At 43.8% G+C, this 285593-nt stretch overlaps 15 protein-coding genes, 1 long non-coding RNA gene and 3 other non-coding genes across 42 annotated transcripts; 13 read left to right on the forward strand and 6 right to left on the reverse strand.

The window, feature by feature from the left end:
- The first annotated feature begins 1340 nt into the window (after nt 1–1340).
- Nucleotides 1341–7848, forward strand: krcp (kelch repeat-containing protein). Of its 2 annotated transcripts, none has more exons than XM_023794046.2 (13): nt 1341–1568; nt 2094–2255; nt 2328–2409; nt 2545–2610; nt 2830–3091; nt 3188–3322; nt 4138–4325; nt 4490–4686; nt 4845–4936; nt 5784–5838; nt 6463–6560; nt 7139–7233; nt 7468–7848. In XM_023794046.2, exons 1-13 carry the CDS (start codon nt 1507–1509, stop codon nt 7600–7602), a joined length of 1629 nt encoding a protein of 542 aa, XP_023649814.1. In that variant the 5' UTR covers nt 1341–1506; the 3' UTR covers nt 7603–7848. The 2 variants fall into 2 exon arrangements, with proteins under 2 accessions (XP_023649814.1, XP_023649823.1); XM_023794055.2 differs by having other exon boundaries at nt 3191–3322.
- Nucleotides 7849–8307: 459 nt separating this feature from the next.
- On the forward strand, nt 8308–53980 carry mark2b (MAP/microtubule affinity-regulating kinase 2b). 12 transcript variants are annotated; one of them, XM_023794593.2, is made up of 19 exons: nt 8308–9424; nt 25325–25498; nt 27497–27550; nt 28713–28761; nt 29132–29197; nt 29460–29530; nt 29893–29949; nt 31544–31780; nt 31889–32008; nt 32653–32755; nt 33007–33119; nt 33221–33356; nt 33465–33613; nt 37448–37542; nt 39511–39654; nt 42499–42762; nt 46070–46096; nt 48414–48452; nt 50539–53980. In XM_023794593.2, exons 1-19 carry the CDS (start codon nt 9374–9376, stop codon nt 50972–50974), a joined length of 2385 nt encoding a protein of 794 aa, XP_023650361.1. In that variant the 5' UTR covers nt 8308–9373; the 3' UTR covers nt 50975–53980. The 12 variants fall into 12 exon arrangements, with proteins under 12 accessions (XP_023650361.1, XP_023650379.1, XP_023650411.1 ...); XM_023794611.2 differs by having other exon boundaries at nt 48417–48452; XM_023794643.2 differs by having other exon boundaries at nt 42550–42762.
- Nucleotides 53981–54363: 383 nt separating this feature from the next.
- rcor2 (REST corepressor 2) lies at nt 54364–61656 on the reverse strand. Of its 5 annotated transcripts, none has more exons than XM_072717419.1 (13): nt 61248–61656; nt 59749–59875; nt 58816–58944; nt 58618–58698; nt 58461–58513; nt 57502–57663; nt 57116–57240; nt 56957–57023; nt 56563–56805; nt 56264–56341; nt 56107–56164; nt 55758–55984; nt 54364–55548 (listed from the first exon to the last, which is right to left on the reverse strand). In XM_072717419.1, exons 2-13 carry the CDS (start codon nt 59867–59869, stop codon nt 55204–55206), a joined length of 1689 nt encoding a protein of 562 aa, XP_072573520.1. In that variant the 5' UTR covers nt 59870–59875; nt 61248–61656; the 3' UTR covers nt 54364–55203. The 5 variants fall into 5 exon arrangements, with proteins under 5 accessions (XP_072573520.1, XP_023650478.1, XP_023650469.1 ...); XM_023794710.2 differs by lacking the exon at nt 61248–61656 and adding an exon at nt 60227–60702 and having other exon boundaries at nt 58888–58944; XM_023794701.2 differs by lacking the exon at nt 61248–61656 and adding an exon at nt 60227–60702.
- Nucleotides 61657–69628: 7972 nt separating this feature from the next.
- b3gat3 (beta-1,3-glucuronyltransferase 3 (glucuronosyltransferase I)) lies at nt 69629–74209 on the forward strand. Of its 2 annotated transcripts, none has more exons than XM_023793975.2 (6): nt 69629–69798; nt 70330–70435; nt 70686–70776; nt 70885–71221; nt 71504–71794; nt 73353–74209. In XM_023793975.2, the coding sequence occupies exons 2-6, from the start codon at nt 70348–70350 to the stop codon at nt 73449–73451; spliced, it is 906 nt and encodes a 301-aa protein (XP_023649743.1). In that variant the 5' UTR covers nt 69629–69798; nt 70330–70347; the 3' UTR covers nt 73452–74209. The 2 variants fall into 2 exon arrangements, with proteins under 2 accessions (XP_023649743.1, XP_023649735.1); XM_023793967.2 differs by having other exon boundaries at nt 69632–69798; nt 70623–70776.
- A 3450-nt stretch (nt 74210–77659) lies between these two features.
- Nucleotides 77660–81954, forward strand: LOC111835002 (uncharacterized). The gene is made up of 3 exons (XM_023794876.2): nt 77660–77793; nt 78749–79322; nt 80185–81954. The coding sequence occupies exons 2-3, from the start codon at nt 78762–78764 to the stop codon at nt 80329–80331; spliced, it is 708 nt and encodes a 235-aa protein (XP_023650644.1). The 5' UTR covers nt 77660–77793; nt 78749–78761; the 3' UTR covers nt 80332–81954.
- A 2604-nt stretch (nt 81955–84558) lies between these two features.
- LOC111835032 (uncharacterized) lies at nt 84559–87163 on the forward strand. Of its 2 annotated transcripts, none has more exons than XR_002836139.2 (7): nt 84559–84726; nt 85169–85257; nt 85459–85492; nt 85669–85695; nt 85897–85958; nt 86310–86405; nt 86606–87163. It is a non-coding gene; the product is annotated as an uncharacterized lncRNA (long non-coding RNA). The 2 variants fall into 2 exon arrangements; XR_002836138.2 differs by having other exon boundaries at nt 84561–84722.
- LOC111835254 (small nucleolar RNA SNORD26) lies at nt 85298–85370 on the forward strand. Its single transcript, XR_002836197.1, has one exon. It is a non-coding gene; the product is annotated as a small nucleolar RNA SNORD26 (small nucleolar RNA).
- LOC111835264 (small nucleolar RNA SNORD31) lies at nt 86046–86117 on the forward strand. The gene has a single exon (XR_002836200.1). It is a non-coding gene; the product is annotated as a small nucleolar RNA SNORD31 (small nucleolar RNA).
- On the forward strand, nt 86471–86539 carry LOC111835259 (small nucleolar RNA SNORD31). The gene has a single exon (XR_002836199.2). It is a non-coding gene; the product is annotated as a small nucleolar RNA SNORD31 (small nucleolar RNA).
- A 2514-nt stretch (nt 87164–89677) lies between the features above and the next one.
- arl2 (ADP-ribosylation factor-like 2) lies at nt 89678–93213 on the reverse strand. The gene is made up of 5 exons (XM_023794917.2): nt 92991–93213; nt 92598–92708; nt 92210–92372; nt 90233–90313; nt 89678–89990 (listed from the first exon to the last, which is right to left on the reverse strand). The coding sequence occupies exons 1-5, from the start codon at nt 93053–93055 to the stop codon at nt 89856–89858; spliced, it is 555 nt and encodes a 184-aa protein (XP_023650685.2). The 5' UTR covers nt 93056–93213; the 3' UTR covers nt 89678–89855.
- An 8604-nt stretch (nt 93214–101817) lies between these two features.
- On the forward strand, nt 101818–105928 carry batf2 (basic leucine zipper ATF-like transcription factor 2). The gene is made up of 3 exons (XM_023794114.2): nt 101818–102246; nt 102402–102515; nt 103639–105928. Exons 1-3 carry the CDS (start codon nt 102166–102168, stop codon nt 103909–103911), a joined length of 468 nt encoding a protein of 155 aa, XP_023649882.1. The 5' UTR covers nt 101818–102165; the 3' UTR covers nt 103912–105928.
- A 388-nt stretch (nt 105929–106316) lies between these two features.
- On the forward strand, nt 106317–132863 carry ppp2r5b (protein phosphatase 2, regulatory subunit B', beta). Its single transcript, XM_023795336.2, has 13 exons — nt 106317–107677; nt 113430–113626; nt 114000–114101; nt 114331–114423; nt 114628–114758; nt 116874–116933; nt 117642–117750; nt 124240–124293; nt 124662–124712; nt 126063–126182; nt 127235–127362; nt 127574–127675; nt 128778–132863. Exons 1-13 carry the CDS (start codon nt 107485–107487, stop codon nt 128944–128946), a joined length of 1509 nt encoding a protein of 502 aa, XP_023651104.1. The 5' UTR covers nt 106317–107484; the 3' UTR covers nt 128947–132863.
- A 366-nt stretch (nt 132864–133229) lies between these two features.
- LOC111834972 (glycoprotein hormone beta-5-like) lies at nt 133230–135125 on the forward strand. The gene is made up of 3 exons (XM_023794832.2): nt 133230–133288; nt 133946–134135; nt 134600–135125. Exons 2-3 carry the CDS (start codon nt 133947–133949, stop codon nt 134786–134788), a joined length of 378 nt encoding a protein of 125 aa, XP_023650600.1. The 5' UTR covers nt 133230–133288; nt 133946; the 3' UTR covers nt 134789–135125.
- On the reverse strand, nt 135091–141295 carry gpha2 (glycoprotein hormone subunit alpha 2). 2 transcript variants are annotated; one of them, XM_072717424.1, is made up of 4 exons: nt 139898–141295; nt 136881–137016; nt 136403–136587; nt 135091–135979 (listed from the first exon to the last, which is right to left on the reverse strand). In XM_072717424.1, exons 1-4 carry the CDS (start codon nt 139913–139915, stop codon nt 135875–135877), a joined length of 444 nt encoding a protein of 147 aa, XP_072573525.1. In that variant the 5' UTR covers nt 139916–141295; the 3' UTR covers nt 135091–135874. The 2 variants fall into 2 exon arrangements, with proteins under 2 accessions (XP_072573525.1, XP_023650227.1); XM_023794459.2 differs by lacking the exon at nt 139898–141295 and adding an exon at nt 139731–139889.
- An 811-nt stretch (nt 141296–142106) lies between these two features.
- Nucleotides 142107–148143, reverse strand: LOC140593314 (membrane-anchored junction protein). The gene is made up of 12 exons (XM_072717423.1): nt 148124–148143; nt 147928–148024; nt 147290–147348; nt 147132–147177; nt 146836–146911; nt 145948–146070; nt 145825–145850; nt 145217–145347; nt 144024–144087; nt 143706–143766; nt 143394–143550; nt 142107–142803 (listed from the first exon to the last, which is right to left on the reverse strand). The coding sequence occupies exons 2-12, from the start codon at nt 147937–147939 to the stop codon at nt 142758–142760; spliced, it is 801 nt and encodes a 266-aa protein (XP_072573524.1). The 5' UTR covers nt 147940–148024; nt 148124–148143; the 3' UTR covers nt 142107–142757.
- A 130-nt stretch (nt 148144–148273) lies between these two features.
- LOC111834761 (uncharacterized oxidoreductase YtbE) lies at nt 148274–150480 on the forward strand. Its single transcript, XM_023794399.2, has 2 exons — nt 148274–148678; nt 149204–150480. The coding sequence occupies exon 2, from the start codon at nt 149231–149233 to the stop codon at nt 150089–150091; it is 861 nt and encodes a 286-aa protein (XP_023650167.1). The 5' UTR covers nt 148274–148678; nt 149204–149230; the 3' UTR covers nt 150092–150480.
- Nucleotides 150481–150758: 278 nt separating this feature from the next.
- Nucleotides 150759–155982, reverse strand: badb (BCL2 associated agonist of cell death b). 2 transcript variants are annotated; one of them, XM_023794436.2, is made up of 4 exons: nt 155796–155982; nt 153229–153351; nt 152737–152975; nt 150759–152364 (listed from the first exon to the last, which is right to left on the reverse strand). In XM_023794436.2, exons 1-4 carry the CDS (start codon nt 155800–155802, stop codon nt 152221–152223), a joined length of 513 nt encoding a protein of 170 aa, XP_023650204.1. In that variant the 5' UTR covers nt 155803–155982; the 3' UTR covers nt 150759–152220. The 2 variants fall into 2 exon arrangements, with proteins under 2 accessions (XP_023650204.1, XP_023650214.1); XM_023794446.2 differs by having other exon boundaries at nt 150759–152361; nt 155796–155970.
- A 10925-nt stretch (nt 155983–166907) lies between these two features.
- Nucleotides 166908–233090, forward strand: LOC111835102 (sodium/calcium exchanger 1-like). 4 transcript variants are annotated; one of them, XM_023795067.2, is made up of 9 exons: nt 166908–167702; nt 168377–168521; nt 192622–193987; nt 195463–195950; nt 224223–224329; nt 225773–225897; nt 226473–226572; nt 226770–227042; nt 227848–233090. In XM_023795067.2, exons 3-9 carry the CDS (start codon nt 192686–192688, stop codon nt 228225–228227), a joined length of 2775 nt encoding a protein of 924 aa, XP_023650835.2. In that variant the 5' UTR covers nt 166908–167702; nt 168377–168521; nt 192622–192685; the 3' UTR covers nt 228228–233090. The 4 variants fall into 4 exon arrangements, with proteins under 4 accessions (XP_023650835.2, XP_023650844.2, XP_023650825.2 ...); XM_023795076.2 differs by having other exon boundaries at nt 168380–168521; XM_023795057.2 differs by having other exon boundaries at nt 166908–167466.
- A 3980-nt stretch (nt 233091–237070) lies between these two features.
- plcb3 (phospholipase C, beta 3 (phosphatidylinositol-specific)) lies at nt 237071–276031 on the reverse strand. The gene is made up of 34 exons (XM_072717425.1): nt 275453–276031; nt 266162–266239; nt 257984–258052; nt 254286–254429; nt 253925–254004; nt 253713–253766; nt 253465–253537; nt 252891–252991; nt 252444–252610; nt 252019–252165; nt 251087–251244; nt 250908–250990; nt 250749–250833; nt 250415–250571; nt 250009–250110; nt 249832–249908; nt 249445–249541; nt 248792–248876; nt 248473–248597; nt 247995–248149; nt 247732–247890; nt 246699–246798; nt 246478–246582; nt 246300–246394; nt 246097–246211; nt 245981–246016; nt 245752–245861; nt 245282–245388; nt 244854–245007; nt 244693–244769; nt 243947–244036; nt 241460–241517; nt 240794–240880; nt 237071–240537 (listed from the first exon to the last, which is right to left on the reverse strand). The coding sequence occupies exons 1-34, from the start codon at nt 275549–275551 to the stop codon at nt 240256–240258; spliced, it is 3711 nt and encodes a 1236-aa protein (XP_072573526.1). The 5' UTR covers nt 275552–276031; the 3' UTR covers nt 237071–240255.
- Between the last annotated feature and the right edge of the window lie 9562 nt (nt 276032–285593).

Raw genomic sequence — 285593 nt, forward strand, 5'->3', positions numbered from 1 at the left:
GCAAAAAAAAACTTTTAATTAAAAATATTAAACATACTTATTAAATTAGCAGAGTATGTTACCAAAATACATATTTAATTGTTGAAAAACTTACCTATTCAATTGCTCGTAATAGAAATAAGCATGAATGCGTGTTGGGACAACGATTATATGGGATTCTCAAACTCTTAAATGCTAACGGTTGTAGAATATGGTACCTCCCTTAAATTATACACCTAAACATATACTAAACTTTGCATTTACAGAGTTCGGCATTTAACATCATCGGGGTTTAACTGGAATTAAAGATCACCCCTGGACCTTTGCCCATACAGTTTTAGGTGGACACACCACATTTGGGTATGCAAGTCCATCACTCTCCAGAAGTTCATAGGGAAGTTGAGCCTGCTAGGTCTCAGCACATCCCTGTGAGAGACCCCAGTCAGTTCACATCACTCCCAGCACCACTGTGTGCTCAGCCGATTCCCATGCACTCTGACCCATGACTGTGCTGCAGTGTACAACTCTGACACCAGCATCAAGCTTGCAGAGACACAATGGCGGTGGGTCTCATCAGCAAAGGTGATGAGTCGGTGTACAGGTTGGAAATTCAGCAAGTGCCGGACTGGTCTAATAACAACAATCTGTCTCTTAACATGGACAGAAAGAAAGAGATGACTGTTAACTTCAGACTCTTGTACATCAAGGTTTTCACGGTGGCTGCACTTGTCAGCTGACCTCACCTGTTCCCTCAATGCCTCCTCCTTAGCCAAGATGGCACAGCAGCGCCTTTTTTTCCTGACCAGCTGCATCTCTTGCTTTGGAAATTGCAAGCCACCTGCAAGATCCTACAACACTGGGACATCTCTGCTGTCCATTGATGACAGCACAGTGCACATGTAGGACCCTCAGCGATGTGGAGTATATTCCCTACCCCTCCGTTTGTCCCCCTTCTGTCTGGCAGCAGATAACAGAGCATCCAAGCCAGTTCTGACAGACTCTGTAACAGCTTCTACCCCATTTATATCCAGGCTCTGAAATCTTTCATGGGTCCCTCCCCATAGATGATAGAATTGGACGTTACATTAACTCTGCTGTCCACCAGCACTGTCACTTTTACCATTTGCGCATGCATTAATATTGCTATGAATGCCTATTATTTATCACTACTTATTGGTTCGGTATTTATATATCAGATATTTCCTATACCAGCTTGTGCTATTCAGGGTCACAGACTGTTACTGCGCTAAATCACAAAAATGTAGATCCGCCCATTTCCGGTTTACTGCGTTGACGCTACTGCGCGTCAACAACGAATTCGCGCTTGTGATTGGTTCCTGTGCCTAGTACGAAACTAACCCTTGCTTGGCGCGATTTACAGATTGTTGTGATCAGGATTGGCGGGAGATTGACAGGAGCTGCAGCTGAAAGTGAAGCGACACAAGATTTAAATTTTGCTGCAGTTTTAGCTTTTCAAACAAACAGCTATATGCGTGAATTCATATTGTCCTTCGTGTAAAATTCAATATGGACGATTTTTGCGTCTTTGTGGTTTTGGGAGTAAATGAACTGCCACGCAAGCTGATAAGGTAAATTAAGCTGCTTGGCAGCTAAGAAATTGTTTAAATTTCTGATTTCTCCTTAGTAAATATCTGCAGTATTTTGTATTGAGTAGTAGCTTATTGCTTTTTAAAGTGATATCCTTTAATGTTGACCTACTTTAATAACTGAACGTTTCCACATATTGTGCCGGACATAATCGAGTAGCATAACTGTGAATGACCGGGTTTAAAAAGTTGTGCGCTTTTGCTGTAAATATATAAATAACTGATTACTGATGTTTTCACATGCGTGAAGTATTTGACATTATTTGTAGAACGTGAAGCGTATTCCTCCTTTAAACGTTTAAATGAATCGGTCAAAGTGGTAAAAAGGCTTCTAAACTTGTGCCGCCAACTCCGCAGCTGAATTCACATCACAACGGTAATTTGCGGATTTAACAGTGGATTTCACATGTCTGGCTTTTATAATTTTATGTATGACTGTTTTATTTGATGCGTGTATTAGGCATGGAAGCACAATTCCAGATTTGTTGCCCATTTCTCCGTTCTCAGTGTCGACGAGAGTCTGCAGCGCTCTATTGCAATGCCTCCGAATGTCCGACAAGCGGTGCTGTTCTCACATGGAAGATGGAGGGAGCACACTGGCGTAACCGTGGAAATGACTGACTTAGAAGGCGGAACCATCACTTTGGGGAAACTGACACCAAATCACAAGTAAGTAATTTGGTCTTTCGGGGTTTTCTGTCCGTCAGACGCATGCGCGACTTTTATTGTGTTATTCTAAAGGTGCCTATTATGGGATTGCTGGGAAGGAGCAATACGGAGGGGTGTTTCAACCTTAACTGTGAAGATGGAGGGAGGCAGTCTGGTTAGTATCAGTATATCATCATGACATTTACATAAATCTATAAAAAAAAGTGTAATGACTTAGTTTTCATCATTTTTATAATGTTTGCATGTAGGACTGATGCATAAATATTAACATTTTGTGGGTGTTAAACAGGGCAATGAGGAACTTCAATATGCTTCTTATGATGAACTCCAGAACTCACAAAAAGAATGCACTAAGGTGGGATTATTTTATCACTTATGAATAAAATAAATTTCCTTAATTTTGTTTGTAGAATTATACAATTTGACTTAAGCATTAATAATTCTGTATTCTGACATAAGTTTCACAGAAACCCTGAATGGTGTTTCCAGAAAACATTTAGTAACAAAAAGGCAGCTCGTGTTCCAGAGTAATTGTGTGGTAGACCTGCTTTGACCGTTACCTTTTCTGTCACAGGGTGCTGCTCCGCTTCCAGTCTTGGAAGCTCGTGGCAAGAGGAAGAGAGGGCAAGATGTGAAGGAAACCCTCAATAAGGATCAGGAGAACGTCTGTCCCAACAGCTGCCTCTCTGATAGGTCCACGCCTCGCCGGAGGGTCAGGGGTGCTTCCCGCGGAGGGCACACTCGGCTCGTAGCCCAGAACGACTCACCGGCTCACATGTGCACTCCTGAGAAGCACAAGACCAGGGGCAAGCAAGCCAGGACTCAGACGCAAACTGGTAATTTCAGATACCTCAGTATATGTCTTATAACCCCTTGACGTTATCATTTCTCATCCTATTTCTTTCCCCTTTATTCTGTCTCTCCTTTTGGAGAAGTCTCTTTGGGCAGACCTTCAAGTCGCTGGGGTCAAACCCTTTGCCCTGTTGACACCCAAACTGCAATTCTTATTGGAGGACAGGGCTCCAGGATGCAGTTCTGTAAAGATCCCATGTGGAAGCTGTGTACAGGTAAGGTGCCTGATTGTGAGTAACGATAATGCATATTAACCAGATTTCCCCAAGAACACAAAGCACTATTCAGTGATCATTAATATGCTGTGTAGGATTCAGGCCCACTCACATGTGATTGGATGGATGAAAATACTACAGGGGGAAAAACTGAAAAATCTATGATTATACAATGAATAATTATTATATTTTAAAATGATATACATTCTAATAATTTTTATTATGTAGCTTTTATATGCTGTTAAAAATAAAGTTTTATATAATTTTTACTGTTATGACGGGCAAATTTTTTGCCTGTGTTCAGAAGGTTGCTGATTGAAACCCGCAGCCGGGAAATATCACTGCTGGGCCAGTGAGCGAGGCCCTTAATCCCAGTTGCTCCAGGGGTGCTGGGTGCTGGCCCACCCTGGACTGCGATTCTCAAACTTGCTTTCATCTGTATATGTGATTTTGTCTCTCAGAGAGCAAGATGGGTTAAGCAAAGAGAACTGTGATGAATAAAGTATCACTATTATATTACATTTTATTCATCTGAATATATTGGCCTTATTGTATGGTACAGTTTGGTGGAAAGATGCTGGGCAGGTTTGAAGTATACAGTAATTTTATTATTTTGAAAATGTAACTAGTCATGTTACATTTATTTAAAATGTTTTATAAGCTCCAGCATATTTTTTTTACCTTCTCTTACAGAGATACTATTATCAGAAGATATTGTTAATAATTAAACTGGGTTTTGTGTATTTCAGTCGTGTAGAAGCTGTAAAACATGAATATTTGTGGACATAATGTGGAAAGTCCTTATCTTCTCTTAGAGGACATGTCGTGGGTGGCAGCGGAGACTTTGGCAGAGGGCCCTACTCCCGAAGGCAGGATAGGCCACACGGCCACCTTCGATCCGGAGTCAAAACGGATCTACGTCTTTGGCGGATCTAAGAACAAAAAGTGGTTTAATGATGTCCACATCTTGGATACCCAGAGCTGGCGCTGGACCATGGTGGAGGTGAGGAAACTCTGAAAGGAGAAATAGTGTTCTGTTATAAAAATGGCACATTGTATTATGGTATTTTTTATACGTAGTACAACAGTTTTTCCTGAGTTGTTAATTGGGTTTCTGACCATACAAAGTATGATATTTAAAATACTACTACTTCTGTTCTACACAAGGCTCAAGGCAAAGTGCCCCCCCTCGCCTATCACAGCTGCAGCCTGTTCCGTGGTGAGCTTTTTGTGTTCGGGGGGGTGTTCCCTCGTCCCCATCCCGAGCCAGATGGCTGCAGCGACTCACTGTACATCTTTAACCCTGTACTGGCCATTTGGTACCAGCCCATTGTTAACGGGGACCGGCCTGCACCACGTTCCGGGTGAGAAATGAGACTCATTTTGGTTTTATATAACTGATTGGGAAACTGAAGAAGAGGGAGGTCTCAGCTCACCTGCTCAGCTTGGTTTCTGTATGAACCAGACTTCCTGCAGCAGATTGTCCCCAGTTCTGAGACTGTCTAACCCTAATCTCCCTCAGGCATTCAGCATGTGTGCTTCAAGGGAAAATCTTCATGTTCGGAGGCTGGGACACGCCTGTCTGTTTCAATGATATGCATGCACTGGACCTGGGTGAGTTGCCCAAATGTGGCTCACAACTGAATTATGGTTAACCCATAACGTAGCCTGCAGATACAGTATCACATGCAGGATTGCCTGTCTGTGTGTGTCAAAGAGCATGATGATGTATACTGGTTGAGGAACCGACCTAGTTGTTGTACCCAAGATTCTGTTACGATATCCAAGTGTATGAATGTAGAAACGTAATATAATGAAATGTATAGCCGTCTTGTTTCTGACTGCGTCCTGTTCGGCCCTTGAATATGAAACTCATGGCCCCAATACTACTTTCTATTTATACATGTAGTTTTTACAGCTGTCCTTGAGCATAGAATACGTTCAGTGTTTATTTCAGTGATTACAGCCTGCAGAGATACCCTGGTTTACCCTAATGTGTTCATGGCAAAATGTAAACAGTCTTTCTTGGACTGTGTATGATGACTCTGTATTCTGATTTTTACACTTTTCACGTCAAATTTTTTGGTAGGTGTGTGGAACATTGCAGTATCTATAGGGTGACCAGATAATCCATGTCAGGGAGGACACTCTGAGCTAGAACAGGAATTGTAAATTACCATTTCAATTAAACGGACCTGGATTTCACTTGAGCACTGAGTTCTTGCTGTGTGCCGATTTGGTCAGTCTCCTATAATCATGCATGTGTCACTAATGCTAATATGAAACAGCTGGATGAGTCTTTCAGTCAAGGAAACAAGCCAATCAAAGTGCAAGAAGAGCTGATCTACTATGCCGAGCACAGGAGCCTTTCAGTTTGAAAGTAGTTTGTAAAACCTGAAGTAGCTCCAAGTGTCCTCCCTGACATAGATTATCTGGTCACCCTAGTTTTTTTTTTTTTTAGGCCTGATGGAGTTTTCAGCTGTGAGGACTTCAGGGACCGGCCCATCCCCTCGCAGGTTAGGTTAACTTGCACTGAATACTAACCAACCGTTTCCTCCTTCAAAGAAAACCAGCAGCTGCAAACTTAATGTACCTTAGCAAACTTTAGATAGCTTCAAAGTAATTGACTTGAAAAGCAAGCCTGTCTTTTCCCCTATTTTGGTACTTGTGAGAAGCTACGTCAAGATTCTCTCAAAGGTTGACTTGACAAATATTTTATTATTTTTTCCTTCTCTGCTCCTTCATGAAGTATCACTGCGAACAAACTGCATTACTGCTAAGGGTTCATTGTGAATTATTCCTGGGGTGTTTGTAAGCAATTCTAAAGCTGTATATGGAACTAAACCACAGACTGGGGAGCAGCAGTGTGCTGGTTTTTCTTTCCCAATATATACTCAAGCATTATATTGTCATAATTATTCTTAAGGCGTCTTTAGAATATGTAGAAAATTCTTGTGCAAAGGATTCAAACCTGCTCATTAGCGAGTGAATGAGTCACCATGAACAAACTAGGGCAGCCAAACCATGTGTGGTTGAAGTATTGATCATCAGTGAGTCAGTTAAATAGTCAAATGATTGGAACCTTCCTGTTACAGCAGGTAGGGTGATTTCATTTATCTGTATCACTCCCTCCCCCACAGCTGGCACGGATGTGCGGTTCTTTCTGAGTCAAAGTTCCTGGTCCACGGGGGGTACAATGGGAACAATGCTTTGACTGACTCGTTCATATTTGACACAGGTATGGTGAATACTTTCATCAGACATATATTATTTTAAGTAACAATGGAATGCAATTCAATGGAATGAGGTTTTGAAACTACAGTAAATGCAATTACCACACCCTGTCAGTCACTTGCCTGATTTGGCCCCACTGGGAACCAGTTGAAATAACCAAGGGGATGTGAATTAAAACAGTTGTGGTCAACAGCACATGATAATCCCACCAACTGTGGGTTTTGAAGCTTAATTTTTTTTCTGCTTATTACTAATGGGAACATGGAGACTATAACCAACATGTAATTCAAACTTGATTTCTGGGAAAATGTTGGCAAGTTGATGCATGGCTAACCTATCACATTCCTGTCTTGGTCTGCTATGATCATCTATATAAAGCTTGTCATTAAGATCTACACGTAGAACCTAAAGTTAGGGCAAAGTACTGTAACTATGATGTAGCTAAACAGATCCACATTGAGATATCTCGAATAAATGACCTTTTTCAAGGTGTGTTGATGTGATATGAGCATACGTGTAAATGATGTATGATAAGCACCTATATGTGAATCCATTTTTCATATTTCTTCTATTGCTTTGCAGACACAAGCTGCTGGACCACAGTTGTTAACACCCAGTTGTCTGCAGTACCCAGAGCTGGACATTCTATTATCACTATGGTAAAACCAAACACAGAGGTATGTCACAAAATACACACGTACACACTGACCAACTGCTAGTCTGTCTGTGCAAGGTTACACCTCATGCAGGATGTGCAGTTGTAAAATAACGTATACATTTATTGCAAATAGCCTTACTGATTTTACTTATGAAAGTTTAGAGCAGTTCACAGCAAGCACTTCATTAGAATCTGTGGAAGACATTGTTCAGTAATCTTGATGAAGAGAAGGAGCTCCTGTTATTATTTTCAGGCTCCTACCAAAGACGAGGAGGAGCAGATGTCTGAAGTTCTGCCTCAGATCCTGCTTGTTTTTGGTGGTGGTGACAATGAAGGCAGCTTCTTTTCAGATTTGATGACTATGATGATCGATGATTTGCTTGATTAAATTGTGTGTGTGTGTGTGTGTGTGTGTGAGCGGGGGTCAGTACACATAATCTTCCACTTATGTCTTTGTTTCTTGTACACTTTATACTTTCTGAATTTTGTTGTGCTACATTTAAATAGGATTTTCATCTTATGCAGACTTTCTCTATATTTGACACTTTTGTATAATGTAGTCTCAACTTAAAATCAAAGAATTATGTCAATTACTGAAAAGCTGTCTAAAGGTTAATAAAGTTTTAATTTTGAATTTGTGTGTTTGTTTTCTGCACATCTTTTGCAATTGTTTCCCACTTTTGGTATTGTGGTTTTGGTTAATAGTCTATAGGTCATTGCTGTTGACAAGCATTTCTGCTGGATAACATCAGATGTGTTTTCACGTACTACGTCGGTAGGCAAAATCTACCGGGGGGGGGGGGGGGTTACGCCGGGCGACTCACGCCTCACGAAATTTATTTCTGGCTACAGGCCTGCATATCTTGATTTATTATTTTTTTTGATCATGCATGTCATGATTAATTAATTTGTTTATAATTTGTTTTCATAGTTATGTAACTCGGAACTTCCACTTTATGACAGTCACTACAAAATTAAAAAGGTAATTATATTACTTTAGTCAAAATTGGATTTTGTGGGATTTGGCGTTAAAAGCACTTTGCAGGTAAGGGAATAGTTAATTCAGACACGACTGAGACCGAAAAAGACCGAAGCTGGATTCCGACGTATTCCCCCTCTCCTCCCTTCCTCACGGCGGTGTAGCGCGGTAGCCATGTTCCCTGGCGCCTGTTCCGGTATCGAAATTCAGTGCATAGCCTGACGGCCGCTGGGCCCAGTCCCGTCCCCCGCTCGTCGCCTGCAGACCCCTACCTTGTCCGGAGGATCGCGTCACCGGGAGAGGACTCCTCACTTCGAGTGTATGCGAGCCCTGTCTGAAACGCTAACGGATCACCATCTCAGTGACCCACCTTCACGGTTAATCTGCTTTTCGCAGCCGGGAAACGACGGCTTTGGAGTCTGCCGAGTTATTCGGCCGTCTCGGAATAGGCTACCGGCTGGTTGACGGACTGACTCGCTCGCCCGCCGTGTCGGGACCAGCGGATTACAGCCGTAGGCAGGACCGCCTCACGGTTTTCTTTTTTTACTTTATTTTCTCCAGACCAAGAGGAAGAAGGTGTGATTTTCATACCTTTAGGTTTTTTTACCCCCCATCTAGCGAAGATAGCCCAAGTCACGCTCGTTTGGCCTAAAGTTTAATCCGCGGTCTCGATTTGAACTGGAAGCAGCTGAGCCGGTCTCCGCTGACAGTCCCCCGGGTTACGCCGGCCGCACTCTGCAGCTGCTTCCTTCCCTCCCCGGAGACAGCAGAATGTCAGCCAAGTGCCTCCGACTCGGCCAAAATCCCGGACGTCGATTTTAAAACCTCTGAAGCAAATATACGCATTTTTCTCGCCGAATAAGTTCTTTGCTCACTTGGTGTTTTCCAGACTGCGGCCGGCTGGCCATATGATAATTTTCAGTGGGCTTCAAACTTTGGGTCCGCTGCTCGCAGCCGCCTGCGGACGTGTATTTACAGAATAGGCACTTTTAACGAAGCGACTTGTTGGTCTCGGTAAACGTAGCTAGCTCGCCTCCGGAGGGAATAGCTAAATATCTTTTATTTTTGCCCCCCGAAGAAATACCGAAGTATAGCTACGTAGCTATAAATGTACGGCCGATTTTGAACTGCTTCGTGTCCCCATCTACTTTTTTTTTTTTTTTTTTGAAAACCCCACAAAATGTCAACGCGGCCGGCATTGTTAACAGTTATTGAAAATTCTCCAGCACAGGTAAGGCTAAAATTGAAAATATACATTGAATAACATGCGTATTAAACCTGACTTTGTGTCCTTAGTGGAAGGAAGGAAGTGGTACCACAGGGGACAATAATCTAGCGCATGAAGTTTAATACGTAGCTACTGCAATAACATTTTCCACAGAGAAAATAATTGGTAGTTTCCAGCCGTATGACTTATCCTTGGCTAATAGATTAGGTAAAGACAGTTTTCGTTTTCGAGTGGATTTAAAGTTAGTTATCGATCTAATGCCACCCCACGCGGTATTGGCTATTTTACCGTATTTGGCCACTTTAATAATCAGGGATTCAACTTTCTCTGTTAGTAGATGACCTTTTGTAAAGTTTATATCAGTGTTTATTTCTTGCATCATGACACCGCCGTTGGTTATTCAATTGGTTATTCAAGCTCAGCTATCTGTCCACCTGGGTTTGTACAATAACGAGGCAGAGCAGTGCTGCTTTGCGGAAACTGGGCCTTGGTAGGGCTAGGCTTTTATTGGGTATTAAGCTAAGAGGTTACACCTTAGCTGACGAGGAAGAAACTTTTTATAGAATTACTTTGCGTCGATAAACATTCAATATTTCTCTGGATAGATCGCCCCGTTTTAAGTAAGGCAAATCGCAGCTAAAACTAGACAGTACAAGTCGATGCTTTTCAAACCAATGGAGTTTGGCGGACCTTGTGTGTCTACGTGTGCGAGTGTGTGCTTGTTTGTGTGCGCCACTGTAACCTTGCTTGGTAAATTCAGCGACAGTGCTGTTCCTGAAATGGGACTCGGCAGTACTTAACAAAGACATGTAACTGACTGGAATAAAACGCTCTATTGTGTTTGACCAGCGCTTAAGTTGAAAAGGGAGATTTCAGAGCGTCCTCCTGTAAATAACACACTATTAAAACTAGGACTATTAAGTCCTTGTGTTTTTTTTTTCGTTCCCCTTCTTTGTGACCTTGGGTGAATGTGATCAGGAGAGTCTACTTATTAATGACTTACTTGGTACCAGTACACAATTAACCATTTAGAAATGCTTGCCAAAGATTTGACTTTGCTGGATGAAAACATTTTGGCAAGCAACCATTTTTATAAGTATGTGTGGAACAAATTAGCTGACTTTTACCTTTTGTAGCTGAATGTTGCTGATGATCTGTTGTTTTTATTTGGCCATTTCGTTTTTGACATTTGGTATCTGTTCAGATTGGTTTCTGTATATCTATAAATGGCGCGTAATCTGACTGACAGTGCAGGTTTAACCATAGTAGAATTGAGTCCTATGTTGTACCGGTGTGAAAAGCACACCCTAAGTGTCAACATTTGTTACTGCATACTAGGCCATTCTAAACCATGACATTAAAAGGGCAACTTGACACAACAGTGTTTTATTACAATACGATATCTTGAAATGTCTGGTTTCTGAATAATAACTGTATATGGCCATCCTAAAAAATTAAGAGGCATGTATTGGATTATTTTCAGTTACTTAGATGTTCAACCTTTCATGACATTGCTGAAGTGATACAACACTTGGGAAACAGGTTTTTTTTCATGGGTTCGGACAGCATTTTTCATTTATTTCTATTCTATATGGCAGTGTCTGTGAAATCCCTTGCCCCATTATTTAAAAATGCTTCTAATGAAAGCTTTATTTCTTTGGTTGCGTAGTACTTGTTAAAAAAGGCTTTATTGATTATACCATGCAAGGTGGCAATAACGGCTGTGGCGTGTTATCTGCATTTGTAAGTTTTTAAGATCCATGAGCAAGTGTGAAAAGATTTGTTACACTACCAGTGTAAGACTGTACAAGTATTGATAGGTGTGGGTCTGCATTCGGATACAGTCTGCCCTTTCGTTTGCAGTTTGGCAACATGTAGCTGTCTGCTTTGTACTATCTGTATTTTGAAACTTGTCATCCGTAGCCTACATAGTTTCAAAGGTGAGCTTCTGATTAAGTTCCTTTAGGTATCTTTATGGGCACAGATGTATATTCAGATGTATTTCCAGTTTATCTTTCTGAAGTTTTAACTGTCCTTGAAATAAGCTACTCTGTAAGTATGTGCGGAAGTAGGGTGTTCCCAGTAATCTGGTGATGGGCTCCGAAACTCTACTTTGACTAGTATCAGATATGTAAACTGGCCCATACCATATCTAGTAGCTCCTGATCATGGTAACAAAATGTGACAGAATGTTGGTATTTTAAAGCTTAAAACTGACTTGGCTGTTGCATTCGTCAATCAAATTGCTTCACACAGTTTTCCTGGTTCACCTTAAAAAGGTGTAAGTAATTAGTTGTGCCCTAAATGTTTCAATAGTTAACTGAAAATTAAGTATTTTTACAACAAAAAAGGGGAAGTAGCCTGTTCGCTTAATTTTGGAATCACCCAATCTCATATGAGAACATGATCATACTGTGTGAAATGTAGCCTGTCAGTAATAACTGGCAAAATCCAAGACGTGGGGATTATTGAAAAATCATACAAGTGTGTGTTACAGATAACTTTTTGTTTTTAAGATTTTGTGTGTTTTTTTTTGTTGATTTTAAGATGTTAGCAGCTAATACCTGTTTAGATTTTGGAAGTTTTTTTTTGCAGTTATGTATAGTTAAAGTGTTATAGTTAATTGGTGAGTTATTTACAGCTACCCCATGGATAAGACAGGCAAGAGTACCAGTTAATGGAAACTGATGTTCTTAAGATTGATGTTCTTATTAGATTGCCTTAGAGTCATGGTAACAGTGAGGTAACTTTGATAAGTACAGGTGTTCCTCATAAATCCACTTGCTATTTCAGTAGCATCTTTCACTCATTTAGCCTCCAATTTGACCTGTGGCCTTTGTGAGCTGAAATATTGTGATTTTAAGGATAAACTTTTTTTTTTTGCTATTTAGGTTATTAAAAAAAAAAAACAAACTTGGAATTTTCATCATTTTGCACTTATATATAATGATATTGGTTATTTGGATGTAATATTTCAAGAGTCACGTATATCAAAATGTTTCCTGAGCTTTTGCTGCACTTAGCAATAGCTGCAAAAAAATCTTAAAATAAGCAGTTATGGAAGTTATTTCTATGTGTCTTAAAAGCTTTGAAATGATTTTGGAATAAAAATCCTCTTTTCTATGAGGTGCTGTTGACAGAGAATTTCAAGCTGTAACTAAAATAGGCAGAAAAGGAGGTGTGGTGGAGCTAAAGGTGAAATACCACTTTGTGCTGTCCAGCTGATATAGATCTGTCCACCCATGAAGAAGTCCCCATGTATTGTACCAACTAAAACTAGGCTATCACTCCAAACTGAGCAGCTGGACAGAAGGAAACTGGTAAGAGGTGTCAGTTTTGCAAGGGCTTGTTGGCTGAAATGTGGGGAAAAAAATGTGCATTGCTCAATCATATCCAAAACACCAAAACGGTGTGCTGCCCAAACAGCACCATCCCTACACTCAAGCATACTGTTGGCAGTTTGCTGGGGATGCACTTCTCAGAAGAGAAGGGAAAGCCTATTTGTAGGAGTATGGGAAAAAATGCATGAATTGTATTGTAGGAAAACTGTATGACAAAAACTTTATTAATGTACTGAAAATGTTTATGATTAGCATGACTGCTTTTGAAGCGCAAGCCTAAAGAGGGATTTGGAGTTGTTCAAGAATAAGAAATGGCACATCCTTGAGTGGGTGGCATGGTGGCTCAGTGGGTAGTACCGTTGCTTCACACCTTGAGAGTCAAGGATTCGAGTCCCACATTAGCTAGATTGTGGAATTTGCATGTTCTCGCTGTGTTGTGTGTGTTCAGCCTGGGTGCTCAGGTGTTTTTATGTACTACAAAGACATGTAGTTGCTATAATTGGCATGTATTAATTGACTGAAGTGTATGATCTTGCCTGTGGTTGTGTGTCACTTGCAATGGACTCTGTGCAGCTTGGGATAGGCTCCAGGCTGCCACATGACCCTGACCGGTATAAGTGGTTGGAAGATGGATGGATGTCTGTGAATGACCCAGTGAGTGTTTTGAATTGTTGGGAATGTGAAAAGACTTAAACTACAGTTTATAATGGATGATTTTTTTGGGTAGAACAGATGATGTACTTTAAATTTGTTCTATCAGAGTTCAGCATTGGCTTGTTTTATATTGTTTTATATTTATTTGCATTTTATATTATTTTTAGAATTTGTGAGTTTGTGTTGTTTGTGTCTCTCAAGTTGAGTCACATCAGAGAACTTTTGGATTTTACTTTTCACCAAACTAAAATATTTACGTTGTTGATATGAACTCAGTATTGCTGGCTATTTTTTCAATTTTGCTAATTTAGTTTGTGGTAATTGTCATTTTCTCAGTTGAATTGTACTGAATTGTAAAAACTGAACACTGACTAATGAGAAATAAAGGGTTAACAAACAAATCATGCAATTACGAATAGTTTTAAGTGTTTAGAATGTAATGCTTGCTTCTCATTGGAGTGTATCACTTTTAAGTAGTTAAACATTCTCTTGCATAATATGCCCAGTAAGGATAATTAAATAGTTATGCAAAAAAATCAGGCAAGCACTTTCTTGCTTTAGGTAAGAGTTTTTCAGTTTTGCAATAACTGGGCATTTCTTAGATTTCACTGCCATAATCAAGTGGTGCTACTCAGTGCTTTTACCTGGAAATGGATGTCTTAATCCATTTAGGTGTGCTACTGCCTATTAGCAGCGTTGGCCGAATGCTTTCACATATATCCTGTTTTTAATTATGCATTCCAGAGTGCAGGTGTAGCCAGCAGAGTGAAAGTTGTGAAACCACACACATGGTGTGTGTACAAGCCAACAGTTCATGTCTTAAAGGCAAGAAAGTTATGGTTATTTATTCATTTGAGATTTTCCTTAAGCTAGTATTACACTATTGACTTGACTATCCACCTTAGAGTTAGCAATGCACATATAGACGATAAAAGCATAAAACTGTTTTATCGTTTAGTGAGTACGGTGCTTCTAAATGTAGCACTATTGGCTTGATTGTTCAGTATTCACTATTGATGATTCTCTGCCTGCAGCTTTCCTCCAAAGTAAATAAGTTAATTATTAACACTAAGTGGCTAAACCATTGCATTTTGCTGTTGAAGCAGAAGCCATGCTAAGCTGGTTTTGTATATTGAGTCTGTGCTATTAATGCTGTAACTGATCTTCATGGATTGGGACAGAGTGGAAAACCTGGAGAAATATCCTGTGTGGGGTTTGGTGGGGGTGGTGGTGAAAATCAGACGTAGCTGGCCCTTACTACAGGTACAGTGTGACTCAGCGGTGCTTTATGGTGGTGTTCTGTTAACTTCAGACTTTGTATTCCTGGGTGCTGTTGGCAGGAATTACCCTTCCTTTTGTCACTAATAAAGTCTCTTCTTCGGAAGAATGCGGGTGTCTCTCCACGGTGCCATGACATTGAGGCTGTGGGAGCGCGTAGCCACAGTGCTGCATGCACATTGTGGTATTGCCCGCGTGGCGCTGCTTCTCGAGCGTCTTTGTGAAAAGCAGCCCTGCCAGTCTGGCTGGGAGTGGCGTCCTGACAGGGCGTGTCGGCGTGTTCTCCATTTTGTCAAGGCTGATGTCTCACAGGTGTGCCAACTTGTAAATCAGCACTTTTTTTTCTTCAGATTTATCTGATTGCATCTGTTCCCTTTGAGTTTGTGATACTTCTGTGTGTGTGTGTGTGTGTGTTGGTGAAATTTGATGCTTTTCGGGTATATTGAGTTTTTTTTTCTGTTTTCTTTTCAGTTATCTTAGATATCACAAGTGCTCTCTCATTGTTTCTCTTTTGCCTCTGATTCCATCAGTCTCTCTGGCACTATGCTGAGGAACATTAGGTTATAAATAGCTTTGGGATAGTGGGGCACTTTTTAAGATTGTGATGACACTTCTTCTTGTCATCGCCTGCTTCAAATTGTTTTCTTGTCTTTTGCCATAAACAGAATTCCCATTAGTTTCTGTCCATTTTGGGAGGCCCTATTTAAATGGTTGGTTTCATATTTTAACTTCAGGTTAATTTCTTGGAGACCTCAGTAGGCTTTTACATGTGTTTAAATTGTACAGCCACTCACAAGATCTTCCATCGGGCCTTAAATGAATTTGGCCTTTGATTGCTCCATTCGCTCAATTGTGTCGAGTATATTAAATAGCTAAGAGGCAGTCGTATGGTGGGGCATGTGTGCTACATGGGTGTGTGAGCTCAGGGCAATTTGCTCTTTGCACCCCCACTCAAATTTAACAAGGCAGTCTGAAACAGAAAAAGACCAAGCAGGCACAGACTTCTATTCAAGCTGACAAAATATGCCAACTCCCTGAGGGTAAAATATCCATTTAAAATTGGCGTGCTTGCTCAGATTGCCCCAATGTCTAATTCATAGTGTTAGTTTAGAAGGGGGTAGCTTATTACTCTGGTTGTATTCAGGCAGTGAGGAACTGCTTTCAAAATGCATTTGGTGCAGTATTACAGGTGTCTCCTGCTTGGTTGACCAGCTCCTCTGGAGACCAGGAGCTGGAGTTTTCTTGCTGTCCCTGTGTTGTCATGAGGCTTTTCTTTATGGTCTCCAGTTGCCGCCCCCACAGTCCCAAAACATGCTTAAGGTGAACTGGAGTTGCCAAATTGCCCATGGATGTGAATGTGTTTGTGACCTGTGATGGGTTGGTGTCCTGTCCTGGGTTATTTACTGCCTTGCACCCATAGGTATAGGCTCCAAACCGCCATAACCCTGCATAGGACAAGCAATTATGGAAAATGGATGGATGAATGGATATTTCTGTAGTCTATGAAGAAAAAAGAAAGGAATGACATTGTTTTGAAAACGAAAGATTTTGGTCAATTTTCTTTGCATGGATTTCCATGTGAGTCTTTTGTTTGATTTCCAACATTAAGCATGATGGATAATTTAAGTATCTTAGCACAAAAAGTGAGGTTCTAGTAATTTTAATCCCTGGGGATTGGGGAGTCTGTAGGAAAGGGATGGATTACAAGTAAAAAGAAGGAGGTGAGTGAAGGGGTCCAGGTGGTGTCCATGATTGTGTGGTTTTCATGTCCAGCTCAGACTAAAGCGGGTTGTTTATACCTGTGATCTTGCCTGCTGCTGAGCTCATTTATCCATCCCTTCACGTCCGGTGGGTTTCCATACAGGTCTCTTTGGATGTCTCACACTTGTGCCGAAAGCCACCCCAGTCACCTGGTTGTCTTTCCTCCTAGTGGGATTGTGTGTGAGAAATTTGGGCGTGTTTCCCTACTGAGCACTGGACTGCAGTCTGCACACGGTGACCTTTCATGGGCAGAGGCCATAAACCGACACGCTGTGCCGGCTAACAACTCGCACCAATTTAGTACCCATGGCCACCTTGAGTAAAATACGGCTTGGCATAGTGCTACAGTGTCAGGTTGTGCTGCTGTGTGTGAGAGTTAAAGAAAGTAAGGATGTAGCACTGGAACTGCCCTACCTAAGATGCCAGCTCCTGTTTAATGCTTACTGTGATGCAAGTAGATGTGTGTGTAACTCAAAGTATCAGGTAGCATAGCGTCAACATTTGCATCGGCCCTTGAGGGCCCTGCATTTGAGGTCCCTGTTTTAGTTTAGGGAAATTTAATGAAGTGGGAGGTGTTATAGTGTCTTCCTGGCAGGATGGGGGGTGGTGGGTGAAGAACAGGAAAACAGGTGACTTTCCAGCTCCTCTAATTGATCAGGTGGTATTTCTATAGTGTGTGAGTTAAAAGGAAGGAGTTTGTCGTCCTTTTCAAACAACTGGATACTGTTGCAGAGGTAAATAGTCCTGAATATAACATCGTGTTTTTTGGCCACTGCAGAACATGGTTAACAGGACGATAATATGGGTTTGTAATTGGCTTGAAACGAAAAAGAAACCAATAACCGATAATAAAGCAAGTAGAGCAAAGGCTAATTGGCTGCGTGGATTAGACTGCAGAGACGATGCTAGGAGGCTAAGCCCTCTTTGTACTAGTGAGATGAGCTGTGGAATCAATTTTGTGTTGTGTGGGTGTATTGGGGTGGCGTCATAGCAGACTTAGAGATTTGGTCTGAAAATTGTCTGAAAACAACTGGGGGACAGCTTAAGAAAAGTGTCTATTTTTGGGAGAGACATTTGGTTTTTGGAAGCTGTGGTGCTCATGAACAGTAGAGTCCTTTGATTTGCTGGTTCCCGCCTGTCAGTCCAGTTGCTGGATTTAAGGTGCAGTCTGACAGTGAGTTAAAATTTCTCTGTTGCTTTGGCATTATTCTTGAATGATAATTAATCTTGTATAAACGATGGGTGAAAGCCTCCACACCATTAGCTCATCTGTTCACATAAGAATCATTTCTTATTCTTGCACACAAATTGAAAATTTTTAAGCATATTTTTGTAAATGGTTATGAATAATTACAGAAGTCCTGTTGATCTAAATGGGATTATTTTAGCTCTCTTGTATAGCATTAATGTGATTTTAATCTCTGAAGCGCATTTTCTGTAAATTGCAGCCATGTGGTATTGTTGTAATATCTGCTAAATGTCAGCATGCAAGAAATTTCTCCCATGTTGTCTTGCAAAGGAGAATATCAGGTGTGATGTAAATGAAGATCTGTGCCTTACAGAGAGGAGTGACAGCATTTCTAGTTATGTGGAGAGAATACATGTTACACTGCTGTATGTTTTCTTTTGCCTTTTGGTATATTTGGTTCCTACAGTACATAAATTTGTTTGTTGATTCAGTTTTTTACTATACAGTGCTCTGTAACTATTTTTCCTATGTGTTTTAATTAGTGTATTGTACTGGGTCATGCATTCATTACAGTAAAATTGTTTCAAGCAAAATGCAAAGGTGAGTCCTGTTCAATTTCTTGATGTTTTGCATACTGAAATATTCATTATTGTATTATTAGTCCGTGAACTTTTCATTTTAGTGGTACTGACTTGTTCATTGAAGGAATTTGGTTTTGAAACATGAGTTTGAAGTTTTCAGTTGTGGCCTTTTGCTAGTGAACTAATGTTGTGCTGTACTGTCTAATGCACCTACCGTTTTGAGAATGGTAGATGCTTCAAGACATGAAGAAACTGTGTAGATATCAGTACCTATACGGAAATGTTTATATTGGTCTAGGGTCAGTTTTACCTACATGCTGGTCTTAATGGTGGTACTCTGTCATGTGAAGCTAGTTCGAAAAGAAAAGGCAGGCTCACAGAAGCACTCAGGCAAATGACTTTAGCAGTTTACTATGATAACCGTTTTGGAAAAAGAACCTCACACTATAGGTTCTGACAACGTAGCACATTCGTGCTGAAATTAAGGTCTGAGCGCAGACCCCATTTTTCAGTCAGTTTGATTGTTTTCTCAGGGGGACTGGGAATCAGCAGGCACTGATTGTCAGCACTGCAGTAATTGGCCACTGCTTTGACCCATTGTGGGAATAGATCTTCCACTGGTGGAAGTCTGCATTCACATACATACTGGCCAGCAATCACTGATTCTCTACTGAAAATTTAGTCACTGGCAGCTCAGATGTTGAAGCTGCACTTTGCTGCTTTCTCCTGTGCTGAAACTCCTCAGTCTCTTTCTGACGCACTCTAAGCTGGGGAGTGACGTTGTTAGTATTACGTCGGGGTGATTGACGTCACTGCAGATGTTGCACTCTAAAATGTGATATTTAAAAGAATTTGTTCCTTATTTAAAGCGTTAATGCGGCAAAGGCGGGGAGGAGGGGCCTGTCTTTCATCTTGCTGCCTGTGTGAGACATTAATTTGCTCACTAGTTCAAAAGAAATGACTTTGCACCTCATGCCGGTCAGGTCTGTAAGAATGGTGTTGAATTCTGCTGGCTCAAAATATTTTAAGGCATTCTGCCCAGTGCAGCCTTAGTGTTTGCAACATTAGTGCTTTAGTTTTTTTTTTTTTTTTTTTTTTTATCTTCCTCCTACGAACTTCTGAGTCTGTGAAATGACAGAATCGATAGAAATATGGCCTTTAATTGTAACGGATTTCTGTGCTGTTGATTATGGGTTGTGGAACAGTTGCTGTGTATTTAGGGTGAGAAGATGATTCTTAGTGATACCATCTCCAGAGTTCATTGTCATCTTTCCTTGTTGCTTTCTTGAAAGTTGACATCTAAACGGACGAGTCCCGACAGGGTGGCCCAGCGATCTGGTGCGGTCACTGTGGCCTATGCGGCTGCTAATTGCCCAACTTCCTCACAAATTACTCCAGCCTTCCTGTCGAAGCCTAAATGGGAGAGACACAGTTTCTCTCAACTCTCCGGCATCCAGACGAGCCTGGCGTTTATGGGTGTTCATGCTCCGAGGCAGTCTGGAATCTCCTAGCCCCGCAGGATGAGGGTGTAATTGCTTGCTGTATTAATCAGGGGAGACGGGGTGGTTTATAAGGCGTGATTACAGGACTGAGATCCACATGCGTGCAAAACCAGCCTTGATCTAGAGGACACTATGGCGCGTACGTGTCTCACTCCATCATTTTAAGGATACAAAGTTGGGACGTGAGATTAATTGCTGCCTGTAAAATGAGGGGCTCGTCCTTGGGAATCGTTCCCCTGTTTTCTGGGCTGTGTTGCAGTGAGTGTCCTCCCTGACTCGGTAGGTGCTGTGTCAGTCGGTCTAAGTACCAAGCAGCATGATAAAGTAGGCAGCACTGCAAAGGTGAGTCTCATTTCTGCAGAGTAATGCTTTACTTATCGTGCTTATGGAACATACTGCTGAGGTTAGTGCGACGGCTTCGTCCATCAGCGTTTTTATATTAAATTACTCAAACATCCATACAAAAACAGGAGAAACAGACATGGTTCATTCTTAAGGAAAAGGCCCTCCTAAAGAGAGTAGCTTCTGAAAAAGACAAAGTGGGTATTTTCCCACACGCGCTCTCTCTTTCTCTCTCTCTCATATATATATATATATATATATATATATATATATATATATATATATATATATATATATATATATATATATATATATATATATATATATATATATATATATATATATATATATATATATATATATATATATATATATATAAAAATAAGAGAGAGAGAGGAGATACATATATTTCTGTCATCTTTTTTTTATCATCACTCATTCTCTTGCCTTGCGGTAAGGGATTTTTAGTCGCATTAAAATGAGTCACTGAGAACTATTTACAATGTTAGGAGGCCGTGTGTGTGCACGTGCATCACGTGGGAGTACTCAGAACTTCAGTAATAGCCGCAGTGTTGAAGGTCAGACGGGGATGTCGGGCTGTTGACAATGAAGCCATTTCCCTGCAATGAGCAGGACCCTCAGAGCTGCCAGCCCCAAGACATGCGCACGCTGTTGCGTTTCCGCTGTGAAACGAGCAGCCTGTCATATAATTGTGTAAATAATTGTTAAAATGGCTGCTCTCTGTTGCTACACACGGGGCTTTCTGTTCACTGCTTGGTAAAGATTTAATCGTTTGGTGACGCGCCAGCCCAGGGAGGGAGGAGGTCGTGCCCTCTGCTCTGCTGTGAAACTGGATTCCCTCAGCTTTCCGTCTCTTGCTGGCTTGAGTGTCTCGTCCCTGCAGAGCGAGAGCCCGGGGCCGACATCTTGGAACCAGACCCCCCACTGCCCCCCTCCCCCAACCTGTCCGCCCACCACTCAGCAGGGTCGCTAGCCAGCCAGAGCTGTGGCGTCTGTTGCCGCTGCTGTTGTTCTATCCCTGTTTACGGCCCCCTTGGCCCTTGAACAGCTGTACTCATGTACAAGATACAAGATATCTTTATTGTCACTGTAGAAGTACAGTGAGGTGACATTTGGATCATCCTGTAGAAACCTCAATAAAAACTCTACAAGCTAAAAGAAAAATTTAAGAAAAACAAAAGGATATAGCAATGTACAAATACACTGTATAAAACTGAGGAATGTTGCACATGAATTATTGCTTATGAAATAAATCATTGCACCTGAGAGAAATTGTAGTATTGCTGCAAGATGATCATGATCAACAGTATTACATGGTATAATGGGTTACATTGAACACAATTGTGGTACTTAGATGATTGTGATTCCAGCATTGTTGTACAGTAAACATGGGTGATTGTATGATGGCTAGGAGCCAAAACAGTTAAAGTGCATATTCTGCTTGTGTAGTACATGATGTGTGTAGTGTGGATAAGTCTCAGTTCAGTTCAGTGTGGTGCTGTTGTGAGAGGGGGAAGTGGGCCCAGTATGTTCAGCAGTGTGACTGCTTTGGGGTTCTGTAACGCTTGACAGACGGCAGAAGTGTGAAAAGGTTGTGTCCGCAGTGGACTGGATCACTGCAGATGTTCCTGGCTTTGCGGCTACACTGGGTTCTGAAGAGTTCCTTCAGGGTTGGAAGCTGTGAGCCAGTGATCTTCTGTTCTGATGATGCGCTGGAGGGCTTTCGTGTTCTCATAGGTGCTGCCTGGGTACCATACTGTGATGCAGTATGTGATGGACTTTATGGCGCACCTGTAGAAGCTGACCATCAGCTATTGTGGAAGTTGTTTTCTTTAGGCTTCTCAGGAAAATAATCCTCTGAAGTCCTTCTTTTGGCCATGGCTGTATTTGTTGACCAGGATAAGTCACGGCTGATTTGGACACCAAGAAATCTGAAATTCTGGACACGCTCCACCTTATAGCCACTAATGTTGACTGGATGAGGGATGGTGGTCCTTTTCTGTCCTCCTGAAGTCCAGGATCAGCTCTTTGTTTGAGGGTAAGGTTGTTATCCCGGCTCCAGCTCTCCAAGTTATCAACCACCTCTCTATAGGCTGACTGAACGTTTTTTGAGATCAGGTCTATCACAGTGGTGTAGTCTGCGAACTTGAGTAAGATGATGGTGGAATCATGGATAGGTTTGCAGTCGTTTGTGAAGAAGGGAGTACAACAGGAGGCTCAGCACACATTCCGGAGGTGCTCCAGTGCTTAGTGTTATGACAGTGGAGGAGTGCTTACCCCAACACATAGTTTGTGGTCTGGTAGTGAGAAAGTCCAGAATCCAATTACAGAGGTATGTGTCGAGGCCCAGGATGATCAATTTTGTAGCCAACTTATTTGTGGTGATGGTGTTGATGGAGGTCAATGAACAGCATCCGTTCGTAATTGTCTCTCTGTTCCAGATGCAACAGGACAGTGTGATGGACCAGTGAGACAGCATCCTCAGTTGTCATGTTTGCCCTATAAGCGAACTAAAACTGTTGAAGAGGCATGGGAATTTTTTAAAAGCACATTATTGCAAGTGCAAGAGGACTTCATACCTGTTTCCAGCAAGAATAAATCTAGGAAATTGCAACCTAGGTGGTTTACTAGGGAAATAAAGTATAAAGTAAGTAGGAAAAGGGCTTTGTTCCAGAAATGGAAAATAACTGATGATGACAGAATAAAGCAAGAGTATCTAAATCTACAGGCTGAGTTAAAAAATGACATTAGACGAGCTAAAAGGAATGTCGAAAGGAAGATCGCATTGGAGGCTAAGGATGATGTTAAAAGTTTCTTCCAGTATTTTAACTCTAAAAGCGGAAATTACTAATCTACAGGATAGTAAGGGTCTTATAATTGAAAACGACATTGATATAGTAAATGAGTTCAATGATAGTTTTGCACGGGTATTCACTGTTGAGGACACTAGTAACTTACCAGTTCTTATTACTAATCCAGCATCGTCTATAAATGATATATATATATATATAACTGAAGCTGATGTTTTGCAAAGCCTAGCTAAGCTCAAAATAAATAAATCTCAGGGCCCTGATGGCATCTTAGCTATAGTGTTAAAAGAGATGAGGGATATTATTTGCCGACCCTTACCTTTACTGTTTCAAAAATCCTTATCTGAAGGTGTGGTACCTTCTGATTGGAAGCATGCCAACATAACACCCATTTTCAAAAAAGGGCATAGAAGTAATTTGTCAAACTATAGGCCAATCAGTCTAACTTGTATAACTGGTAAAGTTATGGAGGCTATAATCAAAGAGAAAATGGTAGATTACCTGGACTCAAATAACATTTTGAGGGATAGCCAGCATGGATTTAGGAGAGGTAGATCCTGTTTAACAAATATGTTGGAGTTTTTTGAGGAAGCTACTCAGGAAGTTGATAAGAAGGCCTATGATGTCATCTACTTAGATTTCCAAAAGGCTTTTGATGTTGTCCCCCACAAGAGGCTCTTACTTAAACTCAAAGCGACAGGTATTTTAGGAACTGTAGCAACCTGGATTGATAACTGGTTAACAGATAGGAAGCAGCGAGTAGATATTAGAGGCACAATGTCACAGTGGGCCAGCGTTCATAGTGGGGTACCGCAGGGTTAAATTTTAGGACCACTATTGTTCCTAATTTACATAAATGATATAGACGCCAATATATACAGTAAACTGGTGAAATTTGCAGATGACACCAAGGTGGGTGGTGTAGCAGATACTGAACTAGCAGCTCAGCAGCTACAGTGGGATCTTGATTTAATTAGTGACTGGGCCGACACCTGGCAGATGAAATTTAACATAGACAAATGTAAGGTACTCCATGTAGGGAACAGAAATATAAAGTACAGGTATTTTATGGGACCTACTGAAATAAAGGTAGCTCATTATGAGAAAGACCTTGGTGTGTATGTTGATGCTTCCATGTCTCATTCTCGCCAGTGCGGGGAAGCAATAAAAAAGGCCAATAGGATGTTGGGGTATATCTCCAGGTGTGTGGAGTTTAAGTCAAGGGAGGTAATGCTAAGATTATACAATTCCTTGGTGAGACCTCACCTGGAATATTGTGTGCAGGTTTGGTCATCATATCTTAAAAAGGACATTGCGGCCTTAGAAAAGGTGCAGCGTAGGGCCACAAGAATGATTCCTGGTCTTAGAGGAATGTCATACAAGGAAAGGTTAGTTGAGCTAAATCTGTTCAGCCTCAAGCAAAGGAGACTGAGGGGGAACATGATCCAGGTCTATAAGATTCTAACAGGTTTGGATGCTGTTCAACCGAATAGTTACTTCAGCATTAGTTCAAATACAAGAACTTGTGGCCATAGGTGGAAATTAGCAGGAGAACATTTCAAACTGGATTTAAGGAAGCACTTCTTTACACAGCGTGTAGTCAGAGTATGGAATAGTCTTCCTGATAACATAGTGCAAGCTGAATCCTTGGGTTCCTTTAAATCAGAGCTAGATAAGATTTTAACAACTCTGAGCTATTAGTTAAGTTCTCCCCAAGCGAGCTCGATGGGCCGAATGGCCTCCTCTCGTTTGTATAGTTCTTATGTTCTTATGATGTTGGTCCCCGGAAGGTGGAATGTTTTTCATTATGTGGGTTAGGACCAGTCGTTCAAAGCACTTCATGATTATGGGGCTCAGGGCCACTGGACGAGTCGTTCAGGAACCTGACCACTGCTGGTTTTGAAACAGGGATGATGGTAGTAGTCTTGAGGCAGGTGTGACAGTGGCTTATTCTAAGGAGATGTTGAACAGGCTGGTGAACAGTTCCACCAGCTGTCACGCACAGTGCTTCAGGACCTGTCCAGGAACCCCATTCAGGCCAGTGGCTTTATTTGGGTTGATGTGACTTTATTTGGGTTGGGCAGATGAGGGAACTCCATCCAGTGGTAGCTTGGTGGTGGATTGGTTGTTGACTGGCGAACCATTTGAAGAAGTGGTTCAGCTCATCAAGGAGAGATGGCTTAACTGGGTTTGTTAGGCTGCTACTTTTGTAGTCTGTGATGGACTTCATGCCTTACCACATGCAATGGGAGTCTGAGCTGTTAAAGTGCTCTTCTATTCACATTTTGTAGCTGCACTTTGCCCATCTGATACCTTTCCTCAAATTGGACCTTGCACTGCGGACTAAATATAGGGCCTTTAACACATTTGCCATGTGCCCGTTGTTGTTCAGCCAGCCAACCGTCCTCCTCTTCTGCCTTCCAGCCTCACTCGGAGCCCAAGGTGGGTGGCCGCGCCAATATGCCACGCTGCCGCAACTCGTTTGCCACCACGGCGGACGAGCAGCCGCACATCGGCAACTACCGGCTGCTGAAGACCATCGGCAAGGGCAACTTTGCCAAAGTGAAACTGGCCAGGCACGTGCTGACGGGGAAAGAGGTAAATATGAGGGCATGCAGGGAAATGTGCCGCATGCAAATGTGTGTGTGTGTGTGTGTCCGCCACCAAGGTCATTCAGAAACTTCACTGAAACACAAAGAAATTTAATTATCCTTTGGAGCTCAAATAGCTTATGTATGTATAAGTATAAATGATCTAATTTGCTGTAATAATAATCTAATTGTGTTTGTTGCACATGAGAAAGAAGTAGTATTGCCAAAATGCTGAACTGTCAGGGTAGTCCAATACATGCAATGCTGCTGTTTTTTTATTCCTAACTGACCCCCAAAACTGCTATCAGAGCTCCATCTACTTTAATTCCACTTCAGTTTCCGTTCTCTATTTCTGCACACATTTCTTAGCATTTGCCTGTTTCTATGGAAACAAGGCAAGCTTCAATCTATGCAGTGCAGAGTTCTCCTCTTTTCAGAATACTGTCTGGCCAATCATTTTTTTCCCCCCTGTTAATCTGCTTATTAATTTAGAAGCTAGTTTTGAACAGTGGGTTTCTGGGGGGCAGTGTTGGGCTGTAATAGTTTGTTTTATCGGCTCCTAATGATTTCAAACTGCCATATCACTGGTAGCACATGTGATTAATACTGGCAGGGCAAAGGGGGAGATTGCAGAGCATAATGTAACAGCAGGCTTCAGTCTGGCTTTTTGGACTCTTCAGGTTGATCTCGATTAATTGGAATGTTTTGTTTATTTGGCTGACCAGTGCATCATCATGATAAAACCCAGTTCATAATGGCTTAAAATACCAGTTTTAGTAATGGCTCTAGAAATGACTCGAAACATTCATTGTTCCAACATTATAACCTTTAATTCACATGCAAATTCAGGAAAATGAAAAGTGACAGTTCATTCTTCCTGTTGTTATGGTCTCAAATTTATATCGACCAAAGGCTGAAAGGTCAGGGACCATATGACTGCATTCGATTTTTTTTCTTAAAGATCAGAAATTCTCCCACATCTCAGCTGTCAGCAATGTGTCTCGTGTCTGTGAGTGGCGAGGCTGGTCCGCGACTGAGAGCGGGGAGGCCTAAGAATGTTCGCTCGCTGCCTCCTCTGTTTATTGTGTCCCTGGCTGGAGCCTCTCGATTGGAAGCAGAACACTTAACATTCAGCTGTGAGCTGGTCTGTTGTTTTGATGGCCGGGCCCGTCGGTGTGTGACCGAGCCGTGCCTGACACGCCGATAACGTCCCATGTGATCCGCTGGCAGGGAGGGCACCCGGAAAATCAAGGCACTGTCCTCTTTTCGCGAGCAAAATGGACTGCCTGTTTCCGAGAAACACTCATGAGAGGGTAAATTCTTTACTCGGGCCTATTGTGGTGTTGTTCTATTAAAATATTTTGCCCACAGTGTGATTTATAATTGTATGAGTAAATCTCATTGGGGGGGGGAGGCGCTCATAACAGGGCCTTCGTACCTTTTTAATGAAAGCGTGTGTTGACAGAGGTTAAACTCTTCCAGGAACCAGGAATCTGAAGGGAGTGCACATTAGTCATACTGACCAATAATGAGATTTGACTGAATGTAGTTAATTGCACAAAAAACAGTGAAAGAAGTCTTCAGTTAAGTGCAGTTGCTATATGCTGAATATATTGAGTTTTCAAATTTCTACTGATATGTTTTGGAGTGTGACAAGATTAAATGGCCTAGCTGAAATGTCTCTAGTCCAATTGATAAACATAAAGTTTTTAAGTATGAAACTGAAGGAACTCAATAGTATCTTATTAGAGCCATTCAGGGATGTACCTAAGTGTTAGACATTAGAATTAAATATTTGAAATAAGGTTTTGGTGCATTTAAATGTGTTTCATCATTTACGTAGATAAGTCCCGCTGATGATGAAGGATTGATGCTCATGCTAGTTACTCAAACTCATCAAGAAGGGATCAACCGTGGAGTATATGGAGGTTTTGCTTCTGTATTCTCATAGATGGAGCATTTACAGAAGCTGTACCTCCTTGGTTTGTCTCTTATCTTGCTCCAGGTGGCTGTGAAAATCATTGATAAAACTCAGCTGAATTCCTCCAGTCTCCAGAAGGTGAGTGTGATGTCTTGCCAGCCCTGTGCTGTCATTTCCTTCATCATTACTTTGCTTCCTTCTATCATCGTTATTTTGCACGTACATCTTTAATGTCTAAAGTAATGGTGATGGTTTCTGAGTTGCAGAGAACTGTTACGACAGCCAGAGAAGTTTATTTGTAGTGTGAAGGGGGCTCATGCGTCCCAAATTTCCGCAGAAAAGGCAGCCCTGGTCCAGCTCACGCTGTTGTTCCTTATGTCATATGCTGATTGTGCTCGGGAGTTCCGTAGCGCTGCAGCATAATCGCCATTGTTCTGTCGGGGGCTGGGGAGGGCACTTACATCATGCCGGGTGTCCCAGCTGTCTTCCCGGTGACGTGCGGCCGACTCGCTCGCTTCCAGCGAGGCGCCTCCTGGAGTCGCTTTAGCTCCCCTGGGCACCACCTTGCCGCTCACCGTGACTGACTGGTTGCCTGCTGATGCCCTGGGTTTTGTGGGAGATCAGACGTGTGGCCTTTTTATGCATCCCGCGGTGCTCAGAGGGGACTCGCTGACAGCAGGGTGTGACGGAAAGTTTTAATAATAAACAGGAAGAAATCATTTTAGCCAGATGTCACTAAGACCAGTCTGAGTGGCGTTTCCAGCAGATACGGTAATGGTCAAAACAGGTAGCCGTAGAAGGCTAATTGTCGTGTTGATGATGCCAGTAAGAATTCCCTGAAGTTCTCAGTCCTCAAATCTTTTCTTTCTTTGTGTAATTGCTCTACTCTCTCTCTCTCTCTCTCACCCTCAACTAACCCTTTCTGCTTTCTAGCTCTCATCCGACTCCCTCTCTCCGTGCCCTTCTCAATAGCAGGTTTATTCCTGCCTGTGTCCCAGGGGCTAAGGGGCAAAACTGGGGTAATTAGAGGAAATGAGGCTAAAATGCTTCCTGGAGTTGACGTTGTGTACATTAGGATGCACACACTTAAAAAGGCCGGACACTAATAAGTAAGTCCAGCAGCCTGACACACCCATAAGCACTCCTACTCTTCTTAAAAGTACTGATGACATTTATAGGTTGAAGTTTGTTGATAATGCTCACCCCAGCCCCCCCACCCCCACCGGAACAAAAATGCATGCAGACACAGATCTAGGTATGACTAACTCCGAGTTCTCCCTGCTCCCTCTGTGTACTCCAGCTCTTTCGAGAGGTGAGAATCATGAAGATGTTGAATCACCCAAATATTGGTGAGTATGCCTGTGCACACATGGCTTGTACTGCTCTGGGGGCTCTTTGATGAGCGGTGGTGGAGATCTCAGCTCTGGGGGGAGGGGAGATTGACCATTTTGGGACCGGTTTGTTGGTTTAATTTGTTAAGAAAAAAGTGACTGGTAAGTCGGCTGATAGTACGAATAAATGAATGACTGACCCCTCTTCTTTTAACGGTGTTTTGTTTACGATATTAAAATGTTAAGTATAATGTGTATAAACATGCATAGCTAAAAGGAGAAAAGAAGATCAGCGGGTGAGGTCACCTGACACCGTGGTTAGTGTTAGTGATACCTAGCGCTTTTGTTTTTAATGATGATGTTTTTCCTCTCCTCCCTCTGTTTGCAGTTAAGTTATTTGAAGTCATAGAAACTGAGAAGACGCTGTACTTGGTTATGGAGTATGCCAGTGGGGGTAGGTGTTTCAGTCGTCACTCATTTAGCACTTTTACATCAGTCCCCCCCCCTCCCCCCCCCCACATCTTGAAGGAATTGTGAGGTTTACAGGCTCCTGTTCTTAGTGACCTAATCGGCCAGCCGCTCTGTTTGTGTGAGGAAAGCCGTCCTTGATATTTAAGAGCTGGAGCTAAGAGGAGGCAGGACGAAGTGGGTGAGTGACTGTCTGACTGTACGCAGCGGCACCCCTGACTCTGCCTCTCCATCTCTCTGTCCCCAAGGTGAAGTGTTTGATTATCTCGTCGCTCACGGGCGGATGAAAGAGAAAGAGGCCCGGGCCAAGTTCAGACAGGTGGGAGGCCGCTGCACTTCAGTGCTGTGGAATGCCGACTCTGCCCTGTCGCCGCAGCCTGTTCACTCGGCCTCCGGGCTGTCCTGGGGCTTCTCGTTGGGTAAACATTCAGTCTCAAGGGCTCGTCCAGGTGGCCTCATGGTGTTCTGTGGGGTCCCAATCTCATGGGAGCAGATGCGTCAATTAGTGAGGGAACGTCTCTGCTTTATGAGATGGAAGCTAAGGGTAAAGACTCTGAAGTCCATAACTGAAGGTTTCATTCAGCTGCCTGAGGTGGCAGGTTTATGTGAGACACTCGGGGGCCATGTCTGCCAAGCTGTAACCCCCCCCTCAGGCCTAACAGTCGTATCTTCTCTCTGCAGATCGTGTCAGCGGTGCAGTACTGTCACCAAAAGTGCATAGTGCACAGAGATCTGAAGGTGAGGCCGCCGTTGGGCACTCGCAGCACTGTCTCTCTCTCTAATGGAGACTTCCTGTTTGCTTTTTCCCCCGGTTTGTTTACAGCAGTGTTTCCCAATCCAGTCCTTGGGGACCCACAGACGGTCCGCATTTTTGCTCACTCTCAGCTTCCTGCCAGACAGTCCACGAGCTGGGAGGGAGCAAAAATGTGAACTGTCCTCTGGTCCCCAAGGACCGGATTGGGAAACACTGGTTTGCGATATTGCCTTGTGTTGTTCTTTCTCCTCCCCTTGGGGCGTCGTCAAAATGTTGTATTGATTTCTGTGTCCCGTCCTATATGTAAAAAGAAAGACACATTCTTCTTTTTCTTTAAAGCCATCAGAATATGGGATATTTAGACTGGGCTTGCAGTCAAGCCACTTGAGTCACACAATGTATTGTTAGAATAACACAGACATCACTGGGTCGTGCCGACTGCCTAAGCGGCGCTCCTTCATATCACACTTTTTCATTTGAATTCCCACTCACACAGAGGGCAGACAGCATGGATGCTGAGCTCGATAAGAACCATGTTATAACAACAATGCTGTGGCGGTGACAAGCAGATACATGCACACTGAGGCCTCCCCAGTTATTGGCTTTGTGGCTGCTGTTGTATCTGGTCTTGCTCAGATTCATACTCTGTTCAATCACAATATTCTTCTTCTGAGTTTCCCCGCTCATCTCTTTCATCATATTCAAGTTCCTATGCTCCAGGTCGTGCTATTGCCTTTCCCAGTTTCTGTTCACTGGCCAAATTCAGGGCAGACACGATGCAATAGACTGTATATGATTGCATTATGCACATTATTCTATTTATTCACATCATTTAGTATATTGTCTTGATTGTCCTTGATTGTTTTGCATGACACCTCAAAGTAAACTGCTTGTATGTTAGAGTACTTGGCAATAAATAAATGATTCTGATTCCAGTATTGCATATCGTAATATGTTGTAGTTTTGTATGGTGCACTCAGGCATTGTGAGACTGGCTGATGCTTTTGCTATAAGGAATAGATTTCGTAAAAGATGCCACTGATATTTCGGAGCTACAGAGTTTAGCACTGCGATACTTCACCCTTATTGCTTTATGTGGTCATCTACCTGTCAGTCAGTTTTCCAATTCAGACAGATTGTTAGTAGAGGAATCTGTCATGATGTACATGGTCCTAATCCACCTCCCAAGTGGCTGTGGAGGTTTGGACCAAAACTCCTAGCCAGCGACAGTGTAATATCGAGCATGTGTATTCTTAGGCAGTTCTGACATGTTTATATTACATTGACCACTAGGAATAATTAAGTGTAGCATTTTGCTGGCCTGAAAATGTGTGTGCATCTTTTTTTTCCTCTGAAGTTTTAAACACTTCATTTCACTTGCTGATGCTGTTATTGAAGATATTGCTATAAATAAATATGAGTAGGATAAAAGGAGAAAAATCAGCCCAAGCGCGGATCTCAAACCTCACTTGAACTTTCATTTGGGGGCTTGATGTACCTCCTAGCTGATTAGTCATCAGAACGTCAGCTTTTCTGCCCCTTTCATCCACCCCCCCTCCCAATCTCTGCTCTCCCCAGGCAGAGAACCTGCTCCTTGACAGCGACATGAACATCAAAATCGCCGACTTTGGCTTCAGCAATGAGTTCACGCTGGGCAATAAGCTGGACACCTTCTGCGGCAGCCCCCCCTACGCAGCCCCCGAGCTCTTCCAGGGCAAGAAGTACGACGGGCCCGAGGTGGACGTCTGGAGCCTGGGGGTCATCCTCTACACGCTGGTCAGCGGCTCGCTGCCTTTCGACGGCCAGAACCTCAAGGTGTGCGAGAACTCAGAGGAGAACATGCTCCTTTGGGGGCGTTGCTGGTTGCTTGCCTACAGCGTCCCCATCACACGTTCATCACCTCCTTTGCCTTGTGCCTCTCAGGAGCTGCGTGAGCGAGTCCTTCGGGGGAAATACAGGATCCCCTTCTACATGTCCACTGACTGCGAGAACCTGCTGAAAAAATTCCTCATCTTGAACCCCACCAAGCGGGGCAGCTTGGAGGTTAGCGGCTGGTGTTCGGTGACACGCTGGACACGTCTGCGAACACGAGCTTTCTGTTTGGCAGCATGGTTTTCGGTGTTATACTTCATTATTGCCTGCATCTTTCCTGCTGTATATTCCACCCCACAGCAGAATTAGAGGTAGCTGAAGCTCTGCTATGCTTAACACATGGTGCTGTCCGGCTGTGAGCCACCAGACCTCCATCCTCTTAGTCTGAAGCACCCTCAGCACCACTGATTGCCAGCTCTCTCTATCTCACACACACACATGCACACACAGATTAGGTATCTATATCTTTGTGGGGACTCTCTACTACTTTCTATGGACATAACCTTAATCCCAACAATGACGACCTTCACCCCTCCCCAGCCCTAACATTAACCATAAGTAACCAAGTAAAATACAAGACTTTTGGCATTTGTCGTTTTCCTATTTCAGTCGGTTATTTTAATATATAAACTTGAGTTTTCTCTTGGTGGGACCAAAGAAATGGTCCCTGTAAGGTCCCATTTTATTTAAAAAAAACAAATCTGTCCCCACAATGTAATATACTATATTACATATATATATATACACACTGCTGTTTTATGTTCTTGCACCCTCTCCTCCTTCTGCTCTCTCGCCTGCTGCCTGTTTGGGTCCAGCAGCAGATCATGAAGGACCGGTGGATGAACGTGGGACACGAGGAAGAGGAGCTTAAGCCATATATAGAGCCAAAACCTGACTACAACGACCCCAGGCGGACAGGTCAGGGGCCGATGGATGTGTGGGAATCATTATTAACCTCTGTGAGGATAGAGCTGGTTATGGTCAATAGTCTAGTAGTACTCTTGGTTGCCAGTTTGATGTATTCACTGACCTGACACAGTAGATAAGGGGATTTAATTTGCCTGAATTCTCTATTTTTACAACTTCTGTGTTAATACACAAGCCTACTGTGATTCCCTTACTTGACATTAGCGTGACTCAAAGTGACTCTCCTCATTTTTCCCCGGTAGACATCATGCTTCAGATGGGCTACTCTCAAGAAGAGATCCAGGACTCCCTTATCAACCAAACATACAATGACGTTATGGCTACGTACCTTTTGTTGGACTACAGGACCTCAGAGGTGCACATTGTACTGATACACGCCTAATGACTCACACTCTCAAGTCGTAATATGTCTGACTGCTGTGATAACGCTCAAATCCCCTTGTCTGTTCCGTTCAGATGGACGAAGGTGCCAACGTGACAATAAAAGCCCGTCCAGTAAATGACCTCACGAAAAGTAATGTGCAGTCCCCTCCCCACAAGGTACAGCGCAGCGTCTCGTCCAACTCCAAGCCCCGAAGAACCACAGACCAGGGTAGGTAGTGTTAGTATTAAACATGACAGTATGACTCGTGCTGTCTAATGTCCAAACAAAGATCTATGCCCGGCTTCTCCTGCTAAAACTCAATGTTCTTTTTCTTAGGCTCCTCATCCTACTCCAAGCGCTCCCAGGGAGATGGTAAGCACACGACTGAGGATTCCACGAGGAAAACTTCCAGCGGCTCCACCAAAGTCCCCCCCAGCCCCCTGGCTCCGGGCGACCACACAAAAAGCCCCTCTAACCCCTCCACTGTGAGTACTAAAGGCCTTGTGAACACTCTGTGTAGGCAGCCCTCGCATCTCAGCAGTCATTCCACTGCACCAGGTTCCGAACATTTGGTACTAAAAAAAAAAATCAGTACTGCTTTTTTCCATTGATTTCCCGTCCAGTAACAAAGTACCAGACCAGCTGAGGTACTCATTTGGTACTTTGGGAAGGGACTTGCAAATATGTTTATTGTAGAATGATGAACTCAGAAAACAACGATAAAGTAAAAAAATATATATGTAATGTTAATGGATGCATAGACAAATGAAGAGACCCAAGCTTTCTTTAATTGCGATCTGATTGGAAGAAGGGCTCTGTGGTATTTTTCAAATATTGTGAAAAATTGTGGGATTGGGAGTTCAAAATAAATTAATTTCTCAGAAACCCATCTATGACAGATTTAAAGACCATCGATGAAAATGTCTGATTGATTCAGAGAGTGCATGCAGAGCTCGCGCAAAAGCAGTGATGGTAAACTTTAAACTGACTTTTTAAATATTTACTGAATAATCTTAAAAAGGAACAGTCATTAAAATTGCAAAGCTTGGGGGGTGCTAATGAGTAGGTCTTGGTTTGACGAGCTCTTTTTTGAGACTAAATTATTGTGCTCTCCACCCATTAAAAACTAACATATCTATATAAATATCTGAAGTATAACTGTATCAAGCTAATCTAGTCACAAGAATGGCGAGCAATTTGCGAAAAAGTAAATATGTAGGAGATCCAGGGCTAGCTCCCAGTTCACCTTGGGAAGGTGGTGACGATCCTGTTGGCGTGATGGAGCAATGCTCTTTTATATGGGGCTGAAGGCCTGCCTGTTTCTAATAGGTATCAGCGGGTGGGTGGTCTTTGTACCCAAATCGTTAACAGTACTGACCCTCTTTTCTATTTTCTTTTTTGTTTCCTTTATTTCCATATTTTTACTTGCGTCAGTCCCAAGCTCTTTCCCAAATTCCAGTATATTTTTACCAGTTCTCGGAAAATTTCATATTCCTTAACTTTTAACCTGAAATATGGCTAATCCGTCCCCACAGTGTGACCCAAAAGGTTGCCCTTTCATAAGTTGGAATGTTAAGTCATTAAATCACCCTGTTACGCATAACCAGGTATCCACCTACCTGAGGAGATTGAACATGGAGACGCATTTACAAACATCTGATAACGCTCGAACTAAAGGGGACTGGGTGGACTAGACATGTTATTCTGTTTACAATTGCAAAGCCAGAGGAACAGCTATTCTAATTATAAAAACATTCTGTTTGTTGCATCAAATGTGGAAGCAGATTTAATGGCTAATTTATTATTGTTGTAGGTAAACTGTATAACTTCCCAGTCATTTTGGCCATCATTTAAATCCAAATTATGATGACACCTTTTTTGTAAAAAATATTCACTCAACTCCCAAACCTGGATACACCTTGTCTTGGTATGGGAGGAGACATGAACTGTGTTCTGTCCCCGGCCCTGGATCGCAGCTCACCTAGGCATATACCCACATCTAGGGCATCTGCCACAATTAATTTATTTCTGGGGACATATGACATTTCAGATGTGTGGCATTTTAGAAATCTCACATCTAGGGGTTGCTTGTTTTTTTTCTGCTGTCCATAAAATATACTCCCTTGTAGATTATTATTTTTATAGATGATAAACTACTCCCATGGATTAGTAATTGTAATTATCAGGCCATAGTTCTCAGATCTATGACTTTACATATTCCCAAATTATACTTGACTTTCCTGCTGTTTTAATACATTATGAAATGACTATTTCAATATTAGTCTAAATACTAGAACTCGTGGCCATAAGTGGAAATTAGCGGGAGAACATTTTAAAACAAATTTGAGGAAGCACTTCTTTACACAGCGTGTAGTCAGAGTATGGAATAGTCTTCCTGCTATTGTAGTGGAAGCTAAAACCATGGGTTCCTTTAAATCAGAGCTAGATAAGATTTTAACAACTCTGAGATATTAGCTAAGTTCTCCCCAAACGAGCTTGATGGGCCGAATGGCCTCCTCTCGTTTGTAAATTTCTTATGTTCTTATGTTCTTATTACTCCTTTTGTACATGAGCTTTATTGATTTTATTTTGAGTGAAATTAGATAATTTCTTGAGATCAATCAAACGCCAGAAATGTCCTCTCTGGTAATGTGGGAATCACTGAAAGCCTATTTAAGGAGGCAGATTATATCATATAGTGCACAGCTTTATGAAAATTCACACGCATCGCCTTGAGAAATTAACAAATGAGATTTCTCAGTTGGATCCAGCTCTGGTTATTTCTCCATCTGTTGATCTAACTAAACAACGTGTCCTCCTACAAACAGAGCTTAATCCACTGGCTACAAGTCACGCTGAAAATCTTAACAAAATTCGCCATCAGACCTACGAGAGAGTGCTAGTCAGACCATCTCAGAGATGAATAATGGCTCCGGTACTAAGCACCTTGAACACTGTGTAGCCAACAAATGGTTCCAAAAGTTTTATTCCACATTATATACACCTCAGAATCCCCTAAGAACGCTTGTATGTTAGACATATGTTTGAGAATCTAGATTCCCCAAAACAGTGAAACGAGGAACGGCTTTGATAAACCAGTCACTGAAGGGGAAACCATAGCCGCGGTCAAGTCACTAATTCATATGAACTAATTCACCCATGAGCTCGCTCCCACCCCGTTAGTTTGGCTGCATCTGTGAAAGTCAGTTCTTTGCCCCCCCACTATATATGATATACTTTTATACCTGTCCAATCCTGTAATTAGTCTGCCAAAAGTTCTTAGCTTGTTAACTAACTTCAATAAGGTTTTGGGGTTTAGGGTTGATCTACAAAAAAAAGAATTTGTACCCATCAATTTGGCAGCTGTGAATGTTAACTTTCATCCACTCCCATTTGGGGCTGTACGATATCACATCACGACGTACTCCCCATTATGTGGTGCATGTGCAATAATCACCCGGGCTTTAGGTGACGGGCCAAACGTTTGTCCAGATACCAGCTTTTTGGTACTATACAGACATCTTCTTACACCCAAATTTTTCTTTTTTCTTTCTTTTTCTTTCCGTCCTTTTTTAGTTAGGATTTAAAAAGGGGAATGATATTTGCCTATTTTTTGTCTTGTCTTCATTCACTTGCTTTATTTATGAATCTGGGGAAAGTTATAGGAAGAACAGTTGAATGTTCATATTTTGCTGTTTGTACTAAAGACGAATAAAAAAAAAAAAACGAACATTGTACAAGAAATTGCAAAGCTTGCTAAGTTTTGTTGCCTATGACAGAGTAAAAATATTTTTGCGAAATTTAAACCCCCTACGCTATATAGCCTGGACAGTATGAGGATATTAAAAAGTCTGACCTCAACCCAGCTGGCGATCGCATTGCTTACAATGTGAGAACTGCATGTGTCTAACATACACAATATTATCCACGTTGTATCGCCCAGCCCTCTCTCACGTGATGAAATCATTCTGTGCCCGTGCCAGTTTTTCACGGCAGTGGAAAACCATCACAGGAAGTACCATTCACTTTGGTACTGTTTGGAAGTACCTAAAGTTTGGTACCTGGTGCAGTGGAAAAGCGCCCTTAGGGAATAGGAAACGGACTGACAGGGGAAACTAAATCATTCCATTTAACTAAGGATATTTAAAGGATTCTGTAATAATCCTTGGAATAATGAGTCTTTATCTAATAAGGGGGGGCAGCTTTCTGTCAGGGGTAGCCTCGGGTTTTGTACGTGGTGGCATTTCCTAAAGTAACCGGGCTCCCGCTGTCGTCCGAATGCGCTTGTCCTGACCCCGTGCCCACAAATTGTCTTACAGAACAACATCCTGTCCACTGGTACAAGCCGGAGCAGGAACTCCCCCCTCAGTGAGAGGGCCACTCTGGGACAAGGGGTACAGAACGGCAAGGACAGGTACCAGCCCTCCAGCAGCGTCGACTCCTCCGGCTTTATTTCTGCGTAGCGATTCTTGGCACTTTACCCCAGGTGGTTTAGGCTGGGTGGCAAATGGGTTCTTGCTGATCCTTCACACGCCCACTGACACGTCAACACGTCAGATTTGGGGGGGGGGGCGGCGGCATGTGCAGGGTTGGGATTCCTGCTTGTGGACAATGTGGTGCTGGTGATCTCCCGAACACGCCTTTGTTTTTACTGTAAGCACGCAAGGAGATATTTGTGCACAAGCCCGAACACTGTCTTGGCGTAGGGCATGTGTAGGAGGACTGAGTGGCAGCCTAAGCCAGCTCACTGAGCAGCAGTAGGGCACCTGAAGCATGCTTCCCGGTCCCTTGGGGCTCCTCCAGCTCGGTGCTCCTCCAGCTCGGTGCTCCTCCCTGCTTTTCCTTCTGCCTTTGGTTCTGCTGGTCGGTTCCTGCTCCACACGCGGTATCAAACGGGAGCTGCCTGCCCTCGCAGACTCTGACCCCGCAGACTCTGACCCCAGCTCTGCCGGGACACATGCTGACTCTGTGCCACGCTCACCCCGCACTTTCATCCACATCGCCCCTCTCTCTGCTTGTGAGACACACCCATGGCCACCTCCATGCTCCCTACTCATCCCCTTGCTATGGATGAACACTTTACTCCTGGGGGTCTGATTTTCAGCCACGAGTGCCATGTTGTGTGTCACGCTACTTTTAACAAACTTTTGGAAATGCATATAATTTACATATACATTTCCAGAAGGACATTTTGTGTGTGTTAATTCAGTTTCATTACTAGTTGATTACTTGAGAAAACCTGTCCTTGTTTTCTTCTTCTGATATTGTACCATTCCTGTTTTATTGTTGTGATTAACCTTTGTGAACGTTAACCAATATTGTGTGTGACATCATCTCTGTTCTAAAGGGATTAAACTAGCATTTGACGCAGATATGAACCGTTGAATTTAAGGTCTCTGCTTCCTGCAATAGGTGTCATATTTCTGTTCCTCATGGTGAGATTAAATATTTATTTATTCATTGCAGGCATGTTTAATCCCTTTAGAATGGTCGGTCGGTCTGTCTGTGCCTGACTGCGTGTGAGAATGAATTCAGGGCCAACAATACAGATATAACAGATGCTGTCATAGCAGGGATTGGGCAATAAAGGATGTAGAGATGACCACCTTACATGAGCTAAAATCTTAAGTGTATGTTAATTGTGAGTTATGTCCAGAATAGTTGCTGTCTTTGTTTTTAAAAGGTATTATAGATGTCCATAGGTGTCAAACTGCTCAGTAGAAGCTGCTGGTAACATCTATTAAATAATAATACATTTATATAGTGATTTTCAAGAAACCAAAGACACATAACAGGCAAAAGAGATCATAAAGTGACTGATATCAAACTAAATGCAGATACCTTGGCCTTATTGGCTGTTTAGCATGAATTCTGTATTTTAGGGGAAATAATATTTATTTAATGCATGATTAGCGCCACTCAAAGTAGCAAGAGTAGCAGCTTTTTTAAGACATTAAATCAGTCGACGAGTACATATTAAAGAGCTGAGCCAAGTCAGTTTTAGAGTGGTTTAGAATGGTTGTATTTGTGTGTAGAATGCAGGAATGTGTCAGTGAAAGGAATAATTAACAATGAAAAAATATGCTAAAGAGAGAATGTCATACTGATTTTAAGTTGAAAATTTAGTTTATGGCTGGATCTGGTCAGTCAGTCAAGCTGGTTGGGGGAGCTGTTTTTGTGATCATACACCTGAAAGCAGAAGTCCAGGCCCAGTATGAGTGTGCATGAGTGTGTCTGCTTGTGCGCACGTGTTCACCTTTGCTCCACTGTTGTTCCCTGTGTGCTCTGTATGGCTTCTAACCTGTGGACCCCACACCCTCTGTGCCTCACCCATCTCATGGGAGGGGTGCCGCCGGGGATGTTGTTGGTTTTCTCCCCTCAGCCTGAACACCCCCGGGTCCCGCGCCTCCACCGCCTCAGCAGCTGCTGTCCTCACCTCCTCCTCTTCCTCCCGCTCCCGTCACCAAAAGTCCCTGTCCTCCTCTGCCCATCCCAGCCCCCTCGACTTCCACGCACAGCGCCCCAGGCAAGTGGCAGACGCGCAGGAGCGAGAGGAGCTCGCTGGGAGGCGGTACGCGGCCGGCAGAGGAGGCGCAGTCGGGGGCCGTGGCGGTTCTGCGCTCTCAGGGCCAACAGGAAGATGATCTCGTATTTCCCAGAAGTTAAACATTAAGCGGGAAGATGGTAGTTATGGGTGGAGTGGTGAAGCTGGACAAGAACAGCACAGATTAAGATGGGCTATCAAGGGCTGTTCCCTGACCCCTTTACCACTGTAGCCCATCCTATTTAAGCGCTTTTGCCCCAAAGTCGAACCCCTGAGTTTCGGACATCTCCGCGCGTCTAGCCTATTCAGCCAACATGCTGCTGATCGCTAACGGCAGCCCCGATTCACGGACCCCCCAGCACCCGGCAGTGCCCCAGCACCCGGCAGTGCCCCAGCACCCGGCAGTGCCCGCCGCTCCAGTTTCTGTACACTTCTCACCACCTATGGCTCTTGCCTCACAGCAGGGGAAGCACTGCTGAGCTTGGTTCTGGAGAGCCCAGTTCTTCCTGTGTGCGTTTGCCTTACTTTCTGCTTTGCCAGCTGTCACTCGGGGTGTGGCGCCATGAGTTACGGCATGTCGGCGAAGGGAATAGGAGACCAGCGGCAGGTCTGTTGGTACAAAGTCGTAGGAAATTAATACCTTGCCTGCCCACATCTTGCGATATCGTTTTTGGTGTTGAGCTAGTCCAAGTGGCGGCCAAAGGCAGCAGAGTGGTGGGCAGCAAGACTTGTATTGTCATTTAATGTCCAACTTTAGTATTACATAAAGTGTCTTTGAAGTCTGTTAAGCAGCTGAATGTAAATATAATGAGTGCATCTCTGGATACAATTGAGTATACTTCTGTTTTCCCTTTTCCAAAGTATTGGAAAAGGCAGTTAAGATGGATCCCATTTTTAAATTACAATACCTAAACAGAGAAGCTACATATGTTAGAGCTATTAGGTGTGCTTGTGGGATAGTGCTTTAAGGCTGATCTGTTACATGCAGTGAACTTGGGCTCTTCAGAACCTGGTTGGGGACCCATGACAAAAGGTACTGTGGGCAGCATCGAGTCTGCTGACTGTGTGCAGCCGTGCAAGCGTCACATATGCGGGCAGAGGTATATATGGCTAAATATGTGTACACACACTGGTGAGGAACAGGAACGGTGCAGTGCGGTGAAACATCGTTCCTGACATCTTCATTTTAGTCTTATTGTTATACAGTTTAGATCAGTGGTTCTCAACCTTTTTTGCACCGCGATCCAATTTTTACCAGGCCAGCTCAGTCACGACCGTATTTCAAGTATAGGTTTAAATTAGCGCTATGATCAAGCACACAGTGCACTCTGCAGTTTACGCCAATCAATGCCTGTAGCACAAATCTGATTTGATGCACCAGTGAATTTTAAATTAAGCATCTGCAGTTTTGGGCTTCTTGGATTGGTTGAGTGTTCACTTTTGCGCTAAGCATTTGCAGACCCATTTATATAGGTTAATTCTAGGATTGGGGCTAGGAAATCTGATCATAGATCAGCCTAGGAGCTTGCAGATCTTAAAATGCTTACATTTCCAGCTCTGCCTCGCGACCCTTTCTGAACTTGCCACAACCCGAAACTGGGTCACAACCCATGGGTTGAGAATCACTGGTTTAGATTCTCAGCGTATGTAATTCTGTAAAATGAGTGTGTGTGTATATATATATATTTGTATATCCCTCAGTACTCGTCATATGGTGTGGGCCGGAGTGCCCTGCCGTGCCATGCATGTGCGCCTTTTTAAAGAAGCGCTGTAGTGAAAGGGTCAACCAGAGCTTTGCTCCTCGTGGTGCGAAACATGAGGCTTCAAGACATAAGGCTGGCGGGACTGTGCGGTCAGTCACCTAATGATTTAATCCATCTCTCTTTAGTTACGGCACTGTTTCGCCTTCAGTAGCACCCGCATTGATTGGTAGTTCAGCATAATCCCTCCAACCACCATGAATTTTGAAACCTCATTTGTCCCGTCACTACTGTCACCATACTGTAATGGTGAACTCTTATAGGGACTAAAGAAAGCGATGCGTGCCATGTTGACTTCTCAGAGGAGGTCATCGCGCATCAATCAGATCCTCTTAGAATTTAATTGCCCCTTGCCCCTAATAACAGTGCCTGCCCTGGGTAACCATCGGTAACATGGGTGTTTCATATATCACCAGTGAAGTGTCACGCCCCTCTCATTGCCCATGTACGCTGACCATTCATAGTGCCGCTGCTGCTAGCATTAGCCATTGTCAGTGTTCTTGTCATTTATGCATTTATCATTTTAATCTGTTTTTCTAACAAAAATAGAAATAGTCTTCCTGTTAGTGTAGTGTAAGCTAAAACCTTGGATTCCTTTAAATCAGAGCTAGATAAGATTTTAACAACTCTGAGCTATCATTTGAGTTCTCCTCAAACGAGCTTGATGGGCCGAATAGCCTCCTCTCGTTTGTAAACTACTTATGTTCTTAAAATGGTATTTAAAATGTTACGGTTGAAAACAGTGTGCTTACAGTGTAGAGGAAATGTTGAATATTGATTTTATTACAGGGGCCAATAGAATGTTCTGGTCATATCGGGTCTGTGGGGCCTTGACGGTTCTGTTGTGTGTTTGTAAAATGAAGACCAGCTGGGTTCAAGCAATCCTACATGCAGCACAGGGCCTTCTTGAGCATGCTCCTGTGTTTGCTTTTTATAAATCTGCCTCTTTGAGTTGTTGAATTTTTGTTCCTCTTCAAACAATAATATTGTACCTGTGCTGTGGGTTCTTGGGATTCCTGGTGATGCTTGTCTGCTGTATCATAATTTTTCTTCAAAATATGTGCAGCACTGCTCCTCAAAGATATCCTGGGGTGTCTCCCTCGGCCCAAAATGTCAGCAGCGCCGGCGTGACGGACCGCACCAACTTCCCCAGAGGAGTGGCCAGCCGAAGCACTTTCCACGCTGGTCAGCAGAGGGCGACGAAGGACCAGCAGGCCTCGGCCTACAATGGCCCCCCTGCCTCCCCCTCCCTCTCACACGGGACAAGCCAGCCGCGGCGTCCCGGAGCAGCAGGCATCTTCAGCAAGTTCACTTCTAAGTTTGTGCGCAGGTAAGACTGTCACGGTGGTGGATGGTGCTCCGGTTACCTGTTTGTGGAATGTGGGGGGAAATGGTTCGGCGTTGGTGGAATTTGTTGGGTGAAGGGTGGTGGACGGGTAGGAGGTGGAAATAGTGATAGAGAGCCGATGAATGAAAGAGGCACGGGAGGAGGGATGCATTTAGAGAAGCTCACTGTTTAATCCCTTCCTCTCATCCCTCTTCAGTTTTCTGTTGTCTCTGGATTTCAGAAACATGTTTCAAACTAGTCTAGCAGCTTAGGCCTCTGCTTCTGGGTACTGCTCCTTGCTGAGGTTTGTCTCTTGGGGCTGGGATGTGAATTAGAGCTTAAAGGGAAATGGGTTGAGGTACAGCATTATGTGGGACCAAGGTGTGTGTGGCATGCTGTCCATGTTGGGGGAGGGTCCATGTTGGGGGAGGGTCCATGTTGGGGGAGGGTCCATGTGGGTGCTGCAGCAGGTGGTGGGTGGTGCTGGAGGCCAGGCGATGAGCTTCTGGAGTTTGAAGATCGGGAAGGTAAAGATGTAGAAATGGGCAGTGATTCTCGCTTAAGCCTCATTTTGGGGAGCTGCGGTGTGACTCGCTCTGATCGCTGGGGACCATCCTGTCTGGCGATTTATGGTTTCCTAACAAAATCGAAAAGGCCGGCCTTCGCTTTCGTCAGTCATCTTTGACTTGTTCCTTTTTCATAAAACATTGGCTCGTTTTGGGTCCAAACAGCGAGAGCTGCTAGATTTTTAAAAAATTTTTTATTATTGTAGCCTTCCATGGCTAATTTGTGTTCCAAGAACTGTTATTGCAGTTTCACAAAACCTTTGGTTCTTAATTGAGGAGGAGAAATGAACATCTCTGGCTCCAAGTGTTGTATTTCTGCATCACATGGTTACTTGTGTGCATGTCAGCCCTGCCCAAGTCAGAATGAAAATGAGATTCTTGCTGCTGCATCAAAGTTTAAAAAAATCGGTAACAGGTAATTGGTGGTAAATTAAAACCTTTTTGTCAAAGACGGACAAGAGCTGTGAAAACCTTCAGGTCTGAAAGTTTTTATTCATTTCTGAAGTGCCAAAACAGAAATAAGCCAGCATTTATATAAATATTTTTTTTAAATAAATAAAAACACTGTCACACACAACTAACTCGCAGCTGTCTTGGGCAAGACCAGTGCTGGCTGAATTTTCTCTGGGCTGCATCAGGTTGTTAATCGCTAATTTAGCAACGTGTCCTTCACAGTCCAGAGTGACAGGTGAGACGCTGCTTCCCATGGATTTATTTCTGTGCGATAACCTGCAGTCACGCACACACACTAAAACAACCCTCCTATATGTCTGGGGACTTCACATTAACGGCTCGTCGTAATTAACCATCCTTAACTCCAAACTGCCAGCACTCTGCAAGTGATGGGGAGCGGGAAGTTTTTAAAGCTCTTTATTATTTTCTTGGGACATTGCCACACACTTTGGGTTTGAGGAAATTGTCCCTCTAGACAGCAGAGCTTCTCCACATCGCTGGGGCCTGGGTTCACACAAACGGGGGCTATGAATACATGTGGAGATGCTTTTTCTCTTGCTGTGGAGCAGGGGAGAGAGATGAGGATCCTGTAATACCCAGTGGCTCGCTTTGCGTACTTTTGATTAAAATACTGCTCTCTTCTGCTAATTAAAACACATGTTAAAATCTGCAGGGAGGCCCTGTGTCGTGTTGGGTTTAAGGCTCTCAGTATTTAATCACGGGAGCTCCATGCTGGGCACTGCTGATGACAGTGGCCATAATTCTACAGGTTTATAGAGCTCCGGCAGGTCCCTCAGGGAGATGAAACTCTCCTCTTCAAGGAATATTTGTGTCCCCTCTACTAGGTGTATTATGATAATTTCCTGTGCTGAGGTTCAGAACAGCTAATGAGGAATGTCCTTAGAACCAGAACAGCCTGAGGATGGGCCTGCAGGGTATATTTTAAAATGGGCCACTGGACGTTGGAGAGGAGCTTCTATAGAGGCTCTGGTTCTCCGTGGGTTGGAAGTTTCTGTACTCGTACACAAGGAGAACCGATGCTGCTGTTGTGACAGCTGTGTTACCACTCTGTTTCATCATGGTCGCAGCTCTGAGCTCTGATACATGCTATTAAAGTTGGAATCCTGGTGGTAGTGGTGGGGGGGGACAAAAAAAAATCTTCACTAAAAACCTCCACTTTGAAGACGCCTCCGTGGTGACAGTTACCATGGTTACCTCTGAGCTATCACTTTCCCTAGGACCAAAAATACATCAGCGGTGGATGGGGACACAGTGGCATATTGTTGCTCGTGCTGCTTGTGGGGCCTGTAGACACAACAGAGTGTGAGGACGGCCATAAGTGGTCCGTTTCGGGGCTGTTTTCATGGTGTATGAGAACACCATTCCATCAAAAGTGCCACTTTGCCAGGTGTTTTTCATCGGCTCATCTTAGGGTAGCTATGGTCGTGTTCCTAAAACTAGCCTCTTCTTGGCTTTTATTTCATGCCCAGTATGACCTCTGCTCTGCCTCTGTGGTACACGGCATCTCCAAAACCAGATGTGGCCCCAGTTTCCCAAGTGAAACTAGTATTGGATAGTCCGTAGTATAGAAATGTCATTAAATAAATACTTAAATGTGCTTTAAACCCAAGGCAAAGTACAGACTGGGTTTACAGTGTGTTTTTTTTCATGGACTTCGGGAAACTGGGTTATTAAAGTGCAGATCTGATGCTGCTGGTCAGTCATGGAATAGAAAACCCATCGATCCCTTCAGAAGCATTTTTACTGGGAGGCTTGTGACCTCCTGTGTTACAGGCTGGGTAGAGGAATGACCTCATGGTCAGGGGCTGTCGAAACACACAACAGTTCATATGGCTAAATGTATGTGTACAGAAGATCCTGTGTGTCATCTATTTCCAAGGATGTGAGGACATTAACACAACACATGATCCATTTCCCTGCAAGCGCCATCCGTCGTTCGGCTACCTTTCGCCCGCACACAGATGGGAATATCGTGAGCTTGTGTGCCCCCTTCAGTGCTGGGCCCCCTCAGCAGCCCGACACAGTTGTGGTTTTAAACACCGCATTCCAGCTGGTTACTGTACATTCCTGTATTACCATGTATACTTCCTGTGTTCTGCAGGGCATCACATATAGCAAGTTGGGCCAGAGAGCGCGAGAGAAGTACCTAAGAGTATATTCCCCCTAAGATGAACTTCTGCATAAATACATATATACTTGCTGCGTTGTTTGTGTGCACGTTTGTGTACATACATTCTTCTTTCTTTCTCCCCCCCTTTTTTTTTTTGTAGAAATCTCTCGTTCAGATTCCCCAGAAGGTAGGCAACGACCACGACCACGATCCCCTTCAGCTTTAATTTCTATATCTGGTGTTTCCATTTTTGCCTCCCTTGTCTTGAACCTTTTTTTTTTTTTTTTGATCCTTTGTATTTATGGTCGTATTTCATTATTATTATGTATATTATGATCATTGTGTTTTGCCGTCGGTGTGACTTGTTTGGCCGGTACTAACGCCCCCGTCCGTCTGTCCGTCCGTCGCCATCTCGCCTGACTCACCCCCTGGCAGCCTTCTCTCCATAACGCCCATCCTCCTTTCTTCTCGCTCCATCTGTCGGTGGCCGTGGACCCTGCAGGTCACCTCTGTGTGGCCATGCGCCTCTCACAGTGCATGTAAACAGGAATGTGTCCTTCACCACCTCTGCTCATCCAGCTGCTCAGCTCCAGTACCTTCAGTAAGAAAGGATGCATGCTAACCAAGGTGGTGGTCCTCTCCGTTACAGATGGCCACTCTCTCTCAGGCGGTGTGACGGAGCAGCTCCTGGCTTAATTTTTACGGCCATCCTGTTGTTGCATGTCACACTAGGAGTGTGGTATTCTGAATCTTTTTTAATAAAATGTAAACGGCAGATGTTTGCAGATGCAGGTCTGTGGTGAGGTGACTGCAGGACAGTTAGTGGTCAGTGAGCAGATGGTTGGTGTGGAGCAGCCCTGGTCTTCTAAGTGGTCAGGAGGTGGAGACCGACCGAAGGGGCCCTAATACTCTGGCCTGCACTGGGACTTACACCATTTTCATGAACTAACATTCTCTGGTGGGAGGGCCTGCTGGACTAAACCCTTATACCCCAATGGACTGGTGTGCACCAGTTACTGGTGAATGAATGCAGTCTGAACAGGTACATGGACGTCGTGACTTGGGCTGGGCAGGTGGCTGCCCCATCCTGTGCGATTAGCAATCCGTCTTGGAGTGGGAGGTGGTTTGGGCGGGTGGGGGTTGCCACACAGCTGTGTTCTCAGTCCTGCCTGTCACCCAAGCTGCACGCCAACATGCTAAATAAAGGACTTGCCAGCAGACTGCAGTCTGGTCACGCTTCTCTGTCGGGGTGTGATAAATGTTATTATTTTTGCCTTAGCCCACATGTCGAATTCACCACCCAGAACCTGCCTCTTTCGCAATCACATCCACCTCCATACCTGTAGATTCCTTTTGAAATTAATCTTGGGTGATTTTCATTTTAATTTAATTTCTAGCTCACTACATCTTTTATCTTTAACTTTATTATTATTATTATTATTATTATTATTATTCAAGACTGATGGTATTGGTTTTAATATGTTCTCTCTAATAGGTCCGTCAGCAGTAGTTCATTTAAGTGCGCTCTTTTTTCCTTACGCACTAGAGGGCACTGTAGGGTTCATCGAGGCTGGGGAAGGATTTGTATGTCCTGAGAAATGTGCACCCTCTGGTGGTCACATAACTTAAATTTCAGTCATTAGGCTGAAATAATCCATCAAAAAGATCTTTCATTCAACTATAATTCATGATAGTGTCATTCAATACCGTCTCATCCATGACCGAATCTTTCCCAATGTTGTAATTCTGCTTGGATTTTTTTAATTCTTGTGGAGCAGGGGAGAATTCAGGTTTCAGCAGGTAGATGTAAGAATAGATGTGCACACACGTACATTTCAGCTGGATCTGGATGTCATTCTCATCAAGTTGCCTCTGAAGATCATTTGGAGGTTTGCTCGATGTGCTGTGTCAGGAATTGTCACGCCCCCCATCAGCCCAGGTCTCTCTCACCTCTGCACATGCTGTGCACCATTCGCTTCCCAGAGTTGTTCAAAAAGCGTGTGAACTTGTGGGAGGTATCAAGCTTTTTTAACATGTAAAATCAGGGTATACGGCGTGGGCATTGAGGGCAGCTTTAGTCTGCCCCGGTGTGTGTGTCCAGCTTATGGTGATGGTTTGGCCTTGGCTACGTCTGGCCCTTTGTTCCAGTTCTACATGTGTCACTTATCAGTGAGTGAGTTCTCTGTATATTTCCATTGACACAATGTCTGCCTCACTTTAATTAGACTCTGGGTGGGCGGGTGGGTGGGGGCCTGGTTCTGGAGGCCTTTCATGTGGGTCAGGATGGCTAAACAGATTACAGACACCGCCTGATAACGGTATTGAAGGCCTGCCTTTACAGTGGGATGATCTCATTAGTAATGTGAACAGTGTAGATGTGGAACTGCATGGGCCGGGGTAGCGGAGCGCTGGTGCATCGGGGTTGGTGGTGGAAGTGAATCAATAACTCAAGTGTCCAAAAAAACAGATCTGATGAGACTAAACTTGTGCCCCTTTTCTCCGAGGAGCCCGTATGAGGGAGAGGGTCATGATGAGGGCAGCAGGTGAGCCATGCCACGTGATTTAATCAGCTACCATGTAGTCCTCAGTTGGATGCCTTGATTAGGCTGAAAGTTGATTGGCCTATTAATCAACCAATGTGTGATCATCACTGTTAAACAAATGCAAAAAAAAAAAAACAATAGAATTCTATTGTGTGAATCATTTGATTGGTTGATATATTGCTTTTGTAAGTTTTTTTTTTTATTAACTCAAGATGACAAAGACGATGTATTTTTTAACACGGTATTGTCCTTTTTTACTATATTTGTAAACCTGCTGAGTTGTAAGGTTCATATGGATGTAGTTTGCCTTCCCGTTTGTCGCTTCCTTTTGCTTTTGGTGTTGTGGGTCTTTGATCTATATTGCAGCAACTTAAAAAAGGTATGGATTTATGGTGATTCGGGTCACCTTTATCAGTATCTTTACTTGATAATTATTGCATTGTACTGCTTGAAGTTCTTCCAACAAAACAATCTAAAATGATACTCTAAAGTAACTGAGCACTGGCCAATAGTTTTAATATTAAAAAGTTAATAGTGTAATTAATGACTTAAGATGTGTGTTATAGAACCATTTTTTACATTCTGTAAGTAGGCTCTATAAAACATATGTTTAGCTCCTTGGCAGGAACATAGTTTTGTTATTGAACTACACAAGCTTGTTCTTTTACAAAAATATTAGTGGTGTGTGTAAGTCAGTAGAAAATAGCATCTTTTTCAGTTTGCTGTTCATGATGTTTATATCTTTAGTCGTGCATTTTTCCCCCAGTTTTTTTTTCTTCCCTATCTGCCATGGCCAGTTATTTGCCACAGGTCTCCACCTCAACACACAGCACCCATGTTGACGTGCGAGGGGGGGACACTAGAGCACACGGCCTCAGATGCACGTGTGTGCTGTCAGTTTTCATTGTGCGACGTCACACACGGGACAGAGCACTAGCCGCTTGGTTCCGCCTTTGGGTGACTGTAGACACTGCCGCACTGCTGTGAGAGGGAGGGGAATCCAGCTGTTTGACGCCTGGGGCCTGGGGCCTGGGGCCTGGGGCCTGGGGCCTGGCCACCTGCGAGGGCTGATGAGCAGTCTGACCCAGATCACAGATGTAGAGCAAACTGTAGAATGCCCTAGTAAATCATCAGAGTATTATTGATGAGAGGGCTTTGTTTTGAATAGGATTTCAATTGGAGGAAAAAAAATTTTTTTGGGAGTATTTAGAGGAAAAAAAGTCATGTTGGTAACCATCATCTGTTTGGGATCCATCTAGAATGGAGGCTGTAGTGTCCCTTTACGCTTGCCAGCATTGCACCCTCAGCATCCTAATTATTTGCTTGCCTGCTATCCACAAGCGTAAATAAAGCTCTGCAGAATCAGTCTGAGCAGTGAGCCCTGCTGCAGCATGCTTAACACTGTTCCCTGTGGCTCCTGCATGCTCTAACCACACCTCGCATGACCATCGCTCTCCTGTGCCGTAGCTGAGCCGTCAAGGCCTTTGCACAAGGCCGTCTCAGCTTAATTCTCTCTGCCAGATGTCTGGGTCTGCAGTGCGGACGCAGACTGTAAATTTGTTTTCTTTTCGATTTGCGCTCAAGCAAGCATCCTAAGGAAGCATCTAAAGGAGGAGATCTTGTGCTCCCTCAGCAGAGGCTGACCATGTTTTTGCTTCAGTTGTGAAATGTAATCTTGAAGGGATTTTCTAGAGAATGTGTTTTTTTTTTTTTGGAGAAGTGTTTGGCTGGTTAAGCCAAACTGATGCCCTTTGTAGTTTTTGGATCCTGTTTTGATGATCTGCTCATCTGCAGTATTCTGCAGCAGTTACTGTGTCTGCATTTTCAGAGGGTACGCAGTTTCATCTGGAGCAGAAACCTCTACATCTTAGTCCTTACATTCATACACCTCCCATACTGTCCCCATTCAATCAGCTCTCTCCACCCACCACTTCTCTTAAATCGTTCATTCTGCTGATGCTAATTATGCTCCTCTCTCCTTTTTGTATGCCACTTATTTGCCATCTTTTATGTATTTTCTTTGTGTTTGCCCTCGTGATCTTTCTCGCTTGTGTTTGATCTCTACCCTCTGTGCTCACCTCTTCAGGCCAATGCTGAGCACCACAGGAGACAAGAGTGAGAAGGTCCCAGGTGGCACTGTGGGCTCCATGGGAGACGAGAACAAGGACTCACTGTCCTCCTCGCCGGTCCCCAGTGGCACACCACCCTCTAGGGACTCCAAACCCCGGTCACTGAGATTCACCTGGAGCATGAAGACCACATCTTCTATGGAGCCCGGCGAGATGATGAAGGAGATTCGCAAGGTGCTGGACTCCAACAACTGCGAGTACGAGCTGCGGGAGCGCTTCATGCTGCTGTGCCTGTCAGGCGACCCGTCGCGGGATGACTTTGTGCAGTGGGAGATGGAGGTCTGCAAGCTGCCGCGCCTCTCGCTCAATGGCGTGCGCTTCAAGCGCATCTCCGGCACCTCCATCGCGTTCAAGAACATCGCCTCCAAGGTTGCCAACGAGCTGAAACTGTAATCGTTCTCATGGGCGCAACATAACCAGAGATGTGTCAAGTTTGACGACGACAACGTCGCGGAATCGAGGTTCTATTTGAGATGGAGACGACCCAGGAGAAGAAAACTAAGGCCTAGAAATGGCTTTGGCCTCTAAGGGACACATGTAGACTGCGCACCAGGAGCAGATCATCGGACTTGCAGGGCTGTGATTGTCATAGAGGCTACATGTTGGGGGCTTAGATTTTTCAAGTGTTAAGTCATTTGACTCCTCCTCCCTCCCAGTTAACCTCCGTCCTTAGATCGTGTTTTTTTTTTTTTAAATGTATTTTTTATCTCCAAATTCATGAAAATGTATGACCATTTTTTTTTTGGCCTGCTGTTTGTTTTTTTTTTTTTTTTAAAGTCTCATACCTCTTTGTAGAGGACAGGGGCAAGGGAATGGTTGGCGGTACCTGGAACGTCAGATGTACTGTGAGTCTCTTGGCCTCAAACCAGTTTGTTTCAGTTCAGTGCAAAATGGTGACCCATCTCCAAGCAGAAGCAACAGTAAAGCAACAAACTCCCTGGCTTCCTGAGTGTACAGCACAACCGTGTGGTACCCTGAGGGCAGCCCTCCCGTGGGCAAACCTGTCCACACCTGCTGTCTTAACACTAGAGTTCCATCCACTTCACTCCTTTTCTTCAGCCAGTTACATTTCTACTGCAGGGGTCAATTATGAGATGAACTGAACAAGGGCCAATTATGTAAAAATGGATGGATTGTACTTGTAACTGAGTTGCTGCTTGGTTTCAAGTTCTGCACTGGAATGAATCTGTTGTTACTTTTCTGAAGAAAAAATAATTACTATAAGCAAGCTGAATGATCTTTTGTTTTGTGTTTGTTCAATTGTATCTCGTCGTTGTATAGAGAATGTAAACGGAACACGAGACTCCATCATGCCTCCCTCCAAGCCACCCGGAAGAAAGTATAAATTCTATCTATAAATATATAAATATCTACAAATCTATATATCACTGAAAAGGAAATTATTTAGTTTGTGTCATTTTAATTTGTGCATTTGAGAATGTGACTTGAACCATTGTTTTCCCTCTCAAAACACCCCCCACCCGCCTGACTGACGAAGAGGAAAAATGGAGAAAGTCCAAGAGAGAAACTGTCCAACCATAACTCCGCCCCCCTGCGGCACAGGGGTAAAAAGACTAGGGTTGTGGCAGTTTCATACCTTATCACAAATATTGTTGCATTATTTTATTACTATCACTGTCGTTTTGACTGGAGGATTTACTATGATGCATGGGGGTGATCCTGCTGTTTCTGTATTTACAACCAAATGGCCGTTTGCCTCAAACATCTTTCTCACAGTAATTCTGTATGTAATTTTTGGGTGGGGGGGTGGGGGGGCGTTCTTTAAAGTTAATTATCTTAATTGACTACTGCTCATTTTCGTCTTGGTTTAGTGTATTATTCCTTTTTTGGTGTTTTTGTTCTTTATAAAGATATTTTTAGCACAGTAAAGGAGCTACACTGGTTTATTTAAGTTTGGCGGTATCAGGTATAGATCCTGACGTGAGAGTAGCTGTGTTAAACAGGACAGTGGGTCAGGTTGTGTGTGTGTGTGTGGTGGATGTAACCCCCCCCCCCCTCCATCCCAGCAGGCCGTGTCCTCCTGTGCCGTCACCAGTACACAAGACATGATTGATAGATGAGTGGTGACTGAAGTAATTGAATTACCAAAGGACTAAACTGTCAGTTCCCCATTGATTGTAATGCCTTGTGCTCTACCTACTGGATTTGTTATGAGTTGTGAAATTTGTCTGCGAGTGACTTCGGAGTCAGTGCTGAGTCACTGCAGAAGCTGGTGTCCAGGTCTGGACTGCGGTGTGGGAAGGATGGGCGTCTCCTATCGTAGTTATGCCTGTGGATGAGCACCTTTTGGTCCTTGTTCCCTTTTGCACCGCAGTACTGTAAGTAATTGTCTTGTAAAAAAAAAAAAAAATGTAAAAAAAATCTGCAAAATCCCATCCTATGTATACTGTTAGCTCTTCTCCATCGTATCCAGTGCTGCATTAATTTCAATAGCAGGAGGGGTTTAGCCAGTTTGAGTGTGAACGTACAAGCTTCATACATGCCTGCTTAGACTGAGTGTGAGATGTACTGTGCCGATTTGCGTCATTAATGGTTATTGCAGAAAGGAGCCCCTGCTGTGTGTGGATCAGCCGGCTCACCACAGTCAGGCACCGAGGCTTTCTGCAGTTCCACTTCCCTCTGCTCGGAGCGTGTGACCATTTCGGGTCCTGTTTGGAACCACCTTTTCCAGTTCATTCAAATTCAGCTCCTGTTTGCAGATTCCTCATCCTTTGGTATCAATTTCCAAGGGTGACGGAGTTTGAGGCGTGATTGCCGTGTCACTGGGCCATAAAAAAAGATAGCGTGTGAGACGGAGGTGCGTAGCGAAGCGGGGGCACGATCTGTGCGTTTCCAGCCACTCTGAAGCTCTCCCAGTTGGCCGCTGTAGAGTTTTATCCTTACCCATGATCAAAATTACAGCTGATGAATACGGATGTGTGTATCGTGCACTTGGTGCGAATTGTGTAGTGTCTCCCCACTGCTGTGCAATGGGACTGTGGCACCCCCTCATCAGCAGCCTCTCCAGTACCGTCTGGGTTCGGGGCTCCAACAATACAGGAAGGCAATGTTAAAAAGAAGGTGCAGAGGCAGAAAAGGGTGGACGGTCTTAAATGCAAATGTGAACTGCTTCGGAGAACACCTGTGCACATCTGTATATTTTTTTCCTGAGATTTTGTTTTTAATAAAACTTTTTCTTTCCAGATGATTTTGTTCAAGGTGCTGGGAATCCTATCTTTTTTCAGGGTTGATTTTGTCACATTTTTTTCCATTGCTGTAATTTACATTTTTTTGTGTCACAAACTGCACAATTGGTGTGGCCAGGGTGGGACAATGTATTGTTTTTTTGTGAGGAAAATAATTCAATGATAGTAATAAACAAATGGCATTAAAACGAAACTGGTGTTCGGCATGTTTGCTAAAGATTAATTGAACAAAATGACCTATCAGATTAAACGGAGGGGCCTGGGCAAGCAGCCAGTTCATTAATCAGTACCATTTCTCTCTCTCCAGCAGTGGATTTTAAGCCACAGTTCCCCCACCCCCAGTCAGACTACCAGCAGCACAACTGATCCAGGTAATTAAGTATTTACATAGCATTGTGATTTAGGTTTGCAGTTAGGGGAATAGGATGTAATTCTCCATGTGTCACAAACAGAATGGAGAACATGAACTCTGCTTGTAGATGGGATCACTGGCAGCATGTCGGTATCGGTAACCGAGACCTCTGTCAGAAGTTTACATTTTACCAGGTCCTTCAGTGTGCATTACTTTCCAACCACAACAATGCAAATTTACCTTTATTCTATATATAAAAAAGTCACAAGCAATTCCAGTCTAACATGTATACAATTCACATACACACCTTCACAAAAATGTAAAAAGGTAACTAATGCTGTATGCTTACTGCGATTCCTCACATCAGTGTTTGACAGCAGAAGTGTTTGTGCATGATTGCAAGTTTAGTGTGTCAGTGTTTGGATCAAGTATTAGAGTAGTGCTTTTCTTTATTCCTACACTATCTAAAAAGGTAGAGAATGTTTCTAATGCCTTTCCCCCCAGTGTACTGGGAACAGCACAGAGCTACTTAATGTTTATCTAGATGAAACTGATCCTCCTTTCCTTTCACTTTGATTAACATCCCAACATTCACAGTGCTCCTCCGTCTCAGGAAACCTGCCCGCGGAAGGGTCCTGATGTTGCCATGGCAACAAGCTGAGGCCAATCCTGCCTTTTACAATCCAGTGTATATTTTTGTTTTAAGGTTTTTGGTTATTTTCACAGCAACAGGACAGTTAACGGAACCTGTGTGAACATATGGCCGCCTTGGGGGTAAAAAAAAAAAAAAAAAAAGTGGGTGTGTTCCATTTGCCCCAGGGAGCAGTAACAGAACTCCTAGCCGGGCCTGCAGCTATAGTTTGTCTTCATTGGGGGGGCAGCGGTTTGGAAGGAATTATGTGGTGCAGATCCTGGATGGCTGTGTTGTCCATGTGGGGGAAGAGGTAGAGGGATGAGTACGCACTAGTTACCATAAGACCAATGTGTGTGATGGTCTTCTGTCACTCAAAATGCCCATCTCTATAATGGCCCTGTGTAAACCTCCCCCTTCCCCCCCCTCCCCGTCAGTGAGAGTGTGACGGTTCTACTTTTAGTCCCACCAAGGAGGGTGGTATCTGGGTAATCATGGAGGGAGATGAACTGATGTTAGCATTTCGGTGGAGGGTGGAATTGATGGCAGGCCGAATGAGGGGTGGAGGGGGGTGGTTGTGAGGGGTGCGGGTTTGCAGGGGGCGAGTCTGCAGGGGTGGGGGCTGGCGGAGTAAGCTAGGAGTGGCTGGTGGAGGCCCGGGGCGCAGCAACGGGGGTGGTTGAGATAGAGGAGGTGGAGTTTGGTTGGAGTGTGAGTTAGTGTTGGTACTGCTGCCCAGGGATGGAGGAGAAGGAAGGAGAGCGCCACTGATCTGCACCTGAGAGGAGAACAGGAGGCGCATCACTCGTTATCCTATCAGCCAGTGTCAGCGTGCTGCACTGGAACAAGGCATCCACTAAACATCTTTCACAGCTTTTAATCTTTCACATAAAAAAACTAAACCAACACTAAATATTTGGCCACACGGCCCAAAACAGCCCAGAAAGCTACTAAAAATAATCCCATTCTTCCTCCTGCCCGCCTCACCTCCTCATCCTCAGTGCTCCCCGACACCCCTCCTCCTGCCACTGCCGCTCCCTTGGCCTCCTCGGTGGTCCCGGCCTGCACCTCCTGCTCCGCCTGCCACTCCCGCAGCACCTCGTCCAGATTGAAACGACGCCGGTAGCTGGCGAAGAAGGAGCTCACCTGGGACGCCGTCTTGTTCCCGATGACCTCGGCGATGGCTGCCAGGTCTTTGCCATAACGCCTGATAGCTGTGGACGGGCAGAATCACACTGTCTGCGTCCTCCGCTGGCAGAGCTCATTCCGCCACCTCAGTCTTGTTCATTTGCCACCCCGCTACGCCTCCCCCACATCTGTAGGCAGAGAGCCTTACCCTGCACAGCCAGCAGCTGCTCCTCCGTGGCCCAGCGGGAGTTTATCTTGGGGGTTGGCTGCAGACAGAGGAAGCCTGTAAGATGGTGCCTGGTCTGCCTCAGCTACTCTATAGTAACGCACCCCTTTTCACTCTGCTTCTGGGGAGTGCCGGGTACCTCGGATGGCCGCATGGCGTCGATTCCTCCTTCCAGTTCTTGCTTGAGGCTGCTGTTAACCTGCTTGATGCTCTGCACCTGAGAACCAGTGGGGGGGTTGCATGTCAATAAAGTTAATCCTTTGTCCACGATATACATCAGAAAGAGGCAGGCAGACAGAATGACAGAAGCTGGTGAAATAAAGAATCATACAAAATAAGCAACTTTTGTGTGTGGCTTCTCTGTCCACCACAGCCAGGGTCAACTTTCAGCCTGGCTATGACCCCCCCCCCCCCGCGTCCACAGGACGACGACACTACCTGTCTCTTTAAAGACACCAGCTGCATGTCCAGCTGCCTGAGGGACACGGTCCCTGTCTCAGGGGATGCAGACAAGGATGAGATGTCCTGCTGGATCAGGTGCATTCCCTTTGGGGGGCGTCGACGAGCCCGGAGAGGATGATGTCGGTACTGTGACCCCTGGTTCTCCTTTCTAACTGGACCACACCTTCCAGAACTCCCCTTTTCCCCTCCCCCTCCACTGCTGGTACTCTGCTTCGGAACCTGGACAAAGAAATACCCACAACACGCCCCCCCCCCCGAAATCAGCATTTCTGAAGTCATGAGCAGCAGGTGATGAAAAAGCTTTTCAAAAGCTTTATATGTCAGTTAGTGTACAAGCACAGAGCACAACTAATGTGAAACAAAACAGTACCTCTTTTTTAGTGTCCACTTCAAAGTCACTGTCACTCCCAGCATCTCCTCCTTCCATCTCATCATTACTGAAAGACAACACAACTGGGCGAATGTACCTCCCATTTTTGCTAAATGTGCCCCCACCTCTGCTCCGGCGGCCAGTGTCCCGCTGGCTCACCTGTCGTCCTTCTCCCTCTTGCTCACCAGTCTCCGGGCCTGTCTGTCCATCACACTGGTGCGGGTCCGTGTTTTCTTCCAAGAGTAATAGTACTTCACTAAGCTTGTGATCAGCTTGTCCGGCAGCTGGAATCCAGTGACAAAGACAGTGTGATCCTGCCAGCCCAGATATTAAGCCCTGCTTTAAATCACCAAAGGCAGTAATATTTTAGACTGTTTGGCAGGGAGCCGGGAGGGAGCAAAAGTGTGGACCGTCTGTGGGTCCCCAAGGACCGGGATGGGAAACACTGATCTAATGTATTAATATTATTTATGGAAGCTAGACTTTGGTTGTAGATCACATTTTAGGGAGTGGGATCCAGATTCATTCATCGCTCTGCTCCTCACCATCTGCTGGATTCGGTGGAAGCTCTTGCCGTGGAAGCTGAAGGCCTGCTCGAACAGCACCTTGTCCTCCACTGTCCACTCCTCTGGGAAGGGCGTGAAGTTGGCCAGGTCAGCCAGGGACTTCTCCACATCATGCTTGTGCCAAAGCAGCATTCCCAAGGCCTGAGCTCAAGGAGAAGGACATTTATTATAACGATAAAAGGCGAGTCTCATTCCTGCAGCGGCTTCACCAACTTTGGCCACCATTTGATATTTAGCATTAGCATGAACACACTACCCTGTAAGCAGCTGCAAGACAGATGGATGAGCAAGCTATTGCTTTTTCCATCAATGTGGATCAATGCATGTGGTAGTATATACTGTATATATTGTAAACATGAACGGCACAATCTATATGCCCAATACCCTGAACTGTTGTATTCAAGCCATACGACCAACAGTAAGTTTATCGGTACAGTCCAGTTCAGATGATGCTGGTTCTAATGCTTGCAGTGGAAAAAGAACAACAAATCAGGCTTTTCCAGCCCACTTTCCAGCCTGGTCCCGTATTATTTTGGCTCGGCATAATAGTGAAATGACAGCTTAAGATCTGCCAATAGATCATGTCTGGTTTATATGATGAGCAATACATCAGTGCAGACATTTTTATGAAACAGGTCTTTTAAAAGGCACCCCCTCATCCCTCATCGCTTTACTGCTGTGATTTTTGGTTCTCAAGGATAACACATGAGCACCTTGCATGTCCGCCCATAACTCACTGGGCACATGAACACCTAGTTCTAATCCTTCGAAGACCTTTAGCCATTCATAACAATCAACAATGCAGTTGGCTCAGGGACCCCCCCCAAACATGTGGACACAGTCATTTACTGCGACCTGCACATGACTCTATCTAGGGACATCTAGGGTGCAACATGTAGCATCACTTCAGCAGAAGGTAGATTATCAGGAAAACGTACCTGTTCCATGTTGTATCCATGTCTCTCCTTCGCCATCAGAATATATTCATCCACTGAGGGAAAAAAACATGATTTTGAGTGTCATTGCACAGCATGCTAACTGATGTTTAAGTCTTTCTCATAAGAAGTCCTTGTAGTGAGGTGGGACAGTTCTTACACTTTGCATCAGATACCATAGTGCTGGGCGACCAGACCAGCATGCTCCTCTGATCCTTTTCACTGAAGCGAGCAGGACTGTCTGTGAACACAGATCCCTCCTTTTTACATTCCATCATCAAATGAAAGCACAGTTATGCTACCTTAAAACAAATAAACGTAACACTGTGTCACAAACCATCTCAAAGACGGCACTAACCTGTATCTGTTTCACCATTACACTTTGTTGCACTAACCCACCCCCCTGCGCTCCACTCAAAGAGATCGTTACCAGGTTTGAATTCTGGAATCTGAGCTTGATAGTCCCCTCCAACTCGAATCATGCTGTCTGTGGAGACAGAATCAGTGGGCAATGAGCACTGTGTCTACAGCCAGAAAAAGTCAGAGAAAACCACAAATGGGTTAAAAAAAACAGGGAGAGAAATGCTTATAATGAACAAAGTGGAGAAGAATGATAGAAAAATGATAGATGAGTCCTACATAATTGTGAGTGCACAAACAAAGACATCAGCTTAATAGAAACAATTCAGCAAATCTGTGGTACAAATTTGGTACTTTAGTGTGGCAATGTATCAATTCGTATTGCTGTATAGAATTACACATGTGCAGAAAGTTGAGAAGCATGATTAACTTCCCTCAGATCCTGAACACCACCTCCACTATGAATCTAGCCAGAAAGTCTGCTTGACTCTTCAGGCATTTTCACATTGTCATTTGATACAATGGAAACTTTCTGCCGACTCAAGATTCTACATGACAGTTAAACCTACAGAATGAAATGCTATGAGGTATAGATACAAACAGTAAGTGTGGTGTAGTGAGGTGTAAAACATGTATAGTAAACACAAAGTAGATGATGCAACTATTGTGTAATTTTACAGTCAGATGAGCACCAATCAAACATTTTGTATGATGTCATATGCATAAAAACAACAAAAGCATGCAAAGCCTACAGTACCTGTGTTGTGCCAAAAATAAGAATGGCACAGTAAAAGTAGTATAAATAAATACTGAAATGACTGTAGATGTTTGGTAGTATCAGGCAAAAAGGCAACAGCTGACTGGTGGGACAGTGATGAAAAGCAAGCCGTGCTTGCAGCCCCATGTGAAGATATAAGGTATGGAACCAAACCGTGTGCGTGCTCCTCGTCACTGCTCTCCTCCTCAGAATGCTGGCTGTTGCCATTGGTAACATTCTTAGCCCTGCTTCGGGACAGAACACCTGACCCAGTCTTCTCCATTACTGACGGCATGGCTTCCTGACACCAACACAAAGACAGACATCATTACATTAGACATCCTGTATGTGATTCATACACACGTCCACAACTATCGGCGCTGCACATTCTTTCTGCTAAATTTGTAGGGCTCCTGAAACAATAGTGACTCAAAGTTTGTACTACACTGTCTGATCATACTTAAAGTATGTAAAGGCGAAAGCCCATGACGAAAACACTGTGCCTATCAAGACTACAGCTGCCTAACAAACACTGTACTGTAGCAATATTTACTACAAACCAATCACTTATAACCGACATAACATCACGCGTTGCACAATGCAGCCGTGTTTCACATTTCATTCACTCATCTGCATCAGATACTTTTAATACCTTTGTGTGTGATATTTGCCTTTTTGAGACGGAAAGCAAATCCCTAGTGTACAAATTACACATTTCCCCAGGGCACCCTCGTGGGAGACAGTGGTTATGCGCATGTGTATTTGCAGGTTATCGGTAAACGTAAAAGGTTTTAAACATTCGCTTCAGTGGCCCGGACCAGAAGACACAGAAAGGTGGTGTTAGCCAACAACACGTGGGATACGTGCACAAGCCAACTTTTCCTAGTACTGGCTCCCCTTCAGAATAGATTCACTGATCATTAGCTGAAACACGACTCAAATGCGTGTCCGACGACAAATCCATGATCTTGAGCAAAATTATACACTGTAACCTCGTGCTTTGACTGGCTCTTGTTCCAACGTCATAACATCGTTTGGACGTTACCGTCTGATGGCTTTAACTACTGATCTAATTCATTCTACTCCAGACACTGAAATCCATCCTATAAATGAGTGCTTATCCACACCTTTAACAGCCAAACTGTCTTACATTTTTTAAATTTATATATAAACACACGAACCCCGATAAAGATACGTGGGTAGCGGTCTATACATTGTTACGAGATCACTTATTTTAACTCCGTTTTATTTGTTTACGCTCAATATTAATTTGTTCGTAAAAGTTGTGTCACACGCAGCCCCCCGCTCTCTCCTATCGGCTGCGATCCGACTTTATTCGCCGATCCATGCGGGGGGGGGGGGGCGACATGCCGTTAAAAGGGATCCTGTTCGCATCCCAACACTTGTGCTGCCTCAATCAAGTCCGGGCGCCCCCTTCAACCCAAATTCTACCTTGCTCTCATCTACTCTACGTTTCGCTTCTTGCAATTAACACTTTTATTTCCCTTTTTCGTCCTTATGTATTATTCTGTGAAATTCCATAAAACACAACAAAATTATTTAGAAGGATCAAACGAGCCAACGTGGGTCTGGACCGGCCCGGCAGTTAAATAAATATATAAATAAACTGCCAGATGGATAAATAGTTAATTAATAAATAGAAAAAAAATCACCTTTCCTTAACGATGCCTCTGCTTTATGTCTTCGTCCAGTGGCAACCTGTAAAGTTTATATTCTTTTGTTTTACCCGTAAGTCCAATTCTCTTTATTACAATTTGCGTTGTAGCCAGCTAGCTAGTTAGTAGCTCCCTAGCAAGCAAGCTGGCTATTTTATTTAAAACTTGGCTATACCAGTAATCGTACTTGTTTCACGAGAACACAAAGCGAGCTACCATTCAATTTTAAAACATGAAGTACATACAGTTACAAACTAAATTTCTCACACACACCTCCCATACTCATACAATGAAATCGGTTGTATAGTTTGTGTCTATGTATGTGTGCCGGGTAGCCTCAACACTCCCACTTTCATACATTAAATCCGCCCCCACCGCCTGATTGCCTCAACTAACTTCGATGTCAAAAAAGTAGTCCCTCATAGCAGAATCCATACGGCTTCATTTATCTTTATGGGATCCGTAGTAGTTGCATTTATTTTAAACATGGGTATTTTGTCTACAGTTGTGCTTCTATATTAATCTGTGGCAAATTCCATGTACTTGTTTCCCGAACAGACATTTAACATGCATCGTGGGTAGGGCTCCATAACGGACTGAAGCGTTTGAACAGTAATTGAATACCAGTATGGCAAACATTCGTGGGAAATTAGAAGTTGAGTGCAGGGAGTAAAATTAGAAGCTTTCCCCGGCTGGGAGCTACTTCCCTATGAGGATGCGAAGGGATTTATCAGCTGCCCGTAGCGGTGATGAGGTCGTGCACACTTGCGATGATATATGAAAGGAAAAAGAGGCAATCAAAGTAGTTACATTGCCCGATGTCTGCGGAATTACTGCTATATCAGTTTTACCCTTTACATGCTTCACCAGTTCATTTACACGCAATGAAGACTATAAAATGTAACGAATTGGAATAGTTGCATGTGAAACGGCGTATGTGTTAAAGAAAAAACCAAAGTATTACACATACACTGTAACCAACGATTTATGTATATTTCAGTGATTTGGGCTAATAAACGTGCGACTAAACTAGAAAGTCACGTAGATCCAAGCACGTCATATATTTTAGCATTCTGTGTATATGACGATTAGTTGCTTAAAAAAACGGAAAGACCCGGGTATTAGGGTAACCTCCTTTAATTTCGTAATTGATATATATATATATTTCTACCTTGGTACCTCCCACCTCCCCGCAGTCATTGTCTGTGCTGCGTTGCGCATCCATCCTCACGCAGCTTCTTCCCCCCTTGCCTTCCTCCTCCTCTCTGACTCCGCTCCCTTTCCACCTTCATCACTACTCAAAGGCCCTTTACCTTCCCATTATTAGCTGCGCTCAATAAGGCCACACATAATATCAACAGCTGACATTCGTTTAGTACATTTCTTTGGTATTCCTGTTATGTGTGGCATACGGTGTGCGCCATTTTTTGGAATTTTGTCTCCATTAGTTTCTCTGCAGTAGACGCATAGATTATGCTGAAACCTGACGATAATCACACACTATGAAACGATTTGGGAAACTGCTTTTACTCGAACTAGATGCATTGTTTTAAAGTTATCTAGCAAAGAGAGACGGGGTGGGGGCTGCGCTTCTCCCGGCGGAGAACTCGGTGACCCCTCAGCTCCTCCGAAATGCCACCTCCTCGCCGCCAGACGGAGCGGCCGCAGACAAAGAGCCCGGGGTGGGGCTTCAAGCGGGCCATCTGCGGTTAGATCGGCGCTGTGTTTGTCTCACACAGGACGGATTCATTGTCTGAGGGAAACACACACGCACTGCGGAGGGCACTGACAAGGGGAGGCAATTAATCACAAGAGCAAAACTAAAATCTCAGCTACGCCTCAGTTTAATGTGCCGATATCACTTTAAAGTAGTCAATTTTCGGGAAGTAAACGTCTATGTACCAAAAAAGTCAACTCATATCTGTTCAGTGCGTGACATACAGTGATGCATCATATAACGGATTCTTGGCTTATTTGTTCTCTTGCACAATGGAAAACGGCCATCTGGTGGACATAGGTAATACTACATACAAAAGCTACCTCCGAGTGTCATTGCCGTTATATCGAGTGAGAGCCATACAAGATGTTTGGTCAGTTTGGAGTGAATCAACATAGACTTGGACTACAATCATGCGGTGTATTCTTCAACTGAGAATTTTTATATTGGATATATAAGGAACTGCTGATTGCCAACCCAGCTACCAGTGATAAAATACCTAATTTACAGATAATATTTATTATTCCAAAATATCATGTAATCAATTTGAAATACAACACCTTTGATTTTTCCATTCATACATTAGGCCAATACATTATATAAATGTATATAACATATACTACGTATTGTTGATGTCCTCGAATATAACAAATAAATGTTTTTAATATTCAGATTAAAACTAAATGTCTTGTATTTAATCATCAGTTATCAAACAAAAATGTCATTGTCTCACTTACCTCTGGTGTTACCAGGACTAACAGCTTAGCTGCAGTTAAAAGTTTAACACAAATTTAAACCGGAACAAGCCATTGCCTGTTTTCTCTGAGCCTGCAGAAAGCAACTGTGTATCAAATGAGATGCCGTCAGAACGACAATGTATTCCACAGACGGCCCACCAGACCCTATCCCATCTAATCCCCTACTCCACCCACACCCCTAACCTACACCAGGCTTGGGAGGTATCTATTTTATTTCATACCGTCATACTGTTCATATGTTATCCTTGAGGTATATGGTATCTATATTTCAGAAGCATCTTGATGGTAGGAGGGAGTAAAATTTGCCAAATGATAATACTGTACTACCTGAAAATATTGCGGTAACGCTGCCCAAACCTAACCTACACACTCTCCCCACAAATTTCACCAAGTTTACCATGGACTGCCACCGATATATTTCACTGGACTTCAACAAAAAAAAAATATTGAACTTTTTTTTTGCAAATGCAGAAATTCTTCTCACGCCCCACGTTTTCACTGAACTGTGCAAACGGTGAAAAAGATCCATGGAAGACTTGTAGTATAAGGTCTACTGTGTTCTACAACTGCCCTTTCTGCCCTTTGCTGCCACCTACCACTGCTGCTTCAGTTTTGGGAGGATTTGCTTCAAAATGAACTCAGGTGTATCCGTGTAATGTTTTTTGTGAAGTGGTAATACGATAACTCATAAGACCATCAAATACTTTTGGAGTTATGTTCACAGGGTCAAATGTCTTCTGAGGTCACCCTTTCTTTTGCTGCCACTAAACAGTGTTGCTTTGATTTTCATGCAATTTGTCTCAAAATTTGATCAGGTCCAGATCTCCATTCATACAATATGTCTGCAAAGTTTTCAAAAGATCCATTAAAGAATTTTAAGTTATTGAGTTATTGAGATCACCAGCCTGAAACTGCCATTTTCTGTACTATCACTATGCGGTACTCCTTCAATCTTGGTGCAACTGTCTCAAAATTTGGCGAGTTCCAGATCTTCATCCACACGGTGTGTCTGCAAAATTTGTAAAAGATCCTCGAAATCATTTCTGAGTTATTATGCTAACTTTGAGAGTGTGTGTGGAGGTGGGGGACAGTTCCCAAAATAAATTCCCCGTCCGGTGAATACAAACTAAACCCTGTCATTGCGTCTGTTTAGAAATAACCCAGAGTCCACTCGAGGTATCATGTATCATAAACCTGTATATAGCTTTGCTCCAGTTTAAGAAGAAATTGTGCCCCCATCCCAGCACCCCCCAAAATGAATATTCAGGGTTGCCAGCTCTCACACATCTGGTGCTACTGTAGACTCACTCTTTCAGACTTTCATGCTCACGGAATAAATCTTATGGCAGATGTATACTATTCCATTATAAACCTACACCAAAAGTGTTGGGGTACCTTGCAGACTCTACTGAGTATTTGCAAGGTAATAAAACTGTTACAAACATGTAAATGTATGTGCATATGTTTGCAGACTTGTCTTAAGTTGCAAATCTCACTAAAAGAGCCAGCTGACCAAAGTTAGCAACCTTGAATATTATCAATAGAGAATGGTCATACACTGTATGTCTTATGCAGGTAAAGCAATCCCTCATAATTACTGTTTTATAAATTATGAACAAGCATTTCCTCCAGTAAGAGTGTTGGCCTATCTATCTAGTCCATGTTCATGTAGGCTAGTGAAAGTCAGTTCTTGTAAAACAAACGATTTTATTGTAAAAACAAATGAGAAGGAATAAAAATGGGCGATTTAACTCCCAGTAGGCCTACTTCTTTCGAGTATGGGACCCTATAAAATTGAATTAGTATATTTAAAGGTTTTTCATTTGCTTTATGAAAATACATTGAAACAATCCCTGGGCCAGATGCCCACGTGCCATGGATTTAAAGGCGTGAGCGACACTGATGGAGAAAAATGCTGGTGTTCGCAAGAGGGCAGTAGCGAGCCATGCGGACGGTAAATGACAGTGTCACATGAAAATAGAGAGAGATAAATACAAAGTTATTGTTTTGTCCATGGACCGCGGAACTGGGGTGGGGGGGGCTGACCAGTTTGGAACATTATTAAAAATAAAGTGATGAAGAATCATTAGAAAAAACACGCATACAAATAATTTAATACAAAGCAATCAAGGTATGTTAATAAAAGTCTGAGGTATATCCGTGTTTTGAAAAACAAAATGTGATTTTAGGCGAGGGTAACGAGATGGGTTACTGATTGAGTATTTAATATTTACCAATCGCCAGTATTTTTAGACTACATTTAATATTACGTCATCGGCAGTATTAGCGAATTAAATCTCAAGATGCATCGCGAAGCAATGAAGTATGTTGAGATGAGCAGGCTTGGAGAACTGAGAAAAAATAGAGACAGAAGATTGTATCAGAGGTTTTCAAAATTAAACGGACGAGTGGACATGACTTTCTGCCCGCCTCATTATGACCCCCCTTGTCCAGATATATTCCGCGGTCCATAATTTTGTGTTGCTCATATTGTTTTGAATCTGTCGTGTAATCGAGGGTTTAATCGGTAAAAATTAGTAAAATAAACCCGAACTGACAATCATGTGAGAAGAAAGATACGATTATCAGGAAGTTAACATATCCATTAGGCAAGTTAGCACAGAATAAAGATAGTGTGGAATACACTCTTTCGGTATTGAATAATATCCTCTTTATTTTTTTCCATCAAACGTTGTCTTGTGACATATGTATGCTGTGCACTCCCTCGTTGCTGTGTCACGCATTTCGACAGATCCGACGGTAATGGATTTCTACTTTGGATGTGGTCTAAAATACACAGATATATTGTTAATGCTTAATTACCATGGATTTATTTTTTGTTGTAGTTTTGCGTAAGAATGCAAAACAGTCTCAATATAGCCTAATATTTCCCAAACCTATCCCCTTAGGTGTTTAAATCCGTTCCACAAACTACAGATTGTTTCTGCCAAATGTATATGTTGGGATAAACTGTACCTTAAGGCATTTCACACATAACGGCATCCCTGCTAATCTGGTTAGGCAACACAAACACACAAATCATGTCAGACGCCACCCTTGCTCTTGCACAATCTGACCAGCCACCGCACAGCATGTTGATAAAGTTCCACTGAGCGATGAAAAAGTAGCAGCTATGAATACTGCATGGATTCTGCGTGTGCCAGAGCTGACAAACAAAGATTAGGAACTCCCTTAATACTCTATAGTAGTTGTGTGGTGTGAGTTTCCTTCGGGAACATTTCAAACACTTTCACGTGTCTGTTTTTGGGAAGAATTCTGTTTTTTCTTTCATTTCTTTGTTGCTCTCAAGGTTCAATTTCCAGATGGAAGAGAAATGTGTCTTCTGCATTCTACCATGTTTCAGTGGTCTTTACCAGGTAATCAGAGCCAAAATGCAGAGCTTGTGATAACTTGGGACACGTGACTTTGAATCAGCATGTCTGCAGTCCCTGCTGGCTGAAATGTTCTTATTGTATTTTCAGTTTGCCACTTAATGATTGACTTGTCATTATCTGCTTGACTTATGCTCTCCATGATTGTGCATTTTCGAGAGAGTCTATCAAGAGCTGCGGGAGTGAGAAGAGATGATGGATAAGTGGCAAGGGTGTTGATTTGGTTTCAACAGTTGGTAGGGGCCAAATCAGCCCTGAACTCCCAGTTTAGCTAAACACATACGCTATCCCCACTTTCTTGGCATGGATAAGTCCCTACTTATGAAGTCATGATATGAGGTCACGATATCTCATTTGTCATGTGAAATCAGCGTCTGTTTTTCATTTGACATACTGTGGTGCTGGTATGTTGTTAAATGCAGCAGAAACCTTCAGATTTTCAGAAAGAGGGGTGTATATTCCTAGGTGAAGCAGAACCCACTAATTAGACTGTCAAGACCAGTGTTTGATGGCAAACCTTTGATTGGCAGATTCATTTAGTTTATGGCAACATATGCTGATCACTAACACGAATGAAACAACTGCACGTAAAGCCTGTGGCCTGGTTTATGTTTTAAGTGTTGTAATTACTCCAAAGGAGAAAATCTTTTAACTTGATTGTAATAATTACTAGACATTTTGAACAGTATTACAGATAAACACATCTGCAACATACAGGCAGTCTTGCACACCTTATAGGCATTGGCATATTGCACTGCAGAATAAGCTGATAAACATGAAGCCAAGATCTAAAGGTAGGCTATCAAGTAACTTTCAGCTTGCAGTGCACAGTTTAGGGATATGCCATAAGACCTGCTTTCCAGAGTCAATAGGGTAAGAAATATGTCTTTAAATGAATGACTCATGTTCTCAAAGCTCACATTCGCTTCTTCACACTATCTATTTCCATCCCACGTGGTGTATATAGAGTGTCTCTTTGCACAGGCATATTCCTGGGAGACTAAAGACAGAGTGAGAATCAAAATACGTTTAGTATCCTGGAGGAAATTATTGAAAACTGCACAGCACGCAGCTACACAAAAGACATATCGACAATACACAATGCTACATAAAACAATTTTTACATCATCGTCATCTGTTCAGTCGAGAACGATTCTCGGTCACTCTGTGGATCTATGCTTTCCATGTCTTCTGAGCTATTGCGACTTCTTTCAGTTTTGCTACACTCAGTTCAGTATCTTCCTTGATGGTGTCTAGCCAGTGAGTTCTTGGGCATCCTCTTCCTCTTTTGCCACTAACCATTCCAAGCATGACATCCTTCTCCAGTGATTTGCTTCATATGATGTGACCAAAGAAGAGCTTTTGTTCTATCTTTGCCTCTAATGAGAGTTTTTTTAAATTATTATTATTAAAAAATGTATTATTAAACATATGAAGATGGCAATAAATAAGTGGGTGAGTAGGAAAATAAGTACAGTACTGTGGTGAAAATCCCGCCCCCTGACCGTGTTCCTTATGCTTTATTATCATTCGCGTTACTGAATCTTTATCATCTTAATTTTTTTATAATCTGTTTTAAATGTGTGTGCGCTAATGGACATGTGGTGTGTCGCCCCCCACACGCTGTAAATCCGGTCCCCCCCAATATGAAACTCTTTCCGAGGCAATTGATGAAGATTTGTGTTACTTATTGCACAAAAAATAAATAAATAGGCAGACATTTATAGAAATAAGTAATAAGTATAGCATTGCCAATGTGCCCAGATTGAGTTACTGGTTGTACAATCTGATAGCCGGTGGAAGGAATGATTTCCTGAGGAGTGAAGCCGCACCACACTGGAGAATATGAGCCATGGGGAATTATGCTGCTGTTTCCTCCTGAGAATAAGGTTACTCATCACGATTGACCCCCTTCAGTTTAGCTAATTTTTAACAAGCTGCACTTTCTTGGCTTCATGTATTTCTTCTTTTCTTTCTGGGTTTGGTACAATGCTGGAGTTCATATCGCAGATATTATAGCTTAAGTGTCTAAAATAAAACGACCATACTGTGCATTGTGTGTCGCTAGCTAATTAATAATTAGTTCCTAGCTAAGTGGCAATATTTTTGATTATTCATGCTCTGTATTTCTTATCAGCATAAGACATTACACCTCTCTATGCACATTATAATTGTCATTAACAACTTACCAACAACTGAGACTGTATTATAGGCATCTGTTTCATATTTTAAACCACCACTGATATATTATATAGCTCTCCCTAACACCAGTATAGGCATGTTTAATCAATGGATACTAATATGTCAATTCAGTAGATGTTTATTTCGAGTGTTTCAAATAGAGTTCCATACTTAATGTGGTCTCTTATTATTATATGGATTTTTAAAACACTGCGGTTAAGAACTTTAACGTTAATGTGCTATTTGCAAACGATACTTCTATGAGAATTGTTTTTCTGTTATCCAAACACATTTTTCTCTGATGGTTATAACTAGGAACCAAGTATACATAGCCGAGTTTAGGCAGGAATCCGGTGAGGAGGAACAGCGAAAGCGGAAGTTGTTGGTGTTGTTAGACGTGAATGGCTTTGGTCAGATTTGGCGAGTTTCTGGAGCAATATCAAAGCATCTGCTCCAAGGTCATGACAGGAGATAAAAATATCGATACCCATGCAGTACCGGTAAGCGGTGGACATCAATCAGAGAGAAAAAAATTTAGACATTATTGACCATTTCGAGAACCATACAATAGATGCCGAACTGTAATTTCTGCTAAAAATTTTAACTTCGCCGTCGTGAATCAAGTCTGTCAGTTATTCATCTATAAACAATGAAGGGCTTGGATTTATTGTCGTTGCCGGGAATGGCTATTTTGCACAAAACTTTCAATAATTTTCCCGATTGCTGTTTTTAAACCATAATGCTGAGCATTCATTTACTATTCCATACCGTACAGACAACTCGATTTCAAGACGCATTTGAAATAACTATGGTTTTACACAGTTTCCACATTCCTACATATGTTAATTGAATAGTTGTTTATTGTTCTTTACCATGATTGTACAACCAGTAACTGTTCTCGTTCTGTTCACGCTCCCCTATTGATTTGTATATAGGGGGCATATGACGTCTTAAATATTGTTTAAAAACAAACATATTATTTAATATCAAATAGCTGTTCTAGTGTTTTGATGGCCCACTTTATGCATCAGTTCTCCTAGCAATCCACCATGAGGCTGAGGTTCAAGCTGAAGACTGTCTTTATCCTCTACTTCACGGTATCTCTTTTGGGGCTGATCTATGCCCTTATGCACCTGGGTAAGAACAGTAAATTTACACATCTTTTAGAACATGTTTCCTTGTAAGTAAGCCAGGTCGGATGATATACTGTAAATGCTGCATTATGCAGAATCTTACATGTTCATTATGCATGGCTTGGTGGTTTTGAACTAAGATGCCACATACTGTTCTAATGCATATACATGGTTGTCTGTTTACCATTAAGGTCAGCACTGTGAGTGCAGTGAGCATGACATGACGAAGGATCGTACCATTTCCCGCCTTTTAGGGAAGTTGCACAGCCTCCAGGGGCACACAAAGAAAGAACCTACCAAGCCCCACCTGCCAACCATTTATGTAATCACACCAACTTATGCCAGGTACTTCTTCCTTTCCTGAAGGATAAAGCCATTTCTTTCTGGGGCTCCGTGTCATGTGCATAATGATATGCTGCTTCTCTGTACTATAATAAGTATATTTTCATCCAGGTTAGTCCAAAAGGCTGAGCTAACCCGGCTGTCTCAGACATTCCTGCACGTACCCCAGCTCCACTGGATTGTTGTGGAGGACTCATCCCAGAGAACCGACCTGGTGTCGCACTTCTTGGAACACTCGGGCCTGGTCTTCACTCATCTGCACATTCCTACCCCACAAGATCGCAAGCTCCAGGAGGGAGACCCCAACTGGCTGAAGCCCCGTGGCGTGGAGCAGAGGAACGAGGGGTTGCGCTGGCTGAGGGAGAACATCTGGGCGGGTGAGACGGCGGAGGGTGTGGTTTACTTTGCAGATGATGACAACACCTACAGCCTGCAGCTTTTTGAGGAGGTACGGAAATGGACTCCCTGCATATTAATCACCACATCACTCCTAGTTTTGATCTCATCCAATCATAGTCGTTCATCCCAGACATTACTTTCTCTGTTCATTATGATTTGCGGTAGTTGTTATTTAATATAAATGAATGAATATAATCTGCCACCACGGCAGTGAGATGTGTTTGAAGCACAGTTGGAAGGAGCCGTCAGTCCTGGAAGGGGAGTTCTACCCTCCTCTGTACTCTTACTCTCCCTCTTCCACCTCAGTGCTGTAACAGAGACTCTCCTGCAGATGCGGTGGACCCAGCGGGTGTCTGTGTGGCCCGTGGGGCTGGTGGGCGGCATGCGGTACGAGGGGCCTGTGGTGGAGCAGGGCCGGGTGGTACGCTTCCACACGGGCTGGCGCCCCAGCCGGCCCTTCCCCTTGGATATGGCCGGTTTCGCCACCTCCCTGCGGCTCGTGCTGAGGAACCCCGAGGCCCGATTCGATGGGAATTCGCCCATGGGCTTTGTGGAAAGCAGCTTCCTGCAAGGCCTGGTCACTATGGAGGAGCTGGAGCCTAAAGCTGAAATGTGCACCAAGGTGGGCGTGCTCGTCTCTCTCTATTGCCAGTTACTAAGGTCTGGAAGAGTTTAACACCCAGCTTGTATTACTATCAGGGCTGGGAAATGTATCGCGTTAACGAATAGCGTTAATTTAAGACATAACTTGTTTTTTTTTTTTTATCACGTTAACGCATGCAGAATTTCTACACTCAAATGAGAGAATAGTATGAGTAAAGATTTTTAATAGAGACCTATAATATTCCTTCCTGGTTGTACACAAGGTGAGAGTTTAGATTATGAAGTTGAATTCAAAGCTAAAATCAGAATAATCAGTTAGCATCTCACAGGGAAGCAGATGTTACCTGTTTTCTTTCTCGTTTTAATAAACTGCCAGGCAGAAGCATACACAGGATAAAAATAAAGTAATTTGCGGTATTTCTTTTATTTTATTGAAGGCTTATGCCATAAAACCTTAAAATTGTGCTAAAAAAATAATAGTTTAACATCCCTACTTATAATACAATTCCCTCTCATGCTGCCATTTTTGCATGCAGTCTTTTTGAAAGTACTGAAATTCAGCATGTACTGTACCTGCTTGCAGGTGGTATTTTTTTGGGAAATTAATAATCTGCACATCACAAGTTTAGTTAAACCATTAAACAAATATTAAAATATGAGTCATTGTCACAAACTTGAGAATTTTTGAGAAAAGAAAGAAAATGTTGCAATGAAATATAAAATGTGTTTTTTTTGTGCAGAGTAATTGACATTATCTTTACCTTTTAGGTATTTTAAAATTGTCATTTGTTGTTCTGATTTGATGATTTTTTTCCCTGAATAGGTAGCTAAAAGTAAAAAAAAAAAAAAAAGAAAAAACTACATAAATTGTTTTTAAAGCTTAAATTTTTTGGCAAGCAACCAACAATAAATAGTTAATTTGTATAATATGATGTGTGTTTTTGCTCAAATTTTGATTAATTTCTTTTCCTCGATTTGATGAAATAGTTTTGTCTGTTACCAAAATAAACAGTAATATAACAAAACTGATTAGCTATCCCAGAAGCAAAATCAACAGTTTAGACAATGAAGTTGAGTCTGCGATTAATTGGTCAATTGTTTGAATCGATTCACAGCCCTAGTTTTTATAGATCTTCTGTTAATCACTGATCTGGAAAGGGGCTGATGGATCAGGGATGTTCAAACTGTCCTTTTTGGTATTTATATGGAAAAAGTACTTAAGTGGGAAATCCTCATCTCTATCTACTGGTTAGCATAGGATAATGTACGTACATTTTTATTTATCCATAAATAGCTAATTTGAGTAATGTATCACTTAAATGACTGTTGTACTAATTTAATTAGATGATTTCAACATTTATCAGTGTTTTAGAGTGACAGAAAATTCAGCAACATGGGATGTTTTATGGATAAAGACTAGTAAAGTAAAATTATCAACATATGTTCAGGCACAAAAGTCAACAAAGAGCTATTGGTGATGGTAAACTGTAATGTCCATGAAGCTGTGCTTTATGTCATACAGTGTACGGGCTATTAAGTGACTGGATGTCGGGTTCTGATTGGGCCTTGCTGTGCAGGTACTGGTGTGGCACACCCGGACTGAGAAGCCAAAGATGAAGCGTGAGGAGGCGCTGCAGGCTCAGGGGCTGGGCTCTGACTCAAAGGTGGAAGTGTGAAGCAAGGTGCCCAAAGAGTGGATTAGCATAACCTCAACCTATCCAGGACTGGTTCCATGCACACTTGACCTGCCCAAGATTGCCTGGGACAAGCCTGGTTGAGATGTGAGTGCTGAACTCACGAAAGGGAAGGTTTGTGATTGGATGGCTTATCTCTGGGGATGTTGCAAGAACACACCCCCACCTAGAAAGGAGTTTACCTCATAAAAACAACCTCTCTCGCCTGTTAGATTCCCTTTGCACATCCTTAAAGCTCATTCAGACAACAGGGTCAAGGAGGTGGGGACTGCAGACTCCTAGTGGAAAGGAAGAAAGAGGTTAAGAGGAACATATAGCAGCCATATAGCTATTTATAGAGGTTACAGCATAGAGGTCAGGGACAGAGGGCTTGGAAGGGAGGAAGGCTAGGACAAGCAACGTACTTGAAAAGTAAACATTGTTGAAGTAGATGTTTCTTCATTCTTATCCGCCTCTCTCCTTTGAAACATGCCTCAGCTAACTGTCCCAGTAGAATAATCTAGAAACAGCTTTGTACATAGTGTAAAACAATGGGAGAATAAAACTATTTAATGACAAAATGTAACTGCTGGATGTGTACCTGCCTTAATGTATATTCACCTGTGTTTGCATGTGTGTATGTGGTTCTTCGGGTAGTGTTTGATGCTTAGGTTTGAATGTCAGTATATTATGCATGTTTTGTGCTTTTTGTAATTCATCCCTGTTCCATAGTTAAACTAATAAAACTCTTCCACAGCTAACACTGTGCCTTAATCATTACCAAAACCACCTACAATGTAAGCAAGCTAAAGAAAGACTATCAAAAACATAAAGCAGTGAAATAAATGAATAGATAAAGGATTATTATGCAGGGTGAAGGTCCAAAGTGAACTGGAAAAGTGGCTGGAAGAATAGAAAAATATTAAAAATATTAAATGTTAAAATATTACATGGTCCAATTGTTAATTATTAAGATCACAATTCTTACAGTTTTTATTGGGGGTATTATACATAAACAATGAAAATTATCAAAAAAATATGACCAGAAACTATAAAATATTACAAACTTAAAAAGAAATTAAATAAAGGCTATACACCAGATATCTGAGGTATCTGCAGTATGATACTTAAAGTGTTTGTTCCAAATTGCTTCAATAGATACTACTGGTAAACTCCCATTAAATAATCTACATAAGCTGTGTGCCCTTTGTCCGTCAGAGTGTGACGGGGAAGGAGAACTTTGTCAGTACAACACGGCAACACTCTTTCGTAATTAGTCAGCCTCATGTGAGCACTTGTACTTCATTTATGGCTTAATGGTGGTATTATTCAGATCTGCTCCCAGAATGACCTTTTCACAACTGTGCTTTTGTTGGCTACTCTTCTGGGCAAAGTCTGTTCCAATATTCTCATTGTTGGTATGTCTCCCATGAAGCTGTCCATGGTTTGAAAATTTGTCTCTTGCAGCCCAAAATTGTAATTTCCATTTTCTATATTTGTATGGTTGTTTTCTAATTCTGTGTCGGTAATCTTCGAAATTATGAAACCACATGACAGCAGAGACTAATTTTCATTACATGGTATTGTGCTAGGAATCTAAACACTAATGTCCATCAGCCCATTGCTAATTGTTGATTTGGATGCACCTGACAGATCAGAAAATGACCACATTGTACTGGCTGTATACCATATGCCATATGGCGGTTTCCCCCAGTAACTCCACTGAATCAATTCTCAATTTTTCGAAGTTAACATGCAGCCTTTGCTATTGATATATAATCTTAAATGTACGCTACTTTTGACAGAGTTAATAATGTGACCTTCTTTTCCGTACTCTACAATGCTGTTTCCCAATCAGTTTTTGCACCCTCCCTGGTAGGGAGCTGGGAGGGAGTGAAAACGTGGACTGGCTGGGGGCCCCCGAGGACCGGATTGTGAAAGACTGCTCTACACCATCACACTTTTGGTGTTGCATCATAAGACCTCTCTTTCACATGCTATACATTTGTCCCTTGGACTATTCCATCTCTTAAGGGTTCCCCTACCAACTGTATACTTACTGTATTTATTTTCTTCCCTTTATAACATAACAGAAAGGCTTATGAAGTATCACTTAGGTGGACATTGCCTGTCTGAACCACTGTCTCCTGTAACTCCCTGGTGGCTCTCAGCCTTAACCACACATCCACTCTGCTGTTCCACCACTGATGTTTGTGGATCTCCCAACCACAACTCAAATTTAGCTCAAGACTCATCCTCATTTACAGTCAGTGGCAGTGTTTACCACCACGCATTTTCACCTTGGGGGCCCCCTGTAGGCCAGAAACAGTCAGTACACTGAATATTAAATAAACACATTTCTTGTTTAGGAGATTCCGAAGCAGCGTGTTCTGCTAAACAGCCAGCTAGGATCTTCTGACTCTACTCAACAGCTGTTTGTTTAGTCTTTTGAAACATCTGAGAGGGGTTGGGAGGGGGGGCAAAATCAACAAACCCACCTACAGTGCGGACCACTTTTTTTGGTACTGTATACTGTTCCTCCTGAAGCTCATTGTTCCTCAGCTATTCATTCTTCTATTCTTTCATTCTTATACCCATTTTAATTCATAAGTACAACCACAGGACACCAATGCAGTCTCTGTCTGTGACTAGCCTTCGCTGTATTATTAAAGCTTGAGTTTTATATTTTACAGTGAAATTACTATATAGCTGTGTCGGTGAGGTACAAAATATCAAAGAGAATGAAACACATCTGATAGTCTCTGGTATTTATCTGGTACTTATCATTATGTAACCCAGCCTAGAACTACGATGTTTTGAGCTGTAAGGCTTTCAATTTGTCCAGAGAGAGATCTTAACTAACCAAACCAAAAGCCCATATATTTATGTATCTGAGCAGAGATACATACTGTCACACAGAACTGACCACATGACCAGCGCTGCCTGGTGACTAATCACCCGACACGTACCCTCATGTCCTGTGACTCACGTTAAGAGCAGGCCAGCCAACCACGAGGCCTCTGCTTCACACATGAACAGCCTCAGCTGGATGGCAGTCACAGGCTTCAGCATGCAAAGCGACCTGACGCATGTCCACTGCCTCTTCTCCGAGCAGGCACTGCACCCATCTCTAAGCTACACCTTGTTGTCACTTCTTGCGTGATGCATAACCACCTCCATGTACAGCTGTTTCTCCATCACGTCCGTCCTGCTTTTATCAAAGCAGACGGTCTATCCCCCTGCTTCTCCAAATGGGGATAATCAAGTCAATGAGTATATTTTGAGTACAATTCTTCATTCTTGCTGTGGTAGGAATTTACTAAACATATTTACTAATGTATTTAAGAATTATGAATCTTTTCCAGGTATGCTTTTCTATCATGTGGAAGATGATAAGTGTCTCCCTCAGGGTAGGACTCGCGTGTTGCTATACAACCGGCGATGCCTCAGCACCACACTGGTTCCGATCCCCAGCAGGCCAGACCCAATTGGCTCTCCGACTTAGTACTGTGTCTCTTTGGAGAGTCTTTGGGTTCCGCTGGTCTGACTTTGTGTTGAACAAGCGGTGCCTCATGGAGTCCAGAATGAGGCACATTACCTGCATTGTGAGGGAGCGTCAGTTGCGGCACTACGGCCATGTGGCACGTTTCCCTGAGGGTGATCCGGCTCACAGGATCCTCATTGCTGAGGACCTGAGGGGCTGGACCAGGCCGAGGGGACAATCACGTAACACCTGGCTGCAGCAGAAAGACAGCCATTTCCGGAGGATGGGACTGGACCGCATGTCAGCCTGGGGGGGGGGGCGCCAGTCGGGATCCCGAGGTGTTTCATCGTGCAACAACGCACTGTGCCAGCGCATACTCCCCAACCTGACCTCTCCCAGTTGGTGATTCCATACAGTTACTGACATGTCTTAACTTACTTTCTACCCTCATAATTAACAAAGATTCATGGCTAAAATGAAGGTTAGACAGGGCAAACCATGGGTATTTTACTGTAATATCCCAACATATAGATATTGCTTTTAAAAAAATGCTCAATGTACAAGAGACACTCAGGAGTAAATAATTTTTTTTTTTTAAATGTTAATTGTTAGATAATATTGAGCACAAAACCCCTATCAGTGTGATGTACCTATAGAGCGTAAATCATTTAACTGTTAACTTTGTGTGTGTGTGATCTAAGCCAGGAGAGATATTGCATGAGCGCATTAAGCCAACGTCCTCTGCTGCGTGTGTGTGGGTGGGTGTTTGCCTTGGTGACGGCAGGTCCAGGCAGGGTGTCTCACAGCAGAAAGCAGAGCTCACTGGTGGAACAGCACAGACAGATCTCTGACCGACTCCAGGTAAGTGCGCTCTCTGTCTCACTATCTGCTTCAAGTGTTGCATTCGCTCATTTGACTGAAAGCGCATATATTTGAATCTGTTTTCAGCTCCATAGATTGTAAAATTATATGAGTCCAGTTTACATGCTAAACTTCATTTTGAAATCCTGAAGAAGCAATGTATCACTACGTAAAACCAAAACAGGCAGAGAAGGCTTCATTCACCATGACATGAAATAAAATATGATGCATAATACAGAGTGTGATAATGTTTACCTTTATACACTTGTTTAACTCGATGTTTCTAAAATGGGTGATTAAAATGTGTTATAAAGCATTTGATTATATAACTGGATGTTGAAGAGGAACAGGTGAATCACTGGTCAGCTGTTTGTGAAATGGCAATAGAATTCAGATTAACCTTAAATATTTCAGTCAAAAGAAAAATAATTTTCAGTAATAATGGGCCTCATTCATCAACCGTTCTTACGAACAAATTTGTTCTTAAGCCCCACGTACGCACTTTTTTTTTTTACAAAGATTCTGACATTCCCCAATGTTTTCTTATCTGAATTTGTTCTTAGCTAAGAACAGAATCTATGCACACTCAAGACCATTCGTACGCACATTTGAGTAATGATAGTTTGTTCAAAATAATTGGTTATAGCAGTTTTGTTCATTCTACAGTTCATAAAATGATAGTATTTTAATAATTTATAAACGTAAAATATAAAAAATAATTTTTAAGTGTAAAAATTATTTTCATGGTAGTAACGGCGATCATGCGGATTATAAATAATTTAGAATCTTCGTAAAAAAGTGCGCACGTGGGGTTTAAGAACAAATTTGTTCGTAAGAACGGTTGGTGAATGAGGCCCATTGTTCTTGCATCACACTGTGGTGGGAAATATTCATCTGATAAGTAATGGCCACGGATTTGTAACTGAAATCAATTTCTTCTCAAATTCTGACAAAGAAAGGGAACGACTATGACGATTGGCAAGACTCGTAAGAAGTCCCTCAAGTTCCTGGACCGGGCCGACGGCTCTTACTGGCTCCTGGATGAAATGGAGGTGCCAAGGGAGGGAGAGCTGATACAACAGGAGCAAGACCAAGGGAGGATGGGAAGCGGAGATGAGCGAGAGGGACATTCCACGCCATCGCGAGCGCAGAGTGACAATCGCGAGCCAGACATTTTTGATTTCGATACAGGCATGATGGAGGACGACGGGACGGCCGCACTGCTGAGGAGGAAACCAAGTCGCCTCAGCAGCCGGTGGAGACGGCGGAGCGGCTCCAAGAAATGGCCAAACTGTCGTGCGGAGGTCCATTCTGCCAACAAGGAAAATATGCCCCCCCCAGGGCACATGACGGAGGTACCGGCACACACCGAGACAACGGAGCCGGCCAAGCCAGTTCTGCTCCATTTGTCTATGAAAGGTGATGAAGATGATAAGGTTCTGATTTCTGAGAAGGAAAGCAAGAACGGCCAGCATGCAGAGGAGGAGATAAAAGCAGTGAAGAAGAAAAGCCTGAGGAATTACACACGGGTGAGGGCCGAGGCTTGGACACTTATCTCTTACATGTTCTGCTACCTGTTTATGCAGCTGAGCAAGCTGGTGGTACAATTGGTGGTACAACAGCAGTATCCTATTGCCAGTGTCACCCAATGACCCTCATGCCCAGAGTCCTGCACACAACCGCAGGCTGGTATCGGAGAAATCACATGGGCTCTCACTGCACAGACTTTAAAGGTGCGCGGCTGGGCTGCGTTACGGCAAACAGTTGGCAGGCCCAGCCGGAATTTCCTGCTGCTAAAGCACTTGCTAACAACCACTGGGACAATACTGTTCCCCATAGGGGTAGATTAAACACACAGCCAACTGCTGTGAACGAACAGCAGTAGACAGCTTTGTTTCTTAAGTGCCAGGAAAACACTGCCAACATGTAAACAATAAAATACAGAATATCCTACTTAATTCAGCATAATGAGTGACAAATTTAAGGTTATACTTTTACTGCTTCAAGAATTGTTTTGGAGCCATATCTCTCTCCCCCTCTTTTCTGTTTACAATTTATACACCAGGAGGGATGTGGGTATGCAGCAGAGAGATAAGGCACACAGACGTTTTTCTACATGTACATGGTCAGCAATCGTCATCTGAGGGTGCAGGAGGCTGAACCTTGCAAGCAACTCAAGAACCAGACCATCTGTCTGTCAGCATTGCTCTTTTGTTGTTACTCTGTGGTCTACGTCAGCATTGATGCCAGACGCCCTCGAATAATCTGCTCCTGAGGTTCATCCTATTTATAACTGAACCTTCATCATGTGCCTATGCTGACATAGCTGCAGCAGTGAATTGGTCTTGTATGCATCTGTGTTGGAATCACCTATTCATTTCTCCCCTCCAGGCTATTGACCGAGCTTTCCGCAGAGGCTGGGAGACCTTTGTTGCCAACCTGAATAGTGTGACTCTCAGTCCTATCTCCTCTTCATCGCCCTCCTCGCGCTCACCAACAGAAATCCACCACCGTTCCTCACTTGCGGAATCCAGATAGAACAAAGCCCAGGTGGCACCTAAAGGAGAGTTTAACCAATCTATTGTATCTTGATATTACTGTATTTGGAAACGCTTCACATTATCTGTACCTTCATAATGCATTCATTATGCACTCATAGAACATTCAATGCATCTTCATAATGCAAGTATAGAACATTCATAAACAGTAAGTATATATTAACATCTTATTATACCTTAACAGCATTACTTTATATTAATAACAAACATATGATAATAACATACAATATAGCTGTATATTCATATGAAGTTTGTTATTAATGTATATTAAAGCTGCGAAGGTATATTACGATGGGAAGGTACACTTACATGCTGCTTATGAATATTCTGTCAGTGTATTATGAATGCATTATGAAGGTGCACTGAATGTTCTATGAATGCATTACGAAGGTGCACTGAATATTCTATGAATGCATTACGAAAGTGTACTGAATGTTCTATGATTGCATTACGAAAGTGTACTGAATGTTCTATGAATGCATTACGAAGGTGCACTGAATGTTCTATGATTGCATTACGAAAGTGTACTGAATGTTCTATGAATGCATTACGAAAGTGTACTGAATGTTCTATGAATGCATTATGAAGGTGCACTGGATGTTCTATGAATGCATTATGAAGGTGCACTGGATGTTCTATGATTGCATTACGAAAGTGTACTGAATGTTCTATGAATGCATTACAAAAATGTACTGAATGTTCTATGAATGCATTACGAAGGTGCACTGAATGTTCTATGATTGCATTACGAAAGTGTACTGAATGTTCTATGAATGCATTACGAAAGTGTACTGAATGTTCTATGAATGCATTACAAAAATGTACTGAATGTTCTATGAATGCATTACGAAGGTGCACTGAATGTTCTATGATTGCATTACGAAAGTGTACTGAATGTTCTATGAATGCATTACGAAAGTGTACTGAATGTTCTATGAATGCATTACAAAAATGTACTGAATGTTCTATGAATGCATTACGAAGGTGCACTGAATGTTCTATGATTGCATTACGAAAGTGTACTGAATGTTCTATGAATGCATTATGAAGGTGCACTGGATGTTCTATGAATGCATTATGAAGGTCCAGTTAAATGTAAAGCCTTACCCTGTATTTTGTTTCAAGATGAACATTTGTAATGTACATGTAAAACAAATTATTTGCATTATTCTTTCCTGTATACTTGCAGACATTAGTCTAATATGTCTAATGTATAACGCCTGCATTGTCCTTGTGTGACATCATCTTTTGACATTATCGCTGTTACCAGGTATAACAGGTGGACCTCAATCAGAGACCAAAGGTCTGCTTCTGTGACTAAGAAGGTTCAGTGCTACATAACTGAGTGATTGACTTTGAACTTCTTATGAGTATTGCTGTGGCAGCGTCTTGGGCTATTTGGAAATGAAATGTGTATCTGCACAGGAAAGCAGGACCATGGAACCCTAAGCTGTACATAAACGTATGCCAAACTACTATTACTGAAGTGAAAATCATCTGTAAGGAAAATGTTTGTAAAGAAATTTGTACATGCATATGATAAATAGCTCCTGTAATGTGATACGTATGTACAGTCCAGTAATGAAAAGCAAATTTCTGTTAAGCAATATGTATGATTTTTTTCTTTTTACATTGAACTGCATGGCGTTGAATGTCAAAGCGAAAGAGACCAATGATGCAACTGAAGTAGGATTGGCAACTGTGTTGCATTATAGGTTATGTAGAAATAAGAAACCAGCTATTCAGGTATAGCCCTAATCATAGCAAGCTACTCTAAGTTCAATTAAGTCCAGTTATTGGACACTTTTTATGCAGTACAGAAAATACAGCATTCAGACGAACTGATCATAAAATTGAGAACCTACTGACAGCCCAGCCCTGAAACAGAGAAACCGGCTGCTTTAAAGAAAGCCCCCCCTACTAATGCTCCTTACCTACAGTGCAATAGGGGACACAGGCGGCCGCAAGCTTTGGAAGAAGGTGCCGACTTGCAAGCCAATTTCACTCTGCCTTGGATGGGTTAGCAACAGTGGTGATGGATCCCTGGGACACATTGGCTAGGACTGGTACTGACTGCCTACCCATCTGTACATGGTCTTATTAATTAATATAACCCTGGGGAACCCAGACCACCTTATCATTATAGGAAAAATATGTCCATTGGCTAAAATGATCATACAGACCCAGTGAACTCAAAAACAGGTGTTTTGTAAAAATAAAGCAGTTTCTAATTAAGTGTTGCAGAAGACTGACGTGTATTTCCCAGTGGCTAATGACAGAGAGAGATACTCATTTTCATGTCTGATTCTGAATGTGTTTCACTGCCTATCCCATCTCCAGATGGATTTGGTCCGTAACCATCCACAACAGCAGTGAATCAATCAATCTACTAAAACTCCCTTTTGAGTCATTTCTTGTTCAGTATTGAGTTTCACTTATATCTAGACAGTCTTGGCGTTTATGATTTTATTTGTTTTTGGTTCTATGATTTTTCCATTTGTTCTAGTTTTACTTAGCATCTTGACTCCTATTTTCCTATTTGCTGATTATCTGACCTCAATTAGCATTCATTTCAACTTTGCAACTTGAGTCCCACTTAGTCTTTCAATCAGAAGATCTCGTCCTGCCAGCGTTGGGTACACAGAGGCTTGGCTCTTGAAGGACTGACAGGCCAAAGGGAAACGTGTGCACAGCTCATGGCGTGACTGTGGTGGAGCATATAAACAAAATTCTAATTTTCTTGGTGCTATAGAACCATTAACTTAGATATTGCCTGCTTCAATGAAAGAGTTAAAACAATATTAACTCAAATCAGCTGAATCCATTCATCTTCCACACCTGCACATTCACTACTGGGTAATGATAAGCGTCACGGCAGGTAACACCTGGACTGGGATGGTACCCCACCGCAAGGCACACAGTCACGCACTATGAGGTGAACATGAATCATCCATTCACTGTACTGTGTGTTTTTGCACTTTACAAGGAAACCAAGATGCCCAGAGGAAAACTGGCACAAAGAACACATGCAAATTCCACACAAAGTATTGCTCTAAAGCAGGGGTGTCAAACTCATTTTAGGGTGAGGGCCGGATGAGAAGAAAATGTGACCATGTGCGGGCCGAATTTATTATTATTTTTTTTTAATCATAGTGCATCAAATTACAACAAATACACTATATTCTGTAAAACTGCATTTAACAAGTCCTCAGAAACTGTTCATTAACACTCTTATTCCTTTTTAATACTACTACTAATAATAATGATAATAAAAAAGATTTGATATTTAATACTATTGTTCAAATCATCCCGCGGGCCGTATTGGACACCATAGTGGGCCGTATTCGGCCCGCGGGCCGTATGTTTGACACCCCTGCTCTAAAGCCAAAAACTTGAATTTTTCCAATTATGTGAAACCAGTTGTCATTAAGAACAATTCTAAAAATAGATATCATTTTATACTTTAGAATAAATGATACAATATTCACCATAGGTTTTATATAAATCAGTGAGTTCCCATTAACAATTATGCGCTCTTAGCTTTTAAATTATTGAAACTACAGAACTGATTATCCTGGGGTGGGGGGAAATTTGAAATATTTATTTTTTCTGCCTATTCTCCTAGTGAGCGTCGCGGTGAAAATCTCAGATTATCAGACAGGGCTGGAGTGGCATTAAAAATCGAGCCTGGACTTCTGCCCATACAGGCCCACCACACATACATACCTATGATAAAATGCGGGGGCAGTGGCTCCCCCACGATGTATTTTGCTAGCCCACAACCCCATCGAGCCACCGGGAAAGATAACAATCATGTCATCAGATGATATGTAACACACGGAACAAGTTTTTAGTTAAGTTACCACAACTAAAATATATAGCAAGGCCACCTGGAGCAGGCATGTAGCCAGAGGTAAATTTCATGGAAGGTCCGGCATAACCCCGTCTTGGCTGATTTTCCCGACCTTGGACAGTCAAACCCGTAATATCACTAGGTGCGACGTGCCACGCTGCCTTGCATGAGCCGCACTGGCTTCAGACGGAAAAGGCAGGCGCTCGTTTGCTGCCACCTGCTGTTTACCGCTCAAGTCGCATCGCTTTTTTTTCTGCTTTTTGAAAATACCGCTCGGAGGAAATGACGTTATTTGAGTAAATTTAACGACTAATTAAATTTTGTTGTATTTATTTATTTATGTATGTATGTATGTATGTATGTTTAGATGTTGTACCATAATTAAAACTCTAAACCATACTATGGTTTTACAATCATTTTTGAATGAACGTCAAACTAGAGGATCCTGGGAAACGACGGCGGTACAAAACGTGGTTCTCGTCCGCCATTTCTGTCATTCACAGAGGACTCTGCATGGGGTAGGTGAGCTGATATTTATGAAGTGTAGAGGTGGTTTGTGGCTAGTTTTTGCTTTTAACGTGAAGTAGTTGTTAAGCATGTTAACTGTACATTATAGTGTTTGTAAATGTATTATTTTAGTTGCCATTATAAACGCAAAGGAACAATGCAGTTTCGCTTCCGAGGTCCGTGGTCACGAACTTGACGAAGTGTGCTTTTAATCCACCATTTATCAAAATGCATGTTATCCATATTATAAAGCAAATTCTTTATTATTCCTTAGTATAATTTGAGTCAAGCTAAAACGCCTTGTCCTTGCCTTTTTGTGTATGCGAGGTAGAACAGCGGTGAAATTTAATCGTGATTTAATTACGAAAAGAGGGCGCAAATTAGCCCGATATTGCAGTTGCAGTGGCATGGTGCCTTGGTCGATTAGCATATTTTATAAAGTAAATCTCTTATCCAGGAACGGAGTGCCGCCTGAGCACGTGTCTGACAACATGGCTTCCGCTTTGTTCCCTATCGGGTATCTGCTGGAATCGGGATGACCCCCAGGTACTATAGACGTAATTTCTTAATACTAGATGTCCCATTGCTACCATGATGATATATTGAACTCTCTCTTGCTGAATCTTTTGAAGAAACTACTTTACCAGATTCTGAGTAGTAAAGGATATTGAGTACTGAGTTAGCCATGAATGAGTAGTCTTTTAAAGATTTTAACGAGATATTTTACCCCCGGTCCCCCTTCTGCAGGTGTGCCGAACTCATCAGTGAGATTCTAACACAGGTAAAATAAGTTTCCGTTTTGATTATGAGTGTGGAAGGAATCATGATGAATTATAACTGACAAGCATATGTCTGACTTTGGTGATGTTTCTCCAATTCTGAAATCCTAGTGTGTTATAACTGAAGGATCCAGCTTTGTTGCTTGGTTGTTAATGGGTTTTCCCCCTCCTTTTATAGGTCTGCTTCTAGCATCAAACCACTAAGGTGAGTGAAGGTTCTCAGCATCACGGTCTTGATGTTGGTAGTTGGCATGTCTGATAGGATGAACTGGGTATTAACCCATTATTTTTTGGACGACTCATGTCTCATGGCAGCCTAGTCACCAAAGCCCTGATCAGACTGCATTGGGTTAAATGTAGCCTACATCAGTGACTGGAAATGGAGTAACTAAACTCTCTCAATCAGGGCTGCTCCTGTTGGTGTTTCATGGATCTGCCATTTGGCTGGAATAGGACCAGCCCTTGCAGGTAAATAGCAGCATTTTTTTTTTATCCCCTAGCAAGTAGGATGAAACTGGCCTTTGGTAACTGAGTGCAGTGATCCCCCATGTTAAGATGTGGAATGAAGATTCCTATTACCGCCCCAGTCTGACACTTTGTGACTGAGTGGTAGTTCTCTGACCACATTTTACATAATTTCTCCAATCAGCCCATGCTGATGTTTAGCTTATATCTGGGCTACTTTGCAGGATGTTTAAAAACTGAAGTGGTACTGCAGTAGGTAGCTGTGGTCAGGAATGGATCAATGAACTGCATACATTAACGATGGAACCAGCAGTAAAATTTTTTTGCATCTTTGTGAATACTTTGTCATTTCAGGTTTGTCTGAAAGCTAATGGAAAATGTGGGAAAAGATCTCGACACTCAAGGCAGTACTATAAACCAAGAGTGAACCCATGATATTTCACATGAAAGGTTAGTCTGTCTGGCGGAAGTCGTGTCGCATCTCGAGTTCATATAAGAACCTTGAGTCTGATATGTCTGCGAGTGATGAATTGTTACCGCCCCAGTCTGATTTCAGCTGACTGATTCGGTATCTTTCTGATAAACCGACTGCGGTTGCTGATGTGCTTATATACTTGATTAGCGCTAACTTTTGATTTCTGTTCATTCAGGGTCTTCAGTGGGAGTGAGGTTTACTGAAGACAGTGCTGAATGATGACACTACACGGCTCCCTTTGTGAAGGATTCAGTATTGTTAAACTGTGGATTGTAGTGGTGCCCCCCCCGTGTGGGTGTGCACACCATATGTAATACCCTTTTTTTGGGGGGGGGGAGGTCCACACAAAGCCTTACCACTAACGGCATTGTTCTTGTGTTTGGGCTGAGATGCGTTAACAGGCATTTAATCTGGACTAGGTCCTAGCAAACTGCAGGAACGAAGACAAGTTCTTCGTAACTTTTAGCATTATTTGACCATTGACTGGTAATTAACCTGCAGTACTCTCAGGCCATGTTCATGCCTGGCATTACCATGTGTCTCCACATGCATCTCGACTGAACGCTTGTAATCACATCTCACTTTGCCGCAGCTTTACGCGTAAATCACTTCCGTATGCAGGATTTGCCAAATTATAAGAAACCAAAAGCTGTTGCCACATTCTAGGGTGAACAAGCTGTGAAATGTTTGTATGAACTGCCATAATACTAAAAATGAAATATCTATGAATAAATTTCGTTGTGGTGTTTTATTTTTAAACAATTCCATAAATGGTATTTCATTGTTTTCTGTTATTTCATAACACAATTTAATGATGCAATGTGACTAAATTCAACCTTTATTTCACAATAAAGTGAAATGTTGCAGGCATGCAGTTTATACAGTGTTAACAGAACACCAATGTGTTAAAGGTCTTTCAGCACTAAGACAAGAAATATCAATGATGCTCAGTTGTGAGAATGTTTCCATGCAAATGGGTTACAACGGTCTGACAAACTTCCCAGCAGATGCAAACGTATATTTGGGTGTTGTAGTGAGAAAGATGTGCTGCTCACAGTGCACTTTACTACACAGTAGCCCACTTTGCACTGACGTACGTTCTGACATAAATCACGTTAAATGCTGCTCCCGTGTGTAATGAGTATGAACGTATTTACGCCCACATGAGGCCGTCAGTTGAGTAGGCGGTCAGTGTGGCCTGCGACATTCGCGTTCACACTGCTATAACAATGTGGCCATATGCTCTCCAGACCACCTCCCAGTGGGGTTTGAGCGATCAGATCTCAATGCGGCTTCAGTCCGGATTGGGTGCGTTCACACCTGTAATTAGCGCTGCCCATTTGTGATCGGATCACACAGGACGCTTGTTAATACCAGGTGTGCACAGAGCCTAAATCTGGACACTTTAGTCACTCAAGCATTAATGAAATTCTGCTTTCAATCCAAATTGTGGAACTTAGTTATAAAACAGTATAGACATAACAATGCGTTGTGAATTGATTTAAGGTGGAGATTCAATGCACTGAACTCAACTTTTTTTTTTCTTTTAAGGGTAAAGCAGATACTCCTAAGTTGCAGATACTCCTAAGTTGCACACACTCATGTTCAAATGCTGCAGGTAGACAAAGTAGAAATGCTGGAATGTGTATTTCCGAGACGTTGAACGGCAAGGGAAGGACCATTATTCATAAAGGAAGTGCTACCTGGTGTCTGTGCTATGGTGCTTTTGAGAAACATGCCCCTGTTTTATAGCACTGAACACTCTTCATCGTTAACACAACCTTTGGTTAAGACAATCTTTGTGCTATGATGTTTTTGAGAAATTACTTTTATAGCACGAAATGCTCGTTCTTCTTTTAAGCTATTGTACAATGGTCAAGACCCTGAGGTAGCTGGTAACTAGCCAGTTAAGTTAAAAGTAAGTCTTAGGGTGTTTTCACACTTGGTCCGTTTCATCCTTTAAAGCGAACTCAGATTGATTAGTCAGCATTTTTTTGGGTATATATGTGAACATGCCAAATGAACCGAACTGAGACCACATCGGGAGGTAGTCTCAGTCCGGTTCGCTTAACTTGTCACGGGTCGTTTAACTTGTGCATTATAAACACAAAGCGGTCCTGGCTTGCTTCGACAATTTTTACCCTTCAGCTTTGCCGTAGGCAGATCACGTGGTACAGTCCCGGGAAACAAGCAAAAATAATGGCTGCATGTGTGGGACACGGAATAGTTTGGTCAGAGGAGGAAACTACGCCACTTCTTGACATTGGAATGAAGGAAACACAAAACGTCGACTATCTACAACACACAGGAATGCAAAGGCCATCTTCTTGAAGTGAAAACTACCCAGAATCCAAAGCAGTAAAGGTCTGAGAGCTCCATAAGAACTTGAAGTATGAACGAAAGTAATGAGGCCCCATCTGAGCTGCAGTAAACCAGAAAGAGAACTGAATCCCCTTTCAAATGAACTCGCATTGTGAACACAAAAAGAACTGAGCTCCCTTTCTGTTGGTCCACTTTTGGGACCACTTCAAGAGGTCCGAGTTCGGTTCCTTTAAAGAGGACTATATGTGAAAACACTCTTAGAGATGCACGACATATTGGTTAATGTATTGGTACTGACCAATGTGTTAGTCTTGGCAGATATCACTTTTATCAACATTCAAAGTTATCAGTACCAGCGCTAATGACACAAATTGGCAAATCCACCCCAGGCATCACTTACTTTGAGGTATTTCTTTTTTCCTGTACAGTTCAGTAGTTGGGCTTTTGACAGTTTTAGTAATTAAGTTCTGTGATCCTCTTGTCTTTATATTCCATTAATATGTGCAAGTTCCCATGGCAATATTTGCAAATTATTTTTAGTGAAAAGGTTTGAATTTATGTTATGAAACTCATTGTGATAGAAATTAAAGATTTCCGATGCATTGAATCATTCCCTAAATAAACGAATCACTATGGAGCTAACAATTTACACAGCTGTAAAGCAGCACATACATTTATGTCTCTACAGTTGGAATCAAGACTTGTTACATGCAACAAGTGTCATAAAATCCACACAATAATGTAACACAAAGCTTTTGTATGCCTTTGACCAAATGAAGCGAGTTGATTTCATCCTAGTCATCACAGTTCTAGAATAATCATTGACTCTTTTACCTTTGACCAGTAAAGTGAAATATCCAAAAATATTCTCCTGTCTCTGGTACTAGCTGGAACTTTGAATATCAGTCATTACAAAACTTGTATATTTCAGGAACATCATGCTTTAGTGTAAACCCACCAATTACATCTCAGTGTGTTTTACTGAGTAAAGATCACTGGATATCTGCTGAAGATGTAGGGCATTCATCTCCATGGAATTTCACAGCAGACGCTGCAAGCATTTATCCATTTCAGTTCACGTCGGTGTCAACTGTACAACTGAATTAGTCCGCAGTAAATATTCTTGCTGCGATGTCATTGAGTAGCCAATCTACACCATTCAGCAGGTTCTCACCAGTCACAGCACTGCATCCAATGATGCACCAGTGATGCGTCTTAATATTATCCAAAGCCAAAGCCTGCAGACAGACATGACAGTCAAATGCACTGCAGAGTAATAAACTGACAATTCACAGTATAAGGAAATCAGTACGGCTGTATACATTCACAGTTACAAATAACCTTACAGAATACTCACAGCAGAAATTAACACATGGGAAAAGTCACACAGTAACTGCCAGGTGGACACAGACAGATGAAGACACTGGAACAGTGAAAACATTCTGCTATCTATGAACCGTTTCTCCAAAAGGATGCTTACCTCTCGTATTTCATCTTTGGACAGCGCCCCAGGCAGATCCTGTTTGTTGGCAAACACCAGCAGAGTCGCCCCAGCCAAACGCTGCGCAAATGAAACACGGTGAGCGATTCCACGACGCCACACATTTCCTTAATACCAGAGGAATTACTGTATGGAATTATGAATCGTACGAAAGAATTAAGTTTGAACAAACTACGAAGGTTTTTCCACTTTAAACACATTACAGCGTACAACAAATAGGGTCATCTGCTGGCTCACGTTGACACTGTAAAGCACTGAACTTGAGGGTCCCCCATATGTGAGCTATTGCATATCATGGTGATACATGGATGCAGAAATGCACCACATGTAATTCACATATACAAAGACAAACTGAACTGAGCTGGTGTGTGTCAGAAACCATGATTATTGTAACAGCATCAATACAGTAAGTTGCCTTGTTTGACCTTTTTTGGCAGCTAATTTTATTGGCAGTCAGTTATTGGCGTACATAACCTTGGGGAGTCATGACAGACTCTTATGTAAATCGGAATAGTAATAGAATTGTGATACTTCATTAATCCCTGTGGGAAAACTCTCTTTTTTGGCTCACAGTGAAGGTCCACAGGGAGCTGGGGGTTAATGGCCTTGCTAAGGGGCCCACAGACATGCTGAGGCTGGCTTTAACTGCCGACCTTCAGACATAGAGGCTTAGCCCACTGAGCCACACACCCCACCGCCCTTATGCATCACCTTATTCCATTTATGGACATAAAGACATCTCCGCCCCAGGGACAGCCTAGTTTATGCAGTGTTTTCTTGCTACACGTTTGCTGATTAGTAAATGTACAGGTGTTATTACATTTACGTTTAATCAGTAGACACTTTTGTCCAGGCACGTTACCAAAATAGTGTGGTCTAGGCTTTAGTGCAGCTAGGCTGAGCCTTCAATGAACACTCAGTTATAAATGTAAGCAGTATTGGGACAAGAGTTACACAACATCTTCCAACGAAGCAAAAACCTAATAAGACTATTCAGAGCCCAGAAGTGCCACTTTAAGAACATGCAGAGAAGAGGAAATTTTACACAATTCCTGGAATAGAAATGTAGATGTTTTTATAGAATATGCCCTAACTCAGCATTTGCATGGCTAGATAAATATGTGCGTGATTTCTTAACTGACTTTTCCCTCAGTGTCTATCTGCAGTTTTCATTCTGCATCATCACTCTAAAGGTTTGTTGCTGCAAAATACATCTTTTATGCAAAGTATGTTAGACTACCGTCATTATTACCATATCAAGACCACTTTAATATCCTTTTGTGTGAATGTCATATGATTACTTTGAGTTTGGTCATGTGCAAATAATTTCATACACAGACTGTTAGTAATGTGATATTTTAAACTGCTTTCCTGTTGTATAAGTAAAATGATGTGAAAGTGATTAGTTGTCATTGTTGACACACCACAGCACACAGTCATCAAAATGTGTCGTCTGCATTTAACCCATATGTGACATAGCAGGGGGCAGCTAATTCAGCACCCGGGGAGCAGTGCTTGGGGGCGGTACCTTGCTTTGCTGGTTGGGGAAATCGAACTGGTTGGGGGTCGGATTTCTCCAACCATTAGGACACCACTGTCCACAATATAAGTGTGATAATACAGGAAATATTACACCATTCTTAAATCAAACCACTTCTTACAGCACCTTGTGCAATAAACAGTATTAGCCTGTGAGAGTATCAAACTCTCTAGCCAGGTGCTCCATTTCGGGACAAACTAGGAGCCCTTGCTACATTCTGATATGGGCTTTGGATAAGGCCCAACTCAGGTGAGAGTCGGCTTGGTGTTGAAATGGAGGTAGGATTGTGCACAAGCAGCTTAAACAATACAATTTCATACATCAGCATCAACCCAAGGGTTTCAATAATTGAAATACAATAAAGAAGCACACACACGCAGTCCTGAGTCTTGGACACAATCCAGGCAGCACGTTACCTCTTCCAGGAGGAGTGCACTGAGCTCCTGTCTGCAGTCCGCAAGTCGCAGTTTGTCTGCGCTGTCGACGACCCACACCAGCCCATCTGTGCTCTCAAAATAGTTTCTCCAATAGGAGCGCAGGGATTTCTGACCACCAACGTCCCATATGTTGAGTTTAAACCTGCACCAAGTGAAAAAGTAGTGTAGTAATATGCAGACACATACAAGCTATTATTTTATGCTTATGTCTTGGAGCACATAAACTCTCTTGTGCGCAGGAATGAGCTATCGATATTTAATCTCTGTTGTATTACACTTAAAGGGATAAGAAATCATTGTTCTCATTTGGCTCCAGCCTTGTCATTTTTGATAAGCATTCCTAGTTCATAAGAAATTGTATTCTTACCCTCTGTGTTCAAGAGTTTTTATATTAAATCCAAGGGTAGGGGAAATAGTGCTGACATCTTCCCCGTTGAATTTTTTTAATATGGTTGTTTTTCCTGCATTGTCAAGACCTCTATAATTTTTTTTGTTAAGAAAAATAAGTATTAATACCATGCTGTATATCACTGCAGTATAATAAAGCAAATTAATTGTGACCAACATTATGAATGGGGAATGAAACGCCATGATATGGTTCAGCAGCTACACAAAGAATCACATACATATTCCTGACATAGAGTATAAGCTAACTAACTAAGATATTAATTATTTTACTTCAGTCACTTGTCTGTCCCTTTCGTTATTAATCTCCATCATGGTCAATGCATCATCACCTGGCCAATTTAGAAAAGGATACAGCATCAAAAGTCGCATCTCTCGTTCTTTGTGCTTCATTTTCTTTAAAATGGTGAGTAAACCCATTTGACACTGCAGTAAGTTACTTTATCTTAAATAAAAAATGAACGATTCCCTTAATCAATTTAACGGAAATATCACTGATATCAGTATTCGTTTTTGCTCTATGAACGCCTGTTTGCAAGAAATGACACAGGCGCAATTGCCTCCCAAAATACCAGGAAGTGCCGTCAACATAAAGCCCACCTATTCTGCTCTACGATTGGTTATTTTCCTTTACGCGCGGGACGTTTTAAGAATTAATTGGACGGTGGCAAAATCAATCAAACCGAAAGCATTTAGATAAAGAGAAGGACATTGAAAAGTCGTTTGCAACTTTCTCTGGCAGCACTTTTTACTAGCGCCACCTATGTCCAAATCATAGAGCCATATTCGTACACATGTATGTTGTGATATTTGTACGGGATACGTATTCATTATTGTCGTGTGTGTCATGTTGTGTTATTTGTAAATAAGACAAACGCCATTTTCTTTCATTATATGCCTGCATATTTTGAAATGACAAAAAAGTTTTACTTGACTTGATATTTATTTACAGAGCCATAATATTATCCCATAACATGATTTTTTTTTTTTAGAAAACTGATACATTGCTTTACTTGTTGTAATGTTTACTTAATCGGAGATTTTCATTATATATGTAGAGATTGATGAAGACATTTTTATATATATATTGAGTCTCCACAATGGCTCAATATGTGTGGAGCTTGCATGTTCTCTTCTTTTCATCATGGGATTTCCTCTGGATTGTTCCCTGGGTTGGGCCCATATAGGTTCCAGACACCCCACTACCCTGAACAGGACCTGACTGTCCTGTCGCACTCGCAGCAGTAGTCATGAAAATTCTGGAGAAACTTATTTTGAGGTGCAATAACAACATGGTTTTAAAGTCCTTTGATTCCCTGCAGTCTACTGGCCGCCCAAACAGGTTTGTGGATGAGGGAGTGGCCACGTTATCTGCCCTTCAGCACTTCAACAACGTAAAACTGTGTTGTACGCCTAGACTTCCTGGAATACAATCAAGCCTGCTAGGTTAGTCAAGACGGTAGCTGACCTTGACTTCTCCCTTCCACTTGTAACTGGACACAGACAAACCACAGGTGGTGAGAGTGGTTAATACAGTTTCTGCTCGGCCAACCCTGAGTACAGGTGCTCATCAGGGTTTCTGCCTGAGTTACAAACTATTCTCATTATACACAGATGACTGCTCCCCTCCCCCCCCCCCCCACGATCACAACTTTATTTTTAATTTTCCAGATGACTCCACTGCCCTTGGCGTGACCAGTAATGGATTTTCGTTACAGCAGCTGGTCAGTGACCTGACTCAGTATAGGGAGAAGACCAACCATGCCTTGAACATTAGCAAGATTGTATATGTAACTTCAAGTATCACAACCCACAAAAGCAGGTTCTTGCCCTCAGTAATAAGGACATAGAGGCTAGGAAGACAATCCCAAACCCATTGTGCACTCAGCCATATATCTGTGCAATAATTTCAGGGTCTTCTCATGCTTGTGAATAAGCTTCCTAGTAAATCATGCACTTAAGTAACAATCACTTTTTACTATTAAAAAGTATTTCCTAGTTACATGTATATATATGTATATTGTACTTTGTTTCCATATTGTCCATATAGACATGTACTGTACACATGTGTGTTCTGTCCTTGTCTATGTTGTTCACATTTGTGTCATATGTCCTATATGTCCTATACCAGCTGAAGGGCTTCTGCATAAGAATTCCTATGTAACTGTACAAATGGTGAATGAAATGCTTTATCTTATAGAAGACAAAATGCCATTTTATGACTATTTGCTACAGTGCATATAAAAACTCTACACACCCTGATTGGAATTGCAGGCATGAGTGCTGTAAAGCCAGAAATCAAGATAACATTTTTCCATCTTTAATTTGACCTTGCAACCAACAAAAGAGAAAAAAAATAGATCATCAGTTAGACAAGATATCAAAATAAGAACGTCCGACACTTGGACAACTTTAAGCAAATGATGCTTGTTGCAGAACTCCAGGGGGGTCATGGAATGTTCAGGGAAACCCCAAGGGGCATTGAATGTAGAGGGGAACCTCAAGGGGCATTGAATGTATAGAGGGGAACCTCAAGGGGCATTGAATGTAGAGGGGAACCTCAAGGGGCGTTGAATGTAGAGGGGAACCTCAAGGGGCATTGAATGTAGAGGGGAACCTCAAGGGGCATTGAATGTAGAGGGGAACCTCAAGGGGCATTGAATGTAGAGTGGGACCTCAAGGGGCATTGAATGTAGAGGGGAACCTCAAGGGGCATTGAATGTAGAGGGGAACCTCAAGGGGCATTGAATGTAGAGGGGAACCTCAAGGGGCATTGAATGTAGAGGGGAACCTCAAGGGGCATTGAATGTAGAGGGGGACCTCAAGGGGCATTGAATGTAGAGGGGAACCTCAAGGGGCATTGAATGTAGAGGGGAACCTCAAGGGACATTCTCATGGTGCCTCAATGGGCGTGACACAGATTGGTGCCTAGAATTCCACAAACACTATATGGGCAAAAGTACTGGAACATCTGGCTATTACATCAATAGGCACTTTCATACAACCGGAACTGTTTTCTGGGACCAGCACCTTTTTCTGGAACCAGGGACTTTTGTTGTGTTCCTTGGAGGCAGTTCCAGAACCCTTTTTAAGTCCCTACTCCAGACTAGGTACTTCTCGTTTGAAAACAACTACTGGGGAGGCCCTAATTGCTGGGGAGGTGGAAAGCGATACCTTGTAATTGTGGGGAATTTGATGTATGTGATGACCTGTAGTAGACCAGATCTATGCTAGGTTGTGAGTAAGTTATCACAGCATATCCGCTGTGTTTCCTGGCAGGTGAAAAACTGGTTTTTAAGCTCATTGTAAAGTCGTTGTATGGTCTGGAGTAATGTGGGGGAAATTGGAACAAATTGCCGAGTGATTACCTAATAGAGAATGGTTCTGTACAAAATCTTTCAGACCATTGTGTCCACCGTAAAGGAGGTGGGAAAGAAAGAGCAATGCTTACATTCTATATTGATGGTTTGATTATTGCAGCAATTAATGATGATTTGTTGAATGATGCGAAGGAAACATTGACTACAAAATATAAAATGAAAGATCTTGGAAATTGAAATATTTCCTTCGTATAGATTTTGATCTGGATGAAAGACTTGTAAAATGAGTCTGAAAAAGTAAATCTCTAAGGTACTGGAAAGATTCAGTATGTCTGACTGTAAACTAAGGTCATCCCCATGTGAACAGAAATTTGAGCGTGACAACAATGCTTGATCCTAAAAGATATGGTGAAATTGTGGGAGGTTTTGATCGATGTGGTGAACTGTACTAGACCAGATCTATGCTGGGTTGTGGGTAAGTTCAACACTACAAAACCTGCAGGTTGTTCCATATACAGACGCTCCTCTACTTACGAACGAGTTCTGTTCCGAACGGCCGTTCGTAACTTGAAATGTTCATAAGTCGTTATTCAGCATCATTTTAAGGGTATACGCAAGTACAAAGAACTAGGATGCTGGGAGTACGCACGCTACGCTGCTGCGCGGCGGGAGTAGCGGCCAGAAGTCATACTAAGCGGAATTGGCGCGCAGAAAAAAAAATATGTTGCGGACAGGAAACGGGAGCCCAATGAACACAAATTGGACTTACAGTCCTCTTCGTTCGTATGTCTGAAAGTTCATAAGTTGAACGTTTGTATGTAAAGAAGCATCTGTACATTTCACCTCCACCAAACGTTACAGCTGCACAATGCAGTCAGGCAGGTAACATTCTCTTGGCATCCACCCAACCCAGACTCCTCCATAAAACTGCCAGACATTGAAGTGTGATTTGTCACTCCACAGAACATGTTTATACTGCTCCAGAGTCCAATGGTGGTGTGCTTCACACCAGTGTTTCACAAACGTTTTTTTCTAGGGACCCACTTTTTAAAAGTGATAAAGCATTGCGACCCAATTTACAATAGGCCTTGTAAATCAAGAGAAGAGCGAATATGTACATTAAAGTACACTCCTGACCATTTTGTATCCCCCTAAATTATCTTGAATTGGTAAACCAGTAATTTCGAAGAGCTATGCATTTAGATGGAGTTCATTTATTGTTCATCTCATTGTTTTTATTTTGTCTCATAAATTAATGCATAAATTTTAAATAATTTACAAATGAGACAAAATAAGTGCAATTGGGCGGTTTTAACAGGCTCTGGTTTTTTCCTTTCCCCAGTAAAACAAACAGAATGTGCCTTTCATACTATCAATGTTATAAGTACAATTATTAAAACAATACAAATAATCAAAAACATGCTTCCCCCACAGGTGATAGTTTGGCTAACGTTAGCTGTAGCTCTTTAGCTCGGTCTTTCTTAGCCAAGCATCTGTTTCTTGCACTTGGATGCAGAGTCTGGTGGAATTATAAGGGAAATCAAACAAGCTCTCATGTGGCTCAGACTGCAGATATTAATCTTAAAAGACTATGCAAATTCATATAGCGACACAAATAAAATCTCCCGTGACCCAGTCCTCAGGAATGAATGCATTACTCCACTCCATGCGACGCTTGCCATTGCGCTTGGTGATGTGAGGCTTGCGTGCAGCTGTTTGGCCATGGAAGCCCATTCCATGAAGCTCCTGGTGAACAGTTTTTTAGGGGTTTCCAGATAGCAGTCAGCTCATTTTTATGTCTCCCCAGAAGTGTTCCCTGCTTCCCCAGGGCTTCTGTCACATTCTGAATGCTCATCAGATCTGCTGGGTCCATCCTTTTACTGGTGAGATCTTCTGATTCAGAAGCTAGGACACCAGCGCAGATTCACTTAGAGCAGGGGTCTCCAACTCTGGCCCAGGAGAGCTGCTGTCCAGGAACTGTTCTATCCTACCTGGCTTCTGATGAGCCACAGCTGTTCTCAGGTAAATACCAGGTCAGTTGGCAGTAAGTGGGCAAGGCATTAACATGGAGTCTGGGAACGAGGCAGATACACAGGCAGGCAAACATACTGGACAAGTTATTAAATTCGGGAATAACCGCAATGACCTCATGTCTGACTGTCACGTCAGACAGACAGAAATAGCTGAAACTGGAGAGAAAGGACACAGCTGGGAGGGGTGTGGCCCCTAATAAGATCCACTGGAGCAATTACGGTGCTTGGTAAACGGGGCTGCCCCGAGTGGGTGGATCTGGCCGGCTGGATCTCCTAGAGAGGTGTGGCAGTGTGGTTCATGTGGCTGCAGGGCAGCTGTGTAATTCTCAATCTCCTGCCCCTTCCCCCCAGTGAAAATGGTCTAGAACCATCACTGACTCAGTTATTAGCTGTTGGTTAAGTTCTTCTCTTGGGATTCAGACCAGATCGTAGGCACTCCAGAGGCCCAGCTTTGTGCGGATGTGGTCCAGGCGTTACTCCAAGGCTTAGGGGATGAGGCCAGGGCTCTCCTCTCTTAATTGTGATGACATTCAGCGCCCGGTAGTCGATGCACGGTCGAAGCCTGACGTCTTTCCTCTTCACGAAGAAAAATCGTGAGGAGACAGGTGACCTGGAAAGATAGATGATACTTTGTGCGGGAGCCTCTGTAACATATGCAGCCATGGGCCTCTTCCTCTGATCGAGATAAGAACAGACAACCCTTGGAAAGCGAGGCATCCTTCACCAGCTTGTTGGTGCAGTCAGAAGACCAGTGAGGAGGCAAAGGCCCCGGCTTTGCTAATCACTTCCTGGAAATCCTTGTATTCAGCAGGAATGGACGTCTGGTCCTCCAGAAGTGGACTTTCAGCAGAGGACACATGACATGAGACAGTCACACAGCAGATAAAGCAATCAGGAGACCAGGAAGCCAGTTTGCTGGAGAGCCAGTCAATGTGGGGGTTGTGGTGCCACAGCCATGAGTGGGTCGTGGGAGGACGACAACACCAACAGCTGGACGATCTCCTGGTGAACGCTTCCTATTTGCAAGGTAAGAGGAACAGTGCAGTGGGTTATGTTCCTGGCAGCTAATTATTTACCATCTACCCCACGGACCACCAGTGGGGAGGGTAGAGATTCGAGGGGCAATGAAGTTTCCTGCAGCCTCACTATCCAGGAGGGCCACCACAGTACATACACAACTTCTACTGCCATTGCCATTGTCACTTGGTTTGCATGCTGGTACAAGACTTGCAGGCATGACAATGGCCACCCCAAAGCTGTGGTCCTAAATCCAGGAAGAAGTCAATCGCTGAACGGATTCCCTGCTTGAGGCCACAGAAGCGATCCCGGCATCTCCAACCAACCGTGAGATGATTGAAGACCTCTCCAAAAGCATGTCAGAATGTGATAGGGGAGGCCTTTCTCAGTCCACTTCCAGGCTTGACCAGTCAGCAACAAAATCACGAAGCACACACAGGACGTGTCTTCAGTGAGAATCTCCAGCTGCAAATCTATGTGCAAGCTGCACTTCATCAAGAAAGACCAGCACTGGTGGGGCTCCCCATCATACTTTTCCAGAATGGCGATTGGATGCCTGCAACTGGTCGAGGAGGAGAAGCGGGAAAGGGAGCCGCTGCAGGAGCTGATTCACCACAGGCTTCTTCTGAGTGATTTGTGCCTTGGCATCCTGAAGCTGGAGGTGGGCCTCAGCCGGACCTCATTGTTCGGCAAAGTATTCCGTAACGCCTGGTAGGGACAGAAACTCCTGGCTGGACCTCACACTGGCCCCATCAAAAACCATCTCGCTTTCACACTGTACTTGGTGCCGAAAGGGTAGAACAGTGACGTCAATGTGTGCATGCTGCTGTGGGAGGGGTACTGTTTCAGAAGTGAAGACGAAAATGAAGGACCCTGCAAGATGCGGTGACTTTACTGCTTATATTAAATGCTTATATTATTTTTAGCTTTATTTGTTATTGTTCCCAACGCAGTTCATTCAAAATTTCTGAGCGTCCTGTTTGGGGGCCTTTACTTTCTGCAGGTGACGTGGCCCTGTTGGCATCGTCAGCCTGTCACCTACAACATGCACTAGGGCCATCGCTCTCGAATGGAAAAAGGTTTGGGGAAGGTCCTTTTCTGTTCCAGCATGACTGTGCCCCAGTGCACAGAGCAAGGTCCATAAAGACATGGTTGGGTGAATTTGATGTGAAAGATCTTGCCTGGCCCACACAGAGCCCTGACCTAAGCCCCATCAAAGACCTTTGGGATGAACTAGAACGGAGATTACAAGCCAGCCAGAAGAGGAACCAACTCCATATTGATGCTTATGGATTTAGAATGGGATGTCAGAAAAGTTCCTGTGGATGTTATGGCTAGGTATCCCAATACTTTTGTCCATATAATGTATATCACACAATAATTTCTGCATCACAACTGTTCCTCAGTTTTCATAGTATCTAATCATTTGGATGTGACCAAGATTAATGATATTCTAAGTATGATCTTGATCTTTATCTATTCCACAAGCCATCACAGGTGGATGCATATATAGCTAGACTGTGATTCTATGCTGGAAATATACGATTGAGTTGACGTGTCATGTATGACTCATGTGTACTGTAAGTTTGCTGTCTTTGATCATCATCACTGGACCTGGTGTGCATCCACATGCATTTTGCTTAGCACAGCTCCTGCTTTACAGTGAAAATCCCAGTGTATAATCAGGAATTTGCTACAACAGCAAAGACACAAAAACTGCCTGTCTACTGTAGTAATGAAGTGAGCTATAAAGACAATGAAAGCAGACCATTCATTAGCAGTGCTATGATGATGCAAATAAAATACAAATGTTGTGGAGTGGCATGCCCCCCCCAACCCACCTTGGATATCAGCCAGTTCTGAATGGGAGAGTTCTGGTAAATGTTAACTGAGAAACACAGAACCTCTGTGGAGAGGCTACCAGTTAAGGCGTTCCTTTTTGTATAACCTTTAAAAACAAACAAAAGTGTGGTTAAGCAATACCTGGCAAATGAAGTATCAATGGACTGCATTATACAACTCAATAAGTATATAAGTGTATAATAGAAGGAACTGAATAAGACAACCACAAAAATGCCGCTGATTTTCTCGTGTATTACAGTATATCACTTTATTAATTCAGCAAGACCAGTGATGAGATCAATATTCAGGGTTACAGGGATGACCTTATAAGGTGAATGACGGCGATTTTATTCAAGGTGTGTCGGAGGATAAATCCACTCGTGTTCCCCTCTGTAAAGGGGGGGCAGCACAGGGGCGCGATCTTGGAAAATCCGTCTGACTCCACCCTCCCCGCCGAGTTCCCTGAAACCTTGAGTTCCTTGAGTTTAGGGGAATATCGGGATGACATAATACTTCATTCATGAGTGGGAAAAAGAGGAGGCGTGAACAATATTTCTCACAGATATGAAATATAAAGGAGGGATCTGGCGCAGGTTTAAATTAACCCGGGAACTGTATGGCACCTTGCATATGTGTAATTTGTATTTGAAAAATGAGCCACCCCCCCCCATAATATAAATATATATATATATAACATAATATAATTAGAATTATATAAATTTATAAATTATATATATATATATATATAATGTTACAAAAGTTTGTTATAACAAAATCATTATTATCAGATGGTTATTATGGTTAAACCATTGCGGTTTAACTGAGATATCGTTAGGTAAGAATGGCGATCGTAAACGCCTAACACCGGAAGGTACTTGGCTTGCTTTGTAAGAAATTTCCGAGAACGTGAATTCTGGAAACTGGGCTGACCGATTGCCGTTTCCTAATATGAACTTCCTTCTTCTCAGCAACGCGGACATTTAAAATAAAATGAAACTGAAAGTTCGGCCACCGTCCACGCCTTAGCCTAATTAATAATGTCAGAAAGAGGCAGGTTCCATCTCTCAGAAGCGACAGACCTGGTATTGAGGCCTGTAATAAATAAAGGAACCACAGAGAATATAACTAGTCTGCGCACAGAAATAAGACAGACGAGTGTTGGTGCGCGAGGGAACTATAGCACAGTGTGCACGTGTATTTATACTTGGATTCAGTTTTTGTAATTCGGTATTCGCATAATTGTCAGTGGATATTTAACTTGAATTACACGTTTCTTTCACCATCATCGACGCTATCTTAATTTCTTTTAATTACCGGGATGTTGCTTTTAATGGATTCTAAATCGCAGAGTCAAGCGTCTTTTTCTGAGGATGAAAATTTACACTTTGTATCAGCACTGGTAAGCACATTACATCAGTACTGAAGTACATTCTTTACGTGTTGTACTTTTGTGTATTTCTGCAGATGTAATTATTAACGACGATAAGTTCAACTTGCAATTCACTAAAATCATAGCAGATTCTAATTATGTACACGTTTGACTTCTGCACCCAGCAGGTAGAAGAATCACCGGACTCATTCAGGAAATGCAGGCGCAGAGAAAACAACCGGGCGGCAGCGCAGAGAAGCAGAAAGAAGCAGACGGAACGAGCGGACGAGCTGCACAAGGTCCGCGTCCCTGCGGTTATTCAACCGTGATTGTTCCCCTTGACTGTGATGCGCGCTGTGCGTCAAGCTGTACAAATTTACTTCTGATCCACGCTCCCCAACCGTGACGTTTCTCGTGTCACTGAAAATAAATGAGCTATATTAAAATGATAGCTCAGGCGCTTAATTGTATGCCCGTCACTCATATGTTTAATAACATGCCTTCCCCTCTGATTTTATCCTAGAAAAGGGAGCAAATTTAGTTCTTTAAAGACTTTTGAATATCGCGAATATGACGTGAAACGCAAGTGGGAATTTCGTCTATATGTGTAGCAAATAAAGATGGTTTCACTTTTAATTTCTGTAGAGGCTCGTGCGGGGGCACACTTGGCTGTGAGAAGCAGTATTATGCAATCTGCCTGTCTGTTAGCAGGTATTTCTGGGAACAGCGCAGACTTAAAGGAACACCACTCCTACTGGCGTCGATTCTGACGCGTTTTTATGGCTTAGTTAATATGGCGTTAATGTTAATGGTACCATACAGTAGTTAATGTTTATGTAGACGTAAATCTTTCTGAAACTTGGCGACCTTTATAACGGGTGGTGTGGTGGTACAGTGGTTAGCACTGTTGCCTCATACCTCTGGGACCAGGAGTCAAGTCTCTACCACAGCTCTATGTGTCATCGTGGGGTTTCCTCCAATTACTCCACTTCCTCTCCCCCTCCCACAGTTCAACACCATGCTGAGGTTAATTGCAGTTGCCAAATTGCCTGTGGGGGTGTTTGTTTGTGTTCCCTGCAATGGGTTGGTGCCCCATCCTGGGTTGTTCCCTGTGACCCTAACTAGAGCAAGCAGTTACAGAGAATGGATAGATGTACTTTTATAATGTAGCGTCAGACCTCTGCTTTTAATTTTTGCTTTCGCTCTCTTTATGTTGACAGGCAGTGGTGCATTTGGGTTTCTCTGTGTGTCTATATTATCATTGTTTTATAATCTGTATTATTCTGGGGGGAAATGAAGCTGTATCCTAAAGTGGCCAGTGATGCTGAATGAATTGTCATTATGACCCTTCCACGTTAGAACTTAATCTCTCCAGATGGCTCGGCTTGCGTACATTTCATCTCCCCCCGTGTTTCCCCACAGGAGCTGCAGTCGCTGGAACATTCCAATGCGGCGTATGAAAAAGAGATAGCAAGCCTCCGACAGGAGATTGAGAAGTACGCAGCTGCCCTGCAGCAGCATGAGCCACACTGCTCCCTCCATACGTTCCACCACCTGGAAATTCCCCCTCACTCCTCCACTTCTCCTGCAGCCCCCACCCTCGCCTCTAATCTCGCCCCCGTCCCTGCCAGCCCCCCAACTCCAGAGCTCCAAGACTCTACAGTTTGGTCTGATATCTTGGCGTCCATCCTCTAGGGTATAACAGAGACGTGTTGTGAGTGTCACAAAGGTTGAGGGGTCCTCAACGGGGAAGACATGAAGTTCACAGGTTCAAGGTGAGAAGATGTGGAGCGGGAGAGGAGCCCATCGACAGAGACTGGGCAGCCCTGTGACAGCTACCTCAGGTTTTTTTTAGCAACATCATCAACACCAGCAAGCATATGGGAAAACTCAGTCCGAGTCCTTTTGTCAAAACACTGAATTTTGATTATGGACATTGCTAACCAGTCTGCTGCTATGAAGAAATATTTTTAATTATGATATGCTGTGCAAGAATACAGCAGTTAATATTGTGCATTTTATTATAGTGTCAGTGTGTATTACGTAGTGTGCATATATAGGTGTTTTTTCTGTGTATTTATATAAACTCAGTTGTTACTTTATTAGGTAGCCGTACATTGTACCGGGTTGGGCTCACTCTTGCTTGTCTTCATAATCTTCTTGTTAGCTTTCACCAACCTAGATAATCTCCTACGGACCTCTTTCAGTAGCCAGGCCTTTTCCACAAACAAATTACTGATAAGCAGCGGGCAGTTTGAGTTAATGAGAAGGTCTACCTCATAAATAGCCAACTGAGTGTTTATGACTTCAGATGCGTGATTTCATTGTAGGCTACAATTAAAAAAATATTTATAGACAGGAAAGACCAAGGTATGGTATGGAGGTGCTGAGAACAGTGATCGATCGCAGTATATCTGTAATATAACAAACGCAGCTGGTTCAGCAGTTAGAACTAACAGTTAGAACAATTAATGTATTGTATTGAGCATTTGAGGGCTCAGTGGGGAGTGCAGTGGCATCTGTAGCCCACTGCAGGATGCTTTTGCTCTCTATCTGGCTCTGTATATATGGAGTTTGCGTGTGGTTACTGTGTATGTGTGGATGTGTTCCTGGTATTTCCGCTTCCTCCCACAGTCCAGAAATGTGTGGTTTGGTGAATTTATGTCTTTAAATTGCTGGGTGTGTGCATCACGATCGAATGGCGTCCTTCCCGGGGTTCTCCTCTGCCTTGTACTGACCTTGTACTGGATTAACGGTATGGAACATAGATGTTATTGTTTTCCCACTTGGGGTCGATTTGGATGCATGACATTGTACACTAAGGCCATTAAAATAATGGTTAATGTGACAATTTCCATTTTATTGTATACAATATTTTTTTTTTACTACATTCTTTTGTAAGAACAGAAATAAAGTGTGTATTATTTTAATGGACTGAAATCCACAATGACCTAATGGACTATAAGGCCATAATGGATGCATAGGTTATTGAAGTACAATTTCATCAAAACATCATAAATTACATGCTTGCACTGCTGTTACAAAAAATCTTGGGACAAATCATTAAAAAAAAACCCTGTGCATTCCTCAAAACGGCAATCGGTTCGCAACAAATCCTGTAGAAGACGTTACATCTAAGTAGAGAGAATATACTTCAGCCTGCAGCATCATCTTTCTTTCAGATTTATATATTTCGCTTGTGTGAGATATTGAGCGGTTTGATTGTCTAAATTACACCTTGAAGTAAAGCGTCTTATCCTGCCACAGAACTGTTTGTTCTTACCGCTAGGGGGCAAGTAGAGGTTTCAAATAACCTCTAATCTACCCTAATTCTCGATTAGTTATTTTCTAAACAGCTATGTGGAAAGCAGTCCCTAATTAACTACGGCCATAGTATAACTACAAAAACTATAACTCGCAATATGCAAAAAATTAAACATTGTTATAAAGTGCAAGCAGAAACTGGTATATTGAATTCAAACCCAGGATACATTTGAGCCCTTTGTACAGGACGCATGTTTATGATTTGAATTAAATGAATTTGAATTTCTGAAGATAAAACCTATTTAAGCGAATGCACGCACAGCAAATATATCGATTCACGCTAGACCAAGTTATAAAACGGAAAGGCTATAGAACTCAGATACTTTTTTATTTATTACAAGTGTGTGTGTGTTAAACCAATAAATACAAGTCTTCAGTTATATAAATACATTATGTGTTTGAATGTTTCATATGCATTGAGTTAAAGAATTCGACTGTAATATTTAATTTACTTAGTCAAACACTCACTGAAACCACAGTTGTTTACCAGACTATACAGTAGGATAACAAATTCACTTGACCTCCAAGACGAAAGCGTCAAGATGAAATAGACACGGTCAACGTAACGCACAATGTATGCACTTCAAATGGCCAGGTCCATATATCGACAGGAAATGGACGGTTATGAGACAGCAGAACAAAACTAAAATGAAAAACGACATACAGAAACAGTGGCTTTTCAAGGTATATTACTTAATTAGGCGTAAAACACGGCGACTAACGGGAGACGGTGCCACTTTAGGGAGGGAGGGAAGGGGTGAAGGAGGAGGGGTGGGAAGAAAGACAGGAAGATCATACAAACAGTCAATAGGAGATTCGGGGGACAGCTAAACGGAGGACAATTGGTTCAATACAGAGAATAACCAAAACGTACAGACACACGAATATACAAACGGAACAAAGGAATATAACGTGCAATAAAGACGGAACCAAGCAGCCATTATCCGCAGTGTGTGAATCTGTTGTCTTGCAGCACCTGAGCGCAACAAACACGGAGAAAGACACCGAGCCAACGAATGACACGACGAGGGAGGAAAACTAGAAGGTGAAAAAGGCTGGAAAAACAGCACAAACGACTGTTCGGGGGATCTGCTGTAAGACAGAGCAGAAGAGCGCAGGGTGACAGCAGCATCCGCTAGAAGGCTCGCACATGTCGGCACGTTTGAACTCCCTATCCCCACCCTGCGTGGATCATCCGCTCCTTTCCAAATAACACGAAATACGGCACAAAAAGGAAACATATTATCGAATGACAGACCATCGAGAAGAAGAGGTCGGATGAAATTGGTGAAATTTTGTAGTTAATAGTTTATTTTTTGTTACATATACCGGTGACAATTGGATTTTAACTGAATTATAATGATTTTATTAGATTTGCTTTTTGCAGATTAATGTATATTCGTTATAATACTAGTTGAATAATTGCAACAAATTTATTTTATTCGTTTTGTGTGTGGATCTATTTATTTATGTCATAAATATATAAATAAATACCAAATTTAGGCCGGTGACTTACTGATGACGCCAATACGGCAACGAGATTGTAGTAGACTAATACATATGATGACTTTGATCTCTATATAGAGATATAAATATATAGATATATACGTATATATCTGTGTCTATCTGTATTTACGTGTATATTTTAAATAAACCCATTTTCCGGGTATTAAGACGCGTTCAAACGGCTAATCGCAGTGGACACCTACATTGCTCTCGCAATCTTTAACCTACCTAGCGATCCACTACACGTAATCCTTTCATTTCTCTACCAATGAATTTCTACGAACAATCTAATCGCCATTAATTAAACGTTTCAATACTTTTTAAAGGTCATCCGTTTTAATGTATTAGTTTATTAGTTAAATCACAGCAGCTGCCTTTTTTACTGCTTCCATCATCCACGGAACATCCCTCCTCTTGAGTACCAATACTACTGCAACGATGGACACCACAAAGCTGCCTCCGTCCAGCCCCTCTTCGCCGACCACTGGCTTCTCCGTGCCGAGCGCGGAGAAGGTGGATGGCTTCCCCCGCCGGTCGATGCGCCGAGCGCGGCAGCGCCGCTCTCATAGCTCGTCGCAGTTCCGATATCAGAGCTCCCAGGTCGAGTTGACAGCGCTACCATTACTTAAAGGTAAATCCGACGTTGCAAACCCGATTAAATCTGTAATGCGGAGCATCGCGTGTGTTGGAATATATTAAAAATGCATATATCATAGAAACACCAAAGAACTGGAATCTGTATAAAGAACCTTGAAATCTTTCTAAAACGAAATGAACATAAACGGTTATTAAGGGGTTTTATGACCTCGTCTTAAAGCATTCAGTACTACTGCATCTACAATTTAACTGGTGTGAATAATTAGCTCGTGTTGCAGCATTAGCAGTAAATCATTTTGTTTACATCAGGGCCAAAGAGGGCCTTAATAGGTAATGCTATTAACTTCATGTTCCCGCAGTTAAGGAAGCCTAATTTGTTTAGGCTAAATAACCACAGGTAGACTGTAGCCACCAGACTCAAGAAAATAACAAAATAGCCTTTTTTTGTGTGTGGAACAAAAAAAAGTTGTTTCTAGTGTGAGGCAAGCTTGGGGGTTAATTATTACTGAAAATCAGTAATTTTATACAGCTGACTGATATTAGACTTATTTTAAGAGTTTTGGTCACTTCTTCAGGGAACATGTTGTTTTTGCTGATCTGGCCTACTAAGTTGATTTTGCTCTATAAACACAAATGATTCTCAAGACGCCTGACCCGGTTATCACTTGGTCATATTTTTTATCGACATCTTTGGCAATGACAGTGCAAAGCTTTAAATGCTCTCCAGTGGTCAGCAGATAGAGAACACTGGGCCTGTCCCGGCATGCACCTCCATACAGCCTGTTTCATACACAGGCCAGTGTGAGTGCAGTTCATATACTCAGTCTGTCCTCCTCCTAAAAGGTAATGCACCAGGGCCTTATCAATGCTAGGAGGGGCATGTCCGGATGATTTCGGGTGCTGGAAAGCTGGCCTGCCTTGGTTTGTTCTTGAAGATCTCTAATCTGTCCCTTAGGGATCTAGAGACAGAGCTCCTTTCATCAGGTTGCTTTTGAATCACATGATGTTATAGGATTTAAAAATAAAAAAACAAAAAAATGGAAAGTGCTGTCTGCTAACTGCACTTGTGTTTCTTATTCTTTATTTTGTTAGCATGGATATTATTTCAGAGCGAATTGCAAACATACCTAGATAACACTTCTATGCAGGGTCATATTTTGTCAGCAGGCGTGTATCTAGAGATTCTGGGCCCCCTGACAAAATGTCACTTTGCCCCCCATCCACCCAATTTTCTGAATAATGTATTCAATAACTCCTGAATCTGAGTATCATGCCCCCCACCCCCTGATGCCCCTGACCGTTAGATCGTACCTTAAAGGTGTATCCGAAATATCTAGCTGTATGCTATGTACCCTATGACAATCTGATCAGCAGTTCAGCTTTTAACCAATGTAGAGTGCATATCGGATGCCCAGAGATATCTAGCAGATCCAGTATCCAGTGTAAGTGCGTCTACAAATGGAGCACTTCATGATTTTTAAAAAATAAATCCTGACTTTCCACATGACAATATATGACAGTACAAATTAATCATCAAAAATAAACTATTCACTTTGCATCACTTCAAAATATTTGATATTTTGGAAAGAACTATATAGCAAAATGAGTCCATAACAATCAATGTATAGCTTAAATCCTCTAAATGTCTTCATATGTGATATTCTACCAGTACCTCTGGCTGCCTAACATGGCACCATGTTTGCATTTAAAATCTAAGTAACATAAAAAAAAATTAAAATTTGGCATGAGAGCAGGTTTCATTATCCTGTGGCCTACACTCTTAAATGAACCAGAAATTAAGAAGTAATCAACAATCCAACTTCACCTGTTTGACTCCATCTGTGAACCTGAATGGTTTAATCAAACATCTGCTGGGAAATGAAATTCAGAGAATAGTACAGTAATAAAAAGCAACCCAAGGACTGTCAGTGGTCTCTATGCCATGCTGTCAGTGGTCTCTATGCCATGCTGCCAGTGGTCTCTATGCCATGCTGTCAGTGGTCTCTATGCCATGCTGCCAGTGGTCTCTATGCCATGCTGTCAGTGGTCTCTATGCCATGCTGTCAGTGGTCTCTATGCCATGCTGCCAGTGGTCTCTATAGTGGTTGATGCTTTGCAGGTAGCCCAGTGCTCTGCGTGTATACATGAATGCATGCATCTCTCTGCATACGTCTGAATATATTAGATGTTAGCAGTGACCATTGTGCGAAGGGAGAGAATGCGAGAAAAGCAGTATTTTCATTGGATGTGTTCTGTTCTGGCTCCTTCTTGGGGCTTTCCTCTTCAGGACCTCGTGAGTCTCTCTGATTCTCTTTAAATAGCTGTTTGCCTTAAGCCAAACTCCTCAGTCGAAGCTTACAGCACGATACTGTGCCCTGGTTCCCAGAAATCACACTTTACACCGCCCCCCCCCCCTCTCAAACATGAATGCTCTTCAGATATTGTCAGTTTAGGTTGGTTCTGATGGGCATATAGGGTTCATTTGATGTTTATGTCTGCCTGTCTCAGTGCACATAGCTTGATGTGATATGTCTTTGGTTTGGTGTATATTTGTGTACAGGTCATGGCACTGAATAGCTTTGCATTTTTCAGTGGTGCTTTAACTATTGTCTGGATGTAACTGGTTCTGTTTGTATGTTTTGCTGGCTCATATTTGACTGCTGGCTAATCACCGTGCTTGCGTGTTGGTTTGAATTTGCTAATCACCGTGCTTGCGTGTTGGTTTGAATTTGAGCACGTTGAACCGTGTGTCATTCTATGTATGTCACATTGCTATTGTGTTTGGGGCGTGTGAATGTTATAATGTGTCAATGTGTCATGTTGTGTGTATTTATATTTTTTTGTGCATATGATTCACTGGTGGGTTAGTGTATTTATGCATGAAAAGTTGCAAATATATGGTTGTGTATGCCTTTCTCAGTAGTGGCACACCCTGCAGACTCCGCCCATCCAACTCTCCTGTCTTCCCCCTGGCGTGGCTCCAAACAAGCTTTCTCTTCCCTCCTAGCTGTCTCCTGTTCTCCCCTTCGTCAGTCTTGTATTTAAGTGCTTCCCAGTCCTGTGCTCCCTGTTTGGTCATTGTTATCTGCATTTGGGCTGTGCCTTACCCGCGGACGTGGCAAGTGGACTAGTGAAGGTGTTTTTGTTGTTGTTTATGGGTGCTGTGTGTCTTTGTGCATGAGTATCTGTGCATGTGTGGGCCAGTACATCATTCCCTTACTGGGTTTGTGTGTATGTGTGTTTGTGTGTGTGTGTGTTTGTATGTGTTTGTGTGCACATGTGTTTGTGCGCATGCGTGTGCTTCTGCATCTTTGCAAAGTGGAGGACATTTGGAGCAGCTTGGTATAAGGTTACAGCAGATATGGAAACTGCTTCCCATTGCATCCAAAGCTTCACAGATCAATAGCGAATGGGAGGATGCAGAGAAGCTGCTGGGAGGGAACTGGAGTAAATGGCCAGGACGACGGGATCGGATCAAAAGAAAAGAAAAGTGTGAGCGGGGAGAGAAACAGCAGAGCTAACGATGGAGATGAGGTGAAATGGCTGGTAAATGTGTTCACTCTTAAAAGCATTAAAAGAACACAAACAGTCATGGGAGAGACAGTTGTTATTCTTCAAAAATCAATCTCAAACCAAAGAATTTTAACTGCCTAAAGAAAGTGAAATTGACATGATTTTCATTAGTACATCACAAACAGTGAACTAGTCAAACAGTGAACTAGTCAAACAGTGAACTACAAAGAACATAGTGGCCTGGCAAAGCACAGAAGTGGGAGCATTTTTTTAGCGTAGATACGCTTACAGCATTAGCCGTATTGTGTTTTGACTTAAGCATCTGTTACAGTCAATTACTATTAAGGTTCTGTTTGTGTGTTTTAAGTCTGGGGTGTGGGTTGACCCAAAATGGCCCAAACAGAAACATTATTTAAAGAGGAGCACTGCAGCTGATGATCTGCTTCTGGAAAACCTGCAGAGAGTCACAGAAAATATGCAATAAAAATGCAGACAAAACACAGAGACGTGGGCAGAGATGTAGCAGGATGATGTCACCCGTATATCTTCCCCAGTCCCCTTATTCTGTTTCCCTGTATCCCAGTTTTACTTTGTCTTTCTATATTTAGTAGCAATCAGAGAGTTATGGATATTATGCAGTGTTTTATCTAGTGGATCAAAGTAATTCATAGATTACAGAATCAAAGTAAAGTCTTTGCTTTATCTGAATTTGCCTTATCTGAAAGCCAATGACTTAACACCCCCTTCCATCTTGTTCAATTGAATTTAGTTAAAATAGATACATTGTTTACCATTTTCTCGCCGGACAGAAAGATAAGTAATACCTGCCTCCCTTCTCACGCCAATTAATATTTCCTTTCCTCACAGACTTCATAAGGATCCTCTCATTTACTTTGCTTAATCTGTCTCGACCTTTTTATCCTTTTTCTGATTATTTGTGCCAGTGTTCTTTCTTCATAGTTACTATCCATTGAAAATGTAATCAAAGACTCGCCCACCTGTTTTTGTTAAAGCTGTATTACAAAAGTTTGGAACGGGCTAAACAGATTCTCTCATTTGTAAACTCAGTCCTCATTAAGACCACAACAATGTAAAGCAGAATAAATCACCAAAGGAGATGTTTCATCTTCTGCCTTAATAGGCGTTTTCTTCTGTAATAGGCTTATGGGAATCTGCCCTATGATGCAGGCAGGGAATAAGTGACGTAGGCAGAGGATAGGAAACACATCTCTGCACTGAGGCTATTGCTTCTTCAGCTGCACCTGGTCTCTGCCGCCTGTCATGTTGTGTTTTTTATGATAATAACCACTGCTATGCTGAGGCAACAGCATTACGACCATAAATGACTCAGTTTCAGTTTGTTCCCCCTTGCATTGTGGTTCATATAGCTTGCGTTAGGAAGTGGATATCTTTTGTTAATGGATAATGGATATCACTCATTTTCCTTACCAAGCTCTTTGAAAGGATCTGACAGCTCGTCTTTGTCATCCTGCTCTTATCCTGCTTTAAAATGTAGACGCAAAGGCTGTAGACCTCACTTGCTTCTTTCGCAGTTAATCTGGCAATTACCCAGACTCCTTAGGTGGGTTGATTGGTGAAACCTCCCACAGGTTTGGTGCACAAAGGGCAGGGCTGCGAGGTGCATAACTCTCCCCTCTCCTTTCCTCTCCTCTTGTCTCCACTCCTCTCTGCTCCTTTCCGTTGCTCTTTACTCTGTTCTGGTCCTCTGTTCCCTGCACCTCTCCCATTGTCTTCTGTCTGCTCTTCTCCTTTCCTGTGTGCCCCTTTTCTCTCTGCTCCTCCCTTCTCCTCTGTGTTCATCTTTTCTCTCCTCCTCTCCTCTCCTTTCCTCTCCTCTGTGTTTTCTTTTTTGTGCTCCTCCCCTCTCCTCTGTGGTCCTCTCCTCTCCTCTCCTCTGTGTTCCTCTTTTCTCTCCTTCTCTCCTCTCCTCTGTGGTCCTCTTTTCTCTGCTCCTCTCCTCTCCTCTCCTCTGTGTTCCTCTTTTCCCTCCTCTGCTCTTCTCCTCTCCTTTGTGGTCCTCTTTTCTCTGCTCCTCTCCTATGTGTTCCTCTTTTCTCTGCTCCTCTCCTCTGTGTTCCTCTTTTCTCTTCTCTGCTCTTCTCCTCTCCTTTGTGGTCCTCTATTCTCTGCTCCTCTCCTCTGTGTTCCTCTTTTCTCCTCTCCTCCTCTCATCTCCTCTGTGTTCCTCTTTTCTCTCCTCTGCTCCTCACCTCTTTTCTCTGCTCCTCTCCTCTCCTCTCCCTCACTTCTAGATGCTCCCGTGGCAGAGCTGCATGACCTGTTCTGCAAGAAGCTGCAGCAGTGCTGTGTGCTTTTCGACTTCTTGGACTGCGTGGCCGACCTGAAGGGCAAGGAGGTCAAACGGGCAGCGCTCAACGAGCTGGTGGAATGTGTGGCTACCGGCCGGGGGGTGCTGATCGAACCTCTATATCCCGAGGCCATCAAGATGGTAAGGGTGGGGATGGGGAAGGAGGCGGGGTTTGGGAGTGAAACTGGGCAGGAAAGCAGAAGGAAGCGCTGGAGGGCAGGAGTAGGTGAAGTTGAGGAGAACGGACAAAATGGTGAAGTTAACTGTTAAAATCACACAAATTTACCTGTACTGTAAAATCCAGAGTAACTTGATAAAATATGAAATCTTGGAGCCCAAAGTGCTGGGTCTGATATTCTTGAAAGTTATACAATATATGTGCACCATAGTACAGGATGCCTGACTTCCTGTATGTCAGCCATGGTCTGGATAAGAGCATCATGTAATGTGACTCTAAGGTGCCATGCAATGTACTGTGCCACACCTTACATTGAAACATCTCTCCCAACTTCAGATTTCGGTGAACATTTTCCGCACGCTACCACCCAGCGAGAATCCCGAGTTTGACCCAGAGGAGGATGAGCCAACCCTGGAGGCCTCCTGGCCTCACCTGCAGGTGGAGCTCCGTCGTTTCTGCCTCGCCTGAAGCCTCGCACTGATAAGGCTGCCATCTTCCTTCCTCCATGTATCTCCTTCCTTTTCATCTTCCCGTTCCACACCTCCCTCACCTACTGTCCATCTTCATGTTTATATACGTCGACCTGCTTCATTTTCCTATATTTGTGTGTGCATGGGTGTGTGTTTCTGTATCGTTTTGTGACATTGATCCATGTCTCTCTCTCCAGCTCGTGTATGAGTTCTTCCTGCGCTTCCTTGAGTGCCCAGACTTCCAGCCCTCCGTGGCCAAACGCTATGTGGACCAGAAATTCGTCCTGCAGGTGAAGATGCCTTTCTTGAGTTCATTCACCTTTGGTGTGCCGCTTTGAGTTCTGAGGATTAGAGAGGATGGAGGAAGATGTTGAAATGCAAGCGTTTTTGCATGCGGCGGTCTCGGACCGGGTCGATCTAATCGTCCAACCCTCCATGTCCTTGCAAATGGCCACCTGCGTCTGCGTGCGGCATCCCTGCCCTGTACGGCGCAGCTTCTGGAGCTGTTTGACAGCGAGGACCCGCGGGAGAGGGAGTACTTGAAGACCATCCTGCACCGCGTCTACGGCAAGCTACTGGGTCTGCGGGCCTACATCCGCAAACAGATCAACAACATCTTCCTCAGGTCTGTACCGTGTCAGCCATGGTTCATTCCTGCGGGAAGCCTCCTTCTCAACGTGGAAAAGAATAGTGATATTTTATTCACCGCCTACGCCATCTTGCTCTCCATGAGGCACACAGAGTCAGCCAACATCCAGTACCCCTGGAGTCATCAGGTTTAATGACCTGGGATTCAAACCAACAACCTTCTGATCGCAGACACGTCTTAACCTGCTGAGCCCGGCACCTCCCTCCGTTTACATGTATATCTGCTTTATAAATTCATTTGAGGGTGTCCCTCTCTGTGATTCCTATTCCTGTGAATTTATTCTTAGAACACATGTACTTGGCAAACACTCTGTCACAGCTTCCGAGCAGGAGTACTGCACAATAAATGCGAAGAATACCGCGGGGTAGATATCACTGCTGTATCTCTCATAGAAAATTTATATTAGAAGGCAAGTAGTAGCTTACTAACCATGTAGCAATGCTTAGGTTATAGTACAGGCTTATGCTTATAAGGACCAAGGATATTTGACTGGGATTTACCAGTAGACCTGATACTTAAGGGATGAACTTAAGCAAGAACTGATCCTGGATCAGCTGACCCTAAATCCTAATCTTAATCCCAGCTAATTTGTGCAAAAGAGGTCCTTAGACAGGATTAAACAGAAGGGACTGTTGGATGACTGTCCATTGCAGGGCATGCACACACACCAGGCAGTTCAGTACCAACGCTGGGTAGCCTAAAAGCGTGTCCTTGGGCTGCAGGAGGAATCCCGTGCAACAGTGGGAGAAATTGTGAATTTCATACGCAGAACAGAGGTGGGATTCAGTTCTCTGGTGCTGGAGGCGTGAGGCATCAGTGGTATCCGCTGAGCCACCATACTGGCCGTTTGTGGTGTATTGGGCCCACAGCTAAGTAAAACAGGCCCAAAAGTACAAGAAGCCTAGGATGTATATAAATAAGTATAGAGTCCGCATATAGCTGTGCCTCTCGCCTTAGGCACTGGAATAACACATTGTGTCAGCATGCTTCTCTTCACACTTATGAATGAGGTTTTATCTGGTCTGTTTTCTGCTTCTGTCAGGGTGGGGTAGAGGTATAATCTGACAGAGATTTATGCCCCCCCCCCCCCGCCCCCCACAGTATCCCTAATATATTTAAATGTCTTTTAAGGAGTTGCACCCTCCAACCTTCGGATGAAGGTTGCACATCTTGAACGGGGTGTCACGTACATTCTCCATATTCGTCAGACTGTCCTGTCTCTCCTGGAGGAGTGTTTTCCATATTGCCCAATGAGATGCTCCGTCTTAAGGACCCAGCATTTAAAAGCTCTGATCTGATTGGTCACACTGAAGTAATGAAATGAAAGTCCCGCTGAAGGATTTGTGAGGGTCCCTCCATAAGTGTCCCTCTCTTTAGCTGGGCTGGGATGCTGTGTTTCTCCGTGCATCACGTGGAGCAGCTAACTCCAGCTCTGAGACAGCGGCTCGCTGGCTGATTTATGGAGCTGCAGAGCTTAACTGTCCTCCGCAAGGAGGAGTGTGTGACAGAACCTAAATGAGCCCCCCAGCTCATCCCCGCAGTCTGGCAAGTGTGCTGGCGGCATGACCTTGCTGGTCATCGTTAGGCCTTTAAATCAGTAGCAAACAAACTGTCCTTTAGCAAGACCGCTACACCTTCCTTCTGCCCTTGGCTCTGCTGGGTCTGGTGTGTGTCCAGCCCGTAGGTGTAATGCAGTTACTATATGTCAGAGGTGGGCAATCTTATCCAGAAAGTGTCGCTGTGTATGCGGGTTTTCACTTATTACTAATTAGGGGACTGATTGGCTGAAGAGTCCTCACACCTGTGTTTGAACAGCTGACCTACAGTACAGGTTATCCTAAAAACCTGCATACACACCGGCCCTTTAAGGATACGATTGCCCACCCCTGCTACATGTCATTCACACCAAACAGCCTGAAGTGAGACTCTCTCCCTACGACGAGGTTTGGGGAAAGGGTCAGAAAGACAGGTGTGCTTTTTGGCTTGTTATTAACTGTATTGCTATTGTTTTGGCTCACCCTGCCTAATCTGCTTGTCCACTGTGGTTCGATGGATTGCAAGATGCTTACAATCTGCATTGTGTGGTTCCAGGTTCATTTATGAAACTGAGCACTTCAATGGCGTGGCTGAGCTTCTGGAGATACTGGGAAGGTAGAGATTTGTGTTTCTCCAAATCGCTGACGCTGTGTGGAAAATAGTGTAGCGCCTGGCCTAATGGTCCTGCGCTTTACCGCCCGTGAGACGAGCTGCACTTCGGAGGGAATGAAGCTGTTGCATCGCAGCTTTTTTCCCCCCCTATTTTGCAGCTTTGTGGTAGAGGGAGAGACAGAGACACGGGGAGAGGATGAGGGCGAGGAAGTGAGTCAGAGTGCTGGGGGGGATGGGGGTTCACGGTGGAGTTTGCTGGTTTGTTCCATCAATGGTATTTATAGCACTAGTCACTCTCTCCCTCTGATATAAAAAGATCCTCCCTTTCCTGTGAGAGGGATTGGTGGAGAGACAGAAAGGAAAAGTAGAGAGAGATCAATCCCAGGAGGTACGGGGAACTGGGAAAAGGGGATGGGGGATCGGATTTTCCTGGGGGGGGGGGCAGAAAAAGGAGGGAGGAAGCCAAGGAGAAGAGAGTCAGAATGCCTGGAAAGGATCTGGGGGGGGGTTCTTATTTCAGGACTCCATCCTTTTATGCGTGGAGGTGGGCCAGAATCTGCAGTGAAAAATAGAGGGAGAATGAAAGCATGTGGATTTGCTCGGGAGGGAACAGGAGTAGGCTGGTGTGATGAGTCTACAGCGTTTGCCATTTGTTCTCACTTCTGTCTCCTCTTCCCCGTACCTCACTCTCCCATCTGCTGCATCCCAAAGCATCATCAATGGCTTCGCCCTGCCTCTCAAGTCAGAACACAAGCAGTTCCTGGTGCGGGTGCTGATCCCTCTGCACACGGCCAAGTCCCTCTCCATCTTCCACGCGCAGGTTAGTGCCCTGACAGTGAGAGGCACCGTGGCAGGTAGGACTGTGCCTCGTTAGTGCAGGAATATGATGGAGGTTCAGGAACACATGGGCTGTACCAGAGGTGGCAATTTCTGGTCCAGAAAGTAAAAATCCAGACCATGATTTACTTTCAACCAACCAGTTGAGCATAAAGAGTCACAGTCACAGAGTACTCAACTGGTTGGTTGAAACAAAATCTTGGTCTGGATTTGTACTTTCTGGACCTGAAATTTCCACCTCTGGGCTGTACCATGTAGATGCACTGAGATCCAGGTAGGCGGAAGTTAGGAAGCACATGCCCAGAGTGATCAGATAATCCATGTCAGGGAGGACACTGAGCTAGGACAGGATTTGTAAACTACCATTTCAATTAAAAGGACCTAGATTTCACTTGCTGTATGCTGATTGGCCCATCTCTTATAACCATGCATGTGTCATTAATGTTAATGTGAATCAGCTGGACAGAGGTGGAAATTTCAGGTCCAGAAAGTACAAATCCAGACCAAGATTTTGTTTCAGTCAACCAGCTGAGCACTCTGTGACAATGATTCTTTATACTGAACTAGTTGGTTGAAACAAAATCTTCTGTCTGGATTTGAATTTTCTGAACCTGAAATTTCCACCTCTGCAGCCAGATGAGTCTTGCAATCAAGAAAACAAACCAGTCAAAACACAAGAAGAAGTGAACTATTTAGCCAAGTACAGGAACCTGAAGTAGCTCAAAGGTGTCCTCCCTGACATGGATTATCTGGTCACCCTACACATGCATCAATAGATGGAGTGTAAAGTAGAATAAGACACAGGCGTTACATGTTTCAGGAAGACAGAAGTATGCAGCATTGTTGGAAAACCACATATGTTTGGCTAACCCTAAGTTCTATAGGTGGCCTCTTGCCTTAACATTGCAAAATAGCAGCTAAAATATGACATTGTCTTGGAAGCAAATCAAATATAAAAATATGGCAATATTTGTCCAGCCTTTCTGGACATTATTTAAGTCATATCTAGTACTTCTTTGAAGTTGTCCTCTTTTTTCATGAAAGATTCCTTTTCAAGATAATTCTTTTGGCACAAGTAAGCGATAAGAAGCTTGCAGCAGTTTGTCCAGATACAAAACAGTTTCGTGATTTTGATTATTCAGTCTTTTTAGATAAGTAACGTGCTAAATTAAATTTTTCTATTTCTTGACTTTGGACTTGGACTTTAACGGATAGCATGGGTATTTCCAAGGCTGCAATACTATCTACATTTGTCCTGATCCGTTTAGTCATGGTGAGAGCGATGTTACGCAATACTCAGCTCTACAGTTACACAGATTCAGTGTTAGCACTGAAAAAAGGTAAAAGTCATTTGTTTGCGTTTGCATCAGCATTGACCAATCAGCTTTGGTATATAGAGGTTCTGTGTGCAAAAATGCCAGCTTACTGTATTTTGGAGAGTTACTGAAGAACGATGATATTAAGGAAACAGCAAAGATATGGGTGAAACCTGAAAGGAAAACAGTAATTCTCATCTGCACTTGAGTTATGAAAATGCCTTTAAGGTTATATTACAAAACTCTTTACCCGCTTTTGTTCCAACATCTAGCTAACTAGCTAGGTCGATTTATGAAGTAACTGCTTATTGCATACTGGTTAAAAATGGAACTTTCAGGAATGGGTTTATGTCACATGTAGGTGGATAACAGTGGAATCTTAGGTAATCACTGTGCAACATGTGCGTAGGAATAAGGTGAGCAGAGAAAGGGCAGGAGCCCTCGTCTGGGACACACATCTAGCATCTGTAAGTCAGTCAGTGTCTATATTTACTTCCTTTAAAGATCCATGAGGGGCGCAGAAATGTGAAATGAGTTTTATATCAGAATCTGTGGGTCTTTCTGGGACTGAAAATAATTTTTTTCCATTCCTGGCAAGGAACATGCTTAACATGTTCTCTGAGCAGGTCTTAGCACTTCCTGTTTTTTGACGCTCAGTGTAAAATTTTCAAGTGACCAGTTACCAAGTGATATGAGGGGTCATTGTATCTGATGGGGCAATGCCAGGCCACAGAACCCGATTTTAAGGCATTTTGAGAAAAAGAAGGGGAGATTAGGGCAATTTCGAGGCTGATCCAGGCACAGAATCATACTTACACTGAAACAGAGAAACATAAAATTATCTTTATATTGAAGCTGAAAGATGTTTAAATTGAGCCTAAGAGGCATGTTTACATTGAAGCTGACAGACAATGATTGCCAAAATCATTGTTGTCTCACAGCTTTCAATGGAGAGTACTTTAAAATAATCTAGTGCACCTTCAGAAAATGGGTGCCACTGATCAAATTTTTCTAACAGCTAACCAGGGAACAATACTAACCTGCTTCACCTGCAGAGGAGAATACCGTGGTGGCAAAATTAATTTAGGGAGCAGAAGAATGAAATAACCTCCATCCATTCATCTATCTTCAGTCCTCTTCTTTGTGATACGGGTCACATTATTAAATAACTTGCTTATCAAATTTTTTATTATTTTAATTCTGATTAATTTAGTATGTGAGAAGAGCTGGAGTAGCTGATTTCATGTGGAAGGAAAGTACAATTACATATCTTTTTTATTACCAAATATTTTCTGTATAATTTCTTGTAATCATCCTGAGTGCAGTTTTTATAAATATTAGGTTTAGATTTTTAAATATTATAAGAGAACAGTATTTAATAGCTCTCTGTTTCAGAAAAACACATGGTATTGTAGTCATTATTTGTTCTATGTTGCTTATTTATTTGTTTTATATTTATTTAGCAAATGCTTTTGTCCAAAGCAATTTATAAGTGAGGCAAATAGTACATTAGTGAGACAAATATTCCATTACATTAGCGCACTACTACATTAGTGATTGAAAGGGATTGTTTAAGTGCTATATATTCACCTGATTGTAGCTGGTAAAATAATGCTGGCATTTGTCGATAATGTTTTTGTTTCTCATTAGTGGTTACCATAACTTTACACTGGACAAGAAGTCATGGGAAAAGAATGGATGATAATGTACATACAGTGCAATAGCTGTCATGCTTATTTTTGATCATTAGAGGGCGTATATGAGTAAAATATCAGCATCGATGATGACAAACAGGATTTCTCCACTGTGCTCCACCATAAATCACAGGCATTATCAATGTGATTTATCACCTGTCAGCTACAGAGTCGCCCAAAACCTCCAGAAGGATCATGTGTCCTCGTTTGCACTGTAAGATGGAGAGCAAAGTAAAATGGCAGCACAGAACAAGTAAATACATGGAAATGAAGATAAGTTTTGACTGTGCAGGAAAAACTACTATGAGTTTAAATTAGTGTCCTATGTGACTTTATCAGGGAATAGTGAATTTAAACCCTCAGTCCTCTGCAAAGAGACGGCAACAGCCAGAGCCTGAGCTCTGATTTGCTCTTTCATTATTTATTTTTCAAGATTTATCATGAATGTAAAAATAAACTACATTTCCTCCATGCAAATACAACGGACGTTTATTTAGCGATTGTGTTATTTTGTAATTATTTTATGGGTATTTGGCCGGTTCTGCCGAGTAGATGTGACCGAGGAGTAGATGTGACCGAGGAGTAGATGTGACCGAGGAGTAGATGTGACCGAGGAGTAGATGTGACCAAGGAGTAGATGTGAATGAGGATTCTGAAGCAGGCCCTCTGGAGTCCCGACTCTCCGTTGCAAATGTTTTAGCAAACTGCTAAAATCCAGACTAAAAAAACTGTTAATTTCCCCACCGTTCTTCTTTAGTCACACTGTCGTGGCAAAACCCCACTGGGAGTGAGACGTTACATAAAGAATAAATTGTTGGATTTGGTTATTTGGTGGTATATATATAACACCGTGTGCTTGGCCCCTCCTGGGCAGCACAGCTCTCTGAATACACGTGTGCGTTACCATGTGCGCGTGTGCAGTCTGTGTGTGTGTGTGTGTCTGTATGTGTGTGTGTGTGTGTCTGTATGTGTGTGTGTGTGTGTGTATGAGTGTGTGTGAGGTATCCCATTTCCATCGTTACATTTATGCCGCTGTGAGAGTGTACCCGGCGCGTATAATTATTGTGATGATCTGGTATATGAGCACTCTCACTGGGCTCTGAAGCCGCAGCGTGGCCTACATTTCCCTGCTTCCCCCACTAGCATCCCCTCCATGTATTATTCAAATCATGCCCCCCAGTAGTATCCCATCCATGTATTATTCAATCCACAGACAACAGTATGTGGGATTTGGGGGAGGGAGGTGTAAAAATATTTATGTTTTTCAGGAGCACCCACAATTAAAAGAAAATGCAATTTTCTGCAATAAAATTAAACACAGATTTGATCTTGGAGAATGTACCCCAAAGCCTTAAGTAATTAACTAGGTGGGCAGGAGAACAGCAGCCGCCACTAGGGGGTGACCTCCGAACTTCAGATGAACTGAGCTTCCAGGTCATCTGAGGAGGTAGGGAAGGAGGGGAGGAGCTGTACCGAACCTGCGACACCAGCATGGGCCACTGAATCCTGCAGGCAAATAGTGGAGGTGCAGTGTGTCTCTGATTATGTGAATTGTTAAATTGTGTGTACGTTTGATAATTTATGGTTTGTTCCAATTGGCCATTGTCATTTTGCTCCCCTTTGGTTTTCTGGAGAAAACATTAGACTGTGTGATATCATTATAAAACTATAAACACTAATGACTGTGCTGAAAAATGATGAACTAGTTATATGCTTGTACCATCCTGAAAGGGCTCTTTGATGCCATGTTCTATATTAAGGTTTGTAATGCCTCTGATTTGAATAGCTGTCACAGTTATTCTTTAAACATCAGCATGGATTAAGATGCAGAAAAATGGCTGTTTTCAGACCCCTCCTCTGTACCTTTATATCCTGCTGGATTCCCTGGACTTTAAGCTGTCAGCTCCTTAATCAGCACTCCCTTCATCAGTATCATTGTCCCAAACCAGAACTTTCATTGTTCACACGCAGCCTGTTTAATCTTAGTCTAATGCTCATTTAAACTAGAAAAATTCCTGTAGCTCTTTGCTCTTTGCTTTTTTTTTCAAGGAATCACTCTAGAACTTGTTAAAGGCCCAGCTCACAAGCTAGGAAGAGAGTTACATCACCCTTTCTGATGTAAACACACACGCAGTCGTTGCAGTGCCTGCTCGCCATAGCGACGATTGTGGGGTGCAGCCGCTGAGCGGAACTCGCAGTGACTTCTCTCAGGATTTCCTTTGTGGTCTGGTGGGCAACCCTAAGGGGAAGGGGAACTTCACAGGTGCCTTGTGCCACAGCTGTGGGCCTCACAATGTCAAAGTGTTCCTCTCATTCACAGGAGCCAAAATGGCTCCGTCTGCTGTTCCCTTTGCAGTGCTAATCATTGTACGTCTGCAGTTTAGAAATGTGTATAAAGCTATAAAAAAAGAAAAAACCTTTGCTATACCATCATCATGTATTATGTGTGTGGGATGTATATATCTATAGCAAGACAGTCTGTATTAAAAGAAAAATGCATGTGATTAGATTTTTTAATTGCAGAAAGCAGGTATTTATATTGATATTTCTTTCTATGAACGCACAGGAGTGTACATAGGTAATGTTCAGCTAAAAACATATTCACAAGCCCGCATATACACTGGGGGATCTTTATTCAGCTGTTGTTCCTGTTACTTATTTAATCTTCCAGTGTATGATATTTGTAGCATTCTATAATTGTTTATAAACATTACCGCCAATAGTTGTGTAGTATTTTTTTAGTGAAATGCCGAAAATGCGAGGCATCTCCACAGTTTTGGTAATGGCGTATGTGTACAGGCTGTCACCGCAAACGAAAAGCAGATACGAAATGAAACCGACAGAAGTGGTTGCTACCCTTGTTATCAACACGACCCTTTTAATTGCTGTCGTGAGCTTTCTAAAGAGCCCAGGAAATGAGAGGCTATGGAGAGCTGACATTCCCCCTTTTTTATTTAAATTTAAGGAAAAATCAGGGCAGGCTCTGTGTACGGTACACCAGCTCAGTCTTCTTCATGTTTTGCCACAAATAAATTAGCCTATAGTGACATCTGAGGAATGTGATTTCGTCTTGCCATCTGTGGACAGATTAGAATCCTCACCCAGGCAGGAACACACATTGGCTGAAGACCCAACCAGGGGCGTACTTAGAGATGAATGGATAGGGGGGCTGAGCATTTACTGGGGGGGAGGGGGGTGGGCTGACAGCAAACTGTTCCCCAACTTGGTCCTTGGGGACCCACAGGCAGTCCAGGTTATTGCTCCTTCCCAGAGAGCTGGGAGGGAGCAAAAATGTGGACTTTCTAGCAGGGAGATTGGAGGGAGCAAAAATGTGGACTTTCTAACAGGAAGCTTGGAGGGAGCAAAAATGTAGACTGACTGTGGGTCCCCAGGACTGGATTGGGAAACACTGGCTTATGGTAAATCTCCATTTACAAAGCCGTGCCCGCTTGCTTATTTCAGCTGGCGTACTGTGTCGTCCAGTTCATGGAGAAGGACGCCACCGTCACAGAATATGTAAGTCCCATCCACCCACTCAACACTGCTCGCACTGGCTTACACTTCCCGGCTTGTGCAACATCCAAGTATTGCTGTTTTGAGACCAGAGCCACTGTTTCCATTAAGGAGCTAGTTGTGCTATTCTGGGAGTATCATGTAACACTGTTATACATTAAAATGCAGTGCATCAGGTCGCTACTGCAACTGCTGCTGTACAAATTGCCTTTATACTATAATGGCTGTACATTGTCCAAGGGGGTACCTGCTGGGACCCAAGAGGGATTTTAATTCCCAAGTGCAGACAGGTACAGAGTAGTGCCTGTATCACTGCTGTCTACACAGGAAGCTGCTGTTCAACGCCATAATGATTCTGTTCCCCTTGTCAGATAATCCGCGGTTTGCTGAAATACTGGCCAAAGACCTGCACCCAGAAAGAGGTGAGAAAGCTGGAGGAAAGTAGGCCGTTTCATACATGCATGTGAAGGTGCTGGTTGCAGGTATGGATGAACAGCTGAAGCTAAACCGGGATAGCCAGGCCATTATTCAGATGGTTTCCGAAGAAGTGCTATGTCTATTTTTATTATACAGTAGAGGGGTTTACTGATGTACAGTACAGTGGTCCCTCGTTAATCGCGGGAGTTACGTTCTAAAAATAACCCGCAATAGGCGAAATCCGCGAAGTAGGATTCTTTATTTATAAATAGAATATTTTCGAAGTTAGAGCATTGGAAACCTGTTCACGACCTTCTAAATATGGCTTTTAACATTATTAGAGCCCTCTAGACATGAAATAACATGAAATAAGTAAGTGTATGTGTCTGAGCAAAAAAAAACAGTTTAATATTAGAACATATAGAAATTAATAGCAGCACAATAATAATTGGAATTTCTTCTGTTCTCAATTTATTGATATCTCGTTGGATGGCTAGGAGAACATTGCTTCAGTTCCCAAAGCTCTCCTCAGTGGCACCTCAGCCCTTCGATATATATGTTGTTAGTTGATTAATAAATTTAATTAATTTAAAAAGTCAGCAAGGTACTGATTAGCCAAACTGGGTGTGCTAGCGGTTGAGTCAAAAAATACATGGGTGTGTAGTAGTGATGGGTGTATGAACCTTGAACCATTTGCTGTATTTATTGACCCCACTAGATGGTGCTCTTGGCTTGCTTTGGTGCATGCTTTGAGCTCTATTATGATGAGAGAGCACCATCTAGTGGGGTCAGAAAATACAGCAAATGGTTTATAAAGCTTCATTTACCCATCACTAGTGTATAGATGTTTATTGCAAATACTGCGGTGACTTCAGGAGAGGTTTTGAAATGGTTAAGCTAACACTTTGATAGACATAATAGTTTACCCTAATATGAAGATTATAAACTTTTTTATTGGGTTTTCAAAGTAACCAACATTTACAAAATAGTTGGACTTGTAAATTATGTGAGCATGAAGATCATTTAAATATCATTTTCTCTGACTGCCTAAGACATTTGCACAGTGCTGTATATCAGTATAAGCAATATGTACACGCATGTAAACTACACCCCTAGGCAGTCAGCTTTGGTAGCTGTTGTATGTTTCTGGCTCTTTTTCTGGGTTGCTTACAACCACAGTTCTGAGTTACTTTGTATTCTGTGGCGTGCAGCTAGTTCACCTTGTCATTTTGATCAGCGGCATTAAAACACTGATGACCGTATGGGGAAAAACTTGATGACAGATATTTTTTGGGCTCGCAAGTCTAGACCTTCACGCAGGTATGAGCTGATGTACTGCCTCTCATGGTGAGCAGGTGATGTTCTTGGGAGAGATGGAAGAGATCCTGGATGTTATCGAACCCTCGCAGTTCATCCGGGTTCAGGAGCCACTCTTCAAGCAGATTGCTGCCTGCATCTCCAGCCCACACTTCCAGGTCAGAGATGACGGGCAGCTCCTCATACGTGTCCCCCTGCCCTTTCTGGGCCACCTCCTCTTCAGCTCTGCCACTTCCTATACCTTGATTTTGTTTTGTATAACTACACCAGGCATACCCTTTACTGGAGTGCTGTTTAATCTCTGCTATCCACCTCCTCATTATCTCCGCCTTCTCGACAGTTCTCCTTCCTCCTCTTTTCTTCATTCTGTCTGTATTCCCTTATCCAACCTCTAAGGCCAAATTCACCATGTCACTGGTGCATCAATTGCATTTCTGCATCTTGTTGCTGTCAGATGGAAAAACTCCAAAAAAATCCATTATTTCAGGAATGTGGAAAAACAATAATTTTCTCAAAAACTATTTCATAAAATAAACCCAAAACAACATAATGAGACACCCTTAGCATCACAAATAGAAACCAGACTTTACACAGCTGTCAGTGAACAGTTTTTAATAGACTTACGTGGATTGTTGTCAGTGAGGCAAATATGTCTGTGTCAGCAAGATGGAAACTAATCTTGCTTTATATTCACAGTTATCAATGATGTTAGCTAGTTATTTAGCTATCAATGTTAAGTTGTTAAAATTAGTGAAATAAAAGTGTAGTAATCCCTATAAATGACTAGCATAAATACAAATGTTTACTACAAACATAAAAACTAGTTAAATAGATGAATTCATGAAACTTTTCATTGGTCAATCGGATGTGAAACACTATCAGCAGACAGAGGAGAACATGTATTTTCTGTTTATAGTATGAAGTCACAATAATCAAAAAGTGGATTTTCGTTGGAGAGCGACAACATATTAGCAAAGCTTTCAAAGTAGTGACCAAGCTGGAAGATATATGATAAGGAGATTTAAATAAGTTCAGCATTTCTCTTGAATAAATATGCCATATGAGCCTTTTTGGGCAGCACTTCTCATGACTTAGGGCTGCAGCTGTTGAGCAGCTCCCGGCTCGCTTTCTCGGAGGACATCAGTGGGCCGCTCTCTTAGCCCGGGTGGGACTGCCAGGTCCTCAGTGTCACATTCCCTTCGCCCCCCAGGTCGCAGAGCGGGCTCTGTATTTCTGGAACAATGAGTACATCCTGAGCCTGATCGAGGAGAACTGTCAGGTGATCCTGCCTCTGGTCTTTGCTACACTGTACAGAGTCTCCAAAGAGCACTGGAACCAGTGAGTCTATCTCCTGTCACCGAGCAACACTCCACAGTTTACACCCCACTTTCAGTAGATCCTCACTGAGCTGATTGAAGATCTGTGCTCAGCTCACAATAGTGATTGACATGGACATTGTTTGCCTACGAAATCTGTTTACATTGGTTGAAATTCTTCGCATGTGCTTTTCAGTCATAAAATTCCCTCTTCCTTTGCTCAATGTACCCAGGACGATTGTGTCTCTCATTTACAATGTGCTGAAGACCTTCATGGAAATGAACAGCAAGCTTTTTGATGAGCTCACTGCCTCTTACAAAGTGGAGAAACAGAAGTGAGTTTGTGTGTGTGTGTGTGAGAGAGAGAGTGAGTGGATTAGGTTTATATTACACTGTGGTGACTAAATGCCCCCCACAATGTGAATGAAACCCGTTATTTTGACATTATACGGACCATTTTTCAGGTCCCCACAAAGATCTGAAAATGCAATCAAAAAACTAAACATGCCTTAAGGTTTTGCCTTAAGGACTTAAGGTTTGAGCTGGGTAGGGGTTAAGGTCATCATGTTGGGGTTACAGTTTTCCCCATAGAAATGAGTGGAGAGTCCCCACAAAGATATAATTACAAACCTGTGTGTGTGTATTTGTGTGTGTGTGTTAATTACACTTCCTGTTCATGTAGGAAGTTCCAACAAATGTTTAACTGGTACGTTTGTATGCATTAACGTGAGATTGAGCAGGTGGGGTTGTGTGTGATGTAGTGTGCTGCAAGAGCATGTGTCTATGTGTGGATCTCTGTTGCATGTAAGTGCACTTGATTTCCTGTCCTCACACAATATTAAATAATAAATGACCTTACAAAGATGCCCCCACATGATACACTCTGAACTTTTAGGTGGTTGGTATGGCACAAATACTTAGTAATAACTGAAGTAGTTACTACTGAAGTACAAATCATGAACAAATATAGTTACTGCCAGAGATAAAAGATGTCATGATTCATAAATGATGAACAAATTTGATTGGTATTTCACATGCGTTATTCATTATTTATTCCTTCATTAGTTCCTTCAGTATTTCACAAAGGTTTACAGAATTATAGTAAACAGTAGCTACATGCATCATGATTCATTAATGATGAATTAACATGAGATCAGTATGTAACTAAGACATTGTCATTAATTAAGAGATACTGTAAGTAAACATATAATACTATATTTGTGCCTTGTCAAGTAAAGTGTTACCCTTTTAGTTTGTCAGCTCTGACATGTTTTTGATTTTGTGAATGTGAAGCAACATGATGTGTTGCTTTGTGAAGTTTATGAAGACCCCAGAAGAACAAATAACGTGTGTGTGTGTGTGTGTGTGTGTGTGTGTGCGTGTGTGCGTGTGTGTGTGCATGTGCACGTCTGTGTGTGTGTGGCCTCCTCCTGACAGGGAGCTGAAGCGGGAACGGGAGCGGGCCGAGCTTTGGCGTTCCCTGGAGGAGCAGCAGGAGAGGAGGCTGATCAGCATGCGAGAGGCCTGCCACAATCAGAGGAACCTACAGGAGCGACCCAGCCCAGCCCAACAGGACACTGCACCCAGCAGCAACAGCGCCACCTAGGGCCAGAGCTGTACTTTCACATAGGAACTTCCCTTCAAACACTGCTCACCACAGGGCTTAGCCTCAGAACAGCATGACTACATTTAGTCTCCCACACACACACACAGACACACACACACACACAAATGATGCCACACAAACACACATAGATATGCACAGACATCCAATCAGATCTACACACAAATGTACACATAATTAAGCATATGAACAAAATGTTTAATAGTGATACAAACCTTCAGTTACACTATTGAATTTCTTCATATTTGTGCAACTGTCCCAAGCATTCCATTACTGGAAGGTTATGCCCTCAGACACTGAGAAACCCAAGCCTAACCACACATGAGAGGCATGCATGTTGGAGAACTACATACACATCGACTGACACGCAGACACACAGGTGCAATGAAACTGGTATTGAACACCACAATGGATATCAGTTAATCTTGGATCCAGCAAGGCCCCGATTAAGAACCACCAAAAGTTAGCATTTCCTTTCTCCAGAAAAAGAGGAATGATGGTAATGATGATAAAGAAATTATCAAATAATACAATTCATACTCCTACTTCTAATATTACTAGTTTTTATATATCTATGAATAGAGTATGACCATATGACCAAGGAAAACGTGGTACGACTGGTGCAGTCATATGCTGCTAGACTGAAATTACTCTAATGTACGAATGATTTATTGTAGTTCCGTCACATTCTCAGATGGGATGAGAAACCATTATTTCAGCAATATTAGTTTTCAACACGTCAAGGTTTTTCGCAGTGGGTGGAAATGGGCAAGCATGAGGACTCTGTACTGTCGTTTAGTACGTCTGTCTACATTCATTTAATGCTGAAACCGTTTTGGTGCATATTTTGTTTTTTTTTTTATCTTGAATTTTATATTTTCGCCTTATTGTTTCTCTTTTGTTTAATTTAAATGTGTGGCCCTTGAGGAGAAGGAGGGTTGTCAGTGTTTGTATGTGCATTTGCACAATTAGTTGTGCACACACACCTGTGTGCATGATTTGTGTATATGTTGGAGGTGGAAGTATGAAAGAATTTATTTGTGTGTTTGTGTGTGTGCGTGTGCGTGTGTTTGAGGGATAGCGAGAAGGCATGCTGATTAAAGACAGAGTGGAATGGAACATTGGAAGGCTGCGGGGGTGGGGGGAGGGTGTCTCGGTGTCACTGTGGTGCCCCCAGACTCGTACTTTCAGAGACCACAGTTGGAATTATAACACTATGATTGTGCTTTAAGCTTCTTGAAAACTGTAGCTGCTAGTAGCTGGTTTCCAGTACCAAACCACCATTCCTCAACATCTCTGACCTGCGTTCCTGTTCATTTTGCATCTCGTACACACACCCTTTTCTGACCCACAGCCCGTTTGGGTCAAACTGCTGGAATGATGACTATTTATTTATAGACCAGAAGTAATTGTAATCAGCTCAGAGACAGCAATAATACGAGACTCTACCAAAACATGGAGGTACCAATAGCATAGCAGAACCAGAGATTAACACTCCTCTGGAATTTCAATTGCGTTGCAACATGGCTTGGTATTTTGGGGACAATCAGCCTTGAATGAATGTGTCAAAAGGTGACTTAATTAGGAAAAATATTTATTATTGAATATATTGAAAAAATGACTGGAATGGTCTTTTTTTGTATGTCGCTTTTTGTTGGCCAGAATTCACATACAGACACTCAGGGTCAGATTGGCACATATGCATGTTCCGATTTATTCAGAAAGTGGTAGGAAATCTTAGTCGGGAGTGATTTCAATATCACCATTATTTACCTGCTGTAGACGGACTAGTTTTCTTCTGTACTGAATTAGACAGTGAGTGATGTATATAGCCTAATGCCAGATAGCCTGCTTTTGTACGGTTCGGGACCAGTATATAGAACTGTGTGTGGGCTGGGGGGGGGTAGGTTTGGGGTTTTAAAGCAATGACAGAGAAACTGAACGGCACTTAAGGCAGCACCAGTGTGTTTAGACTGGGCAGTAAAGTCACACAGTGTATCTTTACTGGTGTTCTCAGCAGTTCCACATTTGCTCTAATTTTGTTTGTTGTAAACAAATTGCATACTCTGGTGATTTCCTTCCCTGTATGTGTACCAACATCTGTCCCAAAGTTTTGCTTTTTGATGCTGTCTCTCATTCGGTGTAATGGGGACCCACTGTATGCTGTGGCCACATTCAGTCTGCTCCTTACATAATTTGTTTTCATTGAGCTAATTAATACTTTTATCAAATTAACATAAACGAGGATCACCGAAAATGCACTTGGGATTCTAGTGATGTTATTGGCCGTGTTCAACAAGCATATTGGAACGCTTACTGGTTCAGCCAGGCCTGGTACAAAGAACAACTCACAGTGCACAAATAAATAATAGAAGATACACGTGGAATGATACAGAGAAAAGTATGACTTAGACATTTCACATATTTATGTCAGTTACTCATTGTGCACAGCTGTTCATGTTGTATCATAACAGTGCATTTCTTCCCATAAGGCTAAATTTGAAAAGCTGTCAGATGATTTTATTAAACACCTCAGTCAACACTGATTTTTATGAGGTCATGTGAGCTAAATAAATATATAAATAAATAAAAACCAGCGAACACAGTGGGTCCCCACAACTACTGTGAATCATCGGTGTGTATAAGGTTGTAGATACTGAACGTACACCTTTGATTTTTCACATTAGTGATGCACTCATCTGGCCTAATATTCCACACACACAATTACAAGCTCAAAGTCTGATCAAAGGCAAAATGTGTTAGAATGACACCAGCGGAGGAAATGAGGAGTATGTGGACAACGCAGGGCCACTGACTGGAGGTCTGGGACCTGCTGGGCGCCGAGACTAATTGACATGAATGCTCTTAGAAGGTTGCTCTCACCTGAAATAATACCTTAAAACTGTCAGAGAGCTTATTTATAGTTCTGAGGCTGGGATTTAATATGGTCCCCACCGATCGCATGAACATCTTTTGTTTTCTGACAGAAACCCATAACTCCCCATTTCTTCTCGTCATCTTCATATTCTCATGCTGCACCATGAGCTCCTTCTGACCACGAGTTACACTGAGTTACCATGAGTTACACTGACAACATCTACAATAAATTACTTGGTACTATTTTTAAAACACAACATTTATTTTATGGACTGGGTCCTAGTCGAACTGACGGGCTCCCGGCTGCTTGTTAACAGGCAATGTGCTGTCCACAAAAACTCAAGTCTTGACGTATCTTCCTAACGTTATAGCCTCTTTGTGTATTTTTCTTTATCTTCCTTCATTTTTTTTACTGCCTCATCTATTGTTTCATTATTTACATAGTTTGTAGTTTAACATGACGCTTCAAATAATATTACCCTGGGAGACTAAAGATCTTTGACACGTATTTATGTAGCTTTTTTCTTAGAGCAATATAACTATCTTGCTTAAACGAACTAAAACAGTACCACACTTGATGTAAAAACCAGTATCCTGAGGCCCGGAGAAGAATCATTTTATAGGGGTGTCCAATATCACATTGTCTTTCCTGGAGTTTTATTTCAATTGTCCTGTCTTAGTATTATTTCATCTTTGATTCCCTCTGCTGTTTGCCTTTTTCTTTTATCTCTTCCAGAAGCAAAATGTATGAATGACCAAAACGAAAAGTACGGATAAATTAAAGGAAAATCATTTGTTCTCACTAGATGAGAGACAGCTGCACCTTGCTTTTGTTGCCTGTAGTGGAACCCAGCCGCTTCGGCGTCGTTTTATTTGTTTTTCTACACTAAAACCTCGTTCAAACAAGAGCTTCTGTAACTAGATATAACATGTTTTAGCTACAATTTCTGGCGGAAAAAAATAAAACCGAGAGAACGAAGAATGTTTTATTTAACGAAGAAACAATAAAACTTGTCAATTAAAATAAAAGCGAATGTTCTTTTTAAGAAGTGCACGTTTTGTGTTTTTTTTAACAGTTGTTTATTTACTGCAATAATTCAGCTCAGTTTTTTCATATGAATTTATTTAGATTTATTTTGTTTAACTTTACGTTTCGGTGTGAGCATACAGTGAATATACATAAACGATACTCTGTATTTTTTCATTTGACTAATAACTTAGGTATTTAGGTTCGCTGTAGGCAATTCAGGCAGTTCTCACAATATAGTCCTTTTCTATTGGATTTGCTACATTTAATTGCATTTTTATTTTTAATTGCTATGATGTCATGGTTCATGTCCTTTAAATAGGGATAAAAACAACAACGAAGACCTTCCATAGAGACATATCTTCTGACAAGCAAAGCGGGTCTCTGAATTATCACTGAATCTGAAGTTCTTTTAAAAAGGTAAGTTTACATTTGGCGATTGTAGTTTATTAGTTCAATTTTTGTCTTTTCTTACAGGATTTAAAAAATACGGATTACAGAAGTACAACTTATAGAAAGGGCAACAGCGTCATCTAACAGCATATTAAAGATGATATATCACGGTATACGTCATTTTTTAGGTTGTGCTGCTCAAAAATGTTATTACAGTAAATAGAGGTATTTTCATTCAATCCATTCAACCGCTGATGATTAAATAAGATTTAAGGATTGTCCAATCCATCAGCAGTCCGTCTGATTCAAGCCGTCGTCCGGGTTCACTTAACTTGAAGTTGCACCGCTGACCACTAGGTGGAGAGCTGCGTGAATGTTTTTTTTCAACTCGCATCAAAGACATAAAAAGGGCATGATGTTTATATGTAGTATTGTGTTTGTGTGTGTCTATAAATGTTCTAATAAATTTATAATAAATTATGTAAAGATTATAAATTCATATATACTGAATTATGATATCCGTAAGACTCAAGGAAACGGTGTTATTAGGTGCTGTGAAGTGGATATATATAGACAGCATTCCTGAAGAATGTTCTGCCTTCTGTAAGGCAGCAAAGTTGGTAAGGCTAATACTGCTGTAATGGTAAGCTGTGTGAGGCTTCGCCGTCCTCCCTCCTCTGTTAGAATGCAGCCTCGCTCCTGTTCCCTCTTCTTCATCCTCTTGCTGGGCACCGGAGCCCTTTCCGTGTCTGTGACCCTGGAGACGTTCCGTGGCTGTGCCGTGCGCCAGTTCTCCTTCCTGGCCCAGAAGCCGGGCTGTCGAAGTCTGCGCATCACCACCGAGGCGTGCTGGGGTCGCTGCAACACCTGGGAGGTGAGGTAACGCGCAGCGCCCCCTGCTGGTCGACAGACCTTTTTTTGACTTTCCTTATTTGTGTGAGCGTAAGGGGCGATTCTATGATGTGGCCCTTTAAAATTCAGGACACCCCCTACCACCAATTAAATTTGCAGAGTGGGGAGTACAAAACGTATTGAAAAATATGGGAGAATTCACTAAATGGTTTGTAGGAAAAATTACTTTTCAGGGTAGCTGAGACAAAAATTCAGCCCCCCCTAAATAAAGTCTAGAACCACCTCTGGTTAGTGTACATTTATTATCTATTCCCTGCAGCCTTTGTTAGCTTTGAAATCAGCATCTTATTTTCATGCTTGTTTTCTGAACACCTTGCTTTGCACTGGTGCTCGATTAGTGATGCCTGACTCATGGGACCTGCTATGCTCTATGCATAAGACACCCGCTTCTCTTCCATGTTGTTCCATGGCTGTGGGGCTCTACAGAAGCCACTCCCGGAGCCTCCCTACATCCAGAGGCATCACCGCGTCTGCACATACAGCCGCATTCGGTACCTGACGGCTCGCCTACCTGCCTGCCCGCCTGACGTCTCGCCCCTGTATCCCTACCCACTGGCCCTGCAGTGTGACTGTGCGGTCTGCTCCACCCAGGACACGGAGTGTGAGACCTTCTAAGCGTGGGTTTCCATGGGCCACAGGGCAGGAATACAGGAAGACCCAGTACAGCGCAGCTCGGCCTGGGGGGAGCAGCTCAGACACAGCAGACGTCTGCTGTAAGCGGGTGGTTTAATGCTCACCAGTAGGTCGTAGGTACACAGCCGTGGAATGAGACTGCTTTTCAATGCCTAAACAGTCGGGTGACTTTCATTAATCTAGCAGTATGAGCCGTTCAGTGTAAAAATGTCAGCTTCTCATGCTTTTCTGTATAACCATTAGCTAAGCAAATGTGATGTAAGCACAGAATAACACTCCCAGGGTGACAAATAAGCTTTTATTTTACACAGTGCAGTGATTACAGCACACATAGAGGGCAGCAGAGAGTCCTGCAAACTCCCAATTACAGTGTGTAGCCCCACTGATCAGTCCCATCTCTTGTGCCTATCAAAGATCTAGATTTGACTCTCATTTCGGTTAACAGCATATCTTTGGCACTTAAGAGTCCTCAAAATGTTACGCTTATAAATGTAAAGTGCACACATTCTTCCGTCACTGATGACATCGGGCAGTGGAATGAGATGGACAGCAGAGTTGGGAGAACAGGGCAGACATGGCGTGTCTGCTGGGTATCTCTGACGCTCTGGTAGCCAGAGGCACCTGCACGCCCAGCTCAGTGTGTAACACCAAAGCTCTTATGGGATGGCTGTTCTGTATATGTATTCACACATATGCACTGTTACAAAAAAACTGAATTAACATGAATAAAAAAAAATGTAATCTTGCTTTTTATATTAGCTCACCCTGTCCTCTGTGTCTCACTCTATCCTTGTACAGAATCCTGCAAATGCTGCATCTACACATTTTTCAGGACCTTTTCATACTAAACCGTGCCTGACTGTCAGTATGTAATGAGAAGGCTAAGTTTATAAAGCTAGGCAGTTAATTAGTTCAACGTAGCACTAACGTGAGTGAAAACCTGTGTAGACATTATCTTGGCAGGGAAGAAGACCCACTAGCGCAGGTTGTTGGGGTTTGGTGTCTGCTTTTGCTTTGCCCGCCGATGTCACGTAGGGTGACAGAGTGACACGGTGTCAGCTGTAAGTGTCAGTAGCGTGACTTGCGGCACATGTCACAGCGACAGGCCCGTGCACTCAGGATCTCGATGTCGTCATGGTGATGGCCGTGAGGGCAGTCCAGGCGCACCCTGACCTGGGGGGGGACAGACATGCAATCTCAGAGCCGCACACACACGGCAGACTGTATGCAAGAAGCGAGAAACGGCTCTGAAGGTCGCCCGTTTAATCCTAGGACAGGTTCTGCTTAGGGGTGATTCTAGGACTTGACCCTTAAGGGGGGCTCAGCTCCCTAAGGAAATATGGGGCACCCCCTTCCCCAGGCCCCCACGATTAAATATGCTGAGGGGGCTCCCCCAACATAAAGTTGTAAGCTTACTAAGTGCAGGGAGTGAAATGTGCACAAAAGCAAGGAAAAAGTCATTAAACAGCTTCAGAAAAGTTATTTTCACAGGGGCTTAGACCAAAAATATGGTCTGGAACCACCTATAGTCTGCTGTCGTACCCTGTTAAGCTGAGGGATTTGTTACGGACAGCAGCATGGGCAGCCCTACAGTACCTTGGTGTCCTTGCTGATGGCGCAGCAGCGTGAAGCAGAGGTGATGTTGTGGGTGAAGTTGGAGGCCACCAGCACTGCGTAGCGTGAGGGGAAGGCACTGGACTCGCAGTAACCCACGCAGGCGTACACCATGTGGGTCCCTCGACACGTCCCCCGCCGGTCACTGCGGATCGTCACATTGAATGCTGCAAGAGTCACAGATGTGGAGTCAGGGCTGTATATGAACAATGGCTTATGACTGGAAGAGAAACGGGGGGCAATGTTTAGGAAAAGAAAAATGTTTCATGAACATATCTGCTGGATTAATGATACCCTGTAGCTGGCACTAAATACTTCATGAATAACTCAGGGTTTGACTCCCAGGGTTTGACTCCCAGGGTTCTCCCTAAGTTCTACATTGGCTCTCTGAATACTCTGGTAGCTTGGATGCCCTTGAACGTGTTAAGAAGTGGTGGTGGTGGTGGGGGGGGGATCTCACGATAGAGATGGCAGCCTGGACTCAGTCCATCATAGCTCCAGCCCATGGGTGCCAGCAGCATCAGGAAGAAGAGAGGCAACACCAGGAGGAGAAGGCCAGGCGTCACGATTTTACTAGGAGACATGGGTACGGTGGCCTGCATGGGACAAAAAAAAATGGTCCAGGACAGTTCTATACAGCAACTTTTAATTAACCTGGACAGGTAAATAAATTCAAAATCCTGTCGTTTTTAAACATTTAAAAATATGTTTTCCCATCTGTTGTATCCAAGTACAGATGAAATATTCTACACCAGCCTTGTGTCCTGTGTTCCAGGGCCCTAACCCAGACCCTGACCAGAAGAAGTGCTTAAAAGATAGATGGATGGATGGATGGATGGTTGGGTGAACAGATATTCTACAAAGGCATCAGTTCATATTTAATCTCTCCAACTTGAATGCATGAATTTTTTATCTGAGGTGATCTTTGTAAGGTTCCCAGGGAAGTGATAATCCTGTCTAAATGCTCTCAAAATCTCTGTGTTATTCATCTGCCTGCAACAAATAATGGAGTTTAAACACAAGAATGCATGGTATTCACATTGTACACACAAACATACAGTCAAATACCACAAACTCACAAACAGCACCCCAATAATGTATTAATATAGATTAACATCAACATTTACTTACATACTTTCACCTAGTGTCTACAACCCTGAGTTAAAGAAAAATCTATTAATGTGCCTTAAACCATGTACAGATTGTCTATTTCCAGTAGCAATAATCAGTTTGCAAGAACACTGGGCCAGTGTGTGGCTCAGCGGACTAAGCCTCTATGCCTGTGATTGGAAGATTGCAGGTTTGAGCCCCAGCAGAAGAATTACATTTCAGTGGGTCCCACAGCAAGGCCCTTAACCCCCCCCCACAAGATTGCCCTTACCTGTCTTGGGTGTCTCATAAAGAGTACGATGGTGTAAGCGAAGAGAGCATTTCCTCATGGGGATCATTAAAATATTCTAAACTCTAAAGGTTTCAACTGCGTCCTCATAAATGAAGTTATCACAGTAAATCAACAAGATATTTATATTTTGCTCTGCCAGTTCATACACTAATAATTCAATACCCTGAATAAAAGTCTAAACAGGTGTTTACAACATATTCCATTTGTTGCTATAATTTATAAATAACTGAAGCTTGCAAGTAAAAACAAATTAATTTGCATAAAACACTTTAATAATGACCACAGCAACAAATATTTATTATTGCGCTGGTTGTGAATGAGCACTGTTGCTATAATAAATCCTGTAATGTTTTCCTCTGGAGTGAGAGTTCACTGGCTGTGGACATGACCTGGCCCTTCTTGCACTGTTTCCAGTGGGACAAACAAGTCATGTGGCAGGATTGCATTGGGACCCTGATGCACCCCAGCAAACTTACTCATTTAGGGTGGATTTTAATGCTCCACACCAAAGGGTGGGTGAGTGAGTGTGAGTGTGTGTGTGTGTGTGTGTGTGTGTGTGGCGGGGGGTAGGGGGACTGGAAGAAGTTAACCCGGTAAAAACATACAGCTTGAGGTCATTTATGACTCTTACATGCCTCACTGCAATGCATGGTCACTGTTTTTTTTTTGTTAGACTGGCTGCCTTAGCTATTACACTGTAATTCTTTGCAATAAATTGTCTCTCAGTCATTATTATAAAAATTCCACATTCCCTGTGCTCTCTTTTCTTCATCAATCATTTCCCCTGTGCTTCCTGTAAATAAAGCTATACGCTATGTCAGAATAAGTAAAGCCAGATTGGCGAATTGAAAATCATTTCACAGTCTTCCTGCCAACACTGTGCTCTGACGGGGAGAGGGTTCCAGAGGACTGCCATACACATCGTTCACAATATGGGTCTCTTATTAGCAGAGACAGGGCATTGATCTAAAGGCTTACGTGATGCTGAACACAAAGCAGAGACATATACTACTGGGATGATGAAAGAAAACTGGATTAAAGGAAATGTTCAGAATAATTAGAAATGGCTCCAGTTTCTACTTAAAAGGCATTATAAACTGTCATATTCTCATCCTATATATGTGCGATATGTAATTTCACTAAAAGCTCAGTTTCATTATTATAGGTTAGACTGGCTCTGTTTATAATTAGTGTAACACTCTTCATTTAGATATGACTTATGTCCCTATAACAAAACATTTTCTAAATGAGAAATTCTCAATCTACAGTGGCCATAAAGATTTATTAGTATTTATTTCAGCCCATTTTTCTGAAACGTAGGCGAATGCGTCTTAACTTCTTTGGTACCCATAAAATTCTAATCAAACCACCAATATCAGTATTCAGGACAGCACTGTCCTATTTGATGTCTCTAAGCTTTGGAAGACTTTACATAAAAGAAGAGGCTGACCTTATCACCACCTTCAGTGCTCCCAAAGGGAGTCATCTTACAGATTACTGATAGAGAAGATGTTATGTTTTACACTAAAAGGCTAACAGGAACTCATCTGAAGCAGAAGCTTAAAAAAAAAAGTTGCTCAGTAATGGTTCCAAGAAGTAACATTCATTCATTGTGAAGTGTTCCATAATGAAACACTAACCTTATTCTGTACCTTTTAGTATTTTAGTGCAACAAAAATGAAGCTGTCAGGTTCCCATGACACGTTTCCAAATAATACAGATTTCAACAAAAACACCTGCAACACAATGTCTTTAGTAATGAAACGTTCTACACTAAATTACAGTGCTCAATTCAATAGCTAATGAGGCCATTTGCAGCAGGAATTAAAGTATCAGAGGTAGACAGAGTAGCATTATGTACAATCACAGGACAGTGCTGTGCGCCGGGCAGAGCGAGGCTGTTGTTACCTGTCAGTATGCAGCGGGTTCAGTCCAGGTGTGGCCAGGTGTGTGGGGACAAGCTGCTCGCATGCAGCTATTTGTAGCGCAGGTGAGAGCGAGCCTCGCTCTCGCCCACCCAGTCACTCCCATGATGTCATTCCCCAGAGCCCTGTCCCCCCTCCTTTACCCCGCACCTTCCCAGAAGGCTGCATCAATTTCCCTTCAATCCTTCGCCTTTTCCTCACTGCGGTCTCTCCTCATCTCCACCACTCCCTGTCGTCTAACTACTACGAGAGGTGGACACTGACAAAAGGGGAAAAAAATGGGAGAAAAGTAGATACGTTTCCCATCACAGGAAACGAAATCAAGTTGATTAAGTTTGCCATTCGTGTTTTAATTGGATTTTAAAGCCAACTTAGTTACTCAGTTTCCATATATAAGTATATAGAAAACTTTTTGTGCAATACCTTAATTGATATTATGTGTCTGTGCTGTGTTAAAGTGCTCTAGATATGCTCATGGCGGTGCTTTTGTCTGTATTTTCCATTTTCTGAGTAGTTCAGTGATGTAAGGAATAAGGGCAGAGTCGGGTCAAGCGATTGCGGGTTTGGACGTGGTGCTAGGCAGGCTAGGCTGTTTCGTGTATTTACCCTAAAAAGATGATGCTAGTCTAGTCTGTATTGTGTTTAAATGTGCATGTGTTCCACACTATATTGCTTTCATCCGTTATCCCCCATTAATGTAATTTATGTTTTGTATTAGAATAACCAGGCGCATTCAGTCATTGTCCCATTTCCAGTTACGTGCACATTCATACAGCAAAGTCTGAATCTTAAGGAGTGAGCTAAAGAACAAAGGGGAGAAGTACTGCCCCCAATATGCCCTCTCCTGCAGAAAAAAAGTCTGGCAATGAATGAGAATTGAGGGGGCATCGGGTATACGAAATTAAATGCCAGTTAATGACAGGGAAAACCACAGTAATGTTCTCCGTTGGTGTAATGGTCCTCAAAATAGATGGGTAAAGTGGAAGCGGACGCATTGACAATATTATCCTTGTTCAGGACTAGGTTTCCAGGTAACAAAGCTGAACATTTAAAAATAAAAACATTCTGGGGAGTCGCATTCCTGTGCCGTGACATCTGAATTAGCTCTTTGTATCATCTTAAATTCTTTTTATTCCCATCATAATTTTAATGTGATTGTCAGCTCTGCCTGTCCATGTCAGATTTTCTTTTTACAGTAGATGATAGGAGACTACAGAACACACCAGCGTGGGGATGTGTCCTTTTTACTGTGCTTAAGTGGTAATTAAGCGATGAGATCACCTCATTCAGGGAAGTCCATCAAATGCACTTTAGGGATAGAGCTAATCAGCAAGCGCGCAGAGAGACACTCGTTTTTAACTGACAAAGATGGACGGACGAGGCCAGGTTTTCCAAACAAAGCGTCTGGCTCGTGTCAGCGTCAGGAGAATATTTGTGGCTTTGTTTGGCAATGGTCAGCCCAGGCATTTTGGCCTGGCAGAGGTATCCAGGCGGAACTGTTGAGGTCAATGTCTTTAACGTGTGCTCATCATGGCAGTAAACTGCTCTAAGGGTTTCTTATGGAAAAGAAAGTCTGATGGCCCCCCTCAGTGTATATTCAGCAGAAAAAAAAACCCAAATGTGCTGATTTGCATGCTGGGACTGACACAGCAGGCCATTCATTTGGATTGAATCAGTTATACAGGGACCTTTCATTGACAGTCTGATAACACAAGCAGCATTCCTTGCACCGAGAGTTATCGATTTGCTTTGCCATTTTTCAGATTTTAATCCATTACAATACACTGATAAACTTTCCTCATGAAAAGCTTAGACTCACCCAGCCATTTTCTGAGACCACTTGTCCTATTCAGGGTCGCGGGGGTCCAGAGCCTATCCTGGAGGCTACGGGCGCAAGGCAGGGAACGACCCAGTACGGGGTGCCAGCCCATCGCAGGGCACAAGGCAGGGAACGACCCAGGACGGGGTGCCAGCCCATCGCAGGGCACAAGGCAGGGAACGACCCAGGACGGGGTGCCAGCCCATCGCAGGGCACAAGGCAGGGAACGACCCAGGACGGGGTGCCAGCCCATCGCAGGGCACAAGGCAGGGAACGACCCAGGACGGGGTGCCAGCCCATCACAGGGCACACTCACACACCATTCACTCAAACAGGCACAGCTTCGGGTAATTTGGTAACTCCAAGTAGCCTCAGCATATTTTTAGACTGCAAGAGAACATGCAAACTCCACATATATGGAGCCCCGGTGGAGATTTGAACCCAGGTCCCAGAGGTGTGAGGTGACAGTGCCAACCACTGTGCCAGCCATTTAGACTGACTAAAAATGGCAAATTTACGATACAAAAGAAGTAACCTTGCTAAAATTTGAACCAGCTTTATCACTGTTTTAATATAACACATGAAAACTGACAATGAAATACAATATCATGTCAAGTCAAATATTCCCTTTCTGTAAGTATCAATTCATCTGGCTAACCTGAAGCCTGATCCATAAAACATCATGGATAGGATGATAGTACGTGCATGTAAATGCACATGAACTACGAATGACAGCCAGGAATAAATTAACGATTAAGAGAAGTACACATGAACACACACAAAAAAACTAACACTGATTTTACTTCAATAGCAGTGCATTAAAATGTTACCCAATGTGATTTCCATATTTAGATCAAATTATGTGCAGAGACTGACAACTCTGCCTACTGCTTATGTTAAAACGGACACTCCTAAAACAGTAATATTTCAAACAAAGGTACAAAGAATGGTAACTTCTTGTAACCACTGAAAGGCTAATAAAGACACTGTAGTTTTCTAGCACAACAAATCTATGTAATACTATTTAGAAACACAGAAACACTCAGGCATAACATAGTCTTTAGTGCAGTATTTAAAATGCATTTTTGAGATTCAGAGGTAAGAAGTTATAGAAACTTGCATATGCGCTGTAAAGAAGTGGAAGAGGGAGATATGCTGGGAGCCGTGACTGAGCAGAGAGCAGCAGCGAATCTATTTCCTCTCATGTCCAAAAAACAGGGAAAATGGAAAGATTTTTCTGGTGAGGACAAAGCGAGAAAAGATAACCAATATTACACACACACACACACACACAAACAGACACACACACACATTATATGTGCATGTCTGCATGTGTAACGAAGAAGCTACAGTTATTACAATAAAAAAAAGAAATATTAGAAGGCTGTAATTGATTAAGTGCTGGCTTGCTTTTAAAATGCATCTCAGGCGATTGGACCAGAAGTGGACAGCTGAGACACATCGGAATTTAAACCTGAGTCTATCATGCATCTCCAAGGTGTCCAGCTGACCACCTGTGTTCAGATTCCGTTACTGCTGACATCAGTGATCAGATCTCCATGCGTCTTGGTGGCCATTTGCACTTGTACTTAGAGCTGTCCACTTGTGATCTGATCGCCCAAGAACGCATTTACCAAGAGTAAACAGGGCATTTAAATCAGAATCTTATCCTAGCATTTTAATAAATGTTTTGAATCCAAAAAAGGATTCACAATCATGCTCTGCTGTGATATATTTTTTGAAACACGATTCTTCATTGGAGCTGGATGTAGTGAAGCATCAGGGAGCTCAGATGAGCTCACACCCTGACTGCATGCTTAGTCTCACCTGGCCAAGCTAAGCATGAAGGATGTATCACCGCTCTCCGAGGGCTCGGGTGCTGGGGCTTCAGATTCACACGCTTCTGCTTCCGTAACATGCCCCTCTTGCTTCCCCTGCACCCCCTCTGGCCCCCGCCTCTCTTGGTGAATCACGACCTTATTGGCTAACGTAGCGGAGAGATGACTCAGCACCATATGCATTCTTTCAATGCAGACTTTTTATTGGACAGGTAAGAAAAAGAGCCAATGAGAGGTTTCGCTTCACTCATTGTCTCAGTCTAGAGTTGAGTCTACTGCATATGAGAAGTTTTTCACGTACCTGGACTATAAGTGAATGGGCTACCTGGTCTTGGGGGAGTCAGCGCTGAACACGCTGGAAACTGAAGACAGGAAGGGAGGACAGGCTAACTATGGCTGTACTTGCTACAGATGGATTTCCCTATTGTCTATTATTTAAACACTATTGTACAGAAAGCCCACGACCCTTACCATGTAAAGTGGTTAGATGATGGATAGAAAAGCTGAATAATGTGTCGGCCTTGTGAACGTGTGCAGTGGTAACAGAGCTGGACGTGCAGGTGGGTGCTGATGGGAAGACAAGGTGAGCCTTTGTGAGGCTTAGAAAGGCTCAACTCACCCCCTTGTCAGCATCCATTGCTTCCAGTCCATCGGGCTGCGGCCGGGACTCAGTGCAATTCCCACTGGGGGCAGACAGGGGAGACAGAAGACAGGGCTGTTATTGTGGAGCTACTCGCCGGTGCTGCTCTGCTCTGCGCTGCTCCGCCGTGGGTCGGCACTCTGCCCGGCCATTTCTTCTGCTTGTGCTTTCTTTAAACTCCCTTTCCATCGCATTAAACAGACAAATAAAGAGCTTGACAGCCACATGTTTAAAGGCACATTTGCCGCAGGACAAAGCTGTACAGAGACTCACAGAAATAAGCTTATGGTCACGCGTATACAAGCGGACAAATGTATAATCTCACATACACACCATCACATAAATAGTGACATTCAGATTTGTACCCAAATACACCAGCACACACACACACACACACATGTTCTTAGAGGCATTGTTGATACAACATTTTAAGCGATAATAGGCAGGCATTTTATAAACAAATTTTCATATCCATATTTCATTTTCATTTTCCCTCTCTCTCACATACACACCAGATGTATACAGATTCAACAGATAATGAAAGCCTCCTTCAAACATGAAAACTGCTATGTGACTCAACAGTTTTTAATGACTGATTACATTTTGTCAATACAACCTTAATGTTTCTATTCTGGAACTACTATCTCTGTACCACAGAATAACTTAGTTTGACAGATATTCATAAGTATAGCAGCCATGACTTCAGGCTACAATTACCCACATAAAGGTTTTGTAGAAAATGAGTACTAAATTAGCTTTTGATTTCTGTTCTCTGTTCATTTTTAATTTGCACTATATTTTTGCTCCACTACTTCTGTTTTTTTTTAAGCTAAATCATTAGTTGCAGTTCATCGGCTGACTGACAGATTGACGGAAATGGCTCCCTGCTTTCAGACTGCAGAGACAAAAGCAGCCTGGTTTGCCAGAAGAAAAAAAAAAATTGCTGTGCTTCAGAATTACCCAAAACTGTCCTTGCATATCTCAGCTGTAACTAGAGGTGCATAAAAGAAAATAAATAATGGAAAAAAAGAATTAAATATAAGAAATAATAAGCATAAAAGGATGAAACAGAAAAGCACATAATGGAAAACCGGAATAAAATACCCAATAGATACGTACTAATTTGCGAGATTTATGAGTTACCCCTTCAAAAAGAGGCTGCACAAACTCACAGCTGAGACTCCAGTCCCTCCCAAGCCTCAGGTTTCCAGCAGCTGTGCTGATCTGGGGAGCCCCCTAATGGCTCGATTCGACTGCGCTTGGGGTGATGTGGCGTTACTGCGTCTGGTCCTCTTGCCGTCATCTGTTGTAAGAAACACTCGTTTGATTATTTGTATTCAGGTCTGATTTACTGCCTTTCATGTCCGGTGTGCTTAGACTTCCCCAAAATAAAGCGCTCCTTAAGAAAAAGGGGGCACGGGTGTCAGTGTCAAGGCAGGATTGCACCACTGTTTTAACCATGAGCAATCTGACTGAACACAACTGCAGAATTTTGTGAATTAAAAACCGAGACTGGAAATAGGGGCAATCTAAAGGGCAGGTAAGATGAGCAGAATGGGAAAGTTCAGGTTCAGGAAGTGCAAATCCAGACCAAAACTTTGTTTCGACCAACCAGTTGAGGATAAAGAGTCAGTCACAGAGTACTCAACTGGTTGGTTGAAACAAAATCTTGGTCTGGATTTGTACTTTCTGGATATGAACTTTCCCCCACTGAAGATGAGATACACTTTATTGATCTCAGGGGGAAATCCCCAGGTACTCTGAACAGGCAAGTACTCACTGGTATCTTGTCCACAGGCCTCTTTGCTAAAGGAGACATGACAGGGTAGTTATTGTATCACATGCAGCTCCGCAAGCAGCTCATTAAGGTGTAGAAATTCACAGGTCAAGAATGTGGAGACACCTGCATGCAGGCGTGGGGCTTCTCGCTCTTCCAGGAACAAGGTGAGAAGGAAGGGGTAAGCGGGTGCCCTCAGGCCAGTGTGCCGGGAGCAGAGGCGACAGACCTTCTCCCACTTACTCTTGTCTGTTCATGTGGCAGTTAAGAAAAACCTCCCACACGGCATTATCGCCAATGCTACACAGAAAAAGATCACAGTCTCTGTCGAAATGGACAGGAACTTGTCACTCAGAGGCAAGTATAAAACTGTGGTAGGTCAGAGCGTGGCGGCAGATTATAAAACATCTGAAATGTTAAGTACAGTCATTAGGTTCCCATGATGAAACTTTTTTTATGGTGAGCAATTCAACTGAAATTATACCGAAACAACATTCTTTGACTGATACTCTCCCCCCACCCCGAGACCCTGACCCAGATTAACCGTTTAGAGCAGTTTTTTCCAACCCAGTCCTCAGACACACACACACAGTTGATGGTTTTGCTCCTTCTGGGAGCTGAAAGGGAGCAAAAACATGTGACTGTCTGTGGGTCTCTGAGGACTGGGTTGGGAAACACTGGTTTAGAGGACATTCACCCAGTGAGGTGACTAACACTACACAGGACTGTTAAACAGACACCCAGCAAGCAACCACACTCAGTTCCTACATAAAACACTATCATTTATTGATAAATATTCAGTTAATAGCAGCAATGTAATTCTTTATTGACCATAGGAGACTAATGAGTTTCTTATATTCTCAAATAATTAGTGAGAATGGTTCTGAAAAAAGGAACAGCCTGCACATGTTTTTCAGCAGTGGTCTGACAGAACGCTGTCAAGGCCTTTCTGCTTTAGAGAGCTTTTGCAATGCTGTCATCATTAGTAAGGTTAACTGTATTCTGAAAGCATACAGGGGAAGACATTAAAATGGTTTGTTGTAAAGGGCTGAAGGTGATCCAGGTTTTCCAGCACAACCCGAATAGCATCCTAAAATAAAATAAGAATCATGAATCAACAGCTCTGCACCAGTATTGTAACAGGCGTAGACAAGGAAGTCCTACTGGGTTAAAGCATACTGCAACTATGCAAAAATAAAAATTATGATTCAGCATTTCAGACTAATGACAATAGCATTGAATGTAAAAACTAATAATGACTCTTTATAAAAAGAGTCATTTTACAGACATTTTACAAGAGTTTATTTTACCTCAATTTCTTGTGTGGCTTGATTCTTGTTGACCTTCTGATTTGCCCTGTTAATTACAAGAGCCAACATCTGACCTAATATACTGCTGTATACATGACGTCTTGCATGTTTTAGGAACTAACAATCAAGCCACAATAGTAGGTGGGGAGCCGCGCTACCTGCAGCTGGTCCTGATCCTGAATTTGTAGACTCGACATCCTGCCAGGAACAATCGGGTCTCAGGAAGAGGGAAGGCGAAGGGTTTAATGGACATGGTGCATCTCGCCAGACCACAGCTTAGCTACCTACTATAGCAACACAGCACAAGGGCAAGCCCGCTAAAACAACACGGGAATAAAGGACTTTCCTGTGACAAGTTTTAGCCCAGGCACAACATAATTAAGATATGCAGGGCAAAAGGCACTAGTGCTTACTTAGCTATCAACTTTAAACCTAGCTATAGTTTGCAAACATACAATCATCTTCCATAACCAGATATCAAGAGGTGGCTACTTATTAAGGAATCGTAAAACTTTAGTAAGTTTAACCAGACTGTGTGTCAATCTATTTAACTTTGGCTTATTTAGCTTTTAAATTCTTTCTGGGCATTCAATTCAAAGACGCCGTTTTATGGAGCAAAGTTTATGTACTTCAGTTCATATTCTTTTTGGCTCTTGGGTCCTCGACACTCATTATAGAAGCACTGTTTTACTGTTGATGGTGAAGTACAAATAATCTATCTAATTTGCAGACTTATCTACGAGATTTTAAAATATATATATTTTGTTTATAGATGGGATCAGACGAGGTGCCTAACTTTGGCGCCCATTAGCTCGCGCTCGCCAAAGAAAGCTGCTTGGTGTTTAGTGGCTGCTTGGTTTTCGTGGCATTCTTTTGTTGATACCTCACACCGCCTAAACATAAAAGTAATTATTTATTATGTGCACTGGTCTATTATTTCCAAACCGTTAGCACGTCTATAACAGGGACAGACCATATACGTAAATCCTCACCGCACCCTTAACGAACCGCGAGTTTGTTTACCGTAATGCAGCAAATACTGGGTCCGCTAATTTAACACGGGCAGACGAGCGGCGAGACAAACAGTTAAAATATACAATTGGTTATGACTCAACATCATTTCCTGCCTATAGGGTCCCGGCGTCCACGAGCTTACATAAAAAAATACTATTGGCCATCAAGACAGCCATTTAGAGAGCTTTGCTCTGCTGTCTCTATGGTGACGACGATTAGGAGAGCCATGCGGTGTGTCACATGGTAAAGGTCATATTATTCGCACGGGAACGACTATACGCAATAGGAAACTGAGATAAACAGCCCACTCCACAGTGACAGTGGTCTTAAATTGATAAACAACTGATTAGCAAATGTTTATGTCTGTTTATTTCTAAATAATAGTAAAAGATATTCTTTAATAATTTTAAAACTATGTCTTCTGCATTTGTTCGTGTACCATGGTAGGAAGTTTGATGTAGCGTGACCTCGAGTACTGTAGATGTTGGGATAAATCAAAGATACTTGTAGCAAGATACTTCTGACCTTTACAGGTAAGTTATTCACCTAAGTCATGGGTTTTTTTTTTTTTTTTTAATAATTTAATAATCAAGGCTGTACAGTACTCGCGTTTTGTTTTGGTAATTTTTAAAAATAAGAAATTAAAATACTAGTATGGTTTATAGAATGGTTTGCTGAGTTTTTTGTGGAAAAAAAAAAGTTTTATGTATTTTATGCAGTTCTAGAGTTCCGTATGTTACCCCCCTTAAAAACCGAAACAAAAGGCAAGCGCCGCAAAGCCCTGGTAAAGTGGCATGTACAAAACATGACGTGTCCACATACCATCTCATATCAGTGTCACAGTGACCCTGCCGTTGTCGTGGTGCTATCTTGTTCTAACTGTATTGGTTTTGAACACACACTTCAAAATCTGGAAGTAATTCGTCCTGAATCTATCTAGCTTTTATATAAATGATTCTAAAAAGTAGGGTTTCACTGTTTTGGGAATATTTTTGTGCTCTGCAGACTAAGATCAGTGGGATATACCCGATATTTTTGTTTATGTTTCCTTGGCACAGTGATTCTCTATTTCCTGTGTGGTCGTCATGTCCCAGCCGTCCATCTCGCTGAACACAGGGGCACAGATGCCTCTGCTGGGCCTGGGCACTTTCCGGCTGCGCGGCTCGGAGGAGGTCCACCGGGCTGTGGATGCGGCGCTCGCTGCCGGCTACCGTGCTTTTGACACGGCGACTGTGTACCGAAACGAGGCTGACCTGGGCCGTGCACTGCGTGAGCTGCTGCCCAAGTACAGGCTAACACGGGGTGACATATTTCTCACTAGCAAGCTGGGACCCCGAGATCAGGGTCCCAGCGCTAGAGAGGCGTGTCTACAAAGCCTCATGCAGCTCGGGTTCGAGTACATCGACCTGTACCTGATCCACTGGCCGGGTACTCAGGGGCTGGCCGTGGGCGATGGCCATAATATGAAGAATCGCACCCAGAGCTGGAGGGTGCTTGAGGAGTTCCATGCCAGTGGGCATTTCCGTGCCATCGGAGTGTCGAATTATACCCCAAAGCACTTGCAGGGGCTTCTCCAAGCCTGCAGGGTGCCCCCTGCTGTCCTCCAAGTAGAGTTTCACCCTAAGTTGGCCCAGAAAGAGCTCAGGGAGTTGTGTGGGAATGCTGGCATCTGCTTTCAGGCCTACTCCTCCCTCGGGACAGGGACCCTAGTGACGGAGCCAGTGGTTTTGTCTGTGGCCGACGGGTGCAGACACAGCCCTGCGCAGGTGCTGCTTCGATGGGCAGTGCAGCAGGGTGTGCCCGTGCTGCCCAAATCCTCACGGCCAGAGAAGCTGCTGGAAAACGCACAGATCTTTGACTTTGAGCTGAGCGAAACGGAGATGAGGAGACTGTCTGACCTCGACTGTGGGTTGAAATACTGCTGGGACCCTTCATCTGTGGTGTAGGATTGTAGCAAGGGCTGCTCTTTGCTCTTTAGGAAGATCTAGTGGTGGCTTATTCCCCTATTTGGGTGTGCAGCCTCAAGACAGGTTTACAACCTTTTGACACAGAAGCAAGCCTTTTTTTTGGTATTCAGTTGCTGCCTGTATCCAAAAACTAGTTTTGCGGACCAAAGTTTAAGTACCTCAGTCTGAATTCTTCTTGACTCTACAGAAGCACTGTTTTACTGTTGATGCTGAAGTACAGAAATACATGGGTACATACTTGAAAGTAGTCTATTGTTTGTGGGAAAAACACTAATCACAAAGTAAACATTTTTGTACAATCAGGATCTGAAAATGCAAAGCCATTTTGTATTTTTTAAAAGTGGAAATAAAGGCAGTTCTTCAGCTTATTTCACAGATGGTGTCTGTTTAAAATTTCAACAGTGCATGATTCTTCTCATATAAAAAGGAGACCTTTACATTGAGCTGTGCCTTGTGCAGGGAGCGTCAGACTGAATTAGATGAGCACAGAGTCTGCCTTAAAGGCCTGTGGCTGGCATAATATTATAAACAGAACTAAAAACACAAAGAATATTGTGGTCAGTGGCAACTTTGCGGTACAACCTTTTCACCTACTTGAATGTGCTACATTTTAAAGGAAAAACTGCAGAAAGAGAGATTGTATACATTTCAGTTAAAATTGCTTTATTTAACCATACATTAGTTATCCAGGAAAAAAAAACATTTACAAAATTTTAAAAAGCAAACAATATTCAAAGGTCTGAGTGCCATACACTCAATTTCAAGTAATACCAGCAATCCATCACAGAGCACTTAATTGATTGTATGAGATTTCTTCCCCCACCTGTAATCTGCTCTTATCCTTTAAGGAAACTAACAGTAATGGTGCTTCCCATGCTTACACAATAGTGGTTTATCACATTTTGATGCTACACTCAAAATCTGGAGGGGGAACAGCATGTATCTGCTGATTGAAGTCTGGCTTCTTAAAGGCAATTATTCACTTGTCTAGCCTGCACTTTTCCCACGTTAAACATATTTATTCAAATAGTGCCAAGAGTAGCTAGGCTATATGCATCAGAAGGCACATCAGAACGAGCAATGTTGAGACACCCATGCCTTGCATTTCTGGAAAGGTTCGGCGTAAAATGTCAATTCATCCGTAGATTGTATTTCAGACGTCAACACGACATAAGTCACGCAATTCCAACATATCATCTGATGTATGTTTAACACAGCCTGCCGGTGACCCTTGTATCATTTTTGTTAAGGGACAATCGACGTGGCATAAACAGCCTTTAATAAAGAAAAAATCCTAAATTCAGGATTAGGATCAGAAGAAAAAGAAACAGGCTTTGTTCCCATCTAAAGGCAAATAAGCGTTTGTGAATACTTCATTTTATATTAATATCTGAAGGGAAAAAAAATCTTTTTACAAAGAACACCACATTTGCTAAGCATCATTGCTATAGAAATGTATCATCTGAAGTCGTACATCTATGCATATGGAGAAAATAAGACACAGGCATACACAGAAGTCACATTTTCATTACAGTAGGTTTCAGTTTCTTATATCAATCATTAAAAATATCAACAATTTATTTACAAGATCTAAACGTTGATCTTCGATAGTGTACTGAATTTTAATCTGGGCATTTTCCCCAAAAGGATCTTATTTTCCTGAAGGTGAAGTTTTTTTTTGACATCATTTTCGTATAAAAAGGTAGGAATGTTAGCAACCTCATCTGATTACTACTGTAAAGATTGTCACTTTAATGATTGTGCTTCTATTCATTTTAAAGCATCTTTTTTTTTCTTCTAAAAATATATATATTTTAGTTATGCCGTGAGTAAAAAGGCAGGAACTGTAATGAACACAGTTCCACCGTGGCTAATCCGTGTCTCTTTTCTTCCGTTACATGTGTAACTCTTTCTCTCTTGCATAGCTTTTGTTTAATGCAGAGCAGAATAATCAGTGGATGGTAAACAAGCATGCTGATCTCCTGCCCTATTCCCGTTCTGTGGCACACTAAATATCAGCTGGAGGTTGGTTGTTGTCATTGGTTGCACTTGGAATCTACATACAGTTGGCCATCTGCCCCCCCACCCTCACTCCCACCCCACCTTGCTCACTGTGCAGCTCTGCTGTCGGCGGTCGACAAGCTTCCGCTGATCTCCGCGTCGCTCTCCTTGTGGCTCCAGAGAAAGGCGAACCAGCTGGGGGACGCCTGCATCTGTCGGGCAGCCCCGGCACTGCGCACCCTCTTCATCTGCTTAGGGAGGCAGAGAAACACCCAGGATTTCACTCAAGTGCCTTTCCAGCCTCGACTCCCAGAACAAAGATGCTTCGTGTCGGCTATCGGCTAATCGCCGCACAGCGACATCTGCTGTCGGCTGGGTGACCGCAGGCCGGTGGCTGAAGAGCGCTTTGCCTAAAAGGGTGTTAAGTGGCTCGGCAAAGCCCGCGGCCGGCGCGGCGTCAAGGAGCAGATGGCTGACTGAGCACACATTTGGAGGTGCGCACCTCCCGATTCTGCGTGGGCTCAATGTAGTGATGGGGACACCTATGATCAATGTCATGGCGGGCCGATCCAAATGGAAAAAAAGGTAAAAACTGAGGGAAAAGGGAAGTACTCAAGTCTTACCCCTTTGTCCAGCAGGGTGTCAAACTCGTCACTCATACGCCGCAGCTGTCGTCCATACCGCTGTGCTGCCCACAGCGCGGGCGGGGCTGACCGCGAGCGTCCTCGAAAAGGAGTGCCATCCCCGGGGCACACGCCTCCGCCCTCCTCAGATGCACCTCCTTCACCAAAATCGAGATCCTCGCTTCGAATCGAAGAAACCTGGGATTCGGACCGCATCCGTACACGACCTCCAGCCTCTCCTAGGGACAGAACAAAGAAACATTCTGTCAAACAACAACTCTCTCATTTTCAATGGTTGTCTGGCAGAATCTTACTACTTTTTCTTTCTTAAATGGAATTGCTCTTGTCTGAAGAATCCACGGTGGTGAAATTGGGTACAGTTTGGTTTTAGAAACTAGTCAGGCGACTGGTTGTGTTTCTTAAAGAACTTTCCAAGCACACAGAGTACAGTTAAGTTTTGTACACAAATATTGGATCTCTGCTGTGCCTCACCTGGATTTTTCGTATTTTTGAGGTTATTTCCAAGCTGTGAATTTGCTGTGACATCTGGTGTGTCGGATTCAGAAGTGTCCGACTCATTGCCGGAGATGGTAAACATGTGCGCCATGGTGACACCTAAGGACAGGCAGAGAAAGGGGCAGCCACTGAGCAGGAGCTGGTGAACCCGTAAGAAGTAATACTGCAGTGACAGCTGAGTTGGTTACATCACTAAAAATAATCTGGAGGAAATCTATCATGAGTGAAAATTTGCAGTCTGAGAAAAATGACGATCATGACATATCAAGTCTGATCATGATTCAAAGTATGAGATACTTAAGAATTTTACACTACATAGCAGAAACATCTATTCCTGGTCCTGCGGCAAGTTGTGTGTATAAAACATAAAAAAAGATCACTTCATTTGTTGTGTACTAGCTTTTGAATCACAGCGGTTTCATGAAGTAAAGAGCCTTTGGCCACCAGCTTGTCGTAACACTGAGGATTTCACGGACAATTGTGCATGACAAATAATGTTTCAACAAAACAAAGCAGAGCACAATATATCATGAGCACGGATACTGAAATTAGGCCAAAATGCAACACAATAAAAAACGTGTGTGTACATGCTGGGATGTCATTTTAATTCAGCCCAAATACTAACTACTGGAAACAAATGACCAGTTTTTCTCAACCGCCAACGCTGATTTCTCAGAAAGAAAGCCTAATCCATTGCCCCGGGAATGAAGAGAGTCACCTCAGTGATATACCTGTAGAGATGCATTTCATGTACTTTCTGAGTCTCTCCTTCACTATGGTCACGAATTTATCAAAAGCAAACTATAAACTGAGCAGATTCTGTATTACAGACTAGTGTTTATCAGTGTAAATTATGTAATTTCTGTCTGCCACCCAAAAGTAGTACATTTTATGCTGGAACATAAATAATATATACCGTGCATTGAAATACCTCTCAATTACCAATACATTACCACTGGTCTTAATTTTTATAGTCATATATGACAAAGATTTTTCTGTTGAATAACATCAGTTCAAAGTGACTAGACACTCGGTAAATATCCAGGTGACTACAGGCTGTTGAGCTAATCATATGAAAAAGGTACAGATGGTGGACAGGACACTGAATCCAAATTCCTAAGCACAGCTCACTACAGCACATAAAAAGGAAAATAATTAACATGTAAGCTGGTGAAATTGACTGTATGACATCCAATTATCATCTGATGATATTCAGTCATTATCACCGTGTTAGCTGTCTAAATGCAGTAAATATTTCATCTCCCATCTGGCTGAGCACCTAAGCATCAGATAAACATCTGTAGGTTCTGCAGGAGGAGGACGGAGAGCTGTGTTACAGGTACGCAGTGTATCTTAATCAGCACAGGCACCTCCTGCAGGTACACACATGTTCTGATTCCTAATTGTGTTGCAATTTGCCTTGATTTTCCTGGGACACTCTCCAAACAACCTAGAGGGTTTGACCGTTTTAATCAGTAATGAAAACATAATGACGTAAGAAAATCCTGGCATCTTTAAGCGCTCCCACATACATTTTTTTTTTCCATTTTTAAACGTACGCCATGAACATACATACAGATGTTCAGGTGACGTCATTTGTTGAACCTGCACTTATAGTCCAGACTGTGATCTCAGGCTTAACACCAACTCTGACAATGATCAACTGCCTTTCTGTGGCTGCTCGTTTCCTTTCATCACGTATTGTTCTCTGCTGTAATATAATAGTGCTAATAATGATTGATAAATAGATTCCTGATGTTAATACTGATTAATACCGTCATATGAAGTACAGTGTTACAAGATAAGGTAAAGTTTATTTATCCCACAAAGGGAAATTTGGTATATTCGCTTAAAGGACGCTTCAGATTAGTCCGGACCATTAACGCGCCTTCAGTTAACAGTTGTTGATCTTTCCCGCATTGCAAACGGTTTCATTCTCTGGTTAAGTTTCACGACTTCACCACATTGTGAACGTGCATTTTAAGAAGCTGCCATCTACAACTGGAGATTACTGAATCAGAACACATTAAGAGAGAGCCGGAGGCAATTGTCAGTTTCCGCTCAATAACTTAACGACGATATTTGTTTGTAAAGTTCTGACTTCTCTACCTTACATACTTGACGAGCTCCATCACCCAGTTATTCAAGAGAGACCCCGAGATAGGGGCTAAATACATTTGCTGAATGGTAACTAATCCTCTGAAGTGTGGCATTTGTGGGTTAATTTCTATAGTGTTACCCTATAGATCTGCTCAATTTTTTATGCTAAAGCACACACATGACTATTGTAGTTAGCATAGAGACGGATAGATTAACATTATCTACATGTAACACTAACTGACGCCGAAGATTAGGAGCCCACGGGGAGCAGATACAGGCTTGCATACATTATGGCACACAGAGTCTGGCATTTTTACGCGGCGTGAATGGTACAGGACCAAACAATAGGTTCCACAAGTCTACATGTCAAGGGAGGGGGGGGTCATTAATCACTTTTGTTTAAATGAAACACACAACAAATGTACATGCACCCAACTTCTCACCCGACATCAGCTCGTTCGCGATGTCCTCCCGGTAACTGCTTAATTCATGTCACTTCTTTCTCCGCTGTTGTTTGGCGTCGTTTACAGCAGAATGTATTTTCTCTTTGCTCACCAAGCGGAGGTCACGTCAATAGATCGCGTAGCTGTTCAGCGCCACTGAACCAATCAGCGGCCGCTGCCGGGGAGCGCTCACTGGCCTTTCGGGCGACGTCACTGTTGCGAGCTAGGACTCTTCTCGAGCATTGTTTACTTCGCCGGCTGTCCGTACTCTATATTATATGTGCGCACTCAGTTTTGAAAAAAGTAATAGAATGTTTGGTAACTATATTCACTCCCTAATGAGCATTGTTTGCGTTGGCGGGTTTGTCAAGCAAGAACTTTCACTCCAGCAGCTGTAGACATAATTTCAATGTAAAATGCCACAGGTGATGTTTTTTGGCGACACATTTCTATTAGCTTTCTTTTTTATATACAGTATATGTATATTTTTAATGAACGGCAATGAACTACTCGAACCATCATCAATATCGTGCAAGCAAGTAATACCGATAATCTACAAGGAGTTCGTTTGGTAATTAAAGCATGCATAAGAATCAACAAGTATACACGTATATTCATTCATGTAATTCCTAGAGCAGAAATTTACATTATTTGTCTGTGGTGACTTTGGGCGTCATGGACCATAGCTAGCTGTTTGCAGACAAGTGCGTAGTACTGAGGCTTTGTAAATAGGAAAAAAATCGTACATATAGAACTGCCTGACAACCTGAGTCAGAGATGTATACGGAAAACTAAGTGCCGATTTGTCCACTTGACAGTGGGAAGCACAGAGAGCATGTATTTCAACCCCGTGGTTTACTTCTGCTGTATTATTAAGTGCTTGATACTTCATATGAAAAACTAGAGTAAAATCTCAAATTTCTCTCAAATACAGCCTCACTATCATTAGTCTCATTTACGTGTTCTTTGTTTTATGTACCCCACCCAAAGGGACAGATTTATTTAATCTGCAGAAATTCTTGCATTGGAAAACTGAAGGGCATCTAAGCTTATTTCCAGAAGTCGACCATCTTCTAACTAGAGTCTATCCCAGGCAGCATAGGGCTCACAGCTGGGGTACACCCTGCATGAGTTTCCTGTACATCAAAGGAAACATACTCTCACACAGAACAATTTAACATAACTGCTTTGTAAACTGACTCAGAAGAAAGCCTGCAGTACTTGGGGGGATCAAACAAGTTCCCATAATGTCATAATGTCATAATAACATGTTTACACACACACACACACACACACACACATATATATATATATACACACACACATACACACACACACACACAGCAGAAATAGCAGATTCCCATTCAGTAGGTGTCGTCAGGCTATAGTGCTAGCTTCTAAACCACTCTGATATCCTGAAACCTAATTTTTCTTTCATTTTACCTTTGATTGGTTCATTCCAGTGCTTATTTATTGTGCTTCATTTCAAACTTGAGATTATTTTCCCTTAAGACTTCTAAAATGTCAGATTTTTATGATTTATGTTACAAACTTAGCTCTGTGCAGGGTGATTATGAAAACATGCTTTTAAAAGAAGACCATGCCAACTCTGGACCCAAAAGCCTGCGGGTATGAGACACAAGCGCTACCCAGTGTGCCAACATACTGCCAACGATTCCTGCTCTACAGAAATTAATTCACATCTTGGATGTTTGTGTCACAAAGTGGTCTCAGATACTATCATTCAATACTATCATTTGAATTACAGACAATGACATATATAGTTTCCCTTTCACCTTGTTTATCATTTTTGTTGTCTTTGCAGAGTCACAAAACTCCTCGCTGACACATGACACCCTGGACACTATTTGTTTGAGCTGTTGCCGTCCGGCAGTCAGAGCTCACATACCAGACTGAAGAACAGTTTTTACTCCAGTGCAGTAATCAGGCTGAACCAGGCACTAACTGTCTCTCACTAAGGACTCAACCCTCCCTCATCTCACCATCATACAGCATTGATGCATTATACTACATATCCATTTGTACTTGGCATGTATTTATTGATTATTTCAGATATTGTACAGAGTGTGGGCTAATGGTTAGGGAAGCATGTTTGTGGGTTGCAGGTTCAAATCCCTGACAGTCAAGGTACCACTGAGATACAAGGTACCGCCCCGCAAGCACTGCTCCCCAGGTGCTGAATTAGTTGCCCCCTGCTATGTCACATATGGGTTAAATGCAGAGGACAGATTTTGTTGTGTACTGTGTGCTGTGGTGTGTCAACAATTACAATTAATAATTTTCACTGCTTTGTGTTTTGTTTGTCCCACTTGGGAGCTGCTACCCCAGTCTCACTGTGTTGTCATGCACAATGACAATAAAGAGTTGAATCTTGAATCGTAAAGAAAATTATTTCTGATTTTGACGTGCTTTCTGCTGGCTGTGCTCCTAAACCTGGTCACTGATGCAAGCACCGTCTTGAATGACGGGAATGAAGGTGCTATGTCTGGAGGAAGTTCTGCAGGGGGCTCCTCAGTCCTTGGGTTAGACTTTCATGAAATCAAACACCAAGCAGGCTTGATAGCTCAGCAAGATTGGGTCAGTGTTTCTCTAGAGTGAAGCAGAATGGCTTGGCTGTAAAGTAACGGAACTGGTGGTGCAGCAGCTGTAGAGGTGGAAAGTCACTTGGCTCCATTTTAGGCAACATTAATCTTTGAACAAAGATAGGTCTTTCTAGAACATATTCTGCTTTATCCTTGAAAAATACATCATTCTTATTCTTTGCACCATTTGAAAATGCTGACGCTATACATTTGTCAGGAATTCTTTGGAAACTTTGGATGCAAGGTGGGGCACAGCGTGAATGGGATATCTCAGCAGTATATGCGCTTGAACACAATTTACTGAAATTTAGAGTCACTAGTAATTGTAAAAGTGCTTTGGAAATAAGCTGAAGCATCTGGAGGAAGCCTGCTAAATACATGGAGAATGTGCAAGATCTGACCGTGAAGAGCTGGGGATGGATCCAAACCGGCAATCCTGGGGGTGTGAGAAAACCATGTTACCCACTGCGACACCATGCTGCTTGCTATTAATTTCTGCTGCATAGAAATTAATTATTCACATTTTGCTTGTTTGTCCCACAAGCTGGAAATAAACCTGGGCTAATTGTTGTGAATATATAAGCCTCCTTGTGTCTGTGTGTGTGTGTGTCTCTGTGTGTGGATTATGTTTATATTACGTTGTGGGGACCAAATGTCCCTCACAATGTAATAAAAGCATGTCAATCTGTCAATGCGGGGACCATGTTTCAGGTCCCCACAAAGACCTGTGAATGCAATCAAAAAATAAAAAATGTCTGGTATTTAGTTTGGTTACTTATGGGTAAGGTTAAGGCTGGGTAGGGGTTAATCCAGGGGAAATAAACAGAGTTTTAGCCTGGGTTAAGACATACCAGCATTTCAGAGTGGATCATTGTCCTATTTACTGGTTTTTAATTTCAGATTTAGGGTAGTAATAACCTCAGAATCGTGGAACATTTATGGAGGCACTTGAAGACCAAGAAAGTGAAGCATGATATTGCAAGTGATGTCAGTGATGTTTGCATCTTCAGGTTTTGTACAACCTTGTGGAATCATTGCCTGCTCAAATGTCATTAGAGCAAAAGTGGTCATATCAAATACTAAGAGATTCTCGAATTTATGTAAACCTTTTCAACAATTCAACTGATCAAATTCTTATGCTGATAATACAATTTGCAGCAAACAATTTCATTAGAAAAGAATGCAAAGTAGAAACATTTTTACTAGCAGGCGTAGACTTTTGATAGACACGCATATACACATATGGAAAGATTTCCATATATACAGTGGTACCTCAGTTCTCGAACTCATTAGAACTGGCATTTCTTAAAAGTCGAACCAACCAGTTAGAAAAAAAATTAGAGTCGATCTGAATCTCAGAAGTCAAACCGTGAATGCCGACCTAAGATAACTTGTACGCGCGGGGAAATGAGTCACGCTGCACGTCTCTCAGCGGAATCAAAGGGTAACGCTTCAGTCTCAGCCTCGCATTTGCTGTGATAGCATCCTGCATGTTTACACTAGTTGAAAACATATATTTAGACAGTAAAAATACATTTAGACAACGATAGACAGTAGCAGTAATTATTATTATATAATAAAATACATTTAAAAATAAAGATTTCTTATTCATTATTTTAATATTAATAATACACCATTAATACATTTAATTAGAATAATATTGTCGCGCTGAGTGGGGACAGAACGGAGACAAAGGCGCAGACGTCAGGGTATCGGGGAATACGAGTTTAATTACAGGTAAGGCAGGCAAAACGCAGACGGACAATACAATAACAGGTGTTATGCCGAAAAAGGCATCCCTGCCACAGAATGCATGCCTGTATCTAAATGACCGATTGGTCGCTGATCTGAAACAAGTTGAGCTACTTCGTCCAGTTAGGCTACCATATATGGAAGTAAATTAATGACAAAAGTCGTTGATGAAAAAAGACACGTTGAATTACACTTATCGAATAAAAACGCATTGCATTAATGACGCTTTGAATTTTTGGGGACTGTAATTTAATATCTGCATACATTTAAACATTGAACATTTCAACTGAAAACATTTCAATCGTAATTTCATTGCTTAAATATTCAGTACAAATATATTCGGCTTCCAAAATTCAGTTACAAAAGATACGTATTTTAAAGTGCATGTTTATAATTCAACCACATGAATTCAGTTAATGTAATTTCGCCTCAAAATAAATTTCAAAAGAACAAATTCAGTTGAAAATATTCCATGTGTTTTATTCGCATCTTTATTATTCAAGCAGTAACATTCAGTCCTCTTATTTCTGCTTTACAATATTCAGTCCCGTTATTTTCGCTGTTTCAAATACGCTGCCACAATTTCAGTGGTTTAAAATACGATCCGAAATTCAACCCTCTACATCCGGGACTAGCAGGATGAGCCAAAGATTGCCGATAGAGTTCTCTTCGGGAACCGCGATCAAAATGGAGCAAGCGATCAGTACAAGTACTGATTGACTTGGCAGCAGATTTTTGTTGATTGTGTTATTTATGTTTCTTGTCGTTTACTGGTCAATACGATAACTTATTGCAACCCCAACTAGTAGGTTTTTATGTAAGTAATTCGCTAGCTACATTAATTATCACCAAACTTATCTTGCTAACGTAAGATGCCTGCGGGCAACTACAAGGTTTACACACCAAGAGTTTAAATCAGCATGATAAATTTATGATATTGACAGTCAGTTATGAAAGCTGCTGGCAACAGGTATAATGGCAAGGGCACCAGCAACTGACTTATACCTTGATGGAATTTGTATAAATAGTGCATTATAACTATTATGTAAGAAAACAAATGTTTAGCACGATATTATACACTGATGACGATATGAATGTTCATAAACACGACGCGATATTTCACGGCCCAGCCCTGTCCGATACCGTTTCATTGTCACCGTCTTTTCCTTTATTAATTAGGCATATCATACTTTCAAAGTGCTATTAAGGTCCCTTCTGGTGTCATCGCCGACGTCACGGACCTGTCAGTCCCCAAGTCGACGACTATCCCCCTGTTCCCCTTGCAAGCTAGCAAAGTGCTATTATGGTCCCTTCTGGTGTCATCGCCGACATCGCGCACCTGTCAGTCCCCAAGTCGACTACTATCCCCCTGTTCCCCTTGCAAGCTAGCAAAGTGCTATTAAGGTCCCTTCTGGTGTCATCGCCGACATCGCGCACCTGTCAGTCCCCAAGTCCACTACTATCCCATCCCAATAAGTTTTCGTATTGACCAGTAAACGACAAGAAACATAAATAACACAATCAACAAAAATCTGCTACCAAGTCAATCAGTACTTGTACTGATCGCTTGCTCCATTTTGATCGCGGTTCCCGAAGAGAACTCTATCGGCAATCTATGGCTCATCCTGCTAGTCCCGGATGTAGAGGGTTGAATTTCGGATCGTATTTTAAACCACTGAAATTGTGGCAGCGTATTTGAAACAGCGAAAATAACGGGACTGAATATTGTAAAGCAGAAATAAGAGGACTGAATGTTACTGCTTGAATAATAAAGATGCGAATAAAACACATGGAATATTTTCAACTGAATTTGTTCTTTTGAAATTTATTTTGAGGCGAAATTAAATTAACTGAATTCATGTGGTTGAATTATAAACATGCACTTTAAAATACGTATCTTTTGTAACTGAATTTTGGAAGCCGAATATATTTGTACTGAATATTTAAGCAATGAAATTACGATTGAAATGTTTTCAGTTGAAATGTTCAATGTTTAAATGTATGCAGATATTAAATTACAGTCCCCAAAAATTCAAAGCGTCATTAATGCAATGCGTTTTTATTCGATAAGTGTAATTCAACGTGTTTTTTTTCATCAACGACTTTTGTCATTAATTTACTTCCATAACCATAGTGCTAATCGATAGCCCTAACCCTAACCCTTATCCTAACCCTAATCCCCAAAAAACCTGTAAAACCCTAACCCCCAAAACACCCCTAAAACCATAACCCCCAAAAACCCCCTAAAACCCCAACCCTAACCCTAACCCCCAAAACACCCCTAAAACCCTAACCCTAACCCCCAAAAAACCCCTAAAAGCTCAACTCGTCAGAACACCGGCATGCATTCTATGGCAGGGATGCCTTTTTCGGCGTAACACCTGACTGGGGAAACAAACTGAAAAGCGGACTAAATACAGAGGGCTAATGAGAACAACAGAAACAGCTGATCACACTGGGATCCCACACGGGGTTAACGAGGGGGCGTGGCACATGGAAGGAGCGGACTATCGGGGCAGGACACATTTTTTTTTAACTTTACACATTGTTTGGATACATTTATTTTCTAACTTTACAAATTACTATTTTGATAAATGTGCTTAGATGTGTTTAGTACAGTATATGCTCTTCTTGTGTTATCCGGTTCACTTTGTGTTTAAATGCTAAAAAACATATTTAGGTGTAATTTTTTGGGGCCGGGAACCAATTAATTGGTTTTCCATTATTTCTTATGGGGAAAATTCTGAAAGGATTAAATTCGAGTTCTGAGGTACCACTCTACTGTGAAATATTTTAACAAAAAAGTTGTATGAATACATCCAAAATCTATACGAAGGAGGGGGTTTCACTTATTTTTGGATGATGCAGTATTTTATTAAATATGTTAAACTTATCTTCACATTCTGTTCAATTTCCAGTTCGAATGCATGCTTTTAGAACTGAAATTATGCTATTTTAAAGCAAAGATATTTCAAATAATATTTCTATTATTAATCCAAGTTCACCAGTAGATGGCAGCCTTATACTGGAGGTATTGCGATTGGAAATGTCTGATGAGTAGTGCAGTTTAAATAGGTAAAAGAACCAAACATCGGACCTCTTGGGGTCCTTCGGTCTGTTTTAATTGAATTTTGGGGTCCCAAGAGGCTGTAACCCATGCTCTAAATGTATACGGCAATGCTAGGGCTAATGTTAACACTTAGCATTTACTTTTAGGATTCTAGTTCTTACAATTTTCTTTACCTTATACACATTACAGCTTTCAAATACAAAATAATATTGTATTATTTAGTCTTCAATTTTTCTCCTAGATTATGTTGCACTAAAAGTAACGAAATATCACAAAATGCAACTCTGGACAAACTTGCCTCGCCCACTATTCTATTTATTGTAGTCCGTCGACAGGAGGCGCCAAAGAGCTTCCTGTCGATGAGGGAAACACCTCACACTTTGGTTAGGATGCCCAGAAGGAGCAGCATCACGCCCCTTTTCACGGTATTACAGCAGTCCCGTCCTCGCCACTCCGCCGCCGTCTCAGTGGTTTCTACAATATGTCATCCGATCATAAGTAAGTGGGTGTCTTCCATTAGAGCCAGCTTTCATTGCAGAGCCCCATGTAATGTCTTTCTAAAACGACATAATTTTATTTAAATTATTTTCAATGATGGAAATAAATGTATGAATGAAATGTATGCGGGCGAAAGGAGCGTTTTGTGTGAGCGTGCGCCTGCGTTGACAGGGTAAAATAGCCTCGTCTGGAAGCCTTTCTAGAATATGTTTTTTTTCCAGGTTGGTGTGGTCTGTAATTTTTATGGCAATGAAAGGGACAAGCCTATCCGAGGTCTGCAATTTTAATGCTGCCATGTTCTGTGGTTAAACTCAAAGGTCTCGCACTTTGCTGCATATAGACACATGCAATTATTGACCATTTATACACATGCTGACTGTGTCCTGCCTTTTGGGGTTTTCTGGAAGTATTTTAAGAAATATGGTTTCATCCTGCCCAAGGTTACTTAAACCATCACTTGTTCTTTATAGCTCTTCTGAATTTAAAGGGACGAGCTTTATTATTAAAGTGGAGTATGTGCATTAATGGTCAAAGATAATATATGCACTGGATTTTTACAGTTAAACAATATATGGTTATACCAGTGAGTGCCTTTAACCCCCCTTAAATATTCCAATTTAATGCAAACAACTTTACGAATGTACAAAAGCACTTACGATTCAAATATAATGAAAAGGACGTGGAGTGCATTGTTCCAATCTGTGTTTGCCTGTGATTTAAATAAACTGGATATTCAGTGTTCTAGTTTTTATTTGAGATGCTCCCCTTCATAATAGAACTGTCAAGTAACTGAACAGGGAGATGGCCGTGATAACAAAGACACAGACACTGTATAATGCATCAATGCACGATTACCAGAGATGACAGCAAGTCATAGATAGAATTTACTATTGAAGTGGTGTCTCTATGGCTGCTGAGGCAGAACTAGTAGGTCTGTACAGTCTTTGGAGCTATAAGTGAAGCAATACATGGTTCACGCTTTGACACTCCCACTCAGACCTATACACATAGGATGTTACATGGTGATCCTTCAACCAATGCCCATGATAAAAGCTCTACTGCCATTCTAATGTGGTTATCCTGCCTGTAATTTGTTTGGAATGAGGTAGTTATTACCTTAATTATAAAGAATCAGGGTGAATTGGGTCTTTTGAAATGCAATATAGTAGACGGTGTATGTTATAAAATACAGTAGGCAGTCACCTGCAATCATTGTGTATGTTTTCAGGCATCGGAGAGCTGTTGTTGGAATACTTTCAATATCACTATTTACTACCTTAACAATGGAAGATCCTATGAACATTTTTAAAAAAGTACAAATTGTAGTTTAAAGGACTTGTTTAACCTGATTAAAATACACAAATTCACCAAAATATATGCTGTTTCCTTGCCTAAATAAACACATCGGCAATATATAATTCAGATATATTTTTTGTTCTTGTAAATAAGATACAGTACTAGTTAAAAGTGTATATACTGTACATTTGTATGTAAAATTAGTAATTCTGAGCTTGGAACAGGTCCTGTATCATCTTGCCCTTTATTATTCAATCTACTGTTTTTCAGCCATTATAAATATTGGTACAAATAGTAATTACTTGCTACATGAACTATTGCAAAAATCACAAATTCATCAACATAATACATCGATAAAGGTAGGCAGTAAGTTGCAACCATTATCATTAACAGAAAAAAACAGTGACAAAAAGTCTAAATAATATTTAAGCTGTATGATGGATAGTGCTTGGGGTTGTAATAAGTGTTGGACTCAAGTAAAGGTGGCACTTTATTCATGCAATATCTTACTTTTATAGATTAAATGTGGGGACATCAGTGGTTAGGAACCTATTACCAGAAGTTCACTGTTTTTTAGTACTAGGAGACACTTTCTGTGGTCTGATGGATAGAAATGTAATAAACTTGGTGGATGAGCTTCATTGATGCAAACATAATCAATGAGGCTGTTGACATCAATGAAGACAGCTAACATATATCAATAGACAATTCGAGTGAAGCACCTTACTCAGCAAACTAACGACACCACTGGAGTGTTAAACTTGGTCACTTACACCCCTGGAGTGTTAAACAGCTAATGAGAGTTAAGGATGTGCCACTGATGTGGAGGTTTTTAAAGAGTCTCCACAGAAATACAGGCATTGTTACATCAACATTGCTGATGTTACTGTGCATGTGCAAGAAACCCAGGAGAATGGAGTCACATGGTCCAATGAAGGAGCCCCTGGTGTAGGAGCCAGGTCTATCAGGTTATTTTGTACAGTACGGAGTTCTACTGTGGTAACAGGCTGACCAACATCACAATTTTCTGAAGCACATTGTGTTCTACAGTTATTATTTGACAGGTAGTTTTTCTAGAACACGCCCATACAGTATGCCATTTCTGAGGCATTACACTTTCTATACCTGGGCTGGAACTCCATCTATCCATCCATCCATCTTCTATCTACTTATCCTGTTCAGGGTCACAGGGACCTTTCCACGCCTCTATTCCATGTTTCATTTGAAGCCCTCATAAATGCAATATCTCAGTGCATTGTTTCACTACAAGAGCTTGTCTTCAACCGCAATATCCTGCCAAATGTATCCATTGGCCGAGTGCACTTACAGGTAAGCAGGTTTCTGCGTGGGAGAGTTGTGCTGCTGGACTGACGCACGTGGGCACAGTATTGCTGCCTATAGAACAAGACTCCACGAAATTGTCTGAGAGAGCACTTGTTTGCATCTGACAGTTTCCTTATTGTTTTGAATATTGTATTCTTAGCTGTTAGCGTCCGATATTTTAAATCCGTTCATTCACGAGATACTAATGACCACATTAAAACGAGACAGTGTAATACACAAAGGATTTTACAGATCAATTCTAATGACAAGATAATCAATTAATCAGTTTAATAAATCTGTAATAAATCTACTCTGTTAAGTCTAAATGACCCATCAGTAAATGATGTTGTTTTAGGTCGCGGGCTCATAATAATTAATCGGGGGTCTCGTTTTTATTTGCGATGTGCATAATGTCTGTGGACTGTCTTAACTGCGTTTCTAATCTCCGCTTTTAAGTGACTTAGTTGTAGCGTTTATATTTGCTGTACAAAAGCCAGTCCCCTGGGAAATAAACGTAGACAGGGAGAAAATTACAATTAAGGAGCACGCCGCTTCTGTCCTTCGGCTCGCAGTGGCTCGAAAGGCTGCCCCCCTTTTGCCAGCCACCCTTTACAGTCACTTCATGCTATTCTGCTGATGGGAGAGCATCGAGTAGTCTGGCTTCCTCGACTGATGTTTTCCTTATTCTGTCTCCTTCTACATTCCCGTTAATCGTGCTGCCTCTTTCTGTTACACAGATTATACTGAAATACAGTAGACACGTTCAGTTCCTTCATTATTTTGCTGGGTGGGGGGAAACTAAGGCATTCGCCATAAGGCTACCCTTAGCCTGCATTCAGTCAACGACCGTGTACAGAAACCTGCGCGCGTCCGATCAGCCTCTGAATGGGAATTTCCACCGGATTCGAAGACTGTGAAAAGAAGAAAGGGCATAAAGCGATTTCCACGTTTTTTTCCACGCTTGCAAGAAGTTGTGTTTCGCATTTTCAGACTTTCTTTCGGACGCACTGTGGCATCGTTGAAGTGGGAAGTGTGCATTATGAAAAACCCAGTTTATTTTTAGCTGTGACTGGGGGAAAAATAAATAAGAGGAGGCACTGGTGAAGGTTGATCGAGAGAACAGGAAGAGGTGAGCATTAACTTGAAAAGAGTTGGCGACGACACAGTATCTGTGGACTTACAGGTGTATTATCCTAAAGCGCCGCATGTTCTAAGACGCGTCCAAGGCTGTGACCATCGGCTGCATTCGTCAGTATTTAAATGTCTATTGCGACGTGCAAGCAGCTTTTCATCTGTTATATGACATTCCTTTATTACCTGGCGGAGAGATTAGGGAGGCGGCAGTAAACGGAAAAATAGTTACAAGTGAGTATGCGTTGCCACGATGCCTGTTTTGCAGCCAATACTGTGAAGATTAGGGTCATGCAGTGTAAACACCCACTCATAAGAATACATTAGAAGTGAGGTGCACAGCGTGACATGGCCAGTGTTGTCTCAGACACAACGCGGAGACTATTTCGACGTGGTTAAAAATAGACAAAGCGTGATTTGAATACTCATCCAAAGCCAAGAAGGCACGTACTATGCAGTTACAAGGCTGTTTGATTGTTGTATGAACTCAATTGTAAAACAGTCAAGGTATAGGCCTGTGTAAGCACTAAATTATATTTTAAATAAAACAGTTTTAATAATATAAGCTCCACCTTTCAGAAAGCCTTCTGAAAAACATAATCCTACAATGTAACAATTTTCATCAATGAATGAGGTTATTTTAGCCAAATCCACAAGCAGTAACCTAGGCTACATAATACCGTCTCCTATAACCAGTCAACAGCCTATTTGTTTTCAACAAAAAACGGCGTTATCCGACCGTAACAGGAATGAAATACTGCAATTGAGAGGCTTCTCCCAAGTCAGTTTATGGCATAAATATGATTTCTTTTACGCTATATTGACAGCGGAGAAGCAGTCCTGTACCTCCCTCAACTCCTGCGTTCTTCTTTGCAACCCCCCCCCCCCCCCCCCCGGTGGAAATTAAGAAGACACCTTTCCATGTGCGGCCGGGCACGGCTGTAAGACCTAGGCGACGAGGGATCGAGGTGATCCGCGGATGACTGGAAGCCCAAGGGAGTCTACCACTGTCTCACGAAGGGCTGTCACTGCCGCCCGTAAAGACAATAGCAGGTAAGACCCTATTTGTAACGCTGATTATACAGATGCATAATCTATATAGGTTATATTTATCCGACAAAATGTATCTAATTGAACATCCCTACGAATAATCTTATGAGAGTTACGATATGCACATGCTTGTAGGATGTTGAGATTAACAGCCAGCACAAACGGTTTTAATTGTACACGTTGAAGTAGTTACATTTTTACCTCATGTTGAAGTTCGATGCATAAACCAATCTGCAAATTTAAAAATAACAGTAAAAACACAGCGTATAGCCTTCACCCATGAATAATTTCGGATTCCGCGACTTTAAGCTTTAATACATGCGTACATGCAGGCACATTGACGTACCCAGCTGGCATTCGACCGACCTTAAACGTTTAAATGTGGTTGAAATAATGTCAGTTTATAAAAAAACATTCATTCAACGTCAAAACAACGTTGAATACCAAATGGTTGAAATGGTGTTGTTAACTAACTATGGATTCAACATAGAAATATAAATAAAATTTGAGTTGTACGTCAAATCAACATTATTTTTACAACCATGCATTTGCAAAATCTAAACAAATTCCAAAGGTTATCCAGCACTGACACCTGACGTTGATTCAACGCTGACTCCACGTTAAAATGCCAGCTGGGTACAGCTGAAATTTGTGGAAAACATCTTTACACACACGATTGGTTTTTCCTGACTAACTTACACACAGGTATCAGCAGCTGTCATTATACGATCATTTGCGACTAGTATTTAAATGAAGTCGTTCGGACTAAGTGCTTGACTGAAAGGTGAAACAACGAAGCTCCTCTTGGGATCTGAGCCTGCTGGGTGCTCGATCAGTCTTCTAGTCCAGAGCTGGACTTCTCAGGTAGTAGGTTACTAGAATTATATGAGGTATTTATATAGTGTTGTAGGACCTCTGCAGCACATCAAGTTCATCCCAAAGGGGTTTCGTTGGGGTTGAGGTTGAGCTCAGGGCTCTGTGTGGCCCGGTCAAGTTCTTCCATACCCAACCATGTATTTATGGACCTTGCTTTGTGCACTGGGGCAGAACAGAAAAGGGTCTACCCCAAGCTGTTTCCATAAAATTGTACAAAATGTCTTGGTATGTTGAAGCATTAAGAGTTCCCTGCTCTGGAGCTAAGCTGCCCAGCCCAACCCCTGAAAAACAACCCCATACCATTATCCCTCCTCCACCAAACTTTACAGTTGGCACAATGCAGTCAGTCAGGTAAGGTTCTCCTGGCATCTGCCATACCCAGACTCGTCCATCAGACTCCCAGACAGAGAAGCGTGATTTGTCACTCCACAGAACAGGTTTCCATTGCCCCAGAGTCCAGTGGTGGTGTGCTCTACACCACTCCATCTAACGCTTGGTATTGTGCTTGGTGATGTGAAGCTTGCGTGCACCTGCTTGCCCATGGAAGCCCATTCCATGAAGCTCCCGGCGCACAGTGTTTGTGCTGCAGTTAATGCCAAAGGAAGTTTGGAACTGTGCAGTTACTGAGTCAACAGAGCGTTGGCGACTTTTACGCACCATGCACCTCAGCACCTGGCGACCCCGCTGTGTTACTTTACGTGGTCTGCCACTTCATGGCTGAGTTCCTGTTGTTCCTGAATGCTTCCACTTTTTAAAAATACCACTTTCAATTGACCATGAAATATCTGGCAGGGAAGAAATTTTGCAAACTGACTTATTGCAAGGGTGGCATCCTATGACAGCACCACACTTGAATTCACTGAGCTCTTCAGAACAACCCATTCTCTCACAAATGTTTGTAAACCTGACTGCATGGCTAGGTACTTGATTTTATGCACCTGTGGCAATGTGTCTGAATGAAACACCTGAATTCAATGATTAAGAGGCGTGTCCCAATACTTTTGTCCATATAGTGTATATGTGTGTTAGTTTTGCCACAGTTATAATTGTTGCAATATATATGAAATAACAAAGGCGATATATGTGTGTACCATGTAATTGTGTACTCAGGATCTAAGAGGATGTTAATTATATTTTCAGGTCTCTGCTAAATGTGAATGGTGAAGAGGTTTGTTGTGGCTTTCCTAGGTGTGCATCTTTTTTGCATAATCTAGAAAAAGTCTGTTTCCACTTGTGTGGTCAGACAAGTTTTGACGTTTTTGAATTAAGAAGGCACCTGCTACCATTGAGAAATAAGATCATTTTGTAAAAGGGGAGAGAATTATAAACAGGGAATCTAGGCAAATGGTTGACAAGAATTCAGAAAATGGGAAGCAATTAAGACAGGAAATGAGTAATAGCAGCGGTCGGTCCCTCTTTGAGCAAACTAAATTCTGGTTAGACTTTCATTTAGGTAATCGATTCTGTAATTGGGCAGTTTGTTTCCCAAGTTGTCTATATTGGTCTCAAACTCCTGGACAAGTGAAGACTAATCTGATTAAGTCCCTGGTTAAGTGAGAGAACCTTTTTTCCCAACATGGACTAGTTTTTGTTTTGTGACATGGATCAGACTAAAAACAATAATGTAACGGACATTGATAATGATTGTGAAGTACAGCAGAGACACACTCCATGCTAGCCAAACGAATGGAGCCTCTGGACGTTTTTAATAACGCTGTTATCACCGTTCCCAGGTCAGAAATGCAGTAGCATTAGCAGGCTAACTCTAAATGGCACCCCCGTGTGCTGTTGCTGTGCAGAAACGTTTGAATCAGGAGGCTGGCTTTGGTAGAAGCTAATTTTTAGCTACTGCTGTGCTTTTTGGAAATGGACTTGCAAGAATGATCCTTTCATTCTTTTCGTAGTGAAAACCAAATTCCACGATCATTCCTGTTTTCATACTCATAAACACTTCCCAGTGTCTGGGAGGGAGAGTATACGCTCACTCAATTCACGGCGTTGTTCCTCAACGGAAACCGTGTGATGCGATTTCCACATCTATGTCTGTGTCGGCAGATGTGGCAGGATACAGGTAAATGTTCTGACCAAATCTGATTGTGCCAGCAATCTCATCAACCCGGAAGAAATGAAAATTCACTTCCATCACCTTTAATGTGTATGAGCAACTGCCAGAGATAAAAGTATGATTATATAACTTGGCTCTATTTGAATGGCTAAAAGGCTCAAAGCAAAAACAGACTTTGTCTTTAATTAGGAGAAGTAAAGGAGTCTGTTTGTGAAGGATGTAATTAAAATCGCTTAAAATGTGCCAGAAAATATCAATGCAATCACCCAATGAAAAGTTGTAACCACAGATTAGCAAATAGCATTGTGAGTAAACTGCATCCAAGTGGATAATTATTCACTTGCTTGTTGAGATAGGGTGGGACAGGAGTTTAGCAAAAAGCATATCTTTCTAAAAGAAGTGTCGATTTTGTTGGAAATGTCAGCTGTTGCAGCTTGTACGCGCTTGCCAAAAGGCGTTTCTGTCACACTGTAGTTTGTCACACTGTCCAATGATTCATTTATTGTCTTGTGCTACTTTAGGGAGGAAGCAGATTGCTTAGTGCTGAAAACTGGTACAGTTTCACATTGAGAGCATGGTGAAATTTATGGCTGAAATGGGGTTGACATGCAGGATGATAGGCCCAGAAATGGTAAGGGTGTCTCACCTGGTCACTGTCATGGTTCTGTTGTAACAATGTCCTGTGTTTTTGGCACAAACATGTTCCCCTATGTCCAGTAGCAGAGGACATACCAGTGCGGTTATGAAAACATATGTCTGTACCAGGCCAGCGGAGAGGACGCTGAAGATGGAAGGCTTCCAGTTGTATTTAAACACAAGTTACAAATAGACCAAACACAGGAACACCATAGTTAAAGATTAATCCTGGAATTTATGGCCTAATTTCATTATCGCAGATTTATACATGAAGCTGTGATAGAATATTTTCTGTATAATTGCAATAAAACCAGAGCGGTTATTTCAGAATTTGTGTGTTTTGTAATCAGATGTGGGTTTTAAACACTCACTTACTATGATCAAAGGCGCTGTTCTGCTCGGCCTGTTGCTATCAGGTCTCTGCAGCTTCACAATCACCCAATTATAGCTTTCAAAGAGGTCGGACAGAGGAAATAAATTCTGTGTTGTCTGTATCTTCACAGTGTTATCAGCTCCAGGATTCGTTCTCCAAAACGCTGGGATATCAAAAGCCTCAAAGGGGTGCCGTCAAGCCTGCGGCGCTCCTGTACAGCGTGTTGGTGTGCGTTGCCCCGACGGATTTTTGCTAGCTTGTTCCCTGGGGGGCCTGTCTGATTTGTGGGTCCCTGGGCACGTTCCTTTGAGTGTTGCAGCCATATCCTCTCAGAGGCCGATGCCACTTTTTCGATTGAGTGTTATCCCTCCTTTTTTGCGTTTGTACTGCGGCTCAGACACTTCAGCCATTCAGCCGCTATTGATCTGTCCTCTGCAGCTGCCATCTTCGTTTGCATGTTGCCGTTGCCTCCCCCCCATGTGCCTAATTCTGAGTGGGGGCTTTAGGCAAACACGCTAATCTGTTTTATTTACAGTCCCAAATTTAGCTCCCTATCCTATTTTACTTTTTTCTCAAGGTTACTTTGATACTCTTAATTAGTTGTGTTGTGTTCATACAAAAGTACAGGCACACTGGCTTGACATGCCATTAGATCATACTCTTTATTTGTGTTATGTATGTATTCTTTGTACAGTTTTTGGTTGCCCAGTCTCTCTTAACCTCACGCATTGATGAAACTTGAACATCAGTGGAGTACAACCTATTCAGCCATCTTCCACCATCTTGTCTAATACATGGGGGGTCTGGAGCCTATCCCAGTTATCCACGGTTTTAGATATCCGTGTTTTACTTACGATGTGAAGAAAAAGTAAAATATGTAACAGTATGTTTTTTCAAGGTTCCTTCGTCCTTTGAGGCGTAAAAAAAAGCACGATGTTCAATGCTCCGTAATTCCTCGATGCTTGATACTTTTTCATTGTTCTATCATCTCTTGAGAACTAGGCTAAAATGTCAGAATCCCTTTCATTCGAGAGAGTACAGTTGTACATCACTGAATAATAATGTATAATGTACTTTATTATTACTGTATTTAATGTTGGTAATGTCTTACTGTCCCTAATTTATCAATTATCATAGGTAAGTACTGGAAAATAACAGTATACTTGGGGTCTGTGGATGTTTCACTGTTATCCACAGTTTGAGCTATTCGTGGTAGGTCTTGGAACGTATCACCCGCCGGTACGTGTGGACCACAATAGCGGGATGGGGAAGGCCATTTATTACAGGGCTTACACTCATACACTATGGGCAGTTTAGAGATAATGGACTGCGTGAGGAAGTGCGCACAGAGGGCAAACATGCCAACTCCACACGTAAATGGAGTGGGGGCGAGATCTGCAGCATCAAACCTGGGGGGGTGAGATGACGTCGTGCTGCCCCAGCTATATTGCTGCTCATGTCTAAAAATAATGTTTTTTTTTTTTGCTCCACCTAAACATCCACTTCACAAACAGCAGAATAGGCACAATATGAAGTTGTCCTGACTTTCTTGTTTATTTTATAACTTCATGTCCATGCAGTATGGTGCTTATGTCTAAGGGTGTTTTCACACCAGCAGTTTTTAGTCTGGTTAACACAGGGTGTTTAAATTCTCATTTCACCCAAGCAGCAACTTCCACTTCCTTTTTTTGGGTCTTGTGCCCTCCCTACTCCTGCCCTCCCCCGAAGAGGTAATATCAAACAAACCGGCGTTCCCTTCTGGGCTCCCAGAGTCACCTGGTTCTCTATGCCAAGCCTCTCAGGGTTTCCTGCGTTAATATAATACTGTACAGCTGGTGAACTCAGAGGCAGCATATGCTCGATACGAAAACATCGCCGAATCCTTTGTTTATTCTTTAACTCTACGCTTTTGACACACTCGTGCGTTATGTGTGCTGAAAAAATACATTATTTCTTGGAGTGTGTGGGGGCTTGTGAGGTTTCACTATTTGTGAAACAACTTCAAATCCGCTACTTTTTCACTCACGATAGTGGGTTTTTTTTGCATTGTGGTTGAAGTCTTTGCAATTTGCCTCTGGCAGACACCTTGGGGGTGGGGGTTTGTGCAGAATTTCTTTATCCTGCCAGTTTCCTCTGGACACACCGTTTTCCTCTGGTTGGCTAATTGGTCTCTCTAAACCGCCTTCTGTGTGAGCTTGTGCGTGTAGGTGCCCTGTGATGGACTGTCACCCAGTTGGGAGTTGACCCCAGCCTTGTGCCCTGTGCTGCCTGGCATAGGCTCCAGGCCCCCCGTGACCCTGCTCGGGATAAGCAGTTGGAGGATAGATGGATTAATTCTGACCCTGTGACACAGACCAGGATAAGTGCGTTTTATTTTAATTATAGTGAACGCTGATCCTCTAATCAAACTCTACTGCAAGTGTTAAGGCTATACATTTTCAGGAAGTCAGCTTTTTTTTACTGTAAGTGTTTTTAGAAGTAGAATTTATCCATTCATCTGTCTTCCAGTTGGTTGTTCTGGTCAGGGTTGGGAGGGGGGGATGCACAGCTGGAACCTCTCATGTAGTATGAGGCTGGGATGCCACTTCCAGAGTTTCTGAGAGATGTAATGTCTAATTACACTGTCCATCCATCTTTCAGCTGCTCACCCATTACATGGTCGCAGGGACCTTAGTAGAGAGACAACAACTTGGATGGATAGACAAATCAATTTACATTTTATTATTGAATGATTTGTTTACTCAGTGCTGGATTATCAGTATTTTTGATTAGATTTCTAACAGTGTCATGACTCAGAGTCAGACCTTCTAGGTAAAAACACATTTATTTGCTTTTTATACATACAGTAGTCTGAAACAGAGCATCCCAACCTGGCCAGTCCCACTGTCAGGCCAAGTCTTCTGACCACTGGTCCCTTTGACCGTAAGACAACTCTTCCTCTGCAGGATAGAGGTAGCCAGTGGGGCTCGGGGATGCTGACTGGTCTACGGCTCCTAGATGAGGTGCAGAAAATGCAGACTAGGGCACACCAGAGTGGAAAACCAGAAATAGGAAATAGGACCCAGAAACAGGAAGTGGGGCTGAAGCACAGTAACCAGGATGCTCACAGAAAACCCATGAACAAGACATCAGTCGCCCAACACAGGACCATGAATCGGGATCAGGAATCCAGGAACAGGACATTAGCCAACCAGGTCCAGAAACTCAAGACAACATGCTAGTCAACAAGGACCATGATTCATGGAATATGACAACAAGACTCCAAACCACTAAGCCAGGGATCGTGCTGGCTACTGACAAAAACAAGAGAGACACTTCAAACCTCACAGACGAGCTTCCGAACTGAATGCCATTCTGAGCCTGATGCTCTACGAGCATGACGATGATGGAACAGCGGGCAATGCTTACTGCTCTGTTTAAATAAGCTTCAGATCTAATTGCCACTGGCTCAGAGCGCCATCCCAGAACAGGCTCAAGTACTTGATTACCAATCAGGACAGGTGCCCTAATTCGTTGCTCTAGCATTTGGCAGGTTGAATTTTTGTTTTGCTCTTCCCCTTGGTTAGTTGAAGTAATAGGAAGCCAGAGACCAGATCAGTGAAAGGTTGAGTCTTGATGCCTCTCTGTGTTTCCTGAATAATCTTAGTGGTCATTGAATAGTCTTATTAGGTTCTTGATTTGTTGCAAGCAGAGCAGACTTATCATAAGGCAAGGGCAGGCAGCCGCCTAGGGGCTAAGCCCCTCCCCCCCTAAAAAAAAACAAAAAAAACTAGGGGCCCCTTGAAGATAGAACTTCCATAAGTTACATTTATACATAACATAATATGATCATTTAAAAGATAGCAACATGTATATTTTCAGGATAGACAAAGTTGCCCCGATCCCAGTAATGATTATTCCATAATTTTTATTCCATTATTTTAAGATTTCAAGCTAACCAGCTTTCTTTTAACACTGGAGGCTACTGGTTGTTCACTGCCAAGCAAAAAGTAACAAGAATAAAACAGCACAAAGATACAAGACTAACATTACGTGTCCATCATTTGATACAGTTTTGCTAGAGTGGTAGACAACTTGTGAACAGACGTGGTGAGAACACAATTAAACGAACGTATGCAAAAATTGAAGACTAACCTTAGCAAAAGAGGGAACGGATACACTTATTAAATCTGGCCGATCTATTCTCCGGAGCGATACCCGCCCCACCCCCATCAGCAAATTTTACTGCCAGCCCCCACCCTGATTGGTAAGTTTTACCTTTGGCATCCTGCACATTGTTTAGAGTATTATTGATGTTCCATTGTTTATAAATCCCTCTTGTCACCTCCAAAAACATCTCCAATGGCCCACTTAGGGGGTCCCCTACCCATGTCAGCCTAGGCCCCCCAGAGAAGTTAGCCTACCCATGGTTGGAAGATGTGTATCTCTTGCTCCAGTACTGCTTACATGTCCTCTAGGCTAAGCCTAGCCACACTCATGCCTAGACAGCACATATCTTTGTAATGTGCCGTTTGACTCACTTGTACATCGCTACGGACAAAATAAATAAAAACAAATGTAAATAAACGGAAGCTGCGTGTGCCAAATGCCACCGCGCTTGGCTGTGCCATGTACTGTCACCCCTGCCCCTCTCACAACAAAAAAAAAGACCCTTATTGTTCTGTTGTCCCGTGTCCTTCTGAGTCAGCGGTGGCAGCACGCCGCTTTAAAAAAATGTACATTTGTGGAATTGCGGTGCGTGAGCACAGTTCTTTCACTTGATGATGGAGGGCACTTTGCAGGAGAGTTTTTGTGGTGTATTCCTCTGCGCCGCCACAATCCCCGGCATCATGCTCTTATCGTTTGGTCTTATAATCGGCCTGCACTGATCTTCCTGCCTGCCCACAGAGCATGAGTGTGTGTGAGTGTGTGTGAGTGTGGCAGCCCTGCGACGGACTCCCATCCCATCCAGGCTTGTGCACTGGGCAGACTGGGATATGCTCCAGGCCATCCTCCGTCTGACCTGGTGCTGGATAAACGGTTGGAAGATGGACAGAGGGATTTGCGGCGGAATCCCCGTTAGTGATCAGCGGTCTTCCTCGGACATGCCTCTAATCTCCTTACCCTCCCTGTGCTCTCGCTGTGACTTCCTCCTTATTGAACATTATTGCCCAGTGTAATTGTGCCTTTCCACTGCATCTATATTGTAATCCACCCTCCCCCTCCAGAGAGCTGCACTCTCTTGTTAATGATCAATAAAATCCACTGGCACGCCTGCGATAGGAGAACAGGAGACTGCTGTTTACTCTCTCGAAGGCCTTAATTACACCGCAAGTAAGATGGTTTTTCTGTGGCGTGTCTTATCTCCCAGGCCACTGTTACCTGCATTGGTTTCAGATGTTGTTTTTGTTTACATCAACAACTATTGCAACTATTAATTAAAACAATTAATTAATTTGATTTAATTACTTGGGGGTTATAACCCCCCTCCCCTTGCTTCCTCTTACCAGTTCCTGTATTAAATTATAGTAATAGTTGATTTAATATCCTTAATTCCTTATGCATAATGACCAGAGCATATTGAAGCCTTATTTGTAACCAGAAGGAATTGTGCAAAAATCAGTCTGGTGTTGATGGATAATTGTGGGATCCCATTTTACTGCTGGCCACACGGGACTGGGTTTAAGGCCCTGGCTATAGTGAAGACAGAAGATGTGTGTGAAGTAGGAATGATCCATGCATTGATTTTCCCGAAACGAATGGAGCAGATTTACTCCCAAATGGAATCCGTCTGGCCACCTCTCTCTGTGGGAGCGTAGAGATGGCGAGATTCTCTATTTATTCTTCTCTCGCCTCGCGGTCAGTCTTCGCCAGGCTGCCTTGGGCAAGGTGCAGTCATCGCTCGTAGAATTTTCAGAAAAGGTGGCGGACGTGCTCGTGATGGACAGGCTCAATATTACCAGCGTCTGCCACGTTGAGGTCACATGCGCCACGAGCACGCTAGCATTCATGCACATACATACACCCAGCAGCCAGTGTATTGGGACGCCTGCTCCTTTATGCCGATTGGCTGCTCCTGCAAGCAGGGAATTGTGTGGCTGCGACTCATACATAAAGCAGCCAGACAAGGTCAAGAGGCTCAGTTACTGCTCGGCAGACCTTTGGAATGGGCAATGCGCGTGATCAAAGCTACTATATTGGTGCTGTGATCGCTGGTGCCAGATGGGGTGGTCCTCGCATCTTAGAAACAGCCACCTTTCAAGGGATTTTCATGAAATGCAGCTCCTGCAGATGATGGTGTATTACAAAAAAAAAAGATTCAGTGGATGACATTTCAGAGGGTGGAAGCACTTTGTTAATGAGAGAGTCAGAGGAGAATGGGCAGACATGTTAAAACCAGCTGGATGGCTACAAGTGTGAAAATGTCAAGGACTTCGCTCCACAAGGAATGGTCGCAGCATCTTGTTGAATCTATGCTTCAATTCAGGATGTTCTGTTGGAAAAAGAGAATCCTACCTGATACTTGTCGGATGTACCTGACCTGGCTTTATCCATACACAAAGGTGCTTCTGGCACAAATTCACACACACACAAATGCACCATGATTTTCTCGAAGTATTTAACTGGCAAAAATCACAGCATAATGTAATAGCATTTAGTTGTTTTTTTTTATTTTTTGTGCAAATTAGGACGTCACATTATGCAGCTACAGTCTTGTACAATCTAAGGCTGTTTTCAGTCTTTCTATAATGATATTTACCGTTATAAATATTACTGTATGTGTGATTGTTTAACATATTTGCAAGGTTAAGGATTGTTCACAAGAGACAGAAACCCCCGTAATAGTATGCAAGTGTAATATCCTGGTGAAAAATGCAGACTGCGCCCCGGTGCACCGTATTGACTGCTCATTGTTCCATAACGTTAAAGCAGACACACAGATGGGAATTTCTGACATCATTCAGTGTCGTTAGGTGAGAAGGACATTCAAGATGTTCCTGAGAGTCTGACTGCTGTACTTATAATAAAAAGTATCGCTGCCACAGACAAGTTTGATATCTGATTACTGGTAGAGAATTGAGTGCCCGTAATGCTGACAAATCATGCTTAAAATGATGATGAAAGTCAGTTTTTTAAAGTTATACATAAACAAAAAGGTCACATCGGAGCAACAAACTTCTTAAAGGGCTGAGCGCTGTGAAGGGATTTCATTCATAGCATGGTCTGACAGTCTGTCATATTCTCATTAGATTCCTTTCTAGCTATAAGTCAAAAGCAATATTAATACAGCGGAAAGTGACTGTGCTAATGTCTTTAATCCCTCTCGGCATGTATGGTTTTCATGTTCTCCCACAGTTTCAAAGCCTTTTCCTGCTTTGACAGTACTGCAGGATATAGGCCTCAGATACCAACATAAAGCAGGTCCACAGCATAAATGTCATTATATATCTCAGAGAAGTAAATTCATGTTAACATTGGAGGCCCTCTTGAGTTATTTTAATGTATGTAGTATTTTTCGGGCTCAGCTGGGGAGTGGGCAGTGACTTAGGGGGCAGCTCTGTCACCTTATGCTCAGGGTCAAAAGTTTTGTTCATTAGAAAAAGAGAATTGAAACTGAAAGTTCACGTTTTGATGTTGAACTTTAAAAACTACAACGACGTATTCAAATTAAAAATGAATGTATAAATTTTTTTCCAGTTTAAATATAATTTTGTGTCAGTTCTGGATTTTTAAAATAAATGCTTTAGTTTCATTTTCACTTTCATATATATACACTGACCTAAAGGATTATTAGGAACACCATACTAATATGGTGTTTGACCCCCTTTAGCCTTCAGAACTGCTTTAATTCTACGTGGCATTGATTCAACAAGGTGCTGAAATCATTCTTTAGAAATGTTGGCCCATATTGATAGGATAGCATCTTGCAGTTGATGGAGATTTGTGGGATGCACATCCAGGGCACGAAGCTCCCGTTCCACCACATCCCGAAGATGCTCTATTGGGTTGAGATCTGGTGACTGTTGGGGCCATTGTAGTACAGTGAACTCATTGTCATGTTCAAGAAACCAATTTGAAATGATTCGAGCTTTGTGACATGGTGCATTATCCTGCTGGAAGTAGCCATCAGAGGATGGGTACATGGTGGTCATAAAGGGATGGACATGGTCAGAAACAATGCTCAGGTAGGCCGTGGCATTTAAACGATGCCCAATTGTCACTAAGGGGCCTAAAGTGTGCCAAGAAAACATCCCCCACACCATTACACCACCACCAGCAGCCTGCACAGTGGTAACAAGGCATGATGGATCCATGTTCTCATTCTGTTTACGCCAAATTCTGACTCTACCATTTGAATGTCTCAACAGAAATCGAGACTCATCAGACCAGGCAACATTTTTCCAGTATTCAACTGTCCAATTTTGATGAGCTTGTGCAAATTGTAGCCTCTTTTTCCTATTTGTAGTAGAGATGAGTGGTACCCGGTGGGGTCTTCTGCTGTTGTAGGCCATCCGCCTCAAGGTTGTGCGTGTTGTGGCTTCACAAATGCTTTGCTGCATACCTCGGTTGTAACGAGTGGTTATTTCAGCCAAAGTTGCTCTTCTATCAGCTTGAATCAGTCGGACCATTCTCCTCTGACCTCTAGCATCAACAAGGCATTTTCGCCCACAGGACTGCCGCATACTGGATGTTTTTCCCTTTGCACACCATTCTTTGTAAACCCTAGAAATGGTTGTGCGTGAAAATCCCAGTAACTGAGCAGATTGTGAAATACTCAGACCGGCCCGTCTGGCACCAACAACCATGCCACGCTCAAAATTGCTTAAATCACCTTTCTTTCCCATTCTGACATTCAGTTTGGAGTTCAGGAGATTGTCTTGACCAGGACCACACCCCTAAATGCATTGAAGCAACTGCCATGTGATTGGTTGATTAGATAATTGCATTAATGAGAAATTGAACAGGTGTTCCTAATAATCCTTTAGGTGAGTGTATATATATTGATATGTAAGGGCTTATTTTTTCTTTTGCAGATTTTTTTTTTTTTTGGTGTGCCCTAAATCTTTTTTTTCCGTTTCAGATCTTTTTGCAGTGTCAAACTTTTGACCCTGATTTGGCGTAGGGGCGTAGTAACTGAGAGGGGCGTGGTATCTGCTGAGGGGCGTGGTATCAGCTGAGGGGCGTGGCATCAGCTGAGGGGCGTGATATCAGCTGAGAGGGGCGTGGTATCTGCTGAGGGGCGTGGCATCAGCTGAGAGGGGCGTGGTATCAGCTGAGGGGGCGTGGTATCAGCTGAGAGGGGCGTGCAATAATGAGTGACAGCGTGGCATAGATGCCGAGGATCTCCCTTGTTGCCTTCGGTATCTGCTTGCGCTAGTATCCATGTACAGTGCTGCTTAAGATGGTGCCCACTTCACGTAGAGCACCTACTGGCGAGTTTCGAGTTTTATTTTATATTTTATTATATTAAGAGCAAGGGGATTAAAATTATGGTAAATAGCCTGCGTCGCTATGATTTATGTAAAAATAATATTATTGGAGTATAAGGTAGGCACAATTTAATTACAAAGACTGAATGAATAAGTAAAATGTGGCTATATTTTAATATGTCGTTTCCACGATATGTGTGTGTGTTTTATCGTAATCGTTCCTACGATATATTAAAATGTGGCTACAATATATATATAAACAGGATTGCCAACAATTACACTTCTGATGTGACTCTGTCGCATTCATATTCTCTCCCTGATATTTCATTATAAATGTAAAATTAGCTAAATTAAAAGCTTTGGGGCAGCTTGCAAACTTTACCTTACAAGCAAATAAAACTGTTACATACATGTTAATTCACGTGCATGTGTGTGCAGACTTGTCTCGAAAATCTGACTTAAGCCGGCAACCCTGGTATATAATTTTTATGGTTATGTCATGAGCGGGGCTTTGTACTTTCTGTTTATGTACGTATGTTACAAAAATGACCCATCATTGTAATATTTAGGATAACTTCCCAGGGTCTTGTTAAAAAAATCATTAACATTTGAACTTTCAATTATTTTTTCAAATGAACAAAACTTTTGACCCTGATCTAACTCCGTACATCCCCAGGGTTGAGGGTTTGAAACCTGTAATCCTGCACCCTGCCTGTAGGTGGGGGTAGTCACGCCATGTGTATGTGGTTCTTACCTACAGATGGAAAGTTGCCTCCCTGTGGTGCTAATGCTGTAAAACAATCGGAAAGGCTCATTGTTATTATTATTATCTTACAATAAAAGTGACCATGCAGTTTTTAGTAGTCTTTTAATTTTCATTATTGCTTTTGACCACAACCTTGACCTAGATGAACAGTTTAGAAAGTGTATCTATTATACACATGTATGCCATATGTACAATATTTACCTACCATAAAGCCCATCTGGACATTTGTTATATGTAAATAATTAGCTATGATTAAGTGTAAAAGATTCTTAAAATAGCACTAAATCATGAGGAGGTGGCTTGTTTCTGGCTTCCCTGCAGTGCATCTCCCTGCTATTTCCCCCGCAGTAGCAGCACGACAGAAAGGCACCTTCCGTCCGCCTGTGATACAGCTGCTGTGTCCGCACGTCACTGAGTGAAGAGGCAGCCCGTCACTGGGGTTGCTAGACAGGGAGCTTGGATTTCTGTGGTCATTAAAGCATCAGTGGCCTTTAACGTCAGCGGCGGGGGCGTCGGGGGCACGGCCCCAGTCAGCCAGGTGGCCGTCGATGTCAGTCTGCAAATCCGAGGCAGTTTGTCTCATGATCCTCGATGCTGTTTCCCGTTAATACCTTTGGGAAGGAAATGCCAGTGTGGCTATCAGATCAAAGTATGGAAGAGAAAAAAAATTACAGGACAACTAACTGTGCCAGTAAAAAAATAATTCAGAAAGAAGATACAAAACAATTAGTTGCCTTGTACAAAATTTACGAGCTTGGAGTGAATCTTCTCAAGTGTGGACCTACTCTGACAATCAAACGGGTCTGCGGTCTTCGACAGCGATGTCTCTTCGTTGCTTAATGGCCTCGTTTCACTACAGAAGCGTGTCCCCCATCATGCCCTAAATGGCAGCCCGATGCCACAGAAAGGTTGTGTGTCATTGGCAGGCTCTTCTTCATTCCTGCAGAGACTGTGACGATCTGCGGGCGAAAGCTATCTTGTTCACCAGGCTGTTTGGCGATAGTATTGTGGTATTTTTAGCTCGCCGGTCCACGCCAACCGGCTTCATTACGCATTCCCATTTTGAGACGGTCACACATTGAGCCCTGAACCAAACGTCCCCCCGTTTCCCTGAGAGGGTCTATGCCCTTTGGAAGTCAACAGCTTGTTTGACCCTCATGGGGCCTGGCAGATACCCCACGTCAGGCAGGCTCTCCGTAGTGATGCCGGGCACATTTTGGGAGGCCGTTCCGCATTTGTGACCCTGGTGTGTAGAGCTTAAACCTGGCATCTTTAAATAGTAGGTTTATAAAGGGGTGTACGTGTGATGTAACGCTTTCCGCATGGTGAAGCACGGGCCCGGAGCAGACCGAGAGCAGTGTCGACTGTATTATGAACCAAGAGCGGTTTAACATTCCTCTTCTTTCGGTGGCTTGTCTGCTCGTCTTTCACTCCGCCGCTTAGGAGAGGATAACGTGGTGGGAGCTGGCTCAGCTATGCCCGGGATCCGCGCCGGCGTGGGCGGGCGTGCCCGCTGACGGGAGAGATGGGACTTTGAAACCTATGTGCGGTGAATCTCACGACTCGTTCTGGGAAATTTATATTGGTTACTTTAATGGTCCCCGTTGGGGTGAAGCAGGCCGTGATCGAGAGCACACAGCGATCTCTCTCGCAACGGGTGTTGAAGTCTCATTTCTGTTTTCCTACATTATTCTACACACCGGGGCTTCTCAGATGTAGGATGTACATCAGCTTTTAGAGAAGAGAGTTATGAGGGTTATCCCTCATTACAGGAACCACACATGGGTCATTTCTGTCCAAAAAATAGTTGAATACTAGTCAAAACGATTAGGTTACTAATACATTGGCAAGTGACTATGTGAAAGTGCTGATGTCTTTAATTCCCCTCAGTGTAGAAGGTTTTCATGCTTTCCAGCAGTTCCAACACCTTCTCCTACCTGAGCAGAACAGCTACATACAGTACAGGCCCCAACCACCGACACAGAGACTGAAAGAGACGGCACTATAAATGTCACTAAAATTCCCAGTGAAGTAAATTCATGTCGACATTAAAGTCCCACTCTAGTTATTTAAATTTCTGTAGACAATTGCTTTTAGGTGAGACATGGTGCGATGGCACAGTGGGCACTGCAGTATCAGGTCCAGGAACCCTGTCCCCTTGTATTGGATTAGCAGATATTAGAGGGATGGATTGGGAAAAAGCTGCCATATTGTGCTTTTATAATCAAAGCCATTAAGAAAATTATTTTGAGGCTAAATTTACTGGGCAGATGGCTGTGAATGTATCGGTGTGGTCATGTGCGCCATGAATATTCACAGAGTCAAGCTTGACTGCCATAAAGTACATTCAGCATACTGAGAGGGCACTCAGCCGAAAGGAGCATGGAATCCCCCCCAGCAGGTTCCTTATGTATTACGCGCAAGAATTTTGGACGGGACCGAAAGTTTAATGACACTGCATGAGGAACACTCCTGTATTTCAATATGCACACGCACACCACAATAAGAAAGTACAGCCCGTACGCAAAAATGTCAATGAAAACGTAAAAGCCGAACTTTAATCTGTGACAGGAAGAGATGTCCATTTGGAAATGATGGTGGTGAATGTTTCCAGAGCATGATATAGATTAAAAAAATATTTTAAAGACTAACGACAGCCTTACACAACAAGTCGTCTCACACTACCCTTATTGGGAAAAGTTCAAAGACAGTATCCTCTGTGATGTCATAGCGCTAAAATTCCAGAAGACAAATAGGCTTTCTACTTGGCAGTCATGTGACCGTCAGAGCTGTTACACCCAAAGCCTCCTCCCCCCCCCCCCCCCTTTTAGCCTTTAAAGCTTAGTGCCCACTTCTCTTACAGTAGAAGCGTCAGCAGGAGAGTGAACCGCCCCCCCTCCCCACTTACATTTCTGCCCCTCCGGCACCCTGCCCACCCCCATGAGTATCAGCATCAGGTTCATTTGCAGGACTCCTGGTGGCACTTTTCCCTGAGCCAGATTAAACGTGACTTATTTAATGCTCACGGTCACAGGCCCAGTGTCATCGGACAAGGCCTCTGGGGCCCGTCTGAGGCCCCTATTTGTAATTATAGGGTGCCTACAGTCATGGTTAATTTAATCAAATTATGGTGAAAATCCCTCTTTTCACCATGAACGCATTTGAACACACTGCACTGCAATAAAAGGTCTCCAGAATAAAAAGGCAGTTTTAAAGGGTTATTATATTTAAAGTTAATGCCAGTTTCTATAACCTTGTCCATATATTTCGAAATAGATGCTGATTAAACCACTTGAAGGCTTTTCATGAGTTTTTCCAGTGTTCTCCGTTTCTGCAATACACTCATCAGTACATTTGAAAATGACCATACTGTGTGTGTGTGTGTGTGTGTGTGTACAAGGAGCATATGGGGAATGTTGAGTCTGCTTCAGGCAGCATAGAACACTGGGAAGGGAAACACTCAAGGTGAGTGTCAGTCTATTGCAGGCCTCACATTCATAAAGGCTATTTAAAGACATTAGTTCTCCTAGGCACATTTTTTTTGGACTATGGGAAGAAACCGTAGTATTCAGAGGAAACCAGGACAAGCTCAGCCCCACCATGATAACCCCCCACTGATGTATCATCGCTGTCTGATGAAAACCACATCTGTTCACTTTTTTGATTTTTATGACGTTTTACTATAGATAGAATACTCTTCTGTCTACTGGCAGCATTTCACATTCTAATTGACCAATGAAAAGATGTTTTATAAAGTCATCTATTTAACTAGTATTTAGCTTTGTATTACACTGTCAGAAAAAGTACCAATTTGTATATTTGAGGGTACAATTACTTGACACTGGGGCTGTACCCTCAAGGGTCTGCCAATTGTACCCTATCTGTAGGTAAATGTACATTTTAAGGCACAGATATGGAACATTTTTGTACCATTTTGGGTACATTAATGCTGTTTGTACCCTGGGGAACAAAACTGTACCAGACCTGTACCCTTTTTTTCTGACAGCATAGTAACGTTTGTGTTCATGATGGACATTTGTATGGATTATTTTGTATTGTCAATTTTAACAACTTAACAGTGGTAGCTAGATAGCTGACATCCATTTAAAGCATTAAACAGCTCTGATGGCTGTGTTTTGTGGTCTTGGTGTCCAGACGGGAGTCTTGCATGTTTCTCAGTTCAGTGCGATAGTGAAGACTCATGATTCTTACATTCAGTTTGCTTGACAATCCAGTTTGAATTATGTGTGACAGTTCGTAAGATGGCGCGCCTAGGTGTTATTACCTAGGCGAAGTTAGCTGTGAGCACCAGTATTTTGGCAATTTCATGGAAATTAGTTGGTTTATTGGAAAAAAATGAGGGGGAAAAATCAGTTTTTCTTAACCTATAATACAGAGAAATTTCAGTTTATTGGATGCCAGGCATTTCTTGGGAAGGAAGTATGTTTTCTGTGATAATGCCAGAGCGTGCTTATTGAATGAGGGAAAACCTGTTTTAATCTCCTCTCATGTCAGGCCAGTTTGATGGAGGTGTAGCGTTGCCTGGCTGGGTGTTCTTTGTATGGAGGTGTGTGTGTGTGTGTGTGTGTGTGTGTGTGTATGTGTAGGTGCCCCAGGTATTACCCGGGACACACAGTCTGTCATATGGCAATTTCAGCAAGGGAGATAAGCTTTATGTAATTCACTGTAGTTCAGTGTTTCTCAACCCAGTCCCCGGGGACCTCAGAAGGGCCACATTTTTGCTCCCTCCCAGCTCCCTGCCAGACAGTCCACATTTTTGCTCCCTCGATTAGGGGTCTCCCAGGACCGGTTTGAGAAATACTTTTTATTTTAGTTGTTTGTAATCCCAGCGGTTATAATGTGCAGTATTGTCTTGTATCTGTAGAATTCATGCATAGCTCTTCACACAGGAGGGTAAAACTGTTACATTTATGTGTGTTTGTATAAGTGCGGCACAAATCGCAAGGTTTTAGATCTGCTGATGTCTGAGTTTATCGCTTTGTTCTGTACCAGAGAAAACCGTGAAGATTTGAAAGGATGGATATATAAAGTGTGCCAGTCCCACGTCCTTCCTCCTCGCCTTCTCACCGGTCACACAGGAAGAGGATGCTCATCTCACGTTTAATTGTCATGTAGATACACATGAGGGGGTTCACCAAGCTTTTATTTAAAACATGTCGTTCGTCACTGCGGCTGGAGCTGATGGGGGGCGGGGGGGTGAGCAGGCTGGCCTTTTTATTTATGGCATGTTCAGACTCAGAGCCTCGACCTGCGAGACCTTGGCTGGCAGACACTGCTTGTCTGTTTCCCTTTCGGATACAGGCCTGTGTGCGTGTGCATGTGTGTGTGGTGTGCGTGTATGGTGTGCGTGTATGGTGTGCGTGTGCAGTGTGTGTGGTGTCCGTGTGCGTGTGTGATGTGCGTGTGCAGTGTGTGTGGTGTCCGTGTGCGTGTGTGGTGTGCGTGTGCAGTGTGTGTGGTGTCCGTGTGCGTGTATGATGTGCGTGTGCAGTGTGTCTGGTGTCCGTGTGCGTTTGTGGTGTGCGTGTGCCTGTGTGGTGTGCGTGTGCGTGTGCGTGTGTGCTGTGCGTGTGCATGTGTGGTGTGCATGTGTGGTGTGCGTGTGCGTGTGTGCTGTGCATGTGCATGTGTGGTGTGCGTGTGCATGTGTGGTGTGCATGTGTGGTGTGCGTGTGCGTGTGTGCTGTGCATGTGCATGTGTGGTGTGCATGTGTGGTGTGCATGTGTGGTGTGCGTGTGCGTGTGTGCTGTGCATGTGTGGTGTGCGTGTGCATGTGTGGTGTGCGTGTGCATGTGTGGTGTGCATGTGTGCGTGTGCATGTGTGGTGTGCGTGTGCATGTGTGGTGTGCATGTGCTGCCCAATATGGCTCAGACCCAGCCATTCACCTGCAGTTGACCTCCAAGGCTCTTTCGATTGCCGTCCATAAAACGTAGCGTGAATGCAACACTAATGGCATGAGGTACCTGAAGGTCGGGTTTACTGCTCTGTGGAGCACACCTTAGATTAATCCGCTGCCTCTCGCCCCCGCTTCCCTTTTACCATCTCGTCTGAGGGTGTCTTTAATCTTTAGTGCCAGGATGCTCCCCTTTTCAGAATTTTTTTCAGCATATAAGTAGTCAGGCATTTCACATTCAAATGTAATGATTGCATTAAACCACTCTACAGCTCTTAATAATGGGCTGTGATATGAATGGCACTGAGCTTTTAGGGAAGGAAAGATGAGAAGTGTTGTTTTGTAGCAATATCCCATAATCCACCTGTGTGGCATCACACTCTCGGTCTCGTTTTTTTCCACACACTCACACTTCCCGATGAAGGGGGGAGTGAGGGGGTGGCTTTCTATTCTCATTTTGGTATTAACTGTTAGCTGATTGGGGTATTTCGCTGACGCACCTGCCAAACCCCCCCCCCCCGCCCCCCCCCCCCACCATGCTGATTTGGACGGAAGTGGGAACTGGCACAAAGTTTGGAAACAGTAGCCGGGGACCGGGCCGGTGTCCAGCCCCAGGCCAGCTCTCCACTCCTTCTCCTGCTCACTCTCAGAGCTCATCTCTTTAACCAGGATCAATCGCTGGCACTGGGACTGCCAAGATGGCACAGGATGCCAGGCTGAATGCAGACTTGTGATCCACGAACTCGGAGGTGATAAGTGGATTAAAAGCGAGCCAATTTAGTCGAGTGCGAAGTTTATGGGGGTTTGGCGGAGTTTTGTATTGTTTTGCTTCCTGGGCTTTTAATATAGGGGAAACGAGCGAAATCAGTGAGGTTTCCTCATTCGTCCATGACGCCTTTCCGGTGGTGTCAAGGAGGATGTAAAGTTGAGTCTGAGGACAGGAGCTACAAGAAAAGAAGAACTGAAAAATTAGCCACAGTAGTCTGCCGTATGTTTCTCTTATTTCCCACCTGTGGACTATTTTAAACTTCTGTGTTGCTCTGAATGTATGACAGTGTAGCTGCCCAGGTTTACTTGCCCCTCACCCTGCGTTCAGTGCTCGTGCCCCTGTGTGTGTCTGAAATGAGAGGGTGCCTGTAATTTTGAGTCCCCACCATAGGTGGGTCGTTTTTGGTCTGGACTTTTACTCTCTGGACCTGAATTACCCACCTCTGGTCCCTGCTATCCTAGAGCCTGTGTGCCATGTCCAAGGGCATCAGTCGGAATTCTTACGGTGGATCACTAAGGATGCTTTCGTGCGGCGAGCAGTGATTTATATTCTTAGCGAATGTGACCGCATGAAAAAAAAGCATCACAAAAACCCCCCCCTGCGTCACTGGCACCCGCTGTGCTCTGCTATCCCGCGGCGGATGGTGGTCCCATGCTGCGTAGCCGTGCGCGCGGCGTGTCACGGTTCCAAGTGATGTCCCAGCGACCGGTGGCGCCCTCTGGGGCTGATGGGAGGTGGTGCGGGACTGTAAACGCAGCAGCCCTGCTCTGCTGATGCCGGGTGGCCTTCCCATAATGCAGCAGCTCCGTCAAATCAGCGTAATCCCAGCCACCGAGTGCGACGTGCGTCTCGTATCGAGGTCAGTCCTGCGCTGGCTTCACGGCCGGCGGTTCTTCATTCTGCCAGCAGCTGGCCTTCGTGTTTGTTCTTTCTTCAGTGATCCAAGCCCCCCCCCCCTCCTCCCCATAATGACAGGAAGAACATTCCGGATTATCCGCCCCTCTTCTCCACAGTTCTTGGATCTGATATCAGCCGCTCGCCACCACGGTCTACAGTACCACTCAAAAGTTTGGACACACCTACCCAAAGAAAGATGTATTTGTACTGTTCACTACATTTTTTTTATAATTGTGAAAGCATCAAAACTATAAAATAACAAATATGAAATTATGCACTGACCAAAAAATTTATTATTTATTATTAAGCAAAGCAATAACTTGTTTAGCCTGGTGGGTGGGGACTCAGAAGGTTGCCGGTTCAAATCCCTGGGTCCCACCACTGGACCCTTGAGCAAGGCCCTTAACCCCAACTGCTCCAGTGACTGGCTGACCCTACATTCTCCTCTACGCCAGTTTCATTGGGTGGCCTCCTGGGATGCTTTTCCAGCTGTCCTGAAGGAGGCCCCACATATATGCTGAGCTCTCATTGGCCAGTTTTCCTTCACTCTCTGGACAAACTCATTCAAAACCATTTCTGTATATAGGGTTAGGTGGTCAGGTCATGTGATGTGACACTATCACCCCCCCCCCCCCTATGTAGGTGGCTTGGCATGTCCAAACTTTAGACAGGTACTATACTTCCATTTTTAGTTCTCGACCCCCCCCCCACCCCCAAATCAGATGTCCCACCCCCCACCCCAAATACATTTTATGTGCTGATTAAACGTCATGCCCAAGGTTGGGTTAAAGCAGTGTTTCCCAGTCCAGTCCTTGGGGACCCACAGACAGTTCATTTTTTTACTACCAGAAGCAAAAATGTGGATCGACTTTGGGTCCCCCAGGACTGGGTTGGGAAACACTGGGTTAAAGAATCAGTCTGCGCTGTGTCCGCAGGATGCCGGACCAGCTGAGTGTTGGAGGATGTGCTTCAGAACTCATAAAAGCTCACAAAAGTCAGTAAAGCACAGCAAGCCGGCTCTCCTCTCTCTGATTTAGCGGAGGATTGCATCAGTCACTCCCCTCCACTTCAGCCATGTTGAGGCCCCTGTCACGCCTGCGGTACCTGTGATGGTGGCTGGTCATGGTGGTGCGATGCCATCCGGCTGACGATGATGCTGTCACACCGCTGCTGCTGCTGGGCTTTTGTCAGCATCCAGTGAACAGGTGTAGAAATGATTGTGGCTCAACAGGTTAGGTCTCCGCGCCTCTGATCAGAAGGTTGCCAGTTTGAATTCCCTCCTTGGCAGAATAGTTACATGCCGCAAGTTTTTTTGGGCCCTTGAGCAAATATGTTAGTCACCCATCAATGATTTATAGGTGTTTTTGATGTGCATGTGTCTTCTGAGCATCTTGTGTCTAAAACTTCAATTTGAAATGGTGTAGCTCATTTAGATATTAACGTACCCACAAAGAAATTCAGCTCTAAGCCCATTCAGTCCAAAACAGGTAAATATATGAAGAAGGAGATATGCACAGTGTATCTGTACATATGTTTGCATATCACCAGAGACAAAATGTGTGTGTGTGTGTCTCTCTCTGTCTGTCTGTCTGTCGTTGGAGACTAAATTTACAATGTTGTTCACTACCGTGAAATATCAGAGAAGAGCACTGGGAATTATGTTGAACGATGATCCCATCCCGGCATGGGGATTTGGTGTGAATGCAGAAGGATGCAGAGGTGGAAAGTTCAGATTCAAAAAGTCCGGTCCAAGATTTTGTTTCAACCAGCCAGCTGAGTACTCTGTAAATATGACTCTTTATACTCACCTGTTTGGTTGAAACAAAGTCTTAGTCTGGATATGTATTTTATGAACCTTAACTTTTCTCCTCTGGAAGGATGGGACTCGCTGATACGCTGTGAATGGTCATGTGGCATGAGTGCTGTCAGAAGCAGTCAGGCCAGTGAGGTACAGCCCACTGGGAGGGTGCAAGTGAAGGAAAGGGCATCCCAGGGGGCTCAGTCAATGTGCACCTGAAATCCGTTCTTTAGGGAGAGACAGGGAATGCTGGTTGTGGAAGAATAACTTAGGTGTAGGTGCAGGACATCCAAGGAGTTCAAATCCTTCAGTTGTCAGTGTGTATGTTCATATGAGGTCTGTGCCCATGTCTGGTAGGTTGTGGGTTCAAATCCCTCATACCTTAATCCCAGTTGCTCCAGTGGCCTTAGTTATATATAAATAAATTTGTATAAATTTCACGTTTGATACAGTGTGATTTAAAATACTGATTGTAAGGGAAACATCCATAAGACATATGTCATATTAAATTTAAATTTTAAGAACATTTCCCTTAGTGCCTGACATTGATGTCTGGAATGAATCCTTGTCCTGATCATCGCTTATTGTGTCATGCAGGATTCTCAGGAAAGGAGGTGATTGAACCCTGTGGCCCCGGAGACTGGACCACATCTCCTCAGCCATGCCCCCCCTCTGCTTTCCACACGTCTCTAAAACCCACTTCCTCGTCCTGCTCTTAGGGGTGGTGCAGCTCTGCCACGCAGGGTCCCATAACCTCACCCCCAATAAATCACCTGCAAACTGCTCTGGGAGCGATGGTTGTGTTGAGGGGGTGGTCCTTCCCGTTTGGAACCCCCAAAACCCCTCGGTGGGGGACAAGGTGGCCCGGGCCATCGTTTACTTCGTGGCGCTCATCTATATGTTCCTGGGCATGTCAATCATTGCCGACCGCTTCATGTCTTCCATCGAGGTCATCACCTCGCAAGAGAAGGAGATCACCATCAAGAAGCCCAACGGTGAGTCTACCACTGCCACTGTGCGCATCTGGAACGAGACTGTCTCCAACCTGACCCTCATGGCGCTGGGCTCCTCGGCCCCCGAGATCCTGCTCTCCGTTATCGAGGTGTGCGGCCACAAGTTCGACGCCGGCGAGATGGGCCCCAGCACCATCGTGGGCAGCGCTGCCTTCAACATGTTCGTCATCATTGCCCTCTGTGTCTACGTGGTACCAGACGGCGAGACCCGCAAGATCCGGCACCTGCGGGTCTTCTTCGTCACGGCCGCCTGGAGCATCTTCGCCTACGTCTGGCTGTACCTCATCCTGTCGGTCTTCTCTCCGGGCGTGGTGGAGGTGTGGGAGGCTGTGCTCACCTTCCTCTTCTTCCCGCTCTGCGTGGTGCAGGCCTGGGTCGCCGACCGCCGTCTGCTCTTCTACAAGTACGTCCAGAAGCGTTACCGTGCCGACAAAAGCCGCGGCATCATCATCGAGACGGAGGGAGACGGCTTCGCCAAGATGGACCTGGAGATGGACGGCCAGGGCGTCAACTCCCATCACAAGGAAGGTCTGGATGGCATGCTGGTGGGCATGGAGGACGGCGGGGGAGGGGGGCGTGACCAGGAGGACGAGGCGCGCCGCGACATGGCCCGCAACCTAAAGGAGCTCAAGCAGAAGCATCCGGAAAAGGACATGGAGCAGCTGATCGAGTTGGCAAACTATCAGGTGCTGGTGCAGCAGCAGAAGAGCCGCGCCTTCTACCGCATCCAGGCCACGCGCATGATGATTGGTGCCGGCAACATCCTGAAGAAGCACGCTGCCGACCAGGCGCGCAAGGTGGTGAGCTGCCACGAGGCACGTGCCCAGGAGGACGACCCCCACACCGCGCGGCTGCTCTTCCAGCCCTCGCACTACCAGTGCTTCGAGAACTGCGGCTCGCTCAAGCTGGCCGTGGCCCGGCAGGGGGGCGACGGCAACTGTACCGTCAAGGTGAGGGGGGGGGGGGTATTATGGTGTCATGATATCAGGTGTAATCCTCTCCTGGCCTGACAGTGAGTCACCAAAGCCACTAAGCAGAGGTGGGAAGTTCTGGTGCAGAAAGTAAAAATCCAGACCAAGATTTTGCTTCAGCCAACCAGTTGAGTACTCTGTGACATCACCCTACCCACTACAGCCACGCCCCCTTCACATCACTTCCTGTTTTCTAACACTTCCTGCAGGTATATGGCATTCACAGCAGGATGAGACAGGTAGGGTGACCACCTAATCCATGTCAGGAGGGACACTATGAGCTACAACAGGATTTGTAAACTACCATTTCATACATTTCAATTAAAAGGACCAGGATTTCACTTAAGCACTGGGTTCTTGCCGTATGCTGATTGGTCAGTCTCCTATAATCATGCATATGTGTCAGTAATGTTAATGCGAAACAGCTGGATGAGTCTTTCAATCTAGGAACTAACCAAATATTTTAGCAGAGCACAGAATCCTTTCAGCTTTAAAGTAGTTCGTAAAAGCTGAAGTAGCTCATAGTGTCCCTCCTGACATGGATTAGGTGGTCACCCTAGAGACAGGTCACCCAAATGACATATTTACAAAAACCTCAAAATAGCAAATGGGTTGCAGGATTTATTATCATAATATTTGCTGCAGTTACAGGATTCAGAGAGAGTTGACAGGTCACCAAAATGACATCTTAACAGAGACATAAGTTAGTAAATGGAACAATGTTTGTGTTCAGTATTTCTTCAATGGCTTCTAAGGGGGGGGGGGGGTGACTGGTTATTGTTAGTTACTCATCATCAGATTTGCCACTTTCACCCATCACACCTGCTTGAGAATGTGGATTCACATTTAACCAAAACAAGAGGTGCACTGACTGACTTTAGCTGTTTATAATACTGCAGTACATTCAAATAACCAGCCTTTTTATAAAGCACTGTGCACAAATAATAAGAGGCTGCTTTGTCTCTAAAATGAAAATTCTTACTTCAGTCGGCCTCCTGGGAGCCAAGGTCTGTGTAGCAATAAGCAATTCTGCTATTGTGTTGAGCCGCAACAGCAGCTGTGGTTCCGGTGTCCGACACGCCGGTGTCATTGTCTGTCTGGGATGGGAATGATTATTATTTCATGTAACGGGGGACACCAACGATTTTCCGGGAGCCTGCGAGCGATCCGTGAGATAACAGTGAACGTCCTATGAAATGTCAATACTGAATTATTAAAGAAACAAGCCTGAAAAACCAAATAATCTTTGGGCCCGGTGACTTGAAGCAAAGTTGGGAAAAGTTTCACTTTAATTTTCTTGGCTTTTTAATTGTTTGTTGCATTGAAGGATGATAATATTTATAGGTCGCAGTGCTGGGATGCATTCAGCGAGGTCACGACCAGTTGGGGCGTCTGGAGTCTGGGGCAGATCACACTGATGTTCTGTCCCTTTGCCGTCCTCGTCGCCGGGTCAGGTGGATTACCGCACGGAGGACGGTACAGCCAACGCGGGCTCCGATTATGAATTCGCCGAAGGCACGCTGGTCTTCAAGCCCGGTGAGACCATCAAGGAGCTGACAGTGGGCATCATCGATGACGACATCTTTGAGGAGGACGAGTACTTTTTCGTGCACCTCAGCAACCCCCGGGTGGTGGGCTGGGCCGATCACGGTGCCCCGGAACCCGGCTCCATCTCCATGCCAAACCCCAAGGCGGCGCTGGGCGAGGCCCACACCGCCACGGTCACCATCTACGACGACGATCACGCCGGCATCTTCACCTTCGAGAGTGAGTCGACGCATGTCAGCGAGAGCGTGGGCACCATGCAGGTGAAAGTGCAGCGCACGTCGGGGGCTCGTGGCCTGGTGGCTGTCCCCTTCCGCACCATGGACGGCACCGCCAAGGGCGGGGAGGACTACGAGGAGGTGTCGGGGAAGCTTGAGTTCCTCAACGACGAGACCATGTGAGTCCCGCTCATTCCTCAAACAAAACTGCAGGCAGTCGCACAACATGATTCATTTATTATACGACCACATGTAACCTGCTTCCGCTTACATTGGATGAGCAGTGGTGACTTATGGCCATAGTGAGCCACAAGGTAATGTTCCTGTCTGTGATGTAAATGAATCAGCTGGATGCTGGGACACGGCATCCTGACGAGAATTTACACTCCTGTACTCCAGCTCTACTTACTCGCAAAGGGGGCAGTTCTGATCCATAGTCCACTGCACGTGATAAGCCCAGTTCTGATCTGGTGGGGGGGAGGTGTGTGAATTGACACTCTGAATGAATGCTTATTCATTGATTGGGTCTTAGTCAAGTCAGATTCTATGGATAAGGGAACGGAGCAATCGGAATGTTGAGTCATGTCGAAAAAGCAAGGGAGTGAAGCTTCTCTAACTGTGCGGAGGAAGGGAGGGCCTGGGGGGGTTCGCTCAGCGGGAGTGGAGTGGGAATCGCGTGCCTCTCATGCACAACAGTGCTGATGGGGAGGGGAGAGGAGAGGAGGGGAGCAGAGGGGAGACGAGGTGAGTGGAGGAGATCAGAGAGGATAGTGGAGAGGAGAGAGAAGGGGAGGAGAGGCGGTGAGTAGAGGGGAGGGTAGTGGAGGGGTGGGGAGAGGAGGAGAGAAGGGAGGATGAAGGAGAGGAGTGGAGGGGGGAGGAGGGGAGAGAGGAGAGGGGAGTGGAGAGAAGGGCAGAGGATAAGAGAGGAGGGGAGGGAAAAGGAGAGCAGGGGAGAGGAGAGAAAGTTTGGAAGTTAACAGCACCTGTATGTGTGTGTTACTGTGAGTGATGCACATGTGTGCCTGTGCTTGTGTGTGGACCTGCCTGTTATGAGGATGTGTGACTTTGTGTATGTAAGTTTGCAGGAGCGATTCTTGGATTTTTTTAAGGTGGGGGCCATAAAATGGGCTCTACTGAGGGGTGAACCTTATAATTAGCAAATGATATATTTTGAATGAGTGAGAGAGAGGGGAGGGGGAACACTGTGGGCCAATCAGCTTCCAGCCCATGTGGCCCCACCCCTCTATACACCCCTCTGAGTTTTCCTGTATGCATGAGCATGTGTGGATTCTTCCTCGCCCGCCATTGGTCCACCAGGGCTTCCCTGTTGCCTCCCGTGGGCCCCCACAGATCAGTGGGCCCGGGCAGCTGACAGGGGCCGGGCTCTTTGGGAGCCCTGCAGGGGGCCTCAGTGAGCAGGCTGAGCGCTGAGGTAACAGCTTGTGATGACTGGGTTCCCATGTGGGCTGCGATGCTGACGTGTCACACGCGTGCAGGTCAGCAATAGTTACGACTAGCTGGGATTCCCTGTCCCTGTGGCGTGGATTTGACTGGTCTACAGGAAGAGCTTCGCTGGTGCGGGTGAAGCCTGTGGGTGTGATTTGTTTCGGCTTAGCTGCAGGCAGTAACCGGAGGCTGATTCCCATGTCCCGACGCTTCACCACGGGCTGTACATTGAGCTGTACCAACTCAGCGGCACGGAAACTTTGTTGTGCTTGTGTGTGTGTTAAGCTGTGGAGTGAGGCGCCGTGGGACAGGCGAGGCCTGCAGACCGTTCACTGGCTGGGCTCTGTGAAGCTTGTCGACATATCGTCCATTTCCGATTGCATCTATGTGTCCTGCATGGGGGCATGGGGCATTCCACGATGTTCGGTGGGGGGGGGGCTTGGATTGAGGCACCCTGGGTGGCAGCAGGGGCCAGTGACGGTGGACCGATGGTGTGTGGAGCGCCCCCTGGTGGACAGTGGTAATGCAGCCGGCAGTCAGGGAGGCTCAGTAATTATCTGCTCCCTGCCTCGACTGTTATTGCTCCACCTGATTCCCACTCACATTCCCGATATTATTCCTCTCGTTCCCACAGGAACCCCTTCCCATTTTTCCTCGGCTCATGTCTCTAACAACATTATGGTGACTGCTCACCAGCCGCTGTCCGTCTCTCTCTTTTCATTTTACACTCCTTTTCTCCCCTTTGCTCCTCGAATTGAGAGCCCTGCCTACTCTGTCTGTGATGGTCATGGGCCAGCGGAGGGTCCGCTCCAACTTGTCACTGTGTCACTGTCGCTGTTGAATCCTGGGTAATATATTTGTTTTTGTGACTCTCAGAAGATTGCATGTTGACGCTTTATAGCATTTACATTGCTGGAAATGTCCTGGAGGTCTGGACTGAGTGCCACCATTTAGGTGCCACAGGTCCAGAAAGTACAAATCCAGACCAAGGTTTTGTTTCAACCAACCAGCTGAGTACTCTGTGACTATGACTCTTGATCCTCAACTGGTTGGTTGAAACAAAACCTTGGTCTGGATTTGTACTTTCTGGACCTGAGCTGTCTGTAACGGATTACTTTTCTGAGTAACTTCCCCAGCACTGGGTGCCAGCATAATTTCTCCTCACTGCTGGGTCTCGTCCCATGTCAGCCTGTCCTCCATGCCTGGGCAACTCTCTCATCCCCTGAAGGCATTCTGTGGGTTTGAGAACCCGGAATGTCAAACTGTTGGGGCGAGACAGAAAATCACGGTTTGAGATGGAAGCAGGTGAAACCCTTTGGGTCTCTGTGGGAGTTTTTGGAGCACTGAGGCTGAACTGACAGGGGCTAGGGGAAGGGAGACGACGAGGGCCAGGGGGTGGACCTCCGACCAGGGACACGCCGCTTCCTGTGCTGTTGGGGGGTTTGCTATAAGGCAATTTTCTTGCTGGTTCATTGAGTGTGCATCTTGTGGAGGTGAACATTGAAGCACGTGATTAAAGATGCAGAGGCGTGCATGACATTAAACACGTGCAGGAAAGCAGAGCTCACGTGCAATCTCCATAATGTCCATGGACACCCGGTTTGTTTACTGTCTGCTCTGATTCCATAACTCACAAAAGAGGCAGTCGTCTGACATCTCAAATGAAGACAAAACACTGTTATTTCACTCCAAGATGGAAATTGCAATGCGAATGGATTTTCTTATTAGATTTATATATTCCCTCAGAAATGAGGAGTCAAGGGCAGAAGCCTCTGCCTGTCTTCTCCTACATCCGTCTGCCTCTTTAAAACCGTCTCCCGCCGCCGTTCTGCCTTAATGTCTCTCCACGTGGGCACCCAAGATTTGCACAACATGAGATGCCTCTCCAATGAGCCATGTCAGATTTCTCTTTTGGTTGGGGAGGACCATACTCTCCCCACCATAAGTGGGGGGCTGGGTGGTTGAGGGAGGCTTATCAATATTCCTGTCATGTCTACTAAGTGAAATGACAGGATTAATCTGCCGTTCTACAATATCTATCTATCTATCTATCTATCTATCTATCTATCTATCTATCTATCTATCTATCTGTCTATCTGTCTGTCTGTCTGTCTGTCTGTCTGTTTGTCTGCCTGTCTGTCTGTCTGTCTATCTATCTATCTATCTATCTATCACAGTCTTCTTACTTGACTGGAACATCAGAGAGAGAAAGACTGGACTCATCCTGCTGTTGAGATTCTTGGAAATAGATTAGTGTCTGCTTGCTGTGAGAGGCCTCAGCTTGGGTGACGGTACAGCTTTCATGTTTTGAATGACGACGGCATTTTAGGGCTCTCAAGTTAATAGTCTTCATAAGGGGGGCAGCTCTTTGGTCTGGGGGCTTCATTCAGACCCGGGGAAATGCAGCATTTTCCATTGACTTGCATTGATTTGCTGGTGTTACTGTAACATTCACAAGGTAGGTGTTTGGGGTTGGGCTCCATTAAGATCTGTGGTGTCAATCAGCGTTTTTGAGGGAAAACACTTTTAATCAGACTTTATATCACTCAATGTGCATCTTACTGCAATAGCAGTATAGCCAGTGGATTGTACAAGGAACGGACAATGAATCCGCAATGCAAAGAGAGATAGCGCCAGTCATGTGATAGCCCGCGTACCTTGGAATTTCTTGTTTCTTTCAAAACCTTCCTCTTGCTGACTGCCTTCCTCTCCTCCTCCTCCTCCTGCCTTCCTTATCTTACTCTTTTCCTCTTTAATTCCAATTAAGACTGAGGCTCTGATGCTCTTTGTGGTGCTGACAGCAGCTCAGGCAAACATTACATTCATCTGCTCCTGCATAGGAAATTGAATCTGAGTTTGTACTTCATTATCATCCACTGTCATGTGACTGGGAGGATCAATGCAGGCAGTACACAGTGACTGGGAGGGGAGGAGTGATACTGGGAATGAGTGCTTAGACATTGAAGGGAAGTGTCGGAGTAATTTTAATGAGCAGTGTCACTCTGTATGTGTGTGCACCGCAGTCATTTTTAGAAACGCTTCATGTGATCTGTAATATTATAAAATGGAGTTGAAACGCCTCAGTGGCTTAGCACTGTAGTCTCTCACCTCCGCAGTTGTGGGTTTAATCCTGGCCTCGCCTCTCTGTGCTTGTGTGGGTTTCCTCCCTGTGATGTACTGGCATCCCGTGCAGTGTGAACCCCTGTCCCCACCCACTCACTTCCTGTGTGGGCTTCATGCTGACCAGCACTTTGTACTGGAAAAGCAGTCATGCAAGATGAATGGATGACCACAACTGGTTTCTTAAATAAAGAGAAATAGCCGTCATTAGATAAATCACCATGTATAAAGTCTTGGTATATGCAGTTAGCGTTTTAACCATATTTGATGCAGCTGTATTTGGAATCAGGTAAATGATCATAAAACTATAAGAGCCGACTAAACAACATTCAGAATTGCATGTTGGGGAATTTTTGTCCTGAGCATCCAGTGAGCTGTGGGCTGTTCTGTTGTGTAGTCTGGCCTGTCAGCTTTCCTCTTCTGCCTGGCTGTATTTGCAGACCTGCCCCAGGCCAAAGTCTGTCTTCTTTTATACTGTCTTTTACACTGAGGAGTTATTCAGCCATATCTTCTCCCCTTCTGGGATCTCTTAACAATAAAGTCTGTCTGGAACCTTTTTTTTTATGGTGAAAATGTAATAGAATTAGTGCAAACAGTGGTGGAGAGCTGAGGCAGAACAAGGGCATGAACTCACATCGATGTCTTTGTGCCAAAAACTGAGTAACATGTACGTTAAGTAACACTGAGCTTCATGTTCATTCAGAACCTACCTGAAGCTTAAGTGCGTCCTGGCAATTCAGCAATGAAAGTGACATCCAGACAGAACCTGGGTTATGGATTTCCGTATTGAGGAAGATATTTATCGCAGTTCTGAGCCTTACAACTTAAATGTGTCCATGGGTAAATTACACTGTTTTTCAATGGGGGGGGGGGGGGGGGGGATATGGTTCCTGTGGGTGTTTTGGATCAGTGTTTCCCAAGCCGGTCCTCAGGGGGCCTCACTGTCTGGCAGGGAGCTGGGACCTTTGGGGGTCCCTGAGGGCTGGGCTGGGCAACATTGCCTTGGATCATGCTGGTACAAATTTCTCCTAGGGGTCTGGGTTTCTGGCCCATTGTTTTCTGGGCTGAGAGATTGGCGAGGCACAGCTGGGGGGGTGCAGCCTCAAAGCCTGACCTCGGAGCGCTCGGAGATTCATGGGACACCAAGAACAAAGGTGGAGAATATTTTGCTGCAAACACGTTCAGTTATTTTGCAGACACTTTTACCTAAAGCAACATTCTTGGAGCAAATGAGGTTAAGGGTCTTGCTCGAGGGCACAATCGCAGTATCATCCTACCAGCCCTGGGATTTGAACCAAATTACCTTCTGATCATGGGCATGGGTCCTAATATGCAGATCCACGTAGCACCTAGCCGATTTGTAGACAGAGATTAAAGCAGATTATTTTTGCTCTTGATGGGGAGGGGTGGTGTTTCTGACTGTGGCTTGCATGAGTGCAGCACAGCTTTTGTCTTCCAAAGGGAGACGGGAGATGTCTTTACCCTGGTCAGGAGTGTCACCAGAAGCCATCTCCTCTGACAGCGTGTGTCACTGAACCTGAACCTTCGTGAAGGTCTTTTAAAAAACAATCAGCATTGAAGCTGTTTCCTGTCACAGTGTGTTGTCTGGGGCTGGACGTGCACAAATACTCTGTGTGTGTGTGTCTGTGTGTGTGTGTGTGTGTGTCTGTGTTTGTACAGTTCATAACCTCATGTAATATTGCTTGTGTCATAATTGTATTGTTTCTCTGTGAGAGGTGTTATTAAATGAATTATGAAAGGAAAACAAACATGGCGTCTTTGGGTGAGTGGTCTCAATTAATATTCTCTGATTTTAAAAATAGTTATTTTTGTTATGGTTCTTATAGTCAGATCGACATTATGTTAATTGCATTCCTGTGTGGTTTGTCGGTGTGTGTGTGGTTTACTGTGTCATAACATTTTACTCAGAAAAGTCAGTATCCATTGTCAGTTATAAGATCTCTTGCTCCAAGCTTCCTGGTGCACTGCTGGCCTGGTAATCTAATAATATTTTAGCTGGATAAATCGCTGGCTGTTTGTCTGGGATCAGGATGTCTTTTTGGAATGCTGTACTAAGCCCTTATTCTTGTAGACTGTGTCTCTCCTGCTCTGTGGTATAACAGGACCTGGAGGTACAGTAATATTGGCATTGTGTAACCTGAGGTAATGCTGTTCAGACAGCAGCAGGACCAGTTGCGTTTCTAGCAGCGATTGATTTAGGCTGCTGAAATGTTTTGTGCATGTTGATTACAGTCAAACGAGCTCTTTGGAAATAGACACCTGACAGGCTTGCATACGATTAGGCACACTGAGGCACATTGAGGCCACCTGACTAATCACACGCCAATCTGTCAGGTGACCTCAAATGTGCTTCCTGGTAGGAGTGACCTCTGACCTTGGTCCCGCATGGAGCTGAGACCCTTCTGTTTTTTATTGATGCTTGTTCTTCTGAACAGAACCTTTAGTGTGTGATTATGTGGAACTCATAATGCTTTTGTTAAGTTTGTAAAAAATGTATATATACTGTATTATTTGTCCAGCCGCTGCCATCTGCCTTTCTGCCTCCTGGGACTGGCTCAGCTTCACAGCCAGTAAGCGGGTCCTGCCGGTGCTGAGGCGAGTCAGAGGACGGCCCGGGGGGCACAGAGCAGGGGATGCAACCTGCACCACGCCCCCTATTGCAGGGCGCTCCCGGCAGCAAAATTCCACAAGCAATGAAAGTAAAAACAAGAGTGATCATGGTGAATATACACCAGGGGTGTACAAGGCACCCAGCGAGAGTGAGTATCAGATCAGTGATCATGCCACGGTCCGGCCTTCCGACAGCAGCACCGTATGGCAGGCCCTGTTAGCTTCAAACCAGGAATAATAATTCAGTAATTCAAATTCAATTATAACTAGTTACGAACGAATTCCTGACCTCAGAAATTGGATTTTCGACTAGTTCAAATTTTATTTTTGATATTAACAGATGGCATTTTGACTAGTTAAAATTAAATTCCTGATATCAGAAATTGGTATTTTAATTAGCAAAAATTAATTATAACTAGTTACAATTCAATTCCGGATATCAGAAATTAATTGATATTTTAACTAGTTCCATTCCAACTCCCATTGAAATTAATGAGAAAAACGTTTTGTATCTCATTAGCTAAAATAGAATTTTAACTAGTTAAAATTTAATTTCCTATATCAGTAATATGCATTTTAATAATAATAATATATATAATAATATTTAATAAGTTATTGGAATTTCTGATTTCAAGAATTTGCATTCTATCTAGTTAGAATTGAATTTCTGAAATCCTCTAGAAATGAATTAAAGTAGCTGTCTATAGAGTCTCACCAGTGCAATCTGGTCAGCACGTTTGTAAATGGACACCGTTAGTCCTTCATGATTCCAATTCTCGGGGAATTGCCGGCTTTAGAAATCCAGGCTTCAGCAGCACTGGGCTCCATGACCGAGCTCGCCTGCTATCGGCATGAAGGCCACAAGCGCTTTGTTACTTTCCGCTCTGACAGGGGATTTCATTCCTCCGGATAAACGTTTCAGCTAGCTTACGTTCCGAGTGTTACATTAAATTGAGGGCTTTTGCCGTAGCCGTTTTTGCTGAATTAATTTTTTGTCAGTTGCTTCTTTAATACGATTTGTCGGCCCGTAAATGTCCTATTCTCACTTTTTAAGTTATTTCTCCCTGTTACGCAGGCAGCAGCTGGGGGGGGGGGGGGCTCTGCCTTTTTGTGCTATTTAAGAAAGCTGCCATTTTTTGGGGAGTCTCGCTTTCTTGGGTCTCACTTCTCCAGGCTCTGCTCCGCTCCCCCCTCTGGGCCCCGTCTTGCACCTTCCAGGGTAGCTCTCATAGCTTATAGAGATACATTAGGAGCCTTTCCCTGCCTCTAGCTGCGATGGGTGACTGCATATATCACTGTAAACACAGCACAGATCCAGTTCCTCTGTTTTGGCTCCATTTGTCAGCCTTGATGTAGCTGTTTTTTCTTGTATTCTGCTGGAGAAACAGAGTTTCTTGGAGTTGATGAAGCTGACAGTAAACCCCCCCCCCCACCCATTGGCTGTACCTCAGGGGCCAGGCCGCATTCCGGTTTGATATCACCCGTCCTGCGCCACCGCGGGCCGTTAGCCAGCTAGCACTGGTACGTCTTTTACATTTTGTCAGTCGATGCGCATATTTCTGCCGCATTTTTGGTTCCTGTTTGTGTTACATAAATTAACTGATTGAACATTAAATTGACAAGCACAGAAGTGATCACAAAGTGACAACAAAGAAGCCTATAATTATATTAGCAAGGGAGTAAAACCGTAATGGAAAAACGGAGGATGAGACAAAGCAGAGAATGGGCCTCAGCGGCCGGCGTGCCTTTGATGTGCACCATCCCTCGCACTCGCAGTTATCAGTGAAGCACATGCTTCTCCAGGGCTGTCTGCCGCTTCATCACTGCCAGCACTGGGTGCCGCCGAGAAGCTGGGGCGAGGTGCTGCTATTTTTCTCTGTCTCGCCCTCCGTTTCCTGGCTTTGCTTGAAAGGGATATGCATGAATGGAATGGTGATGATCCAAAGAAATGCATGCAACAGAATGAGTATCTCATGATGTTATAGGGTCTTAATGCAGAAAAATGTACAACAGAATGAGTATCTGACTGTATTATAGGGTCTTAATGAAGAAAACTATATAACAGAATGAGTACTTCATTATATTACAGGATCTTAATGCAGAAACGTGTACAACAGAATGAGTATCTGACTGTATTGTAGGGTCTTAATGAAGAAAAGTATATAACTGAATGAGTACATCATTATATTGTATTATTATATGTATTGTATTGTATTATATTGTAGGGTCTTAGTGCAGAAAAATATATAACAGAATGAGAACCTCATTATATTACAGGGTCTTTGTGCAGAAAAGAAAAATCTTACTATAATAAAGGTTGTGAATGCAGAAAAGTGAACAAACGTACCCCATTATATTATAGAGTCTTAATGAAGAAAAGTATATAACAGAATAAAATTCTTACTATATTATACGATCTTAGTGAAAAACATATATAACAGAGTGAGTATTATATTATAAGATCTTGATGAAGAACAGTGTAGAACAGATTGAGTATTTAACAATATTTTCGTCAAAATTTCAAAATACTGGTACATAATTGCTTTTGGAAATGTCCGGTATGACTGTAAAGGCCCAAAGGTACATCTAACTACATTGTAGGGTTGTTATAGGGTCTAGAATGAGTAGCTCATTAATAGAGAGGGACTTAATAAAGAGAAGAGTATAAAACAGCTACCTGACTACAGGACGTTAGAAAAGTATGATATGAAACTCATGTTGCGATGTAGGGTCTTTCTGGCAGCCCATGCTGGGTTTTCTCCTGCCTTGTACCCTATGCTGCCTGGGACAGGCTCCAGGTTTGTGACCCTTATTGGATAAAGGGTTTGCAAATGAATGGATGAATTATAGGCATGCACAGTTATAAAGCCCAATGCCACCCCTACCGTCAGGTTGGCCGCCCCAGACGGCACCCCAAAGCTTCCACCACATCACTGGCTTCCACCTTGCCGTGCGGCGGGTGTTTGTTTCTACCGAGTATGTCTGGGTCCCGTATCATAAAGTCAGATTGCTTGCTTAGCCAGATAACTTTGTAGATAAGTAGCGGTGACTATGGCTTTTCCATATCATGTTGCTGGTTCTCTTCTTAGCGTGACACATCACCATGGAAATTCATCATGGAAAATCACGGATCTCAAACAGTGCTTGGACCAAAGAGAAGAAGTCGCTGTTACTGTACATCATTACTTGATGTAACAAATGGGCTTTCCCGAGCTCTCCAAATGGCTTGGCCATGAGACTCCTGTGACTGTGGTAAAGTTGCTGTATATTCGATATTCAATCTTCCGGCTTTAATATCTTTCAACAAGCCAGCCAGGCAGTTTTTAATCACAGACCTTTGATGTCCACGGGCAGAGATACACACCGATCATTTTTGCATTTCCAGCTGGGTTGCCAACTTCGGTCAGCTGGCTGGAAGGAGATTTTCAATTCCAGACAAGTCTGCATACTCATTTACATGTATGTAACAGTTTTATTACCTTGTGAATTGTCTGTATGGTTTGCAAACTACCGCAGCACTTTTGGAGTAGCTAATTTCAGGTTTATAATGTAATAATATAGATTTGCCATAAGATTGTGTGAGTCTGAAAGTGTGAATGTCACGCCGGATGCGTGAGAGCTGCCAGCCCTGCTTTCGAGCCCTTTTGCTATGTGTGCTTAATCTTGTTAATATCCAAGAGGCAATCTTTGCTGTAATGAGATATTGGTTCAACAATTGATAGTTTATGGCAACTTTGTAAGCCCATTGGTTTTTCATATTATTTTATGGGAGAATATGAATTAATATTTGAATTTTGGTATGTACACTTCATGTTCAATAGCTGGTGGTGAACGGGCGCAGTGCAGTTATTAATGAAGATGTACATAAATACATGATCAGAAAACCAAGTGGTGTACATTGCTTTGCTTAAAGCAGACCTTACTGAACGTGTCTATTTCATTGTCTTACGTTAATTTTCAGGTGGTTGGAGGATCAATTTTCTGACCATCTACCATACAGCTGTAGGCTATTGAGAGCAAATCTGAATAAATGTGGTAAAATGTATATTAGAAAATATTTTACACATGATAACCAGATTTACCTCCAGTCAGTGGTGCAGACGTCAGCACTTCTGACAGGTCAGTCGAGTTTGGTTTCTTAAGCTTGCTTTAGATTAAAACCTAGGCTTTATACATTTTGTTTGTTTTTTTGCAATCGCTGACTTTGTATTATATGCATGTGGTCTTATGTGTGCAAACTAACTTACAATCTACAACATAAACATGGTGCTTGTGCTGCTCACGGCTTCCATCATGTCAATGTGTCATTTATTTCACCAACGAGTGTCTGTCAGTTGCTGTTTTAACATTGTCATAGGAAGATAACCTATATTACTCTTGGTGAGTTAAACTGTGTGTCACCTCCCCCCATGTACTGTATGACACACAGCCAGTTCTGGTGCCAGGGCTGATTAAAACCTTTAAAAGCCTTTAAATTGGTGTTATGTTGGTGTCCCACGGCAGGCTTTGCTAACACCTACCAATTTATCTTTAACCACCTTAAATATGATCAAAACCTGATTTTATTCTTCATCCAAAACATCCAGGCTAATTGTATTATTACACCATATACACTCACCTAAAGGATTATTAGGAACACATGTTCAATTTCTCATTAATGCAATTATCTAAACAACCAGTCACATGGCAGTTGCTTCAATGCATTTAGGGGTGTGGTCCTGGTCAAGACAATCTCCTGAACTCCAAACTGAATGCCAGAATGGGAAAGAAAGGTGATTTAAGCAATTTTGAGCGTGGCATGGTTATTGGTGCCAGACGGGCCGGTCTGAGTATTTCACAATCTGCTCAGTTACTGGGATTTTCACGCACAACCATTTCTAGGGTTTACAAAGAATGGTGTGCAAAGGGAAAAACATCCAGTATGCGGCAGTCCTGTGGGCGAAAATGCCTTGTTGATGCTAGAGGTCAGAGGAGAATGGGCCGACTGATTCAAGCTGATAGAAGAGCAACTTTGACTGAAATAACCACTCGTTACAACCGAGATATGCAGCAAAGCATTTGTGAAGCCACAACACGCACAACCTTGAGGCGGATGGGCTACAACAGCAGAAGACCCCACCGGGTAACACTCATCTCCACTACAAATAGGAAAAAGAGGCTACAATTTGCACGAGCTCAGCAAAATTGGACAGTTGAAGACTGGAAAAATGTTGCCTGGTCTGATGAGTCTCGATTTCTGTTGAGACATTGAAATGGTAGAGTCAGAATTTGACGTAAACAGAATGAGCACATGGATCCATCATGCCTTGTTACCACTGTGCAGGCTGGTGGTGGTGGTGTAATGGTGTGGGGGATGTTTTCTTGGCACACTTTAGGCCCCTTAGTGTCAATTGGGCATCGTTTAAATGCCATGGCCTACCTGAGCATTGTTTCTGACCATGTCCATCCCTTTATGACCACCATGTACCCATCCTCTGATGGCTACTTCCAGCAGGATAATGCACCATGTCACAAAGCTCGAATCATTTCAAATTGGTTTCTTGAACATGACAATGAGTTCACTGTACTAAAATGGCCCCCACAGTCACCAGATCTCAACCCAATAGAGCATCTTTGGGATGTGGTGGAACGGGAGCTTCGTGCCCTGGATGTGCATCCCACAAATCTCCATCAACTGCAAGATGCTATCCTATTAATATGGGCCAACATTTCTAAAGAATGCTTTCAGCACCTTGTTGAATCAATGCCACGTAGAATTAAGGCAGTTCTGAAGGCGAAAGGGGGTCAAACACCGTATTAGTATGGTGTTCCTAATAATCCTTTAGGTGAGTGTATATGTATATATTATTTTTTTTTTTTTTTGATCTTCCTCACCGTCCGCAGGTGGTCTCGTCCTTTTCAAGCTCGGGTTCTCTACCAGAGGCCTGGGAGCTTGAGGGTTCTGCGCAGTATCTTAGCTGTTCCTTGTACTGCACTATTCTGGACTGAGACGTCTGATGTTTTTCCGGGGATCTGCTTTAGCCACTCCTCCAGTTTGGGGGTTACTGCCCCGATGGCCACGGGCACCACCAATGCCTTCACTCTCCAGGTTCTCTCAAGTTCTTCTTTGAGGCCCTGGTATTTCTCTAGTTCCTCGTGTTCCTTTTTCCTGATGCTGCCATCACTCGGTATTGCTGCATCAATCACGACGGCTTTGCTCTGTTGTCTATCCACCATCACCACCATGTCCGGTTGGTTCGCCATCACCATTTTGTCGGTCAGGAACTGGAAAGTCCCACAGGATCTTGGCTCGCTCGTTCTCTACCACCTTAGGCGGCGTTTCCCACTTTGACCTTGGGGCTTCCAGTCCCACGCTCTCACGCTCACTAGTCCTCGGCCTCGTTCCTTACGGCTAGTGTACAGTGTCAGGGTACTGGACTTGGGATGGAACCCTCCATGCATGGTTAGGAGCTTCCGTGTCTTAACATCTGTGGTCTGTATTTCTTCCTTCGGCCAGCTTGTTACTCCTGCAGGGTATCTGATTACTGGCAGGGCGCAGCTGTTTATTGCCCGGATCTTGTTCTTGCCATTGAGCTGACTTCTTAGGACTTGCCTTTACTCTTTGTAGGTATTTGGCTGTGGCTCTTTTCCTTGCGGCCACATCTAGGTTGCCATATATATATACTGTATATATATATACACACACACACACACTCACACACACCATAGATTATGCTATAATGTACGGTACATTCTGTCACTCAGATTAGTCATTTTGAGTTCTTTTAGAGGAATATAGAACCCAGGGTTTGCACGATGCAGATTTTCAATTCAATTAATTTTTATATAGCGCCTTTCACAACAGAGTCACCCCAAGTGCTTTACATATGTGTGTTGGGATACATTCATGCATCATTTTATTCTGTATAAAATCTGTATAATAATGTGTTGGTTTGCATAATTTCACTGCTTGGCCTTAAATTTCATAAATGAACTCAGAAAGAGGTCCTATTTGTCATTGTTAATGCTAGTCTACTTGACAATAAAGGTTATGCAAAATAAGAGACAGACCATCAACAATTATATGTGTGAATTTAGCCTATTAATTTATGTTTTAGCCTGGTATCAGTAGCATATTACCGCCTATAAAAAATTCTGTGCGCTCTGCGTGTACATTAACAATACACTGTGGCCACCTCTTCACATGCCTTTGCCACCCCTGGATCATTCCAGTAAAAAACCGCCTCTGATTATACGGTCATAAAAACAGGAGTGTACAACCAAATGAGTAGACCTACCTATTTTTGGAGATATAATTATGAAAATTATATACTAATCCCCATTAAAGGGTCTTAATAGGTTAATCAAACATGTTTCTCTCAATTTAAGAGTTTTTTGCTTTGAAAGGGAGAGCCTATTTCAATCTGCCTCTCCAGTCTTGCAGATGACAATTATATGATGTTATTTTGGTGACCTAGAAATGTGTCATTTTGACTCTCAGCCCAGATCTGTATCAGTGAAGAATTACTCCGGAATAGTATATCCTGTGTTTAGGGACAGACACATTTCCCGTTGACTTTCAGATCTAGCGTTTTTTTTTTCAGTCACACATCTAGATAAATTGTCTCTGCTTTGCTTTGTAATTGTGTTGACCCTAATCTGCAGTTCTGAAGCAGTGCAGGCTTGGTCGTGGTTTATTTTACTGCATGTGGGTACAGGGAGATTTATGAGAAGCACTGTAAAATCCCGGTACGCATCGGGGAGTCGGGGAAGTTCAGTTGCGATATAGATTCCCCGATAAGTGCTGTGTGTGCACAAGCGTGCAGTTGTGAACTAGCATGGATTTCCACCTGGGATAACAATATGGCTGCCATGTATAATGAGGAGTCCCTAGCGGAAAGCCCACCTAAGGCCCCTAACCCTTCTAAACATCTCAGAGCCACACTTTCCCCTCACTTTTATTTGTGCTTTATTCATGTACAGGTGTGCTCAGTCTAAATTCCCTGTTGGCAAACAATACTACAGTCATATCTAGAAGCTACCCACAGTGCACCTCCTTCCCACTGCACTTTTATTGGCGTCATTGAGTCACACAGAATCACGACCACATCCCGAGTTGATTTTGGCAGCCTAGCAGGACTAGCTGGAGAGCCATGCATCCTCAGATCAGTACAATCTGGCACAACACGAGTAAATAAACCGGCTCCAGCTTAAACCCCCAGGCACATTGAATAAGCTCATTTTTTTATTGGCTAAAAAGTTTCAAAGATCATTTTGATTACATTAGGGCCAAAACAATTATATTAGCCATACACGGCATATGCTGATGAAAGTGTGTAGAAATTGTGCCTGGTCCAGAGGGGCGTATCTGCATGGAAACAAAGCAGTGTGTTAGCCTGTAAACTGTAATGGTGTAATTCAGTCTCACCTTTGCGGTTGGCTTTATAACCTCCATGTCAACTACTTCTGTTCTTGCTCTGAGCAGATGATCTGTTACTGGCATCTACAAGTGACCACAGGTTACAGTGAAACATCTGCAGAATGGTCTGCAGAAGCAATATTTGAAGTGAACTGGATGATGGTAGTAAAATATTTAAGAAGGGGAGGAGGGAACATGTCAGCAGAAAGCAGGTCATGGTGGATCATGATAAAACACGCTGGGTTTACAGGTCGCGCTTCCTGGAAATGAAGGTGCACGTGTCAGGTATTTCCTGAAGCGGGGGGAACACGACCGGCTGGTTCTCTCGGTGCGGGTGTGTGTTTCCGCAGTATTCCATACTGTTGTGTAGGTATATTTGTTTGTCTGCATGAAAATCACATCTAGGAAAAACAAAAATCTGCAATCTAGGCCACCGTGCCTTTTTGAGTTCAGATATTCAATAATTTACTAATTATTCTCAGTATATGTTTTAAAAATCAAAACAGGGTGTAAAGGCTGCAAAGCATCCTGGGTATTTCCAGGGTTGTGGGTTTGATTGCCAGCCCTGCTCTACTTGTATGAGTTTTTTTTCTTTTTTTACTGTTTTTTTTTTTTTTTTACTGTTTTTACCATTTTAAGCATTTTACCATTGGGAACAAATTATTTCAGGGGTATTGGACCTTGACATTTTGTGTTGGAATCCTGATAGAATTTGGACCTTGGGGAAAAATATTTGGGGAGCCTTGGTCTAATGACAGTTTGGCTGTATTGGTGTCAGTATATTGCCTGATTCTGGGTGTCCTGTGATGGACTGGCAAGCTATCCAAGGGTGTCCTGTGCCCTCTGCTTCGTTGGATGGGCACCAGGCTCTCCGTGACCCTGTATTAGATAAGGGGACATGGAAGACGGATGGATAGAAGGATGGATGGATGGCATGTTTGGTGCAAACTTGTGAAGAGTAGTGTTTTTTTCTGAAACTCTGCTGCTTAAGGCATTGCATGTAAGTCAAGGCCTATATTAAGGCTTCTATAACTACACAAAGGCCACTGTAGCTGCTGGAATAAATTTGTCACTTCATGAATTGGTGACTTAAGCTCTTATAAGAAACTTGTCTGTGGTAGCAGGTGACGAAATTACCGCTAGACTTTGAGCAGCTGGTAATTCCTTATTAAAAGCCTTATTCTGGCTGTCAGGGTCATGTCTTCACTTTGTGTTCCCGTATCTGTTCCCCCCCCCGCCCCAGGCGGCATACAGTTCCCTAGCACTCCTGTTTACATGTACAGTTTGTAATTCTAGAGAACAGGAAGTGTGCGTGACGGGTGGGGTGGGGGCGGGGGGGTAGGGGGCGCCACCAAGACCCCTCCCCCCCCATCACGGCGACACTGCAGCTCGATCTTAAGAACAGATGTCAGCTGGCTCCAGTCATGCCGCCGTGACTCACTTGCAGAGTCCTGGCCAGCCAGGAGCGGCCCCTCCCTCACTCTCATGTGCCCCCCAGCCCCCCCCCCCATGTCACGCTTCTCTTCCCCACACACCTTGACTCGACCCCACATGGAAATCTGTGACATGCCAGACACAGTGGACCAGGAGAAGAGTCTAAATTAAGATTAAGAGGAGAGTGTGTGGGTGGGGGGGGGGCCGGCCCACACACACGTCACCGGGCACACATGGAGGGTGATGGCCAGCTGTAATTAAAGAGCGAGGCAGCTTAGGGGCCACAGACACACACACAGGTTTGTAATTAATTCTGTGGGGACTCTCCATTTATTTCTATGGGGAAAACTCTAATTCCAACATGACAAGCTTAACTCCTACTCAGCCCTAACCTTAACCATAAGTAACCAAACAAAATACAAGACTATTTTGATTTTGTGATTGCATTCAGTGGTCTTTCTGGGGACCTGACACACCCACACACACACACGTGCGCGCACTCAGAAACACACACGCTGACCCTCCTCTGTATTTAGCTGGGTGTGTTTCTTCTGCCGTGTGTGTCTTTCTCTGATTAGGTCTTTCCGAAATGGAAAGCAGTGGATCAGTATATAATAAAGCTTTGCTCTGTTCCACACCCATGAATCAGTTATAATCACACAGGCATAAAGCTTTTTCGGGCGTCCCCCTGCTGCCTTCTTGTTTATACTCAGGGATTGACATAACTGGTAGGCAAGTTCACCTTTAAAAGCGATATGTGCGGCAATCGATTAATGCAACGTATTTTATACGTACATATTTTATGTGCATTTGCACCAATATGACAAGAAATTACGGTGCATTTTAACCTCTATACCGCAAATGAAGTACGAATTAGCATATAAAGGTTAAGATGCATGATAATTTCTTGTCATATTGGCGCAAATGCACATAAAATACGTACGTATAAAATACGTTACATTAATGGATTGCCGCACATATCGCTTTTAAAGGTGAACGCGTACTTGCCTACCAGTTATGTCAATCCTTGTTTATAAGGTTGCCTTCTGTTAGCAATTTAGCACTAACCTTAAAGCAAAACACCAAACATTAATAGCACTTCACTAACCTTTAATAACTTTAAAATTTTATGAATTTTTAGCTTCCTGTACAAACACTAGCATCCTAAATAATAATCCTAATAATTTTGTTCTTGACACGTACTTTCTGTTTTGGCTTTGTGTGAGGACCTCTTCGGGGTTGGTTGAGAGCTTGTTAGTAAGTCTGACTCAACCCCAATTCTGCTTGTGATTGTCATGACAGGGTATGAAAGGCTCAGTCAAGACTGAATGACATCCAGTATAGGGGGGCTAGGTGCAATATTCCTGATATTTGTGCTTTTGGTGCCATGTGATTAGGACCTACCATGCGTGGGAGCTGTTTGATACCGAAATCGAAGCAGTGGGGATGAGGATCAAAGTCTCCAAATCCAAGACTCTGATGCTGTCTGGAAAAGGAGCAAAAAGTGCTCCTTTCAGATGGGGGGGGGGTCCTGCCTTTAGTGAAGAACTTTAAGTACCTTGGATTTGTTCGTGAGTGCTGGTACGAGGAAGGTGGATCGGTCAGGTGACAGCAGTTTTATGGGCACCAAGGATGTCTGTAGTGGTGAAGTTAAGCCGTACAATGAGACCTGGGGTTTGCTTTCCGCTCGATGCCCCGGTGCTCACCTGTGGTCATGAGCTATGGTCAATGTTCAAAAGAATTAGGTTGTAGATGCAAACGTTCAACATGAGGGTTGCTGGACTTTGGAGATCTGGAGCAGCCTGAAAGTACAGCTGCTCCTCCTTCAGATGGAGAGTAGTCAGCTGAGGAGGTTCAGGCCTTTTATAAGCATGCCACTGGGGTGGGCGCCTGAGGCCGACTGGGTGGAGGCCCTCGGACAGACCCAGGACACGCCGGAATAATTATAGCCCTCGTTTGGTTTTGGAACATGCGGGAAGCCGTCAGAACAAGCTGGAGCCTGTGGCTTTGGAGGGAGAGTCCCGGTCTAACTGTGTCAGCATGCTGCCACTGTGACCAGGAGAAGCTGTATGGAAATGGTGAAGATGGTGCAGATGAGCAGTTTGTGCTCATGGATCGACTGGGGGAAAAAAGCTCAGGAATTACAGCATCAATGCTGTCATACTCATGCATGCAGGTATTTAAATCCAATATAACAAAATATTAAGAGTAATGTGATAGTGCCTCAGGAATACATGCCAGAATGCAGTGACAAGAAAAAGAAGGACACTCTCAGACTATACCATGTGGGGAGGGCCTCACTCTTCAAAGGAAAAAAGTTTTTTTTAATACATACATTTTTCACTGTGAAAATTAATTTTCCACCTCATATCCTGGGCATTATGCGCCGGTTCCCAGAGGTGTTCCTGGCCAGAACACTTCATAGAAAGGCTCAGTCCGGTCCTTCTTTGAAATGATCAATAACACTGGGGGTTCAGGTTCTCTGCTCTTCTGTGAACAGAGAACTCTTACAGTGTCGCCTGAGGTGGAAGGCAGTGTAAGATCTCTGGTGTGTGGGTTCTCTTGTGTTCTCGTACAGGGAAAGGCCCGTGGTACCGGGAGGGTCCTTGGCCATTTGCACCACAGTGTGTTGCTGTTCGGACTGCCAGCTTGGACCATAACGTACGCTGAGCTAGCCTTTTTTTTTTCCGCAGAAGGGAGTATTTCCTCTGTCTGCGGTGGGTGTTTTTTTTCTGCTGGCAAACATGCAGGGCTGTATGCGCAATGGAGGCCCCCTCCCTCGTCAGCGAGCTTGTAATTAGTAGCCTGGTTCTGTGCGGGTCAGCCGCCGCTGCTACAAATTAGCATCCATGCAGCCCTGCTCCTTTGTAGGGCCTCCGGCATTGGCCAGTTTGGGGTGCTGTCTCCGCCCCCCGCATCTGCTCTCATGTAGGTGACCTTATTACAAAGTGAATGTTGACATAGGAGGCGCTTAACCCCCCCCCCCCCTCTCCTCCATCCTCTCCTCCTGGTATCTGGTATCTCCTACACTGCTTTGGTCATGTAAACCCGCCTCAGGGTTGATGTCACCAGGGCACATTCATTGGCTAAGCTCCCCACAAAATCAGCCAATGGGGCCTCCCAAATGCCACCCACTAAGCACACCGTCTTTAATCTTATTTTTAGTTTACCATCCCATCCATTTTTTTAATAAAGGCATTCATCCTAAAACACATACGCCTGGTCTCTTCCAGGGTTTGCGGCTACGGATCATTTACTTACCCAATGCTACCCCCTCCCCCTGATTGAGAACTTGCACTACTCCTTGTGTACCCGCCTGTGGAAATCTTGGGCCTGCTATCATATTTGTTCCGGTGCCGACACTGACCTGCCTCTTTCTGCACTTGAGTTGCACTTGTGTCAGAGCTTTGACCCATAACCCAAGTCTGCTTGCAGTTTTGCATTCATTCACATCCTGCTGCAGGGTTTATTGCTATGGAAAATGATTATTTGCATAATATCACCGTCTGAATTGAGTATGCCAACACTCGTGCCTACAGAGACTGGTTTGGAATTGCAGAACTTTAGATTGGCACATTTACATTTAAATTTATGAGACCAGCAGCCGATTTTGCCTTAAGCAACTTAAACCCCATGCAGGGAGAGATGTGGATTGGCAGCGTTTGAAAGTGTTTCATATGCGATGAGACTTCCAGATGATGAGGATCACAGCGACCTTGACAGCTCACTGTGGATCTGCTGTGATCCTGGACCTGCAGTGTTGAGTGATCTCACCCACACAGCGGCACGTCACGGCCGAAAACACACCGCGTACGAAAATAAGAGCCCATCCCTGACAAGCTGTGTGCTTTCTGTTCCAACCAATCCTCCTAGCACAATTACACCTGTTAATAGTTAAGTATCTGTACTATTTTTACCAAGTAATTTCCTGAAGGATAAACACTGAAGCAGTTTCCTCATCAGCACAGGATGAAACTGTCTTCAAATTGACTATGTAACGTACAGTGCAATTAAACAGCAATGTAAAAAAATATCAGGAATTAAAATCTGCAGCCACTGCTCTTCCTCTGCCTCTTCATCTCTGTCGCCGCCCATTTCCATGTGTGAGTTAAACAATTAGGGAGGACAGAGGTGTATGATTAAGAGTTTTCTGTGTCAGGAGAAGTTAACTGTGCTGAAATTAATTATATTCTTGGTCTTATTATATAGCAGAGATTTCCAGTCTCTCTCTCGTAATTATGAACTATCTCTGAAAAGGCTGCTCCCCCCGGCGTCTCGGCTGCCTCCCCGTCTCTCAGAGCAGTTTAAATATCGCCCCCTTTTGTCTCCCGTCTGTCTACTGCTCCCTTTATTTCCAGTCTCCAGTTTGGTTCAAAGCAGCTCAATTAACGCGACAAAAATAAGTTCCGGCAAACTCCTCGTGAATGTAGAGAGGAGTGCGGTGAGCCGTCCGGGCCGATAACACCAAATGTTTACGTATTTAATTAATCCCGTCCACTGTCGCCTCCAAGCTGCGGTCTCACTTACGCTCATGCCGGAGGAGCCTTAATTGGGCCACCGGAAAACGTCGCGTTGATAAACGAGCGCAGTGACAACAGAGAGGGACGTCGCGGATAGAAACGTGGAGCCGGCTGACGGGCAGAGTGAGGCACCGTCTGCTTGCAGGCGTCCGTTTGGTTTACGTCCCTTATCGCTGTGCATGGGGGTGCCGGAACCCGTGGGTACCCTGGCAGATTCAGGGGGCCCAAAACTGTACAGGGGCCCCTGACAGACAATTGGGGGTGTGGGGGATTAGCTAGGCTTCAGCAATATTATACTAGTTCCGTATGCTGCATACCCAAACTTCTGGCAGAGGTGGGTTGTTTGTTGTTTTGAATACATAAAATGGGGCAGGTGGTGAAATTTTGTCTGGGGGCCCAGAATTTGTAGCCACGCCCTGTGCCGGGACACATCTCGGCCTGCTCGGTTACAGCTCGCCGGTACATCAGTGAGCGTCTAATTCACTAACAGTGCACTTGACTGCAAATACAGCTGTTTAGATGGACAATATTATGTGTCTCTTTGTGAAGCCACCACTGCTTCGCTCTGCCCAGTGCTCGTCCCCGTAACTTTACGCCGTGGTGCCCTTCCCCAGACGTCAATGCCATCATACTGATTTACCCACCTGTCAGTTACGGGGATGGGGAAGTGGCAGCCGGTCTGCTCTGCTCCATCTCGGCCTGTCTGGAGAGAGAGGCGCGGCAGGCAGCGAGGAGGCAGGCAGCGAGGCGGAAGGCTGGAGATAAGTAGGTTTGTGGAGCCTGATGGGATGCATAGCGACTGGGAGCTCCGCCCTGTTCATGACAGCAGCCGCGCGGTTTCTAGTGTGTCTACAGACTAGGCCGGCATTATTCACTTCAGGGGCACAGCAGAGGTACGGGCTCCTGTCTTCTATCATCCCTTTGTAATGTCCTTAATGCCATTTTACATTGAACTTCAAAATGCTGTGCATCACTCTGTGGGAATCCACAGGAAACGCAAATCCTGCGGTAGCACAGACACGCCGCAGACTCCTCCACTCTCATTCCCGCCTAACACACCCTCCCCACTCCTCTCACCGGCTGCCTCTTCCCAGGGGTGCTGGATGGCACAGTAATTCTCTTCAGGTGGTTTCAGCTCTGGTTCCTTCCAGGCTGTACCACCTCATCCATATAATAGCTTATTAGATTAGATACGTGCTCCGCCAGCGTCCCCCATCCCCATCATGGTGGTATGATCCTCCGACTGCTGCTGTGTGAAGGCTTGGGCCTTGCTCTGCTAATCGGGTTGGGGGCTGCGTGTGGAGATGTATCTGTGAGGTGGGTTTTCAGCATTGACCTCTACGCTCCACCTCATTCTGCTGCTGGCACATCCAATACAGATGCTACTCAATGCACATTTAGCAGTTATCAAAATTTAAATTCTGATCTGTTCCCAGGCTAGAGATGAGCCATGATACTAACAAACTCTCAACCAACCCCGAAGAGGTCCTCACACTACTTGAATGGCAGCATCTATGCTTCCAGTCTCTGTAGCGATCGTGAGCATAAACATCTCATACTGTGTTTAATGACATTCCATACAGGGTTTTTCCTTCTGTGTTTAGCCAAATATGTGAATAATCATACTTGTATTAATTCATTTAAGATGTGAATTTAATTACAGTAATTATTTATTTACTTATTTCTTGTATTATATTCATATTCGACTTACGATATGTTACGGTGGGGCATAGCGAAGGGAAGGACAATCCACAGAGTAGCTACAACGAAAAGGGTTTATTAACAAACTGAACAGAACACAAAGGAGAAATTGGAAAATGAAGGACCATGAGGGGTCGACACCAGCACAGATAATACAAAACACTAACTAAACGAATTACAAAGAAAACAAACACTCAAACTACTAAGACAGAGAGTAATACCAGGAACAACAAAAACCACAGATAAGTAGGAACTCCGGGGAGAAAAAAGCACAGCTACAAACATGCAGAACAACTACTGACTAAAGAATGGAATGAGGGCAGGCACTTAAATATACACAGATAACAAGGGCTAACAAGGGGCAGGTGTGGACCATAATCAAAAGCAACCAATCAGTAAAGACATGGTACAACAAGAAACAGGTGGAATAAATTACTATTAACAAGCACTGGAAACTAGGAAACTTTAGGGCTAGGTACACTAGGAGAGACTACAGGCAGAAAATAATAAACAAGGCTTGGGCAGAGAGAGGTAGGTAAGGAGCATGCAGTGATTACAGTGTGTTGGTGCATCCACCTCCTCAGGGATGAGGACCTGAGTGCAGCCAAGTGGCAGGTGATACCTCAGCACCACCCCAGTCTGAATGCACCAGTGTGAGTTTTTCCCAGTGGCTACAGAGCCAATCCTGCCACCAACCCCCAAGTTTTTCCCTGTAAGTTGGAGGACCTCTTTATAGGGCTGGATGTAGATTAACATCATATCCAGCAATTGCAGGTTAAGGGCCATGCTCAAGGGCCCAATGGAGTAGGATCACTCTGGGGATTTTCGGGATTTGAACCAGCAACCTTCCAGTTGTTGGCACAGATCCCTAGCCTCAGAACCACCCACTCCACCCGATTATGAATAGTCCAGCTATGAATGTAGGTCCGCTGGAGTTATGGATTCTGATCCCACATGGGCAGGGTAGACTATAAACAGGGACACAAATAAGAAACATAGATTAACAAAACCAGGATAAAACCAAAAGGATTAATTAAAACCAATGTATTAAATAAAAGGTCAGGCTGGCTTCAGGTCAGCCTCAAACTCATGACTGGTGGGGCATCAGTCTCTGAGCCGCTCACCCTGGGGTGCAGGGAAACACACCAGGGGAACCAGTGGGATGGCCAGTGGGAACTACTGGCTAAACGGGGAAAAGACACCTAGGACACGGCCAGACAGTAACCCCGTCATAGGGTGAGGAGCACTCTACTCTCCTGGTCCCTGTCTTCCCCTCTCTCATCTCTCCCCCCTTTTCCTTCTCCGTTTTTCTACAGCACTCTTTTCCTTGTTACATGTTGTCATCCCAGTTCCATTTATGTAGTTTTTCACTGCATTGAAGTGCACCAAAACGTACACGCAGTGTTACTCTACATCATTGTACTTTCAATAAAATTTCTTCCTTTTTTAATTGAATAATTCTTTGGAAATGTGTTTCTTAATGTTTTCGTGTAAAGTCATTAAAAGGTGTAATAATTTTCATCTTCTGTGTACTGTAATAACCCCTTGCCTCTAATTGCCCTTTCTCTAATTGCTTACATTAGTTTCCACTCCCTCGAGTGAAGGTTTGTTTTTACTTCCCTTAGATACATTTGTGGTTACATCTTCACGGATAATGCTAAGATTCTGTCTAGTACTTAGACCCGCTCATGCATCCTTAATAATCCCAGGGGATTCATATCATTGTGCTACTGTATGCTTTTAGTAATTTTCCAGATTGCTAGTTATTGCCATTAGTTGCAGCAATGCTACAAAGCATTTACACAGAGCATTTAATGGGTGAAACACTTCATTGTAGGTATGTTTTCTTAGCCTGTGCCTCCTAATGGTAAGTGGTAAATACCTCCATCATTTATAATAACAAAATGGATTCCCTCAGGATTACTTTTGAAAAAAACCCAAGTCAAATACAGCAGTGAGTTTACAAGATTTATTCCTGTTCGTTAAAAACTTGAATATCTTGTAATAATTTAGTCTTTTTTCAGGAAAACACTTTAGATAATTAAACTTTTAAGATCTCTAATGTTATAATGAAAATGTGTCGGTAAATCACATGCCACATTAATTTCTATATACCTGTGCTTAGTCTCTGTTGCCGTTCATCCTGTGGTCTGTCAGTTGCCAGCCCCGCCCATCTGTACCCCATTGGTCACATTGTGAGGGGGAGGGTGGGGCTTATGTGTCTTTTGAAGGGCTAATTGAATGGCCAGACTGAACATAAAGCCCCTTGGAGACAAGATCTTAATTGAGATGCTGGAGCACAGTCAACAAAACATTGGGGCCATGATAGATGTGAAAGACTGTTATTTTATGGGAGATTATTTAACAAATGGCGTCTAAGTATTATTTATAAGTGTGCCAGAAGGGGCCAAAACCAGACATGGATGGGATCTGTGACCCTTTAAACCAAAAATGGTAATTTTTACGGATCTGGGTATGTAGAATAAAACACAACAAAACGAACACCAAAAAAAGGACATTAAAAATTTATTAAGTGTTTACAGTTGGGGGAGTTTCTCCCCAGTGCAGTCTGTTTCTCATTCCCGTTTCTGCTTGGCTGCCTTTTATTTAAAATCTGATCACATCGTCCTCGTTAAGCGGAGCCAACTGAACGGCATCAATTAGGTGATCTCTGCAGGAGGCGGAGTTTCTGAGATGTGATGGGCGGATGCGCTCCTGGCTGCAAAACGTATGTCTGTTCATTTAGGGTCATGGTCCAACAGCAGAAAATTGCTGTACGTACGGACGCTTTCTTGCTGACCGATATTATTATAACCTTCTGCATGAAATACTTCACAGGGCGCTGGTATGAAACATAAAAATAAATTAACTGATTTAAATCTAGAATAAATTTAAATACATTTGTGTCTATTCTAAGCTCTTGGTTATACCTGCACAGACAGTAATAATGTGGAAACTAAGATTTTGGGGAGATGTTACGGCAATCTCTCATAGTGAGAAAAAACAGGGCCTTTTAGACCATTTTAAAATGCCACATTTGTCCTTCATTTAGTTGGCAGAGAGCCAGCACTTTTGCAGCCATAGTTGGGAGATGTTCATTTAAATAAATGTAATTAATTAAAATAAATGCACCAGGACATTAGAGACAGTGACTGTGCTCACCTCTGTTCCCCAGCCTGGATCTGTTTGTGGGTATGTGCCTTCATTATGCTGTCTTTGGGTATGGGGGGTGTACACACCCCTCCTGGGCTGCGGGTGTGAATGCATGTTCTCTCCATGCCATGCTGGTCTCATGGCGCGTAAGGCCCTGCGATGGCATGCCAGCCTGCCGCCCTGCTGTGTGCCCTGTGTTTCCTGTGACAGGCTCCAAGCTGACTGTGACCCTGTAAAGTAGCTAGACGGATGGATAGATGGATGTTTTGGGGTGCGTAGTGAGTCTGGGCAGGACCTGTGCATTCTGGGAAAGGCTTTTCCTTCTTGGGATGGTTTACTACGCCTCGAACACCTGAGCCCCTTCCTGTGTTTCCTATAGCCAAGAAATGGGTAACATCCATCCATTTATCCATCCATACATCCACCCATCTATCCATCCATCCATCTTCTGTAACCGCTTGTCCTATTCAGGGTCATGGGGGGTCCAGAGCCAATTCCGCAGGTTATGGGCTCAAGGCAGGAAACAACCCAGGATGGGGCACCAACCCATCACCAGAAATGGGTAACACTTTCAATGAATGTCACGTCGATAAGAATCTATGATCACATTACAATGCATTTATGAAAAGGAATTATAATGTTGATTATGATACTTCATAAGCTCTGATCTCAGCTCTCATCTATAATGCACTATAGATAGCAAAGCATCCTTAATTCTTACACTGACCATTATAATGCATTATGAAGGTATCTATAGTGCATTACAGATAAAAGCTTCATATGATAATCAACACTATAATGTCTAATATCATTTTATAAATATTCATAGCTATGTTTATAATGCTTTGTGAATGCTTTATAATGTATTATATGTTCATAGATTCTTATAGACATGGCATTCATAGACTATAAACAGGGACACAAATCAGAAACCTAGATAAACAAAACCAGGATAAAATCAAAAGGATAAATTAAAACCAATTTCTGAAATAAAAGGTCAGGTGTTACCAGGAAATGTTCTGATTTCTTATCAATGGCAAACTAAGCAAGGTACACTCCCTTTTTCTGGACTTTTTCTATTTTTATCTTTCATCTTTGTCTAACTACTTTTCCTTTGTCCTTTAAGTCTCTGCTTGGCCTCCTTTAGATCTGTATCAAAACCAGTCTGTTAGCAAGGCTGAAATATGCATCGGCAAAATGTCGGCCCAGCTGAACTGTGACAGTGACGCATTAGCCCAGAGTCAGTAATCTACAAAGACAGCGCATTAATGACTGCGCTAATAATTATCACTGATCACATCGATGCATCTCGCACTAGAGTTTGAATCTAATTTGGAAGGCAACATGAAACCTGTTATGACGCCCAGGGCCACGTTTGACACTCCAGTACTATAATTATCGGTGCTGTCTGAGTTTCACTTGCAAAATAATCCTCCGACTCCTGCTGCTATTTCATATTGTTCCCATATTGCTCCATAAACAATTAGCCTAAAAGCAAAACAAATGATCAAATGTTGCTATTTGCCACCAGTTGTGTTGAACAACATCTCTGCATGGAAATCCATAGGGAACTAACTGTAAAGTACTGTAACGTTAGGGCTACATGTCTGTGAATGTTACAGAATATGTTCTGTTTTTTTTTCCCTACTTGAAAGCTGGAGGGAAGGTTATAAAAGCAAAGAAGCAGCATTATCATTGATTGCTCCTTATATGTCATGCTATGATCATGTTAGCAATCGCTTTTATTTATTTGGACTGGCATTCCATCAAGGGTGAACTCCAGCATGGTGCCATAAGCTGCCTAAGAATGGCTCTGGGTCCCAGTGACCCTGACTGGCATAAGTGGGTCGAAGACTCATTATTGAATTTATGTACTTGGCCGGCACTTCGCACCCAAAGTGACATACAAGTGAAGCAGATAACACCTAACAAGCAAATTTAAGTATAAGACACCTGTTTTTTTTTTAGGGTTAGGGTCTGATGTTTATAAGTGCTGAGTGTTATAAGTGCTGATTGCTGTAGTGACCACCCTCATCTTCCCGCAGGAAGGTAATAGAGGTGAAAATCATCGATGACGAGGAGTATGAGAAGAACAAGACCTTCACCATCGAGTTGGGCGAGCCCGTTCTACTGGAGATTGGACAAAAACATGGTAATAAAATAGCGCCAACTTTGTGATTGAGATGCGCTGCCTTTTATCTGGGTTTTTAAGGTCCGTGGTATGTGTGAAGTCAGTAGGTGACCATGTAACTGGCATTTAGCAGTACTGAGCCTCTGCTACAACCTGTGCTTGAACAAACCACGGTGCATCCAGAGTCAGTAATTCAGGGAGGTATCACACCCTCATACAGTATGGTTACTGTCTAATTCATGCCTTATATTCAGAACCTATATTCTGAATTTAAAGGTTCAGCTCAGTATGATTCTTATTTCTGGTTGATATTTTTCTTGTTGGTCATTAAGAAATCAAAAAGATTTAATAAGCTGTTACATCTTCATAATGCTTAAAAGAAAGAGAGCACCGCACTGTTTACATTTTTAATTTCTTTCGTAACGTTAATTAAATGGTGGAACAATGAATCCCATAGACACTGAGCTGTTGATGGAGATGTGAAGTTTATTCATGTTATGAGTCATTCATTTGTTAGTGTAGCATCATTTATGAGGTCCATTGGATGCTGATTGGCTCCAATAGGTGTTATTCCCTGAAAGAGTGACATTGTCGGATTGCGCGTCAAATACCACTGAGGAAACTGAAGAAGTTCCTGCCCTGTTCTCTGGCTGCCGCGGTGACGCCGTCGTGACATTAGAAAGGGGAAATGAGGATGGAAACAACCACAGTGCAGAACTAGGGCAGATGGTCAGAGGGTTTACCGCTAATGGAAAATTCCAAATGAATGTAAATGAAAATAAATGTCTGTAATATAATGTAGTAACAGAGAGCCAAGAGAGCTGATATGCTTCTGGAGAATACCGCCAAATATATCCTGAAATACTAAGAAAGCTAGATATATTTATATACAGCAACAAACAATATATTCACAGTATATCCATAATACTATCTTAATATTTTGCCATCATTTTAGTAAAGCATTAAATCAGGTTCCGTGCAGAAAATAGACACTGATGGTTTTTTTAATGTCGCTCTCTTTCTGTGATATTTCATTTTCGTCTTGGCTTTAATCATGACATTAGCATTGACAGTGTCCCACAGGTGCTTATTATAATGTGGTAGTACGTTCTCCATGGAGTTAGGAACGCACAGCACTTAGAAAAACATGTAGATTTAAAAAGACATTAATATAAATCCGAGGAGGTGAAGTAGGCAAAATGGTGGCATGAAAAATAATATTCTGAATGTAGGGTTGTGTATCTATGTGCTTTGATGCAATACTGGTCAGTCTTTTGCTCTCTTTCATCTCTGAGCTATGACAGCAGTTTTTTAGATGATGTAAGGTTTTGAAACAAGAACAAGCAGCCTTTCTGGACGGTTTCAGTCCAGTGGCCGTTTGCGGTTGAGGGCTGTGTTGTGAGAGAGGTCAGACGGCTGGTCATAGTCTTGCTGATGGTCCTCCCCTGATCTACATCTTTTCAGGAGACTCCAATGAGAACAAGCCGGCAGTGGGAGCTGAGGACGAGGAGGTGGCCAAGATGGGCTGCCCCAGCCTAGGGGAACACACTCGACTGGAGGTTGTGATCGAGGAGTCGTACGAGTTCAAGGTAGATGATCACAGTCAGCTTTGAATGCACCACTTAAGCTGCAGGACCCTTCTGGGTAACAATTATGATAAAGACTATGAATCAACATTAGCCTTGAGTAAGGGAAACAGAGAGGAGCCTTGCCGGGTCCCGTTCTGGAAGACTCTATCACACATGTGCCAGTGATCTATATAAACACATGACCAATGCCTGGAATCCCGAGGAGACACTAATTAAAACGAATTCTGACTGCCAAAGGTCAGAACCCAAATAATCTGATTGTACTTCTCAAAGTATTTCCCACAAACCTGAACTAATAACACTGTTTCTCTGGGCAAAATAATTAGCAGTGGACTAACCAACGCTGTGTAAAAAGACAACTGTTTGAAATTGGTATTTTATATAGATGTCTAGTTCATGGGTAGTTTTGCTTTGATCGAATTGTGTTAAAAATGAGGTTTTGCTTTTGTTGGGCAAACTATGTAATCAGGGCACTGTGTTTATATGACGAAACACCTGCTATGACGCTGGGCGCTGAGGTGACGTGTGCCTGGGCAGGGCAGCGAGTGACTCTGAGCCGGAGTGTTTGTGTTCAGAGCACAGTGGACAAGCTGATCAAGAAGACCAACCTGGCTCTGGTGGTGGGCAGTAGCAGCTGGAGGGAGCAGTTTGTCAGTGCCGTCACGGTCAGCGCAGGTCAGTGTCGGGCTGTCTCCACTGCATCCATCCTCCCACCCTGTCTAACTCCCTTCCTACTCATGCGGCTCTTTTCCTAGATGCCCATCAGCCTATCTGTCCTGCCTTCCTGTCTGCTGCTCCATGACCAGCTCCTACCTTGACAACCCTGCCCACAGACACCCCTAAAGCCAGGCATATCCTCTCTCATCCTCCAGGTGATGACGACGAGGAGGAGAGCGGTGAAGAACGCCTTCCCTCCTGCTTCGACTACATCATGCACTTCCTGACAGTCTTCTGGAAGGTTCTTTTCGCCTTCGTGCCGCCCACTGAGTACTGGAACGGCTGGGCCTGCTTCATAGTGTCCATCTTCCTCATTGGGGCGTTGACAGCCATCACCGGAGACCTTGCCTCACATTTCGGCTGTACCATTGGCCTCAAGGACTCCGTCACTGCTGTGGTGTTCGTGGCTCTTGGCACCTCTGTTCCAGGTTCAGGCGGCTTTGTATTAGCTTAATTATTTTATATTTTATACTGAAATTTGTCAGAAGAGATATATTTCCATATCATTCTTAAGATTCAATCCTGTGAATTCTGAAATGAATTAATTAATCCATTTTAGTTTGGTGACTTAATATCATAACACAAAAAAATGCTTCAGCTCACTAAAAGAGGAAGTGAGGATTTAAATGAGTTGTCTACCTTTTAAATATTTTTTTAATTAAAACAAAAAAAATAATCATAAATTCCAGGAAAATTGAATTGCATATTACTAAAAAAATAATAATCTTTTCAAGCATTGACTTCACAATCAAAGTCAAGTAAATTATAACTTATGTTCTTTTTCCAGCACAAAACACACTGTTAGCACTAAAGAGCATAATACAGTGGAGTGATTTCTGCAAATGAATATTTGACGCATTGGTTTTGAACTTTACAATTAGGTCTTTGTAGCCCTTGCTCATTATTTGAATTAACTTTAATCTATAAAGTGTTCTGTTCGCATACACAGAACAGTTCTGAATGAATGTTCCAAATGAAACAACATCATTTTCTGCAGGTATCCCAGAAGTGGAAAGCTCAGGTCCAGAAAGTGCAGATTGAGACCAAGACTTTGTTTCAACCAGCCAGTTGGTTACTCTGTGAATTGGACTCTTTGTAATCAACTGGTTGGTTGAAACAATATCTTGGTCTCGATTTGTACTTTATGAAGCTTGAACTTTCCACCTTTGAGGTATCCATGCTTGGTCCATGCTGGGTCCCAATACCTTGTTCACTTTTGCCCCCCCCCCCCAGATACTTTTGCTAGCAAAGTGGCAGCCATACAGGACCAATATGCTGACGCCTCCATTGGCAACGTGACGGGCAGCAATGCTGTCAACGTGTTCCTGGGCATCGGCGTGGCGTGGACCATCGCCGCCGTCTATTGGCGCAGCAAGGGCAAGGAGTTCCGTGTGGAACCCGGCTCGCTGGCCTTCTCCGTCACGCTCTTCACCATCCTGGCGGTGGTGTGTGTCTTGATACTGCTGTACCGCCGAAGGCCCTCCGTGGCAGGGGGAGAACTGGGGGGGCCGCGGACAACCAAGTTGCTCACCTCCCTGCTCTTCTTCTCCCTCTGGCTGGTCTACATCCTGTTGGCTTCACTTGAGGCCTATTGCCATATACCTGGCTTCTAAGGGGACTAATCTGCAGCAGCTCCCACCCATACCGTCCTCTCAGTCTGTGATATCAGCAAACACCCCCTCCCATCCCACCCCCGTCCAAATGCTCACCTACTGACCAATCAACTCTACTCAGTCTTATTTATTTTTGGTGGTACTTCCATTAATGGATTTCGTTGGATTAACTTCATGATTTTCGGCAGTCTTACCAGGATCAGTGAGATCCTGCTAGGGACATAGTTCCATAGTTCCTGTCGATTATTATTTTAATAGTTAAATATTCCTTCCCTGCTTCATCCTGGGTTATGCATACAAGGAAATTTGATCGTCAATGGGAGAAAATGAAGTACAATTCTTCCTGTACCGCTGAGAGAAACGAGTGTTCCGCCTCTTAAAGAACAGCTTCTCCACCCCTGTGTCCTGCTGCTGTGAGGACATTTGTGAGGAAAGCCGTGGAGAACGACAGAAGTGAGGATTCCTAGGAAAACAAGTGGGTCACTCGCTCAGAGGTTCACACTCGTCAAGGGCATGGATGTGCTACCAGGATATCAGAAAACATGAGAAGACACCTTACCGTGCAGGGAGAGAACTGTAACCTAACATGACGTTATTCTGCTCAGGAGGAAATGCGATAGAGACAATAGAAGCAGAAATGGTTTAGATTAGATGTGGACTTTAACTCAGTGACTGAAGATGATTTTGGTGTTTTGCTGTATATTTTGTGTGTTAAATGTGCTTGATTTGTTGACGTTGGTAAGAAACATGAGTGAGGTCCGCTATGTTCAACGTGACAAAACCCCGTACGATGTTAGTAATACTTAAATTCGTCATCGGCTCTGGCGTACATAAAATGCAAGGTACGATTTTAATGCATATCTGCACTCGGAACTCCATTTTTTAAAAACTGTATGTTGCCTTCATGAGCAAAATTTGATGTCGGCTGTTCCTGTGGAAGGTCAGATTGCTGCATCAGAAATTTAAATGTGGGAGCAATACAAAGCTGAAGAACCAATCAAGCAGATAATGGTCTTCTGCTGTTAGTCCATCAAAAAGATAAGACTTTGGTTCCTACATCCATACTCTGAACCAGGACTAGCTGTAGTCGTAGTCTATAGGGGTCACACCATCCCTGTCACCAGTTCCAAGCTAGAAATCATTCTCTCTCAACCCAGCTGCCCTGCCCAGGATATAAAAAGATTATGGTGATGTTATAGTTAAAAACTAAGCATGAATGCTGTGCTGTCCTTCTCCATTGTGGGAGCAAACTCCTTCTGTGGAAGCGGTATAGGGTTGCAAAGATCAAGGAGGGCCTGGTTTCTATTTTAAAAAGCAGTGGTACATAATGAAAAGTCAGGACCAACTTGAAACCAACATGGTTCTTAAGCAGGTTCAGACAGCCATGCTGAATCCACATCCACAGTTTCACCGTCAGTGCTAGGATGCTGGGTATGGCTTTCATATGACTTAGCAACCAAGTACTGGCACCCAACCCATGGTGCTGAGTGCTTCTGGGAGTGTATTTGTACTACAGTATGAGTAATGGGTTTCACTGACCGAGTGGCCGGTCAGGGGAGAATGACATCCTTTCTGCTGGATGGTTGGACAGCTCATTCTCTAACAGTCTGCATGTCAGACTGATGCCAACAACATTTACTGACGCCATTCAGAAAAAGCATGAAAAGTAAATTTCCTCAAGCTTTCTGGAATTTTCCAAATTTTACAGAAGGCCCCTCTGAGACTGAAAGCCCTGTGGTCAACTGACTAGGTGCAAATATGTTTTATAACCGCAAACAGTGTAAAATATAAACACAGCAAAACCACAATGTAGAGCCATGAAGTGGATATGAACAGCATATCTCGTACACATTTACCTTTGCGTTCTCAGTTAACAATACAGACACTCCTCACTTAACGACCGAGTTCCATTCCTACGACTTGGTCATTAAGCGAATCGGTCAGTAAACGAGGAACTGCCCCTTACCGATATCTCAAGCGTACTGTATGGGTAGTGGGTTTGTGTCAACCATCTTTAGATATTGTTTTAATGACGCCTTTGCACCATTTATAACATTTTTAGCATATTTGTAAATGTTTACAGGTAGTGGGAGATCGTTTTTATTTATTTCCGCTGGCATCCTGTGTTATGGGGTGTACAATAAAGTACAAACTTATAGACAAGAAGTGTAGTCCTGGAGATTGCGAATGCTAGTGTAGTGAATACGGAGTGACTCCGGGAACGAGAGTGTGACTGAGAAAGGGTGACGCGAGATGAGATGCCTGGCACTGAGACGCTGCGCTGCCGTTTCCACGACCAAAGTTCTCGTACAGCGTATAATACCGACTGGCCGGAGAGTGGGTCATAAGTCCGGGCGGTAGTTAAACAGGTAGGTCATTAAATGAGGGGTGTCTGTAATGTACTGTATAGTTTACATTTAATGTGTTGGGAATGGAGATTTATCTCATAAAGGTAGATTTAAAAAGACCAAAAGACACTTTTAGCTTGAGTATTTATATTTCTAAAGCGTATTTATATACCGGTACTATTTATTAGTGTGAAAGTGTGCTGTTAGCATATTTTTAGTTCTCGGGTTGCTAGGCAACCGTCTCTAAGAGTCATTGTCTTTTTGTCATTATGGTTGTCTGTTTAAGTAGGGAGCAATTGGTAGCTGTAGTCTCCTTATAAGGTCATCCAGCCTCTATTTTAGACTCGCTACAGTCATTCTTAATGATATAACGTGTGTCCTACTGAAGACAAAAAGCTGCCTTAATTGGTATCTCCACCTGCCTTTAAATAGGGTGGGGGGAATTATACGTGACCTAGGAGAGATTCTGTCCTGGTAGTCGGGCACAGGGGGGTCACACTGAACTCTGTTTTCCTATGTGAGCCTGCCCCAGCATTTCCTCCCCACCTAGCGAGTTATGAGTTATACATGGCCTGAGAGCTGACTTGGGATCTGGCATGCATCAGAATGCAGCTCTCTTACAATTAGTTTGTGCCATTGCGTGGAACATACTTCCCTATGGATCTGATCCTAATGTAATGTCCTATCTGGCAAAAGTCCCACTTCCCTAATCCAATCAGCCAGAGTGTAGCTTCTCAGTGGCTCTGGGCTGATGACCGACAACTGCTGGAGGAAGAGGGTTGGGGTCGGGCCCTTAGCCCCTTCCGGGGTGTGCTACGCACCGAGACATAAACACGCTTTGGTACTGACACAGCTCCCTTACTCCTTTCCTTAAGTGTGTCATAGAGGACAGGCGTTCATCAAAACCACAATGTAGAGCCATGAAGTGGATATGAACAGCATATCTTGTACACATTTACAGTACCTTTGTGTTCTCCGTTAACAATACAGACACTCTTCACTAGTCTGAGGGACCAGATGCAACTACTAAGTTCAGTTTCAGAAAGTACAAATCCAGACCAAGATTTTGTTTCAACCAACCATTTGAATATAAAGAGTCACATTCACAGAGTATTTAGCTGGAACAAAATCTTGGTCCGGATTTGTACTTTCTGAACCTGAAATTTCCACCTCTGGACTGCTGGAGGAAGAGGGTTGGGTTCCACCTCTGGAAATTTCACAATATAACTGATACAGTATAAATAGCTGTTTAAATGTGTTAAATTGTGCAACCATTACATTTATAAGTCATCCACAGACTGAGATTCATCTTGGGTAAATGTCTTTTATGCAAGCATCAATGAGTACCATTAGGGTTGTGCGAAAAAAAACATCAAAGGTGGCTATTTGGCTGAACAGAATCGATATTGTGAATGTAGTTCATTTTCTGGAGTTAATGGCTCTGTGATTCTTAAAGCGCAAGCAGCACATCCTGCGTTTATGGTCAGTGTTGGAAGGGAGGGCACCATCGTAAAAACCACAACCAGATGTGAAATACTGAAATACTGTGTCTCTGTTTAAACGTGATCCAGTAGCCTATAGCCCTATGATGGACAGCCACGGTGTCGATGTGATAGATGTTTATCTTTCTCGGACATTAGGATTTTTTTGAATAATAGTAATTCTTGTGTCCAGATACCAGTGCCAGCTGGTGAGATTCTGGACAGAACTTTTTCATTTTTGGCAAAGAATGGGACCTATGACATTCCACACACAAAGCAGGCACTCTTTTTGGTGTCTAGTCACATCTTTTACGTGCAGTTATTTGGCTGCCGTCAGATTATGTTGGAACAAACAAATGAAAAAAAAATTGATGTGCATTACCAGTGTCAGAGCGTTTGAAATCCCACATCTGCAAAATAACTGCTTCGAGGTTTATGATTTGCTTGTTATGCATGCCTGCTTCATTGAAGTATAGAGGTTTTGCATATGTCGCTAAAATGGAATGCTAGCAAAAACAGGCAGAACACAGTCTCCGTACGGTCACTTCACATTTATATCATTATGCTTCAGTGTCTCTCTAGTGTTGATACATCCTGCTTTTGTTTTTCCTGTACCTGTTCTGTCTTAATTTCAACCATCTGATATCAGCATTTGTTTGATTTAAGTATACTTGATATTTTGGTTATAAAATCAAAGTTTGTAGCCCTGTTTTTAAAAGACTCACTAAGTGCTTTTAAAAAGTTTGTTTTGTTATACTCTTCTTCTGTTTTTGATTTATGTGTGTAGCTTTACTGAACATTTATAAGCTTTGTTTGATGTCACAATAAGTCACAATAAGGTGTTTTCAGTGTGTTAGAGTCAGAGTCAATATAAATGTATGAGAGTATGTCAGATTGCATGCTTCCCAAGTCATTGGAACCTTAAATGTGATGTAAAATTATATTTTCAAAGGAGGAAAAGGACCTTTTGTTTACAAAGTAACCATTTGTCTTTATTTTGTCTATTTATAAGTTCATTAAAACCCCGAAAGACACCTTATAATTTAGTGGATCAGAGTATTATTTAACATTCAGTTAAAAGGTGTTTGTTCTTTTTGGTGATACGCACATTATCATTATGCATGAATGGAACATTAAAGAAGATGTTTTAATAGCCTATAATGAAACAGATTTTTTACACACACACAGAGATACACACACACACTGTATGGACAGAAGTATTATGACACCTGGCCATTACACCTACAGGAACTTTCATGACATTCCATTCTAAATCCATAGGCACCAGTATGGAGTTGGTTCCTCCTTTGCAGCTATAACAGCCGCCACTCTTCTGGAAAGGTTTTGCACAAGATTTTGGAGCGTGTCTGTGGAAATTTTTGCCCATTGATCCAGAAGAGCATTTGTGAGGTCACTGGAACTAAGGGGCCCAGCCCAACCCCTGAAAAACACCCCCATACCATTATCCCTCCTCCACCAAACTTCACAGTTGGCACAGTGCAATCAGGCAGGTAATGTTCTCCTGGCATCTGCCAAACCCAGACTCGTCCATCAGACTCCCAGACAGAGAAGCGTGATTTGTCACTCCACAGAACAGGTTTCCACTGCCCCAGAGTCCAGTGGCGGCGTGCTCTACACCACTCCATCCGACGCTTGGCATTGCTCTTGGTGATGTGAGGCTTGCATGCAGCTACTCGGCCATTGAAGCCCATTCCATGAAGCTCCCAGCACACAGTTTTTATGTTGCGGTTAATGCCAGAGGAAGTTTGGAACTCTGCAGTTACTGAGTCAACAGAGCATTGATGATTATTAAGCACCACGCACCTCAGCACCTGGTGACCCTGCTGTGTTCATTTACATGGTCTGCCACTTTGTGGCTGAGTTCCTGTTGTTCCTGAATGCTTCCACATAGCGATAATACCACTTTCAGGTAACCATGAAATTTCTGGCAGGGTAGAAATTTCATGAACTGACTTATTGCAAGGGTGGCATCCTATGACAGCACCACACTTGAATTCACTGAGCTCTTCAGAATGACCCATTCTTTCACAAACATTTGTAAACCTGACTGCATGGCTAGGTGCCTGATTTTATGCACTTGTGGCAATGGGTCTGAATGAAACACCTGAATTTAATGATTAAGAGGCGTGTATGTATATATGCATATTTGCCCTAGGAGACATTTAACGACACAGGTGGCCACTTGAGTAGAAGAAGGAGAGATTCCCCCGTGTTGAGTATGTTGAGAGACCTGCAGGCGTATGAAGAGAGACGTTTCATTTAGAAATCAAGAAAGCTAATTTTGAAGGGGCCTTGTGGCAGATATTAGAATGTTCAATATGGGATAATAACAATTTGCTTTGCTTTATTTTTAGTACTAAAGCTGTCAAAAGGCACAGTGATGTACAGTCTCGACCTCAGTATTCGTATACAACCATAAGAACACCATAAAATTATTTTTGCACAATCAGCTTCAATGAATGCAGGATCAATAGAGCTATCTGGCAAATACATTTAGCCTAAATGATTTTCCATGCAAGGTCTGAATGCACTATAACATTTTTTGAACAAATGTACATTTGGAAATACAGGAGCTGGGGCGTTGTTAAAGGGAGGGGGGCTTTAGCATCCCTAAAATATTTTTTAGCCCCCACAAATAAATATGTATTTATTGGTTTAAGTCATGAATAGCTTTTTATATTATATATATAAGGTTGCCATCAACCCCCCCTCCCCCTCCCTCTTCGCAAAAACTCAGCCCCCCTATCCATTAATCTCTAACTACGACCCTGTATAGAAACATTCTGACACAGGGAGGCATTCTGAGGAATTTCGCAAATAGCTTACTTTATGAGTACATTATGAGTAAATCCCGAGTGTGTGTGTGTGTGTGTGTGTGTGTGTGTATACTATATATATAGCCAAACACATTGCCTGTACCAGGAGGCATCATAGAACTTAATTGACGGGACAGATGTAGTTAGGTTACATACTGCACGAAACGTCACTTGTCTCTTTTAGCTGCTGAGCTCCAATTGTGGAGACGACGTAAAATGGTGTCGGGAGATCGGCGATATTAGTTTGCAGCAGAGCAAATTTTGAACAAACGGTGTATTGATAGGATTGCAGCGCTGCATGCTTCGGGAGCACCATAAGCGCCACACTTGCCGTTTAGGAACGCAACATTACTGAAGACGGCAGCGTTTAACGGGTTTCCGGGTACCTGCAGCGTACATCTTAAAAGGACCACAAACTCAGCTCCAGGCTGTTTCGCAAAATATGCGCTAATGCCTCCAGTCACGCAGATCTCAGATCGGTGAACTTGCATCATTAGTGGGGTTGAATTACAGCATACCATGAGAGGGCATGAAACGGGGGCGGGGGGGGGAGTTTAAAAAATGAGCTCTATTTTGAACACTACTGGTGAAGCACTTGACAGTTCATCAGCCACAACGCTGTTTTTTTTGTGTTTCCCATTTAAAAACAAGAGATCAAACTAACTCCTCTGCTATTCTTCAGTTTGTTAGGTAGGTAACAGAAGTAAGCAAACTCCAGCAGATGTAAATGAATCCTTACTTTCCACGGGACTCCTGCTTTGCCTACCACACAGCTTCCTCTCATGTAGTCCCTTCTCGTAGTGATAGGAGAAACAAGCCCCTAGAATACCCTGCATGATCTGGGTACGAGCTGTCAATCACTGCCTGCCCGCAACCAATCAGAATCGCTATGGTACCCAAGAAGCCACCGATTGAGGCTATTGGTAATTGACGGCACATATAAACTCACCCACCATGGATGCCCTGATACACGCTTTAAGATATGCACATGCTGTTACTGTATATCTGAAAGCAAGCAGGTAGGTGGTGTGGTGATTAATGCTTTTACCTCCCATCTCTGGAGACCAGCATTCAAGTCTCCATCTTGCTCCATGTGTGTGGAGTTTGCATGCTCTCTCTGTGTTGCCACGGAATCTCTTCTGGGTGCTCCGATTTCCACCCACAGTCCAGAAACATGCTGAGGTGAATTGGAGTTCCTAAATTACCCATAGGTGTGAGTGGTGTGTGAGTGGCGTGTGAACAGTGTGTGAGTGGCGTGTGAGTAGTGTGTGAATGGCGTGTGAGTAGTGTGTGAATGGCGTGTGAGTGGCGTGTAAATGGCGTGTGAGTAGTGTGTGAATGGCGTGTGAGTAGTGTGTGAATGGTGTGTGAGAGGCGTGTGAATGGTGTGTGAGTGTGCCCTGTGATGGATTGGCACCCCATCCTGGTTTGTTCTCTCCCCTCGTACCTGTAGCTTCTGGGATAGGTTCTGGACCCCCCCCCACGACCCTGAACAGGACTAGTGTATTCAGAAAACGGACGGCTGAGGTTATGTGGTCGATTGTCAGTGTGATGTTACACAGCTCACCATAAATACTTTTCAAATAGCTGGTACCTCCATCACTCTGAATGTACAGGATTCTCCCTAACCTTTCATTAATGTTTACTTTATTCCACTTAAACTCCATGCTCTCAGTAAGCTTGCAGTCCCGGATATTCAAATGGGAACTGGAATTAATCTGTGACTTGCGTTTATTTGGAGCTGTCAGGAGCTGGTCTTTATTACAGTGCCATGTGACCAGTGAGAACAGCGTCAATGACCAGAACCTGAACTTCATGCCACTGCTGAAACTGCAAAATGTGTCAAGCTTTTTTTGTCTTTTGTGTCTTCGAGGATAATCGCGCACTGGAGGTTGTGCAACACCGAAAGCATGTGACATCTTCTTGTAGGAAAAAACTGCAGTTTCTCTATTCTGGAATTCTGATTTTTATGCTTACGTTGCCAAGCAGTGTTCACCGCCTGTGTTCACCGCCTGTGTTCACCCCCTGTGTTCACCCCCTGTGTTCACCGCCTGTGTTCACCGCCTGTGTTCACCGCCTGTACACATGTATGAGCTGCACCTGCTCACATTTCCTATCCCTCTACGCATCGGAAGACTGACCTCTCAGGCCACGGCGCAATGAAATCAGACATTACACAAAATTCCTGCATTTATTGAATGTAGTTTATATTATTTTTCAAGACAATAAAAATTACATCCTGAATAATTTTCCCTTTCACAAGACGCACCAATAATTTCTACATACAGTGTTAACACACCAAGTGTCTCTTTCTGATGTACATAGTGACAGAATAAAAAGCTAAATGCAAGAATTAAAACAGCCACCAAAAATGCGGACAATTCAGACAACTGCTTGTTTACAGACCACATATTCAGTATTGTAGGACAGGTACTGTGGAAATGTTTCAGCTAGAACAAAACTATAATAATAATAAAATAATAATAATAATAGTAAAGCTTGTCCCAGCATTTGTAATTAAAATCATGGCTCTATCATTAATGTTCAAAGTCTGAGATGAGAGGTACACTTAATCCTAATTTTATATTTTATATTATATATATATATATATATATATATATATATATATATATATATATATATATATATATATATATAAAATCTTATCTAGAATTAAAGAATCCCTTTAAAGTACTGCCCAGTTTCCAGCCACTAGTCATTTGTAAATGTCATTAGAAACACCCAGTAATTATTAAACACCCAGAGGACACTGCATTCCTTTCAGTTGTTGAACAAGGCTTGACCTTCCTGGATTCAGTAAATGTCAACGCTGGACTTCACAGCGTTTAAAGGCCAGCAGTGGCAAACTCTTGCACCATTACGGTAGGTCAGCCAATCGAATGTATCTTACAGCAACACGTACCTCTCAATTTGCACAAAAATTAATTTGGATTTGGATAACGAACAGCAATCTCCTTTTCAACCAGCAGAGGCACTGCTGTCAAACTGTGGTATGGATGCACTGGCCTGGCTGGGTATTCTAGAGCTAAAGGATGAAGCGTGTAAAGGTACAAGCCCCAATTCCAATAGCACACACTGTCTGGAGGCCATCTGGCGGCACATAAAGGGTAAAGAGACACGGGATTACAGTGGTGGTTCTAGCATTTCCTACCACAGACAGGACATAGTTGTTTTTCTTTTTTTAAGTTTTTGGGACAAACCACACACATTGATTACACTTTTAGTCTTTTAAAAAGAAAGACGACAGTTCAAAAACTAATTTACAAAAAGAGAACATGTTCCCTTCTCCCAGAGTTAATCTGGAAAAGCACTTTCAGTGACAAACGTGACAGTCATTCAACACAGGACAATAACCTTTAAAACCAGTGAGTCTCATTCCGGTCCCCAGGGACCCTGAGACGATCCCCAGCCAGACTGTCCACTGGATTGGACCTGGACCGACCAAGGATCCCCGAGGATCAGTTCGAGAAACACTGCTTTAAATGAGCTAATAGCAGAACATAGAGGACAGCATGACGGCACTCTGCTTCTGTACACGCTAAGCCCCTCCTCCATAATGTGGAGGCCGGACTACACTCCGGACACCGGTTTGCAAACCAAATGCTAGTGCAGAGGATCCTGTCCAAGAACGGTAAACATCAATGGGCAAGTAACACAAGACTAACTTCTTCAGACCCATAGATTAGTTTGTCCAAATTGTCAGTGTGATCTGTTACCCAAACGCCGCAGTTGAGTGTGAGAGGAGCACGACGCAGCGCGGGTTCCTGTCCCGAAGACGATTATGTCAGATCTTCCCACCGCAAAGTAACTTGATAGATAGACAGGCAGCAGGTGGCATGGGGGAGGGGGGGGGGGGGGTGATGAGGATGCTGGGGTTGAGACACACTCTGCCCCCCCCCCCCTCTCAGCCCAGCCACCCCCCCCATTTCCACCATTAGTCAGTAGTAAAATTCATATTCAAAAACCAAACAGTCAGATCACATAAAAACGTATAAAAAAAAATAAAATCTACTCCGCTTTCTCACTAAATCAGGCACTAAATACTCACGTGAAATAGAAGACAGAAGTGATGGAGCAGCCTCTGCTGATACCGATGGAGAGAGGGACCAAACTACGGCTCTGCCCGTCTCCCCTGTGCCTGTCACATGGCCCTCCGAAGGGCCGTCTGGAGCTGTATGTCATGGGGCTGTGTGCATGTGTGACGTCAGCCACGGGGGGGGGGCAAGCTGCCAATACAGTCATTATTACTGTATCTACTGTCCGTCTGAGTGGCGTGCAGCTGTGGCGCCGCTTGCAGACTGACCCTGTTCTAGCCGGCAGCCTGTTCCAGCAGGAATCCACAAGTCACTAATATCTACCCCTTAGCCCCCGCAGCGGGACAGAGGCTGACAGCAGCCATCGCAGCTGCACAGAGACAGATGGAGGGGGGGGGGTGATTATAGGCAAGAGGATGATCTGGTTAAGCAAACTAATGATACAAAAAATATCACCGTGGTGAAATTGGATGCCTGGGCTCCGTAAGTCATCCATCGGTATGAGGTGACATTCTCACAAAGCCAGGAAGGGGGGGCACGGTCATCCAATTATGAGGGGGTGGGGCCAGTCGTCAGGCCATCAACGCAGGAATACATTATATCCAACCACAGATTTACACAGCAAACCCCAAGCCCAATCTGGCACTTTTTAAGAAAGTAGTTTCCAACCAAATGTCTTGTTCATCTCACACAACCTACTTGGAAATCCTCCCCATTTCATTTTCAGATCCACTGTCTAGTGACAACTACAGGACCGTTTTACCATATCAACAGCATTAATGCACTTCTTATTTGTAATGTTTGCTGACTGGTGTCAGAATAACTGGATTACTGTCTTGGCTATAAAAGGATCGGGGTGCAATTCATCATGTAAACAAGTTCTTTCTATGTTATAATATACAACGCAGCCCGGCACTGTCACAAAGCTAAATCGCTAAATTGCAGTAGCCCACCACCTGGTGGCCAGATTCACACACTACACACAGGCAATTGCAAAGCTAATAAATAAATAGTAATTTACCTCTGAATTAAAATGTGCCCTTCATGTCCACAGTTTTCACCAAGATAAGAGTAAGGATGTCTAACAAGTTAAAACATTCATAGAAACCCATACCAATAAAAGAGCAAAAAGCTTTGGTAAAAATTCTCAGAAGAATAGCAATAGCCTTAGGGGGTAGGAATTTAAAAAAAAAAAAACAAAAAACATTTAGATACTTAAAACAAAATTAAGTAATAGTACTATTTCTAGGTCAGTGAGCGTATGGGAGGAGGCATGGAGCAAAGTTTAATGAGGGAATTCTGATAAGTTACACTGACGTCAGCTGTGCCTCTGATAAGACTGGTGTCTTGGAGGATGACGAGTCCGCCAATGAGGCTGCGCTATTGTCCAGGGTCTGCCCTTCGTGCCAGCTGCGATTGTGCGGGGAATACGGCGGCGTGCTGCTGTTCGACGGCGGGCCAGAGCTCGTGCTGTCATTGTTGGAGAGGGAGCCCAGGTTCATCTCTAGCTCCCCCTGCAGGTACTGGCAGATTTCCTCTGGCAGTCGCTGCAGCTCAGCATCCATCTCTCTCTCTAGCCGGGCCTGTTGCTAAGGTGGAGAAAGAAAACAAAAGCATCCATCTCAGGAACAGCAGCTTACACAAGAAAGGCAATAAAACAAGCATTCGTATGGATGGATGTGTACAAGGCACCTAGAAAAATCAACAAAAAAAAAAACACATGCTGAACCAACTGTACAAAACACTTAAGGGCAAATATTTAAAAGCTGACAAAAGACAGGGGATAAAGAGAAGGATGTGGATGGAGGCGGAGGAGGCAGGCTGAGGCGAGACGGGAGCACAAACCACAGGGAGCTCATCGTCGATGTGCTGCAGAACCTCCCTCTGGCGCAGAACCAGCTTATCCTGCCGCCTCTTCTGAGCCTCGTCCAGCTGCGAATGGACAGATGCAGAGGTCACAGTGCCACTTTTACCGACTGCCAGTTGGATGTCTGGAGGACAGTGTGACTAACGCAGAAAGGTCACTGCATTAGCACGGGGCTTTAAAGGCCGTGTCTCCCAACCCGGTCCTCTGGGAGTCCCTGTGGTCCAGGTTTTTGCTCCCTGCCAGCTCCATGCCAGTCAGTCCACAAACAGAAGCAAAAATGTGGACTATCTGAGGGTCCCCAAGGAATGGATTGGGAGACACTACTTTAGGCGACCAGCTGCCTGTCGCCCCAGAGACAGAGGATGGAGACTGTATTCTGTTGTTAATGTGCAGCGTTTGTCCGCTACAGGTAACCCAGTGCTACACTCACAGGGAAAAACAGTATAAGCAGAGACAGACACACATTTTTCCCTTGATTCTAACAAACCGCGAAAAGATGAAAAATTACATAAAAGCAAGAGACAGACAGAGGGCTTTGTGGGCACAGCTGGCCTCGGGAGGGTCCAGCACACAGCGCCAAAGGCCACGGCCAGGCAGAGGCCCGACAGGACCAGCTCGGCCCGGGTTCGGCTAACGGGACTCACTTTGCGCAGTGAGTTGACAGACTCTGTGATGTGTTTCCTATTGATCTCATTCAGCTCCCTGGAGGAAGAAAGGAAAGAAACGTGTCTGTGAAACTGGCAACAGATTGTCATGCAGATGGATGGGGTGTGGGGGGGGAATGAATAATAAAAAGAGCAATCACAAGTGGATGGGAAGGATGCCACAGGGAAGGCCGACGAGATAAATGTTAGGGCCTCGTATGAGCAGAATGAGACACAACAGCTCAAAACCAGGATGCCAGTGTGGCACGATGGTGTCTGGCCAGACCAACATGTGGCTCCGCAGGTTAGGACTTTGTGCCTGTGATCAGAAGATTACTACAGTAGTTCAAACCCCTTGTCTGGCAGAATGATACTACCACTGGGCCCTGGAATCAGGCCCTTAACCCTCTGGGGTCGGCGGTCCCACCGGCGGGACCTGACAGAAATTTCGCCAAACCGTTTAAATGACTCTGCGAGTTTTTGTCATTTACACGTTTAAAAAAACATCCTCAGAAACCTTGGACGGTCTACTTTTCAAAAATATATATAGGTAGAAACTAAATACATTTTTACAGCTTCATGATACGAATAGAAAGAACAAGAGTGACTGACTTAAGCGTCTGCGTCTCGAAGCAGCTCTGATCGCCTTCCCACTTGCAAATCGCGCTATTCGCATGATGATAACATGATAATCCGACAGTTAGTATTGGGTAAAGAAATATGTGAATACGCCCATTGTGACCGAAATAAACAAGAGCACATGTCTGGGTAGTGAAAAGAAGACCGATTACGGATTTAGTCAGTGTTTTTTTCATGATTCTACAGCGAAATTTCAGCGAGATATAAACTGAAATACACGAGAAAGATACGTGGTCGACGATGCCCTCGTCCCCAGAGCGTTAATAATAGTCACTGCATCATATTTATCACTTTCTATATTTATATGGTCACAGTTTTTTATTTTTCATTCCATCTACCAATAAACTGTGAGAGGGATTTTATTGTTGCTACTTTTCTTGCGTTTCAAACTGCCTTTCCAAAGTGATGGGTGTGGGGTGCAGTGACATTCCAGACTGATGGGCCATTGACAGCATGCAAACTACTACAGGTGTGAGGACACCTATCTCATCAATATTCATTGTGCAGGCCACTGACTTTGAGAAAAAGAGTGCCACTCCAAAGTTCTAACACTTTAGTAATCAAACCACATAAAATTTCTGAATGTCACTTTCACCTATGTGTAGCCAACCCCAGTGTCTATAAGCTTCAGAGCTCATAAGTCTTGGTTAAAAATGTCTATAATGTGATTCTTTACAATTTCTCAGCATGTATGAAAATAGGTTTTTGAAAAGTATATGTTTAAAGTTGATTTTAACAAAAAATAGAATAATAACATTCTAAGTGGTCTCAGATTATTGGTGCTGAGTTTGTGCTGAATAAAAGCACATGTAACACTTTGGGATAAATGTTTTTTAGATAGGTGAAATATTTTGAAAATGTCAAGGCATGTCAGACTACCCCGAAAGTGGAAAAGAGGCCTCAGACCCCAGGGGGTTAAACCCCAGTTACTCCAGGGACACTGGTTGACCCTGACCTCTGACCCTCACTTGTAGATCCCTTGGGACGAAAGCATCTGCCAATCAAATGTACGGAAGCCCAGCAGGTGCATGTTGCACCAGGCCACTTAAAGAGCCACGCATGCTTGATATAGTTGCCCAGTTCCAACATTACAGCTGATGCATTCTGGGTAAGGTCAACAATCTCTGACCTCAGGCAAAGAAAATACAAACACTGAGCGCTCGCAGGAGTGAAAAACAACCGAAATCTTAAGCTTTAACCTAAGACGTGGAGCATGACAGTCATGTCGTGACTGCAGCATGGCATTAAATAACCAACAGCTGTCTGCTCCCTGCAGAGTAGAGAAGTCAGTTCCTGGACTCCGGTCCAAGCAGAGCCTGGTGACAGGAACCCAGGGGGCCGTGTTGCTCCCTCTCCTTCTGCTGGACTACAGGAGAGTGACCTGACACTCAGGCCCTACAACCGCTCAGAATGACAACCAATTCCAGACTGGGATTCTCAGTGGGGTTTCTGTCACTGAAAATATTTAGAAACACTGGATGACACTCCTGCGCAAAAGCCGCATTTATACATGCATGTAGGGAAGGATCATGTAGTAGGTCAAAGTCCAGGAACGGGATGATAAAAGCAGGGGCGATTACAGGATTATTTTAAGGTGGGGGAGCATAAGAGGAGTCCACCTTATCATTAGCCAATGAGATGCTTTGAATTGGTGAGTGACAGGGGAGGTGGCACAGGAGGAGCCAATCAGGTTTCAGGTGGAGAATCGCTTTCATGTGGAACAAGTGCCCTTGTGATCCTGCCTCTGTATGAAACTAAATGGAAGAAGGTTCTGGAGCTGGGCTAGTCCACCTAGACCCCATGGCTGATACCAGCTCTGGGTTCGGGGCGACTCCCACATAAACTCACGCGTCTGCCTTCTCGCGATCCTTGGTCTTGGCCTCACTTATGCTGTTGTGTCTCTTCCTGTCCAGAATCTTCTGCAGTTCCTTCTTCTCTCTAAAGCAGAAAGCAGAACCACATTTCAGTTTCCCATCAAAGTATGTAATAACTAGAAAAGTGGAAAATTTAGGTGAATTAGAAATCATTATTTCACTCCAATCATCCAAAACTATCCAAATTAGCAGCTGCCCCCCCAATTGAAATCGCACCTCTGCAAACAAACAGCTTTATGACAATTTCTCTGCATGTAATAGAACCTGCAATCAAAATTTAATGCAGACTTTCATCAATCCCATAAAAACCTGAAAAGGCACTCTAGGGTCATTTTTCTGCCTGCCTAATATCACTCTCTCGTTTTGACATCTTACTTGTATCTTTTTTAAGACCCAAAAATAAACATGAGAGAAAAGGAGGGATAAAAGAAAAGTAAAAATCTATAAATAGAGCCTTTCGATATAGAGACCTATCTCTACCACTCTATCTGCAGTGCGGACATCAGGGTTTAACACAGAACCATTCTGCAGTGCCGGTAGTTTATAGGGAAAGGGGAAAAGGAGGAACTATATATGGATATAAAACATATAGATAAACTTAAAAAATGTATAAAATGATGTATACATAAAATGTATACATCAAATGTTTTATACAAATATATTGCACAGAATCAGGCTGCAGCCGTGTCGGTCGGCTGAACACGCAGGTGCTGCTCCTACTTCTCGCAGACGTCCTTCAGCTTCTTCAGCTGCGTGACCTGGCTCTCCTGTGCCGCCTCCTTCAGCTTCTCAAAGGCCTGAAGTGAGGAGGGAGCACCGTGACACATCTGCTGCCAAGCGGAGAGGGACATGTGGGGATACGGGGTGGGGGAGATCCGTACCTCTTTGAGGTGAGCCGCTTTCCTCTCCCTCTCCAGCTGGTGCTGCGTCTGGCGCAGCTGCAGCAGCTCCTGCATCTGCCCCTCACGCAGCTTCAGCGTCTGCTTCTTCAGCTCTACCTCCAGGGCCTTCAGCTCCTTGGGTTCCTGGGGCTCCCTGAGGGCCCGGAACATAGGTCCCATTAAATACTGGGGGCCATGGGCACAAGGCTGCTGGACGACACATGAATCCCTCACACACACACACACACACACACACACAAAGGCACGCTGGCACATGCACAAAGACATGGATACCGGAGTGTGGCAGCACTCACATGCACAGCGCCCCGCCCAGCCCTTGGTGAGGCCCCGCCCAGCCCTTGGTGAGGCCCCGCCCAGCCCTTGGTGAGGCCCCGCCCAGCCCTTGGTGAGGCCCCGCCCTGTCTTACTTCTTCAGGCTGCCTTTATATTTCTTCTCCATCTGGCTGCGGCGTCTCTGCGACTCTGACTCCAGCTGGCTGCTGCGAGTGCGCTGCTCCTTATTGAGGGCACCCACCTGTGCGTTTTCACACACACACACACACACACACACACACACACGTTTGTATATCTTTATGGGTACTCTCCGTTCATTTCTACGGGCATAACCCTAATCCCAGCAATGACAACCTTAACCCCTCTACTGAGCCCTAACCTTAACCATAAGTAACCAAGCATGTTCCCACAATATAATATATACATAACTACAAACACACACACAGCACTTGGTTATATCTGCCAGTTGTCCCAGCGGGTTGATGTGTATATTTGTGTGGGCCTCCAGTATACGTGTATGTATACCACATTCCAGCCCCATGCAGCCCCATGCAGCCCCATGCAGCCCCATCCAGCCCCATCCGCGTGGACCTGAGCGCCTGACCTTCTTCAGGTGTTTTTTGCGCAGCTCCTTCAGCTCCTTACACTGTTTCTTCAGCAGCTTCAGATATGACTTGTGCTGCTTGAGCTCCTCCATGGACTGGGGGGGGATGTCTGAGTAACACACACAGGATCCGGTGACCGGGGGAGATACAGTGGGGTGGGGTGCCAACAGGGTACGTGACGCACCTGCAGGAAGCATTCAAATGGACCGAGCGGCACACGGGCCATACCTGCCATGACGGTACCAATGAGGTCTTCTTTCGGTCCTGAAATAACACACACAATCATTAGCATATTATTCTAATAAAAATTCAGCACAGGGGGCGCTATAGAGCATAAGCAGTACCTGCAGGGGGCAAGTCGGGAATAGGCTGAGGGGTAGGCTGAGGGATGAAAACTCCGTCCAGCTGCGGGGGGGACGGTACATACCGCTTGCTTTCCTCTGACTCCTTCTCCTCCATCTGAAGAAATGAAGGATGCCGTTACAGGACACTCACAAGCTGGTATTGCCATTGGACATATGCAAAGATGCAAAGGCGGGTCCTCCACCTCGTGGCTGTCCTCGATGAGGGCGGCCAGCTGCCTCTCCCGCTGCTGCAGCAAGCTGACGTGCTTGATGGGGTTGGTGAGCGCCTCTGCATACTCTGGGGACAGGCAGCGGTGGAGGGTTACCGCGCGAGTGACACAAACACAGACGATATAGACGGAAGGGCGGAGGAGGCCTCACCCTGGTGCTCATTGGGGATATAGTCCTGGGCCTCAGTGTAGACCAGCAGCGAGGCTAGCAGCAGTGGTTGGTTCAGATCATTCTTCAGGCTGATGTAGTGGTACCCTGAAAGACACAAAGGATATAACCAGAGCACATGCTGAGAGCGGAGGGTGGAGCACGGGTGACGGAGCAGGTAGAGCAGGGAAGTAGAAGACAGGATGCCCAGGAAGGGCGCCCACCTGGCCTGATGGCAGACACTGGCAGGATGCGGTGGCCGATGAACTTGCCATTCTCCTCATACACTGCCACCCTCAGGGATGCCAGGGTGGGCAGCACTACCTGGGGGAGGGACATGAGGAACTGGCTGAAGAACCAGGAAGCGAGGAGCCACACAAAGTCAACAGGATGTCAAGGGGCAAAGGGAGAACAGGCAGGGTCCGAAATTAACTCTGTGACTCATCGGTCAGGGTGGCTGGTAGATGAAAAAAGTCCACTGGGCGCGTCTTTCTTACTGGCCAAAATAATAAATTGTCGGTTTGAGTCACATATATATTTGTTTTCGTTTTAAAGGTTGCCATACTCCTTGTAAAGAATCGCCGCAGCACTTTTAATTAGCTTGATGGTAACTAGCAGCAGACTGGCGGCAAGTGACAGTTACTCGCATTCTGCGAAGACACGCCTCTACTCTGCCTCTGATTGGTTGCGGATTGTTTGGTTACGGTCATTAGTTGGTGGTTGGTTAATAAGCTTAGAGAAAAATTGCCAAGCTCAGATAGGCAAACAGAGGCAGAGGAAGGGTGGGCCTTCACAGAACGTGCATGTGTGTGTGTGTGTGTGTGTGTGTGTCTCAAACTCTGACACAGAGGACAGAAGCAGAATGCCTGTAATTCAAAAGCGATAGATACTCTTAAAACAGACTTTTAAAGTCACGTGACTTTTGGTACAAAGGTTTACTGGTCTGTGTGGTGGATAGTCTTCCGGAATTTACTTGCCAAATGGACAATCTACACACATTTGGTACCTGGTGAGTGTTCATGTCAGACCCTGACTGCTTGAATAAGCAGGTGTGGGTACTGTGTCACTGCTGCGGTATCTCACTGGGAAGGTTTCAGGGGAAGCACATGGCATACCAGCTTAACCATGCTGGAAAAACACAGCATGCATGGTGACTGATGGAGTTCAGCACCGATATAGTCAACCTACAGCCTTCTTGATGGGTTTCACCGTCCGTTTAGAGCTACTGCGTGTCTGTGAAAGGAGGAGCATCACTACCTTGTTGAAGACGGTCTCTTCATCCCACACTGGGTCCAGGGAGTTCCCGTTGGAGGTCTTGGTGCGGAACTTGCGCTTGGTGTCGACGGGTAGGCCGAACATATCCACCTCCACGTACACGCCGACCTTCTTATCACACAGGAACTGGCCTGAGATCACCTAATAAGATTGACACACCGAGAGGCCAATGTAGACAAAACAAACAGGAGTGTAAAAACATGGAGGGATTATGCAGCCGAAAGCTACCCAGCCGCGGGCCTCACCCTGATCTTTACGGTGTTGGCGACGATGCCGTCCACGATGTTCTCGGTGAAGGGGTCGAAGTGTTTATCGGTACGCCGCATGAACTCTGGTTTGAGCACGTAGCCGCAGCGACCGTTATACTCAAACACGCCCATGTTCAGCTGCATGGGCAGGTCTGAATGAGGGAAGCGGAGAAGGAAAACAGTAAAAAGTCTTTAGATATGGAGCGCATAGTGGCATAATAAGCAAATTACATCAGGATCGGGGACACAAAGCCTTCGACATCTTAAAACCCCGACATCTTAAAATCATCTTATTAATTGGAATCATCCCCTCAGGAATAATATAAATGACCTCAGATTCCTCAACTCAGATATGTGTTAGAGGAGCAGCAAGAAAGGACAATGACACTCTGAAATAGCAGGGAAACTTAAAAAAGACAGCTTACTGAACTAGGAGTGACAATACCAAAGTACGAAATTAAGGATCGGTACTCACCGAGAGTCTGGAAGTTGAGTGCCACCATCTGGCAACCCATATTCCAAAAGATCTGAGGCATGTAGTTTGAAGAATCCACCCTGGTCCCCTTAGGGTAGATACGGCTAAGCTGCTTCTTATTGTATCTGTACAAAAGCAGCTAAGGGCCCTTGCAGAGATACACATCAACACACAGAACACCTTCGGAGACAGGAATAGGCACTGAGAAGTTACGCTTCCTAATGGAAAGGTAAAAACAGACAGGGAACCATGAAGAACAGGAGAGAGATGGCCAAACAAACTTCCAACCAGACCTGCATTTGAGACATTTTAAGGATACTCCACAAATTCAATCGGGGAACTTTTAAGTGTGTCCATGCCTTTGGTTTCCACGAAGGAGGACATCTCGAAGAACTTGTTCCTGTCTGTGGAATGTAGACATGGTGGTGATTGGTATGGCACCTCAGGACAAGGCAGACATCATACTTCATACTTATCTTCTAAGAATCAGACTGAGGCAGTTTTAAAGACACCAACTCATGATCAGGACACACATAAGTAGTACAAGTAAACATAAATTTACATATATTGTTACGACACTGCTTAAATGAAACCTCTCCCTCAGTATGAAGGAGCAGTAAATATTAAATCGTACCAGTAATCCCACAAACACTGGCAATGGAAAACTACGGGAGTTGACAGGAATAATTAACAGTGATGGCTCAATATCTTCTTTTAATACAAGTAGCCGGTACCCAGCCAATGACAGTTAATGACAACAAAAACATACAATAGGAATATGAAAACGATTCAGAACACACACGGAGCATCCATGGTATGACGGCGAGGTCATATTGCTGTTAAAGTCTGTGTGACGATTAGGTGACCCATTTTGGCAGCAAATATGAAATATGAAAAATGACACTTGGGGTGGGTGAGGAACGAGGTCACCGGAGCAGGGGGGTAGGGACCAGCCCGTCGCGAAGGACTCACTGCGCGCCACCTCGAAGCTCTTAAACTTCACCGGCTCTATGTAGTTCACCAAGTTCGACATCTCCTCCGTGGCGTTGACCTCACTACTCGCCGTGCCCTGGGTTCGAGAGAGATGGAGATGGGGAAGGAGAACAAGATTATCTGCTTCTTTGTGATTTATAACAGCAAATGGGACAGAGGAATCTTACTGTTTCGCTGTATTTTTGGTAACATAGACTGAAATGCTTTTGAAAGCCTGTTACGTAAAAAAAAAATACCTGTCAGGATTCTTACCTGTCAGAAAACATACCAGTGAGAATTCTTACTAAACTGCTTTGAGATCCAGGTCACACTCAATGACAAAGGTGAAAATAGGAGCCGGGGGGCTCAAGCAGACATCACTCCTACCTCGTCAGGCATGCTCTTGATGTTCTTCAGGTCCATCACCTGATCTTCATCTTCCTCTTCTTCACTCTCTGCGTAACCTTGATCGTAAAACCAAAGGTCATTTCTTCTGTCCCACAACAAACTCTACGGGCACCTCACCCTGCTGTCTCACAGCCCCCGTCACTCTGAGCTACGCACCAATCGACTTGTGGGGTTCGCTATCCTTGACCAGTCCCTCAGCCAGCTTCTCCTCCCCATTGGCCAGTAGCTGCCCCGCCTCCCCATCATTCAAAGACCAATCTAGAGACACATGATGATATGACATAATACAACAGCATGACATTTTGAAAACCAATATACTTCGTGGGATAACATTTTTCACATTTATGATAACAGCTAAATAATGTTCCATCACATCAACTGTTTTACCTTTGCGTTACAAATACACCAATTAAACATTGCATAAAGTGAATCTTCACCTTGGCTTTTTTATGATCAGTGTGGAGCACAGATTAGCCCGATAAGGAGGAGAACCCGGGACAAAGGCACTGCACAGCCAACTAAACAGGAAGTGGAAGGAAGGCCGCTGAGGAGTAGGACTCACCATTGTTGGGGGAGGCCTGTTCGGCCGCCTCGCCACCCTCTTCTTTGCGCCTCACGCTGCCCCTGCTGGATGGCCGGTGGTGGTGCTTCTTCTTGTTCTTAATGAGTATTTTCCCCATCAGGTCTTGGGGGGATGGCAGGGGATGACCGGGGACCAGCTGCGGGCGGAGAGTACAGTACAGCATTACCATGAATCGCTAAGACAGTGGAGAAGAGAGTCACTGCTTCCCTTAAATCCCCACACAGCCAGTTTAAGTTTTGGATTGTTTCACTGATGCTGTTACTCAAGCGTCAGCTCCGATCACCTGGCCCTAATGGTGCAGGGGCCAACTCACCGGGTACTTCTCCAGCGGATCGATGAGCAGCGCATCTCCAAATATTGTGCGGCAGTACTCGGCCATCTTTGCCTGTTGTTTTGCACTGAGGGCAGAGAGTCGGGCTGAAACAAAAATTCATATCATCCCGCCACTCTCTCAGCCAGGATCTGTACTCACGAGTCCACGTGATTCTCGAACGAGAGGATGAGGGGATACTGGGATGTCTTAAATGCACTTTCGGCGATCGCCTCGATCACTTCCTGCAAGAGGGAGACACGTTGGTGGGCTCAGGCCAGAACGGACGGGCTGTCGGCCACGCTTGACCACGAGTAGGGGGGTGGGAGTTGCGGAGGCACCTTGAAGGAGATCTCAGTGGTCATGGTGAAGCCGTGGGTGATGTAGGGCTCCTCCTCCGGTGGCCGGCCCTTCCAGCAGTCCAGCTCGATACAGCGGCAGCCGGTGAGCAGAACCTGCCGATACATCTCCACAGAGGACAGCCCCGTGAGCTGGCCCACTGCCGGAGGCGGCACGTCGTCAACGTCAAAGTCAACATCGACGTCAAAGCCAACTTCATCATCATTACGCAGTCTACAAGCCACACCCACCCTGAGGCTGGTCCCACCCCCAAATAACACCTCAAACTCTCCGCAATAACTTCAATACTTAATGCAATCCTGTTCAGAGTGACTTATTATTTAATAGAATTTTAACACTAAAAATAACAAAATATGTATTGCTGGTGAAGCTTATCATTAAGATACACAATTATATAATAAATACAATAATATAACAAATATATTAAAAATATATTTTTATTTATTATATAATAATATAATCAAGCTAAACGCGACATGGACGCTCATTACACTGGCTACTCACTGTATGAAGAGAAAGAAAAACTCCTGTGCAGTAGAAAAGTGGAGTAAACCAAGGGACCCCAGAGGCTGATACTAGGCTGTCATTCGAGACGCATCCCACCATGTAACATTACATTAGCACAAGCATTACTGTGTAACGTTACTTCCCAGGGGCCCCCGGCGCAAATCGCGATGTGGAAAAGTTATAAAATGTATCCATAACTAGATATAGCATGTGCTCATCATTCACACACTCTGACAACCACCCTTTGAGCCCATCACCTTTCAAGCCCCCTCATATGTTACAGGTCGTCTCGTGCTGCAGTATGTATTCGTGTACTTGGCCTTCTCCTAATCAGATGTGCGGCATGTGACTCTTCTCCTGCCCCATGAGGGGGTATGCACCATCTGCGGGCTGTATGGGGAAGCACCTGTGAGGTAAGTGTTGTGGGAGGAGTTGGTGAAGTAGTGAGAGAGCGGCTGGGTCATGTCGTCCAAGATGTCCAACTTCTCTGGGGGCACGATGGAGTTTTCCTCCCCTCCCAGATACTGGCTGAAGCCCGTTAATGAGATCTGGTCTGTGCCGGGAGGGAAAAGCAAGGGTCACGCAGGCACACGAGGCTGCCTGTAATCTGGGAACTGTGCACCATTTCTAAATATCTCTCAACAAACTAATAAAACCTGACAAACTCAGGGGAAGAAAAATTTTATCTGGAGGGATCAGCATAAAGGGCCAGTTCTTCTGGGTGTCCAATTATTGCGGGAGCAGAGCAGGGTATAGCGGCACGTGCGTGTGCGCGCGCACACACACACACACACACACACACACACACTCTCACACTCACAGGCACCTCACCGCGCTCCAGCTGGTTGCTGGTGGTCTCGTGCTTCTCCATCAGCTGCCGCATCTGGTCCCTCTTCAGTGGCGGGTACAGCACCTCGTTCAGGCGAGAGTCACGCTGCCGCTTGTTCACAAAGTCCAGGAGCTGGTCCAGAGACAGGAAAGGCTTCCCCTTCGAGCCGCTGAGGGCCGCGGGGGAACCGGGCAAGGAGGAAAGATAACAAATGAAATCGCCACAAGAGAAGACATGCCAGGCTCTCAATTAGCAATTCCAGGTCAGAGAATTCCAGGTTTTATTTACTTTTGCTAAATTTATTTTGTTGTCAACATACAAAAGATCACAAATGCTAAGATTAATAAGGATCTCCTGAGCACATGAAAGTAAAGTGACAGAAGTCAAGTGTACATGCACAAGCGTGTGCACACGCACGCACAGATGCACACGGACTGGCTCTGACTCACAGCTCCACAAAGATGCGGTCTATCTCGGGCCTCCGGCACAAGTTGTTGATAAAGTTCTGGAATCTCTCCCAAGTAAACTCATCTGCTTTAATCCCCTCAGCCTGAAGAAAAGCCAAGAAAATGAAAGGTAAGAGTATAAGGGAAAGGTCAGAACAAAACCTGTACGAAAAGGTACCTGGTAAGCTTACTCTAGAAAACCCACCCTCGGTGAATTATAATGGTAAATAATACATAATTAACTATTGTAAATATCTATCACATTTAAAAAATAATGGTTTAAACAGGCTAAATTATATTACACCAGCAGGAGGCGCCATATTCCAATAAAACGCATGTGTACAAGGAAGCTGAAGAGCATTGAATTTCACTTGGTATCCTTGGTGATGGTCTGCAGGGCTTAGAGGGGGGTGATTGTGCCTTAGTAGGTTGGGAAGGATTCAAGTTGACTGGGCAAAGCTTCAAGGGTAAAAGGGGGTGGGGTTTAACCCAGCCTATCACCCCTCAAGGAGACAGTCAGGCGGTAAGCTAACCACATCGCAGAGAACAGATCGATGGACAATCAGTTACCGCTCACCCGATTTGTTACAAGGCCGCACTGCTCCAAGGCCATCTCCACGCGCTTCTTATCTGAGAACATCTTCAGGATGCTGGGGTAAGAAAGAGAAATGGTCGTTAGAAGTGAAGGCAAGGTGAAGTGAGGGAGAGAGAAACGAAAAATAAAGCGGTGGAGGGAGAAACGAAAGTGGGAATGAAAGCAGAAGCTCACGTCAGGTACGACCGCAGTCACACGGTCACAGAACGACCTAAAAGGCCCAAACCTACCTTTTCACAGGGATCTTGTTGTCTTGGTTTATCTGCAGTTTTAACTTTGTATACCTGATGGCACAGAGGAAGAGAAAGAGTGAACAGTCCTAGTTTGATTTCTTATTGATTTACTCTGTTAATCATGTCTCATTAGAGGGATTTAGGGGGATAAGGAGACAAACACACACACACATACACACACACATACACACACACACACACACACTTACGCTTTGAAGAGGAACGTGTTGCGGGACACATTCTGGGACAGGATGTTGGTGGCCAGTTTAAAGAGCTCCTCGGTCCACACCTGAACACACATGCATCATCATCATCATCATCATCATCACCGCCACCTACCCCACCCTGCACAGCCAAAGTGTGCCAAGAAAACCACCGGCAAGAAGTGGCCTGCCACATCGACACCGCAAAGATGGATGGATGGGCCAGAGGGAGGAAAGAAACCAGTGAGAGGTGAAGAAATATCAGGAGGTAAAAAGAGAGGAGTGACCCAGAGGGAGAGAAACGTAATGAAGTCCACGGCTTTCAGCTACCAAACCTGCGACGACAGTTGCAATAAACCTTCAGTACCTTGGCTATGTCTTCTTGCATGGCCTGGAAGTTGAGGAAGGTGACATTGACAAGGTCAGTCCCGTGGACCACTGTCAACAGCTTGCCCTCTACGGAGCTGCCATCCCCTTTACCGAAGCCCAGGACCTCTCGCACCCGGCCATCCTGTGGGGAGATGGGCGGCATGAAGTGCAAATCGCATTAGGGCGCAGGGCATGCAGAAAGCGTCTCATGCGGGCTCCCCCCTCTCAGAGAGGAAGCACTTTACGCTCACCATTACAAGACGCTGACAACTTCTTGCATAAGAGGGGCTTAACGAAAGCAAACAAAACCTCAACTGAACCACAACAAACAAAAGGACCACTTTTTTCATCTGCTGATGTTCAGTCTGACACAGCAGTACCACTGGAGACACTGCCTTGTCTTCAGACATACTGTCTTCATGCTCGATCCTCTCGCGTGCCTTCCATAAATATTAAGACAGAGACGTTATCGATGGTACACGCCATTGCAAAACGGCAGGCGAATGTTGCATACTTCCAACAGATGCCACAAGTCCTTTTGTCTTCCACATACTCAGAGTATGATATTTGAAGAACAAATTGCATTCTGTTGGTATGCATATCTAATTAATTGTTGAGATAATAAAGTTAATTAATTACCAGTAGAGGTTTCTGTGCCGGGTGGATTTTACCGTAGAGATTGGTAGAGAGAGAGGTGCTGATCAAAGTCTTTACTTTCTCAACTACTCCAGAAAAGTAGGAAGAAAGTTCATTTCCTTGTGTCCTAGTCTATTTCTAAACCACGAGAACTAGGCAACCTTATTAAGTAATTAGTTTCACCGACAGACTATACTGCACAAAGATAGTATGCGGTTAACCTCTTTCCTTTGCCCATGTAAAAGTTAACCCATTAACCCAAAGAAACAATACCACAGCAGGCCACTGGTACTGAAAAGTATGAATGTTCCATGCGCAAGTTGGTCAATCTGTGCTAATATCTGGATGCAAGATGCTTGAGTCCTTTGCAGAGAGAAGGGTTTACCCAGAAGAACATGGTAAAAACCAGGCACCACTCCTCAAGCTGCATCTCCTCCTTGCTTATCATCCACATCTCTGCATCTGCGAAACACTAACACTGTCATTTAGCAAAAATAATCGATGACTTGGAGCCTGATAACCATCCAGCAGCATTTCATGGTCATATGAACCATTAATGAAGCCACAGGTGGCGAAGGGGATGCGGGAGACAAACAATAACAGAAGTAATGTGATTCTCCTCGTCCCTCACCGTGTCAGTCTCAGTCAATCTCGGTTTCTGTGGCGGCAGCCTAATGAGCTGCACGGTCCCTAGTGCCAGATTCCAGAGATAGAAAGGCTTTTGTGGTTTTGCATGTTCAGGAGCACATTTTCCAGGCATAGATGGCTGCCACTCATTGTATTAGAGAGGAGAAAGAAGAAGATGAAGAATTAGAAGGAGTTGGAGAAAAGGGAGGAGAAGGAGAAGGTAGAAAAAGCTCTCTCTACTACCAACAAGACCATCCAGAGCCTACTGTTTCCCAATTCTGTCCTTGGGGACCCACTTTTGCTCCCTTCCAGCTCCCTACCAAAAATTTGGACTGTCTAGCAGGGATCTGAGAGGGAGCAAAAATATGGAGCATCTGTGGTTCCCCAAGGACTGGGTTGGGAAACACTGATCTAGAGAGTCCACCAGTATCCCATGATTCAATACTCATTTCCAAGACACCTCCCTACAGTCTGAGAGTTTGCTTGCTTTTTGGGGTCTGGCAGATGAGCAACTTTATAAAAAGCACCAATGAGATGGTGTAGAGAGAGATATTCGACAGACTGGCAGAACAGGACGCAGAGCTTGCGGGCAACTGGCAAATTCACTACAAAAAAAAAAAACTCCAGACTCCATACTATACCATATAAATGTGTTCGCTCAGCAAACAAGATTTCTGCTGTTTCCATTTTTAATCGGTCATATATTGCCACCATCTCTGAGGGCACTACAAAGTCTTCATCGCAAATAAGGCAGCTGAGCCACTGGAAAGACCCAGAGGTATGATGGAGGGGGGGGGGGGGGGGGGGGGGTGCTTGGCTCTTTCCCAAGTCATTCATTTACACCCAAGACACTTGTCTTGACAGCTCATGCTTAACATCAGCCATCCATCTTCCTTCTGTTTATCCACACTTCATATCATATCGTGATATCATTCAGACAAAAGTTCAAATTCAAAAATTTCTTCAACACAGCAGGACTTATAAAACATCCATTATGACTAAGCAACCTGAACTGAAACGTCAGCGACTCCAAAAACTTCTTTCATATTGGTTCACACACAGGACCGAACTACAACCTCTGCCCTCCCACATGTGTTTTTAGTGTGCGTAGATGCATAACAGTTGGTCTATTAAAACCTGAGGTCATAGTCTTTTACAATGTAGCGCTGCCGTTCCCAGACTTCTCACGACATTTGACTTGATTCTCAGCAGAATGACGAATCCCCACATTTCCAAACTGCAACCCATCTTAAGCCTTCCATTTGCGCTCATTTGTGCCGAGTGCATTTGACTACATACCGCAAGAGAGACCATCAGCTGATAAGATAAAGCGAAGAGCATAGAAGATAAATACCATTTAGATAGACATAATGCGTTTCAGGACAAGCTGCGGAGAGATATGGAAGATGACATACGGCTATTAAGATCTTCCCTCTCCCGTTTAAAGGAATCGCTGGATGTCTAAGGCAGCCAGGATTCTCCCAAGACAGCCTTACAAAAAGGGCCAGACAGTGTGGTGGTTACCCCAGAGAGGTATGTCTATGCTGCACAGAACCTGTGGGCATTGGAGGAGATGCCGTGGGACTTTCTTATGGATCCGTGCAGAGAAGAGAGTCAGTGAGTTAGAGGATAGAGGCCTTAACTGTTGTCAGATTTAGGGTAAAGATGTCTTCAGATTCTCCTGCCATATTGCTACCAGAAGTAAATCTCGATCTGTTTGATCTCCATGGATCCATGATAGAGGAGTTACCCACTGAAAAAGCTTGCATGCTGTGGACTGCATCCTTATGCGGTATCATCTGACCCCCATGGCCCTCTGGGAAATGTCCTGACCTTTGACCCCAGACCTCATGACAGGGGCCACAGCGCCAGAAAAACTGCAGGCCAGTTACACCGACCCGTCCTCATGACTGAGCGAGACCAGCCCAGAGCAGTCGTATTTGATTTCATTACTTTATGGATAATGGCAGAATTGTTCACACAACATTCCCCAAAGCAGGGAATGACAAATATTTGAATTATTCGGCACCACTACTGTTTTTGTCCACTTTTATGGGCCTCTCTCTAAAAATTTTGGAGAAAAAAAAAAAAAAACAGTAAATGTAGCAACTGGAGATCTTCATTAATTAGCACTGAATGTAATAGATATTATTCCACCAGTTGAGTGAATGAAACTGCAGTCTCCTTGTGCTGTTTTCTACTATGATGCATTTACACATATCAGAACTAACTATCCATGAGGGCTGGGGGGAAAAGCGACATTTGTGCTGCATTTATCACACTCTGTCCTCCTTTGTCCCAGTCTGTCTGTGACCAAGACGTCCATCGACATGCAACTGCCTCCCGCCAAAGTTATACTATAGGCATTTCAAAATCTGACCTACCCAAACCTCACTTCCCCATTACTGTATTTTCTTCACCATTGGTCATTACCTTTGGGATTTTGGCATACTTCCCTGTCCTGGTGTCTCTGATGTAACTTATGTCCAACATGTCCACCTCCTGAAACAGAGAAAGACAGAGATCGTCAGCATTAACAAGCCTTTTCCTGGGCTCCAATTCGTGCCGTTAAAATCGATCATAAAGATTCGTCAGGCTAATTAACTGGTTTCGGCAACACAAACATGCCGCAGAGCTGAAAGTGGAAAACTGGAAAGAGAGACTGGGGAGGGAGGAAGGGAAGGACACAAGACAGAGGTTCAGAAGGTGAAGTCATGAATCATACAAATGGTGAAGTCTAGGAAATAACTGGAATCGCCCCCAAGACGGACTTCCTGCAAGCATCCTGACACCATCTGGATGAGAGCCATAAGCATATAGCTGAAAAGACTATCATTGTTGTGATGCTTGGAGGGAACCCGAGGGGACGGGTTGGTATTTAGAGACAGCCGGACCTCCTCGATGCTGGGGGGAGCGGGCTGTGGCCGCGAGGGGACGTCACACTGTAAACACACAGGCAACGAGAGCAGCTTGTTCTCCTTCTGCTTGGCTCTGTATACACTTGGCAGGACAGATGAAGACATTTAGGCAGCACCCCCTTGAGTATTAAATGAGTTAATGCTCCTAATAGTCCACTGAGGTCCCTCCCTCCACAAATAAACCAAGCGAAGGACCAGCAACATGACGTCCCAGCCAGAAACACGCTTCTGGGTCATCTGGCACTCATGTTGACTTCCTGAGGTCACCCTTTGATTAAGGCACGCAAACATAACTGCCTCTGCTCTCTTTGTCAGACATGCGATCTTCACAGTATGCTTCACAGTCACTCACACGTGCCACTGGCCAATCAGGATGCATCTAGACGTGATGAACCTCAGTGTGAAGAAAATCACGTTTCACCCGTCAGTGCCTCGACGTTCGCAGGCACGAGCTCGAAGTCTCGGCTAAGGTGTGACAGCGCATGGCGGGCATAGAGACGAGAGCCGCGGCAGATCGCAGTAAGTGCGGGAAAAGTCAGCGCAGATCCTGCTGGGACTGGCCCCAAGTTGGACCCAGGGAGCCAGGGACATGAGTAAACACAGAGGACACCAGGCACAAGTAATATTAACTAAGGGAGAAAGATTCATTCGCCAGTCTAAACACTCAGTTCCAGATCAATACTTTTCTGGCAAGATGATTCTGGCCATCGGACACCATGATGGACCAGAACAGAAAGTCAGAGAAGAGCAGAACAACAACTGAAGAATATCCAAGACTGAGCGGCACATGGCGCAATAGAGAAATCAGCCATGATGAGGCAGGACCCTGGCTGAAATGGTTACGCACCTTCAACCTCACATAATTCAGAGGGCTTTTCATAGGTGACTAGATACATAAATCGAATTAACTTTTATTTCTTTGAAGCCACAGCCTGAAGCGTCTTTAGAGAAATCACGTCGTCTATATGCTATATTCCTGGAGCACCAATCCAGGGTCCACAATCTGAAACAGGATTATGTATTGTGGCCCAGCTGGCTCAGGAGCCCATTTTCTCAGCAGAAAGCAGCAGTAGGCAACAATATCTGCAGGCACAAAGGGCCTGTGTCTGACGACGGACCGCATCATTATCTTACATCCTACTATTATTCAGCTCTGCTATTCAGTCACTGAACCCAGAGATCAGGGTGAGTAACCCCATCGCTGTGGTTTGGGATCGGACCTCAAACTTTGCTTTTCTAGCTTTCTCAGAACTCAAATACTCCATGACCCCCTCCCCACAGCCACATCTCCTCCAGGAAGTTCTCGACCTGCCCCAAGCCAACCTATTTAACCTACATCGAGATGTCTGAAGCATTCTTGGGACTGGCCTTAGGGGAGGGAAAAAAAAGTGAGCTGGTAGGGGGGAGGGGGTGGTGGAGCATCAGGTCCCTGGGGTGGGGGGGGCACAAATCTTTTACTGTGCCTCAGGGCCTGACTCATTTTTTCTACTTCATTACTTCCAGCACCAAACCACCATGTGAATTAGAGAAAGTTCTCTCTCGAAGTAGGCTCACGTCTAGATGATCTGCCCCCCTGCCTGGTGGTACACATCCATCAGCACTGACTTCCTTCTATAACATCACAAATCGACTTCCTTGACAAACTCATGGCCCTGTAATCCTCTCCCCTCCAAAAGAAGCCCAACATAACTGAATACGAACAGCTAAGGCAGGTGGTGCTCTGGATACTTTATATCCCTGCGAACCCCCCCCCCCCCCCACGCTCCCTAAAGTCTCCAAACACAAAGCCAGAGAAAGTGTCAATGAGCCTGAAATTGAGGAAGTCGGCTGAAGTGACCTGTTTGTTGTTGCTATTATGTGTGTGTGGTGCGTTGAAAGGTGTGTTAGGAAATGGGCATAACACTGAACTGTTTGTGTTCTGTTTGGGGGGGGGGGGTTGTTCTGTATATGACCCTTCCATTTAACTCTAATAATAACTCAAAGTTGATAGCTACACAACTGACATCACTGTTATTGTTAATATAAAGTGAAATTAATAAGTTTGTACCTTGTTGACAATGATCCACTCAAGTCGATTTAATACAGTAAACCATTCACTTTGGCTGTAGAAAAGATAGGTCTCTATTTGTGGAACTAAGGCTGATTCATTACTTTGCTTTGGGTTTATTTTGTAAATTGGTTTCAGAGAAAATACATATTCATGCTATTCATGCTCCTGAAATAGACGTACAGAGATGATAGGTGCACACTGTCACTGGGAGGACTGTGGCTGTCTTCTGCCTTGGTCACATGATGTACAGGAGGCAGCCGTACGCGGCAAAATAAAACAACAAGGGCCGTCATCTCCTGTGCTTTCTGAGACGCCCTACGCAACCCGCCACGCAAGCGAACATGCCCTCCACGAGCCGACTCTCCGCTGGGAGGCGTGGCGGGGGGGGGTGGGTGGAGGCTGGAATGGAGGAGGGGTCTGGGTAAACAAATCGGAAAGCTGGGATCCACTAGTGTGCAAGGCGACAAAATGCAGTCAAGCGGGATGCCAGAGGAGGCCGCGGACAAGCGGGATGCCAGAGGAGGCCGCGGACATGGGACTGGGGCAGCACTCATGTCAAGGCCGAGAGGCGGACGGCTAAGGAACGTGCCGAAGAATGTGCAGCATATTGTATATTCTGAGAGATTCTGGAGTTTCGGCTGGTGAGGCAGGTTTGGGGAGCAGACGATGGCTGATTACAGGCTTCAGTGCCGCTGCGGTTCGCCTCCTGGCCTCTCCCGCCTTAAGTAGCCAGGATCTGCAGCCATCTTCCTCCCATCTCTGCCCCCCTCCCAGACTAAAATCAAAGGGAAGTGCTGTAACGTGGATCGCAACGATACTGCGCGTCTCTTTGTGTCACGTTGCCTGTGGGCCATCGGCCAGGATCGCTTCCGTCTGATTGTGTGGCTTTATACAAGTTGAAAGTGGACCTGAAACCCGCATATATATTTAATCAGATGGTCAAAATTACTGCACAGACTGATTCAAAGCCAAGGGACTTCTGCTGGGCTGCGGGCCCGACTCCGCTGCTCAGATCGCCGTTTCAATTTGGCGGCGAAATGCGCCAGCTGAGACTCAGGGTCCCAGTGCAGGTCTGCCCTCGTGGGCGGGGGGGGAAATAATAATAATAAAAGGTATTCAAAGATGCAGTGCGACGCCTGCATTTCTTGACCTTCAAAGGTTGCTCCTTCCTGGATGTTTGGCTTGCCCGCATGACGGCGAGTTAACGAGTTAAACAGGGTTTTGTATTCCAGGCGGGAAAGTCCCATCGAGGGCATCTGCATGGACGAGCCATTGTGTGTGAGTGTGTGTGTGTGTGTGTGTGTGGGGGGGGGGGGGATATTACACATGAGGTATGTGTGCAGGCGGGAGTCTGTCCGTGTTACACAATCAGCACAGGCATGCCCACATTTACTGCGTGTGCGTGAGCAAGATTCGTTAGTTAACGAGTGCAAATGTAGAATGGGTTAGGGGTGTAGGTGTGGGTAAGGGGTGTAGGTGTGGGTTAGGGGTGTAGGTGTGGGTTAGGGGTGCAGGTGTGGGTTAGGGGTGTAGGTGTCGGTAAGGGGTGCAGGTGTGGGTTAGGGGTGTAGGTGTGGGTAAGGGGTGCAGGTGTGGGTTAGGGGTGTAGGTGTGGGTAAGGGGTGTAGGTGTGGGTAAGGGGTGCAGGTGTGGGTTAGGGGTGTAGGTGTGGGTAAGGGGTGCAGGTGTGGGTTAGGGGTGTAGGTGTGGGTTAGGGGTGTAGGTGTCGGTAAGGGGTGCAGGTGTGGGTAAGGGGTGCAGGTGTGGGTTAGGGGTGTAGGTGTGGGTAAGGGGTGCAGGTGTGGGTTAGGGGTGTAGGTGTCGGTAAGGGGTGTAGGTGTGGGTTAGGGGTGTAGGTGTGGGTAAGGGGTGCAGGTGTGGGTTAGGGGTGTAGGTGTCGGTAAGGGGTGTAGGTGTGGGTAAGGGGTGCAGGTGTGGGTTAGGGGTGTAGGTGTGGGTAAGGGGTGTAGGTGTGGGTAAGGGGTGCAGGTGTGGGTAAGGGGTGTAGGTGTGGGTAAGGGGTGCAGGTGTGGGTTAGGGGTGTAGGTGTGGGTAAGGGGTGTAGGTGTGGGTAAGGGGTGCAGGTGTGGGTTAGGGGTGTAGGTGTGGGTTAGGGGTGTAGGTGTCGGTAAGGGGTGCAGGTGTGGGTAAGGGGTGCAGGTGTGGGTTAGGGGTGTAGGTGTGGGTAAGGGGTGCAGGTGTGGGTTAGGGGTGCAGGTGTGGGTAAGGGGTGCAGGTGTGGGTTAGGGGTGTAGGTGTGGGTAAGGGGTGCAGGTGTGGGTTAGGGGTGTAGGTGTCGGTAAGGGGTGTAGGTGTGGGTTAGGGGTGTAGGTGTGGGTAAGGGGTGCAGGTGTGGGTTAGGGGTGTAGGTGTCGGTAAGGGGTGTAGGTGTGGGTAAGGGGTGCAGGTGTGGGTTAGGGGTGTAGGTGTGGGTAAGGGGTGTAGGTGTGGGTTAGGGGTGCAGGTGTGGGTTAGGGGTGTAGGTGTCGGTAAGGGGTGTAGGTGTGGGTTAGGGGTGTAGGTGTGGGTTAGGGGTGCAGGTGTGGGTTAGGGGTGTAGGTGTGGGTTAGGGGTGCAGGTGTGGGTTAGGGGTGTAGGTGTGGGTAAGGGGTGTAGGTGTGGGTTAGGGGTGTAGGTGTGGGCACACAAAAATGCACGAGTAAGAACAGGCAGGTTCAGTGTTTCTTTGTATCTCCTTATTACATTATGGGATCAGATTAGAGTTTAGTGTTGTGCTCATAGAAATGTCCCCACAAAAATATGAATATGTGGACACACATGTGGTGTGTGTGTGTGTGTGTACCTGTGCACGCGTGTGCCTGTGTGTGTGTGTGAGGGGTGACAGTGAAATGCCAGGAAAATGTCTGAGACGGATAGAGGAAACTGTTACATTATCAAGCAGCACAGTCACTTCCCCTCTGGCATGTGTCAAGTGTGACTGTGTGTGAGTGCTTGTGTGCGCGTGTGTGTGTGTGTGTGAGTGCTTGTGTGCGCGTGCGTGTGTGTGTGTGTGATTATGAGTGTGTCTGTTCATGAGGAGCAGATTAATATGCTTGTGTTGTTAATTACCAATATAACCAAGAGCAGTGAAAGACAGTGATGGGATTGGTGCAGTGCTACGTCAGAGGGGCAGCTGCTATCGGGGAAGGCAGTGGGGCAAACAGACAGCCATACAGCCTTGCTTCTTACCCACTTTCTTTTTCTTTTCTCTCTCGTTTCTCACTTCCCTCTCTCATTGTCTCAGTAGCCTTTTCTGAGCATGCATTTGTCATGGGAGTAGGGATGCAGGACCTTTCGTGGGGGAGCAGTGCTGACATACTCAGCACTATGTAACCGCTGCCTGCCACAGAGGCCCCATACCCCCCCTCCGGCTAGGAGCCCACGTGTTTGGGCCTCTTCCTCCTTTCAGCCAGGCCTAGCCTGAAGCGGCAGGGTCTGTGCGGAGAGGCGCCGGGCATTCTGGGAAGTGGAGGCAGGTTCGGGTCACGTTCATCGAGAAGTACCTCGGTTCACCGGAACGGCGAAGGCACAAAAAGAAAGACAAGCGAAGAAATGGAAGGACAGGAGGGAAGGAGACAGAGGAAGAGAAGAGAAGCTGAAGAACGAGAGCAGAGGAGGTAAAACAGAAAGGAGAGAAGCTCCTTCAGCTCCAGGAGGTTGTAGCTTGTCTGAACGATTTCCTGCTCACTTTCCCACGCTAAGTCACAGAAAGTGAGGGGAAACATGGGCGGGAAAAAGTGTGTGAGTGTGTGTGTGTGGGTGTGTGTATGAGAGAGAGAGAGAGAGAGAGAGAGATGAAGAGCAGTGAGAGGAAGTGCCATCCCTCAGTTTACAGGCTACTTTCAGCTGATGATAACCAGCTGGCTCGATGCAGATGCAGAGCCTGAAAGGGGCGGAAAGGGGGAGGGCACTGGACAGTACTCGACATAAACAGGGCCCTGGGGGGGGTTATAGAATTATACTCTGTCTCGGGGGGGGGAATCACATGATCATGATTTTCACATCAGTACATTTCTCATGACCAGGAGTTCCGTACTGTTTTCCACAAAACGCCAAAGCACTTACGGATTCATTGGCTGTTCTGTGACGTGGCTTGTGCACGGACTTGGATTATTAATCCCTCATGAATATGTAGTGAATGATACCAAGCCAATAGGCTCATTTGATTTGACACGCCTCTTCTCGTCACCACATAGCAGATCTATCAAATCAAACCAACTTCCCCTCATTAAACAAACGCAGTACTGCCAGAAAGTGATTAATGCTGACTGGACACTGCGCTTCACCAACAGTGCTACTACACCGTATCGAGAGTGACAGGGACAGCGCCCCCCTCAGTCATGGAGGCTCACTTGTGTGAATCAGAGCTTGAGTGACCTGTATGGTTACACCCTGTCACTGGGCCGCAGTAAACAACACAGCATAGGTGTGCCTTCCTTTCCAGACAAAAGGTGCTCCCAGTCTTTGTGGTTGGCTCCGGAAACCTACTCAGATATTTCCCTCCTATAAAGCTTCCTCGCTTTTGATTCAACTTCAAACAATTATGCTGATGCCATAACCTTTGGATTTATTTTTGGTTCATGTTTTAACTGACCTCTTCCATTCTTTTACGCACCTACAGCATTTTGCCCCCGCGATCAGGCACAGATAAACCTGTGTAATTAATATCTGCAGTGCAGGCCTGAGTTACCCACAGTCACTGTGTTCTGACATAATGGGCACACGGCGGATTGGACATAATAAATGGGCAGTTTGAAGATGCGTGGGGATGCTGCGGCAGAGAGAGAAACATGGGAGAGAGACAGAGAAGAATTTACAGGCGACTGACCTCTAATGACCTCCAACATGCTTTTTATATATATATAAAAGTCATTGACAGGGAGCAGTAAAACGAAAGTAATGAGAAATACAATAATAGCAATACTAAATATAATTTTAGAATCTTTATCTGTAATAGAAAAAAATTGTGGTTACTAGAGAGATGTCCTCTTTACTATAAACTCCGCAAAGGGTTCTGCTATCTGGCAACACAAAACAGTGTCATTGCCTTTCCTCAGGCACTGAGTGGCCTAGTGTGCTAATAGAGCCCCCCCCTTCCCCCCCAGACACACACACCTACACACACCGACACAATGACATCAAACGCCACTGAAAAATTGTCCCCCCACCACACGGCTAATGCACACCATCATTTAACAGTGAGCATACCACACAAGCTGTTAGGGCAAATATATATAAGACAAAAAAGAAAAAAAGATACTGGGGAAGGGGGGGGGGAGGGCTAGAGGAGGGGAGGGGGAGCAGCTTATAGGCAGGGAGGTACAGGGGGAGGGTGACAGAAGAGCTGATTTAATTTCAGGGCCTGAAATTTGATTCGATTCATGAGGCTTCACATGACGGCCCTGCCTGACTAATTGGTGGTGGGGGGGCAGGATAGAGGGGAAAGAAAGAGAGAGCAAGAGAGAGAGATAGAGAGAGGCAGAAAATGAAAAGACTGATTAGGAAAAGAAAGTGTAAGAGGGGAAGGACAGATTAAACAAGCTGAACACAGCCTGGAGTGAGAGAGACATAGGGAGGAGGAGAGGAGCCGAAGACAGGGACAGCCGGGGACAGGGACAGCCGGGGACAATGACCAGCACTGACCATGTTGGCGGCCATCCAGTAGAGGAAGAAGCCATTGGGATCCACTTTCAGGGTCACTAGAGTCGTGCTGTTCAGCTCCTGGAAAGCAATAGGCAAGGCGTTACAACAGGGGGCGCTAAGGCGCACGTCCTCACACACACAAGGTGTTACATACAAGGCGTTACAACAGGGGGCGCTAAGGCGCACGTCCTCACACACACAAGGTGTTACACACAAGGCGTTACAACAGGGGGCGCTAAGGCGCACGTCCTCACACACACAAGGTGTTACACACAAGGCGTTACAACAGGGGGCGCTAAGGCTCACGTCCTCACACACACAAGGTGTTACACACAAGGTGTTACAACAGGGGGCGCTAAGGCTCACGTCCTCACACACACAAGGTGTTACACACAAGGCGTTACAACAGGGGGCGCTAAGGCTCACGTCCTCACACATACAAGGTGTTACACACAAGGCGTTACAACAGGGGGCGCTAAGGCTCACGTCCTCACACACACACAAGGTGTTACACACAAGGCGTTACAACAGGGGGCGCTAAGGCTCACGTCCTCACACACACAAGGTGTTACACACAAGGCGTTACAACAGGGGGCGCTAAGGCGCGCGTCCTCACACATACAAGGTGTTGCACACAAGGCGTTACAACAGGGGGCGCTAAGGCGCACGTCCTCACACATACAAGGTGTTACACACAAGGCGTTACAACAGGGGGCGCTAAGGCTCACGTCCTCACACATACAAGGTGTTACACACAAGGCGTTACAACAGGGGGCGCTAAGGCTCACGTCCTCACACATACAAGGTGTTACACACAAGGCGTTACAACAGGGGGCGCTAAGGCTCACGTCCTCACACATACAAGGTGTTACATGCAAGGCGTTACAACAGGGGGCGCTAAGGCTCACGTCCTCACACATACAAGGTGTTACAACAGGGGGCGCTAAGGCTCACGTCCTCACACATACAAGGTGTTACATGCAAGGCGTTACAACAGGGGGCGCTAAGGCTCACGTCCTCACACATACAGGAACAGTTCATATATTCCTATCTTTGTGATGACTCTCCATTTATTTCTATGAGCATTACTCAGATATTAACAATGATAACCTAATCCTAACCCTAACCCTAACCCTTCCCAAACCTAACTTTAACTATAAGTAACTAAACAAAATGCAAGGTTTTTGGATGCTTTGGTATTTTGTAAAAATTGAGATTTATTATTCAAGTGATATTCAAATTTTATTTTATGTATTTATTATTTATTTATTTTATTTATTTATTTGTGGGGACCTGAGAAATGTCCTGTCAAACTAGAAGGTAGCAGGTTTTACTACTTTGCAGGGACATTTGGTTCCCATGATGTAGTAAATACCCACACACACACACACACACACACACACACACACACACACACACACACACCTAAAGCAACCACTGGTAACACAAGAGCTGGCCAACTCCTGAAATCCCCAGAGGCAATATGATCATACCTCCAAACACACTAATGTTTGATTTATTCAGGAAACACTGTGCTGGGTGAACAGGAAAAAATGACAGACACATAAAGAGCAAAGGTTACTGACCGAAGAACTACAGACAGGGCGTAAAGTGGTAAACAGAGAAGCTGCAGCAACGAATTCAAAGAATGAACGACACTGGATCCCCAGAATGCACTGTACAGTGCTATCAGAACATCTTACTATTGGTATGAACAGAAACAGGGCTGTGCAATGAAAGCTGGGAGGTAGGACCCAAAAGCCGGACCCAGAACCTGGGAGACAGGACCCAAAAGCCAGACCCACGACCTGGGAGACAGGACCCAAAAGCCGGACCCACGACCTGGGAGACAGGACCCGAAAGCCGGACCCTGTGACTGGAACATAGAAAAGGACCAAAAGGCCTCTCAGCAAGCAAGGTGAGCTCCTCTCAGACCCCCGGAAAGCTGGACATGGCCAAATGTGTGCAATGTGTCTGCCGCGTTCCTTCCCAGGATGTGGTCTGTGGACACTGATTTTCAAATCAAAACCCAGATGAAACGGTGCTTCCCACATGAACACCACGCTTTCATAACGTCGGCGCCGCACTACACGCGATCTCGCAGCGTCTGAACCCATCCTGAGCGCCTATCAGTCAAACATTCTTCAGACAAATGCTTGCCTGAATTAAACGCAGAGTTCGTCAGAACATCTAGAAACAAAGCTGCAAATATTTTCCGTTCTCCAAAGCACGACCGTAATGAAGCGATGATGGTATGGGAAGTGGGCAGAGGTGACAGGAGGACACAATGGTCTTGCTGAAACATTTACCAAGGTTTTTGCATGTAGTTTGCATCTATAACAATCAAAGGCCATTTTTGACCTACTATTGTGAATCACTTCCATCGAAACATAACACTCCTCATTCACACCGTGACTAGTTTTAAGATGGGAGGTGTCCAGGACCACGGCTCACCCCCCCCCCCGGGGCCTAATGAGAGGCACACCACGACAGCGTCATTTGATCCTAATCAGTGGGATATTCATCAGCTCATCTCTGAATCCTTCATCACAACGCGAGGATTTCTGCCACTGAGAGCAGCCGTCTGAGCGTCGAGGCCTGGAGCACCATAATTAAGACGGGCTCCTGACACCACCGGCAGTGGGGCTCCCCGGGGGGGGCCACGGGTCGTCTGGAGAAGCTGGCAGAGAGGTGGAGGAAGGGGGGTACTATTCAGAAACTCCATTCTGCACATACTTATTTGAAAAAGCACTCGTTAGTCACATTTTATCATGGGCTTTGGACAAACGTGTTTTTCTATAGAACAGGCCATGAAATCGAATGGACTGTATGGCAGAGTAACTGAGAGACAACTGGATAACAACCTGATGAGAGTTCAGAACACCCTCTAAGCATAGCAAGAGGTACACAGAGCACAAGGCTGCGATACCTGAACAGATGAGGAATGCAGTTACAGTGCTGTGTGATTCTGTGTTCGGAAGGTCGCTGGTTCAAATCCCATGGCTGGGAGAGTGATCATATCACCTTGTGCAAAACCCTTAACTACCAAAAAAGAAATTGTTCAAGAAATGCTGGGACGAAAACAGCTGACTGAGCTCCGACCTCAAGTTCCATTCTCGTCTGTGTGTCTCACAGAGCAGCAAGATGGATTATGGGAAAACTAACGAATTTCGGCTTCATTCAAAAGCTTCATTTCGGAGTGATACTGGCGACTGTCATTGCTGGTCCTTATGCTTCCTGTTCCAGCTCCTGATAGCCTGGGAACTGGCTGTATTAGAAACAGGTGACACTGTTTAGAGCTGCTGCCTCCAAGTATGATATGCCCGGACTCTGCTGTCCCGCCGCTAACCATGGACGCCCGTGACCCCCCCCCCCCCGTTCAGCCTCCTGGGGCGTTGGCACCTAGCCTAAGGCCACTCTGCCGCAGTTACATTCCCTGCTGCACAGCCAGACACACTCTCCCTCTGGAGCATAACAATGGCAGTACATTACATTACATTACATTACATTACATTTATCTAGCAGATGCTTTTACACAAGGCAAAGTGCGATTGTGAGAGAGTCAGACAGTCCTTGGAACAATTGAGGGTTAAGGGCCTCGCTCAAGGGCCCAACAATTGTATTTGGATATGCCCTTGCCACATCATCCAGCCTTTCAGAAGAATGACACTCTCTTGGTTTCTTCCTGACCATCTCCGCCTACTCATTCCTCCTCAAGAAGTGGACTGGGAGTGATGGGGAGCATATGGGGCTGAAAATCTGAACGGCAGAGCTGACAAGCATCCATTAAAGTTCACGTGGCCTTTTCCTAAACACACGGAGACGAAAAGAAATGGCTACAGAGTCCCACTTCGAGCCGGCCATCCTTTTTGTTTACACTAAAAGCAATATCTAGGTACATTTGCCGGGACAGACCAGCTCCCAGGAAGCGGTTCAGTCTCCCCCAAAGCTTCCAGGTGTGGGGGGTGGGGGGTGGTTAACAGTGTCAAGGGTCCCAGCACATGTGGTGCTCATCATTATATATTTTTAAATGTTTAATACAATTATCAGGCCAGCATGTGTTGGTTAGCAAACTGACCAAAAGATCCCAGAATATTTATCCCCAACCTTAATCACTCCAGTAAATATTTAGCTGCATGCCAGAGATAAATAGAAATTAAATTAAGAGCAGGCTGTGCACATCAGCCTGGATAATATCATCTGCTAACGTGATAATGCAATAAATGAAAGAAGGACCAGGGGGTGAGCAGTGCAGGAGTGTGAACTAAGGACAGCCAAGGAAAGAGTCTTAAAGAGAGAAGCGCGCTGGTGTTAATGGCGGCCTCTTGCGTTGGGGTGTTGGGCCGCTGGTGCTAATGGTGGCCGCTGGTGTTAATGGCGGCCTCTTGCGTTGGGGTGTTGGGCCGCTGGTGCTAATGGTGGCCGCTGGTGTTAATGGCGGCCTCTTGCGTTGGGGTGTTGGGCCGCTGGTGCTAATGGTGGCCGCTGGTGTTAATGGCGGTCTCTGGTGTTGGGGTGTTGGTGTTAATGGCGGCCTCTGGTGTTGGGGTGTTGGTGTTAATGGTGGCCTCTGGTGTTGGGGTGTTGGTGTTAATGGTGGCCTCTGGTGTTGGGGTGTTGGGCCGCTGGTGTTAATGGCGGCCTCTTGCTTTGAGGTGTTGGGCCTCTGGTGTTGGGGTGTTGGTGTTAATGGCGGCCTCTGGTGTTGGGGTGTTGGGCCGCTGGTGCTAATGGTGGCCGCTGGTGTTAATGGCGGCCTCTTGCGTTGGGGTGTTGGGCCGCTGGTGCTAATGGTGGCCGCTGGTGTTAATGGCGGCCTCTTGCGTTGGGGTGTTGGTGTTAATGGTGGCCTCTGGTGTTGGGGTGTTGGGCCGCTGGTGTTAATGGCGGCCTCTTGCGTTGGGGTGTTGGGCCGCTGGTGCTAATGGTGGCCGCTGGTGTTAATGGCGGTCTCTGGTGTTGGGGTGTTGGTGTTAATGGTGGCCTCTGGTGTTGGGGTGTTGGGCCGCTGGTGTTAATGGCGGCCTCTTGCTTTGAGGTGTTGGGCCGCTGGTGTTAATGGCGGCCTCTGGTGTTGGGCCGCTGGTGCTAATGGCGGCCTCTTGCTTTGAGGTGTTGGGGCTAATTTCAGGATCTTGCATTGGGGTGCAGGCATGCTCCAACACCTTCATCCTCCTTTCGCCTTGGGAATTCTCACCCCACTGTGAAGGCGCAGCTACATGTTTGGCAAGATAGTGCAACTTGGAAGGTAAACAGCGACTTGACCAGACATGCCCACTCCGAGGAGCACATGGGAAAATGCGACAGAGTGAGTCATGTTACTCCAGAGGAGGAATGCAATAAATCTGACACAACTTCTTTTTTTTTTTTTTTTTTAAATCAGTTTAAAGGCAATCCTGCGTTACATTAGTGCATCATATCTATGGAAATATCAAAAGGGAAATGCACTTGTGTGTCCCTGTGGTATCGGTCAGTCGGGGTCTGCATGTAAACACATGGCCATGCATATTGCTTTGCGTATAAAGCCACACGCTAACATCTGTGCATGTTTGCGACCGCCGCACATCAGCGGGGGTGGGGGGGTGTACAAACTGCTGGCCGCGCTTCACTCAGAAATGCGCCATCAGTGGCGGACAAGCCAGCAAGCCTGTGAGCTCATAAACAGGATGTTTGCGTGTAGTACTCAGGGATGATGTAAACAAATCTGCGCTCGCACAAATGTCTGACTGCAGTAAGCAGAGAACAAAAGGAGTGTGACTGCGAAGAGGAGAGCGTGAAAACGGGGCCTGGCTGGCTGAGGAGGAGGAGAGGAGAGGGTCTGGGAGCACTATGGTCAACGAGTGAGAGGCGTGGAGAAGACGGCAGGAAAATGATCTAAATCAGCATCGGAGATCCACAGGTAGCCCACGTTTTTGCCTGGTAGGGAGCTGGGAGGGAGCAAAACATGGACTGTCCGTGGGTCCCTGAGGAGTGGGTTGGGAGACTGATCTAAATAGAGGCTGAAAAGACACAGATGGGGGAATTATGAAGAGTGTGGTGCTAAGAAAAGAAGAGAAATATGCACAGTGGCAAAATTTGGGATCGGAAGAACGCAGCCTGGAGAAAAATGTACGGAAGTCCAACTTCCGTGCCCAGATGGAGAAAAACACAGGCATTACGCCAAGGAGGAGAATGATGATGCGGTATCCAGGATACCACATATTAGAGCAGCTGCCCACAGAGCTATACCTGAGCCAGCATGACCTTTAAGCTCTGTGGAAAGGCCCAGCACAGGAAGGCTGAAAAGAATGAAGCTCAACTGGAGTTGGAAAAAGGGGAATTAATTTCAATTCAACCAAGGGGGGGAGGGAGGGAAGTGAGAGGAGTGAAGACAAGGGAGAGAAAATGTTTTGACTCCAGAGACAACCTCAGTGGAACAGGAAGTAATTCAAAAAGAAGCACGCCCAGAGAACTAAACAACTGCAAAATAGTTTCTCCTTGTGCACAAACACAGCTCAAGACGATTTCTCAACAATATTTGAGTCCCATACAAATATAATTATTCATCAACACAAAATGACCAAGACATGCAACTGCACTTTGGAAGAGAATCATCTGACAGTCCTGCTTAAATATTCTGCATATGTGAAAGAATATGATCATGCTGACGATGCGATAAACACACATCACTGGCAATTCATGCGATTTCAAAACTCATCCGTCTTCTGCTTCGTCCTTGGACCACAAGCACATGTTACCCACTATGCCCTCTCCCTTCACATTCCTCTTTTCCTTAGAAGCTCCCGGAACAGCCCTGGGAACGGAAGATTCAGAATGGAACACAGACAAGACAAAGGTCTGTACATTCTCAGAAAAGAGGGTACCAATTTCTACCTTTGCTTGTCACTGGAGTTGTACCCTCAAGAGTCTGCCAATTGTACCCTGGGCTGTAAGTATCTGTACCTTTTAACGTACAGAAATGGACTCTCAGGAACATTTTTATACCGTCCGGGGTACATTAATGTTGTTTGTACCTGGGAGATGTTCCTCAGAGTTCATTGCTGTACCTTAAAAAGTACAATCACCTACAGCTAAGGGTACAACTGGCAGATCCTTGAGGGTACAGCCCCAGTGACCAGCAAAGGTACAACACTGCCATTTCCGTATAATGAAAGGACACATGACTGTCTTGGAAAGGCTGAGAGGGCATGCTGGGGAGTGGAGGACGGAGGCCAGACCATGACATGCAAGTCACCCAGCCAATGGGACCTGGGGACATGGCGGTCCATCGGCCGCAACATCCACGGCAACTCCGCCGCACCTTCCAAGGCGATATCTCCATATTTGGCTTCTGTATACGATACATTTCTCCCTCTTTCTCTTTCCCAACCAATAATATTCCCTCCCTGCTCTCTGCTTCATATTCCACTCCTCCGTTCCAAATGACAAAAAATGGGGGGTGGGGAGCTTACATGTCGTTTCTTGCTGCTCACCCAGAAACTCAGGGTCATAACTACTTCCTACGAATCCCAGGAGAAGGAGAGAAGAGGAGAAAGACAGGAAAACTACAATGTGGGAAATATGATGACCACAGAGTATGTTTCAGTGGAGAGGGCACTTAATGCAGGGTGAGGGGCACCATCTGTCTCAGGAAGAGCGCGTCCAGTGCCGGTCGACGGGGTCCGACAGATATATGAAAGCGCAGAACTGTGTCAACACTGTGAACTTTCAAGGGACCCCAGGTTTTCCCCCAGACCCAATCTTTTAGCATATGACCTGTTAAACACTCACCGCAAGGGACTGTCACTCAATCAATATGATCTAGGACAACAGCACAACAGTGTGTATGCTCTGTACTCAGAATACAATTGCTTTCATCTGCAAAACAGTTGTTTTATGGAAGAATTGTTGATTTATAAACAACCTGCAAGACTTTATGGAAAAACGGAGGTCATCTAAGCACCAGGAAGGTGGACAGTGGAAGAGAGCCAGCTTAATTTGTGGGAAAAGGAGTTCAGTGACAAGATGGTCCACTTAACAAGCATAACAATAACTAGACGGCGGCAATAACATAACTCAGAATATGTAAAAGTATATTAAGTGTATCAATCGATACAATTATACATAATATGTAAGCAGAATGTGTATGTAGGCTTGTAGCAAGAGTGAAGGAATTAAGGCGGAGAGATCTGCTTAAACAAAGTGCAGCACACGAGAAGCAGGGCGTATTTGAATGCCGAGATATTGCGCAACAATGTATGGACATTGATCTAACTGCAACTTTACATACAGTCGAGAGTAGGGAATAAAACCTGGGATGACGTAGTTACAGCCCCGGTTACTGACTACAGTGAGATGTGGATTTTCGGAGCTGAAAGGAATTTTAAAAGGCCAATTTTGGAGACCGAAGCCGGGAGCGTCTTCATAAAACTGAAATCTGAGTTAATTATTAATGAAATGTCTTTCTCTAGAGGCACTGCCACACACAGTTAGACGCTAATGGGTCGAGCGATAGCGTTGCTATAATTCGGTTTGGGGCATGCAGGTTATGTTTTAGGATATGGTTTGAAATTGTGTTTTTGCTCACCCATGAAAATAACATGAAATTTGTGCAATGATAATAAAAACAGAGAGAAAGCCATGTCATGAAAATTATATTAAGTGTTTGACCATGCTCGACCTGACATTAACATGCATTAAATATTAATTCGACGCACGTGTTTTCGGGACGCACTGCAGTTTACTCGACAGATAGGATCGGCAAACACTAACGTTAGTACGCGGAAGCGATCAAGAGTTGATCCATTTGTTATAGAAACACATTTGTTTGCCTTCAGCAGCGGTGCACACTGCAAATAAAATCACGACTGCAGCAAACCGGACCGAAAGATCGGCTTGGAAAACTATTTCTAGATACGGCCAGACACCCATTGAAAACAGGAGCTTCCAGATAGTAAACATGATGCCACAAATCGCACCCTCCCACCAGCAGCAAAGCACCATCAAGAAAAGAAATGTAAGGACGATATGGAAAAGTTGCGCCGACTTAAGGATTCTTAAAATCATTTCGTGCGGGAAAACTGGCTTGACAGGACTAGCAACTAAACAAAGGGCGGTAGCTACTCTTTACCAATTTAGGCCCACGGCTGGCACTGGCACAGAAATCTTAAACGAGTTTATTCTCCCATAACACGCGTTACGCTGTTATGTGTTACGGCTTAACTCGTGTTAACTCCCCCCACCGCCCCCCGCCCCAGATACACCCTCATCCAGACCCCACGAAAGCCCGATTGATCCGATTTCGTTACCCACCTCGTCCCATTTGATGAATTTGCTCCCCTTCTTCAGAGTTTCCTGAACGGACACCGGTTTAAGTTGTAAAGCGTGGACTCCCGGCTTTGCCCCTGCCATTTCTCAGATAACAGTGGATGGCAACGCCTCTCCTCCGGCCCCAGCCACCGGCCCGACTCGGCTTGCGGGTCCTCGAGCTCCGGCTCTTTCCGGGGAGTCAGTCACTTTCCGCGACTATTCCTATAATAAACTGAGGCAACGCGCGAAGCAGAAAGTAAACAAGTGATTAACTCTTTAAAAGTAACGCGTCGCTTGGTTTATAACCGGCTGTATGCTCATGGCGCCGTATGATTGACTTCTCCGTGTAATAAACCGCTAATATAGTTATCCTTTCATCGCGTTGCAAGTCTTAATTTTTCCTTCCTTCCTTCCTCGCGTCCGTCCACCTTCCTCCCCCTTCTGTTACTTTTTCCCCTCGCCTCTCTCCCTCGGAAGCCTCTTTCAAACTTTCATTTGACATTCGTCCTCCGAGCAAACTTGACTTCTTTCCTTCATGTTTTCTAGAAAAGAATGAGCGAGCTAAGACAAGACAGGGGAGGGAATCGAGGAAGCCAAGGGGGAGGGAAAAACGAGCAGACGGGGGGAGTGCTTTTTTTTCTTTTCTCAGTCTTTTCCGACAGGCGTTTTGCGCTGTCATTCCCTTTCTTTAAGAGGCGTGTTCCTCATGCATGTGTATATTTCGGGACATAATAGTAAAGAATACGGAGAGACAAACCAGGGGCAATGCGTGAAGGTGCGGTGCAGTGACACGGGGTAACTGACAAAGACCCCAGTTACAAATTGATTTCTTTAAATCTCTTAAAGGCGCAGTTAATGCTCATCAATTAGGAAGCTGATACTGTACAGTACAGAGCACGCAAGTCTATTTTACAGTTCAAACAACAGGCTGCCATTTGCAGATGTTTAGGAATTTCTAAGTAAGCAACTTTTTTGTACCATTTTAACAGTTGGTTAGTCTCATAGTGACATTTTCAAAGATGTATAATTTAAATAAAATTATAAACAAATAATGCATTTCTTGGGTATCGTTACAATCAAAGTAATGGAGGGAAAGTATACAAAATTACCTACCACAGGCTTTTGATTTTTTTTAAGTTTCAAGTTTTATTGTAACATATTCGGGGAACACAGTGAAATTTATTTGCCACAGTTGCAGTGAAGGGTATGAGCGCGGACACGATACGCCGGTTGTAAATTCGTTTACAGATCCGTTCATTTTGTATCGTTCAAGAGCAAGATGTTGGGGGCTGTTGCTACCATTGATGTTTTTTTATATGTCAGTCAGTTATTATGAATTTTGCTTCTTTAAAAAAACATCAGATGTAGCATTTATTTAAATAAAAACACGGATATGATTCTGGCTCTTGTTAACTTATCCGTGATTGTTCATTACTGCGTTCTTATCGATGTCCCCAAACGGGCCCAGGCTGACGTTTGGTTCTAAGTGACCCGCCCAAGCAGGTGTCACACGGGGTGCCGCTGTTTTCGCTTCTCGCTCCCAGCGAGAGGTGCTCAGTCGTCGGATGAAATCTGTATGAATTCAGAAGGTGTATGGCGTGCTTGCGCCTGATGGAACCGAAATGTTCCTCCGCTATGTAGGTCGTAATTAAATCAAACCCGAAAGTCGGGGTCCGCTGGCGGACGAGCCTGTTAGGTGGATTGACAAAGGCAGCTGCAGCACGCATGTTTGTTCACACTGTTTTACAGTTCTGACAGGGTGAAGGTCAGCGATATATAGCGATATACAGTATAGCTAGGTAAGGCGAGGTAAGTTTGATAATGCAGGCACAAAAAAGGGGTGGGGAGTGCTTAAATGCATCATATGGGGTATATTGATGGGACATTTTAGCAGCAAGTAAGGAGGCATTCGTGATCAACAACTAAAGTCATATGGATAAAGAGTCGTTTCTCCCTCCCGATATGGCCATGTGCAAGAAAACCCAGAAGAAACACGCCACCAAAGTACAGAGGGACATTGAAAGATTTCTGTCCGGACGCCAAGGCCTCACAAAGACACATTGTATCGCGGAACACAGCCGTCGTTACATCCAAACATATCACTCAATATATCCCTGACCGGTTACTTGCACCTGCTGCTGAACAACGCCAAAGACCTGGACGTTTATGAAGTAAAATGTCCTTTGATGAGCTGTTTTATGCGTGACACAAATAGCAGCACAAACTATAATAAAACGGTTAATGGAGCATCCACATATACGACTAAATATGTCACTTTATTGCGCGAACCTGCGAAGTTAGACACCGAAAACCACAAATGCCGGGAAAGCCATGACCCGTGCAATCGGATTTAGCTATGACTTGATCAAATTACAGTGTATAATAACTAGTACGACTGGTAGCTATTCTATTGAAAAAGGGTTAGTATGACTGTGAAGAAACAAAGTATCAGACTGCCACCTAGTGGCACTGCAGCCACGTCAGCACTCGGCCAACTGCATCACCTGGGAATCTGACATTGTTTGCCTTGGTTGGTACGTGCATAACAGAAACGCCCTGGACTCGACAGCAAGTCTTTATTATACATACAAGAGACTTTTTATATTGGATCTGAGCTCTCTGGCTAGTATCAAGCAATTCTGACCTAAAACCAGTATTGTTCGGCCAAGTGAAATTTCCTCGTGCACTCTTTGTGGAACAGCAATCGAGAATTATTGTGAAGTGCTATAATTAAACTGATGAATATAAATGTAAAGTTTTTTACCATTAAAATGACGTCCATTGAGTTTGAAGTCACGCAAAACTTATATTCCATAATATCAGGAAAAAAAACTTGTTGACCCATTTAAGATGTAACTTTCATTGTCTTTCAGTTCAGATGTGATTCATAGATTTAATCAGGGTACTATGCAGTTATTTTGAATGACCCCCTAAAGATGAAAAAGTTCTTTTTATACTTTATGAGAGAGGAAGCAGAGATGTTCCATGTCAGTGCTTATCTAGACATCGAGACATAGATATAGATAGAAAGGGTAAAGTTTAGTGTTATAAAGACAACAATTCTTGGCCATTATAGCCCTGCTGCAGATTGTGACACTGCTCTTGGCACTGGTACTGAATGCTTCTAGGTGAAAACTAATAGAAGAGACTGATAAATACCATGACACAAGCACACCAACAGTATTGCAGTATATCATCCTAAGTGTGATATTAATACATTTTTTTCCTGTCATTTCGAGATCCACTTTTCAGTCTCTGCAACATTGGCATAGGTGTTGATCCTAGACCATTTCAACTGAGGGGGCCCGACTGGGGACAGTTGTTCTGTTAGGGGGGGCAGATGCATTTGACCTTAATGTTCTCCAAGTATTACTTAGACTAGATTGCCAGCATTAAGAAGCAAAAGACAATAAAAAAAAACTGTTATTTATGCAATGCTTTCCACATTTCACAGTTTTTACAAATATGTAACTCACTCTGACTTCTTGTTTAGACTGTCTTCATTCCACAAACTTGATTATTTTTTTTCTGTCATTAACTTTGCTTTTTACCAGCTGAAGCGACTGCACCACCTGGCGCCCCGACATTAAGAGTCCATCAAGAAAATGTTCTCACGTTGGTGTTTCGCCTGTTCCCAGCTGACAAAATTTTAGCCCACCTATATAAATGTAAATAATAATAATAACAACACATTTATTTCAGACCCGAGTACTATACATGTTTAGGGGGTCGCAGTGGGGACCATGCTTGTTGTCTCGGGGGCATTTGTCCCCCCCTTGGCCCCCCTAGAATGGCCCCTGGGCTTTTACTAGGTCTGTGGGCAAGTGAACATTCTTTAATTTTTCTCCCAGATTAATTACACTGGCCAGGAGTCGAGGGACCTGGGACATGGTGTTTGCAGCAGAATTTCATTCTGAGCAGTAGGCTGCAGGGCTCTCCTTCAGGCTGCTATGGTAGCCCACGGCCGCCGGGACTCGTTGGCCTTGCTTGATAGCCCGTGGGCTCCCAGGACTCCCTGCCAACATTCCACTATAACCTGGTGAGGGGCAGAGTCAATGAGCGCTCCAATGAAACAATGGGGGCCTTTGTTTTCTCTGAGGGTGGTTAGAGGGCCTGAACTGGGAAATGGGGAGCAGGGGGGTTTAATGTAGCGGGGATGTCAAAGCTTCAAACCGGCCAGAATCTGGCCTGAGGCCTGGCACACCCAGAGCGGGCAGAAACATCTTAACAAACTGCTATTAAAATAACAAAGACGTTTTGACCGAAAAGCACAATGTGATATGATCATGTGTGGTTTGGTTTCAGGTGACACATAACTTATTGTGTGAAAAGGAAAACAGGGTTTTTCTTGACTGCTGTGGAATATAGAATTAAGAATTGGTTTTAGATTTAATGGTTAGATGGCTTGTTGTGACAATGTAATTTTTAATCAGTGTGACAAATGACTTGTCCTGGTTGATCACGATAGAATGAACGTGAAATGATTTTATCGTTATATATGTGAAAGCAAAGATAACTTTAAAATTAGAATCAAAAACAGTGTTGCACATTGGGTAAAAATGAGTATATCGATTTCAATGTGAGTTGGTGCAGTGGTGGTGGTGTGTGGAGTTTGCATGTTCTTCCCCTGTTGTCGTGCGGTTTACTCTAGTTTCCCCCCACAGTCCAAAAACATGCTGAGGTAAATTGTTTTTACCAAACTGGCAGTAGGTAAGTGTGTGAGTGAGCCCTGCAGTGGGTAAGTGTGTGAGTGAGCCCTGCAGTGGGTTGGAGCCCCATCCTGCGCTCATAGGCTCCAGACCCCCTGCAACCCGAGGACAAGTGCTTACAGAAAATGGATGGATGGAACTTCACTGTGTTTATTTTTTATATTTATATATCGTATATGTATATTTATGTATGTTTGTTTATAGTGTTCCATGCATTAGGGATGATAGTTATATGCAGTGCAGGACTTACGCAAAGGCTGTAGCATAGGGTCCTGAATTGTAGCCCCCCCCCAAATATGTTTTTCTTGTTGTTACAGGAGCATTTTATGTTATACAGTAGGTAGGGCCCCAACCCCTCTAAATTCAGCCCTTGGTTTTACATACATAAACATTAATAAATGTTTCTTGCCGCGCTTGTTTGACTATGAAATTGTTGTAAACTTTTTTCGAGGCATTTCTAGGGATTCTGGGGCCCCTCCAAGTCACCTTCTCCAACATAATCAAATTTATTACCATTATTTTAGCGTGAAGTCTAAATTAATTATATCAGTAAAGGCAATTTAATAAATTCAAGTCCTTTATTTTTATTTTGTAAAAACAAAAAACGAAGCATATTTGTTGTTGCGATGTATTGCGTCAGTGTTTCCCAGTCGGGTCCTTGGGGACCCACAGTCTGTCCACGTTTTTGCTCCCTCTGAGTTCCCTGCCAGCCAGGCAGCAAAAACGTGGACTGTCTGTGGGTCCCCAAGGACCCGACTGGGAAACGCTGTACCACATAATGAGCTGCCCTCAGGGGCCCCCTCCCAACTCGGGGCCCCAGGCAATTGCATGTCTTGTCTACATAGAGAAAACGAAGGGGGCAAACACTTCCCATGCATTTGAATTTCACACACAAATGATCCCCTTTCTCCTCAACTTGGTAGAAACCTGGTCTAGCTAAAGGCAGCAACCTTATAGATGTCCTTATTTATTTGCTTCAAAGCCTTTCTTACCAAGATAACCCATAATAACCACATTTTTTGGGCCATTATAGGACACACATTTATTATGTTATCCGGTGCTTCAAAACAAGCTTATGGATTATTCCTGCCTTTAATTGTACTTTAAAATTTTAAAACTTAGCTTTAAATATTATGAAAAAAGTCATGTAAACCCTATAACTGTGTGGTGGTGCAGTGGTTATCACTGTTCCTCCTGCCTCTGGGACAAGGGTTCAAGTTTCTGCCTTGGCCCCATCTGTGTGGAGTTTCTGTGTTCTCCCTGTGTCATCATAGGATTTCCTCCAGTCCCAACCCCCCCCCCCCCCCCCCAGTCCAGAAACGTTATTGAGAATGTTGAGGTTAATTGGAGTTGCCAAATCCCCTATTGGTGAGAATGGTGTGTGAATGAGCCCTGTGATGGGTTGGTGCCCTGTGATGGGTTGGTGCCCCATGCTGGGTTGTTCCCTGCCTTGTGCCCAAAGGCTCCAGACCCCCTACAACCCTGAATAGGATAAGTGGTTTCAGAAAATGGACGGAATATAACAGATTCTGCCCATTTTCTAAAAAAATAAATGGTTGGAAGTAGGTTTGACAACCTTGATGTTATATTGAATTCAAGAGGTCCTCTTTCAAAATACGCTATGAAATGTAAACTCCTATTTAAGTAGTAAAAGCGGGGCATTGTGGTTTGGTCACAAAGAAGAATCCTGTCTGAGGTGTAATCTGTCAAATGCTGGCTTTCCCTAAATTGTATTTTTGAAAATGCACCATTGCCTTTTTTTGGAATTTAAATGTCTACACACTGTATTTAAGTCCAGCTTGCTGACCCCAGCACCCAGTTCATAAACTTAGCAGAATATTCACAGATCCGTTGGGCCCCTGAACAGGGACTATGGCCGTTCAATATTCTCCAGGGGCCCTAGATAAATGACTGACCCTGTGCTCTGACCCCAAACTCAACGCCATATACAGTACCAGTGGAATTCTACAGAGGAGGATTATAGAGTGTCACATCACATGGCCTGACCACCTGGCATAGACACAGCAGAGATGGTTTTGGAGGAGTTTGACCAGAGAGTGAAGGAAGAGTGGCCAATGAGAGCTCAATATATATGGGACCTCCTTCAGGACAGCTGGAAAAGCATCCCAGGAGGCCACCTCATGAAACTGGTGTAGAAGACAAAGTAGGGTCAGCCAGTCCCTGGAGCAGTTGGGGTTAAGGGCCTTGCTCAAGGGCCCAATGGTGGGATCTCTCTGCTGACTCAGGGATTTAAACCAGCAACCTTCTGAGTCCCAACCCACAGAGCTGCCACCCAGCAAATAAATTTTTTAATATGTTTTTGGTCTGTGCATAATTGCAAATATGTATTTTTTGGGGTTTTGATGTCCATAATTATTCTAAAATGCAGAGAATAGTACAAACCTTTTTATGGGTGGGTATGTCCAAACTTTTGACTGGTACCATGTACTGTATGTGTGTGTCTCTCAAAGGAGAGCAAGATGGGATTTGTGAAAAGAAGCATTCCAATGTACCTGTACTTGTGCAAATGGTGAGTAGCACATTAAGGCTGAGTTGTGCACAAAGGTTGTGGGTTCAAATTTCCGGGAATGCGCAAATTGTAACCCTTTCCTGTACTGTAAGTTGCTCTGGATAAATGCGTCAGATGAATTTGTTGATACAATTTTATCTCAAATTCCTCAGCTATGACCCTACGCACTTTCCAGATGTTTGATTCATGTGTATTAGGTAAATTATAAGAGCACTGTCTGACTTTGTTTACCAAGGTTAAGGAAATCTTTTTTCCATTTTTATTCTTTATGAGCAACCAACAACAACCTGCCTGTGTCAAATAACACTGTAATGGACTGAGTTGCACTAGTAGTTCATATAATGTGGTGCAGAGACACAAGCATTTGAGATGAAGCATTCTGAACTTTGCTTAAAAGTTTGGAATTTTCAGTATGAGCGATCAGTCCAGTGTAGCTAAAGATGCTATCCTGGTTTTTTTATCATATGCTTCTTGACTTCTTTGCTGGACATCTCTCCTTGGTAGTGATGAGCCTTTTCCTGCCGTCAAGCGGGTCCACAGGGCCATGGGAGATACTCTGAGGAAGGGATTAGACTGAGTGAGCCTGAGCTGCAGTGCTGTGATGTGTGTGTGTGTCTCTCTCTCTCTCTCTCTCTCTGTGTGTGTTTTGCCACACAGCTTGCGTTCCTCTGCACTCAGACACGCTCTGTGTTCTGTGCTGACGGAACCACTTTCACATAAGTAAACTAACACTCACAGGAAACATATATTATACACACTTTTAGCATTTAGGTGGCTGAAAGACACACCCACATCTCACAGTTATTGTGTAGCACGTATTTAACGTGCTAACTCATGCTTCACTGTTACGCACTGTATTTCATCATCTATGCAGTCACCAGATGAACTTCTCCAGCATGTCCCGGTTTCCTGGGGGTTTGAGGGTTAGGGTTAGGTTAGATTTCCCTTGTGCCCTTCCTAGAAGTGTTCAGCCAATCACAAAAAAATATATGTTTTTTCCTTTCATTTCTGTTTGTCCAGTTTGCTCATATAAGACTCTTTACTATAACCATACTATAAAATGTAAGAGTATAAAAAAATATTTCTCCCCAGCCATATCAGGCCTGATCTACATGGTAACAGGGTGAACTCTTTTATACTGAATTCACAATTACAATAACTCGTGAAAAAATTTAAGAGCTGTCTTGCAGCACCGTCTTGTGAGCTAATCAGTGTGCAACTTTGTAATTAGTTCCTAAACCAATGCATCACTAAACAGAGCTAAAGCATTCAAATCCACACAGATACAGTATGTTGTCGGATATTCTTGTATTACGTTTTGAAGCCCAGAAACCTGAAGCACAGTGGCATAGTGGGGCAGTGGTTAGCGCTGTTACCTTGCACCTCTAGGTTCGAGTCTCCACTATGGCTCTATGTGTGTGGAGTTTGCATGTTCTCCCCGTGTCATTGTGGGCTTTCCTCTGGGTACTCAGGTTTCCCCCCACAGTCCAAAGACATGCGGAAGGTAATTGGAGTTGCCACATTGTTTGTAAGTGTGAATGGTGTGTGTGCCTTGTCACGGGCTGGTGCCCCATCCTGGGTTATTATCGCCCTTCACCCACAGCTTTTTGGAAAGGTTCCAGACTCCCACGACCCTGCATAGGACAAGCGTCCATGGAAAAGTCACGTTTCTGCCATATACATGTAATGAGAATGAATAGGAAATTATATGAAAGATTCTTTTCAAGCAATACTTTTATAGAAATATCTCTTTAGTATAGCTAACCATCCAAGATATACAGCTAACTGTGCTAACAGTTAGCTGTGATTTAGCAGAACGCTTCATGATTTTAGCATGAAATCATATATTTCTGCGAGATTCTTCAGCTTTGTACTGAATTTCAATCACAAATTAAGCTACCGAAAAGAACAGATCAGGAGGGGATTAAAGGCTTATAAGGACTTGCCTAGAAACAGCTGAGATCAAGCTGATCTGAGTAGCTGATCAAAGGGTAAAACAGTGATGGATGAGCCTGCTGACATCTCATTAAAAAGTAATCATATGTTCAGTGCGAGAAGCATCCAATGGGAGCTCATTTTCAAAGTGAGAGATGGGGGAGAATTCCACCAAATAGCATTTATGATAGTATGACCACGAGGAAGATGTCACTATGGGATTAGATAATAACCGACATACTAAATTCAGTGCATCAGTGTGGCAGAAGCAAACAGGCATGTTTTACCAAAAGCAATGATAAGTATTACAACTAGTTCACACGACAGAGTTCAAGACATAAATAACACATTACTACATAATTAACTAAGTAGAGTATATTTCTGTCAAACAGCAATCATTAACAAAAACACATTGATAAGTGGGAAAAACAATAATGCCCCTCAATGAAAAAATTTATACTCAATGAACTTATTAAAATGATCATACAGGAATCAAGATCTTCATTCTGTACATTTAAATTTGTAAATTTGTCTGGCAATATCTTCTCATTATCTACTAATGGCCTCTTGTTAAATCCCTTTACATCACAAATTATTGCTCAATCTAAAGTCTTCAGGTTAAATGTTTGAAAATCGTTGTCCATAGGGAGAGACATTGGATAAATCTGGGCCAAACAGGGACTGATAAAGCTGGTAAAGAATTGACCCTAAGTACTAGTAACTGCTACCAAAGACATTTACACTATGAAGGATTGGGATTTCAATACTTCAATGAAAATATTTGTTTTTCTCTCTAGTTTTTGCTGACTATTAAAGGGAAGCATTTTACCCCCGAAAAAGTCAGATTCATTATGGGAAAAACAAAATCTTAATATATGTACGGTGTTTTTGCCATTCTGAAAACTGGAACATCACAATTTTTTGCCAGAGCATAAGTTCCAAACATTCAATTATAAATAATTCACACCCG

Source organism: Paramormyrops kingsleyae, chromosome 10 (assembly GCF_048594095.1).
Source record: "Paramormyrops kingsleyae isolate MSU_618 chromosome 10, PKINGS_0.4, whole genome shotgun sequence".
Classification (NCBI taxonomy): Eukaryota; Metazoa; Chordata; class Actinopteri; order Osteoglossiformes; family Mormyridae; genus Paramormyrops; species Paramormyrops kingsleyae.

Coding starts and splice junctions, on each gene's coding strand:
- rcor2 (XM_023794701.2), bottom strand. CDS start 60,289: ATGTGTAATTTGTACACTAGGGATTTGCTTTCCGTCTCAAAAAGGCAA. Junction 58,945..59,748: donor TGACGAGGAGCACGCACACG/GTTTGGTTCCAT, acceptor CTGTCTCCACAG/ACAGCATGATTCGAGTTGGA. Junction 56,165..56,263: donor ACGCCATGCGGCCATCCGAG/GTACCCGGCACT, acceptor CTCTGTCTGCAG/CCAACCCCCAAGATAAACTC.
- LOC111834761 (XM_023794399.2), top strand. CDS start 149,231: ATGTCCCAGCCGTCCATCTCGCTGAACACAGGGGCACAGATGCCTCTG.
- LOC140593314 (XM_072717423.1), bottom strand. Junction 145,348..145,824: donor GGCCTGTGGACAAGATACCA/GTGAGTACTTGC, acceptor TTCTTACAACAG/ATGACGGCAAGAGGACCAGA. Junction 143,767..144,023: donor CAATGGATGCTGACAAGGGG/GTGAGTTGAGCC, acceptor TCCTGTCTTCAG/TTTCCAGCGTGTTCAGCGCT.
- b3gat3 (XM_023793967.2), top strand. CDS start 70,348: ATGAGGCTGAGGTTCAAGCTGAAGACTGTCTTTATCCTCTACTTCACG. Junction 70,777..70,884: donor ATCACACCAACTTATGCCAG/GTACTTCTTCCT, acceptor ATTTTCATCCAG/GTTAGTCCAAAAGGCTGAGC. Junction 71,795..73,352: donor AAGCTGAAATGTGCACCAAG/GTGGGCGTGCTC, acceptor CTTGCTGTGCAG/GTACTGGTGTGGCACACCCG.
- arl2 (XM_023794917.2), bottom strand. CDS start 93,055: ATGGGTTTACTCACCATTTTAAAGAAAATGAAGCACAAAGAACGAGAG. Junction 92,709..92,990: donor GAGATGCGACTTTTGATGCT/GTATCCTTTTCT, acceptor AAAAAATTATAG/AGGTCTTGACAATGCAGGAA. Junction 90,314..92,209: donor GTGCACTCCTCCTGGAAGAG/GTAACGTGCTGC, acceptor TCATTTGCGCAG/CGTTTGGCTGGGGCGACTCT.
- plcb3 (XM_072717425.1), bottom strand. CDS start 275,551: ATGGCAGGGGCAAAGCCGGGAGTCCACGCTTTACAACTTAAACCGGTG. Junction 250,572..250,748: donor ATCCGCTGGAGAAGTACCCG/GTGAGTTGGCCC, acceptor CTCCGCCCGCAG/CTGGTCCCCGGTCATCCCCT. Junction 247,891..247,994: donor CCAACACCGTAAAGATCAGG/GTGAGGCCCGCG, acceptor CAATCTTATTAG/GTGATCTCAGGCCAGTTCCT.
- batf2 (XM_023794114.2), top strand. CDS start 102,166: ATGTTGCTTTTAATGGATTCTAAATCGCAGAGTCAAGCGTCTTTTTCT. Junction 102,247..102,401: donor TACACTTTGTATCAGCACTG/GTAAGCACATTA, acceptor TTCTGCACCCAG/CAGGTAGAAGAATCACCGGA. Junction 102,516..103,638: donor GAGCGGACGAGCTGCACAAG/GTCCGCGTCCCT, acceptor GTTTCCCCACAG/GAGCTGCAGTCGCTGGAACA.
- LOC111834972 (XM_023794832.2), top strand. CDS start 133,947: ATGCAGCCTCGCTCCTGTTCCCTCTTCTTCATCCTCTTGCTGGGCACC. Junction 134,136..134,599: donor GTCGCTGCAACACCTGGGAG/GTGAGGTAACGC, acceptor GGGGCTCTACAG/AAGCCACTCCCGGAGCCTCC.
- krcp (XM_023794046.2), top strand. CDS start 1,507: ATGGACGATTTTTGCGTCTTTGTGGTTTTGGGAGTAAATGAACTGCCA. Junction 4,326..4,489: donor GGCGCTGGACCATGGTGGAG/GTGAGGAAACTC, acceptor GTTCTACACAAG/GCTCAAGGCAAAGTGCCCCC. Junction 4,937..5,783: donor TATGCATGCACTGGACCTGG/GTGAGTTGCCCA, acceptor TTTTTTTTTTAG/GCCTGATGGAGTTTTCAGCT.
- badb (XM_023794436.2), bottom strand. Junction 152,976..153,228: donor CAAAAATACGAAAAATCCAG/GTGAGGCACAGC, acceptor TTCTGTCCCTAG/GAGAGGCTGGAGGTCGTGTA. Junction 152,365..152,736: donor ACACCCTGCTGGACAAAGGG/GTAAGACTTGAG, acceptor TGCCTCCCTAAG/CAGATGAAGAGGGTGCGCAG.
- LOC111835102 (XM_023795067.2), top strand. CDS start 192,686: ATGCCCCCCCTCTGCTTTCCACACGTCTCTAAAACCCACTTCCTCGTC. Junction 193,988..195,462: donor ACGGCAACTGTACCGTCAAG/GTGAGGGGGGGG, acceptor TCGCCGGGTCAG/GTGGATTACCGCACGGAGGA. Junction 225,898..226,472: donor AGGAGTCGTACGAGTTCAAG/GTAGATGATCAC, acceptor GTTTGTGTTCAG/AGCACAGTGGACAAGCTGAT.
- gpha2 (XM_072717424.1), bottom strand. Junction 136,588..136,880: donor TCCAGGCTGCCATCTCTATC/GTGAGATCCCCC, acceptor TGACTCTTGCAG/CATTCAATGTGACGATCCGC. Junction 135,980..136,402: donor CCATCAGCAAGGACACCAAG/GTACTGTAGGGC, acceptor GTCCCCCCCCAG/GTCAGGGTGCGCCTGGACTG.
- LOC111835002 (XM_023794876.2), top strand. CDS start 78,762: ATGACGATTGGCAAGACTCGTAAGAAGTCCCTCAAGTTCCTGGACCGG. Junction 79,323..80,184: donor GCCTGAGGAATTACACACGG/GTGAGGGCCGAG, acceptor TCTCCCCTCCAG/GCTATTGACCGAGCTTTCCG.
- mark2b (XM_023794593.2), top strand. CDS start 9,374: ATGTCAACGCGGCCGGCATTGTTAACAGTTATTGAAAATTCTCCAGCA. Junction 28,762..29,131: donor GTTGAATCACCCAAATATTG/GTGAGTATGCCT, acceptor CTCTGTTTGCAG/TTAAGTTATTTGAAGTCATA. Junction 31,781..31,888: donor TCGACGGCCAGAACCTCAAG/GTGTGCGAGAAC, acceptor TGTGCCTCTCAG/GAGCTGCGTGAGCGAGTCCT.
- ppp2r5b (XM_023795336.2), top strand. CDS start 107,485: ATGGACACCACAAAGCTGCCTCCGTCCAGCCCCTCTTCGCCGACCACT. Junction 107,678..113,429: donor AGCGCTACCATTACTTAAAG/GTAAATCCGACG, acceptor CCTCACTTCTAG/ATGCTCCCGTGGCAGAGCTG. Junction 114,424..114,627: donor ACCAGAAATTCGTCCTGCAG/GTGAAGATGCCT, acceptor TGTACGGCGCAG/CTTCTGGAGCTGTTTGACAG.